The sequence below is a fragment of the Lissotriton helveticus genome, chromosome 8 (genome assembly GCF_964261635.1).
Source record: "Lissotriton helveticus chromosome 8, aLisHel1.1, whole genome shotgun sequence".
Lineage (NCBI taxonomy): Eukaryota > Metazoa > Chordata > Amphibia > Caudata > Salamandridae > Lissotriton > Lissotriton helveticus.
Genome location: NC_136069.1, coordinates 908,843,358 through 909,131,715, shown reverse-complemented (window position 1 = coordinate 909,131,715; position 288,358 = coordinate 908,843,358). Strand labels below are relative to the sequence as shown.

General features: G+C 45.2%; 1 long non-coding RNA gene across 1 annotated transcript; it reads right to left on the bottom strand.

The window, feature by feature from the left end:
- Positions 1 to 207,629: 207,629 nt before the first annotated feature.
- LOC144771813 (uncharacterized) lies at positions 207,630 to 208,946 on the bottom strand. The gene is made up of 6 exons (XR_013599489.1): positions 208,835 to 208,946; positions 208,644 to 208,741; positions 208,423 to 208,540; positions 208,236 to 208,328; positions 207,880 to 208,013; positions 207,630 to 207,753 (listed from the first exon to the last, which is right to left on the bottom strand). It is a non-coding gene; the product is annotated as an uncharacterized LOC144771813 (long non-coding RNA).
- Positions 208,947 to 288,358: the final 79,412 nt, after the last annotated feature.

Sequence of the window (288,358 nt, the reverse complement as noted above, 5' to 3'; positions counted from 1 at the left end):
CAAAAGGAATCGAGCAAAATCAGTAGGCCACTAATGGGATCTCTTTTTGACCTCGCTAAAATAGAAACATTAGGAACAACCTGTTGAAAATAGCAATGCGTATGTACATAAGCGGCGTTCATTTGTGTTCACAGTACCCCTTGTTGATTGTTTCAATCGAGCATTGAATTGTTCGATGTTAATTCTCTTAAGGATCTTCTCTACCTGCAAACGAGGAAGAATAGGAATATTCTCTCTCCCTTTGCAGATAGTGAAGGGTAGGTAACGCAAGCCTTTAACACGTCGTACCTATTTCATTCCTCATTGATTGATTGATTGTCCGAACATTGACTGTTTGGGAATTAGTTCTTTTTGGAGGTATTCCCTGTTTGCAAATAAACGTAGGAAAATCTTTGCAAGTAGTGAAAGGGTACGTAATGCGGACCTTTCTCCCCCGTTGTAATCTATCATGCCTATCCCCACTGATTGATGCACCTGTTTCACCCGGACCATTTACTAGACATACGTCATCTGGCCCGACCAGAGAGCACCCCTAGTGAAAAGGACATATGCAATAATAACGAAGTGATCACTGTATCCTGTTAACAGAAACTTTAGCATGAAACAACCTGGAAAGAAAAGAATAGGAAAACGAAAATCAGTAGGCCACTGATGAACATGAACTTTTATTAAACAACGAACAAAGAAACGATAACATAACGTAATGATAAAACCTATTAATGTCCTAGAAACAAGAAAACGTTAAAATATGCCAGTGGTGAGAGACCAGAAAAACAGTAAGAGAAACCAAATCACCCCTCGCTGTCCCACCGCCTGCCACGCCAAAAAAATCGATAGACTAGGGAAAATGCAAGTCAGTAGAACATCCGCCCCCACTCTGGAAACTTCCAAGGTGGGGCAGGGTTCCGGCTACGCCCAGCCGGGAGCAGCCCATATAAGGCAGGTCCTGCTGCCACGCCTCGGCCAGGAGATCCTAACGTAGGGTGTAGCCGGAGGAGAGGCCGAGACCAACGGGACCCGGCCAGGGGATTGCCTTTACAACGCTGAACAGTTGCAGGGGGGGGGGAATGTCTCCTCGACCCTCCCCTCTCTCTCCCAGTCCGGCCGCGGTGGCCCTTGAGAGTTGCAGGTAGTCCCGCCACATGCTCTTCCGGTCCGGCCACCAACGGTCGGGGGGCCGAGGCCGACGGAATCCGGCTGCAGCCGATAAACCAAGAAACCCGTTCATGGGGCCAGAGCCAGGGGCGTCCGGCCGACATCCACCGGAAGCCCGGCCCGAAGACGGACGGGACACTTCTTTCTTTTATAATGGCTGCGACAACACTGGGGGGGGATGTCTTGCACATGCCTCCGACCCCCCCCTCGTCCTCATCGCCTGGTCCGGCCATAACAAATCTCAAGCGAGACGCCGTGGGGTGCACTGGGAGGGAGAGACGGTGCGAACAGGCCTCTCCCGCCTCCCCAGTGTAGGCTTCCCAGCTGCACCCTCAGCGGTCCAGGCGCCCGGAAAAGAGTTCTTCCACTGTGGCCATGCTGCAACGTCTCGCCCGGCAGGGTGGAGCCCGTCCGTTCATTTGACCCCGCGATCGCCAGTAGCTACCGAACTCTCAAAATGGCGGTCGACCTGGCAAGAGCGGGCCCAGCATAAAGAAATGGCCCGGTCACTGGTTGACTCCACCACCGTAGTCCTCCACGACCTTGAAGATTCTAGAGGAGCCGCGGGAGTCTCCCACCCCCGATGGGGAATGACTGCCATGATCACCCGTGGAGTGACGAAACTGTATCCGCGGGACGTCGGCGCCAGCCTCACTTTGAATTACTAGAATCCTGCAGACCTCACTTCCGGTGAAAGCACAGTGTGACCCGGTAGGAAAAATTGTTGCACCCCCTCCCCTTTTTGACTGATAGTTCAAACCACCGATCCTTTCCTTTGCCCTTTTAACGGAACTTTGGACTGCCTCCCCCTCTTTTACATTTTCTAGAGAAAACAAAACATTAACCACTACATTAGCATAGCAGTTGACACCAGAACTGTTTTCAAATTGAAAACCAACAACATCTTCAACAGAATCCTTTTTGTTTCTGCTGTGACCCTGCTCCAGCACAGGCATTGTCCCCAGCAGTAATTCTGCAATGCCGGTAAGAATAGCTGTGGTGCCTACTGGACTCACTCACCCCCGCGGCGCCCCACGCCGTTATTTGCTGGGCGGCAACTTGCTAGACATCACCTTCGTGACATCCAGATTTCAGCGCGTTCTGCTGCCTTGGAACTATTCGCACAACAGACCGCTACTGACAAGAATATTTCATTATTGGTGCTGTCAATTTCAATAAATCTATTACTGTTTTTGTTTTGTTGTATATATTTATATGTTATTAAAGTTTTATATTCCTACTACTTTGTTGGAGTGCTATATATTTTTTATGTGACACATAATTGTAAAAACTTTGATGTACAAAGAGTCATTCCTGGAATCTTCCGCTTCAGGCTCGGTCCCCTCCCCAATCACAATACAGGATAGTTTTCAGATAGTAGGAACACGTGTGGTGTGACGGATCTCATCGGGTGTGGGCCTTGATCTACTATAACTCCTTTGAAGAGGGGTGATTCTTTACAGCTGGGGCCATAAACTACATCTGCAGGGCTAGCTGATAGCCTGGACAATCGGACACAGAGGAAGAGGAGTGTCACAGGGTGCGGTAGTGAATAGGGCGAAAGGGAGGTGTCGGGCGGGCACAGTGTGATTCTCAGGGAAGAGCAGCGCAGATGGGGGGAGGTTTATTGCCCATGCATAAGACAGAGAGCGGGGGTGACCAGTGCCTGGGGAAGATGCTTGCGAGGGTGAGGAGCCATGCTACGAATCGACAGCGTGCAGAGAGTGGGTCTGGTCAAGACATCTAAAATGGCTGCCGTGCACGACAAAAGTGTGGCATTTCAAAAAAGGCAAGATGGCGCAGACAATGTTTTTCAACACTTCCTCATTTCCTTCGAATCGAACGTTAACAGACGTTGGGGCATATTACCAAAGTTAAGCGATATTTATCGCTAACGATGCTTACCAACCAATTTTTTACCACTAAGCATCGTCAGAAATTATCGAAGATAAACCTTACTATTATCAAGGTTTATCGCAAATGCGATAATAAACGGCCGCAATGCATGAATATCGCTAAAAACTCAGCGATATTCATGCATTACCGAGCTAATACTCTTAGCCATGTTATCCACCTCCCATTGGATAACATGGCTAAGAACTGCTCAGGGCAGGTGTTACTTTTTGGAGATATTCGCGCTTAGCGCGAATATCTCCAAAAGTTGGTAATAGGAGATAGATATCTTGCATGTTGTAATGCAAGTTATTGTGGTATATGGAACTCATACCATAATCTCTCAGGAAAGCAGAAACTGATCCTTTTGGGACCGCCTAAAAAGGCCTAGGGGGTGAGGAGTACTCTACTTTGCCCCCTTTTCACGTTCCGAACTATTTTATTTTACTCTCTTCTGTAATTACACAAAATACCAGCGATAAGATGCATCGGAGACACACAGTGAGAGAAAGGAGGCCGGAGATGAAGAAGACATGTCAAATACACATTGGAGATAATATAGTGGCAGAAGGGAAGTAAATATGAGTAAACTTACCATGTAACATAAAAATGTTGCACTCTATACTATAAGTCTCATTTTATACTACAATCACTTCGCTACAACCTCATAAATTAAAAATAAAAATAAATAATGTCTCAAACAATTTTTGATTTCTAAATATAAATTTATTCTTCAAAATTTTCTAAATTTGAAACAACTAGTAACATGTCCTCATCAGTAATTTCCTCTTCAATCATCTCATCTGGAATCTCCTCATTAAAAGTCTGCAATGATGATTCTTGTAACTCTATGGTCTCCAAACACTCGATAAATTCGCCATCAAGAGATTGATCAAAAAAATCATTCAAGTCATCTCCTCCTTCTGACAATATTTCATTATTGGTGCTGTCCATTTCAATCAATGTAGTGGAATCATTCAAGTCATCTCCTCGTGACAATATTTCATTATTGGTGCTCTCAATTTCAATCAATGTAGTGGAATCATTCAAGTCATCTCCTCCTTGTGACAATATTTCATTATTGGTCCTGTCCATTTCAATCAATCTAATGGAATCATACAAGCCATCTCCTCCTTGTGACAATATTTCATTATTGGTGCTCTCAATTTCAATCAATGTAGTGGAATCATTCAAGTCATCTCCTTGTGACAATATTTCATTCTTGGTGCTGTCCATTTCAATCAATCTAATGGAATCATACAAGTCATGTCCTCCTTGTGACAATATTTCATTATTGGTGCTCTCAATTTCAATCAATGTAGTGGACAATTCAAAAGAAATTGCCACGGTCTCTTCATTGTGAGCCATTTTATTTTGAAATTGCTTGCTGTAAATTGCAGAAAAAAATAATCACTTTCATTTATCGTTTTTAGTAATACATAATATAAAACTAACTTCATCAACTATTTAGTATAACAGAAGGACTGCAAATAAATAACAGAAAACATTTTTCAAATTATCTTCAAGTGTACAACATAGTTCCCCTTACAAATTAACAACTCACCTTTTTAAAAGTAGCAGAAGTGTTAGTACTGTGTAAATCAAACACCAGAAATTCACCACCAAAAATTCCTCACAAATGTACCTCAGACAGTAGTATCACAAAATGGCTGTGGTTTCCTCTCATTTGACATATATACATAACCAATTAACTTTCATCACACACAAATACAAAACCAAAGTAACATTTTAATTGGTTCTAAATTTCAACACTTTCAAATGTGTTTTCCCCATGCAATTTTCCATAGGACATTTACATACGTCTACAGCCTGAATGGCTGAACGGAATTACACCAAACTTGGCAAAATGGTACATCAAACCTAAGAGGTCAGGAAGGATCTACTATGACCCCTTATGGTCATTTCCCCCTTCGCTTTGGCCTCCTCTTGTCTCTCAATCCTACCGAGAGACAAGATGGCGGCCGCTACGGACTGTTTGGAATGTTGACAGACGCCGGAGAACCAATCAGCTTCGCAAAGCTCCGTAACGCGAAAAGTACGCGAAGCGGAGCGCTGTTACAGATATATATCTTTTTTTGAACGTTAATTTCTCAAAATCCACTGGAGCACATATATTGAGACCTAGCAAAGGCACATCGGGCTACCAGTCCCTAATATTTTGCCAAGTTTCGTGCAAATCCATTCAGGTGTTCGATTATTATTATTATTATTTTTTTTTGCCCCGCGGGGCCCTTTTAAAACCTCCACATCAAACCTAGGGGGTCAGCGAGGATCTACTATTCCCCCTTATGGTCATTTGCCCCTTCGCTTTGGCCTCCTCTTGTCTCTCGATCCTACCGAGAGACAAGATGGCGGCCGCTACGGACTGTTTGGAATGTTGACAGACGCCGGAGAACCAATCAGCTTCGCTTCACAAAGCTCCGTTGCGCGAAAAGTACGCGTCCTAGGACGCTGCCCGGTCCGCTGTTACAGATATATATCTTTTTTTAAACGTTAATTTCTCAAAATCCACTGGAGCACATATATTGAGACCTACAAAAGGCACATCGGGCTACCAGTCCCTACAATTTTGCCAAGTTTCGTGCAAATCCATTCAGCCGTTCGGGCTAAAAGTGAGGCCAACCGCCCTATGGAAAACTCAATGTTAAAAACACGTTTTGGGACCCCCCTTTTTTCTCGGCCCCCCCTTGACGAACCCCCCCCAAATTTTCAAGGGCTGCTCAGAAACAAAATGTGCCATTTTCCTGAAAATTTCAGCCAATTCCGTCTACAAACGCCAAAGTTATTAGACATAGAATTTTCAAAAAACCCATAGAGAAAAAATCCTAACTATATATACCTACTGGCGACCGCCAGTAGGTAATATATATATATATATATATATATTATATATATATATATATATATATATTACAGCTCCTCTCGCACCAGTGTGCGCGGCACTCACAGGCGGGTGCTAACATGCGAGGGTGCTCTCGCAAATCAATTGCCGCTCTCTGCTCCCAACGTGGAATCTCCTCCACCGGAAAAAAGCACTCACGGGGGCTGTTTGGAAAGTTTATTTAATCAAACACAGCAACCTCTGCAAAAACAGACGCGTTTCGGTCGTAACCTTTTTCTATGTTTACCTTAGAAAAAGGTTACGACCGAAACGCGTCTGTTTCACTGACCATGTCATGAATGATGTAATATGTGACATCATCAGCAGTGGATTGCGGGTGCGCGATATATAGTTAGTGCAACTAACTATATATGGAATTTCAATGGTTTTGTGTGAGTAAAATAAGGTTTTTTAAATGCTAATTCCTAACGATATATGGTCTATAACCTATGGTTTTTTCAGTGAATTTTCAAGGTTTTGTAAATGCTAATTCCTAACTATATATGGTCTATAACCTATGGTTTTTTCAGTGAATTTCAATGGTTTTTTAATAGCAAATATCATAAGCTGTCGAATGTCAAGTACGTGGTAAGTAAAAACATTTTCGTGTTTATGCACACTGATCTGCTTTGAATGCTGCCCCCCCCCCTAATTTCTATTAGGAGTACTCTCTCTTTGCAGATAGTGAAGGGTAGTTAACGCAGGCCTTTGCCCCCGTTGTAATCCGTCGTGCCTGCTTCTCTCTCCATTTGATTGATTGTTCTCTTTGGTTCATTCTCTATTTACAAACAAGCACAGAGTCGCAATACTCTGTTTAGTCTTTGCAGATAGCGAAAAATCGTGTAAAAAAACAAAAGGAATCGAGCAAAATCAGTAGGCCACTAATGGGATCTCTTTTTGACCTCGCTAAAATAGAAACATTAAGAACAACCCCTCATGACAAATACGAAACTAGTGAGATGAACTGAACTCCACACCATGATGGCTGCAATACAGCTCGGCTCCGCCACCCACCCCGCCCAAAATAACGATAAAGAGCGGCTGCCATGATTGCTCGCGGAATGGCCACGACGGAGCTACGAAATGGTGGTGCTCTCATGCTAACGCCAGCTTCAGTCTGAAACATCCAGAAACACTGTAGACTACCAATTCGATCAGTTCCGGTAGCGCCCCAATGTAACCCGGTAGAGAAGAACTAGCCCTCCCCTCTTTGACTGATGGTTCTTGTTGCCTGTCCCTTCTGTTGTCATTTAACAGAACTATTTAGCCTGCTGAAAGGGGTTGTGTTCCGACCGCTGGTTGGTGGAGACATTTTGACTATATTCTGGACCTGCGTTGTCGCGTAATGCGTCATATGACGCGCCGCGTTAGCGCATCCGGAAGTCATCCGGGGCGCGACGCGCAGCGCGTAACGTAAGCATAACAGGTCATGTGACTTGTTAATAAAACTTTTCATTGGTTCATTTTACTTTTCTTATTTTAATGATGAAAGGCTTGGTCATATGACCTAAAAATTACGCTTTTTATTACTTCCGAACATTATTTTTTCTTAAATATATGTTATAATGTTCCAGGCTAATGTACTTTCCCGGAAAATTTACAACTGTCCTGCAAGTAAAATATATTCTTTTTTCAAGAAAAAGGGCGTTTCTTCGTCCCATGACGGAGCCGTTGAGCAAAAGAGGGTCGACCTGCTGTCTTAGTCGCCGATACGCCTGAATATGAGATTCTTATCGATCACTTTATGTTGCAGGAGTAGAAAACACAACAGCCCTTGACCATTTATCTTTACTGCGTTCCTGCGTATTATACCTTTTACCCTTCATGTAATTGGTCTGCTTTATTTCACTTGCCTTTTAATGATTCTAAAACAGTGACTATTATTAAAAACTTTACCAATGTATATACTACTACCATGTTTTCTTTTAAAAACCTTTATTGTGAAAATTTCATTATACAAATACGAGCCTATAACCACGTGGGCCGGCCACGGAGCAAACTGTAATCGTATATGATGAGTAGACATTTACACTGTAGAGGAACGTAACGGGCGGGCCATTAGGTTGCAAGAACTAAGGTGTCTAACAGTTGCGGAATCGGTGGACGTACATTTTATAATTAAAATACGACAGGGCCAGTTACAATAAAATTATCTAGATATACATTTGCGGGCAAGTACCATGCGCGACGTTAATTCGAACTTTCAATAGTACAGTAATCAATAACACATCAGAATTTAATATCAATAGGGATGTCGAAATACTCAATCAATTCTCGTCCCCGCCCGCCATGTGCTTCAAAACTGCATACGTATCTCGTGATTTCAAGGTTCTGCAACCAGTACACAACAAGGAGTTACGAGTCCCATTTATTCCGGCGCCATTTTGGGCGAGGACAGGCAGGTCCAGGATATAGTCAAAATGTCTGTACCAACCATCGACTATGATGATGTTCATATGCTGTATTTATAGAGTAACACTCATCTGTCCACATGAAATTAATTTGCCACAATCTAAACATGTCATTTTAATCTTTCCAAAGTTCTTCTAAATATTTGGGACCGTTTCCCTTGCCTCTGATGCTGTCAGTGCCACTTCTTTGATGAATGTACTGGCAGGTCGGGGGTTCTCCTCCAAATCTCTCTTTTATGCAGCACTATAATTAATTGGTGCCACCTCTCCATATGACGATGCATGGTATAGTTACCATAACTATATTTTTTTTCGGTTCCTCTGGAGAGTACATCGTGGCAGATGAAGCGTATAACGTACCGGGCATTTACCTTTTTTTGCATGTAGAGGAAAGGAAAAAAAAATCGAGCGTCCGAGTTCTAAGGTGTCCCAGGGCCATTTTAGTGGACCAGGCCCAAATCCAAAGAACAGGCCGCCATTTTGAGAGTCCTGTTGCAGCCGCCTGTCGCTGTAGCATCAAGAGCGGCCAAAACTCAGCTGAATGGCAACTGAAACGGTAAAGGGGCGCCCCACTACAGCAGACGAGCCTCCACCTAGGAAGGGCCGTTCACGCCGCCTCCCCCCCCCCCTTCGGGCACCCCACGCCGTTATTCGGAGCAGTATTGTAGGATGGCCACACCAGGGCAGCAACTTGCTAGACACCACCTCGGTGGTAACCGAATCTCAGCGCCTTGTGGTGTCTTCTATTCAGAAAACATTGTTGTGCTGCCTTCGACCTATTCGCCGCAAGTGCGCACGCAACTCAGCTGCATAGCTTGCTAGACACCACCTCGGTGCTAACCGAATCTCAGCGCCTTGTGGTGTCTTCTATTCCAAAAATATTGTTGCGCTGCCTTTGGCCCCATTCGCACATCGGTCCGCTACTGCCGCCATCTCACAGGCCAACGGGGCGCCCCACGCCGACTTTCAGCATTGTAGGATAGCCACACCAGTGCACCTTACTAGACACCACCTCGGTGCCATCCGGATCTTGGAATCTCAGCGCCTTGTGGTGTCTTCTATTCACAAAATATTGTTGCGCTGCCTTTGGCCCCATTCGCACATCGGTCCGCTACTGACGCCATCTCACAGGCTAATGGGGCGCCCCACGCCGAGTTTCAGCATTGTAGGATGGCCACACCAGTACAGCAACTTGCTAGACATCACCTCGGTGCCATCCGGATCTTGGCATCTCAGCGCCTTGTGGTGTCTTCTAGTCAGAAAATATTGTTGCGCTGCCTTTGGCCCCATTCGCACATCGGTCCGCTACTGACACCATCTCACAGGCCAACAGGGCGCCCCACCCCGACTTTCAGCATTGTAGGATAGCCACACCAGTGCACCTTACTAGACACCACCTCGGTGCCATCCGGATCTTGGAATCTCAGCGCCTTGTGGTGTCTTCTATTCAGAAAATATTGTTGCGCTGCCTTTGGCCCCATTCGCACATCGGTCCGCTACTGACGCCATCTCACAGGCTAATGGGGCGCCCCACGCCGAGTTTCAGCATTGTAGGATGGCCACACCAGTACAGCAACTTGCTAGACATCACCTCGGTGCCATCCGGATCTTGGCATCTCAGCGCCTTGTGGTGTCTTCTAGTCAGAAAATATTGTTGCGCTGCCTTTAGCCCCATTCGCACATCGGTCCGCTACTGACACCATCTCACAGGCCAACAGGGCGCCCCACGCCGACTTTTACCATTGTAGGATGGCCACACCAGTGCCACAACTTGCTAGACACCACCTCGGTGCCATCCGGATCTTGGCATCTCAGCGCCTTGTGGTGTCTTCTATTCCGAAAATATTGTTGCGCTGCCTTTGGCCCCATTCGCACATCGGTCCGCTACTGACGCCATCCCACAGGCCAACGGGGCGCCCCACGCCGACTTTCAACATTGTAGGATGGCCACACCAGTGCGGCAACTTACTAGACACCACCTCGGTGCCATCCGGATCTTGGCGCGTTGTGCTGCCTTCGGCCTATTCGCACATCGGTCCGCTACTGACGCGAACTCAGAGGCCAACGGGGCGCCCCACGCCGACTTTCAGCATTGTAGGATGGCCACACCAGTGCTGCAACTTGCTGGACACCACCTCGGTGCCATCCGGATCTTGGCGCGTTGTGTTGCCTTCGGCCTATTCGCACATCGGTCCGCTACTGACGCCGCCTCACGTGCCAACGGATTTTCTACGCTTTTTATACCCTATGCCGCATAACAGGTCATGTGACTTGTTTATAAAACTTTTCATTGGTTCATTTTACTTTTGGTTTCCTAATGATGGAAGGCTTGATCATATGACCTAAAAATAACACTTTTCATTGGATGAAAACTTTTTTTTTTCCCAAACGATGAAAGCCCCACCTTGTTTCTGGATGTTTCACACTGAAGCTGGCGTCACCATGAAAGCACCACCATCTCGTGGCTCCGTCGTGGTCATTCCGCGAGCAATCATGGCAGCCGCTCCCCACCAGAAGCCTGCAGGAGTCGGGGGCCCCCAAAACTTTTGTTGAATCCTCAAGGCGGAGGGGACGCTTTCGAGAATGGGGTCCAAGACCTAGCAGACAAGCGTCCGATTTGCAAGGTGTCCCAGGGCCATTTCAGTGGACCAGGCCCAAAAAGAAAAGAGCCTGCCGCCATTTTGAGAGTCCTGTGGCAGCCGCCTATCGCTGCACCGCAAGAGTGGGCGCAACTCAGCTGAATTGCGGCTTTTGACACAGTGGACCAAAAGCGGACGGAATGGCAACTGAAACGGTAAAGGGGCGCCCCACTACAACAGACGAGACTCCACCTGGAGAGGCCCGTTCACGCCGCCTCCCCCCCCCCCCCCGGGGCGCCCCACGCCGTTCTTCGGAGCAGCATTGTAGGATACCAAAACCAGTGCGGCAACTTACTGGACATCACCTTGGTGCCATCGTTCTGCTGCCTTGGAACTATTCGCACAACAGTTTGCTACTGATGACCCACCCCCCGCGACGCCCCACGCCGGATGCCGAAATCAGTGTGGCACCCAGGCAACATCACCTGGGTGCCGTCCAGAAATCTGGACGTTGTGCTGCGTTGGGACTATTCGCACAGCCGACCGCTACTTCGTTGTTTTTCCCTAAAAATGTTTATATGTTTTTACTGTTTTTGTTTTGTTGTATATATTTATAAGTTATTAAAGTTTTATAATCTTACTACTGTGTTGGAGTGCTATATATTTTTAATGTGACACATAATTGTAAAAACTTTGATGTACAAAGAGTCATCCCTGGAATCTTCCGCTTCAGGCTCGGTCCCCTCCCCAATCACAATACAGGATGGTTTTCAGATAGTAGGAACGCGTGTGCTGTGACGGATCTCATAGAGTGTGGGCCTTGATCTACTATAACTCCTTTGAAGAGGGGTGATTCTTTACAGCTGGGGCCATAAACTACATCTGCAGGGCTAGCTGATAGCCTAGGACCGGCCTGGACAATTGAACACAGAGGAAAAGGAGTGTCAGAGGGTGCGGTAGTGAATAGGGCGAAAGGGAGGTGTCGGGCGGGCACAGAGTGTGATTCTCAGGGAAGAGCAGCGCAGATGGGGGGAGGTTTATTGCCCATGCATAAGACAGAGAGCGGGGGTGAGCAGTGCCTGGGGAAGATGCTTGCGAGGGTGGGGAGCCATGCTACGAATCGACAGCGTGCAGAGAGTGGGTCTGGTCAAGGCATCTAAAATGGCTGCCGTGCACAACAAAAGTGTGGCATTTGAAAAAAGGCAAGATGGCGCCGACAATGTTTTTCAACACTTCCTGATTTCCTTCGAATCGAACGTTAACAGACGTTGGGGCATATTACCAAAGTTAAGCGATATTTATCCCTAACGATGCTTAGCAACGAATTTTTTACCGCTAAGCATCGTCAGAAATTATCGCAGATAAACCTTGCTATTATCAAGGTTTATCGCAAATGCCATAAAAAACGACCGCAATGCATTAATATCGCTGAAAACTCACCGATATTCATGCATTACCGAGCTAATGCTCTTAGCCATGTTATCCACCTCCCATTGGATAACATGGCTAAGAACTGCTCAGGGCAGGTGGTAGCTTTTGGAGATATTCGCGCTTAGCGCGAATATCTCCAAAAGTTGGTAATAGGAGATAGCGATGTTAGCGACTGTTTCCAGTCGCTAACATCTTGGCATGCCCACTTTGCATGTCATTAGTGATAAATATCACTGACATGCAAAGTGGGGCCCAAGATGGTCACTATCTCCTACTAGCGGTCGCTAACTGGTGTTAGCAACAGCTAGGTAATACAGAGATAATTTTATCTCCGCGAAGCGGAGCGCTGTTACAGATATATATCTTTTTTTGAACGTTAATTTCTCAAAATCCACTGAAGCACATATATTGAGACCTAGCAAAGGCACATCGAGCTACCAGTCCCTACAATTTTGCCAAGTTTCGTGCAAATCCATTCAGCCGTTCGATTATTATTATTATTTTTTTTTTTTGCCCCGCGGGGCCCTTTTAAAACCTCCACATCAAACCTAGGGGGTCAGGGAGGATCTACTATGCCCCCTTATGGTCGTTTGCCCCTTCGCTTTGGCCTCCTCTTGTCTCTCGATCCTACCGAGAGACAAGATGGCGGCCGCTACGTACTGTTTGGAATGTTTACAGACGCCGGAGAACCAATCAGCTTCGCAAAGCTCCGTTACGCGAAAAGTACGCGAAGCGGAGCGCTGTTACAGATATATACCTTTTTTTTAACGTTAATTTCTCAAAATCCACTGGAGCACATATATTGAGACCTAGCAAAGGCACATCGGGCTACCAGTCCCTACAATTTTGCCAAGTTTCGTGCAAATCCATTCAGCCGTTCGATTATTATTATTTTTTTTTTTTTTTGCCCCGCGGGGCCCTTTTAAAACCTCCACATCAAACCTAGAGGGTCAGGGAGGATCTACTATGCCCCCTTATGGTCATTTGCCCCTTCGCTTTGGCCTCCTCTTGTCTCTCGATCCTACCGAGAGACAATATGGCGGCCGCTACGGACTGTTTGGAATGTTTACAGACGCCGGAGAACCAATCAGCTTCGCTTCACAAAGCTCCGTAACGCGTAAAGTCCGCGAACCGGAGCGCTGCCTGGTCCGCTGTTACAGATATATATCTTTTTTTGAACGTTAATTTCTCAAAATCCACTGGAGCACATATATTGAGACCTAGCAAAGGCACATCGGGCTATCAGTCCCTACAATTTTGCCAAGTTTCGTGCAAATCCATTCAGCCGTTCGGGCTAAAAGTGAGGCCAACCGCCCTATGGAAAACTCAATGTTAAAAACACGTTTTGGGACCCCCCTTTTTTCTCGGCCCCCCCTTGATGAACCCCCCCCAAATTTTCAGGGGCTGCTCAGAAACAAAATGTTTCATTTTCCTGAAAATTTCAGCCAATTCCGTCCACAAACGCCAAAGTTATTAGACATAGAATTTTCAAAAATCCCATAGAGAAAAAATCCTAACTATATATACCTACTGGCGACCGCCAGTAGGTAATATATATATATATATATGTCACCAAAACACCTGAAGTATTAGAGGGGCACACAAACGAGCCTCAGACCATATGGCCAGTCATTACCTCGCTGTAGCTTGCCTCGCCATTACCATTATTTTTCCTCAATGCCGACACGTTTCGAGGCACAACACGCCTCTTCATCTTGGGCAAGGAAAACAAACATCGATGGCTCACCTCTTAAGTTTACATTATTTACTTATTTACACACACCCTCAGCGGGTTTGGCTTAATTTATTGTCCAGTAAAGCATTGTGGGAATCGTAGTTCCTCGAGGTGAGTATTCATTAATTCTTTTGTAAGTTCGATGTTTAAAATCCGTCATTGTTGCATAATTATTTCCTTTAGTAGGATTGGCAAAGCAGGGCAGGCTAAGTTCTTGCAGATGAGACACGGTGCTGACAGGTGTTGGTCCGTCCTGCACCTCAGCCTTCGTTTGGATCAGGAATGGTGCCCCCCTCCCACGGCCAGGCGATCCACTGCAACGTTTGTGCTCACAATTTGGCGCGGTGCGTTTTTTCGGCCGGGTCAAGCCGAAAATATTACAACAATGACCAATTTTCCTTTGGCATAATAAATGCACTCACTCGAGTTTTCTTTCTTTCAGGATTACAGCGACTTTATTTAAAGTTTACATGACCAAAAAGCCCAACGCGTTTCACCTCAGCCTGAGGCTTGATCACGGGATGTTGTGCCTGTGGTTATGCCTTCTTTTATTTTTAGTGCCCAGTAGTTCCTATTCAACTGGCTCATTATGGTATATGTAGTTTCATCACATACATATTAGAACCGTGCTAAACAAAATAATATGTGCTTAACTTAACAAAGACATAAGAATTTAACATGAGGACAATTGCAGATTGCAGTTATTGGTCCAGTCTCTCATTGTTTAATGAGTGTGTTACAATACAGTCTCTCTGGTGCGCGTATTGTATTAAGTTGCTGCTGGTATGTCACCTTTCGTTAAATGACCAGGGATTCATCAATATCAGTGTGATGATTGTTGTATACAATGTTTTTAGTCTATCTAGTGAGTTTTATTTTTATCTTTGATGGTGCATCTCTTTGGATTCTCATGTTGTTTATAAATGAACATATAATACTTCATTTTGGTTAAGACCCCTCGGGTCTAAGGTCCTGAAGTTGATGATATGTTATGATTCCCTTTTTCGGTTTTGATTCGATTGCCCCCTCTTTCTGATGCTGGTACTTGATCAATGGCGCAATATCGTAATGTTTCCCAGTTTTTGTCATGGTATTTTTCCATGTGCTTGGCAATTGCATTTGTGCGATCCTTGTGGGTGGTGGCTCGCGTGTGTTCAAGGATTCTTTTTTTCACTTCGAATATCGTACTGCCAATTTATCTCTTATGGCAGGGACATTCTACCATGTAGACAACGAAGGTACTTTTGCAAGTTAGATGTTGGCGTATGGTCCATTTTCTTCCTTTGTCAATTTCTAGTTGTTTGGTCGGTTTAGCTATTTTGCAGACCTTACAATGTTTACATGGCCAGAATCCTTTTCTTTGTAACCAAGTACTGTTTGTTGGTTCACTGTAGTGGCTATGGACTAGTTGATCTCCTATGTTTTTAGCCCTTCGAAAGGTGATGTTCGGATGGTCTCCAATCAAGTGTGTCAATGTTTGATCAGATTTCAGGATTGCCCAATGTTTGCGGATAATTCTTGTCAGTTGTTTGTTTTCCGCACTGTATGTAGTAATGAGTCTGATGGTATTGTCCCTTATTTTATCTTCTTTTTCTCTGTGTAGGATTTCTTTGCGATCTTGTTTCTCTACTTTCTTCAAACATTTCTCAACCACTTTTGTTGGGTACTTTCGTGTGAGGAATCTGTTCGTTACTTGGTTGCTATGGTCTAGGAAATCCTGGTCATTGGAACAATTCCTTTTTAGTCGTAAAAACTCCCCATATTTGATGCTCCATTTCAGTTTGTCATTGTGGAAGCTGTTCCCATGCAAGGTCGCATTTGTAGCCGTTGCCTTCCTGTGCAGTGTGGTCTGTAGGGAGTTTTTTTCGATGTATATTTCAGTATCTCGAAACACCACTCTCTCCGAGCTTATTTCAAAGGTGAACTTGAGTTTGGTTACGCTGTTGTTTATTCTTTCAAAGTATTGCGCAAATTCTGCTGTAGTGCCATTCCAGATGATGAATAGATCATCTATGAATCTTTGCCATAGTATGATTTTTTGTGTCCATGATTAATTTGCAGTGTTGCCTTGTTCTGTTCGAACCACCCTATGGTGAGGTTGGCATAATTGGGCCAAAAGGAAAACCCCATTGCGCAGCCTTGTATTTGTTTGTAAATCTTAAAGATATTATTGTGTAGGCACAACGAGATCATGTCATTTAGCATTCTGTTATGTTCTCTGTATTTAATGTTCCTTTTGCCTAGATAGTATTTGCAGGCATCAATCCCAATTTGATGTTCAATGTTAGTATAAAGCGAAACCACGTCCATGGTTCTAAGTTTATTTGTGGGTTGCCAAACAACTGTTTCTAGTTTTATCAGGAGATCTGTAGTGTCTTTGAGATATGATTTGAGGTCTTCTACTAGGGGAGCGAGGAATTGGTCGATGTAGTTAGATATTGGTTCTAACAAGGAATTATTGGCAGACACAATTGGCCTCCCCGGCGGTTTTGCCTGGCACTTGTGAATTTTTGGAAGGCAGTAGAAAGTTGGAATTGTGGGATGTTTGTTTTGCAGATATTTATGTTCATCCTCATTTATCAATCCTTCCTGGTGCCATTCCATTAGGTGTTTTGTCACTGCGATTTGCAGTTCTTTTGTGGGGTCTGAGTCTAGTAGTTGTTAACATGTTGTATCCTTTAGTTGGCGTTCAGCCTCTATTATATAATCCGTTTTGTTTGCAATGACTATATTTCCGCCTTTATCAGCAGGTTTTATCTCTATTGTTTTGTCATCTTGCAATTGTTGTAGAATTTCTATTTCCTTTCTTGTCAAGTTGTTCTGGCTTTTGCTTGGTGTGATTTTGTATAACTCCTCAACAATTAGGTCATGGAAGATGTCTATCTTGTTTCCCGGTGGTAAGTTAGGTTGAAATTTAGATTTTAACTTCAGGCCACTTTCTCCTTCTCCTTCCGTTTGTAAGGATTCCTCGATCTCCATTAAAGCTTGTTCTTCTTGGGACAATGATATTGCACCCATGGTCATTAGTGTTGTTAGTCCCAGTACATCTTCTGCATTGAGAGTACTTTTAGATTTTTTGCTCGTTTCTTTGCTTGGCTTTGATTTTTCGGCATAGATTTTAGCTAGCTTGAGTTTTCTTGTGTATTTGTACAGGTCAAGGCGTGTTTCTGCAATGTTCAGATGGGAGGTGGGACAGAAATTAAGACCTTTTCTTAGGGTTTGTTTTTCTATTGGTGTCAAGGTTCTCGTTGATAGGTTTATTATGTTCAGTTCTTGAGATTCATCAGAATCTTTGCTTTGTGAGGTTACTTTCGGGGTTGTCGCAGTCTGTCTTTCGACCATATATCTTCCTTTGGATCCGGCCTTGCCTCTCTGGCTTCGTCTGGTTTTTTTGTTGTTGTTATTGCTCCTCTGCCCCGTCCCCTGCCCCTGCCTCTTTTTGGTTGGTTTCCTTTGTTTTGTTGTTCTAGGGCCAGTCTCATTGCATTAAAAAGATGGATTATACTGTCTGTTCTGACACTTGTTGTGGGGTATCTTCCGTTTCGCTCACATCAGTACTAGATATTGATTCAAAACTTGAGGTTTCTTCTCCCGTTTTTTTGTTTTGTGCTGTCTTTTTTCTGTTTTGATATTGTTTGCCGAAAGTAAAGATTCGTCCTTCTTCAAAATCCGCCTTGTGCCTCTGGAATTTGAATTGCTTACGTTGTTTAACTCTTGCCTCATGTTTTTCCAGATTGTTCAGGATGTCTGCTTTAAGTTTTAGTTGTTCTTCTGTTAGGGAGAGGGTGTTTATCTCTTCTTCCACTGTTTTAAGTTCACTTTTGATTTTCTTTAGGGGTTTTTCTATATGTTTTATGAGAATTATCATTAATCATTTTGAGGATTCTAGCAGATGCTCCCCCCCATTCTTGGAGTAAATCCCCACTGGTGTCTTGATGGCTGGGCATCAGGGTGAGGCGCAGGCCTCGTGGTATCAGTTTCACCTCTACATATTTCTGTAGGGTCAGTAACTCCCACCATTCATTAATCTCTTTTTTTGAGAGCCTCTCCCAATATCTCAATTTTTCTTTATTTGTATTTACTGGTGTGGTAGTTTGTCCCCTCTCTGGTCGTTTAGAAAAGGTGCCTGTGAATAAATCATCAATTTCCGCAATCCTTTTTGCCTCTCTTTCCTCCATGGTCATTAACAAACTTGTATTATTGTGTTTGTTGCGCGCTGTTCCTTATTACTCGAGTTCCTCTGCTCTCAGATTGTTCCAGTTTTAAAGGTATAATTCCTGCCCCTTTAAAGTCTTATGCCCCTGTCACATGTATGCATTATTATCGTGTGCAGAGGTTACGGGTATTAAGAGCTTCAAAAATCGTAAAAATTCAATTTTATCTGAACGCCTTTAGTCGCTAGTGGACACGTTATGCAATATTTAAGGGAGACGCCTATGGAGCGCGCACTGTTCTTCGCTTTGCTGTCTTGGCTCTTACCGGCGTTTAGGAAGCGGCGTGGTTTCCACCCTCCGGTGAGATTCCTCCGCTGTCTTTCAGCTTTTAATCGGTAATATGAGCTCCTGCTCTGATGCCAGCGTTTCATTCCATTTTACAGGAGCTCCCCAGTCGTTGCAAGCTATCGTGTCCTGTTTCCCAGCGGCAACTGTCTCGCGTCTTTGTTTCAATCAATCCAGTGCGACCCACTGCGAAGTTGGCGCTCACAATTTGGCGAAGTGCGTTTTTTCGGCAGGGTCAAGCAGAAAATATTACAACAATGACCAATTTTCCTTTGGCATAATAAACGCACTAACTCGAGTTTTCTTTCTTTCAGGATTACAGCGACTTTATTTAAAGTTTACATGACCAAAAACCCCAACGCGTTTCACCTCAGCCTGAGGCTTGATCACGGGATGTTGTGCCTGTGGTTATACCTTCTTTTATTTTTAGTGCCCAGTAGTTCCTATACAACTGGTGCATTATGGTATATGTATTTTCATCGTGTACAAATTAGAACCGTGTTAAACAAAATATATGTGCTTAACTTAACAAAGACATAAGAATTTAACATGAGGACAATTACGGATTGCAGTTATTGGTCCAGTCTCTCATTTTTTAATGAGTGTGTTACAATACAGTCTCTCTGGTGAGCGTATTGTATTAAGTTGTTTCTGGTATGTCACCTTTCGTTAAATGACCAGGGATTCATCAATATCAGTGTGATGATTGTTGTATGCAATGTTTTGTACATTTGATATAATTTTGAAATTACAAAATAAATTAAAATTAATAGTTTATTCATTGTTTTAAAGTAAATATATATGAATTATATATATGTGTTTAATTTTTTATAATTAAGTTAATTTATTATATATTTTTAATGTATTTTAAATATACTTTACTTGTTATATTAATTGTATTATTTAATATATTTAATATTTATTATTTATTTTATTTATATAAAAAATTCAATATTTTGTACAACAATATTTTTTACATCGATATTTTTTGTTTCCCCATATTTTTTAACTTACCTGTTTAAGTACAGGGAATTGATATTTTTGCATTCTGTATTTTTTTCATCAATATTTTTTACTTCGATATTTTTTACCTCAATATTTTTTCAGTGTACCTTGTCAAAGAATAAGTGATTATCAGAAATGACGCCCAGGTTCTTCACTTTTGTTGCTGGAAGTGGGACCGCATCCAGATCAGATGGCCACCAACTAGGAGACCAGAAAGGAACATTTTTGCCCAGCAAAAATACTTGAGTTTTGTCTGAATTCAGTCTCCGGCAATTACTCATTATCCATTTTATGATTTATTGCATACATTTAAGGAAATAAATTTAGGATTAAAGAAAATAAAAAGTGAAATAAATAAACTTTGGAGGATTCGCAATAGGGCATCTATGGACTCAGAGTTACAGAAAAAGCTCAGGAATCCTAAGAAGGGTTTAAGAAGATCAAAATGGGAACTGCTGGGGGAGCATAGAGACTTATTCTGAGCAAAACTGTTGCACAACATCAGGAAAAAGAATCCCACTAAATTCTAAATTCTGGCACGTGTATAATGAAATAAACAGCCTTTTCCACAGGGGAGGCTCAGGCTGAGTCCGATACCCCTCCTATGGAAAGCAGCAGAGCCTCCACAGGTGGGTCCCCATTTTGCTGATTCAATCTTTCGGAGTATCTGAAGTAATTACTCAACACAGGTGAGTACAGGAACACAGACTTTAGTGACTGTATGTCTCCACAGCTTCCAGGAACTGACACAAGTGTCCTGGGATTCAAACTGCAGAGTTTTATTACTATGGCAATGACATCATAAGTAACTCACGCAAGAGACATGGCCATAGAGTTAAACTGAGACTATTACAACATCCCCTATCTTTCAATAAAATTACAGCTTGAATGAAAACATAGGAGAGCGAATAAAGAAAATGAGAACTAAGATAAATCTGAACAAGAAAAACACAAAATAAAAAAAACAAGAAAACAAAGTAACACAAAAACAATGATTACTATACTTGAGAACAGGTAAGACACATGTCTAGGAACTCTGTTAAGTAAAAGAAGATTACAAATTTAAGCGATCTGGCGAGACACTAGTCCTGCTAGTTCTACATGAAGGAACATATATCATGGGATTATTGTTATCTTTACTGCTTTGAAGCTGAAGATTTTTCTCTGAATTGAGACCCAACTGCAACACAACTTTTAGAGGTATCTTATAAACTCTAGAAAGATTCCACAATTTTTTCCCATTGATTCTTATGGCAAAACGTGAGGAAGCATCCACCTTGACAAGTGAACCAAATGTTGACAATCCTTTAGTGACACTGTGAGGAGATTTAATCCTGACCCAAACCCGTACTTTAATTTTAGAATGGAAACATTCTAAACTCTTGCTCTTTACTTGAGAAGATTCACTGCTCATACCTTCTGGACAAATTTGAATGTTCTTGACCACCTTGGTTTCACGCAATCCCGATAACATGCCCCATTTTTTCATACATGCTGGACACATGTGAAAAGATACCTCCCTTCCTCTTAACAGTGCAAAAGGACTTGAACCTGTGACAGAATTTGGAGTTGTACGATGCACCCACAACATGCTCTGAACAGCTCCCTTGATGTCGAAATTAGCTGACACAGCCCATTGGACACACTCAACTAAAATGCGGTTATGGCCTTCAATAAAACCATTTGCCTGTGGGTGATATAACGCCACACGCCGGTGTATAATCCCAGATTGACTCAAAAACTCACACATTTCCTTTGATGTAAATTGTACCCCATTGTCAGACACAATTTCCTTTGGAAAACCTTTTCTCCCAATTAAACTTTGTAAAAATGTAATCACTTCTTGTGAATTAGGATCTGTCATGAAATGAACTTCCCACCACTTACTGAAATAATCTGCCACAACTAAAGCAAATTTGTACTTACTAGATAAAACATTGAATGGTCCCTCAAAGTCAATAGCCAACTTCATCCATGGACCTTTCATCATTCCCCATTCCTAGTTGGCAAAGGAGATCTAGACAGATAATCAGCCCTCGTATTTTTCCCACCTGGTATGTGAGCAACCAGAAAATTATACTGCAACAACTTCGAACCAAGTCTTGCAATCCTGGGAGTATGATCTTTTACAATTTTCCCTCCAGAATAGGAATAAGGGGTTTATGATCAGTAAAAAGCTTGAAGGATTTTCCCCACAGGAAACACTTGAAGCGCTCTACTGCCCAACAACATGCAAGTAACTCTCTCTCAATAACAGAGTAATTTTTTTCACTAGGTCGCAAAGGACGAGAAGCAAAACCCACAGTATACTCTTTTCCCTGTTTGACTTGAGAAATCATTCCTCCAAGACCATCGATGCTGGCATCCACAGATACAATGCATTCAACAGAAGGATCAAAATGAGTAAGAATCTTACAAGAACCTAAGTCTTTCTTGATTTGGACACATTCCTGCTGACATTCTTCACTCCACACAAATACTGTCCTTTTCTTTAAGCAACTCTCTCATGTGAACAGTCTTTGCTGCAAAATTTTGAATACATTTAGTGTAAAACTCACATAATCCTAAGAATGAAGAAACCTGCTCTTTAGAAATGGGACACGGGGCATCTGAAATGGCCTGAATGAGACCCTCTCTTGGCACAATACCTTTGCCTGAAATACAATGACCCAAATATTCAATGAATTCCACACCAAAAACACACTTGAGCTTGTTCGCCACAATACTTTTAGATTCCAAACTTTTCAAAACAATAGCAACATTTCTGTCATGTTCATCCATAGTTTTTCCGGCTACCAAAATAGCATCCTGAAAAACAATTGTATTAGGAACACCCTCCAAAACTTTTTCCATAATGCGCTGAAAAACTGAGGCCGCAGAGGCTAGCCCAAACGGCATTCTTTTGAACTGAAAAGTTCTAACAGGTGACACAAAGGCAGTCAAATGTTTTGAACTAGGATCAAGCTCGACTTGATGGTATGCCGATGCTAAGTCAATCTTCGAAAAATACTGTGCATCCTCGTCGCCAATTTGAAGTAATTACTCAACACAGGTGAGTACAGGAACACAGACTTTATTGACTGTATGTCTCCACAGCTTCCAGGAACTGACAAAAGTGTCCCTGGGATTCAAACTGCAGAGTTCTATTACTATGACAATGACATCATAAGTAGATCATGCAAGAGGCATGGCCATAGAGTTAAACTGAGACTATTACAGTATCATAGATAGCCAGTCCTCTGGGAGCATATTACCCGTTTGAAGGCCACCAAGGTATTATAATCTCAGAAGCCAAAAATGCCCTTAACAAAGTCTTGTATTCAATACTTTCACTTTTAGAGAAGACATTAGGTGGGTCTGACCACATAGGAGCACTACTGACCCTGATACTCAATGCCCTGGTGCCTAAAGGCAGAAAACATGATGCAGCTTCACAGACGGACATCCAAAAAAGGATTGGAAACTTGAACCCCCAATAGGTAACCTCTCCAATTCAAACTGTCAGAATGGTCAATATCAGCTCAGTTTGTAGAAACACACTCAAGCCGCCTGTTTATCTGACAAAAGAAGCAAAAAAGGAGGATGCTAAGTCTGGCATAACCACCAACCCCCTCAATAACAACACCACGAGTCAAGCAACGCAAATCATCTATAATGTAGAAGATTGTGAAACCACGCCAAGAGTAAGTACCACAGGGTGCTCCGGCACTGTACGACGTAATCAGTGGAGTCCCGCACCACAAATGATCAATAATAAAAGCACAAGCTTTACCACAGGACCTGTGAATAGCAGGAAGAAGGGCAAACTCAAAGAAAGAAAAAGGACGGACCTTACCTTTGCTTTGTGTTCATTAAAGTGCCTATTCTCCAATCCTAAGGGGCATAATAATGGCCCGGTTCCAAGCGGTAGCTCAGCAAGTACAGATATAATGGAGAGTACGATTGCCCAAGGACCAAATCTCATCCTCTCCATTGGAGGCTCAAATGATATAAGCATTGTAAACAATACCCCACACCCTGAAACAGATATATCTTTGCAGAATGATGATGACCATGGATTCGCCAAAACAAAATATTTCAAAATGCATCCTGTACAATCTAAAAGGAAAAGGAAACCTAAGAGGAAAAGTCGACCCATGAAAGGAGCTACTGAGGTGCACTAACTGGGTAGGGTAATAGATCCTGGAACATCGATGATCCCTTTGCAAAGCTTGGGTGCCAACCAGTCCAGGAGCATGGTCGCTGGTCCCATAGAGGAACCTGGGCCACCATCCAGTCTTAACCCACTGGCCCCGATTTTTGTAAGACTGAGAGGCAATGTGCGAGGTCAAATTGCAAAAAGGACTTTGTCAGATAATATTACTACAGCTAACTGGAAAGCAGCTGACAGCTGCTTGGAATTTGTTGCCCTTTTCCTGGATATTGGCTCTGCAAAGTCCTTAAACAGATCAAGATTGCTAGCTGTTTTTTATGCAATTCCTAAGATAAGAGTGGTTTCGTGAGGCGAGAGGAGGATAGTGAAATTGATGAACCAGCAATCAGGGCCAGGCACAAAAGGGAATATAATGTCCATTCCTCCAAGGTCAAAGTCATACTACAGGGCATTACTAGATTGGTACTCAGTCATATAGACAACTTTCATATTATGGGGGTCGATGTCTTGCCCTGCCCAGGATTTGACTGAGAAAATGCTACTTTACCAGGGCTGCACTGGCTACTAACAGTGCCCCCCTGTTCTGAACGCCTCTCTAATCATAGATGATCTCCAGGGATGCTGAAGAGCAACATATCAATCTCACGAGAACCTGCATATCACTGCATGCAATAATTCCAGGACAACTAAGCTCCAAAACCCTGGGATTCAAGAGGCCACAACTGTTTGTGAATGTTGGTCATGGTTAGCATAAGGACTGGCTACCAGCCCTACTGTGTTCACCAAAGGTGACTCTGATTTAGTATGGAAGTGCTCGCTCTCCATGTTTGCTACTCCACCCTAATTGGGTTACTCAGGGCCTGTGTAACGGGCAGGGCTGGCAATGATTATTTGTATGTTTTATCCTGGAATGTTGCAGGCTTGGCTACCATAACAGAGGTCAAAAACTGGCTGAAATGTATCGAGCAATAGACCATTTGCTGCTTTCAGGAAACATGGGCCCTTAAGGGAATTGTGTAAACGGGTTTCTTGACATCAGCACTCAGGCTGTCTGCCCCAGGAAGGGGAGGCCTTATGGAGTCCTTACTGTGTGGGTGTCTTTCAAACAGGAATGTAGGATAGAGCAGTTAGGGGTAGCTAAATTGTAGTCTAATGTACAGCACATGAGGATCTGTTTTATGGGCCCGAAGGTGGTGTGGTTGACATATTGAATGTATATATTCTACCGGGGTAGTCCCAAGAGGTTCAGGCAATATGGGGTAATATTATTTCTTACATTGGTAGTGTGAGGGACGGTGTGGCTACCTGTAAATTGAAAAAGGAGGGTAAAAGGGGGAAGTACTTGTTTTTGATTTGCAGAGATTTCAACACACAACCATCCGATGCTATTAATAATAGGGAGGTCCTAATGGAAGACCAATATTTAGGTATTACTGAAACAGCCATTAGCAATTTTTAATCTACCAAGAAGGGTGGTGTGCTCTCTGATCTCCTGATAAACTATCAGTCACTTTTTATTAAGGGTCGCATTCCCTCAGATGGTACTTTTATGATGACTTTTGACAATGGGAGAAGCCTGACATTAATTGACTGTAACAATCAACACAGAGGGTGAGAATGTGTGCATGATATCAAAATCATCGAAAGAGTTAAAAGTGACCTCAATCCTTTGGCATTCTGTTTGTAGCTGTGCTTGATGTGTTGTGCCAGTGAGAAAAATCTAAGGGAGAGGAGTTATGTTATATGCTGGTTTATGCTGTTTTGTAACGCGCACAATTACTACCGGAGTATCCTGGCGCGGTATACCGCTGAGGAACCCGTCCTGGCTTTCCCTGTGGGATGATCCCTACTGGGAGTCCCAAGGTGGATCCAGGCATCCCCGGCGTTGATGGGGCCGTTGTGGAGATTAGCAAAGCTAATGCCCAGAGTTGCCGAGTGTGACCCCTGGTTAGAGTAGGCACCGAGGCGAGAATTATCGAGTCCGCTGACCCTGGTCCACGACCCTGCCGCGTCGGGAATTGAACCCTGGTCCCGGGCTGACTCCTGCTTCCGGGTCTGCCACCTCTAACCAGTGAGCCACACCACTCCACAAGGGCATATGATCGCCCCAAATAATAGCAGAAGCAGAATAAGATGGAGCAGTGAGAAATATCTTCTTGAACTCCCACTGCTAGAATACATAATGGTTAAGCAGGGACCCACAATCTTGAATTCCCTGACTGATGACAATGGGGAAATCTTAGCAGCCTGTGACTGGATGGTAAATGAGCTGGTGGCTCTGTGGTCTAAGCCCATTTGACCCTAAACTGTTGGCTCGAATGGAGGGAGTTGGAGCCCAGAGGTTGATTGGTATTATGAAGAATGTCTTAGAATGAAGGGAGCTGTCTGATCTACCCTTGTGCAACGACATTGTAGACACCAGAGTGATTTTTTTTTCCAGGAGTATAGGGGCAAGTAGAAACATCTCCTAAAAAGGAAGAAATCGCTGCATCAATTAGTTTTATGGGAGGAACTGAGAGAGGCCTTGCATGGCAAAAATACTAGAAGATTCCGGGAACTGATAATACGGGGGCAGAAGGGAACAGTAAATATCATAGAAACCTATATTGGCCCACCTGTGAGGATCAGTCACTCTAGTATTCTATACAGAGCCAAACCCACAGTCCCATCTTGTGCCAAGGCAGCCCATGAAAGTCCTCGTATAGGGCCTTTTACAATTGACATCCTAGTACCGGAGGTGGAAAGATCACTGAATAATATGAAGAAACATAAGGCACCAGGTTTAGACCTTGTTCCTATTGATATTTACTGTGAGAATCCCCACCTGTGGGCCACTCTTCTTGCTTTAGGGCCTCATTATTATGCCAGTCAGACGTGCCTCTGCGGTCCGGCCGTAGGTGGTCAGACCACCGGATCTCTCATCAGAAGTGGTCGCACTGAACACCGTATAATGATGCATGTGAATAGATTGAAATCCAACTACAGTGGTCCATCCTACTCTGACAACAAATGCTGAACACTGCGGCATCGGAAAGATCCACTAGTCAGGGCAAGGGAATTACTCTCTCAAAATAACCCCTGCTCACCCTCTAGGCGATGTGGCGCAAGCAGTCAAGGCTTATTTCAGAGGCGATGTAAGTTAAGCAGTTGTTACCACAGTAACCCAGTGACAACACTACAAATGGACACCACACAGGTTTTATATAAAAAATAAGTATACTTTATATAGAGTTATCACAAGAGCAATAAACGGCAAAAAGAATCTACAGTACTATTAAGTTTAAAGAGTTCAGGTTAAAAAGGCTTAATTCAAGGTTCTGTGTAGTCGGTAGCTGGCACGGATGTGCGTGGCGGTTCTGGGGTTCGTTGCGGTGTAGATAAAGAAAGTGTTGCAGGTCACAGTGTCCGTCCAGTCACGGTGCAGGCTACGGCTCGTTGACGGCGTCGAGACAGAGTCGGTGAGCTCTGACCTTGCGTTGTTCGAGGCGGACGTTGCTCGTTGCGGTGCTTCCAGCTTTATGGTGCGGCGACAGAGCTGGGAGCTGGCGTCGATCAGTCCGGACAGTGGTGCGAGTCGGGCTGTGCATCGCAAAGCATGCAAGGCGGTGCCCAACTCTGGTGCGGTCACAGGACTCAAAGTCAGCAGCAGTGACCGTGTCGGTCAGACAAGTTCGATTCAGTGTAGCAAAGAGTTGCAAGTCGTGGTGTCCTTCCAGTCGTGATGCAGGCTACGGCTCGTTGACGGAGTCGGTGAGCGCAGAGCTTGCGTTGTTCGAGGCGGACGTTGCTTGGTGCGGTGGCTACAGGACACCGGGCCGGTCGTGAGAGTCGGTCACAGCTCCCTGCCTCTGTAGCCACTTGTTTCTACCAGCAATTCACAAAGGCTGGTGAAGTCCACTGGTGCCGGGACTTCAGTCAGGGGGCAAGCTCTCTTCCAGAGATCTCTGCACAAGTTGAAAGAAAAGTCCAAAGTTCTTTCTCCTCTCTTTTGCAGTCAGGCAACCACTGCAGGCCAATCCCCCAAGCAGCACTTCAGCTTGGGAATAGTCTCTCCTCGTTTCTTCAGGTTCCTTCTCCTCAGCAGAGGTTTAGTCTTGTAAGTCCAGAAGTGATCTATTTTCTTGAGATCAGGGTCCCAATATTTATACCCCTAAATCCATTGAGGGGAGAGGGGCATGTGCCCAGTCCAAACCAGTTCTGAAGCACTCTGTTTACCAGATTTCTCCTTTCCTTTCACAGTACAGGACAGGCACATCACACGCCTTACAGGAGGTGGAGCCAGCATTGTAGAAGGCAAGTACAGCCCTGGAGCACTATGTTGACAGTCTTCCTTCTCTTCTTTTAGTGTGCAGGGCAGAGACATCAGATGCACCACAGGAGTTGGAGCCAGCACTGTGGGGGGCAGGCGCTGTCCTATTCATGTCCCAGGTGCAACTCCTCCCTCCCATCTAGATGCAGATCTCTCTATTCACCACTGGGCAGCCCTAGCCTGTCTCCTGGAATTCCCCAGCACTGTCACACACAAACCCAGACTACACAACCTTGCATAGGCAGGCTGAAATGGTTAGGCAAGCAAATACCTACTTTCTAAGAGTGGTATTTGCAAACACAGAATATTAAAATAAACTTCACTAAAAGATGTATTTTATTATTCTGAGTCCAGGCATACTAAACTCGAATTTCTACCATGTTCTCTGAGTCTGCTCTGATTATAAAGTGTAATAATTCTCACAGCCCATTCTAGCCTATGGAGAACAGGTAACCTTGCAATAGTGAAAAACGAAAACGGCTGTAATTCACTATTAGGACATGCCACACACATCAGGGCTTGTCCTACCTTATACTTACAATGCACCCTGCCCGTGGGCCTACTGTAGGGGTTACTAATATGAAGTCAAGGGAAGGTTTAGGGACTAGCAAGTGGGTGCACTTGCCCAGTCAGCATGACAGTACCCGACTGCATGCAAGCTCTGCAATGGCAGACCTCAGACACGTTTTACAAGGCCGCTTCTGTGGGTGGCACAACCAGTGCTGCAAGCCCACTAGCAGCATTTGGAATTACACGCCCTGGGCACACTCAGTGCAGTGTACTAGCATCTGCCAAATAAACCAAATAGTCAATCATGGAATCACCAATTAATACATACATTAATTTACAATAGGGAGAGCATATACACTTTAGCACTGATCAGCAGTGGTAAAGTGCCCAGAGTCATAACATAGTCAACAACAGGTCAGAAAAAATATAGGAGGGAGGCAAAAAGTTCAGGGTGTTGACCCAGCAAAAAGGGCCAAGTCCAACACAACCCCCTTCCAGCCAAAACGCAGGCTAGACCAATCACTACCTTGATCGGTTTCCCTGCTTTGGGCGGTAGAACATGGACCTGGCCCGCAACAGCAAGGACACATTCCAGTTCTACGTCAATATGAACCCATTTCAATTCCTCTGGCCATACTCTCAGGGTCCACCAAGCTAATCCATGGGGAACCCTTTTCCTCATCTGTGGACACCACCTGTGCAGCATCTAACTTTAACTTGCTCACAGGTATGTCCCACCAGATAGACAGCAAGTCACAGTGGCCACTGACAGTAGTCAGGGATGAGACCCAGGCCTTATGCCTCTCAGGGCTCTCAAACCTCTGTGGCATCTGAGAGCAGGGGGCAGTAGCCCCAGGTGCTTGGCACACTTTGTCCACTCTCCCTCCTGTCAGGTCAGGTATGACACCCTGGCACTGACCCACCAGCCCCAGGCCTTTACCTGGTGGCTGGACCAGAGACTGGGGTAGGCTCTCCCACACCCAGTCCTCCTCCTTGGGGCTTTGTACCCTCCCACCTGGAGCGGTACCCCCTTCTAGAATTGTCAGGGCACCAGTGGCAGGTGTCATGCTCAATTCGTGCACCATTTTAGGGGTTCTATCCTGCAACTGGGCTACCAGGTCAGGGGGGGACACCCTGAACATGGCCTTCCAACCCAGGGTCTAGACCCTCGGGCTGCAAAGGGGTCAGAGGCGAGGACTCCCTCCCTCTGCACCCCCTTCCAAATGGCTGTACCCTCACACCTGGAGTGGTACACCAAGAAGACAGACTGGGAGGGACACTGATTACAGATGTCCCTCCCACCAGGTCAGGTAACCCCTGTACCTGGCTTCCCAACGCAGGGACCAAACCCTCTAGTTGAACACTTGCCTGGTGCACCAGGACTTCCTTGGGAGCACGCATGCCCCCCCTGAGGGTAACACATAACTCCTGTGCTGTGTGATAGTCTGCCTGGCGCAGATCTCCCGTCCCCTGTCCATCCTACAGTGCATGAAGATTCCCCAGGACAGAAGTGGTGTCACCATGGTCATTCACTGGTGACGCAGCCCTTCTGGCTGGCCCCGGACCCACAGGTTCTTCCACTGGGGACTATTTCACCCTCTCGCCCCTCCATCTGGACTTCTGCACTCTCCCAACTGGAGCGGCACTGCCAGACACCAGAACTACTGGAGCTCTGCTTACAGAGGCTCCACGTTCTCTGGACACTGGGAGATCCTCCTCAAATGACCTACAAGTACAGCCTAGGCCCCCGACCTGATGTTCCCTTAAGAAACCATCCAGGCCCTGAGACTGGGTTTCGGGTACCTTGGGAGAGAACCCACACTCACTCCTCCTCCTCTGAGCAAGGACTTGGGCCCCTACACCCCTCCCACTACAGTGGGACCTAACTGGGCTGCACTGAACCTCTTCCATCACGCAGGACTACAAGATACCTGAGCCACTCTTGTTGGACTCACTCCTCAATGCTTCTTCAGACCCTCTGGAATCCACCAAAATGTCTGCCTCCAACGTGAGTTCCCTGGGGTCAGAGAACTCACTCTCCAACAGGTGTTGGCATAGCTCTGGAAAACAGGGACTTAAAATATGCTCTCCCACAATTGGATCACACAGCCCCCTACAAGGGTTAACCAAACTATCCTTCACCTCACCATCCAGTGCCTCACACACGTACTCCACACCATTCTCCTGAGATTGGCAACACAGTATCTGACTGTCTCTGTCACACAACCCACACTCTTCTGGGCAATCTCCACACTCACAGACCAGGACTTCAACTTTGGGGGAACCCCTCTCCCTGCACATCTCATCTGGAGTCAGTAGAGTGTCTCTCCCACTACTGGGACCATGGACCCCTACGCCAGTTACCCTATTCCCTTCAGGGACACTGCACCCTACTGGAGCTACCTCACATACTTGAACATCCTGGTGTATGTTAACCCCCTCCAAGTCAGGTGCCTCATCTCTGGGTGTGTGTACTACTCCCTCAGCACTAGAAAATTCAATTTGGCTGCTTCCATCTGAGCTGGACTCCACCTCCAGCTCAGCAAATCTCAATCTCTGAGCTACACATATTTCTTGTGGCTGGGCTGAGACACTCTTGGCCTCAAGCCCCTCAAGCTCTAAATCAAGCTCCCTCATTATCAACTCATGCTCCATTTGCATTCTATTTTCCTCCAGGGCCAATTTCCTATTCTCTAACTCCAGTTGTACACTCAACTGGAGCTTGGCCATCTCCATTTCATGCATCCTGTTCTCTCTCCTGTCTGCCAACTCTTCTGGGGACAGGCCTCGGGCAGAAACACTGCTACCCAACTGGGAGTTTGCACCCCTCCCTTCTGCACCCAGTGGTCCCTCCAGCTGCTGTTCTGCATCCTCAAATTCAATCTCATTTCCAGGGGCATTCCTTGCCTCGACCCAGGCCCTCAGCGGCTTTTGGAACTGCTCCCTTCTGGAGAGTCCGGTCACGGAAATTTTAAACTTTTTGCAGAAGCTCCTGAGCTGTTTGTTGGTGTAGCTTTCTATTTTCTCTTCCTCCCAATCATAGTCAACAGATGTGACTGAGGCTGTCTCCTCCATGATGACTGAATCAGGCATGATTTTTAAAAAATGGAGATCTCTGGCAAAAACAAGTATTAGAAGTACGTGGCTGTGTTATGGTCTGCACTCACTAAGTAGTGTTCACCAATCACTCTACATGAGTCACAAATGCAAATTCGGAATCCTTTCCGCTTGACTTCCAATGTTAGAATTGGGGGTCTCTGGTTGGCACAGGTAAGTACTTGTGACAAGCAGGGACCCTCTCCTCTAGTTAGGGCAAGGGAATTACTCTCTCAAAATAACCCCTGCTCACCCTCTAGGCGGCGTGGCGTGAGCAGTCAAGGCTTATTTCAGAGGCAATGTAAGTTAAGCAGTTGTGACCACATACAGTAACCCAGTGACAACAGTACAAATGGACATCACACAGGTTTTATATAAAAAATAAGTATACTTTATATAGAGTTATCACAAGACCTATAAGCGACAAAAAGAATCTACAGTACTATTACGTTTCAAGAGTTCAGGTTAAAAAGGCTTAATTCAAGGTTCTGTGCGAGTCGGTAGCCTTGTCCGGCTACAGCGTTGCTGAAAAGTATACAGAGTCTAACAAATCCAGCGGACCACTGCGGTCCGGGCCCACTCAAATGTCGACAGACTCAGTCACAGTGCCTTTTCCTTGAGGCGGCCGGCACGGATGTGCGAGCTGGTTCCGGGGTTTGTCGTGGTGTAGAAAAAGAAAGCGTTGCAGGTCACGGTGTCCTTCCAGTCGCGGTGCAGGCTACGGCTCGTTGACGGCGTTGAGACGGAGTCGGTGAGCTCAGAGCTTGCGTTGTTCGAGGCGGACGTTGCTCGTTGCAGTGCTTCCAGCTTTACGGTGTAGCAACAGAGCCGGAGTTCGGGAGCTGGCGTCGATCATTCCAGACAGCGGTGCGAGTTGGGCGGTGCATCGCAAAGCATACGAGGTGGTGCCCAACTCCGGTGCGGTAACAGTACTCGAAGTCAGCAGCAGTGACCGCGTCAGTCAGACCTGTTCGATTCGGTGTAGCGAGGCATTGCACGTCGTCGTGTCCTTCCAGTCGCGGTGCAGGCTATGGCTCATTGACAGAGTCGTTGAGCGCAGAGCTTGCGTCGTTCAAGGCGGACGTTGCTTGGTGCGGTGCCTACAGGACACCGGGTCGGTCGTGAGAGTCGGTCACAGCTCCCTGCCTCTGTAGCCACTGGTTTCCAGCAGCAATTCACAAAGGCTGGTGAAGTCCACTGGTCCTGGGACTTAGGTCAGGGGGCAAGCTCTCTTCCAAGCCCTTGGAGATCTTTGCACAAGTTGAAAGAAAAGTCCAAAGTTCTTTGTCCTCTCTTTGGCAGTCAGGCAACCACTGCAGACCAATCCCCCAAGCAGCACTTCAGCTTGGGAATAGTCTCTCCTCAGTTTCTTCAGGTTCCTTATCCTCAGCAGAGGTTTAGTCTTGTAAGTCCAGAAGTGATCTCAGACACGTTTTACAAGGCCACTTCTGTGGGTGGCACAACTAGTGCTGCCAGCCCACTAGCAGCATTTGGAATTACACGCCCTGGGCACACTCAGTGCACTGTACTAGCGTCTGACAAGTAAACCAAATAGTCAATCATGGAATCACCAATTAATACATGGATTAATTTACAATAGGGAGAGCATATGCACTTTAGCACTGATCAGCAGTGGTAAAGTGCCCAGAGTCATAAAATAGTCAACAACAGGTCAGAAAAAATATAGGAGGGAGGCAAAAAGTTCAGGGATGACCCTGCAAAAAGGGCCAAGTCCAACACAGCACTACAAGTCCTGCCACTCCTGTACCTGCTCGATGACGAGGAAAAGCGTCATGGACACAATGCAGGTGACATACCGATCCCTTCACTGAGATCCCGTAGCAAATAAATGGGCTGCTATCTAAAAGCAGGAGCACACCTGTTTCTGCATGTTTGTTGGTGTCTGAGAAATGTGTGTCCCAGTCATCACACTGCAACCACTTGCAAATACACATGTGTATGGAAGATGGACATGAGGGGACCTCAGGCCTATGCAGTGGGTCGGGTCCTGTCGGTGCCGAGCACCGGTTACACAAAAAAGAATGTGGTGAGACAAGTATCCATCTGGCTCTCAATTATAGCCATCAGCATCAGGATCTACAAATACACAACTGACGTCAGCAGCAGTCGCTCCCTGCATCACCTGTGATGTCACTCCAAAGAGACCCATCACAATACACTTACAGTCGCATCTTTTCAGAACATAAGTTCTACAAAAATTACAACTAAGCTATAGTTGTGCGTCCACTGATCCTATGTAACTCCTAGCTCATCACAAAACCATTAGTCCTGGAACAGGCCAGGTGGGAGGTCAGTTGTATCAGATATCTGGCAGCAATGGCAGAAGCTTCAAAATGCACTTAGGGTGGCACACTAGGATAAGCATCGAAGCACAGTAAAGGTGTCATTAGAGACAGCCACAATTACATAAGGCACGCCGTCTCACACACACACACACACTTACTTAGCATAAATCCACTGCAAGGCCTTGGTGGTCTGAAGGGACTGAAAAAAAAGAGTGAGTGCTGCAAGTTGTGTAGCAGCCTTTGAAGTGTCCTGGTATATGTCCGTCGTCAGTCCCGGCAAGTCGCCAATGCAGAAGCCCAAAAGGTATCCAACGCACATTCCATATTTTTCACACACTCAAGGTGCTAAATTTTCCCAAATCAGCAGTAGTACTAACTTCCATTGATGCAGATGGAACAACAAACACACTCATAGCAGTCCATCCCATCTGTTGGCAGGTCAGGATATAAGCATCACCAAACGTTCCTGGAAGTAAGTCAGAGTAGGGTCTTCAACTACTAATGCAATTAACAACCATTGGGAAAAGGCAACTGTCCTTGTCACCTGCCGAAGTAAAGTAAGTTGTAGTCTCAGATACTAAGATGTAGTGCTATGTGATAAGGAGGAATATAGGTCACTGTGTGATATAATATGCCAATCAGAGAGGTACAGGTGACATGTTTTTAAGTTAGCCCCTCGTCTACCTCAGCCACTGTGAGAGCCCACCCCCCTAAAGTCCATTCAAGGTCGTCTTGTGGAGTACAGGAGTAACAGGATTCAAACCTACAGATACACAACACTGTACACGTCCACCACAACATAGAAGACAAAACAGTCTGTGTATGTGTCAGTGTGGGTAGCACAAACATCCCAGTTGAACTTCTACAGACACTGTGCCTTACATGGCTGAAGGCACTCATAACCAACTCTATCACCCAGTAAACACCAATAAAGGTGAGGTGACACTACATCCCACCCCTCTGGAGCCACCACACAGTGGACAAGTTCAGGGCTATTGTATCCCTAGTACAAACCTATCTAGTGAGTCCCTGTATGCAACATCACAATGAGTCTATTCTCATCACAACCTATTAGTTACTCCTAGGCAGAAGTCAGTGACTATGTACAGACTCACACTTACAAATCTTACATGTATAAACATCTCAGATGCTGGCGTAATGCTGTGTGCCATAAACATTGTCAACATACTACACATCCTCACGATTTCCATAGCAAACATCATCGGTTACAGTCTCAAATATTTCATTAGCTTTGTCATGGTGTTAACTTGAAAAAACATCAGTAAGCATATCTCAGAGAGACACAAATGTCCTCCTCTGCTGATGCACTGTCCTGGGCTTATACACAGCATACACCTGGAATTGGAATAGCCACTAAATGGTTTAGTCACAAACCACAGTCACAGACATTCGACTACCAAACAGTCACTACACCCTGTTGATTAGGGTCAGGCAATGCTGGCGGACTCCTTGAAGGTAAGTGGCCAAGTCCACACGTACATAGTAACTGCAACAATGTATCCATGTGCATAGGATTAGAGGCATGTTGTGCAATAGGAACAGCCTATATCTTTTTCCAACTGGCATGCACATGTGGCTAATGTGTAAGTGCAAATCCAGCAAAAACATCACAGTAACAGTAGTTGCTCTGACTTCAAAGTAATTTTGGTTGAAAGAACACACATGGAAATGTCACACGTGCCTCCAAAGAAACACATTGCATTGACAAGACCACAACTCCCAAGTGTGCTGTAACAAAAGACCTATTGTGCACACACCAAACAACCTTCTACCCTACAACTTGGCAAGTACTGCAAGCTAGCCGACATGGACGTTGGCTGAAACCAAGATGTCATACTTACCATAGGGGAGACCAGCCAAAGCAATGTGTGCCCCAATATTTATTCAGATCAGATATGCATCGACTTAACATTGAGTCTCGCTCTCTGTAACCCCATTACCTCTCCCAAGGGCTGTACATACTTGCCACTGCCAATGGATCTTCTATCATGGTGAAACTCGAATAACTATACTCTCACGGGCCCACATCTCCACTAACAACAGTCTACATAATATGCAAGGGCAGGATACAGGTCTACACGGAAAAGAAATATGAAATTTTATTGTAAAAAAAACATCAGTGATAAACACAAGGGCCAATGGGACAGGTGACCCAGCACACTGCTCTGCCACAAGACTTACCAATCAAATCACTACCAGGGAAACCTCCCCTGGATAGGGGCATTGAATGGGCAGTCTAGGCACCTCAGATGAACAAAAATGGGTGGGCTGGGGAGGACTGGATTACTCTTTAGGAAGACTGGGCTTGGAATTAGGAAGGCTGGTTTGGGCAGCGGGAGGGCGAGGCTCGGGATTGGGAGGGCTGGGACGAGCCATACATGGGATTTTGTAGTCCCTAACGATACTGGTGGGCATCTGGGGGGGCACGTTTGGACCTTTTGGTCTGCTGTGTGGGAGACCTGGATTAGGGTTTGTAAGGTATCTTTTGTGTTTTGGGAGTGGGTGGGTTGGAATCAGAGCTGGTGGCTCTCCTCCTCTTACTCCCTTGGGGGGTAGGGACTGTAGTAGTGGGGGGCTGGTTTTGTTGCAGTGGTGTCGGAAGTGGTAGGGTAGTGGTGGGAACCCATCCCTTTTGCCTTTAGGAAGGGTGTGGGCAACTGTGGCAGGGAAGAGGTCAAAGGCAAACATGGCAATGCTCCAGAAAGCATTGTGAGGAGGTGAGGTGGGGCGTTGGGTGTTTGAGGTAGAGGGGTGTGAGGTGTGAGTCGTGCATGTGTGTGCTGTGCGGGTATGTCTCTGAGTGTCTGATATGTGTTTTGATGAGGAATGTTTCTGGGCCATGGACATGTGTGATGTGTCTGTGACTGCTGTTGTGATGTCTGTGTGTGTTGACAGTTGTAGCAGAGTATAGTGCTGTGTGTGTTGTGTCTGTTTGTGTAATGTCAGTTGTCTGTGTTGGTGGATGTGAAATGCTCTGGGTGTGTAGTGTCTGTCTGGATGTCTGTGGATGCTGTTGTGAAGGTAGTGAGTGGCTGGCCTGTGCTTTGGAGTGTGCTGCGTATGGATCGTGATGTTGATGTGTGCTCAGGTACCCATGTGCATTGTTCAGATTTTAGGCTAGGGATGGGGGATGGAGAATGGGCAAGAGGTGTTGTGTAGGTTTGAAGGTTTGGAAGGCTGCTGTGAGTGTGGATGAAAGAGCCTGAAAAGATCTCTGTTGGTTTGCCATGCAAGAGTGAATGCCCTTCAGGTCAGCAAAAGCCTGGATCAGCTTGTTGTCATGCTCCTGGAGGGCATTCAGTACTGCAGTTTGAGCCACCGAGATCTGCCTCAGAACATCTATTGCTTCTACCCTCAGGGCACAAGGACTGAGGTGCCTGGTGTGATGGAGACACTCCTCTGCTTAGAAGAGCGGGCTCAGTCTGCAGTTTTGGGAGCAGCAGGGAGAATGGAGATGGAAGGGGCGTGGTGGACATAGATGTAGCGGATGATGTTTCTCCTTGGTCGGCCACCACCAGGGAGAAGCCAATGGATGCTGATGAAGAAGAAGATGTTGAGGTGTTGTTGTCTTGCTCTTTAAGGACACTCTCCTCATCCTCCGGGCCAGTGGTCACCTCAGAGTCACTGGGTTGCTGAAAACCACTATGACCAGCTACAACACCAGCAGTCTCCGCCCTGTCTCCTTTGCTGCTGTAACAGGAGTAGAAATGGGTTTTACTAATTGCTTGAGACCAACATGCAAGCACATCATCACGCCACACATTATACATCATCACGGAGAAGTACTTGTACAAGGGTCAGTACATCATCTGTACCAGTGGTCTGATAATATGCATTAATGCCACATAAACTGAGCACAGTCAAACATCAGGGTGTCAGAACAATTGCCAGCTCAAACTGCTTCTGTGAGACTGCACAAATTTCACCTCTCAACCTAGGCCCTTGTACCATGGAATTGGTAGCTTAAGTTATCTAATGCAATGTCTACATGAATATATCACTACTTATCCACACAGGACCTGTGACAGACAAAAGGTCAGGTGTCTCAAACCTACTACATGTAGTACTGCAGGGCAACTACTAGGGATAAGTGACAGCAAATTTTGAACTAACAATTGAAATGGAAGGGCCCATTCCAAACAGCTAACATTTCCAGGTTACTGGCTCAATTCTGTCCACTGCCATATGATGATGTTGACAGATGCACATGAGTAGGCTAGCTATGTGTCACGTGTATTTCAGAACAGTAGTATGGAGAGATATAGGCACAACGTTGTGTGAGATAGCAGCATAAATTACTTTTGTACCTGACTCGGCCTAGGTACATCAAAATTTAAGAACATTAATTGTGACCACACCTTTTCCGCCTTCATGATGTCTATGCCAATAGGTAACTGAGAGTACATGAGGCATTGTAATGAGGCCAACCATGAAGATGTCAGATTGGCCTCCACAAGGACAGTGGGTTCAAAGTACATTCCATGTATTTGTGATACATGTATCCATGTAGTACTGACTTCTGACACACACGTCACGCTAACATGTCAACACATCACTCTCAGATGCATGTCACCATCTGCAGACTGATGGCTCACGGATGCACATGCCCATCCTACGCGTGGTCCGGGCGTTACCCTAAAGCAAACACTATCACTTCCACCTTTTCATATCTTGCCGACTTATCATAAACAAAGGCCAACATCTGGTTGTAGTCCTCACCAGAAACGCTGGCTACAGGATGCACACCGTACATGGCTCCTACTAGCCGACGCTCACCCTGCGACTCTAAGGTCCTCTTGCTTTTTTCCAGACACACTCTCCAACTCGGAAGTGTCTCATACTCTGATCAGGATTTAAATGAAACAAGAAGAAGTCTAAGCAACACCAGCGAAGAGCCAACAACCACTGAAGAAAAACCACCCGTCCCAGCAAGACAAGTCTGGATTCCAAAGATTGGGGATCTGGTCAGGGAAAAAATAGCGGACAAGAAGGAATTCGGGCCTTCTTACAGAAAACAAGTACCAGTTCTAGCAGTCCACGGATCAAGAACAGTGCTACTGCCACCCCTTTCTGGGAAAAAAGGAGAACTGGTCTGTATCTGTAGGTGACCACCTGGGCTTGCTCCGAAGCGGTCGCTCCCCCACGCTCCCTTACTTGCTGCCGGGAATCGTGATCGCGTAACTCATTGCTGCCTTCTACCTTGCTGCCTGGATTCGTGACCGCGCGCATTTACATAGCGCCTGGTATCGTAGCCTGCACATAGCTAATAGTGCCCATTTGCGCTGCATTGCCGAGTCAGAATTAACGTAGCCTGCTTATTTAAAAATTGTAATTGTACCTGCTCATTTGTATTGTGCACATTAGCGCTGCATTGTTGTGATAGAATTGCCGTAGCCTGCTATTATTATTCATTGCCGGTCCTTCGGCTGTGCCCCGTTTCGCTTTCGGTTTAGCAGCCATTTTGTTGTTGTGACTCCTGGCCCGTGTCTCCTCCCCGCTCCCGCCTCCCAGCTGACCCTCCCTCCCACAGACAGAGTAGGCTCGTCCCTTCCATCCTAACGCTGTGACCACCTGGGCTTGCCCCGCAGCGGTCGCTCCCCCACGCTCCCTTACTTGCTGCCTGGATTCGTGATCGCGTAACTCATTGCTGTCTTCTACCTTGCTGCCTGGATTTGTGACCGCGCGCATTTACATAGCGCCTGGTATCGTAGCCTGCACATAGCTAATAGTGCCCATTTGCGCTGCATTGCCGAGTCAGAATTAACGTAGCCTGCTTATTTAAAAATTGTAATTGTACCTGCTCATTTGTATTGTGCACATTAGCGCTGCATTGTTGTGATAGAATTGCCGTAGCCTGCTATTATTATTCATTGCCGGTCCTTCGGCTGTGCCCCGTTTCGCTTTCGGTTTAGCAGCCATTTTGTTGTTGTGTCCACTCCTGGCCCGTGTCTCCTCCCCGCTCCCGCCTCCCAGCTGACCCTCCCTCGCCCCCGCCCCTCCACCATCCATATATGACAGGTGCTCTTGCGCGCAGCGTTCACGCGCATCGGTCGCGCCCTATGCGCGCCGAAGGTGCGCCAAAGGTAAGCCCGTCTACGCCCGTCCGCGCCTGGACCGCGCCCAGCGCCAGACCCCCTGGTCCTCGCAAAACCCACTCCACCCGCATAACGTATGACGCCGCTACTCTCCTTGCCCTTAACCCCGGACGCACCCCACAATGCTGCATAGCTACCCCAGGACACACCCACGGACCATTCGCCTGCCACTCCTGCAAGTTCGCCTGCATCAGGACCCATGCCACCTCCTCCCCCTCCAAACACAACTCCGTCTCTAACCACCTGAAGTGTATCCTGCTGAACACCCGATCGATCCACAAACATGCCACTGAACTCTGGGACCTACTCGACACTACTTCACCGGACGTCGCCTTCCTTACAGAAACCTGGATGAACGCCTCATCAGCACCCGACATCGCCATTGCCATCCCGGACGGCTACAAGATCATCCGAAAGGACCGCACCAACCAAACAGGAGGAGGCATCGCCATCGCCCATAAGAACACCATTCGAATCATGACCAGCTCCGACGATAACCTCGCGACCGCCGAACACCTTCACTTCCAGATCCACACCGACCCCAGGACCACACTTAGAGGCACCCTCATCTACAGACCACCTGGAACCCGCACACAATTCAATGAAGACATCACTGACTTCATCAGCCCACATGCCCTCACCTCCGAGAACTACATTCTACTGGGAGACCTCAACTTCCACCTGGAAAAGAATAACGACAAAAACACCACCACCCTTCTGGACAACCTGGCCAATCTCGGACTCAAACAACTTGTTGACACCCCTACCCACTTAGCCGGACACACTCTTGACCCTATCTTCACCTCCAGCAAACACATCTCCTTCAATCACACCACAGCTCTCCATTGGACGGACCACAGCTGCGTTCACTTCAGCTACAAAAACACCACGACCCACAACCCCCCACAACCTATTCCTCGAAGAAACTGGAACAAAATCACCACCGACCAACTCTTCACATCGCTTAACCAAAACCCTCCTGCCATATCATCGGACCCAAACCAAGCTGCCACCAAACTCACACAATGGATCACCCACAGCGCTGACGAATTAGCACCCTTGAAAAACCACCAGATCAAACAAGGTAACAAAAAGGCCCCCTGGTTCAACGATGACCTTAAGAAATCCAAGAAGTTATGTCGTACACTCGAGAAAGCCTGGAGAAAAAACCCAACCACTAACAACCTGACCACCTTCAAGAACGCCACCCGCAAACACCACCAATTGATCCGATCCACCAAGAAATCAGCATTTAAGGATCGACTCGACAACAATGCCCAAAACAGCAAGGAACTATTCAAAATCGTCAAAGAATTTACCAACCCCACCGCCGGCACCAACGACATCACTCCCTCCCAAGACCTCTGCGACTCTCTATCCTCTTTCTTCCACAACAAAATCGTCGACATTCATAACAGCTTTGAAAACCTGTCCGAAGAACAACCCACTCCACCCTCCTCCGATCCAAAACAGCACTCTCACAACCTCTGCGCCTGGAACCCAATCACTACTGAAGACACCATCCGTCTGATGAACTCCATCCACTCAGGTTCTCCAACTGACCCATGCCCACACCACATCTTCAACAAAGCTGACTCCATCATCGCACCCCATCTCCGCGATGTCATCAACTGCTTCCTCAAATCCGCTACCTTCCCAGAAAGCTGGAAACATGCCAAACTCAGCGCCCTTCTGAAAAAACCCACAGCGGACCCCTCTGAACTTAAGAACTACCGCCCCATCTCACTCCTCCCCTTCCCGGCCAAAGTCATCGAGAAAGCCGTCAATAACCAGCTCGCCGCCTTCCTTGAATCCAACAATTCACTCGACCCCTCACAGTCCGGCTTTAGAGCCAAACACAGCACCGAAACCGCCCTCATCGCTGCCACGGATGACATCCGAACGCTACTGGACAACGGAGAATCAGTTGCCCTCATCCTACTTGAACTCTCCGCTGCCTTCGACACAGTTTGTCATAACACCCTCATACAACGCCTCAGCAACGTCGGAATACAAGGAAAAGCGTTGGACTGGATCATCTCGTTCCTCGCCGGAAGAATACAGAGAGTCCACCTCCCCCCATTCAAATCAGAGGCCACCTAATCATCTGCGGCGTTCCACAAGGATCATCACTCAGTCCCACCCTCTTCAACGTATACATGAGTCCCCTCGCAACCATCGCGCGACAACACGACCTCAACATCATCTCATACGCTGACGACACCCAGCTAATCCTCTCCCTCACCAAAGACCCCAACACCGCCAAAACTAATCTACACGAAGGAATGAAAGAAGTAGCCGAATGGATGAAGAACAGCCGTTTAAAACTAAACTCAGACAAAACGGAAGTCCTCATCTTAGGATCGTCCCCCTCTGCATGGGACAACTCATGGTGGCCACCGGCTCTGGGTACAGCACCCATACCTACAGATCACGCACGGAACCTGGGCTTCATCCTAGACTCCTCCCTCTCGATGACCAGACAAGTCAACGCCGTTACATCATCATGCTTCAACATCCTACGCATGCTCAAAAAAATCTTCCGCTGGATCCCCACCGAAACTAGAAAAACAGTCACCCACGCATTAGTCACTAGCCGACTAGATTATGGAAACACCCTTTATGCCGGCACCACAGCCAAACTACTGAAAAAACTACAACGCATCCAAAACGCCTCAGCCAGACTCATACTCGACATCCCCCGTCAAGCCCACATTTCCGGTCACCTGAAAGATCTCCACTGGCTTCCCGTCGACAAGAGAGTAACGTTCCGTCTCCTCACCCACGCACACAAGGCCCTCTACGACCTAGGACCCGAATGCCTCAACAAACGACTGTCTTTCTACACACCCACCCGCCAACTACGTTCATCCAATCAAGCACTCGCCACAATTCCGCGCATCAATAGATCCACCATGGGAGGAAGATCTTTCTCCTACTTAGCGGCTAAAACCTGGAATTCTCTCCCCACTCACCTCCGCCTTACACAGAACCACCTCTCCTTTAGAAAGCAGCTAAAAACCTGGCTATTCGATAAGTAATGCACCCACCCTCCCCCAAGCGCCTTGAGACCCTCTGGGTGAGTAGTGCGCTATACAAATTACTGAACTTGAACTTGAACTTCATTGGTATGCTTAAAAGCAATGGCAGAGATGACTGTAACAACCCTAAAATGTCTGTCATATCATCAACCATTTAACTGCGATTATGTTAACCATCAATGCCATTGGGAATGTGCGACTCATCTACCCATATCCTAATATAAGACAAAAAATTGGCTTTGTAGACTCTGTATGCTCATTACTAAGTCATATGATCATGTACACATTGGCGAACAGAAATGTCTGATGCATACAGATAGTGAACCATCTATACCCTCAGTTCATGTATGCCACAGAGGTACTTGTGACAGTTCAACTCGTACAGGTACACATGGCTGCATGTTGGCATCCATTAAGCTGGCATAAGTGATGTTAGCCAACACTTACTACTGCACACTGCCAAATACTAAGGGGGTGTGGTACACAGTCGCAGCACCCTGAGTCCATTGAATAACATACCACAAGTATGCGGTACACCATCTCATGAGACACAGTAGAGAGGCAGCTAAACTGCAGAATCAAGGCTGACAAGTGGCCTGTGTAGGACCACTTACACACATTACATTATGCTGCAATGTAGGATAAGTAGAGACATTACGCTGCCATGTGGATCTGCCACAGTGGTAAGACGTTTTTTATTGGCCCTTACTTAGTTCCAAGAAACATGACTTATAGTCAGTGGTGAACACTATGTACCTACTCCCAAACCTACACATGCAACAATGGTCCTGTTGCGTGGGACAAGAGTCAGCTCCAAGCTTGCGGGGAGAAAGCTGCCTGTAACAAAAGTTAGTAGTTCATGAACAAAGTCACACTCAGGCCAATACTCACCCCCAACTTGCTGCTGTTGGGCTTTCAACTGCCCATGAAGTTCTGGGTGGGCCACCGTGAGTATGCAGTCCATCAGGAGGTTGTGCTCCGGTATTTGCCTCTACCACTCTTGGAGGCCAGACCCAGCTTGAGCTCCACAACCTTGCGTGTCCCGCGCCAGTGATCACCCCACCCCTTATGGCAGTGAGCACTACGCCTGCTTGAGACACCCTGGTTCCCCACCTTCCCGGCGATGGCTTTCCAGAGGATCTTCTTTTGATTGGCAGTGATCTGTATAGATGCAGGAGATGTAGAAATAGTTTTGTGACAGCAACATTTTAGACATCTGTATGATAGCTATAACTTAGCTTTCTATCTAACACAGCATAACACCAGGTAGGACACTGTACAAGCGTCCATGTCACGTACTAAGCCTAATAAATGCATGGCAATGGACTCTTCTGCTAGTGTGATGGTAAACCCCAAGGCTGGTCATGACATGCACAAAATGAGGCAACCCACTAACATCATGTTTATCAAAGCAATCCTAGATGGAATGTGATGTGAGGGACAATAAGACACAGTATACCATTTTGGAATTCTGAAGGGAACAGGACCTGTGCATGACTACCCAGACACCTTTACTGACAATCTCAGTGCATTGATGCACATGGTACATAGTGGAGAGTAACATAATTTACACAACATACAACTTAACAAAAGGAAACTGCTGGTATGTTTGACACACAGAACTACATCTCATTGGGGTGGTGTAGAAATGTGAACCACTACAATGAACTACCTAGTGAGTAGGCTAAACTTCGTCTTCATTTTTACTGCTGTCACAGGACACCGCCTTAGGCACCTGTGGCACTGTAACACGGATTATAGTAACTCGTCATTTGTTAGTGGATTGTGATTGGGGAACCTTTGGGGAAACGTGTTCCACACCTCTATCTCCCACCAATAGTGTACCTATAGCCTCACTGTACATGTCTTAGATGTGCAATCTGGAGGCATGGTGGAAGCTACACAAAAGCAAGCATTGGTAAAAGCATTAGGTTTTGCCTGTGTGTTTATTAATACGTTTTTTTGTTTAAGTTTTAGTTTGGTGAGCAGTTGAACAGTATACATTCAAGAAAGCATGACTGAGAGGGGGGAAGGTGGTGATGAGGGGAATTAGAAACACCAGAGAGCAGGAAAGGGATGGGTTTACCCCAGGCAGAAGGAGACCCACGGGTAACCTCTGAGATACTTTAAATGGTAATCTTCACAGCAGACCATCCCTAGTCACTGAGTGATGACTGAAATCTGTAATTTGGAAAGAGCCCAGTAAACAGAAATGTACAAGGTGGCTTGACGTCCGCCTTTTCCTTTAATACCACACCAGACCATTTTCCCTTATAATATATAATACACCTGCTGTTAATGGGGGGATAACGTTGTGCAGGAATAAAGTCAGGGACTTCATCTTTTTTTGTATGAGTACATACGAAATGAAAGGCGCAAAATAATTTAACAGCAAGTCACTGGTAACTTCGTCAGATACTGCTGAATGTGCTAGACTCAGGCCGAGAGCGGTTCCAAACATCATTTAGTGATTGCTATTTGTGCAACAAGAGAATCCCTGTTGAGTCCAGTGTGCTGGCGTATGGAGCCAGCTGACACATATTTACAGACACAGCAGCTCAATCACAAAACAACGCAACTGCCTGCATTCAAATGCATGTGAACCTAAAAAGGAATAAGCATACCCAGGTTTAAGGCGGCGTCACCACGTTTCATTCAAGATACAGAAAACAGTCCGGGTAATGAGACGAGCAAGACAAGAAAAAATCTTTTAAAAAAAGACAAATTATGCACAAAACTGGGAAAAGATGCGTGATGATTAACCGCAGTCTCAAATAACAATAAAGAGTACTTTCACAGAAGTGCTATGTGGACAGAAGCAGCATGCAAAATGGCACAGAAACAAATTATGTGAAAAAAATCATCATCTGTGACTTAGAATGAGAACTTGTGTTCCAAAAAAGAAAAGCTTGTTGAACAATAAAAGGGGAAGTGCAGAATCGTAATTGAACTGATTCAAAGTAATAAATAGAGTTCTTTTTTTAAGTTTGAGTTTTTTGGAGAAAAAAAAACCAGAAACAAAAATGAAGAAAACAGATAAATTGATACAACCATACATGCTATATGATAAAAACATAATTGATAAAAGCAATACAAAGTATATAAGTTCATAGAAAAAGTCAGTCAAAATATACAAATAGAAATATCATCATAAGCATAACTATATCTGGAGATAAGGAGATCAAACAGGACATTTTCAAAAGATAATTGGTAAGCAATTAGAGAAGTGGTAAAAAGGCAATGGGGGAATTAAAGGTGGTTTCTGTACATCGTCTGAGTTAGACTTAGAAGTGGTGGACGCGGAAGCAACTAAAGATAAATAATTGGTGAGGGGAAGCCAGAGGAGATCTCTTTTGATTGCCAAGGAAGTGGGAGAAACATAATTAGTATCTAGCCGATGATGGAAACAAACCGCATTCCACCAAACTCGAAAAGTGACATTATTTGCTTCTTTCCAAAGAGGTGATGAGATGAAATGCAATAGCTATTAAAAGGTTAAGGAGCTTATACTGTGAAGATTGGGGCCAAAGAGGGGAAAGAGTACCCAGGAAGACATGAGTGGTGGAGAGAGGAATCTGAACATTGAAAATTGTCTGAATTTGGGACCAAACAAGTTTCCAAAACTGGAGTATAGGGTACACTCAAATAGCATATGTTTCAAGTCAGCAAATAAATAGAGTTCTAACTTATAATTAATTAATTAATTATGTGCTTATATAGCGCTGGAATCACTCCCGAAGGGGTACCTCCGCGCTTCGACCGCTGCGAAACCCTTCCTGGCTTCCCTGAGAGATGGTCCCTTAATGGGTATCTCCAGGGTGAGACCAGGCATCCCCGGCGGTCTGGTGGGGCCGTTAGTGAAGATGAGGCAAGCTAGTGCCCAGAGTTGCCGAGTGTGATTGCTGATCAGAGTGGGCACCGAGGCGAGAGAATTATCGAGTCCGCTGACCCTGGTCCAGAAACCTGCCGCATCAGGAATCGAACCCTGGTCCCGGGCCGTCCTCTGCTCTCGGGTCTGCCGCCTCTAACCAGTGAGCCACACTACTTACCATAGAAAGAAATTGTATAAAGACCCTCAATGTTCATCGGCATACCATAAACCCGTATTTGCTACAATAATGAGCCATAGTCCATAAACAATTTTATATACGAACGAAAAGAGTGACATTTGCACATATATTAGATGTCAAATAACCGGTTAGTAATTTGAAAAGTTAACACTGTGAATACATTGAATTATTAAAGTCAGGAAAGGGCAATGTGGTGGAAAGATTATAAAATTAACTCATAAACCGTAGCAATAAACCATACTGGTGCACGCCAAGCTTAAAACCTGGCAATGTGAGGTCGGCATCAAGCAAAATATGTTAGTACATGTAACAATTAAGGGATTAAATGTTTGGCAGTACAAAGTATGAATTATTGTTTCTATTTATTACTAAGGTATCTAAAGAATGTGTGATTGAATCTGTGTGGAAGTAAATGGATATACTGCAAAGAGGAACAAATGTCTATTGTTTAAGACATGTTTAGGAAGTGAACATTACATTTGGTGTATGGTAAAGAATGGCCATGTGTTAGAGCATATATAAGTTTTGCAGCTAATGGCTGCATTTGTTACAGTAGTGGTGTTGTATTTACATTGTGAAGAAGCACTCTAGCTTCTACATTCCGGCACAGTGGTGCCCCACGAACTGTGAAATATTTGTGCAACTAAGGCAGTTGTACTTCACACCTTTTTACAGCATAAGTAGGGAAACCTTGCATGTAAATGTTTGGAAGCATAACAAGCGTTGGCAAATGAATCAGGTTGCGCTATGTGATTAATAATACGCTGTTTGTGCATGCGAAGTCTAACAAAAGGCTCACCAGAGCAAAGATGAACTTTAGCTAAATAATGCTCTATTAAGGAAGTCTAGAACCCTAAGATAACAATTCTTTGGCTGTGGTCCAAGTAAAATGGAACTCTACCTGCCTGGGCGGTTATGTGCTCTAAAGACTTGGGTACAACTGTCTTCTCCAGATAACACACTTACGCAGCCAATATATAGATTTTCCACACCAAGGCATTGTGATAAAAACACGGCACAACTCTGAGGATGATGCTTGATACCCAAACACTACTTACAAATGACACACCAAAAGCAGGCATTCTTTTGAAGAAACACTCCCATGCCGTGCATTCCATCTGCAAATGTGCTTCGATGCCTCGTATTGGGTAGAAAGCGCTATATATATGCACGTACAACAATACACATCTTCTCTTATTCTTCAGCATCCAGGCACGTCTTACCTTAGGTGTGTGACTGATTTTGCCGAATGCTTACTTGGTATCTGCATGGGTCCTCTCTGACCCTTTTAGTGCTTGTGAACGAGGAGACGCAGGCCACATATTCTCTGCTCTGACACTGTGCAATCGTTTTGGCCATATCATGTAAGAATGGTAACATGGCATGTCTAACCCTGGCCACCGCCACTAGGTTTCACCCGCCTTCACAGAGATGAGTGTCCCCAGGTCAAGAGACGATTATGTAAGATTATCAGCTGATTTCGTGCCATTAGTGACACCACATTCAAATACAGCTTCTTTCCTTCTGTTGCGTCTTTCCAATTGGTTTCGTTAAGGTAACCCACGACTACAACTTCCAGAATGCATTGTGTTTATTAAACACAAGCTGAGGACCAGAACATGGTGTCCTCGATGATCGTGTGCAATCTAGTAACCTCATTACTTTCAAAGTGTGCGCATAACAATCTACAGATCACGAGAGTGCAAAAGAAAGGTCCTCTGTAAGGTACTTCCGATCAACGATGATCAAGAGAAGACTTTCTGAAGGGAAGAATGAGTGGCTGGAAAAGCAACTGGTCATGCATATTGTAATTATCCACGTACACAAGATGATGGCGAGAGACACGGGGTTCTGCTCCAGCACAACGTCCTGCACGGGGATAATACCAAAGGTTACCGGAAAATGAAGTTATTATTATTATTATTATTATTATGTTAATGCAGATTTATATAGCGCGAACTCGACCCAAAGGTATTGGAGCGCTTTACATGAGCACCGGTTACGTTACACAATGGCACACACAGGCACAGGGAGATTAAGTGATTTGCCCAGAATCACAGAAAGTGGACACGACCCCAAGGCTTGAACCTTGGTTTCTAGTGCTAAAGTCGGCAATCTAGCATGCGGACCACATCCTCTCCCAAGTACTCACCACGTGACGAAAGTAGAACAAGCATTTGCAATGCAATAGGTCTCGCAGTTACAAGAGTTTCAGCTATTGACATTGTAAATAACAATGCCTTTTATTAATGTTTTTAAAACAAAAGCAAAAATAAAAGGCATTATTATTTGCAATGACATTAGCTCAAACTCGCGTAAATGCGAGACCTATTGCATTGCAAATGCTTGTTTATTTTTTTAGTTGCGCCTCCTGGCCGTTTTACTTCGTATGTTGTAGCCCTCTTCTCTGTGCTTGCTACAGTCCAACCTCCCACCTTGTAGGCCGTGAACTGCGACTAGTAGTAGGCAATACGCTGACAAACTCACAAGACAGGAACACGTCCGATGCAGTAAGATTGTTTATCTAACACGTGCAGTGTTGCGGAAACGAAGGCCATGTCTAAAGACTGAAGGTGAATTGTAATTTATCGCCAACCATAGCATACTCACAAGACTCTCAGTCAGGAACTGCGGGGAACCTGTGTGCCGTGCTCGCACTCCAGAACCCGTCTGGTGGTAACGGTCTGTATTTATGTGGACGATGATTGGTACTGATTATCGGCACCTGTGGGGGAGGCAGCAATAGAGAACAGACTACCAATCCGTCACGCGGACTGAGCGTGTGTGCAACTGAGACAGAGCTAGCTTGCGCATGCGTGGCTGTCATCAGAGTTCCGTTCTAGATTACGCTTGCGCATGTGTGTGCTTGGGACAGAGAAAGTCCGCGCATGCGCGGTAGGGAAGAACCGAAGTGAGATGTCAGGGCTAAGCTTGCCATGGCGGAGAGTTGCGCTGTGGAGCTCCCACGCCGAGACACACCCAATGGCTGCCGAGGGAGAGAGGGACCCGGACACGGACGAGGCAGAAAGAGCACGGTGAGAGGGAGGGGGGGTTGTATCTGTGTGTGTTTGCGCGCCCGTGAGTGGTGGGGGTGCGTGCGTGGCTGTGGGGGGGGGGGCATGTGCGTGTGTGGCTGTGTGTGCGTGCGCTTGTATGTGCCTGCGTCTGTGTGTGTGCCTGCCTGCGTGTGTGCCTGACTGCGTGTTTAGGTGAGAATCAGAGGCAGGGGATGTGCACGGCGACGTGCGCGCCCTTGAGAAGGAATCTGAAACAGCGAGGCACGTGGGCGATCGCTGTCTCACATTCCCCCAGACACGCCAGCAAGAGTTGTCTTCGCAGACAAAGCATGCTTCGCATGCTTTTTAGGTCTGCTCGACCTAAAAAACGGTATCAGGAGTTTGCAGAAAGGCGTAGGCAGGTTGCACGGCTGGCCCTTGGACAGAAATCCAACTCAGCTGGCCAGTGGTGTAACGAAAGTTGAGGGGCCCCCCCTGCAAGGTTCATGGAGGGGCCCCCCTCTGGATTTAATCTGGACGCTCAGTACTGAGTACTGTGTTGAGGGGGCCCGCTGCAGGTCGCCCCCCCACCCCACTCCCCCTCACCGCAGGGTCCTATGTTATGCCACTGGTTTAATTTCACTCTGTAAAAGAAGATGAGAACTTTGGGGATAGAAAATAATTTAGCTGATTTACACCCTGGTCCACTGGAATTATGTAGCAGGGGAGTGCCAATTATGCAACAGCGTTGACTATGTTATGCAGCAAGAAAAGGAAAATATGCAATGTAATGCGGCACGTGTGATAACGTTACTTCATTATTTTGTTATGTTTGCACTTATTAACACTGTCTGGGTATTGGTTGCACCTCATTAATACCAGTTTAACACCCAAATATAGCAATAAGTAACATAACGGTAACCAGTCAACCTTTGTGAAGGGTTTTCCACTGCACAGCAACACAGGATGCTGTGTATTTACTAACTTTATAACCAGTTTGAGCTAGACATTTTTTTGTTAAAATCTGAAGATTATGCAGCAGACAATGGATTAATTGGCAAATCCTGCAAATCCATAATTATGAAAAAAATGCTGCAGCGGCACAACCACATAATTCCAGTGACCCTGATTAGACCCTGCTGCTGATGTGGTGGTTAGCTCAGATTTTAGCAGCAAGCTGGTGGGTGAATCTCTGCTTCAGTGTGAGACTCTCAATTTTTTTTCACTCTAGCATGATTGTTATCCCTTTCAGCCTCGTATAAGGCCCAGTGCATAAACATTAAGTCAAGTGAGGTAGCATATATAACCTGTCAATATTGTTTTTATATCTGGGCTGAGTAGACGACTGTTCTGCTTTTTAAATCCTTGTGCGACTTTGTAGGTGTATTTTTTTCATCACTATTTGATTTGCACCATTGGTGTTGAAGGGACTTGTTTTTGCTGTTTATCTTTTTTATGTCATCATTCATCCTTGGAGCTTCTGTTGGGTAGAGAAAGTGTTGTTCATCCAAGCATATCATCTTTCTACTGTGGTTATCTTTTCGCGGTATAAGCAAGTTGTAAGGTGGATATTAGGTTCTTTCTTGTCAATTTGTTCCATTTCCCTTTTATTGGGATGTTTGGGGGTTTGTTCATAGGTCTTTTGGTATCTATAAGCAAAATGAATGATATGATGGTTTTTCCAAGGAATGAGGATATATATTTGATGTTGACTGACACTGGGTTGTTGAAGACCGCACCAAGAGTGTGTCCTACATTATATGTAAGTACTGAGATGAGCTGGGGGAGTTTGTGAGCTGACACCTGTTGTCATGCTATTTTGTGAGGCATTTTTTAATCTGCCAAATATGTTGAACTCTCTAAGGATTTAGAAGTTTGAATATTTCATGGATACGTCTGATATGTTGTTTATTAATTTGTCTATCAATGCACTGTTGATGGGGGCCTATACAATAGGAAAATGTACGGAAAAGATATGTATAGAATTAAATTATATTAGAAGTGATTCACAGTTTGAAAGCCATAAATATTCAATGTTGATGGCTGCAATTGATCTTTGAATATAATTTTTAATCCTCCTCTGGTTTTGCCTTACCTATTCTGTTGATTTGCAAAATATGGTGGGATTGCCTTGTGGAGCACTGGTGCTATGGCATTGCCTCCTGTCCCTGTGTTTCAATAATGAAAAACATGCCTAAGAAAGACTGACACACTTATTGTAAAAACCCGGTATTTGTAAAGCGTGAACTCATCACCTGTAATGGGGGAACATCCTTTACGACGCGGATGTTACCCCGCGCTACCATTACGACGCGTCTCTTACAACGCAAGTGGTAACCACGACTTGCGCTGGAGCGCGCTCAAGGACAAGGGATAGTTAATTTACTATTCCAACACCTTCCCTACTATCCACGGGGACTGGTGTTGGAATAGTAAATTAAACTATTCCTAAGTCCGCACCCTACAGCGCAAGTCGTGGTAACGACTTGCGTTGTAAAACACGCGTTGTAACGCACGCATGGTAATAGCCCGCGTCGTACCGTCATACATCCCCTGTAATGGTCTCAAGGTGCTGGCGGCTGTCAGGGAGATTAAGTGAGCTGATGCCCAGAGTCATATGTTGCTCAGCAGATCTGCCTCCAGCACTGGACAGTCTTTTCTTTCCGGGTTATGAGTGCGCCCCTGTGAACGAATTGTTCTAATCGGTTACTGTCACAGCTCAAGCAAGCGATCAATTTAAATCGGACCTTTCACTTAGTACCCAATTCATTCGTGTCGTGCATCGGCTGTGGTTTAAAGGCCCCATTTCTTAAGTAAGTCGCTCAGATTTCACCCGGTATGATAAAATTATTGAGACAATATGCAGTGCTTGCGCAAAGTGGGGAATACCGTCACCGTGACCAAACCATCCCACACCCTCCCCCTTATTATAAACGTCCTAAAATCCTAGAGATAAACTCGCATGAAACCCATGTAGGTGACAGTGTAATATATCGATAAGCCCAGAGATGACACAGCAAAATTCATGGCAAAATGCAACATTTAAAAAAGGAACAAAGCAAGGTCCAGATATAAAGTAAAAAAAACAGCTGGCAACATTTGGCAATTAAAGCCACCAAAACGAACAGCATTGAAGCAACATCTTACTTGACAGCATTTGAGTGTACAAGAAACATAAAACGTACAACAAACTTATAAATATAATTGTAAAACACGAGACAGCGTGTGACAGCGCCCAGCACCCAAAATGATAGAAGCAGACATGACAACCTGAGAATAGTCGAACCATTTATAATTATATATATATATATATATATATATATATATACATATATATATATATATATATATATATATATATATATATAATGGAGCAATTTCTTTTTTTGTTTGGTCCTCATCTCACGTAACAAGCCTCTGCGGGTCTTAGGAAGCCGCATTCGTGATCTGTGGCCCCCACGGCTTACCGCACTCGCTTGGGTCATCCGACCGGTCCCTTCTTTGTGAGGGAGCCTGGTGTAATCATTAGACCATTTATATTAATCTTAAATTTTTGCCCCATCTCACAAAGGGGTGCCAGATGTTTGTTGGCTTATCTTCTGCGCCCTCGTAGTCTAAACGAGCCATGGAGAATGAGGCTTTGAGCCATTCTTCCCTTTGTGGGGGTAGGGGCTCCTTCCACCTCTTGCAAACTTCCCTTCTGGCCCACAATATAAGATAAATTAATAGGCTTCTGTCCTTCTGAGGAAGAGTGTGGCTGAGACAGCCATCATCTCCAAAAAATACTAAAGACAAATTAATTTCTATGACGATATTGAAAATATCTCAAATGTTGTCACCCACCTCAGTCCCAAATTTATCAAGTGCTGGACATTCAAAAAAAATATGTAAATCATTTGCAAGGGGTAATGAGCATCTGGGGCATTTAGGGGCTGGCTCTGAGGCGAACTTGGCAATTTTCGTGCGGAGTATAGTAAAGCCTGTTGGTAACGAAGAAATGTTTTTTTTTTAAACAAGCGGGCTTGACATATTTGTACAAGATCTTTAAAGAGGCCTCATACAGGGACTCTAATGATGGCCCAAGGGGGGTTTCCCTCCATACTGCAGCTAAAGGGGGCTTTCATGGTCCTCAATTTCCAGCAAGCTGTTGTACCATATAGAGATTTCCTTCTTGATCGGGAGGATAGATTGCAACATCTCTTCGATCTCTCTATTCCCCCTAACCTCCCTCTTTTCTGCATTGTACCATGATACTAGCTGTAGATGTTTAAATCTAGAAAACCCTGGCCCAATCTTTGCCCTCAAATACTCCCATGGATGTAGCCCCCCGGAGTCTGCAAGTTCTGCCCAGATGGTGAAGCCTGCCCTCCTTATGGGCTGCGCCAAGCTATCCCTTAGGCAGTCTGGTGTGCCCGGTGTATCCCAGATAGGGGCACTGTCCGAATAGTATCCCATGCCCCAACTGCATCTGAGCCAATACCATAACTCCAAGGCCGCCCTCAAAACCTTCAGGCGTACCCGCTTGGAAAATTTTGGTGATCCAAACTTATATAAAAAGGCCTCACCGTCTCCTCCTCCCTCTACTCTTGACATTTCTCCCAGCAGCCTGCCCCAAGCTGACTCCCCTGGTTTAACAAGTAGCATCCGTATGCTTTTAAACTGAAATGCAGCAGCATATAGCCTCACATCTGGAAGAGCGAGCTCTCCTTTCTTTAGTCTGCGCCTACGTTTTTTCCATGCCAGACGAAATCCTTTGTCTCCCCAGACAAAACTCCCAATCTTACTCTGTATCTTACATAAAGTTTTTTTCGAGAATGTTAATGGTATAGATGAAAAAAGATCGGACAGCTTGGGGAGAATGACCATCTTTACCAAGTTGGTTTTACCGTAAATGGTTAGTGGGAGGTTCCTCCATCTGCTAAAGAGACAGTCTATTTCATTAATTACCCTATTAAGGTTAAGCTCAGGTATCCTCTCCAAGTCCTTTACTATGTAGATCCCTAGATATCTCAGCTCAGCACTGTCTCTCCCTGACCACTCCAGATTCCAGCATATCACCTCTGTCTTGGTTTTACTGACTAGATAACCAGATAGGGACCCAAACTCGCACATAAGATCCTCCACCCTAGGAATCACTACCTCAGGGTCACTTGTATGCAGTATTAGGTCATCCGCGTAGAGAGCTATTTTGGAACTATATTGTTCAGATCTAAAAGGATAGATTGAATCATCCAGTCTCAACGCCTGTGCCAGTGGTTCGATGTATATATTAAATAGAAGTGGCGAGATCGGACACCCCTGCTTGGTTCCTCTCTGGATGTTAAAGCTCGGCGTGAGCAGCCCGTTGAGCAGGATTCGGGCGGAGGCACCCTGGTAGCAGTTCTGCAGGGTTCGAATAAAGATGGACCCAAACCTCATTGCCTTCAGAACCTCACAAAGGTACACCCAGCAGACACTATCAAACGCCTTGGCCGCGTCCAAAGCGACAACGGCCAAGGGTTCAGTCCTCTGAATGGCTAGATCTATGTTGCCAATTAAAAGCTGTGTCTGCTCCTGAATGTGTCTCCCTGCGACGAACCCTTTCTGATCGGGATGTATTAACCTAGGGATCAGTTTTGCCAATGTCCCTGCCAAAATGCCCATAAAGATCTTATAATCGGCGTTCAGCAGGGAGATTGGATGATAGGAGTCCGCCTTTTTCGGGTCCTTGCCAGTTTTTAAGATCAGCACTATTGTTGCCTCCTTCCAGGTCTTAGGAACCATCCCAGTTAAGCTATAGACAGAGTTAAAGGTGACCCCCAAAGCATTTATCAACTCCTCATTTAGAAGTTTATAAATTTCGCTTGGGAGTGAGTCTGAGCCTGCGGCTTTTTTATTCTTTGATTTTTAAATCTGGTCTGCTATCTCCTCTAGCGTGAAGGGAGCATCTAGTTTGTTTTTACTTTGCTCTGAGAGCGAGGGGAGATGTTTATTCCTAAGAAATAACTGTATGGCACTCGGTAGGGGCGCCAGGTCCTCTCTATATAGTTCCGAGAATATGGAAAGAAGGCAGGTCTGCATGTCCTCGATCTTGTTTGAGGTTTCTCCGCTAGCGTTGATGGTAAGTTCTTTTATATTGTTTCTAGCGCGATCAGTTCTCACTTTCAAAGCCAGGAGGGTGCCAGCCTTTTTTTTTCTTTTTTTTTTTTTGCAGAGTTTTATATAGCGCGAACTAGACCCGAACCGAATCAGGTATCAGAGCGCTTTACATAGCACCGGTTTCGTTACATTTTTAGGCACGGGGAGATTAAGTGATTTGCCCAGAATCACAGGAGGTATTTTTGCGTCGTTACCGAGACTCGAACCCAGATCCCCAGGTCCGAGGTCGAGCGCCTTAGCCGTTAGGCCAACCCCTCTCCCCAAGCCTTCTCCCCATACTCAAAGTTCTGCATCATCCTTGAGTTCCACTGCGCCCTACATTTGGCTTCTAACTTCCCTCTATATTCTGATCTTGCTTCTTCCAGATTCTTCAGGACCTGTGTAAATGGCTCCGATGGCTCCGATCTCCTGTTGCTTAAACTGTCTCTTTCTTTCTCCAGGTTACTAATCCTCCTCTCAACACCCTTTAGTGCCTCAGATTCGACCTTGTTCTTATAGCTAATTATCCATGCAGTTTCCCCCTTAGCCAGGCCTCATATGCATCCCATACTATGTCTGGAGTTGTAGAGCCATTATTCAAAGAAAAACAATCCAGAGAGGAAGCTTTTATTGCTTCAGCCACCTCAGGATCTAAGAGCTTCGCCCTGTTGAGGGTCCACCTCAATGACTGCCGCTCTACCTCTTTACTCTGATATACAAATTGTATGGGTGCGTGATCAGAGAGAAGACTCAGGAGAACTAATACCTCCCCTAGGTTAGCCATTGACATTCTGTCTAAAAATACATAATTTATCCTAGAGGAGTGACCATGCTTCTTACTATAAAATGTGAAGCCCTGCTCATCCCCTTTTTGAGCTCTCCATAGATCTATTAGGTCCATATCGTGGATCATATTTAGTAGTGCCCGACGTATCTTAACTGCCCCAACGTAATGACTCAGGTTGGATTTGTCTTTCAATGGGTCTAGCAGGACATTGAAATCCCCCCCGATGACATAGGGTGGAGGTTCCAACATCAATACCGACTGTAGTTTATAAATATAGGTCGGATCGTCCACATTGGGACCATAAAGGGAGGCACAGGTTAAATCAAAATTTTCAAATGCCAATTGGACTACCAACCACCTACCCGTGGAATCTGATTGTGTTTTTTTTTTATGGTGCAGGGAGTACCGTGTTTAATTAAAATAGCCACCCCTCTACTCTGGAGTGTCTGGTACGAAACGCTAAAGCTCTTAACCCAGGGAACCTTGGAAAAGATTACACTGCTTTCTTCGTAGCCCAAGTGTGTTTCTTGCAGCATGCATATTTGTGCAGTTGAAAGTTCTAGGTATTTAAGGATTAGCCTCTGTCTCCGGGGGCACCTCAACTCATTCACATTCCAGGAGGCAAAGATGGTCTTTCCTTCCCTCATGTCCATGCCACCCATAGCCCCCCTATTCTATCTGAAGGGATTAAGACTTCCTTATGGCAGAAAAGGTTATACATAAGGTTGAGATAAGGATGATATTTTTTTTCTTTTATCCCACTGCTTCCCACCCTTGTGCCCCACAAGCCCCCCACCCCTGACCCCTGTGCCCCCTTACCCCCTTTACCCATAAGGAACCCTCCATTCTAATAGGCAAAAGCCTATTTAGCCCACCCTCCCCCATGACATAATGTTAACATATTAAATTTTCAAACCAAATTCCTGCTATGAGCGTGTCAAAATGTTTAAAGACCCACCTAGCTCTGCTTTCCCCCACCCATCTCTGATCTTAAGTATGAGAGCATCTGCCTCGTCACCCATTTTGATTTGGTACATATGGTTGTTCCACATCACCCTTAGCAATGCTGGAAATTTAAACTGAGCTTTGGCCCCTATACTGTTCAGTTCCTCCAGCCTTTTCCCCAACTCCCACTGTCTCGTTGCAGTTATATGTGATCTTATTTGAAAGGTGAAAGGGTTAGAGCTATTGAAGTGTATGGAGCCAGCTTTCAAGGCAGAAGACAAAATCTGCTCCTTAATAGAGTATGGCAAAAAATTCACCAGGATCTTCCTAGGCTTCTGCTTTGCAGGGTTTCTTCTAAAGGGGTCACGATGCACCCGCTGGATATCATGCAGTAGGTCAATCTCTGGCGATTCCTTTAGCACAGTTCCTTTCAATAGTGATATCACAAATCCCTTGATATCTCCCCCTCCAGGGCTTCAGGAACATTCAGGAGTCTCAAGTTATTCCGGCGCGAGTGGTTTTCTAGGCGCTCGAGATCCTCTTTTAGCTCTTTGTTCTGGGCTGACAGCTTAACCACCTCTTCGATGGTGGTACGCATAGAATCTTTGATTTTAGGAATTTCTGTCTCGATTGCTTCAGTCCTCAGGGTGACGTCATCCAATCTCTTTGCTAAGACTTCACAAGATGCCTGGATCGCTGCCTGATTGGCCTCCAAAGTTAAAAATCTGTTGGTCATTTCAGCTTGGTTGGCTTCAGATACCGTGAATCTACTGGTAATTTCGTCCCTCATAGTTAGCAGTATGTCAGCCAAAGAACGTGAGGTTGCGTCTGATTTATCCATGGCGGCCCCCATATCTACTTCTTTGGATGGCGCGGGATTGTGTGCAATGTATATTTGCTCTGGCTGCTATACGCATAAAGAGTCAATATTTTCCATTAATTCTACGCTGGCTGTTGGAGGTTCTCCTGATCCTTCCCCCCCAAGTACTGAGTACCTGTTTGACAAGCTCACTCCTGGGTGCATAGTGTTTACCGCCTCCACCAGTTCTGATGATTTGCCTAAATTCCCCAGCCCCAGTATAACAGGGTTCATGGGTGACCCAGAGGGCCCCTCCTTCAATGATATCTCTGTAGCGTTCTCCATCACAGCTCCGGGGGGAGAGTGGATAGGGTGGGAAGACAAAATTGGCTGAGGAGAACAGGTAATGGTGGAAGTAGTAGACATTACTTTATAGAAGGTTTTAAGAGAAGGGGTTACTTTAATGTTAGGGGTAGTGCCTTTAGCGCTCTTACTTTTACAGTTACCCCTTAAACTTTTAAGAGACAGATATTCCTCAGAGGTATTCGACTTATCTTTGCCCTTTTTTGCGCGCACCTTAACTTCGTACACTGGGGGTGAGACACGTAAGGGGAAGGCAGGTTTCCCTTTAGCCGAGTCAAACACTGCCCTGGCTCATAGTGCGTACCTATTAAATTTGGTTAGGTCTGAGCTTTTTTCTTTTTCTCCAGGGCACCTAGGTCTGACGGCACTGCCTACATCTGCACCTCCACCAAACACTCCTTCCGCTTCCATACATTCAATTGGAGCGCTAATGTACTTTGCCTCTTCGCCTTGTGGCAGTTTTAATCTATAGGAAAAAACATACCTGCCACTACTCAGCCAAGTTCCTGTCCCGAAATTCACATGGGAGATATCTTTATCGTTGTCCCGTGATGGGGAAAATGAGAGTTGCCGACCCCCTACCTTAAATGCCTTGCCGCTTGCCTCAAACAAACTTCTGTTTTCTTCTTTGGAAGCAGCTCTTCTGACCAGCTCTTTGCCCTCGATGCTGCCTCCACTGGCTCTGTCCCCAGTAACCCGGAACAGAAGCAGGGCCAAATCTCGCCTCTGCCATCTACAGGCTGCCTCCTCCAACAGAAAGCGCTGACTCCTGCAGGCGTCGTCCGCCTCGCGCTCTGCGCTCTCCGAGCTCCTCTCCTGTCCTGCTCCGAGAACCAGCGGGTGGACCAACGAACACCGAATGGGCTCCGGGGGCATATCTAAACATTAGGGTAACTCAGAGACGGGGGGGGGAGGTTATAAGCTATAAGCGGTAGAAAGCATATCGGCAGGAATTTCTTACATCATAGGGGGGAGAAGAGCCGCGGCCGTTTAGCTGGCTGTCGCCATGTTCCACTTACTGTCAGCAATTTCTTTGGTCTAAAAAGCAAGCCCTAAATAGAAGGCCCCCGTGGAAATACTTGTACATGTAGTCACGGCGAAAAGGCATGAATGTTCAATACGTAAAAATATGTTGGGAGGAACCCTTTCTGGAAAAAGGGAATGGGTTTGTCTGTAAACAAAAATCAAAGTTTCCCTTTTTCTTATTTTTATGAGACTAGCATCTCAAGAGAATCTTGGGAGAAAGAACTATTCTGAACGGGGCTTAGATTTTCAATCAGATTAACAAATTTACATCTCATACAGTGTTATCAATTTACAGATAATGATCAGCAGGTTACAATAAGGGCAGAGAGAACAAAGAAATGAATTCTATATTTTTATTTGTTAAACCTCATAAACAGGAACCTGTTGAGCACTTTGGAAGCTTTCAGCTTTCTCGCTCCAAACTCTTCTGCTGCTACCAGCACTCGGGACACAGCTGTTTGAATGCAACAGTGCGGTTCCTTTTTAAGCCACCAGCCATGCCCTTCATTCTTGCTCTGCTGTTTCTTTTACAGATTTAGATGATTATAAATGTTTGGTCTGACAATTTTTCTCATACCTGTGTATTTACTCTCTCAAGTGTTGCACTGCTAGGGCTAATCTAGTAAAATCGACTGCATATAGAAAATACACTTTATCCTGTTTCGGCGTGTGAAAACATTTGGTGTGCACACAGTCGAAAGTGCCCTGAAGTGGTGGAAAGACTACTTGTTTGGCGGTATAGACGTCTTATGACTGTACTGCTCCCCCTGTCCATCAAGTGCGCTGCACACAACATATAAGCGTGGCATCAAGTAAAATATCAAAACCTCATCTCTAACTCCCAAACTAGCACAAGTCTGCTCAAGCAAACATCCCGGGGAGATTGTGTTGCAAAGCAAGGAGGTAATCAGGCTTGAGCCAAGTGTGCTGTCTACCTCACTTGCAGCAGCATGGGGTGCTTCTCCCTCATTGTTCTACAGCTCCATTCTCTGTCAGTTAATTTGCTTGTTTCCAACTCTCCTTTGTGGACTTGGGTTTTCATTGTTTTCAGCTCTGTCTTTTTGTGTCGGTATCACTGGTATTCGTTTACAGCCAAACAAACGTACACAAGTTCGTTACACATCTATCCCTGGTCCTCTTTCTTGTTCCGACCCACATGCACCACTTCGCTTTCCTACCCCACCCACATTCTGTTACTCCGCTTCGTTGAAGCCCACATGGCTACCTTATCTGATCGTTTACAACTAACAATGAAGCCTCCCATAACTAATGCATATACACACATTACTGAATTGTAAATATAAACCTTACAGGAGTTCACGTGGAGGTACTTTGACATTCACACTGTTTTCAATTGTTATTATGATATATACTCCATTTCACAGTTTCCGTCATGCGCTATTCCATAATAACACATTCATATTCCCATTTGCTTCTTAACTTGGTTGCTACTCTTTCTCTACAATTTGTCTTTGCTTCTTACTTACTATTTGCTTCCGTGGAACTTATATTCTCACTCACAGTCCAGTTGCATTTAACTTCACCCCCTTCCTGCTCATTCATTCCTTTTAAGGCACCAGTACCTTTGCTTTTAATTTACTTCCGAGTTTTTTAGGACTTCTGGATTAGTGATTGCATTGATGTTTTAGCTCTGTTCCCGCTACTATTGCATTTATTCTGAACCCAAATTACACATTTCCATTTTTTTATATTAACGTTCTACAGTCCTTTGTAAGTTTCGGTCACCCCTAAAAACCACTTTACTTTCTTTTTCTCACTCTGCTTCCCTGTATGTTGATGCCTGCTTGTTGCCCTTACCCCTTCTTGCCCCGGCCTGTTATTCTTTTTCCGTTGCACCACAAATACACTGCAAAAAAAACGTTTGTCTCACAATTTGGATCTTTTTGCATACAACATTTGACTTTAAACAAAATGTGAAAGAAGGGACATCCTATTTAGGCTTCACCTGCACAGCCCTTGCACTATTCTTGCGAAATCGATTGCTAACAATAGATATCTTAAAAGGAGCTTAGATCTCCTTGCTTTCCTTGCTTTTCATTGGTACCTGTTCTTGCCACTTTCTTTCCCTACCCTTCTATTGGCTGTTGCGTTTTATTTCCTGTTGTTCGTCCTGTGTTGTCTTTTATCAGTTTCCTTACGCCAAAGTACTCCTTTTCCTCAGCAGAACTTCTTTTATTTAGGAAAGAGCACACGCCATCTGCACTCCCGCACTCCTCCCAATCTTGGTTATTTATTTATTTCTCAGCATGCACTCTTAAGAAAGTGCATGCCTCAGCAGTCCCTCCCCCCGCTCTCCGTGGTATCCAGCAGTTCTGTTATTTACTTCTTAGCATGCACTCTGCAGCCCTGCACACTCGCTCTTTGTGGTGAGCAGTAGAAGCCGTCAGGGTCGAATTGGTAAGGCAGCACTCGGAGAATGGCCGAGGGGCCGGCATTGAAGTTCCAGCTGTGGGCTGCTTTTTTGGCAGCTTGGGGGGCAGATTTGGGCTGTATCTGGTGTGTTCAGATGTCACCAACGACCCAGTGGGGCCCTTAGTGGCCTCTCTCGAAGCAGATGGGCGTCCATTACCTCCCTTTTATCAACGGGCAGAGGTGTTGCTCCCTTTCTCTTGCTGGGTCGGCCAATTTATGCGTGCATACTGAGCGGGGGCAGGGGGCCTAAGCAGAAGTGGCCTCACTTGTTTTCAGGTGTTTATAGAACTTGGCCGAAGCAGTATTGTGCCGACAGGCAATTTGCAAATATGGGCTCTTTCGACTGTGTGCACACCAACATTTTCACACGCCAAAACAGAAAAAAGTGTATTTTCTATATGCAGTCGATTTGACTAGATTAGCCATAGCAGTGCAACACTTGAGAGAGTAAATACACAGGTATGAGAAAAATTGTCAGACCAAACATTTATAATCATCTAAATCTGTAAAAGAAACAGCAGAGCAAGAATGAAGGGCATGGCTGGTGGCTCAAAAAGGAACCGCACTGTTCCATTCCATCAGCTGTGTCCTGAGTGCTGGTAGCAGCAGAAGAGATGGGAGCGAGAAATCTGAAAGCTTCCAAAGTGCTCAACAGGTTCCTGTTTATGAGGATTTTGAGTGCACAAATGGAGTTTCTGTCACTGATGTAGAAATGAGACTATAAAAGTAGCCTCACAGTGCTGACAGCCCTCAATGTTAGAGTTAGGCTTGTACGTCATGTGTTTCATGAACTCCTGGCAGGATGTTGAAGTGAAAGTGGGACATTCCTGACCGCAAAACGACCACTTTAAGGTACCACACGTATACATATGCATACATCACCAACTACAGGACAGCTTTGAGTGCCTGTGTGGATGGCAGCCATCTTAGAATAGTAACGCCCTAACAGCTTTTATTTTGGGTGATGTTGGTCTCCAGAATATACGTTGTGCCCTGGGGTACTAGGTAGTGTGTGCTTCATCCAGCGTCCGGACATGGAATACAAGCATTGGTAATGCATTGGGTTTTGACTATGCAATGAATCAAAACCTGTTTTTATCAATCAACGCCTGGGACGAAGGAAAGTGCTCCCTGACAAGTAACAAGGGAGTGGAAAGGATATGGCACAACATGTCAGAGCTGTGATTCCAGTTTGAGTCTCGGTGGCACAATGTCCTGTGATTCTGGACAAATCACTTAATCTCTCTGGGTGATAAGTTGCTATGTAAATCTGCTGCAAGACGAAAAAGCAAAAAGAGGCAAAACTTTATGAAAAAATAGTTCCACCAAAGCGGATGTTAACAGTATTTCGGCTACGGAAAACTAATAAGAGAAGCAAAAGAGGAAAAAGCATTGGTAAGTGCAGGAAAATATGCTACAGCCAATCGAAATGGAGAAATGGTAAGTGGCACGCCTAGGAACCAATGAACAGCCAGGAAAAAGAGGAGGCGGGATGTAAGCCCCTTTTGAGCACTGTGAAGGCAAAACCTTATTACCTGTCAACAGACCTGTCAGAGTCGAGGGACGGTCACTAGTGACAGACACACATTGACACTGTGGATCAATGTAAAAAAGAATCAGGTAAGGGCATTTACCTCAGTCACCATCCTTCATTTTAGACAGTTAAAAGCTAATAAGGTAGCTAGGATTACCTAATATTGTTTCCAGGAACATCAAAGGAGTAGCTGGGCGACAGGAACATGACTATTTGCAGCACCTCTTCTACCACAGTCAGGCCTTGTTCCCTGAAGGCTGAGGCTGATTATCCCAAGTGTACCTCCCAATTCCACCACCCCTAACCAATACTTAATCCTCTGCCCATCCCATATGTGACATTGAATAAATGGGGTCAACCCAACAAGTCACAGGACCTGGGTATTAATTAGTATAAACAAAGGTGGCCCTAGACATAACTTGATTTCAATCAATTGATTCTTGTAGGATTAAATCCTGTAACGAGAAGAGAGAAGACAAAAACCACAAAACAGCCAGATGCGCATACACTTATGCAGTACCCAAAATAATTTGATTTGAAAAAATATATATAACAATAATTTTAGTCAATTTAATATGAACAATTTATTTAAAAAACATTAGAAACAGAGGAGAAAACTGCCAGATGCAGTGAAGGAGTGCAAAAGTAAGTGCTCCCGTGATGGAAGAAGAAGAAGGGCAGAAATTTCAGAAAATACTATTTCAATAATTAATATCCAGCTGAATTCCAATTCTTCTAGCTGAATAGCACAAAGAGGCCTGCCAACCACAATTTGATCAAAAAACTAATTATTCCAGATGTCTGATTTGGTGTAACTGTAACCGTACAGACAATCAAAAACTGGGGAGGGGGAAACTGAAGTGCAGGCCCCAGAAAGGGGGAAAACCGTCGACGTTTCGACCCTGGCACAATTGAGGGAAGATTAACACCTCTGCTACGGGTCTTCTTCAGGACAAGAGGAGGGGAAAGGGGGTACCTAGGTTGTGGGGGAACTTGCGTCCCAGCAGTATTTCAGGCAACCCGTCAATGGTATGCCAAGTTTTCAATAGATGTATTAGGACGATGTCTTAATGTCAATCTGTGTCCTGATTAAACAAGTAACACACTGGAAATAAATCCCAAACACTTTCCGATAAAAACCGGGAAACGAAAAAGACCAAGTCCAACTGAAAAGAGAGCGATTTCAAAATGAAGCCTTCCGAATCAATCAAGGCAAGTTTCTGTAATGTTCGTTCACCAAACAGCCGACAACCCGACGTTTAGTGTCAACGCAATTCCGCCGTGTAGATGAACATATGGCTAAATTGCACTCTGAAGGTGTATGTGAGTTGTGTGTACATTCCAATCAACAGTTCTTTAAAGTCTGATATTGGCTGAGTGCACTGAGTAACTGAACAATTGGCTAACATCATCCTAGATTACTTATTACAGCATGCAGAGCTGCCTCATGCTGAGATGCCTGTACAGACCAATGCACATAAACCATGATTTGTGTATCCAAGACAATGTAGCCACCATTAACTAGGGTGATGAATCGAGATATGCCTGTGACAGATATGGAATTAACCAACCTTGCACATTCCAATGGTGGCCTCCTCTCCACAATTTCCTGGGGCCCATAGCCCTGCACATGTGTGCCCCGTGTAAGGGCCATGCAATAAATGCAATTAGCCTAATGCTTACAGTCAGAGGCACAATGTAGCCAATAGATACAGAAAGTAAGTAGTGAAGCAGAGTGCAATGAATATTCAAGACACTTACAGTTGCCTCCGTTGAGCGATAGAGGGAGAGGACCTTATCACTCAGAGTTTCCAGCTCCTCTTGAGCAAAGGGATGGGCCCTCTCCCCTACAACATGTGTCATTACTGCGCACAAACAGCAGCAGGTGATGGGGAGGTAAAGCAATTAGCAGTATCTGGTGGCAAGCGAAAACTTTCCAACAATGCAAGGTATATATGGGCCACATAGGCGGACTTCGGAGTACATGGCATTGGATCGCAGCATTTGTATTTTTCTATTGCAGCCTAGGGCTGTGACTGTTGAGGCTGACCACGCCTACCGCGCAGTTCAAATCATCTGGCAGTTGCAGAAGAAGGCTGTCCAATTGGTGATGTCTGGTATCCACATAGGAGGCCAGCTTTGTCGGCTGACACATCCCTTAAAACTCGTCGACCACATTTTACAAACAGAGCCAATGGCTGTGACTGCCGCAGATGTACCCACCTACCCCATGGTTTGGAACCGCCATTGGTCGGCGATCCTGTACGTCATATCAGTCAGATGAGGCCTCCACCACGTCAGTCCTCATTACCACATTCAATGTGGACCCAACAATGATTCTCCCTAACAACATTTCAATTAGTACATCACCTGGTGTATGACTCCTTTCAGAGTCCTATTCCACTGATCACATGTCAATGTTGTACATGAGTGTGTATCAACACTTGCATTATTGTGCTGGTTAACCTGGTGGTAAAGGTGGTAATGTGTGCGATGCAGACTCCACAAAATGACGGTGCCCTCCAAAGGAGGTGAGTAAATAATGATGTTTACTGTGCTGTTACAGACTCATGTGTTGTCCAGTTGGGGCAGATAGGTGGACATTGTGATATAGGCAGTGCATCCTATCCATCAGTATGTCACATGTATGAATCTGGTCTGCGTATGTAATGCTTAATGCTGTGTGCTGGCTGTTGTGGACTCTCACACAACAGTGCGCACAGTGCTCAATTTGGCTATATTGTCATCTGCACAATAGCAGCCATCTCTTCCACTTTCCTCATACTAGGACTTGGTATGTATGTCCACTGTCATACATACATGCTGTACACTGCTCACATAAGCTCTACTTTTAAGTCACATGACTGTTGGCTATATCTTGGTATGTGTGAGTGTGGACTTTTTTCCAGACCTAATGACAATGGAAGACAGAGTTGTCATCAGAATGTTTTGTTTCAATAGGCAGCCAATAGAGGATCTATGAGTCCAGTTGGAGCCTCACTTGCATCCTCATAGGGACATATCCCACAGCTCTAACACCTACAGCACACCAACAGCAAAATTGATGGCCACACTGCACTTCTTGTCCACTGGTTCATGTCAGTACACATTGACTATATCTGGGAGAATGTCCCAACTGGTGTTTAGTATGGTGCTACGAGATGTGCTGTCAGCACTTCTGAGACACATGGATAGCTACATTCAGTTCCCTAGACATCAGGATTTGGCTACTGTAAAGGGAAACTTGTATGCCATAGGTCACATCCAACATGTGGTTCTAGCTATCGATGGCACACATATTGGCCTAGTCCCACCACAAGTCCGTGAACAGGTGGATAGGAACAGAAAGAACTTCCATTCCTTCAATGTGCAAGTGGCATGTCTAGCGGATTTAAACATCTCAAACGTCTGTGCAAAATTCTCAGGATCTGCCCATGACTCCTACGTAATGCAGAACAGCACCATACCATTGTTGATGTCACAACTACAACTGCAAGGGGCCGGCTTGTTGGTTAGTGAGATGTTCCAGAACCTTTGTGTGTGTGATGTATTGTGGCATCTTCTGTATATGTCTGATTTCTGAATGCACCTCTGTGTGTCTCCAATCTAGGTGACTCAGAGTACCCACATCGGCCATGTTGTTGGCCCCACTGAGGAATCCAACAATGCCAGGAGAAGTCTGCTTCAATGAGGCCCATGGTAGAATACAGCCCCTAGTGGAGTGGGCTTTTGGGCTCCTGAAGGCCAGATTCTGATGTTTGGACAAGTCTAGAGGAGCCCTCCTCTACTCACCCAGGAAGGTGTGTCAGATCACCATTGCCTGCTGCACGCTCCGCAATTGCACATTTCACAGGAACATCCCTCTGATAGTAGATGATGGAGACCAGCAGGACTCCGCCGGGTGAGGACCCTGAAATATGCAGGGATGATGATAGTGGCGAAGAGGAGGGAGTTGAAATGCGTCTACAGCTCATCAACAACTTTTTCCTTGAGTGTAAGTATGCTGTCAAATGTAATGACTGGGACAGTTACTGTGGTTGTGCAGCTGTGAGAGTGTAATTTTTCGTTGACTGATGTGTACAGTTGTGGGTGACTCTTTGCTGGTCTGTCATTGGAGGAGCTCTGCACAAATGCACATCATGTTGATTTGTGCCGTTTTATTTTATCTAGGTAACATGTACTGATGATGTAGACTAGGATTATTGTCCTTTGTATGATTTGCCTACCTGATATCTGACTTTTTTCCAGTTGTATGTAGCTTCACCCTTTCCTCATCATTTGGACATTTCAGGCTAGTGACATCAGCAGTTGTGAGATGCTGTTTTGCAGTGCAAATTCGACATGGGATGTACCTAGGAATGTCTGGCACAGACTTTTGGTGTATGACTCTGGTAGCAAGGCAGCTTGCATAGCGATAGGATGGTAAGTTGCTATTACACCATGGGCTTTCTGCCCTGTCGTGATCCTTTGGCAATATGTGTGGCATTATGTTCAACTACACAATGTGGTCGTTTGCCCAGCACATGTTTGTCTATCTTCACAATGACTTGGTACTCATTGTCTATGAGCTGCATGTAGGTGTTCATGTGTGTCATCAACTTATGCCACAAAGCTTGTTGAACACCACAGGCACATGTTTGTGACATTCCACCAGATGTTGCTACACTTGTTTTGATTGTACCTGTGCTCAGTTACTGTAGTGATCCCCTGTTGTGGTACCTAGTGATGTATGGTGTGGGATTCACCTTTCCTCATCATTTGGACATTTCAGGCTAGTGACATCAGCAGTTGTGAGATGCTGTTTTGCAGTACAAATTCCACATGGGATATACCTAGTAATGTCAGGCACAGACTTTTGGTGTATGACTCTTGTAGTATTCCATAACTTGATGTCATCTAGAATTAACTTATGTCATTTAGAATTAGTCTAAGTCATTTAGAATGTTTTAGTTTGATTTGACACCGTGACTTGGGAGCTGATGCCGTGAAGACTTCTCCTTCTACTTGTGGTTGTAAAGCTGTTCTTCTGAAGAATAAATCTACTTGGAACCTACTTCCTGTGTGGTGGATTTACTACATAATTACTGGCGACGTTTTGGGATTGATTTAAGAAGAAGACAGCGTTCACTTGTTTTTCCTTCAAGATTTAAAATTTTTTTTCTTCAACTAAAAAAAAAAAACACCTTACTTCCTCAGCTGAGAAACGTTTCTACACGATGTAATTTTGAACCTTGTCAAAAGAATTCGTTTGATTTTCCTCTACAAAAGTAAGTTCGTTTTCCTTTCAATCAGTTTGCTTCCTTCTCAACCAACATTAGACTCAAACCCTGCGCATGCACGATTCAGTGTCTCTTCGACCGCACTCATCGAGCGGTGTTCTCTTTCAGTCACTGCTGATTACATTATTTAATTAATCTATCGTATGCGCTTTCCCTGGGTTGTATACTTTTGAAGGAAATAATAAAAGAACTTACCTCGAGCTTCCCTGAATTAGTTTACTTCTCGGACTGCTCGCAATGCATTCTGGGATACCAGAGTCATCGCGCATGTCATCGCGCACAACAAGACGTCCACAGCGGCCATCTTTGTAAAGATTGAAGCAAAAACTTCGCGTTTATTCTGAATTAATCGAAAGAGGCAACGTTTATCTACGAACATCTACTACTTTACTATTTTATCCAACACACTTCGTTGCAAATATCCACGGTGATTTACACACCTCTTTCCATTTTAAAGTGAGTTTTTTTTATTTCAGCAAATTCATAACTACGGTGATTTGCACACCAATACTATTACTATAAAATGTTATTCTTGTATTCAATAACTAACTCATACTGTTTCAAAACTAAGTTTTACTTACAAAATGTCTAATATTGCTGCACCTCCTCATTTTCTTCAGGTTGCAGGTGATCCTTCCATAGAATGGGATCTTTGGTACCCCATGTTTATTGCATATGTAGAAGTATTAGAAAAAGATGGCTGTTCTGCAAAAAGGAAACTTGCTCTTTTGAGACATTGTCTTGGAGGTACTGGGATTAAAGAATTTGATAATTTACCACCCTTAGAAGATGCTGGTGACATGAATGTTTTTGATAAGGCTGCTAAACAAATGAAAATTCGCTTTGGTAGAAGAATAAATACGGTAATGGAAAGGTTCAAATTTTATTCTCGGGAGCAGAAACCTGACGAAACGATTGAAGATTACGTTGCAGCATTACGTTCACTATCTTGTATTTGTTCTTTTGAGACTATATCATACGAACAAGTTCTTAGGGATCAAATCATGATGAAGACCAAAAGCAAAAAGATCCAAGAAAGACTTTGGTTAGGCACTGAGACTACATTAGCTGCTGTAGTGAATATAGCAAAAGGTATAGAACATTCTGAAATATTTGTGTCTGAAATTAGAGGAAAAAATCAGAAAACACATGTTCCTGATGTAGAAGTAGCTATTGTTAAAAATCAGCCTACTTCGAGTGTTTCCAGCAGTAAAACTAATTTCAGAAAAGAATATGTAAGAAATGCTAATGATAACAGAAGTTATGTTAAGAAGAGTACTATACTTTGTTATAGATGTGGAAGTTCCAACCATGTGGGCAATTACAGAGGTTGTCCTGCTTGGGACAAAATCTGTGTAAAGTGCAAGAAAAAGGGCATTTTGGTAATGTATGCAGATCAGGTCAGAGAATCAACTACATATCTCCTGAAGAAGAGGAGGCTCTTAATAGTTTGAACTGTATACTTTCCGTTGATGAATGTGTTCAAAACTATTTTCCTTCTTGTACAATCTTTATAGATGATAAACCTGTTGAGATCTTTGTTGATTCTTCTGCATGGTACACCATTATTGGTAAGAACATTTTTGAGAAATTGTGGCACCAAAGAGAATTATTAAGTCCAGATATATATCCTGGTGGATACACAGGACAAAAGATTGCCCTAGAAGGGTTTTTCTGGGCGAAGTTAACTTTTAAAAATTGGGACACCAAAGCAAAAGTTTATGTTTCTACTAAAGGTGTATCTATTCTCGGTTGGCCTCACCAACGTAGTTTAGGAATCAAATTGGACCCTAATGCTGATCCTCCAGTTTATGTTGATGAGCCGCGTTTTGAGAAGTCAACAACTGATTCTATGGTGAATTTAACACTAAATATATCTAACAATGTCAGCCTCACTAAAATGGTACTTGAAAAGTTTCCTGAAATTTTTAATGACAAGTTAGGAAAATACGTAGATTTTAAACACAAAATCATCTTGAACGATAACGCTGTTCCCGTTAGGCACAGAGTAAGAAATGTTCCTCTAGCTTATAGTCCCCTTGGGTCTCACCCATTGTGATTTCACTTAAGAGCTCAGGCGAACTTCGCTTATGTGCGGATCTTCGCAGCCTTAACAAAGAAATATGGATAGACAAACATCCTTTACCAAACATACACGAGCTGATCGCTGCATTATCTGATGCTACTGTTTTTTCTTCCATTGATTTAGCTAGCGCCTACCATCAAGTGGAATTACATGAGGACTCCAGGAAGTTAACAGCATTTGTTACTCCAGAAGGGATGTTCCAATATTTGCGCATGCCTTTTGGTTTGGCGAGTGCAGCCTCCGTTTTTCAACGCCTTATGAAGGAGTTGTTAATAGAATGCAAAGGGGCTATAGATTTCCAGGATGACATTTTAGTTTTTGGGAAAGATTGCATTGAACAGGATGAGAACTTAGTTTCCGTTTTGGAGAAAGTTAGATCTAAGGGTCTTACATTAAAATTTACCAAATGCAAATTTAGACAAAACAAAGTTGAGTACTTAGGCCACGAAATTTCAAAGGATGGTATCAAACCCAAAGTTAACCACGTTCAGAGTATTGTCAATGCATCCGCACCTAAATCAAAAGAACAATTACTTTCTTTTTTAGGTTTGACTGAATTTTATGGTAAATTTGTAAAAAAATTACTCAGACATTGTACATCCATTGAGAGTCTTACTAAAGAAAAATGCTAAATTTGAGTGGGGCAAAGAACAACAAGAAACATTTGAAATTTTGAAACGTAAAATTGTTGAAGCTCCATTTTTGAAACCATATTCAGTAGTTGTCTATGTTGATGCGAGCAACATTGGTTTAGGTGCTGTATTAATGCAAAAAGACAAATCTGGTGAGTTTGTTGTATCGTATGCTTCTAGAGCCCTACGTGACGCTGAAAAGAACTACTCAACCATAGAGAGAGAGTTGCTTGCTTGTACTTGGGCATCTCAGCACTTTAGACAATTTTTATGGGGAACAAAATTCTCTTTAAGGACTGACCACAAGCCTTTGATCACTATGTTATCGGCGGGTGGTGGAAGAGTACTTACTGCTCGTTTAGCAAGGTTAGCGGCCAAATTACAAGAATATCGCTGTGAGTTTGTGTACATTCCAGGACGTTTGAATGTTCATGCAGATTGTATGTCACGTTTTCCTGCAAGCGTAACTGTTGGTAAAAATGTTGATTGCGATATTGCATACTCATTTGCAGATGTTAATGTAATCTTAAATCAAGAAAGTTCTTTGGTTTTTTCTGAGAAAGATTGGATAACAGCTATGAAAAATGATGATATTTTGAACCAGGTTAAACAATTCTTGATTAAAGGTTGGCCTGAAAAGAGGAAACTTTCTGGTGATTTAGCGTCATTTTACAAAGTCAAGGATGAACTAATGTTGTGCCAGGACATTATTGTCAGATCTGATAAAATTATTCCTTCTTTGAAACTAAGAGAAACGATTTGCAAGTTAGCACATGAAGGACACATGGGTATGTCTACAACTAAAAGAAGGATTAGGGAACATTATTGGTGGCCTGGTGTTGATACTATGGTGGATAATTGGGTCAGAAATTGCTCCCCTTGTTTACTAAGTGACAAGTCTGTGAAGAGTATGTCCATTGACATGACTCCCGTTGAATATGCCAATGGTCCTTGGCGGAGACTAGCTATTGACATTATTGGACCTTTCAGTTATCAGACTGGAAAAGAATTGTTTGCATTGGTCCTTATAGACTACTTTTCTAAATGGCCTGAGCTGAAAATTGTTGATAGAACCTCTTCAGAACATGTAATTGAATTTCTTGATGAAATATTTGCAAGAGAAGGTTTACCAGAAGAACTTATCTCGGACAATGGTCCACAGTTTATCAGTAACGAATTTGAAGATTTCCTGCGTAATTGTGGTATTGTACATAAAAGAACTTCAAATTACTTCCCACAATCCAACGGCCAGGTTGAAAGGTTTAATAGGGTCATCAAGGAATCTTGCCAGTTAGCTGTGAAAAGTGGTTTGAAATGGAAGAAAGCTCTTCAAGCGACCTTATTGACCTATCGTTTGTCACCTAATTCGGTGACTGGTTTGTCTCCATTTGAATTGTTACGTGGTAGAAAACCAGGTTCTCGACTTTTACCTTGGTGGTTAAAAGGTAATTCTTCTTATGAAGTAGATTTTAAAGAGCTGAAGGATAGAATTGGAAAATACCAAAAATGCTTCAGAACTCTGCCAAGAAAAAGTACAATACTTGCAGTATAAAAATTGGTGAAATTGTTCGTGTAAAATTGGGTGGTTTGTTACACAGGAAAGTTTCTAAGTGGTCTGACCCTGTCAAAGTTATTAAAATTTTTAGCAAAGCTGTTAGAGTAGAAGGAGGTAAAATATGGAATTTGAGGAGGATTTCCTTATGCAAGACTACTGTTGTTCCTTTCAACCAAAAACCCATTTTCCCAGAGAAGCCCTTTTCAGACCACAATTCCAATGGGTTTCCTGGTACACATGAAGTATATGACAATCTAGAAAATGAGCTTGTAAATGATTCTGATATTGTGACCAATTCTGATGTTCTTCCTGATCCTTGTGTTGAAATCAACAACCATTTTTCAAATGTCAACTGTGAAGAAATTTCTTTAAGAAGCAGTGAGCGTATAAAATGTATTCCTTCAAAATTTAAAGATTATGTTGTTTAAAAAATTATGTTAGAACTTAACCCTTTACCTTCTATTTTCTTATTTCTCTTAGGGTTTTTTTTTTTTTTTTGTTTTTTTTTTGTTTTGTTTTTTTAAAGGGGGGGAGGAGTGTAGTATTCCATAACTTGATGTCATCTAGAATTAACTTATGTCATTTAGAATTAGTCTAAGTCATTTAGAATGTTTTAGTTTGATTTGACACCGTGACTTGGGAGCTGATGCCGTGAAGACTTCTCCTTCTACTTGTGATTGTAAAGCTGTTCTTCTGAAGAATAAACCTACTTCCTGTGTGGTGGATTTACTACATATGGTGTATGACTCTGATAGCAAGTCAGCTTGCATAGCGATAGGATGGTAAGTTGCTATTACACCATGGGCTTTCTGCCCTATCGTGTCGTGATCCTTTGGCAATATATGTGGCATTATGTTCAACTACACAATGAGATTGTTTGCCCAGCACATGTTTGTCTATCTTCATATTGGCTTGGTACTCATTGTCTATGAGCTGGATGTAGGTGTTCATGTGTGCCATCATCTTATGCCACAGAGCTTGTTGAACACCACAGGCAAATGTTTGTGACATTTCACCAGATGTTGCTACACGTGTTTGGACGGACTGTACCTGTGCTCAGTTACTGTAGAGATCCCCTGTTGTGGTATTGATGTATGGTATGGGATTCCCATTGTGGGTAAGTCAATGTGGCACTAGCTGATTCCCTTACAAATATGTAACCTTTCTATTGATTTTGGCATTGTCTGATTTATCCTCTCCTGACCTGTTTTTGAGGTCTGACCATGACATTTGTGGTTAGCGACAGTGATAATTTTACAGTGTATCAATTTACTCTGTGGATATCGTCATGACCACCTAAGGTTTGAACACAGTAATAAAGATGTGTTGAGACTGTGCACTTCAATGTGTGTGTTAGTTGATATGTTTGGTATACTCATGTGGGCATTTCACAAATTTGACAAGTCCCTGCATACACAATGTGCTCTGCTCACATTTGATGATACACAAGGCATTTACTTCATAGTTTGACAGATGTGAATGATATAACAAGAACAAAAGGATGTGTAAAAAGTGCATTTATTGAAGAACCATTTGTGAATTATTTATAGAACATTTACAGTGCAATGGTGAGCACACACAGATAAAGTTGTGAGTGGTGGTGGATGAAATCATGTTAGTTGTAGCCACATTGTCTAAAGTCCAAAGTTCGACAACTTTCTGCCATCAGAACTGAAATGTGGACAGGAATAGTCAACAAAGTCAATATGTTGCCCACAAAGGAGACATCAGAGTTGGCTTTTCTTCCTGGTTTGGGCCAGTGCCTTGCCTGCTGAATCTCCTGCATTTTTTTGGGACGTCCCTGCTAACATTTGCAGCCGGGGTCCACTGCTAGAGGCTCTGCGGTGTCTGAGGACTCATCCTCTGCTAGGGCCTCCATTCCCGTGGCATCTGCTGATGTTGATTCCCCAGATGTAGGTTGGCCACAGGAATATGTAGATGTCAGGAAAAAGCCCTGCAGAGGGTGGGTCGATGTCCATCAGCACCCTAATGAGCTGGCCCATATTGTCAATATAGGTATTCAAACGTTGGACCATGGACCGCTACAACTGTTTCATTTCCCTGAGTTCCTAGAGTACCTGACCCATCTGTCCATGGTTGCCTCATGCCCGTTGACTCTGGCAATGTTGGCCTTGCCATCAGTGGCACCTGTGGTCTCACTTTTCTGGCCCCTAGTGACCCTCCCACCCCCCCTGCCCGCAAGGCCCAGTGTCCCTTACTCAAGCTGCTCCCTCCCACTGGCCTCTCCATCCTCAGTGAGATTGGTACCAGTGCTCACCTCCAGAGCTGGGACTGAGGTGCAGGAGGTGTTGGTGCTGGAGCTATGTCCACAGGTTGTTGGGACAGTGGTCAGCTGAAGCGTTGCCGCTGAGGTGGGAAGTGTGGTTGTGGGCACAGTGAGACTCACTGGTTCTGTCTGCCCAGGCTGTTCAGAAAGGTCAGGTGGATCCTCCATGTCCATATGTGCACAAGCTTAAGTATCACTGGAGTCCTGACCCTTGGGTGGAGCAGGACTCTGGTTGTCATGTTGTGTCCCAGCAGATGTTGTGCGTGATCCACCTGTTGCGATAGAGTAGAATGTCATAGTTGTATGTCTAGTATGTACATTCCACATCCTTTGTTACACAGTGAGTAGAGGCATGTAAGGAACAAAACTGCTGGAGGGTGACATTAAGAACTGTAGTCATTGTGTTTCACCTTTTAGCAAGGATTTGTTTGACTTCCATTACATGAAGGGTGTGTGGCATTATCATTAGGTGAGGCGCTACACTGACAATAGAGATGGACATGATATCTCCCAATCACTTCATGGAAGAACTTTGTAGATGTCACTTGGGTATTGTTAAGATCAAACTCCTAGGTGTGTCAAATGTAGGCCTATTGACATATGTGTTGCACATTTGCACTGTTTATCATGTGTGCTGTGCATTGCCAATGTCTCACCAGCCATGTAGGTCTTGTGACCTTCAAGCCTTAATGATATTTCTGTTACACACTTCATTGACTGTCTGTCATGTTGTTTTTCTTTTAATTTTCGAGGACCTAGTGGATTTCAGGCTGAGTAGGATGACATGTGCCTGAGCAGCGCTTTGAGTTTAATATGTGCAGTGTGTTGGACATGGGGATCAGCGTTGAGATGGCTGCCAAGTAGCTATGGGTAAAGGAGAAGAATACATCTTGTTAGGTGTTCAGGCAACAGGGCCTGATGGTAGTTGCAGTCCTGACTCCCTCTCCCAGTCCACACACGTAAAATGGCTACCTACTTGCGAGGTGAAGCAGAGTAGTGACATGGCTGGCAAGTGGCTGTAGTGAACAGACTGTAAAACATCTTGTTAGGTGGTCAGAAAATAGGGCCTGGTGGTAGTTGCAGTCCTGTCTCCCTCTACCAGACCACACTTGTAAAATGGTTACCTACCTGTGAGGTGAAGCTGAATAGTGACATGGCTGCCAAGTGGCTATGGGGAAAGGAGAGGAGGGCATCTTGTTAGGTGCTCAGGCAACAGGGCATGGTAGTAGTTGTAGTCTATTTGCAATACTGCAAGGAGATCCAAATTGTGGTACATACTTTTTTTGCAGTGTATTTATGGTGCAACGGAAAAAGAATAACAGGCAAATGCAATAGTAGCGGGAACAGAGCTGAAACATCAATGCAAACACAATTCCAGAAGTCCTAAAAAACTCGGAAGTAAATTAAAAGCAAAGGTACTGTTGCCTTGAAAGGAATGAATGAGCAGGAAGGGGGTGAAGTTAAATGTAACTGGACTAGTGAGTGTGAATATAAGTTCCACTGAATCAAACCGCAAGTAAGAAGCAGATACAAATTGTAGAGAAAGAGTAGCAACCAAGATAAGAAGCAAATGGGAATATGATTGTGTTATGGAATAGCGCATGACGGAAACTGTGAAATGAGTATATATCATAATAACAATTAAACACAGTGTGAATGTCAAAGTACCTCCACGTGAACTCCTGTAAGGTTTATATTTACAATTCAGTAATGTGTGTATATGCATTAGCTATGGGAGGCTTCATTGTTAGTTGTAAACGATCAGATAAGGTAGCGATGTGGGCTTCAACGAAGCGGAGTAACAGAATGTGGGTGGGGTAGGAAAGCGAAGTGGTGTATGTGGGTCGGAGCAAGAAAGAGGACCAGGGATAGATGTGTAACAGAACTTGTGTACGTTTGTTTGGCTGTAAACGAATACCAGAGATACCAAAGAGAGAGACAAAAACACAAAGCTGAAAACAATGAAAAACCAAGGCCACAAAGGAGAGTTGGAAACAAACAAATTAACTGACAGAGAATGGAGCTGTAGAACAATGAGGGAGAAGCACCCCATGCTGCTGCAAATGAGGTAGACAGCACGCTTGGCTCAAGCCTGATTACCTCCTTGCTTTGCAACACTGTCTCCCCGGGATGTTTGCTTGAGCAGAGTTGTGCTAGTTTGGCAGTTAGAGATGAGGTTTTGATATTTTACCTGATGCCACGTAGTACAGTCATAAGACTTCTATAGCGCCAAACAGGTAGTCTTTCCACCACTTCAGGGCACTTTCGACTGTGTGCACACCAAATTTTTCACACGCAGAAACAGGAAAAAGTGTATTTTCTATATGCAGTCGATTTTACTAGATTAGCCCTAGCAGTGCAACACTTTAGAGAGTAAATACAGAGGTATGAATAAAATTGTCAGACCAAACATTTATAATCACCTAAATCTGTAAAAGAAACAGCAGAGCAAGAATGAAGGGTATGGTTGGTGGCTTATAAAGGAACCGCACTGTTGCATTCAAAGACTAGTACAATAGACAACCTGAGATTATTACAATATGGATAAAACACAGACATGCAGAACTGAGGTTCACAAAGGCAGCCCACCCAATAAATGCATCAATGAAGAAGAATTAAGGGTGTATACGTAGGTGGGCGGGCTCGGTGCTGCTCTTTTAGGGGGGAGCAGTGACAAGATCAAGAGCATAGTAATCAGGAGGATGACTGAAAGAAGGAATACATGATTTGGTGGTCAAAGCGGGCATTACTAAAGTGGTGGGGGCAGGTTCATGGGGCGGGAAATGGTAGAATATCAGCAATGCTTCACCCCATTCAGCTGTGTCCTGGGTGCTGGTAGCAGCAGAAGAGATGGAAGCGAGAAAAGGGGAATGCTTCCAGAAGTGCTCAACAGGTTCCTGTTTACGAGAATTTTGAGGGCACAAATGGAGTTTCTGTCACTGATGTAGATATGAGACTATAAAAGTAGCCCCACAGTGCTGACAGCCCTCAATGTTAGAGTCAGGCTTGTACGTAATGTGTTTCATGAACACTTGGCAGGATGTTGAAGTGGAAGTGGGACATTCCTGACCACAAAACAACCACTTCAACGTATCACACATATGCATATGCATACATTACCAACTACAGGACAGCCTTGAGTGCCTGTGTAGATTGGCAGCTAACAATTTTCTCCTATGCAGATGACACCCTGCTTATCTTCTCCTTGTCCAAAAAGGAGACACCTAATGTGTCATCGCTCCAGGTAGGACTTCAAAAGATAGCGGGCTGGATGCTTTCCAATCGACTGAAGTTCAACGGTGGGAAAACTGAGGTCCTCATCCTCGGCCGAAATAAAGATCTTTAGGGCCCCCAACATTGGCCGCCTCAAATGGGTGATCTCCCTAAACCCTCTGTAGCTGTCCGTAACCTAGAAATTATCATAGATGACAAACTCTCTAGGAGGCAGCAAGCAGTCAAAGTCGCTTAGACCTGCTTTACCATACTTAAATGGCTGAAAAAAATGCTATGGATGTTGCCCCTGACCACACAAAAAACGGCATCCTGGCTCTAATAGTATCCCGACTGGACTACGGCAACGTACTTTACTTGGGTGCCAACAAAGAAGTAGTGTGTAAGCTGCAGGTTGTCCAAAATTCTACTGCCAGGCTACTTTGCCAACTAGCCAAAATGGCACCGATTTCAGGAACCCCACGTGACCTCCACTGACTCAGGGTGGAAAATCGCACAAAATGTAAAGCCCTTCGCTACATGCACAGGATTAAATCTGGGACTGTGCCTCAGTACCTTAGGGCCATGGTTCACCCCTACCTCCCGACACGCCTCCTTCGATCCTCGTCTCAGGCTAAGTTCAATATTCCCCGGATCAAACAAGTACGCTGGGGTGGAAAATCCTTTGCGTGTCTCGTTTTATTCACTGTGAAACTTCCTCCCCCTTCAACTCCGACACGAAACTATCTACTGTAAATTTCGTAAGGACCTAAATACTTGGCTATTTAACTAATAAGAGTGGTTCCATTCTTCTGCGCATATCCTTTGGTGCCGGGAAGCCTCCGGTTAGCTGTGCGCCCTACAACTTTAATAATAATAATAATAATAATTCTTAGAATGGTAGCGCCCTAACAGCTTTTGTTTTTGGTGATGTTGGTCTCCAGAACATACGTGACTGAAAAATGTACGTTGTGCCCCAGGGGTACTAGGTAGTGTGTGCTTCGTCCAGCGCCCGGACATGGAATACAAGCATTGGTAATGCATTTGGTTTTACCTATGCAATGAATAAAAACCTGTTTTTATCAATCATCGCCTGGGACGAAGCAAAGCGCTCCCTGACAAGTAACAAGGGAGTGGAAAGGAAGTGGCACAACGGTCAGAACTGTGATCCCAGTTCGAGTCTCGGTGCCACAATGTCCTGTGATTCTGGACAAATCACTTAATCTCTCTGGGTGATAAATTGCTATGTAAATCTGCTGCAAGACGTAAAAGCAAAAAGAGGCAAAACTTTCCCAAAAAATAGTTCCACCAAAGCGGATATTAACAGTATTTCGGCTATGGAAAACTGATAAGAGACGCAGAGGAGGAAAAGCATTGGTAAGTGCAGGAAAATATGCTACAGCCAATAGAAATGGGGAAATTGTAAGTGGCACGCACAGGAACCAATGAACATCCAGAAAAAAGAGGAGGTGGGATGTAAGCCCCTTTTGAGCACTGTGCAGGCAAAACCTAATTACCTATCAACAGACCTGTCTGAGTCGAGGGACGGTCATTAGTGACAGACACACATTGACACTGTGGATCAGTGTAAAAAAGAATCAGGTAAGGGCATTTACCTCAGTCACCATCCCTCATTTTAGACAGTTAACAGCTAATAAAGCAGATAGGGTTACCTAATATTGTTTCCAGGAACATCAAAGGAGCAGCTGGGCGACAGGAACATGACTATTTGCAGCACTTCTCCTACCACAGTCAGGCCTTGTTCCCTGAAGGCTGAGGCTGATTATCCCAAGTGTACCTCCCAATTCCACTACCCCTCACCAATACTTAATCCTCTGCCCATCCCATATGTGAACATATGGCTAAATTGCACTCTGAAGGTGTATGTGAGTTGTTTATACATTCCAGTCATCAGTACTTCAAAGTCTAATATGGGCACAGTGTAACTGAACAATTGGCTAACATCATCCTAGATTACTTATTACAGCATGCAAAGCAGCCTCATGCAGAGATGCCTGTACAGACCAATGCACATAAACCATGATTTGTGTATACAAGACAATGTAGTCGCCGTTAACTAGGGCGATGAATCGAGATATGCCTGTGACAGATATGGAATTAACCAGCTTCGCACATTCCAATGGTGGCCTCCTCTCCACTAAATCCTGGGGCCCATAGCCCTTCACATGTGTGCCCCGTGTAAGGGCCATGCAATCAATGCAAATAGCCTAATGCTTACAGTCAGTGGTGCAATGTAGCCAATAGATACAGAAAGTGAGTAGTGAAGCAGAGTGCAATGAGTATTCAAGACACTTACAGTTGCCTCCGTTGAGCCATAGAGGGGAAGGACCTTGTCAACCGGAGTTTCCAGCACCTCTTGAGCAAAGTGATGGGCCCTCTCCCCTACAACATGTGTCATCACTGCTCACAAACAGCAGCAGGTGATGGGGAGGTAAAGAAATTAGCAGTGTCTGGTGGCAAGTGAAAACTTTCCAACAATGCAAGGTATATATGGGCCACATAGGCGGACTTCAATGTACATGGCATTGGGCCGCAGCATTAGTATTTTTCTATTGCAGCCTATGGCTGTGACTGTTGATGCTGACCACGCCTACCGTGCAGTTCAAATAATTTGGCAGGTGCAGAAGAAGGCTGTCCAATTGATGATGTCTGCTATCCACATAGGCGGCCAGCTCTGTTAGCTGACTCATCCCTTAAAAAGCGGCGGCCGCATTTTAAAAAGACAGCCAATGGCTGGTACAGCCGCAGATGTACCCACCTCCGCATGGTTTGGAACTGCTGTTTGTCGGTGATCCTGTAAATCACACCAGTCAAATGAGGCCTCCGCCATTTCAGTCCTCATGATCATATTCAATGTGGACCCAACAGTGATTCTCCCAAACAACATTTCAATTAGTACATGTCACCTGGTGTAGGACTCCTTTCAGAGTTCGATTCCACTGATCACACGTCAGTGTTGTACATGAGTGTGCATCAACACAAGAATACTATGGCGCTGAGTACCCTGGCAGTGAAGGTGGTAATGTGTGCGATGCAGACTCCACAAAATTACGGTGCCCTCCAAATGAGGTGGGTGACTATGTTCACTGTGCTGTTACAGACTCATGTGTTGTCCAGTTGGGGCAGATAGGTGGAAATTGTGATAATGGCAGTGCATCATATCCATCATTATGCCACATGTATGAATCTGGTCTGTGTATGTAATGCTTAATGCTGTGTGCTGGCTGTTATGGCTTCTCACACAACTGTGCTCACAGTGCTCAATGTGGCTGTATTGTCTTCTGCACAATAGCAGCTGTCTCTTCCACTTTCCTCATACTAGGACTTGGTATGAATGTCCACTATCATATGACTGTTGGCTATATCTTGTTATGTGTGAGTGTGGACTCTTTTCCAGACCTAATGACAATGGAAGACAGTCGTCATCAGGAAGTTTTGTCTCAATAGGCAGACAATAGAGGATCTATGAGTCCAGTTGGAGCCTCACTTGCATCCTCGTAGGGCCTAACCCACAGCTCTAACACCAACAGCAAAATCGATGGCCACACTGCACTTCTTGGCCACTGCTTCATTTCAGTACACAGTGACTATATCTGGTAGAATGTCCCAACTGATATTTAGTATGGTGCTATGAGATGTGCTGGTTAAAGAACAGAGTCTTCCTTCATGGAATTATACTCTAGTAGGTAACTACTCCACACTAAATGGTTAGTTGTCCCGCAGATCATGAAACATTACAACATGATATTAATTCACATTGTATTAGTATGAAAAATTAAATAAGGTAAACACTTAAAAGCACATTAAAAATTGTTTGCTTTTTCGTGTGACAACGTAAACAGCACATAAACAGAGGCCCATGGTAGAAATTCAAGGCAACATACACAACATTACATCTCTAACATAGACTTAAAAAGGTTTTTAACAATCATAAACACCTAACAAAGACACCATATCCGATAATATAATATACAACAATACAGAAACAAAGACTAAACTGTGAAAATGCCTACGTGCGTTTCGGAACAAAAAACAAACAAATACGCAGTTCCTTCTTCAGGGCAAGAAAATAGTAGCAGGTATTTCGAGGGCCATGTGCATACCATTGGAGCAACCACCGGATATGTGGTATCGCAAGCTCACAAGCCATTAATCTGCGGGAACAACAAAGGTGATAAGCAACCTTCGCGGTCTGATAAGACAATAAATAGTAGCAAGCCAGTTTGAGCTTGAAAGGTGACATGTGTCTAAGTGTGTTGACATACCTAAAGACGTTGTTACCAGTGTTAGGCAAAAGATAAAACTGCAGTAAAGACACCACCACCAAAGGAGCAAGTAGGCACATATTAAAGGCAGTCAGACACCTACTGTGACAGTTAAAAGGTTAAACAAAGGAAATAAAGGTCAGTGTCTACGGATACATATAATCCATATAGCACCTACTCTCAAGAAGCAAAGCACCAATATGGTCCTTGCGTCCATGGGGGTAAGAATCAGAAGGGTCAAAGAATCCACAGGAGTCTAATTGAAGAATAACAGACAGGTAACTAGAGAGGCCTCCGTTGGTAAGACCATAGTTAAGAAAACAAAAATAGAAAAGCAGATGTGGAAAAGCAAATATTACCACAATGCAAACCAATCGTGAGAAGGCACTAGGTCCTAGAGGCCTGCTGTCAATAGTAGGACTAACAGAGACGGTCTCCGGCCGAGATTTTGTGAGGAACTGGGGAAACAAAACATAGACCCCCCAAGTTCAGATAAAGATAAGATTCTCTGCTGGCTACTAATAAATGGGAAGAGTAGTGTTCCACAAAGCAGCGGTAGATGTACCTACCGGACAACCTGATGACCAAGGTGGCTGGGCGCAGGATACAACTTTATAAAGCCCAAGTCCAAGCAAACAGGGAAAGGAGGGCGCAGGTCACAGCCTCAATCTAAAGGAATAAATAACCCATAAGTGCTTCATAAGCTATGAGTCCCGGTGGATCAAAAGGCGTGCCCAGGAGGGATATACTTACATACAGATAGAGGTGGGGGGTCCTATTAGCCATAGACGGACCATGAGTAAAATGATGATCAGGAAGGGGTATATATCGTCGAATGTAGTAGGTATAACTTCTGTGAGATGTTTCTAGGAAAATAAAATAATGAGGTAAACGTCATTTAAACGGTCTACCGTAGAGTTTGAGTCTCAGTAATCCTAGTTGACTCAATAATTTGGGGTCAGGTCTAAGATGATGCGGACCCCCCGGGACATGTAGATTATACAGGGACTTCCCGACAGACCGCCTAATAATTTATGAGTTATGGGCTTCATGACTTTAAGAACATTCAAATTCTGCTGAAAAGAGAAAGTCACAGGGGCCAGGGATAAAGAATAAAATATAACTAGGCCCTACAGTGAATAAACGAAGTAGTAGGGCGATTGCCTAGCTAGGCGTGAGGTAGAGGGGGAAGTAAGTACATAACCTCAGCCTGGGTACACATGGGGCTAAAGGTCAAAATAATGGATTTAAATACATGGGAAGGAAATCCCTCTGAATCGAGCGGTGATGTCCGGCATGAGATTAGAAAAACCAGCCACTTGTTAGAAGGAGGAAAAAGCGGCGTTGGCTGTAATGGAAACAAGGGCGGGGCTGTGGGGCACGTTGCGATGGAGGCGAGCAGGTAAAAAGATCCCGTACTGCCGCGTGAGCATATTAAATAAGGATACTATACATAAACGCTAATGCGCAGGGCTTACCAAGAAACAGAATATAAGGATCCGTAATGGCTTCTCTGGTCCTGCCGGGGTAGGTAAAGACGCCCATGCCGGACGTCATTAAATGCGAACGGAAAGGGGCGGGGCTGCCACCATCAACGAATGGTGTCTCCACAGCTAGAGCACTCACAGGACATCCGGGTAACGCGCCTGTGTGGAACCAGGAAGTATTGAGCTCAGGCGTGCTCGAATGAAAAGAGACAACCGGATGGACCAGGCAGGAGCTGCTGGCATCAATAAGCGGACACAGTAAAATAGATCCGCTAAGCATACTCCGGACACAGGTAATGGAACTAAACGGTAATAAAGTTGATGAACAAAGTGGGAATAAGTAAAGTATATCTAATGATGACGGGGTGAATAAATAATAAAATTAACAATAAGGGATAAAAAATGATTGAAGTACAAAGAAGTGGAGCGAATATACAACAAAGATGGGCACTAAGGAAACACAAGATTGGTTCAAGTGCGGGCATATGTAGATGCAGAGTAAGGGTCCAGGGATCCTTTCATAAAAGGGCATTCTCCCAAGGAAGATGGTCATTGAGTCCTTGTTTCGCTGTTTGGAGAGTAAAGATCCAGAAAATTTCCCTTTTACACCTGATGGCATCTCTATTGCCGGACCTGGAGTTGGTGATTCTCTCAAGTATGAGCCATTTGAGGTCAGCTTCCACACGGCCACAGATATTCCAGTGTTCTACCAGGGGTGCTCCTGTCCGTCTGTTCTTGATGGCGGATTTATGTTCGCTAAATCTAACTCTGAATTCTCTGCCTGTTTCCCCTACATATCCCAGGTTGCAGGGACAGAGAATCAGGTAGATAACATTGGCGGTCTTGCAGTTGTTCATTTGCTTGAAAGTGAATGTTTGGTTTCCCCATTGAAGGACATAAGTGACCATAGCAAAACTGCAAGCATTGCAGTTGCCGCATTTATGGGTCCCGGTCACCGAGTTATTACTGGTAATGGATTTTTGGACAAAATCCGGTCTTGGGGTGCAGATGGATTTAACCAGCGAGTTGCGTAGATTTTTGTTGCGATGAAACGCAAACAAGGGATTTCCCTGTCCACAGTTCAGAATGTGCCAGTTAGAGGTAATTATCTGGCGCAGTTTATTGTTGACTTTAGAGTGTCTAGTAATGCAGACAATTTTGTCTTGCTCCGAGCTGGTCTTACCTTGAAACAATGATTCGCGGTTATAATACGTTGCCCTCTTGAAGGCATCTCTAATTACTCGTTTGGGATAACTTCGATTGAGCAATTTGTGCTTAAGAAGTTCTGCATGTGTGTTATATTCAGTAATGGTGGTACAATTCCTCCGAATAAGGAGGAACTGGCTAAAAGGCATGCTGTCTTTCTGACACCGCGGATGGTACTTTGGTAATGAAGAAGGGTGTTCCGTGCGGTGGGTTTGGTATACAGTGATACCTTGATAATATGGTCAGCCACCTGTATCCAAATATCCAGAAATTCGATGGTATCTTTGCTCATATTCGGGGTGACTTGAGATGAGGGTCACAGAAATGAATCCAGAGTAAAAATTCATGGAGTTGTTCGTCTGGGCTCCTCGATATAAAAAAGATATCATCAATGAATCTATTCCAATGATGAATATTTTCTGGGAAGGGTGCCACCTCATTGAAAATGAACCGGTCCTCGAAATCTCCCATGAAGATGTTGGCTACATTGGGGGCGCAGGCTGCCCCCATGCTAACGCCTAGTATCTGCTTAAAAACAGAGCCATCAAATTCAAAGTAATTCTCCTGTAGGACAATGGCCAGGCATTCCAAAATAAACACGTGGTCAACCATACTGTCACACTGTTGAAGTGCTCTATTGACAGTATCTAGCTCTTCCCTCTGGGGTATATTTGAATAAAGCGCTTCGATATCCATGGAGATAAGGGTCTCACATTGGAGATTGAACGCGATGCCTTCGATTTTGGTGATCAAATGCGCTGTGTACTTCACATGGGACGGGAGATTGGCCACAGGGGGTTTCAAAAAAACTTCGACATATTTTGATAAAGGTTCGGTAATGGAGCCAATCATAGACACAATGGGTCTAAAAGGCGGCTTGTTGGTATCTTTATGCATTTTGGGTACTCCGTATAGTATGGGGTTTATTGAGGTACTCAGTCTCTAAATTGCAGATCGAGCACTTCTGCGACACTTGGATAGCTACATTCAGTTCCCTAGACATCAGGGTTTGGCCACTGTGAAGGGAGACTTTTATGCCATAGGTCACATTCCACATGTGGTTCTAGCTATTGATGGCACACATATTGGCCTAGTCCCACCACTAGGCCGTGATCAGGAGGATAGGAACAGAAAGAACTTCCATTCCATTAATGTGCAAGTGGCATGTCTAGTGGATTATTAAATCTCAAACATCTGTGCAAAATTCTCAGGATCTGCCCAGTGATGTCACGACTACAACTGGAAAGGGCCTGGCTTGTTGGTGAGTGAGATGTTCCAGAGCCTTTGTGTGTGTGATGTATTGTGGCATCTTCTGTATATGCCTGATTCCTAAATGCACCTCTGTGTGTCTCCAATCTAGGTGACTCAGAGTATCCCCACCGGCATTGGTTGTTGGCCCTGCTGAGGAATCCAACAATGCCAGGAGAAGTCCGCTTCAATGAGGCCCATGGTAGAACACAGCACCCAGTGGAGTGGGTTTTTGGGCTCCCGAAGGCCGGATTCCGATGTTTGGACAAGTCTAGAGGAGCCCTCCTCTTTTCACCCAGGAAGGTGTGTCAGACCACCATTGCCTGCTGCACGCTCCGCAATCTCACATTTCACAGGAACATCCCTCTGATCGTAGATGATGGAGACCAACAGGACTCCGCCGGGTGAGGACCCTGAAATACGCAGTGATGATGATAGTGGTGAAGAGGAAGGGGTTAAAATGCATCTACAGCTCATCAACAACTTTTTTCCTTGACTGTAAGTATGCTGTCAAATGTAATGACTGTGACAGTTACTGTGGTTGTGCAGCTGTTTTCGTGTAATTGTTCGTTGACTGATGTGTACAGTTGTGGGTGACTCTGTGCTGGTCTGTCATTGGAGGAGCTCTTCACAAATACACATCATGTTGATTTGTGCAATTTTATTTGATCTATGTACCATGTACTCTGATGTAGACTGGGATTATTGTCCTTTGTATGATTTGCCTACCTGATATCTGACTTTTTTCCAGTTGTATGTAGCTTCACCCTTTCCTCATCATTTGGACATTTCAGGCTAGCGACATCAGCAGTTGTGAGATGCTGTTTTGCACTGCAAATTCGACATGGGATATACCTAGGAATGTCTGGCACAGACTTTTTGTGTATGACTCTGGTAGCAAGGCAGCTTGCATAGTGATAGGATGGTAAGTTGCTATTACACCATGGGCTTTCTGACCTGTCGTGTGGTGATCCTTTGGCAATATGTGTGGCATTATGTTCATCTACACAATCTGGTTGTTTGCCCACCACATGTTCGTCTATCTTCACATTGACTTGGTACTCATTGTCTATGAGCTGGATGTAGGTGTTCATGTGTGTCATCATCTTATGCCACAGAGCTTGTTGAACACCACAGGCAAATGTTTGTGACATTCCACCAGATGTTGCTACACGTGTTTGGACTGTACCTGTGCTCAGTTACTGTAGTGATCCCCTGTTGTGGTACCTAGTGATGTATGGTGTGGGATTCCCATTGTGGGTTAGTCAATGTGGCACTAGCCGATTCCCTTACAAATGTGTAACCTTACTACTGATTTTGGCATTGTCTGATGTATCCTCTCCTGACCTGTTTTTGAGGTTTGACCATGTCATTTGTGGTTATTGACAGTTATCATTTCACAGATGTATCAATTTACTCTGTGGTCAACATCATGACCACCTAAGTTTTGAACACAGTAATAACGATGTGTTGAGACTGTACACTTCTATGTGTGTGTTAGTTGATATGTTTGGTATACTCATGTGGACAGTTCACACATTTGACAAGTTATTGCGTACAACATTTGGCTCTACTCACATTTGGTGATACACAAGGTATTTACTTCATTGTTTGACAGATGTGAATGATATAACAAGAGGAACTGGATGTGTAAAAAGTAAATCTATTGAAGACCAATTTGTGAATTATTTACAGAACATTTACAATGCAATGGTGAGCACACAGGGATAAAGTTGTCAGTGGTGGTGGATGAAATAATTTTAGTTGTAGCCACATTGTCTAAAGTCTGACAACCTCCTGCCATCAGAACTGATATGTGGACAGGAATAGTCAACAAAGTCAATATGTTGGCCATAAAGGAGACATCAGAGTGGGGTTTTCTTCCTGGTTTGTGTCAGTGCCTTGCCATCTGAATCTCCTGCATTTTTTGGGGACATCCCGGCTTACATTTGCAGGGAGGATCCACTGCTCGAGGCTATGAGGTGTCTGAGGACTCATCCTCTGCCAGGGCCTCCATTCCCTTTTGACTGGGTGTGAGTGTTTGATTGGTTCAGATTCTCCGTCCATTACCACCCCCTTTTGTACTGCTTTTGGCCGCCATAAGTGTGGCAGGGTATGCTCAGACGTGAGTCCCTTGCTCACTTTACCACTGGATTCAAGCAAGCCGGGCTGAAGACGGCTGTAATGCCAGAAACCGGTCCTCGGAAGCTTGTTTCCGGTCTATGGAAGGCATGGCTTGGCAGTTCGGGCTGGACTGTTCCCATGAGGCCCAGGGTCAGACTGATTTGCATATAGCCATGTCTGAACTGGGGTGGCAGAGTGGGCTAAAGAACGGTGATGGATTAAACCCAGATCTTTTGACTGGGTGTGAGTGTTTGATTGGTTCAGATTCCCCGTCCATTACCACCCCCTTTTGTACCGCTTTTGGCCGCCATAAGCGTGGCAGGGTATTCTCAGACGTGAGTCCCTTGCTCACTTTGCCACTGGATTCAAGCAAGCCGGGCTGAAGACGACTGTAATGCCAGAAACCGGTCCTCGGAAGCTTGTTTCTGGTCCAGGGAAGGCTTGGCTTGGCAGTTCGGGCTGGACTATTCCCATGAGGCCCAGGGTCAGACTGATTTCCATATAGCCATGTCTGAACTGGGGTGGCAGAGTGGGCTAAAGAACGGTGATGGATTAAACCCAGATCTTTTGACTGGGTGTGAGTGTTTGATTGGTTCAGATTCTCTGTCCATTACCACCCCCTTTTGTACCGCTTTTGGCCGCCATAAGTGTGGCAGGGTATGGTCAGACGTGAGTCCCTTGCTCACTTTGCCACTGGATTCAAGCAAGCCGGGCTGAAGACGGCTGTAATGCCAGAAACCGGTCCTCGGAAGCTTGTTTCCGGTCCAGGGAAGGCATGGCTTGGCAGTTCGGGCTGGACTGTTCCCATGAGGCACAGGGTCAGACTGATTTGCATATAGCCATGTCTGAACTGGGGTGGCAGAGTGGGCTAAAGAACGGTGATGGATTAAACCCAGATCTTTTGACTGGGTGTGAGTGTTTGATTGGTTCAGATTCTCCGTCCATTACCACCCCCTTTTGTACTGCTTTTGGCCGCCATAAGTGTGGCAGGGTATGCTCAGACGTGAGTCCCTTGCTCACTTTGCCACTGGATTCAAGCAAGCCGGGCTGAAGACGGCTGTAATGCCAGAAACCGGTCCTCGGAAGCTTGTTTCCGGTCCATGGAAGGCATGGCTTGGCAGTTCGGGCTGGACTGTTCCCATGAGGCCCAGGGTCAGACTGATTTGCATATAGCCATGTCTGAACTGGGGTGGCAGAGTGGGCTAAAGAACGGTGATGGATTAAACCCAGATCTTTTGACTGGGTGTGAGTGTTTGATTGGTTCAGATTCCCCGTCCATTACCACCCCCTTTTGTACCGCTTTTGGCCGCCATAAGCGTGGCAGGGTATGCTCAGACGTGAGTCCCCTGCTCACTTTGCCACTGGATTCAAGCAAGCCGGGCTGAAGATGGCTGTAATGCCAGAAACCGGTCCTTGGAAGCTTGTTTCCGGTCCAGGGAAGACATGGCTTGGCAGTTCGGGCTGGACTGTTCCCATGAGGCACAGGGTCAGACTGATTTGCATATAGCCATGTCTAAACTGGAGTGGCAGAGTGGGCTAAAGAACGGTGATGGATTAAACCCAAATCTTTTGACTGGGTGTGAGTGTTTGATTGGTTCAGATTCTCCGTCCATTACCACCCCCTTTTGTACCGCTTTTGGCCGCCATAAGTGTGGTAGGGTATTCTCAGACGAGAGTCCCTTGCTCACTTTGCCACTGGATTCAAGCAAGCCGGGCTGAAGACGGCTGTAATGCCAGAAACCGGTCCTCGGAAGCTTGTTTCTGGTCCAGGGAAGGCATGGCTTGGCAGTTCGGGCTGGACTGTTCCCATGAGGCCCAGGGTCAGACTGATTTCCATATAGCCATGTCTGAACTGGGGTGGCAGAGTGGGCTAAAGAACGGTGATGGATTAAACCCAGATCTTTTGACTGGGTGTGAGTGTTTGATTGGTTCAGATTCTCTGTCCATTACCACCCCCTTTTGTACCGCTTTTGGCCGCCATAAGTGTGGCAGGGTATGGTCAGACGTGAGTCCCTTGCTCACTTTGCCACTGGATTCAAGCAAGCCGGGCTGAAGACGGCTGTAATGCCAGAAACCGGTCCTCGGAAGCTTGTTTCCGGTCCAGGGAAGGCATGGCTTGGCAGTTCGGGCTGGACTGTTCCCATGAGGCACAGGGTCAGACTGATTTGCATATAGCCATGTCTGAACTGGGGTGGCAGAGTGGGCTAAAGAACGGTGATGGATTAAACCCAGATCTTATGACTGGGTGTGAGTGTTTGATTGGTTCAGATTCTCCGTCCATTACCACCCCCTTTTGTACCGCTTTTGGCCACCATAAGTGTGGCAGGGTATGCTCAGACGTGAGTCCCTTGCTCACTTTGCCACTGGATTCAAGCAAGCCGGGCTGAAGAAGGCTGTAATGCCAGAAACCGGTCCTCGGAAGCTTGTTTCCGGTCCAGGGAAGGCATGGCTTGGCAGTTCGAGCTGGACTGTTCCCATGAGGCACAGGGTCAGACTGATTTGCATATAGCCATGTCTGAACTGGGGTGGCAGAGTGGGCTAAAGAACGGTGATGGATTAAACCCAGATCTTTTAACTGGGTGTGTGTGTTTGATTGGTTCAGATTGTCCGTCCATTACCACCCCCTTTTGTACCGCTTTTGGCCGCCATAAGTGTGGCAGGGTATGCTCAGACGTGAGTCCCTTGCTCACTTTGCCACTGGATTCAAGCAAGCCGGGCTGAAGACGGCTGTAATGCCAGAAACCGGTCCTCGGAAGCTTGTTTCCGGTCCAGGGAAGGCATGGCTTGGCAGTTCGGGCTGGACTGTTCCCATGAGGCACAGGGTCAGACTGATTTGCATATATCCATGTCTGAACTGGGGTGGCAAAGTGGGCTAAAGAACGGTGATGGATTAAACCCAGATCTTTTGACTGGGTGTGAGTGTTTGATTGGTTCAGATTCTCCGTCCATTACCACCCCCTTTTGTACCGCTTTTGGCCGCCATAAGTGTGGTAGGGTATTCTCAGACGTGAGTCCCTTGCTCACTTTGCCACTGGATTCAAGCAAGCCGGGCTGAAGACGGCTGTAATGCCAGAAACCGGTTCTCGGAAGCTTGTTTCTGGTCCAGGGAAGGCATGGCTTGGCAGTTCGGGCTGGACTGTTTCCATGAGGCCCAGGGTCAGACTGATTTCCATATAGCCATGTCTGAACTGGGGTGGCAGAGTGGGCTAAAGAACGGTGATGGATTAAACCCAGATCTTTTGACTGGGTGTGAGTGTTTGATTGGTTCAGATTCTCTGTCCATTACCACCTCCTTTTGTATCGCTTTTGGCCGCCATAAGTGTGGCAGGGTATGGTCAGATGTGAGTCCCTTGCTCACTTTGCCACTGGATTCAAGCAAGCCGGGCTGAAGACGGCTGTAATGCCAGAAACCGGTCCTCGGAAGCTTGTTTCCGGTCCAGGGAAGGCATGGCTTGGCAGTTCGGGCTGGACTGTTCCCATGAGGCACAGGGTCAGACTGATTTGCATATAGCCATGTCTGAACTGGGGTGGCAGAGTGGGCTAAAGAACGGTGATGGATTAAACCCAGATCTTATGACTGGGTGTGAGTGTTTGATTGGTTCAGATTCTCCGTCCATTACCACCCCCTTTTGTACCGCTTTTGGCCGCCATAAGTGTGGCAGGGTATGCTCAGACGTGAGTCCCTTGCTCACTTTGCCACTGGATTCAAGCAAGCCGGGCTGAAGACGGCTGTAATGCCAGAAACCGGTCCTCGGAAGCTTGTTTCCGGTCCAGGGAAGGCATGGCTTGGCAGTTCGAGCTGGACTGTTCCCATGAGGCACAGGGTCAGACTGATTTGCATATAGCCATGTCTGAACTGGGGTGGCAGAGTGGGCTAAAGAACGGTGATGGATTAAACCCAGATCTTTTAACTGGGTGTGTGTGTTTGATTGGTTCAGATTGTCCGTCCATTACCACCCCCTTTTGTACCGCTTTTGGCCGCCATAAGTGTGGCAGGGTATGCTCAGACGTGAGTCCCTTGCTCACTTTGCCACTGGATTCAAGCAAGCCGGGCTGAAGACGGCTGTAATGCCAGAAACCGGTCCTCGGAAGCTTGTTTCCGGTCCAGGGAAGGCATGGCTTGGCAGTTCGGGCTGGACTGTTCCCATGAGGCACAGGGTCAGACTGATTTGCATATAGCCATGTCTGAACTGGGGTGGCAAAGTGGGCTAAAGAACGGTGATGGATTAAACCCAGATCTTTTGACTGGGTGTGAGTGTTTGATTGGTTCAGATTCTCCGTCCATTACCACCCCCTTTTGTACTGCTTTTGGCTGCCATAAGTGTGGCAGGGTATGCTCAGACGTGAGTCCCTTGCTCACTTTGCCACTGGATTCAAGCAAGCCGGGCTGAAGACGACTGTAATGCCAGAAACCGGTCCTCGGAAGCTTGTTTCTGGTCCAGGGAAGGCATGGCTTGGCAGTTCGGGCTGGACTGTTCCCATGAGGCACAGGGTCAGACTGATTTGCATATAGCCATGTCTGAACTGGGGTGGCAGAGTGGGCTAAAGAACGGTGATGGATTAAACCCAGATCTTTTGACTGGGTGTGAGTGTTTGATTGGTTCAGATTCTCCGTTCATTACCACCCCCTTTCGTACCGCTTTTGGCCGCCATAAGTGTGACAGGGTATCCTCAGACGTGAGTCCCTTGCTCACTTTGCCACTGGATTCAAGCAAGCCGGGCTGAAGACAGCTGTAATGCCAGAAACCGGTCCTCGAAAGCTTGTTTCCGGTCCAGGGAAGGCATGGCTTGGCAGTTCGGGCTGTACTGTTCCCATGAGGCACAGGGTCAGACTGATTTGCATATAGCCATGTCTGAACTGGGGTGGCAGAGTGGGCTAAAGAAAGGTGATGGATTAAACCCAGATCTTTTGACTGGGTGTGAGTGTTTGATTTGTTCAGATTCTCCGTCCATTACCACCCCCTTTTGTACCGCTTTTGGCCGCCATAAGTGTGGCAGGGTATGCTCAGACGTGAGTCCCTTGCTCACTTTGCCACTGGATTCAAGCAAGCCGGGCTGAAGACTGCTGTAATGCCAGAAACCGGTCCTCGAAAGCTTGTTTCCGGTCCAGGGAAGGCATGGCTTGGCTGTTCGGGCTGGACTGTTCCCATGAGGCACAGGGTCAGACTGATTTGCATATAGCCATGTCTGAACTGGGGTGGCAGAGTGGGCTAAAGAACGGTGATGGATTAAACCCAGATCTTTTGACTGGGTGTGAGTGTTTGATTGGTTAAGATACTCCGTCCATTACCACCCCCTTTTGTACCGCTTTTGGCCGCCATAAGTGTGGCAGGGTATGCTCAGACGTGAGTCCCTTGCTCACTTTGCCACTGGATTCAAGCAAGCCGGGCTGAAGACGGCTGTAATGCCAGAAACCGGTCCTCGGAAGCTTGTTTCCGGTCCAGGGAAGGCATGGCTTGGCAGTTCGGGCTGGACTGTTCCCATGAGGCACAGGGTCAGACTGATTTGCATATAGCCATGTCTGAACTGGGGTGGCAGAGTGGGCTAAAGAACGGTGATGGATTAAACCCAGATCTTTTGACTGGGTGTGAGTGTTTGATTGGTTCAGATTCTCTGTCCATTACCACCCCCTTTTGTACCGTCCATTGCCGTGGCAGCCGCTGATGTTGATTACCAGATGTAGGTTAGCCACAGGAATATGTAGATGTCAGGAAAAAGCCCTGCAGAGGGTGGTGTGGATGTCCCTCAGCACCCAAATGAGCTGGCCCATACTGTCAATATAGGTATTCAAACGTTGGCCCATGGACCGCTACAGCTGTTTCATTTCCCCGAGTTCTTCGAGTACCTGACACATCTGTCCTTGGTTGCCTCATATGCCTGTTGATTCGGGCAATGTTGGCCTTGTCTTTAGTGGCACCAGTGGCCTCACTTTTCTGGCCCCCAGTGACCCTCAGCCACCCCTGCCCACAAGGCCCTGTGGCCCTTACTCAAGCTGCTCCCTCCCACTGGCCTCTCCATCCTCGGAGAGATTGGTGTCAGTGCTCACCTCCAGAGATGTTACTGGGATGCAGGTGATGTTGGTGCTGGAGCTAGGTCCACAGGTTGTTGGGGCAGTGGTCAGCTGAAGTGTTCCGCTGAGGTGGGAAGTGTAGTCGTGAGCTCAGTGAAACTCACTGGGTCTGTCTGCCCAGGCTGTCCAGAAAGGTCAGGTGGATCCTCCATGTCCATATGTGCAGGAGCTTCAGTATCACTGGAGTCTTGACCCTGGGGTGGAGCAGCACTCTGGTTGCCATGTTGTATCCCAGCAGATGTTGTGCGTGATCCACCTGTTGCGATAGAGTAGAATGTCATAGTTGTATGTCTAGTATGTACATTCCATATCCTTTGTTACACAGTGAGTAGAGGCATGTAAGTGACAAAAGGGCTGGAGGGTGACATTAAGAACTGTAGTCATTGTGTTTCACAGTGTAGCAAGGATTTGTTTGACTTCCATTACATGAAGGGTGTGTGGCCTTATCATTAGGTGAGGTGCTACACTGACAATAGAGATGGACATGATATCTCCCATTGACTTCATGCAGGAACATTGTAGATGCTCCTTGGGTATTGTTAAGATTAAACTCCTAGGTGTGTCCAATACAGGCCTATTGACATAGGTGTTGCACATTTGCACTTGTTATCATGTGTGCTGTGCATTGCCAATGTCTCACCAGCCATGTAGGTCTTGTGACCTTCAAGCATTAATTATATTTCTGTTACACACTTCATTGACTGTCTGTCATGTTGTTTTTCTTTTAATTTTCGAGGACCTAGTGGATTTCAGGCTGAGTAGGAGACATGTGCCGTAGCACAGCTTTGCGTGTAATATGTGCAGTCTGTTGAACATGGGAATCAGCGTTGAACTGGCTGCCAAGTAGCTATGTGTAAAGGAGAGGAGTATATCTTGTTAGGTGTTCAGGCAATAGGGCCTGATGGTAGTTGCAGTCCTGACTCCCTCTCCCAGTCCACACACGTAAAATGGCTACCTACTTGTGAGGTGAAGCTGAGTAGTGACACGGCTGCCAAGTGGCTATGGGGAACCGACTGTAATACATCTTGTTAGGTGGTCAGAAAACAGGGCCTGGTGGTAGTTGCAGTCCTGTCTCCCTCTACCAGACCACACTTATAAAATGGTTACCTACCTGTGAGGTGAAGCTGAATAGTGATATGGCTGCCAAGTGGCTATGGAGAAAGGAGAGGAGGGCATCTTGTTAGGTGTTCAGGCAACAGGGCCTCATAGTAGTTGTAGTCTTATCAGTTACATTTTGGCAATACTGCATTTTGTTACATTTTAGTTGAGAAGATTCTGCTGTGTTGGCACATACTGTTGTACATGTGCACAATCTATGGGTCCCGTGATGATGATTTGAAGTGAAAACACTTGCAGATGACATTCCCATGGGTGGCATGCAATGGATATATTGGGAATCAGGTCCAGGACTACAGCCTTAACTACCAATGACACATCTCTGATACTTTAACTAATCCATATGGGACAATTGGATGTGATGGGCGATAGCAAAGGTGAGTTATGTGCAAATTGTTCACTGATATGTTGTGCCAGTTAGTAACCGGTACTCGGAAGCTTGTTTCCGGTCCAGGGAAGACATGGCTTGGCAGTTCAGGCTGGACTGTTCCCATGAGGCACAGGGTCAGACTGATTTGCATATAGCCATGTCTGAACTGGGGTGGCAGAGTGGGCTAAAGAACGGTGATGGATTAAACCCAGATCTCTTGACTGGGTGTGAGTGTTTGATTGATTCAGATGCTCCGTCCATCACCACCCCCTTTTGTACCGCTTTTGGCCGCCATAAGTGTGGCAGGGTATGCTCAGACGTGAGTCCCTTGCTCACTTTGCCACTGGATTCAAGCAAGCCGGGCTGAAGACGGCTGGAATGCCAGAAACCGGTCCTCGGAAGCTTGTTTCTGGTCCAGGGAAGACATGGCTTGGCAGTTCGGACTGGACTGTTCCCATGAGGCACAGGGTCAGACTGATTTGCATATAGCCATGTCTGAACTGGGGTGGCAGAGTGGGCTAAAGAACGGTGATGGATTAAACCCAGATCTCTTGACTGAGTGTGAGTGTTTGATTGATTCAGATGCTCCGTCCATCACCACCCCCTTTTGTACCGCTTTTGGCCGCCATAAGTGTGGCAGGGTATGCTCAGACGTGAGTCCCTTGCTCACTTTGCCACTGGATTCAAGCAAGCCGGGCTGAAGACGGCTGGAATGCCAGAAACCGGTCCTCTGAAGCTTGTTTCCGGTCCAGGGAAGACATGGCTTGGCAGTTCGGGCTGGACTGTTCCCATGAGGCACAGGGTCAGACTGATTTGCATATAGCCATGTCTGAACTGGGGTGGCAGAGTGGGCTAAAGAACGGTGATGGATTAAACCCAGATCTTTTGACTGGGTGTGAGTGTTTGATTGATTCAGATGCTCCGTCCATTACTACCCCCTTTTGTGCCGCTTTTGGCCTCCATAAGTGTGGCAGGGTATGCTCAGACGTGAGTCCCTTGCTCACTTTGCCACTGGATTCAAGCAACCCGGGCTGAAGACGGCTGGAATGCCAGAAACCGGTCCTCGGAAGCTTGTTTCCGATCCAGGGAAGACATTGCTTGGCAGTTCGGGCTGGACTGTTCCCATGAGGCACAGGGTCAGACTGATTTGCATATAGCCATGTCTGCACTGGGGTGGCAGAGTGGGCTAAAGAACGGTGATGGATTAAACCTAGATCTTTTGACTGGGTGTGAGTGTTTGATTGATTCAGATGCTCCGTCCATCAACACCCCCTTTTGTACCGCAGTTAGTAAGGTGTCAGCAGACTCCAGTACCCCAAGTATTCCAGTCAAGCCCTCAGCGTGCAGGATGGCCAGTACATTCTCCTCCAAGGCTGTGATGCCTAATGGTGGACGGGTAGGCCCATCGCCAGTCTTCTGAGCCGCCAGGTGGTGCCTGTTGATGAGGCGCTTGACCCTGATCTTCAGGCCATACCAGCTCTTCCCGATGTCCTACTTTGTGCGCAGGATGGTAGCAACACTATTGACCTTTTTGATGACCCTGTCCCACAGTTCATTCTTCCTTTGAACAGAGGTTTTTTGGACTTGGGATCCAAACAAATGTGGCTTTACTCTAATGATTTCATCCACCATCACTAAAAACTCGTTGTCAGCAAAACGTTATCTTTTTTTGTGTGCCATTTGAAAAGTGAAAAGGGTAAAATGTGAGTGTGATGGTGTGGGTGATGCTAAATGGATATTGATTAGAAGAGAAATGAATGGTGTGAACAAACGTGTGTGGGGTGTGTGTGGGGTGTGTGTGGGGTGGTAGTGTGGAGAAGTGATGGCTACCTTCTCTCTCTGACGAAGTAGTGTGTGGGGCTGCACTGAAGTGTAGTGGCAAAGGATCATGGTCAGGGATGGGGCATATTTTTTACTTTGCAATGTAGGCGTGTCCACCTGAGCAATGACCATCAGTTGTGTACTTTTTTTTGCTACTTACTATGGATGCAGTTGTGGTGTTTCGCAGTAGCAGCAGCATGGCGGTCAATCACTGTTGTGTGACCACAGATTCTGATCTCTCGTACGTCTCATTGTAATCTGCTCAGTGGTTGGACCCCAGTGCTGTCAGCCACTGACCATGCAGAGACCTTTCTGACTGCAGCGGTCGGAGATTTGCATTGCATTCATCGTACTAGGGTGGGAATTAGTTCAGGGCCTTGGCGTTCAGAATTGTCATGCGGACATGGCGTTTGGACACCCGGTACTACCGGCCTCGTAATCAGCCCCACAGTGTTCAACTCAGCGCTTGCCGTCAATGCCAAACCGCCCTCATGACAATCAACTATTATTGTGCCACAAGAAGGGCGATCGGGGTAGGCCGTCCAATTACCTCCCAGTCTTCCTCCTGGATGGGGCAGGCAAAGTTTTAAAACAAATCCTGCTGTACTGAATCCAGGGTAGGGTGGATGCCCACAACATCTTGACAGAAGTGTAAGCCGGCTTCCAGCCATGAATAGGGGCCATCGACCAGGCTCTGAGACTATATATGATTTTCTATCAATTTACCGTTGTTAGGAAGTCATCGCTTTATCTAGTATTTGTAGACCTGAAAGCAGCTTTCCATTTAGTTGAAAGAGAGAAGCTGTGGCGATCCCTAGTAGATTTAGGAGTGGATATCTCTCTGGTAATGGCTAAAAAGGCTCTCCACACCGGTAACACGGCTAGTGTTAGGTAATTCCCAGGTGGGGATGTACAAAATCCTTTCCAGGTTGAAAATGGCAACCAGCAAGATTGTTTGCTGGCACCCTTACTTTTTGGCCTCTTTTTAAATGACGTAGTGGACTACCTGATGGAAAAGCCTTTAGGCATCCCTATTATAGCTGGGAAGAGGGTACCAATGCTACTATACGCAGGTGACACAGTACTGATGTCACAAACAGAAAAAGCCACTCATAGGCCATTAAAGCACTTTGAGGAGTATTGCAACAAGAAGTCAATGATCAATAATCATAGCAAAATGAAGAGTATGGTATTTAGGCTGTCGTCCAGCTTTATGCAAAAGGCTACGATTGAAGGTGTGCCCTTAGAAACCGTTAAGCAGTTCGACTACCTGGGAATTTGATTCTCACAGAATCTGCATGGGGTAGGCAAATACACAAGGCAACTTTAGTCATGAGACAAACGGCAGGTGTGGTCTTCAAGTTCAGACACAATACCGGTGCCTGAAGTATTAGTGTCATCCTGCAAATATACAAGCAAAGGGCAGTGGTGGCTGTTCTCTATGGGGCCGAACTCTAGGAGGAATGAAAATGTATGATCACTTCAAGTAGCCGTGAATAACTTTCTAAGAGCTCTACTAAGGTTGGGGCCGTGCACCCTTCTAGTGGAACTTTACTAGGAGCTCAATTTCACCCCAATATCGGAAATCAGAGCTCTCAGGCCAGTTCTTTACTGGGTTAAGCTGATAAGAAACCCTAAGGCAGCAATATACTTACCCTAGAAGACATTACCTCCAGCAGTGATCATGGGGGGCTCATGGTCGTCCCATGAAGAGAATATTTTAAAAGAGCTGCAAACAGAGTCTACGTGGGCAGCTCCTTGTAGAGTCAGGCAGGATACCACAGATCTGATTAAAGATCGGTATCACAAATATATGCAGACAAGGAAGTGCCTGACATTGAAGCCATGTTCTATCACGTATAATTATTTCAACAACGCCTATGGTTCTCCTTGTAATGAGTATTTTTGGATGTGTTATACCCCGTACGGAAGCAAATGCTGTATGTAAAATACAAACTGAGTATACTGCCTTGTCCAAGTCCACAAGCTTGCTGTCGGATCAGACCACTGTAACTGTAGCCTTGGAAGAATAGATAACTTAACCCATCTTATTCTGTTCTGTAACAAATATGATTCTGCACAGCGGCGATGGCTCCTCCCCCTTTTAAAATTTTATGGGGTTAGATGTGCTTAATTGGCAATGTTGCTGTGTATTAGGGCGGATGATATGTATGTGGTTAACTCTGCTGCGTCATTTGTATGGGAAGCGAGGCCACGCCTGAGAAAGCTGTCCATCACACAAGGTATTAGTTTAACCAGATATCCCATGTGGATTTATGCATATTCCATGACACATTATGCTGCTAGCTCCTGTTAGAACTTTATGCTTCTTCAATGTTCATCTGCACTTGCACTTTTACATACTTGGTGAATTGGATTATTGTTTTTGCTGGGATGGAATATAAGGGCTGATTACAATGGCGGACAGACTTCAGTCCATCCGCCATTGGATCAGGGATTGGGAACCCCGACATGCTTTCGGCAGTTCCATAGTAGGCATTACAATGCGACCACCACCAAGGTGGACACAATACCTATATATTATACTCCTTAGCACACATTTGGGTAAAGTTGTGAACGTTCACAAGTGTTTCCACCATGCATCAATCATACATAAACAATAAATTCAGTTCCTAGTATTCAGGTTTGTTGATGTTGTGGTTTTATTTCTGGAGACGTCACAGCCGACACGTGTTTTGTCGTTGAGGGAATATATCCCACGACTTTTTCGAGGCTATTCTCCAAATTTTTGATATTTATATGTTGAGGTGATACTTCCAACCCTCAGTGGAGTTCTGCTTTGGGACTTTGTTTCTGATTCTCTAAATCGTCATGCCGGAGTACCGGTCGATGTATCTCATGCTGGTTTTAGCTCACTGTCTATCCTCGAGAGACTGCACGATAAGGAGCGGCAGCGGGACTAAATCTAGGATAGACAGTGAGCTAAAACCAGCGTGAGATACATCGACCGGTACTCCGGCATGACGATTTAGAGAATCAGAAACAAAGTCCCAAAGCAGAACCCCACTGAGGGTTGGAAGTATCACCTCAACATATAAATATCAACAATTTGGAGAATAGCCTCGAAAAAGTCGTGGGATATATTCCCTCAACGACGAAACACGTGTCGGCTGTGACGTCTCCAGAAATAAAACCACAACATCAACAAACCTGAATACTAGGAACTGAATTTATTGTTTATGTATGATTGATGCATGGTGGAAACGCTTGTGAACGTTCACAACTTTACCCAAACGTGTGCTAAGGAGTATAATATATGCTGTGGCCTCGGGCGAACTAGAAGAGTAAAGTGGTTCTCTTTTCCTTTTAGCACCGTATCTAATAGTAGCAATCTTACCAGTAATAACAAGGTGTACATTCCTTTGAAGCGCCATTACCTAGCCCAAATACCACTAACCCAGTACACAATACCTATATTTTACATTGCGGTGGGTGGTGATGGCTGCAGCACCAGCCGCAATGTAAAAATGGGACATGTGGCAGGCATCATGCAGTGCCTGCCACACGGTACAGCGATATGTAGGGTGGCACCTATGGTGCCCCCGCAACACCCACAACCAAGGGCCATGGGGGAAGGGGATCCCGCTATGAGCCCCCAATGATCCTTTCAGCCAGCCATGAAACGGCTGTCAGAATGGAACATCGTAATCCCTACGGCGGTGCTGGTAGGCACTGCCAGCATTGTAGGGACTACGAGCCCCCCGCCGCACCAGCGGGCTCAAGGAACTTGTCGGATGCATAGCGGTCAGTCTTTACGACTGCCACTCATCCGCCCGCCATCATAATATGGCGGGCGGTCCCAGAATTGTGTCTGAACCGGCCCAGAAGGAAGTTGGCGTCCGACTGACACAGCCGATGAGATGCTCCGCTGAGCATCTCCCTGTGTGCTGAATTCGTTGATACAGAACCGAAAGATTCATACATGGAAAAGCGAAAGGAGTAAGACTGCAACTATTATACAAAGTCTTCTGAAAGTAAGGGCCGTGAGGAATGGTCCCGAAACACCCTCCTAGAGCCTTGTATACTGTCCTCACCTGCATCGTTAGGCTCGAGCTGCCGAATCTCCCCCGCCGCGATGACGTAACTCTGGCATCCTGGATCTGCGCTGGGCTGCGTGCGGCTCCATCTGTTTCTCCGCATCACCAAGCTCACAGAGTCGGAGTAGGAAGCTCATGCTCTCGTCCCCGTAGAAACCAACGGATCCTGCCGGGCATCAGCGGCTGGAGAAACCCTTCGCTGCTCAGCTTTTCCCTGGGTCATCTCAGCGCCAGTGGCCGTGAAACACAAGTAACAATGACAGGGAAGGGGGCGCGTGGAGACAAACCAAAGAGTACATCCATGCCCGTGCTGGGGAGCACTGCGCTAGCTAGTACCCGGCAGAAAAAACCAAGTGAAAATGATGTATTAAAATCTGCAGCTATGAAAAAAGCCTCTTCGCGGCTAACAAAGAAATCTGGAAATCTGCAACCTTTAATTACAACAAGTTTTGGGGCCATCTCAAAGGGCGAAAATGGCTCTACAACTACTGCCGCTGCTGCTGCTACAGGAGAGATTCCAGGAGTAAGTGAGGCCAGGTCGGGGCAGCATGGACAAAGTGTGACCAGCCCTCCTATTAAGGCAGTGACATTGAACGACTCACAGACCTCAGATAGTGCAACAACAACAGCGGCCACAGCACTTTCTACACTCCCCGAGGGTAGTTTGACACAGCACTATGGCAGCCCCAGCACTGACTCTAGTAAAGCAATTCACAGCGAGACCGCTTTGGCAGAGCCCGTGAGAGCATCCCCCAATGCACATGCTAGTAACTTTTGCCAGCAGGAGTATACTCTCAAAACACCTGATTGTCAGGACAAATTCTACTCCCTCACTGAGGAATCTGAACTTTCCGACATAAGCATCTCTGTTTCTAGTGGGGAGGAAGGCGCCAAGTGGTACAGCAGTTCAAACACTGACCCGCTGAAGCATAAGTGTTTCTCTAAAAAACTTCAAAAAACAAAAGGAAATAAGGGACAACATGGAAAGGACTGCGACACATCTGATAAAGAAGATAATACAGACCTAAAATGGGATTATGAAGATACCTCACTCTCAGCATTTTCTAACCCTGTTGCAACCTCTGGGGGTATCCAAGCAGCCACAAACAGCCCTAAAGTGAACATTGAGTGTGGTCGGAACAACGAGCCTGCTCTAATAGACATCTTACACTCTATTAGGAGCTTTCAAGCAGAGGCAAAGGCAGATAGCCGGAGATCGCACCTGGCTGCAAATAAATTACAAGGAGCAGTTCGGAAGGTGGGAAAGACGTGTGCTGAAATTGTTGACTGTATGGCCTCTGTGGAAGTGAGAACTGAACAACTTGAAAAAGATGTTACCTTGCTTAAAACTCAGAATGACGAACATGAGGGCATTGTTAAAGACTTAATGTGGAAGGCCGAGGAACAAGAGAATCGTCAGATGCCTAAAAACCTTCGCTTTCTGGGGATTCCAGAAGGGATTGAAATGGATGATCCATGGAAATTTATGGTTAGTTCTCTCAAGGGAGCATTTCCAGAACTTCAGGATTGGGACTGGGACAAAGAATTCCAGGGAGCTCACAGGTTTCCTTTATTTCCCAGCAAACGGGCCCCGGCTTCACAGCAGCACCCACAGGCCATGCTGTTATTCTTCGGCAACTTTCTGCTTCAGCAGGCCCTTTATGACCTTGTCAGACCCATGAACAAACGCTCTTTTGAAGGAGTAACCTTTTTTCCTGACCGGACTTTGCGCACGCCACGGTAGAGCGCAGATGGAGACTCCGGCAGCTTTTTGACCCTTTTCGAAAATTGGGGGCCACAGTGTACCTACAAAATCCAGCCAGGCTTAAAATCAACTTCCAAGGGTCAACTCGAAGTTTTATCTCAGAAATTCAGACCAAAAACTACTTAGAGGAAATCACTGGTTATAAACAATGAATGTACTTTATCATGTTAAAGGCCTAAGGGAAGAGGTGTGGCGCCGCGGCCAGGGCGACTGACTCCGGAATCTGGGGATCACGGTTCGATCCCCGGCACCGGCGGCAGATTAGCCCAGCACCATGTGACTCTGGGCAATAGCTTGCTTAATCTTCCCGACGGCCCCCAGCGCCTAGAGACCCTAACGGGTGATTGTGCGCTTTACAAATGTGGATATTATAAGGGGGTTAGAGTGGGTAATCAAGTAAATGCGATAACTCCTTAGGGGTTGCTTTCTTGATGTGATATTTTTCTTTTTTTCGGTTTGTTAAAGTTTATCTTATACTTTGCTTCTCCTCTCTCCCAGGAGGAGGGGGGCACCAGATAGCAACACAGGGGGGGCGGCCCAGCGGCTCATGGGGGAGTGAATGACGGACGTCAAACCCCTGTCCCAGCACGGGACAGGCAACCTTCAAAATCATTGGAGGGTGGGAGCCAGAGGGTGCGGGGGGATGGAGAAGGGTCAGACAGTTTGGTTAAACTAAGGAGAGAAATCACTTCAGGTATCATAAGCTTGCATAGGCAGAGTAAATGCAACAAGTGGGTTGTGTATTCTAAATCCATGGGGGCATTAAAAAAACTATCCTTAAACATTTGCGGGCTAAACGATAGTAAAAAAAGACAAATAGTAGCAATAGGATTAGGAGCTTGGGGGGCAGATATTGTGTGCCTCCAAGAAACACACATAGAGGGATCTCAGAGCCAGTTGTTGAACACTTGGGTATAGGCTGGTTTGTGCAACTTCACAGGGGGCACGGGTTCGGGGGGTTGCAATTCTAGCTAAGGGTAATAGATTTGTTTTTAGTTGATCCAAAACTGGTAAATTTGGCAGGTGGGCTATTACGGAATGCCAATACGACAAGGGCTTGAAGCTTACATTATGTACTGCCTATGGGAGCAACAATGATGACCCGGCAGTTCTCAATGTAATTTCCAATGAACTAGCACACTGGCCCTTACCGGTAATGGTTTGTGGGGATTTTAACATTAATCTTCCAACTGATTGGTCGTTGAAAGATGAGTGGGTATACAAAGGCCGCAAGCCGAAAGTATTCAAATCTCTGAAAAACTTGTGCCACACACATGGATTAGTAGATGGCTGGCAGACATCCATACCCAATGATCTGGGGTACACCTTTTTCTCCAACCTACACTCTTCCCATGCTAGAATAGATTATATGTTTAGGTGAAACTCCCTAAAAGCTAAATGTCAAACAGAGAAGCTACCTCGAATACTCTCTGATCACAATCCCTTATCTGCTCACTGAATATAGTACCGACCAAAGCTCAACCCATATCCTGGACCTTTGAAAAGACCCTTCTAGAAGATGATAAATACTGTACCCATATAAGAGAGTGGATCCCACAATTTTTTAGCTGACAACTCAGGTAGCTCCTCGATTAATATAGTTTGGGATACCATGAAAGCTGGGATTCGGGGAGAGACAATGCAGTATTCAATGAGAGTAAACAAGCTAGAGAGGGAGACCATGTGTTGCCTGCAGCAGAATCTTAGGCGGACAGAAGAAGAGCTGATAAAAGCTACAAGCAAGGCCACTGTGGTTGTAGAAGTTTCCAAAATCCAAAGCCAAGTGGCAATCGCCAAGGCAGCAATCACCAATATTTTTACTGACAAAGCAGTAAGGAAAGCAACTGCAAGGAAAGAAATGGTCTATGAAGTTAACGAACTAGTGGGTCACCAGCTGGCCGTGCGCATGCGACAACAAGCCACATCCAACCTGATTAGTGAAATACACGATCCCGTGGAGGGCCTACTAGCCGACCCAGAGCTTATTAGAGAGGCCTTTTGGAAGTTCTACCAAGATTTGTACACGGAGGAAGGAAAGGGGGGCATAATCGAGGTAGAAAGATACCTAGAGAGTGGGGGCTACAACAAATTGGAGGAGGAGATCAGTGTAATTATGCTGGAACAATCCCCTAATCCGGAGGAACTCTTAAATATTATTCAAAACCTCCTGAAAGGTAAAGCTACAGGGTTGGACAGCATCCCTTCTGAGTTCTATTGAACTTTTCTAGAGCAAATTAAAAGCATACTATTAGAACTATTTACTCACATTTGTAAAGGCAGCCAACCTCCTAGCTCTTGGTCTAGGGCCAAAATAATAATATTTCCCTAAAAAGAATAAACCCCCAGAGCAGCTAGGATCCTACCGCCCCATCACCCTTATTAATGCTGACTCAAAAATTCACTCAAAGATACTGGCAAACAGGGTCGCCCCTATTGTGCATAAGGTGATTGTGAAATGTCAACACGCTTTGTGCCTGGAAAGTCTACTATTAATCACATACAGAGGGTGATCACCCTATTTGATGGCACTGAGGTTGCGGGAGACCCTATGGCAATGATCCTTCTAGCTGCCGAAAAGGCGTTCGATAGGGTCTCCTGGCATTTTTATGGGCTACTATGTCTAAGGTTGGGTTTAAGGAGGGCTTTATTATGGCAGTACAGAAATTGTACATTAACCCCAGGGGAGTGGTATCTGTGAATGGAAGCCTCACCAACGAAATAATCTCCCGAGGATCACGACAGGGCTGCCCATGCTCACCACTTTTTACTATGTACATTGATCCCTACATTGGTAGACTTGAAAGGAATGGGATTATACCACCTATCTTGCTACAGAACTATCCAACTAAAACTCTGGCATACACCGACGACGTAGCTATTGTCACTACTGATCCTAGCACAGCTATGCCCGCTATTGAGGAGGAAGCCACCAACTTTGGTCTAGTTTCCGGCTATGCTCTTAACCAAGGGAAGACACAGATCATTTTAAACAAAACAAGCAGGATGACCGATCCCCGGGTGGTTGAAACAGCTACTTACTTGGGAGTTGCCATCTCCTTTAACCTTGAGAATATGGTAAACATAAATTTAAACCAATGTTGGGCTCAATACAGAAAGACCTACGCCGTCTAGACAATCTTCATCTGTCTATCATTGGCAGAGTGAACACAGTTAAAATGGTCTATTTCCCAAAAATCCTGTACCTATTTAGATCAATCTGTCTGGAATTCACAAATCATTGTTTTAAGGCAATAGAACGCTCGTTTGCCAGCTTTATTTGGGCCTATGCGCAACCCCGGCGTGCCTATAAATTTCTTACTCTCCCTAAGGATAGAGGGGGTCTGGCTCTCCCTAACCTAAAAATCTATTATTGGGCGTCGGTATTACTATGTAGCAGCGAGCTCATGCAACACCTGGGGGAGGAGGATTCGCAGGGGTGCAATTCACCGACAATTTTTCAACTACTGCTTGGCAACAAAAACAGAGGTTATCTATGGAGACATATGTATGATAGCTACCATAAAAAGGTAACATTTAAAACTCTCTACAGTGGGTTTAAAGTGTGGAAGGTCGTGAGGAAAATGCTGGGTCTAGGACAAATTTTATTCTAGATGCCCCTAGTAGATAACCCAATACTTCCTGGAGCCATCTTTAGAGATAATTGCTTGATCAGACGGAACAGGGCAGGATTAGTACAGTTAGGATATTTCTTCACCTCATTCGGGATCAAATCCTTTGACATGTTGAAAACTGAGTTTCACTTGGACTGGCAAGATTTTTTAAAATACTTACAAATAAGGGGTTTTCTTATACGGGAATTAGGGGGGAGAGTACTGTGTGAAGCTACAGTTTTTATTGAGTCAATTATTCAATCCAGGGTTCATACTATTGGAGGAGCCTACTCCTCCCTTATAGCTATGTTTCCGGATGATTTAGAGAAACCTTCCCAGAAGTGGCAGGACAAGGTAGCTATATCCACTGAGGGATTTGGACCAAAAGAGGTCCAGTTTAGGACCCTGCAATAGAATTTGTGTAAGCGAACCCTGTTGCCCCCAACGACACCAACATTGCCCGTCCCCAGAATGGTTCCAGGCATTTATCCTAGCTGGGGTATGGTACCAATAGTGGGCAATATTTAGGAGCATTTCTTTGCTAGTCGTGTTAGGTGTTGAGGTACGTATCCAGTGGAGGATGTCACTACATTCCTTGTCCATGAATTTATGTTCTCTTTCCCATCTGGCACGGGCCAGTGAAGCAGGGAGAAGGGACGGCATTATCAAAAAGGAGTGGATATATGAGAGTAGCTTTTTAACATTTGCCCGCATAAGGATCCACTTCTTAAAAGCCTTCAATGCTCTGCTGGCCTGAGGGCAGGTCCAAGGATGTGAAGCCCAGTGAGCCACCATTATGTATTGCCAGCGCGACGTTTCAGGCAGGCCATAGAAGGTTTGTAGTGTATGGAAGGCCAAAAACCCATCTGTATTGACCAGGTCTCCTATAAGCTTGCATTTGGCCTCCTGCCATGCCCCAAGCCCCACCCCCGTAGCTGCAGGTGGGAAGTCTGGATTCCATATCAAAGGCGTCTGTGATCTGACAGGGGTAGAGAGACTGTGTCGCAACTGTACCCTATCCCACACTCCCATCGTAGCACACATGACTGGGAATACATACACTCCCTTCGGCCTATGCAGTTTTGGCAGCCATGGTATCTTCCAAATATGTGTAGCTGCAATATCCTGATCACTGAAACACCAAAAAACCACCAATTATTTTCAGTGAGTGAATAAGACCATTCTACCATAAAGCAGAGCTGTGCCGACTGGTAATAGCAGCGCAGGTTCGGGACACCCAAACCCCCTGCAGGTAGGGGGAGGTACGCGTGAGCTCTGGCCATCCTTGCTCATTTTCCATCCCAGACGAAATCCCATATGTCTGTCTGTATCCTGTCTAGGAGCCACGGGGAGGCTGAGGAGGCAACCTTTGCATGACGTATAGGAGCTTAGGGAGAAGAGTCATTTTGACTGTTGCCAAGCATCTCAGCCACGAGTGCCTGTGAGCCTTCCACTTGGTTAGGTCATTCCTTGTCAGTGCTAAGAGGATCCCGTAGTTATATGTGGCAGTGTCTGAGTGTGGGGTATATCTGAAGCCAGAGGTATGGGATACCGCCCTCTGCCCAGCAGAACGGAGGCTGGCCACTGAGTCGAGTACGCTTCATCTCTGAAATGGTCAGGCCGAGGATTAGGGATTTCTTAAGATTGATTTTAAATCCAGACGCGTCCTGGAACGCAGGCAGCTCTGTCGAGACGGCCTTCAGAGACATATCGGGGTCATTGAGAGTCAAAAGTATATCATCTACATAAAGTATTATCTTGTGTTCCCTTACCCCCCATCTTACTGCCAGAGATCTGCTGGTTGATCCTAATTCGTTCTGCAAATGACTCCATATAGAGCACACAGAGCAAGGGAGATAGGGGGCAACCCCGTCTAGTCCCCCGCTCTATTGGGAACACATACGATCTTATCCCATTCACCCGTATGTTAGCTTGGGGAGTGGTGTACCATGAGGGAATCCAGCCTCGTAGTCATGGCCCATAGCTCACCCTTCCAACACCCAACACAGGTACAGCCAGTGTACTCGGTCGATTGATTGATTCTCAGCATCAACAGCCAGCAAAAGTGTTGGGACACGTGTCCTCTGATATGGCACAATCTTTTTGTGTTGTCACTACACCCTCGCTCTAAGATAAAACCGATTTGGTTGGAGTCAACCAGCCACTATTTAAGGCGCTGATTACAAGCCCCTGATGATTGTGATTTCTCCTGAGGCGGAAGCCGGGAGTAGGCCTGTTTGTTCATTCTTTTTAAACATTTGAGTGTCACGTTTAAATTGCTGTTTTTACCTGCTCACTCCTTCACTTGCTCAGGGCGCTTCCAGCCTCTGAACATTTCATCGCGCAGCGGAGCCCAACGCTGACGCAGGATCTTGCCACTCTCGCCATTCTCTGCCGCCCATACAGGCCACGCCCCTTTTTTCTGAGGCCACGCCCCCGCCCAACTTCCTTCCTCTACAAAATATGTGCACATTCCGTTCGCGCAGCGGACGAGCGCGATGAATGCGTGCCGAAGGCGCGCCTAAGGCAAGCCCGTCTGCGCCCGTCCGCGACCGACCGGGACACGGGGCACCATACTCTGTGCAATTTCATGCATATACCCCTGAACAGCTGCGTTCCTACAGAGCCAACTGGCAGCTGAATCCCGCCACGCTGTCCTATGCTCTTAAGCTCAGCATTGCTTCCCCCACACCCACCGCGTCAGCCCCCCCCCTTCCACCTCTGCTCTTCTCCTTAACACGAGATCAGCCGTCAAGCACCAGACCGAAATTTATGATCTTTTGGATTCTAACTCCCCGGCCTTTTGTTTCTAACCGAAACCTGGTACAGACCTGATTCCCTGCCTAGCATCTTAGCCTCCCTCCCGGCCCACTACTCCATGCTCCGTGCCGATCGTCCCGAGAGTAAAATAGGAGGCGGTGTAGCCTTGATTACTCGCAAGGATTTTCACTTTCAGATCCTGGCCTCGCCCACATTACCAGCAGCCGACTGCCTCGTTGTGCGATCCACTTCGTTTAAAACCCCTCTTACGTGTGTATTAACCTATCGACCACCTCAGTCATCCCCCGATTTCCTCCCTGCCTTTCAGAACCTATTGGCTACCCTGGTAATCAACAATGCCTCTGTCCTTGTTTTGGGCGACTTTAACTACTGGCCCACCGATCCTGCTGAGGATTCCATTTCTAAAGACTTCACCCAATTGCTCCTAAGTCTTAATTTTACCCAGCACGTCCAAGGCCCCACCCACATTCGGGGCCACACCTTAGATCAGATCTGGACACTAAACATTCCAATGTCCACTCCTACCATTTCGCCCTGTTCCTGGTCGGACCACTCCTTGCTCGCTTTTTCCTTGGACCTGAACCATACTTCATCTCCTCCTCTCCCCAAAAACACCTGGGCCAGGAGCTGGCATAAAGCAGATATTCCTTCTCTCTGTAACTCGTTAGCTGCCACCTGCCCAGACCTTCTGGGCTTCGATCCGCGCCCCCAGGCCGCCACCTTAGATCAGTGGCTCACTAACGCCTGTGACCCGGTGGCCCCTCTGAAGCGTACTACCATCAATCGCACCCATAATGCCAACAAATGGTTCAGTGCCGCTCTTAAAGCAAAGAAACTTGAGCTAAGGCGGGCCGAACGCGCTTGGAGAAGAGCATACAGCCCCGTCCACAGACAACACTTCATCACCGTGCTCAATGAATATAAAGCTGCCATTATGACAGCCAAGACCGAGTATTTCTCTGGGCGCATCTTAGCGGCCGAATGTCAATCTCGTGAGATATTTTCCACCGTCCACGAATTGGCATCCTCGGACAGAACCTCACCCAAGATCCCCCCTCTCAGGTCTTATGTGACTCGCTCAATGAGTTCTTTATTGATAAGATTGCCTTGATCAAAGCCAACATCCCCCCTCCCCCTCTCTCCTTCTCTCCCCCTCAACCCCCTGACAATAATCACTCCCTTACAACTATCCCCCCACTCACGAGAGAATCCCTGCTTCTGCTGCTTAGGCGTGTTAAGTCGGGCTCCCCAGCTGACATTGGCCCGGCACGCATCCTCTGTCAGCTCTTCTCTGCGTGCCCCTTCCCCGCCATTGCTCTCTTGAACAACTGTTTTACCTCTGGCATTGTTCCGGCCCCTTTCAAGACCGCCATAATTCTCCCAATAATAAAAAACCAGGAGCCGACCCTTCTCTTCCTGCAAATTACCACCCCATATCCCTCCTTCCTTATCTGGGACAAGTAGCAGAGTCCCACGTCACCCAGGCACTAAGCTCCTTTATAGAGAGCAGCAACTACCTCGCACCCTGCCAGGCGGGCTTCCGCCCCCGACATTCCACTGAGAAGGTGGTCATCTCAGTTATGGACCAACTCAGGGAGGGTCTCGACACCAACATCCCCCAGGCCCTGGTCCTCCTTGACCTGTCCGCCGCCTTTGACACGATAGACCATTCCATCCTTCTGTCCCGTGTCAGGGCGGCGGGCATAGGGGACCAGGCTCTCACCTGGATAGGATCCTTCCTGGAGGGGCGCACTCTGGTGGTCCTTCTTGCCGAATTCTCGGCCCCACCTAGCAGGGTGAAATGCGGGGTCCCCCAGGGCTCTTCTCTCTCCCCTCTTTTATTTAACCTTTATATCTTTCCTCTGATTTTTGCACTTCAACAAATGGAGGTCACAGTTTACAACTACGCTGACGACCTCCAACTCATTTTTGATTTTTCTGTTCCATCATCAGGAGCCCCCCGCTTCCAGTCTATCTTGCTGTTTATCCGGGCTTGGATGAACGCAAACCATCTCAAACTCAACCCGGATAAAACAGAGCTGATTTTGACTGGAGGCAGTGGCAACCCCTGGTCACCCTCCTTATGGCCCCCTTCCTTTGGTCCCCCTCCCTCCCCTTCTCACTCTGTTAAGACTCTGGGAATTATGCTCAATCACCACTTGACACTTCACACCCACATTAGTTCTGTTGTTTCCTCCTGTTTTTTTACTTTACGCATCATCAGGAAAGTATCCCGGTTCTTCTCCCCCTCAGCACTCAAACTGATTGTTATGGCCATGGTCTTATCTAACATCGATTACGGGAACATCATTTATAATGGTGCCCCCGCTTATGCACTTCAACGTCTTCAGATGGTGCAGAACCAGGCAGCTCGTCTGGTGCATGGCCTACCGAAATACCATCACTCCTCCCCCCTTCTCACTGCCCTTCATTGGCTACTGATTAAACAAAGAGCCCTTTTTAAACTTGGCTGCCTCACCTTTCAGGCCCGGGCGGGCACTGCCCCAGCGTTTATTAATTCTGCCAGAGACCTACGTTCCTCTGCCAAGTCCCTGCTAGTCATCCCCCGGTTCAAGAAAAAACGATCCGGTGGCCAGAAATTCTCGGTACTCGCACCTACTTTCTGGAACTCCCTGCCCCTCCCTCTCAGATCCTCCCCCTCCTACTCGGAGTTTCGTAAGGCTCTTAAGACCTTTCTGTTCCAGCAGGCTTTCAGCCCTTAGTCCCCGATGCTTCCCTCGGCACTGAAATCCTATAGCGCCAAGAAACTGCTCAGTGAATGTGCGCTCTATAAATAACTAAAAATTCAAATTCAAATTGTACATAGGGGGCAAGCCTGTATGCTAAAACACTGGTGAAGATTTTCGTATCAACATTGAGGAGGGAGATTGGACCGTACAATGCGCAGTCTCTGGGATCTTTGGCCATTTTTGGAATTACTGTGATAGTTGCCTGGAGCATCCAGTCCGGGACCCTGCCCTCCCCACTCAGTTATATAGACTTGCTACAATTGGGAAAATCTGGGGGCCGAATAGTTTATAGAACTCCGCCCCGTACCCATCTAGGCCTGGTGCTTTGTTGGGCTGTAGTCTATTAATTGCAAGAAAAAACTCTTGTATAGTGATGTCCTTTTCCAACACTGTAACAGTGGTCTCCTCGGGCACTGGGGGAGGCGCAGATGCTAAATAAATTCCGGCATCTGCATCTTGAAGTATCTCCGCCTTATAGAGATTCTTATACAAGTCTTGAAACTCGTTAGCTATATCTATGTTGGGAGAGCACATAGTGCCATCTGCCCTCCATATCTCAGAGACCCTGTGATCTGCCACCTGCACGTGAAGACGATGTGCTAGCATGCACCCTGTTTTATTACCCCCCTAATAATACTTTTGGTGTATTTTAAGAAGGGCATATTCCACTCTTCCCATCTCTATGGCGCTCAACTGCTTCTTTGCCACAGTCAGTTGACGGCGGATCGCTACAGAACCCGATCTAGGGTGAACTCATTCTAGTTCTTTAATCAGAGTTTCGAACAGTGGCGTTTCTCCTTTTGCTCCCTATTAAACCGTACAGCTATGCTTAAGAACTGTCCTCTCAGAACCACCTTCAAGGTTTCCCATAATCTGTGGATGGAAGTCTCGGGAGTGTCATTATGTTCTAAGTAAGTATGTATTGCTGATTGCGTGTCTGTGTCATTCCTCATTCTACTGCTCAAAATTGCCATGATGAGAACCTTTTTTGTTTTCCAGAACTGTTTTTACCTACAAACAAAGGGAGTCGCGATGTGGGCGGCCTTCACCCCAGATATAGCGATAATTTTCATGTCGACCTTTGAAAACAGCTTTATCCTGAACGACTCCAACCCCTTCAGATCTAACATAGGATTGTGGATGCGTTACATCGACCATATCATCCTGGTTTGGTCAGGACCAGAGTCGGAACTAATGGCATTTCATTCCTGGCTGAATATGAGATCTCATGACATCCAGTTCACAATTCAATGCGACAAGAAGAAGATAGACTTCCTGGATCTATCTATCTATCATAGCTGAGGATGAGGTCCTACATACCACCCTTTTCAGGAAACCAGTGGAGCGCAATTCGTTACTGCAGTATTCCAGCTACCATCTCAGGGGCCTTAGGGACAATCTGCCTTTCGGACAATTTTTGAGGATTCGCCGCAATTGTACACTGAAGGATGACTACATGAACGAGTCAAAAAACCTAATGGACCGTTTGATTGAGTGTGGATACCCTAAGCGGTTAATTAAAAAAGCGATAAAAAGGGCTTGGTTTAACCCACGAGAAACGTTGCTACAACCAAACGAACGCACCAGCAATGAGGAACAGTGCATAATCTGTGTAACTACTTTCACAACCAAGAGCAATGCAATCAAAAAAACTATCAATAAGCATTGGAGCTTGGTATCGGATGATCTAGGCAGTAACACCCTACCAATGCACTCATTTAAAAAGGCGAAAAACATCCGCGATCATGTGGTTCGCTCTTTCCTGGAGACGCCCTCTACATCCACCATAACCTTACTTTGGAATCTTCCACCGATCCTGGGCCACTACAAGTGTGGTAATTGCAAAGCCTGCCCACACACCATCCAAACCAAGGAATTTCACTTCAAACACCACCGGATCCTACTGAAATCGCATACTAATTGCAATACCACAGACGTCATATATTGCATTGTCTGCCCTTGTGATTTAATCTATGTGGGCCAAACTCAACAGAGAGCAAAGATGCGCTTTCTACAACACTCCAGTCGCATCAGATGCAAAGTAACCGGAGCACCTATGGTCGAACACAGCATGGAAAAGGATCACTTGCCCGAATGCCTGAAATGGATTGTACTAGAACATGTGACACTTGGCCCTAGGAGTGGTGACATAGCCCCTGTCCTTAACATCAGGGAACTTAAATGGATAACTTTTTTTGACTCAGTCCAATGTGCCCTGAATAAATCTGACACCAGTTTTGCACAATTGGCTAACCTGTAGTTTTTACCTTTGTAGTCTCTAACTGTCCTTCTATACTTCTACTTATGGCACTTGTCCTACCTAATAATTACGTTTATACGCTGGTACATGCTCCTTTAACTACCCTGTATGGCAGGTTTGCGCTGGTACATTATCACCATCCGACTGTCCTTCTGTAATTTTATCCTTGGTTTTTGATACATAAAGTAAGTTCGATACGTTGCGCCTTAACTACCCTGTGTGGCAGGTTTGCGCCGACTGTCCTTCTTATCCTTGGCATTTATCACAAAAGTACGTTCCATACGTTGCGCCATAACTACCCTGTGTGGCAGGTTTGCGCCGGAACATTTTTACTAATTCAACAGTCAACCTACTGTTGACCTTTCCGATGTCTCACTACCCTGCGCGGTTTGTACACATCATGACTTATCCACTAGTCCCAACGGATCTCTAATGGGTTTTCCATCGTATCTGTGGATGATTGCCAACAGTCTGTAATTGTTTAATACGTGTGGACTGGTCCGCTGTCTCACTGCCCTGTGTGGTTGGTGCACAGTGTGACCGGGGCCCTAACCATCTTCTAAATTATAGTTCTTTGTGCCCACAATTGGTCCCGACATTGTTCGTTTCTACATGCCACCGTCTCGCTAGGAATGGCCCACTCTCACGCTATATATACAGCGTTTCTTAGCAACCCCGACCACAATTAGTCTTTCTACTCTTTCCAACAATCGCTGGACACGCCCCCTAACTACACTTCCTAGTTACACTTATACTGATTCATCCCCCCATATGCGATCGATTGCTGCCACGAGGATGAACAACGTGATCCTTCCGTGTTCCTACCCTAATCGATAGGTGAGTCTGCTGTAACTTGACCAGCTCCCACGCCGCTATTCCCGTAATTGCAGCCACTGACCTCCGCGGTTATTTTACTTTATTTTCAGCCGCAAGCTGATTAATACCGCGCATTTTACCCGACCCGAAGACCTCAGACTACGAGGACCCGGGATCCTACACCATATTACGAGGAAACATCCCGGCACCAACACCTCGGTGTTATACATTTGGTTTAAAACTTAAGAGAGTCCCCCTGACCCACTGCCCATTTTTTCTTAGAATACCGCTGCATAGCCTTGAGCACGACCGCGAGGAGCGTCTGGTCCCCGTGCACGACCTCTGAGGTAACATCCTTTAGTGATTTTTGACAATTACATGGGTCTAGTGAGCGGCACAGGTATGTTGTACCCCATTGTGTTTCCAAATATGTTTCCAATTATGTTTAGAATGATGTTTTGTCTGTGATAGTCACTGATGATATCTCATTTGCCGTCGCAATCCAGCCACACCGTTTTTAATGGTTTTAAATATACTTTTACGCGGTTCTAACAACAACCGCGAGGCGTGTCCGTCCACCTTGCACACCCTTTAGCCATGTTGGACACGTCCGTAGGGCCCGTTCAACGGCACAGTCATGCAATGATGTTTATATTCATAATTATGTTTAGACTGTTGATATCTCAGTTGCCCTCGCATCCAGCCACACCGTTTTTAATGTCTTTGAGCAATATCCCGCTGTAATCCTCTGTCCAGTATGTGAGTTTTTAGAAAATGGCTCGGATTGTGTATTTTTCTTATACACACTACCGTACTCCTGGGATCTCTAGTAGACCCTTAACTGAATGATGTTTTTAATTACCCCTAGGAAGTCTGCCCACCCCATCCCTCCTGTCCTGAAGAAGACCCGTTTTGTAAGGGATACTCCCCCTACATGGAATAGGGTCGAAACGTAGACTACTTACCCCCGTGACACCAGCTTCTACCACTAGCAAGATTGACCCAGCTGTTATGGAAGCCTGGTTTATGAGAATTCTTTGACCCTTGTGGCTTGATCTCTGTGGCCCCGTGTCGGGGAGCCACTTCAACATTGTATATATGAATAATTTAAATCGGAATTTATTTGTCACTTGAATGAGGAATCCCTTTTTCTCTATTTTTCACGAATCCCCTCACTGCACTACCCCTCTCCCTTCTTTTTGCGCATATGGGCACAACTGCATTGAAAATATGTGAAAAACCTTTAATGTGATTCTATAACTAATAATAAGGTTTCAGTATGTTGTGAATAAAACATCGTACTCTGGATTTGTTTAATTTTCATTCTTTTACATTTAATTCCATTTTCTATGAATTTCTTCTCTCTGTCCCCCCCAGTCTGGGACCCCTCTGTTTGTAATAACGTTCTACCCAGGTCCCAGTGACTTCTATTGGGTTAACTCTGTTAAATATAATGGTGCATTCAAGTGGAGCATGCCCCTGGTTGCCTGCTCACAGGCCGCTGGACATGCTCGCAGCCCCCGACCCGCCCGTTGACAGAGCCTCGACCACCGCCGACCCCTGTCTCTAGTTGCTGGCCCAGGGAATCTGGGATCTCAATTTTGGCCCGCATTGCCTCAGACTCAATGTCGGTCCGCGGAGGCCGCTCCCTCCTACTGTAGATCTGCTGGTGCTGAGGGCCCAACTTAAGATTGTCGGTGGAGGGGAGCGAGCCACCATCCGCCACCAGATATGGGCAGTTCAGCATTCCGGATGCCGCCGGATTTGCAGGCCAGAATACGCGCCCGTTCCTGTGGCCCGACTGCCCACGTTGGCTCCCTCCTTCAACCTGGGGCACCGTCGTTGTACACTCTGCCCACCTCAGGCACCCCCATCTCCAACAGCCCCCGGGAAGGCGGTCAGCCATTTTCGGAAAGCACCTCCAAGCTCTTGACGCCTTAAGGTCACTTCCTCTGCCGTGGCGCCGTTGTGTTGCCTAATCGTCCGGTGGAGCTCCAATGGCTGGGTCCTACTTCGCCGCCATCTTGAACATGCCCCCCTAAAATATTATTTAAATGTAAATAATAAAAGATTACTAATAATAATTGTAACTACTAATATTAGATATTAAAATAATAAATATAGTATAACATTACAATAAATAATACAAAATATATTACTACAAAAAAATGCAAACATGTACTTTAAATTAACGTATACAATTAAAAAAGGTTAGATAAGTCAGGGTCCAAATTAATTAATCCCACTCCAACATGACCAACAGTAGGGTAAGTGTTGGGCTTTGGAGGGGTCAGCTTTACTGGCAAAGAGAGTGTAATGTATGGCGAAGACTTGAAGCTATTCTATCCACATTAATAGAGAGGGTAAGAATTGAGCATTTGAAAATTTACGGTCAGCATGAAGTAATCTGTACATATGCCTAATTCATGCTTCTACCACAGAGCACAGGTGACTATAATTCACAGAGTTGCTTGGCGTCAGAGAGTACTAGAGAGAGAGGTGATGTAGCGCCTAGTGAAGATGGTAACCAGGGATACCACAATCAAATTGTATTGTGTAGTATGTAGTTCTGCTGTGTGATTAAGGCTACTTTCTTTTACATAAAGACAAGCACTGGGCTGGACATTATGTTACTGCATCTGTTGGTTGGCTTTGTAGGTCTGAGCTCTTGCAGCCACACTACCTCCGTAAGAAACCTATTACTCTTTGCCCTTGCTACCCTGAGAGTCATATGTGGATAGGCTTGTACTTTGTCCAGTTTGCAGCGCTGTAGTAAACCAGGCCCCAGGACACCAGAGGCAATTTACCAGAAACAATATTTTCGGGTATTCACTGCTGGTTTGTCTTGCTGTAGTGTGGTTCTGAAATTCTGGACCCTGCTGTTATCCCGGTATCGAGGTCCAATACCCGTGCCACAAAATATCAACGTACCATGACGAATTTGGTGTCGACGGAGCGGTAATGATTAGGACATCATCCCTATGCATTTGCGTCATGATTGAGGGATGCCAACACCCTTAAATCGTAGTTTCCGTTCCGAACCCTTAGACTCCATTTTGTGAACAGCATCCATCTTGTGTCTTGCCCTCATATAAGTCAATTGAGTAAGGTCGAGCTTGATCTAAAAGGACACGTCCACCTTCCCTGACTTCCCCCTGACCTGTCCCAACTGACTCCATTGCCTCCAGCCGAACCTGTTTGGGCAGCTCCTCGCCCAGTGGCCGAATAAGATAGCATCAATGCATAACATGCCACAAACCATTCACTACGTACCGACCATGTTTTCTACACACACATACCTGTCCATGTTCCTTGTTTATGGCCAGTTTTATGACTAGGAGGTGCCCTGCTTTATTGGGGTTTCATCGATATCTGATGGGAGTTCCGGGCCTGGCCGGGTAATCTATCACGAACTGGACGTCTAAAATATGGGTTGGCCTTCATGACTTCGCTCTTTGTATTATTGTAGAAATATGTGTATCGCCATATCATAAACTCAAGAATTCTTGCCTGCAGCTATTATTTCTGTATATAAGGAGAAGGCTGGTTCTGTAAAAACGAACAGTCTCCTGAGAATACACGACCCGTGTTGTCGTGCTTCTAGGACACATGTTACTTGGTTGCACCCAATAAAACTCGATCTCTGACTTCAACTGGAAGACTCTGTGTTTCTGTGGTCCGGAACAGGGAGAACTCAGAGGTCTTTGGGTGTTATCCCCTGGCACCACCGGGTTCCTAAAAACCCGGCACCTCAGTTGGCGCCCACGTGGGGCGGTATCAAGCGGCGACGGTCCAAGCCAGATGTTCGTGAGGAGCTTCGTGTGAAAATTCCAGAGGACGGCCAGCCACTTCAGCGACCCCTGTATGTCGAGGTGGTTCCGAAGGTCTTTGCTGCGAGGTTCCCCGCGTCCCGACGGCTACGAAGGACTGCTGCCCTGACTGTCGCCCTGTTTTGGACCCAGTGATCCTTGGTAGAGCGAAACGATAGACGAGTCTTCTAGTGACGTCACCGATCTTCAAATACTTCAGTTAAGTATAAGTGGAGCGTCTCCCAGACCTTAGTTTGATCCTTAGTTTTTTGGTATCCTTGAGATACGCTTTTGATTTGGTACTTGCAAGCCCCAAAGCCGAAGGACTCGTGTATTCACGAGAAATATCGTAATCTATAAATCCTTTGAAGTTTGAAGCTAGACTAGTGAGCAAAGATGCCTGGTTTTAGCAGACTTGGAAACTTGTTTTGTCTTGGTTGTAGTAAGGACTCCCGATTAGAGGAATCCTGTCCGGTTCCTCCGATTGGAACTCCAACATATGAGTTATACGTAAAACATGGCGTAGGTCCTATCACATATAATGAAGTGTGGATAAAATACACCCGCAAGGATGGTGTTCTAAAATGGCCCCAACATGGTAGTTTTGACTCAGAAATCTTAGATAACCTCGAGGTCAAATTGTTCAAGAAAAAAGCCCGGCCGGCGATGTTTGACTCTTTTCGCTTATGGCGCAAAGAAGCCAAACAGAAAGAAATAAAATTAGCAAAAAGGAATAAAAGAGGGATGTCGATGGTACAATCTGCCGTTGCATACAGGGATAACGAGGAAGAGCAGGAAAGCGAACAAGTGCTTAGGAGCAAGAAACTAGCAGTGGACAAATGCTACCCAATGTTACCAGATAAGGGACAAGGTCCAAAAGAGACATCCGAGAAAGATCCATTAATGTCCCACTTATTAAGCTCACCGCCACCGTATGCGTTAGATGCTACCGCAACCCCAAAGCATTTTATTATACCGCGCCCCGGCGCACGAAACACAGCTCTTGCACAAACGCCAGCTCCTCTTCAGCTGGTTTCTACTTCTCCGGCGCAGCCTTCTCAAGGGCCGCCGCCTTTGCTACATACTCCATCTACTTCTACCACTTTGCCTACAGCTCCAACTGTTCCCTATGATACTACGTCTGCCACTGCTTCAACTTCCTCTGCTATTGCTTCGACTTCTTCTTTGCATCAGCCTGTCTTTTCTGACGCATCTGCCCCTCCGCAAGCTTCTCCTTCTATTAGTCAGAGAGTGGCAAGTACTGTCACTGGTCTGTTTTCACCTTTCTTTGGGTCGCCTAGAAGGACCCCTAAAACAGAACGTAGACAGTTACGTAGTCAGCTGCCTGATTACGAGGAAAGAGAAGTGCTGAATGAGCTAGCACGCAAATGGATTACGGACACTGTTAGATATGATGTTCAGTCTGTTATGGAAGTTTTCCGTCAATGGGATGCACCCACTCAGAGATACGTATTCGAAGAGATGTGTGTATATCTGTGTGAAGATTTGGAGACAAATGATCCCAAACGCAAAATGAACGAATTATGGCATATGCATTTTAAGTTCCATGAAGGTATGATTATAGGTGCCGATGTTGAGAAAGCGATAGATTTATTGTTTTCTTATAGGAGTAAGGGAAACGTCTCTAGATCATTGTACGAAGACAACGTATCAGGTAGGAAAAAAGCGAGACAGTACCCCATGAGAGAGGTTCCTCCAGTTTGGAGGGAAGGGGATACGAATGTAAATCCACCAATTCTGCCACATTTTCAGCGTGTATGGGTACATGTCCCCTGGAAAAGATCCGAAGTTTTAGCACTCAAGCAGACACTACCTGATCCCCGTAAAAATCCGACTGGGTATTATAAGGAGTTATCGCAGACTGCCAGCTCATGTATAATGAATTTAGCGGACGTAGACATGTTGTTTGGGAATGTTGTTCCGCATCCTTTATGGAGTAAAATTCGTCATACAGATCATGATCAAGAACTAGGTGACTCATGGGCTAATATTACCACTACAGATGCTAGACAAGTCGGTGGTTCTAAACCTGAGCCGTTAATAGCCGAACTTCCCGGTAGGATTATCGCGTACATGAAAACATTAATGCCTGAATTACGCGTAAATTGGGACAAGCTGTCTGCGTGCAAGCAGAAGAAAGATGAGAATGTGTCTGACTTTTTCACGAGATTTGAGGAGACTTTCACCGATCATAGCGGTCAGGATATGGCTACCGAGGGTGGTCAAAGATTATTTGTAGACAAATTTGTACACAATATGCTTCCTGAACTGTGTAATAAACTGAAAGATTCAGAAAGTGCTTGGGCTGTCTCTACGCCAGCGCAGATTTTAGCTACAGCCCAGTACTATGAAAATAGGCACAAAGACGAGCTAGATAAGGTAGACAAAAAGACGAAAGACTTAAAAACTAAAGTTCTTCTCCAGCAGGCATATCCGCCTCGCACGGCTAGTCAGCCCAATTATCAACAACCACAGCAGTATTCGAGAAACGCGCAAGGAAACGAGTTTTCCCATCAGCGTCTTCCGTATGGCCCGAATCAGTGTGCATATTGCAAGGAAGAGGGTCACTTTAAAGGTAATTGTCCGGCTCTTGCGCGACGTTTAAACGGTGTTTCAGGTATAAGGGGTAGAGGTGTTCAACATGCTCCTAGGGGTAGGGGCCGTGGAAATTTCCCCCAGAATACAACTTCTTTTCTGCCTCAGAATTCCATGAACAGCTTTGACCAACAGAATAATGCATCATCTAGGTCAGCTCAGTACTATGCTGACGACTATTACACCGAAAACGAGAATGAGGGTAATAATTGCTAGGACAGCCACGGACAAAGAGAGGGAGTCGTTTCAGTTCCAGTAGATCAGAATGGACCTTATGTCGAGGTGATTACCTCAGGAGTGTCAGAGCCATTTCTGCTGGATACTGGTGCTACAAAAAGTTCTATTATGCACTCGAAACTTCCTGGCGCACCTTTGTCTGGCGAAATGAATGTTTCAGTAGGTTTCTCTGGCGCCCCTGTTAGAAACCCGATCTCTAGCCCCATGTCCCTTTCTGTTGGCCCATGCGAATTAGAAGCACCCCTCATTCTTACAACAGGTTGCTGTGAAAATTTGTTAGGTTTGGATTTACTAAAGAGGTTATATGCGACTTTGTACTGTTCTCCCTTGGGAGTACAACTTACCTTAGGTAAGAAAGTCATTTCTCCAATGTATTTGTCAAAGGAAAATATTCCAACTGAATTGTCATCTCTTCCGGATATACTATGGGCTAATGGTTCCAATGATGTAGGCTGTTTGGAGATAGCACCGTATGTCATAACATTGAAAGCCAACGTTAGGTTGCCACGTATTCCCCAATACAAAATATCTAGCGAATGCGAAAAGGCGTTGTTGAGGATTATTTATGATCTGATCGAGAAAGATGTCATCGAAGAAACAACAGGCAACGTTTGTAACAGTCCTGTTTTGCCTGTCTTAAAGCGTACCGATCCTTCACAGCCCCCTGTGTACAGGTTTGTGATTGACCTTAGAGAAGTGAATAAGGTGGTTATCCCACAGTTTCCAGTCGTCCCCGACATTACTGCCTTATTGACAATGGTTCCAGCCTCTGCCACTTGGTTTTCGGTGATTGACCTGAAGAACGCTTTCTTCAGTATCCCGATTGCTGAGGAGAGTAGAGATATTTTTGGCTTCAATTTAGGAGGACGAAGTTTCCGCTTCAAGCGCGCTCCTCAAGGCTACTGCGAAAGCCCATCAATATTCAGTCAGGCCCTGAAGACACAACTAGACACGATTGTTCTACCTGATGGTTCAACTCTGATTCAGTATGTCGACGATCTGCTGATCGCTGCAGACACTGAAGAAATTTGCAAGCGAGCTACATCGTCGTTATTGAGTCACTTATGCGACATGAAGCACAAAGTCTCTCTTTCTAAACTGCAATTCTGTCGACAAGAAGTGACCTACCTAGGTCACATCTTATCGAAGGAGGGAAGGAAACTGACACCAGAAAGAATACAGGCAATTGCAGAACAGAGTGCCCCGAGGACACAGAGAGAGGTTCGGGCCTTCTTGGGCATTACATCGTACTGTGGACAATGGATACCGAATTTCTCACTACTGGCTAAACCCTTGCTGGCACTACTCTGTAAAGACACGCCCAATCCTATGCCCTGGTCTGAAGATTGTCAGACAAGTTTCCACGAGTTGCGTGATGCAATGTGCTCGGCTCCTGTGTTGGGAAACCCCAACTACAGTAAGCCTTTTACATTATATGTCCATGAGAAGGAAGGTTGTGCATTATCAGTCCTAACACAATACTTTGGGGACAAACAGCGCCCATGCGCGTATTTTTCAGCGACTCTAGATCCTGTGGCTAAGGCACTACCAAGTTGTCTGAGGGCCACCGCCGCAGCGGCTGTCTGCATTCGGCAGTCCGCTGGGTTAGTCATGAATAACACTCTGATCGTTATGGTCCCGCATGCAGTAGACATTTTGCTAAACAGGACGAAGACACAACATCTTACTAGCGCTCGACTGTCCAGTTACGAACTAACACTGTTAGCGAGTCACATTCACATAAAGAGGTGTGATACACTCAACCCCGCTACGCTACTACCCATCCCGGCAGAGACAGACGAGGTTGAAAAACATGACTGCTGCTTTAGGACAGAAGAAGAAACCAAAGGGAGAGTAGACTTACAGGACACTCCCCTTCCTGAATGCAATGATACTTTATGGGTTGATGGTTCATGTTTCAAGTTGCCGAATGGTGATACGACTGCAGCATATGCCGTAACGACATTACACACCATTATAGAGACCGCGCGCATTTCCCACAATTCCGCGCAAGCCGCAGAGCTAATCGCACTTACAAGAGCATGCGTGTTGGCGAAAGGAAAGCGAGTGAATGTGTACACTGACAGCCAATACGCCTTTGGCGTGGCTCACAGTTTTGGGAGATTGTGGCGTGAACGTGGGTTCTTGACGTCGCATGGTGCAAAGATACAACATGGTCAGCTAGTTAATGAGCTCCTCGAGTCACTGACCTTGCCACTACAAGTTGCCATTATGAAATGCAATGCACACAGAAAGATTCAAGATGATGTTGGCCGTGGGAATGCATTTGCAGACGAGGTTGCGAAAGAGACTGCAAGGAACACAATGAGTCGGATGTATGTTGTAGGTCCCGCTAGATGGATTACCGATGTGGGTATGTGTGAGGACACCATTGAAAGCGTGAAAACTATGCAAGCTGAGGCCACTGAGAAAGAGGTGAATGAATGGATAGAAGGCAAGGGTAGATTAGATGCGAATGGTTGTTGGGTCGAATTGTCAGAACACCAGCGATGGCTATTACCTAACGCATATGTACTTGCAGTGGTAACAATGGCCCATGGAATTGCGCACATCAGTACGAAAGGAATCTGTAAACTATTGGCCCCAGTATGGCAGAATAGTAATATCCCAAAATGTGCAGAGAATGTGGTCAGAAACTGTATGGTGTGTTTGAAGCACAATCCCGGTAGGGGAACCCCAACTCCAGCTGGTCATTTTGCGCCTCCAACGTATCCGTTCGAGGTTTTGCAGCTCGATTTCATCCACATGGAGAGGTGCAACAATATGAAATATGTGCTCGTTGTTGTTTGCGCCTTCTCCAGGTGGGTGGAAGCGTATCCCCTTAAGGACAACACCGCCTTGTCAACGGCCAAAGCCCTTGTCAAGGAATTCTTCCCTAGGTTCGGTATGCCTAGAATCGTCTGGAGTGATAATGGAAGTGAGTTCGTGGGACGAGTGATGAGGAGAGTGTGTGAGTGTCTAGGCATACACCAGAAATTCCACGCTGCAAATCACCCCCAATCAGCTGGATTAGTGGAATGCTACAATGGCACGTTAAAACTCAAACTAGCCAAGATCCAAGCCAGTACAGGTCTTAAATGGCTTGACGCCTTGCCTCTAGCACTCCTGTCTACCAGAATGACTGTCCATTCCAGATTAGGACTTAGCCCCCATGAAATCGTGTTTGGCCGCCCAGCCAACGTCTGGGGCGTGCCAAGGCCAAAGAAACTCAGCGAAATAGAGCACCCTGTACTGCTTGACTATTTGTGCGAATTAACAACTAAATTGCGTGTTTTACACCAACAGGTTCACAGTTCCTCTCCACCAGCCTCTGATGATCCAGGTCACTCCATCGAACCCGGCACCTGGGTGCTGGTGCGGAATTTTCAGCGCACGAAGAACGGACAGCCCAGGTGGACCGGACCATACCTTGTCCTTCTTTCCACGAGATCAGCCGTTCGGGTGGAAGGAAAGAAGAACTGGATCCACGGGACCCATTGTAAACGGGTCCCTCTGCCCTTTCCATACGACCGGTGGGTCAAGGAAGGAATTGCCGACTCCGAGACAGAGTCCATATCTCGCTTCGTCCCTTTCAGCGATGCACGTTTGAAAGGAACTGGTACCGAAAAGGAGAGTGATCGTATTTTACAAGGACTTGTGCCACCGTCAATGCAGTTGGACACGACAGAACCTGAGACATTGTTTGAAGACCACACCGTACCTGGGAAACAACTATATAATCTAAGGTCGAGACAAAGAGACTAATAAAAAAAAAGCAAATTAATGCGATTTTCTTTTCCCCCGAGAACTATTTTTGATTTTTCAGCTCTCTCGCCCAGGGAACTTGCTCATTTTTTGATTTTCGAACCGCCATCCGGTTCTGCTGCTAGGGTCGCGGTTGAAGTCTGGGGAGTGCAGCTGGGGACGTTTAGGTCAACGGTTCTGGTTGGTCCAAGGGAGTTACCCCGGACTGAACAGAGCGCACTCCCTGGCAGAATCAATCTCCCACCGCGGGCAGCAACTAGAGGATGGAGTTTCCGAGGGTAGAGAGACCTGCTAGATTCACGAACTTTGAACGGCAATTATGCACAGTACTGGCCAGAAAAAGGTTTCTGATAATATGTATTTTAATGTTATGTAGCATAACGATGTTCTTGATTGGCTATACTCTATTCACATTTCAAGTTACCTTTGCAAACGACACTCGGCCCACACCTCCTCCTACTATCTCTCCGCACTCCTTTCACCCTCTACCTGAACACGAGTCTGCCAGAAGACTCGAATTTATAAATAACTCATTCATCCAACTCCTACACCAACACCAGTCCATAATGAACACATCGAACTGTTGGATATGCGGACTCATGCCGCACACAACTGATAAGGGTATCCCATACTTCATCCTGCCATTCAGTTATTATGGTTCTCTGTGGGCTTTCCAGACCATGTTCCTGTTCGCCCTAGAACCATACCCGCCCCGTTCCACTGAGAGCGATTCCAGCAACAAGGCACTAGTGGCAGGGATAAGAAATATGAGTAGGGATATGGACACATATCAGGCGATTCCTAAAGATGAACTCACTCCATACAGTCGTTGGAACGTAACTAAATATGGGGTTTCCTTGAGTAAGGGCCAGACAGCAAAGAACTCCCGCCCAGTTTGGATAGTGCCCCACCGAGGTCACTTATGTCTGCAAGGTATCGGCAGGGATCCCAAAGCACAAATAGGGAAGAGCGTATGCACGGAAACGTATGTATTCGCTTCCCGAACTTCCCCTCTATTCTTGGCAGCTAAAGGCACCTATTTCGTCTGCCATGACAAAGCCTATACATGGTTGCCCCCAGACTTCTCGGGCACGTGTTTCATCTCATTTCTGCTTCCACCCACCTACACGGCCAGGGCAGAATACCATCGGACAAGAACAGCTAGGGGTGTCGTGAGTCAAGACGACACTGCGGGTCAGGAATTTGCAGACTTCGCAAAGGGTTTTCTGCCATTTTGGGGGCCTATGGTGAACAGCAGGAACAATCGCCAGTTATCGAGGATAGTTGAATCCGCCGTGACCGAAACAGCCGGAGCCCTTGGCAACTTAACAGCTGAGCTTCAGTCGGATCGACTTATGACCCTTCAGAACCGGGTTGCCCTAGATATCATACTTGCAGACCGTGGTGGTGTATGTAGAGTGATCCAATCCAGTTGCTGCATTTTCATCCCTGATAATGCACCAACAGTGTACCAGGCCATCTCCAAACTACACGAAATATCTGGTTCCCTTCACGTGGAAAAATGGGATTGGTCCCTGCTAGGGTGGTTCTGGGAACTGATCACTGCCTGGGGATGGAAAACACTGATCTTCATTGGGATGATTTTAGCGCTTCTGTTTACGTTCTGCCTGTGTGTACAGTGCACTCCTGCACTATGTGGCCTCTGCGCTACTCCATGTGTAAGGAAGCCTGTGTCAAGGGACGAACTGAGCAACAGAATGATGCTACAGCAGCCTCTCCACGAATTCATTTATACAGATTTGGACTCAGATTAACATGAGTTATTGCCTAATATGAGGGCAAAAGGAGGGTCTGTGGTTCTGAAATTCTGGACCCTGCTGTTATCCCGGTATCGAGGTCCAATACCCGTGCCACAAAATATCAACGTACCATGACGAATTTGGTGTCGACGGACCAGTAATGATTAGGACATCATCCCTATGCATTTGCGTCATGATTGAGGGATGCCAACACCCTTAAATCGTAGTTTCCGTTCCGAACCCTTAGACTCCATTTTGTGAACAGCATCCATCTTGTGTCTTGCCCTCATATAAGTCAATTGAGTAAGGTCGAGCTTGATCTAAAAGGACACGTCCACCTTCCCTGACTTCCCCCTGACCTGTCCCAACTGACTCCATTGCCTCCAGCCGAACCTGTTTGGGCAGCTCCTCGCCCAGTGGCCGAATAAGATAGCATCAATGCATAACATGCCACAAACCATTCACTACGTACTGACCATGTTTTCTACACACACATACCTGTCCATGTTCCTTGTTTATGGCCAGTTTTATGACTAGGAGGTGCCCTGCTTTATTGGGGTTTCATCGATATCTGATGGGAGTTCCGGGCCTGGCCGGGTAATCTATCACGAACTGGACGTCTAAAATATGGGTTGGCCTTCATGACTTCGCTCTTTGTATTATTGTAGAAATATGTGTATCGCCATATCATAAACTCAAGAATTCTTGCCTGCAGCTATTATTTCTGTATATAAGGAGAAGGCTGGTTCTGTAAAAACGAACAGTCTCCTGAGAATACACGACCCGTTTTGTCGTGCTTCTAGGACACATGTTACTTGGTTGCACCCAATAAAACTCGATCTCTGACTTCAACTGGAAGACTCTGTGTTTCTGTGGTCCGGAACAGGGAGAACTCAGAGGTCTTCGGGTGTTATCCCCTGGCACCACCGGGTTCCTAAAAACCCGGCACCTCAGTAGCCCTACCAAAATACCCAGCAAGCAATCTTTATAACAGTATTATATGTTAAGAGAAACTCATCCAGATGCCAAGTAGTGTTCACATCACTGAACAGGTATCAAATGTGAACATTCATTGGTTGTAAATCTACACCATCAAATGCAGATTAATACAGAATGTTGAAGAAGAAAATGATTGCAAATAGTGTCCACGTGTATAGGAGAAAAAAAGTGATATTTTGAAACAGTATTGTAAACTACAAACATAAATGCAAATAAGATATTTGTTGCTCATACACTCTTTCAATATCCTTATCAATGTGTTAGGATTCTCAGATAGGGACCTTCAGTAATAATTCTATCGAATGAAGTTGGGGAAACATGAACTTATGGGGCAGAATTTGTAAGTTTTGCCTATCTGAAGTACAAGGTTTAAAACATGTAATATTTACTGAATATATTCGGTTGTATGGGACTAATTCTAATACGATTTGTTATAAATTGTATTTTTTCCTTTGACATTTTGTAATATTGATGAAGGGGACAACTGGGAATGAATTTGGCTAGAGTTATTTCTTTACTTTAAATGAAACGTTTATAAATTCCTGTCCCTGTGCAAACAGAAGCTTGTACACGGATTGGAATTTGGAGTTGTGGGATAATTATCACACCCCGTTGTTTTGCCCTAACACATTTTGGCGCATCAAACCTGCTGTAGTGTATCTGGGTAAAAAGTCTATAAGAAAAAGACAAAACATAAATAATGTTGTGTGTGAATAGGGATTCTACTTGTTATGCCTCATTTTCAAGATGGCATTTCACAACAGCAGGTATTTGCCACATCTGGTTAATACCCTACTCAGGGGTAAGGATAGATAAATAAATGTGGTAAATACCCACCCTGTTCCTCCCACGTCCAATGAAGGCATCAGAAGCAAATTGTGTTTATATGTTCCAGATGTGGGATGATACGGTTATTCGTGCTTTAGGATGCAACACTAGTGCAAGTTTACTTCCCTCTCAAATGGCCTCTCAAACCCAGCATCATCATCCAACCTCTGGCGACAGGAAGGTCCGGGAAAGCTCATGTACTTGTCCATCAATAGTTTCACTTTGGGTGATTCAGGCTAGCCACCCATTCTTCTTGGGTATTTTATGTACTTCATAGGTTGCCTTTCTTTTGGGCAACAAGAAAAATATAGAATTCCACAGTGATTATCAATCAGGGGTTCGTAAAGCGCAGCTACTCACCCATAAGGGTCTCAAGGCGCTGGGGAGGAGGGGGGAACGGGGTGGGGTGGGTGGCTGCTAATCGGTCTGGATGCGGAGATTCAGTCGAAGAGCCAGGTCTTGAGTTGCTTCCTGAACTGGATGAACATACATGAAGTACGTAGCAATTCAAGGTGATTTCATTAAGTAACTTGAACAAGTCATAATATTTTATTAGCTAAATCATATCTGTGCTACTTGCCCTTTGAGATCGGGTAACATCCTAATTAGGTGACCTTTCATAATTGTAATTCTATGACGGTCGTGGCCGGCATGACTCTCAGGTGGGGGGGTCACGCGGGGTTCGTGCGGGGGGGGGGAATTTAAAAATAAAAACTTACCTTACCGGGTCCCGGGCTGTCTCCACTCCTGGCCGGGTCCTGCGTTTTCCTGCTGCTTTCCTGCTCTCCTGCCTCCGGCAGGAACAGGAAGAAGGCAGCCTCCCTCCCCTCCCCTAAGCCAATCACAATGCTGCAATGGCAGCGTTGTGATTGGTGAGGTCGGCACCCAACCGGGCGCCTATGGGGAGCCATTTTATCTATGTAGGTTGCATGCAGCCTAAATAGCGAAAATCCAGAGTGCACATGGCCAACCAGCATTGGGCAAGCCACTCTGTCCTGCCCGACCTGTCCCCCCGCCCACCCCCAACCAGACATACCCTTCTGCTTTCTTGCAGTGCGAGAAGCAGAAACATAAAATGGTATTTAAAATACCATTTTATGTTTCTGATTCTCGTACTGCGAGAAAGCAGTGGGGGTGACGCTCCTCCGCCCTAAAGGAGGAGCCGCCCCTGTAATCTATGAGCCATCAGACCACCAGATGTCCAATACAACGTGAAGAGAATTTCTCGATATAACTTGGCTGGCTGGACCTAAACAGATGATTACTTTTGTTTAGTTCTATACTAAAACGCCTTCGTTGCTTTAACAATACTGTTTCCATAAGAAAGATATAAATTAAATATAGTAGCCAAACTCGGAGAAATAAGCAACCCCTCTAGCTTATTAAAATTCGGTATGGTTAGATTATCAAACGGCTGCGGTTCTTTGTGATAATAAGAGAGGTTTCATGTTGCCTGTGGTCCCTCTTCTGAGCTTAGAGCAGCCCAAAAAAAACATTCCAAATGAGTTTGATGAAGACAGGGCACATGTTGGAGGTCGATGCGAATAGACGGAGTCCCAGACTAGACTCTCGATCCCATAGCCCGAGGGAGCAAAGATCAAGTCTGACGCATCACCTCCTGAAACACCATGAAAGGTGCTCGCAGGCGCCGTATACGTCGTTGCACACATAAAGAGTGGCTTCAAACTGTTGTTTATCCTCCTTGCGGTGTTCAGCGTCTTCTTTTTGAGAAGGACAGAGGACAAGTCGTCTTTAGTGCCTGGTCTCTGGAGGTGACGTTTCACTATTTACAGTAAACTTTCGCTGCTCAAGGTAGGAACGTCTCCGGTGCTGAAAAGGGTGTGTTGAAAAAGGAGCTTTGACTCTATTTAAATACCACAATCAGGAATGGGACAGATTAACATCAAAGTATTTACCTGTTAAAAGAATACACCAGACACATTTTAGTTAGTGAAAAGTCAGTGTTTATATTCTCTACAAGTCAGTCGCACCCATTAGAAATATTCTCTTTTTGAGCAATTTCTGAGCGCAATCACCTCTTCATATAGATAGCAAACATACACTATTTGCAAAATCAAGAAATACATGGAAAGTGTTCAACCATCCTTATGTATGATTATCACAAGTCACACCCATGTGTTTTTAAATATTGGCACTTTGAGCAATTCTTAAGAGTATTTACCCCGTCATATAGAAAGCAAATATTTGTAAAATCAAACATGTTATGAAAAATATTCTTCCATGTTTTTTTAGGTTTGCTTATATTTATTTGTTTTGTGTAAGCTCATGCACACAGTAAGCAAGTGCAGAGCGCTAATAGTGATGTTTTTGACTTGTATGACGCTGAAGCAGAAGCATTCTCACTATAGAGTAAGGGGTATGAAAGAAGTGGGACGTCACTTCCCGTGACACTGATCCAGTGACATCACTGTGCATTGCGTATTTTACTTAGACCCGCCACATGTTTTCTAGGGCTTCACCTCTGGACAAAGGCAACCATGATGATATGCGTTCCTGTCTCAGTCTCGATTTTACTTCTCGGCAGGTCGAGGAATCCCTCTACGGATTCATTAGCATCAAAGATAAGAAGTATTCCTTCACACGGATGTTTACATGATATTAAACGAGGTCACCAGTCAGTGGCTGCAAGGGCAAACAACCGGCCTTGCACCATTCACCTTTCTCGCTGTTTGATTTTCAACAGAGCCATGAAGGGTTCAAAGAAAACGGAATATTTATACCTTGCTTTGTGAACATAGGGCGACTACGACGTGGCGTAGTTTCCCCCTCTCTCTCCCCCACCCGCGTAAAGAAAAAGAGCACTTACAAATTGCTGAGTTGGCAAAAGTGAAATCTGGAGGAGGCGCGGGCGGCATCAATATCCTGCCGAGTCGGGGAATTCACGTGACATTATTCAGCCACTTACGTCGGGAGTTATGCGTGACTGCCTCACACGTTTGTGACAGCTTTACAGATTAAGAAACAGAAGGCATTGTTCATTCGTTTTTTTTCTCCCTGTTTGCTCCAGCTCATACTGTAAATGAGCACAATTAGTACACGTGCAAATTCTCAAAACAATGTGTACTTGGTCAAATTCCAAACACAACTGCAAAAATGTGTGTGAATAAATGTGCTCAGTGCGCTAAATAAGGTGCTTCACAGAGGGACGGTGCCCGAACTGGGCAAAAAATGATTCCCCGAACCCATAAATTGAGGTTCAAGGCGTGACAGAGAAAGGAAAGGGGGTGGGTGGAGAATTAAAAACAGAGCCTGACAATCAATTTATACATTTATTTGAGAAAACTCTGCTGCAAAGGAATTGGCAACAAGGACAAATGTGACAACGAATCTATTCTAGCTTAATTGCTCACATTAAGGCTAATTTTTACAATAAGGCGCGGTGCATCCATTGGGGCGAAGGGGCGAAGCCCCACTAAGCCCCATGGACCCACCACGTCGTCACTAGAAGCCAAACACAATTATTTTAAAAAATCGCGCTATCTGCCGGCCGGGAAACCGGGAGACACCCGACCTTCCCGGAGTGCGCAAGGGGGGGGGAAGGATCGGGCTGCTGCAGCTGCGCAAGTGTATTTTTGGGCACAAAACATACCCGCGCATGCGCAGATCGTTTTCTTGTGAATTCCCCCTTAGAGAGAGGACCAGGGGGCGGGCCGCAGCCCCCGGGGTTACACAGGGCGACTGGGCGAGGAGTCATGGTGCCCCCCCAGCCAATCCTGGCGCAGGATTGGCTGGTCAATACATAGCCGGGTTACATAACCCCTGACGGATAGCACGGCCGACTTTGGTGCTGAGAAACCAGGTTCGAGCCTCTTATCGAACCATAAAAATGTATACATGACTTACTTTGGTGTTAAATAAATAGATATTTTAAAAAACAAATAAAAATGATGTTCCGACTAAGGTGTGAAATTGGTGTCGAATAAATACATGTTTTTAAAAACAATTAATATTAATCATGTATCATTGGTGCTGGAGTACAAGGTTCGAGACTGGTATTAAACACTGACAAGCTGTGTGCAAGTTATATGGTCATAAAAATACATGAATGATGGATGCAGGATGGGTGGATGCATGAATGGATGCAGGAATGGATGCAGGAATGGATGATGGATGGGTGGATGGATGGATGGGTGGATGAATGAATGATGGATGCAGGATGGATGGGTGGATGGATGGGTGCATGAATGAATGATGGATGCAGGGTGGATGGATGGATGGGTGCATGAATGAATGATGGATGCAGGATGGGTGGGTGGATGGGTGGACACATGAATGGATGCAGGATGAATGATGGGTGGATGGGTGGATGCATGAATGAATGATGGATGCAGGATGGGTGGATGAATGAATGATGGATGCAGGATGGGTGGATGGATGGGTGGATGGGTGGACACATAAATGGATGCAGGATGAATGATGGGTGGATGAATGGATGGGTGGATGCATGAATGAATGATGTATGCAGGATGGGTGGATGAATGAATGATGGATGCAGGATGGATGCAGGGTGGATGGATGGGTGCATGAATGAATGATGGATGCAGGATGGATGGGTGGATGCATGAATGGATGCAGGAATGGATGCAGGAATGGATGATGGATGGATGGGTGGATGAATGAATGATGGATGGGTGAATGGATGGGTGCATGAATGAATGATGGATGCATGAATGAATGATGGATGCAGGGTGGATGGATGGGTGCATGAATGAATGATGGATGCAGGATGGGTGGGTGGATGGGTGGACACATGAATGGATGCAGGATGAATGATGGGTGGATGGGTGGATGCATGAATGAATGATGGATGCAGGATGGGTGGATGAATGAATGATGGATGCAGGATGGATGCAGGGTGGATGGATGGGTGCATGAATGAATGATGGATGCAGGATGGATGGATGGGTGGATGCAGGAATGGATGCAGGAATGGATGCAGGAATGGATGCAGGAATGGATGCTGGATGGGTGGGTGGATGGATGGGTGGATGAATGAATGATGGATGCAGGATGGGTGGATGGGTGGACACATGAATGGATGCAGGAATGGATGCAGGAAGGGATGCAGGATGGATGATGGATGGGTGGATGGGTGGATGGGTGGATGGATGGGTGGGTGGATGGGTGGGTGGATGGATGATGGATGGATGGATGCAGGGTGGATGGATGGATGGGTGGGTGGATGCATGAATGAATGATGGATGCAGGATGGATGGGGGATGGATGGATGGGTGGATGCATGAACGAATGATGGATGCAGGATGGATGGATGGGTGAATGCATGAATGAATGATGGATGCTGGATGGGTGGATGCATGAATGAATGATGGATGCAGGATGGATGCAGAATTGATGGATGGGTGGGTGGGTGGATGGATGGATGGGTGCATGAATGAATGATGGATGCAGGATGGGTGGGTGGATGGGTGGACACATGAATGGATGCAGGATGAATGATGGGTGGATGGGTGGATGCATGAATGAATGATGGATGCAGGATGGGTGGATAAATGAATGATGGATGCAGGATGGGTGGATGGATGGGTGGATGGGTGGACACATAAATGGATGCAGGATGAATGATGGGTGGATGAATGGATGGGTGGATGCATTAATGAATGATGTATGCAGGATGGGTGGATGAATGATGGATGCAGGATGGATTCAGGGTGGATGGATGGGTGCATGAATGAATGATGGATGCAGGATGGATGGGTGGATGCATGAATGGATGCAGGAATGGATGCAGGAATGGATGATGGATGGGTGGATGGATGGATGGGTGGATGAATGAATGATGGATGGGTGAATGGATGGGTGCATGAATGAATGATGGATGCATGAATGAATGATGGATGCAGGGTGGATGGATGGGTGCATGAATGAATGATGGATGCAGGATGGGTGGGTGGATGGGTGGACACATGAATGGATGCAGGATGAATGATGGGTGGATGGGTGGATGCATGAATGAATGATGGATGCAGGATGGGTGGATGAATGAATGATGGATGCAGGATGGATGGATGGGTGCATGAATGAATGATGGATGCAGGATGGATGGATGGGTGGATGCAGGAATGGATGCAGGAATGGATGCAGGAATGGATGCTGGATGGGTGGGTGGATGGATGGGTGGATGAATGAATGATGGATGCAGGATGGGTGGATGGGTGGACACATGAATGGATGCAGGAATGGATGCAGGATGGATGATGGATGGGTGGATGGGTGGATGGATGGGTGGGTGGATGGGTGGGTGGATGGATGATGGATGGATGGATGCAGGGTGGATGGATGGATGGGTGGGTGGATGCATGAATGAATGATGGATGCAGGATGGATGGGGGATGGATGGATGGGTGGATGCATGAACGAATGATGGATGCAGGATGGATGGATGGGTGAATGCATGAATGAATGATGGATGCTGGATGGATGGGTGGATGCATGAATGAATGATGGATGCAGGATGGATGCAGAATTGGTGGATGGATGGGTGGGTGGGTGGATGGATGGATGGATGGATGGGTGGATGCATGAATGATGTATGGATGGATGCAAGGTGGTTCGGGCTCGCTCGCTGCGCTCGCTCGCTGCGCTCGCTGCGGTGCAATATGCAAATTAGTTTACGCCTCACCACTTTCAAATGTCACCAGCCGCCCCTGCTTACATGGTTAAGACTTCAGGACTTTGTGTGCCCAGCAATTGTGAGGGGATTATAATAGGGGTAAAATAACTTTAGTTGTTAATGCAGTTCTGTGAAAGTTCTTTGTTTTGCTCAATCACAGTTTTGACTCATAAAGTAGCAGAGCGGGTTAACGTGCCCTCTGCAAAGCACATTGTGTAACATGCAGATCACATATTTGTATTTTATTTAGAAAAGTGAGTGGCCAACCGCTTTTGACACAGAGATCATTTTTTTACTTCCAGTTCATAAACTGCAATCCTTCTAGTCAGACTCCCAAAATACTGCGGCATAGATTTTCACATTTTGTGGCATAAAAATTAAATTTAGCAGCACAAAAATGAAAAATGTGCGGTATTATTGCAGCACTTTGTTACTCGTAATCATTCCTATTCAGCCTTAAATTAATGGAACTTGTTTTAGCTGAGTATTCCCCTTTGAAATAGGCATGTTTAAAGTTTCTGCAGCTCTACAGAAGCACAGCTCCAATCCTTACCTCGTGGGAGGAGGCCATATTTCTCCCTGGGATGTTCTAGCACCCATGTCTGCACCCCTACTGGGACACCACTTTCACCACTCCCTGGTTTCAGTCACATAGCCTACTCCACTCTCTAGTTTAAGTCACACAACACCCTTCACTCTCTGGTGTCAGTCACACTGCCCCCTCCAATCTCTGTGTAAGAAGGTGGGTTTCTGTTGCAGTACACCCCCCACTTTTTGCTTGGCTTTTGATGCAGCTTTGACTCTAGAGGGCTGGGTCCCTACTAACCAGTTTCCCTGTATCATTGTTTGTCCCCTAAAAATGTATGTACCACGATTGGCAACTTCCGTCACCCCTGTAAGTCCCTAGTAAATGGTACCCCTGGTGCCTAGGGCATGGGTACTGAAGAAGGCCTCTGGGAATAGAGCACTGGGTATGCCACCCCAGGGACCCCTCTCCGAGGCTATGCACTCTGCCATCACCGGCTGCGTGTCTTGGTGCAGAAAAACCTGAAGAGTCGACATGGCACACATCCTTGTATGCCATGTCTCTTTTCCCCTGCCCAAGGTATGGGTAAGTCATCCCTACTGCAGACCTTTAGCCATAAGGGGAAGGGTGCACTATATTTTATGTGTGGACATATAAGTTCAGAAATTTGTATAGTTCAGAAATTTGTATAGCGCCTACTCACCCATAGGGTCTCAAGGCGCTTGTGGGAGGGGGAGCATTATTTATCGAAAAGCCAGGTTTTAAGTTCCTTTCTGAAGGAAATGTGGTTCTGTGTGAGGCGGAGTTGAGTGGGGAGAGAGTTCCAGGTCTTGGCCGCCAAGTAGGAGAAGGATCTTCCTCCCATGGTGGATCTGTGGATGCGCGGAACTGCGGCAAGCGCTTGGTTGGAGGATCTTAGTTGGCGGGTGGGTGTGTAGAAGGACAGTCGTGTGTTGAGGCATTCGGGTCCTAGTTTGTAGAGGGCCTTGTGAGCGTGGGTGAGGAGACGGAATGTTATTCTCTTGTTGACGGGAAGCCAGTGGAGGTCTTTTAGGTGGCCGGTAATGTGAGCTTGGCGAGGGATGTCCAATATGAGTCTGGCCGATGCATTTTGGATGCGTTGGAGTTTTTTCTGTAGTTTGGCTGTGGTTCCGGCGTAAAAGGTGTTTCCATAGTCCAGTCGGCTAGTGACCAGTGCGTGGGTGACCGTCTTTCTTGTTTCGGTGGGGATCCAACGAAAGATTTTTTTGAGCATACGGAGTACGTTGAAGCAAGAGGATGAGACGCGTTAACTTGTCTGGTCATCGAGAGGGAGGAGTCTAGGATGAAGCCCAGGTTGCGTGCGTGGTCTGTGGGTATGGGTGCTGTGCCCAGGGCCAATGGCCACCAAGAGTCGTCCCAGGCAGAGGGGGATGATCCTAAGATGAGGACTTCCGTTTTGTCTGAGTTGAGTTTTAGGCGGCTGTTTTTCATCCATTCGGCTACTTTCTTCATGCCTTCATGAAGATTGGTTTTGGCGGTGTTAGGGTCTTTTGTGAGGGAGAGGATCAGCTGGGTGTCGTCAGCGTAGGAGATGATGTTGAGGTTGTGTTGTCGTGCGATGGATGCTAGGGGGCTCATGTACACGTTGAAGAGGGTGGGACTGAGTGATGATCCTTGTGGGACTCCGCAGATGACTTCGGTGGCCTCTGATTTGAAACGGGGGAGTCGGACTCTCTGGGTTCTCCCCGCGAGGAACGAGATGATCCAATCTAATGCTTTTCCTTGTATTCCGATGTTGCTGAGGCGTTGTATGAGGGTGCTATGACAGACTGTGTCGAAGGCGGCGGAGAGGTCGAGTAGGATGAGGGCAGCTGTTTCTCCGTTGTCCAGTAGCATTCGGATGTCGTCTGTCACTGCAATGAGGGCGGTTTCGGTGCTATGGTTGGCTCGAAAGCCGGACTGTGAGGGGTCGAGGGAGTTGTTGGATTCAAGGAAGGCGGCGAGCTGGCTATTGACGGCTTTCTCAATGACTTTGGCCGGGAAAGGGAGGAGGGAAATGGGGCGGTAGTTCTTAAGTTCAGAGGGGTCAGCTGTGGGCTTCTTCAGGAAGGCAGTGAGTTTGGCGTGTTTCCAGCTTTCTGGGAAGGTAGCGGAGTTGAAGGAGCAGTTGATGACATCACGGAGATGGGGTGCGATGATGGAGTCTGCTTTGTTGAAGATGTGGTGGGGACAGGGGTCGGTTGGCGAACCTGAATGGATGGAGTTCATTAGGCGGATGGTGTCTTCAGTGGTGATTGGGTTCCAGGCGTTAAGGTTGTTAGAGAGCGGTTTGGTTTTGGAAGTGGGTGGGGTGGGCTGTTCTTTCGAAATGTTCTTGAAGCTGTTGTGTATGTCGGCGATTTTGTTGTAGAAGAAAGAGGATAATGAGTCGCAGAGGTCTTGGGAGGGAGTGATGTCGTTTGAGGCTGCGGTGGGGTTGGTAAATTCTTTGACGATGTTGAATAGTTCCTTGCTGTTATGGGCGTTGTTGTTTAGTCGATCCTTGAATGCTGATTTCTTGGTGGCGTGGATCAATTGGTGGTGTTTGCGGGTGGCTACCTTGAGGGTGGTCAGGTTGTCAGTGGTTGGGTTTTTTCTCCATGTTTTTTCGAGAGTACGGCATAGTTTCTTGGAAGTCTTAAGGTCATCGTTGAACCAGGGGGCCTTTTTGCTACCTTGTTTGATCTGGTGGTTTTTCAGAGGTGCTAGTCCGTCAGTGCTGTGAGTGATCCATTGTTTGAGTTTGGTGGCAGCTTCGTTTGGGTCTGATGAGAGGGCGGGAGTGTTATGGTTGAGTGATGTGAGGAGTTGGTCGGTGGTGATTTTGTTCCAGTTTCTTCGAGGAATAGGTTGTGGGGGGTTGTGAGTTGTGGTAGTTTTGTAGCTGAATTGAACACAGCTGTGGTCCGTCCAATGGAGAGCTGTGGTATGATTGAAGGAGATGTGTTTTCTGGAGGTGAAGATTGGGTCGAGCGTGTGTCCGGCTAAGTGGGTGGGGGTGTCAACACGTTGTTTGAGTCCGAGATTGGCCATGTTGTCCAGAAGGGTGGTGGTGTTGCAGTCATTTTTCTTTTCCAGGTGGAAGTTGAAGTCTCCCAGTAGAATGTAGTTCTCGGAGGGGAGGGCATGTGGGCTGATGAAGTCAGTGATGTCTTCGCAGAATTGTTTACGGGTTCCTGGTGGTCTGTAGATGAGGGTGCCTCTAAGTGTGATCCTGGGGTCGGTGTGGATCTGGAAGTTGAGGTGTTCGGCGGGTGTAAGGTTATCGTCGAAGCTGGTCGTGATTCTGATGGTGTTCTTATGAACGATGGCGATGGACATATCTGCATGAGCAGACAGCCCCCCTTCACTCCCTGGTTTCAGCCAGGCTCTGGTTTAAGTCACATAACCCCGTTTGCTCCCTGGTTTCAGTCACACAGCTCACTTCACTCTCTGGTTTCTGTCATGCAGCACCTTTTCCCTATCTGGTTTTAGTCACACAGCCCCCTTCAATCTCTGGTTTCAGTCAGATAGCTCCCTTCACTCCTTGGTTTCAGCCAAGCTCTGGTTTAAGTCACATAACCCCGTTTGCTCCCTGGTTTCAGTCACACAGCTCACTTCACTCTCTGGTTTCTGTCATGCAGCACCTTTTCCCTATCTGGTTTTAGTCACACAGCCCCCTTCAATCTCTGGTTTCAGTCAGATAGCTCCCATCACTTCCTGGTTTCAGTCAGTCTCTGGTTTCAGTCGCATAGCCCCCTTCGTCCCCTGGTTTCAGTCACACAGCTCCGTTCACTCCTGGTTTCAGTCACACAGACCCCTTCACTCCCTGGCTTCAGTCAGTCTCTGGTTTCAGTCACACACCCCCTTCGGCCCATGGGTGCAGTCACATAGCCCCCCTTTGCTCCCTGGGTGCTGTCACGGAGCCCCCTCTTGTGTCACATGCACTGACTCCCTGCCCCGTCCCATGCCTGGTCTGGGCTGTCTTCATGGCCTCAAAAGCTTTATGGGGTCTCTTAGCCCTGCCCCGATGTTGAGGGTCTGTGAGAGGGATCGAGCAGGCTAACCCGTACGTTTGAAACTTTTGCCCTCTGCACCACTGATGGAAAGTGCGACCCCCACACCGCATGGCACCACATGCGCCTGGCAAGCCCCTGGTGCCCCCTTTGACTACTACTTCCTGCTGATTCTAACGTGATTCCATTATTTTAAAAAAAAATTCTTTTTATTATAATAACCATTTCCATAAAATCGCACATCAGTCAGCATCGGAAGTTCATTGGCAATTACAAATAAAGTCAATCATAGAATCACTTTAAGCAATTTAACCCACGTACAGAGATCAAACCCCTGAATAGACATCCATGTAATGGCAAAGGTGCCCCAAATGCCACAGGAATAAAACAGATCATCTTCAAATCATCAACCACAGTTCGCCCCCCCCCCCATCCCTCCGAATACGTGATTCCATTATTTAATGTCATTGCCAGGCACCCAGACTGTCTCTTGAAAAAGATAAACAGATGAAAATGAATTTGGGGTAACACTAACTCTGATTAGTGGTGTTGCCCCCAGGCTTATCTAATTGCCCCTATAAATGATGCGTGCACAGTGCATCATTTATAGCCTTTACAGAGTTTGCCAGTGAAGCGCTACTTTCGTTTTCTCATCTTTCTTTCAACAACATTGTAATGCGATTGAAGAAGCAGACAGTCATTTCTGCTGTACAGCGCCATGTAGTGACATGCGCGCGGACAGCCAATAAAATGTCACCATTTTTTGGCTGTCTGCTGGAGAACTTTTTTTAGGGGCCAAAAAGATCAATGTTCCTGTCTTCATGCTAGTCAGCTGATTTTGCAATTATTTTACGCATTGCCAAATCTTGGAGGGTCTGTTTAAAATGACACCTCTTTGAGACAAATTAAGTGCACAATAACAAATTTGCTCTACAAGTTGTCCCTGTTGCCAATTTCCTTGTGCCAGAATTTAAAAACATAAATATATAAGTTGACTGTCAGACTTCACTTTTCATGGCACCTCCTCTCGTCACTCCACCCCCTTTCTGCTGCCACTATTTAACCCCAAATTGTGGGTTCCAGAGATTTTTTTTCTCTATTTCCAGCATTGCATGGATCCAGCCCTCTTGGAGATTCTCTGGACACCCCCTGCACTAAGCGATAGTATGATGCTTCAAAGACCGTTATCAGCAGATTACAGACATCTCAGTATTATCTCCTGGGCCTTGCTGGAGATATATATATCTCTGCAGCATGAGGTTTTAACAACCTAAGCTACTTTAAAAGGAGGCTTATTTGTGACCAATACAGTAGGCAAAAGGAATGTACTTTTGCATTGCCCCATGTTATTTCTCCATGGAAGAGAGTTTATAAGAAATAATGCATATGTACTTGGTACTTGTAGCCCTTTAGGCTGACTATGACGGGCTCCAACCAGTGATTCTGTTCTTGCCGGCTCAATCCCTTCTTACACCTTCCCTTCAATTACAGGGTTGCCTAAGTACATTTAGTCCACTTTCAACATTGATTCTTTGTAAAGAAAAGCAGCGACCACCCATAACATTTTGAAATGTTTATGCATGTAGAGGATTCATTTTGCCCTCTGGTGGTGACAAACATCATAACAGCGCAACAATTAGGTCCAATGCTTGGTCAGTGTGGTACTGAGATTGCCAGTAAAGCGCTACTTTCATATTTCGTCTTTCTTTCAACAACATTGTAATGCGGCGGAGGAAGCAGGCAGCTTTTTTTGCGACCAAAAAGATACATTTTGCGCTCATCCCGCTAGTTAGCTGATTTCACGATTATTACGCACATTGCAAAATCCTGGGGGCCTGTCTAATATAATACAACCGAATACAATACAATAACAAGCATTGGCATAGCCAATAGGTCTCGCCTTGGGGACCTGATAAGTGTTTAGACAGAGATATTGCCAATGTTTTTAAGGTATGTTGTAGAGCAATGTAGCTGTTGTGTTTAGTACTGTAAAGTTTGTGTGCAAGTTGTGATTAGTGTAGTGAAGTAAAAGCACTGGCATGGTGTGGGATGTAGTGGTGAGTTGTGATATGATGTGTGTCGGTGAGATGTATGTATGTATATATCATTACAGACTTTGAGATTACAATACTGAGTACCTCACATATTTCTTTATTTAATGATATACCATTAGAAATGAAATCCACTGAGAAAATAAAAATTATTGTGATCACATGGCCTATCCTACTTTGACAAGGACTGAAGTATGTGGCACTGCCGGAGGTGGAAATCTGAGAACCCATGCATTTCCTTGCAGTGCTGCTGAAAGCCCTTTACAAAGCCTGACTGATCACCTATCTGCTGCTTATTGCTATATTTGGGTGTTACACTGGTACTAATGAGGTGAATACAAAGCTCAGACAGTGTTAGCATGTTTACAAAATGGCAACATAATGAAGTAATAACGTCACAAAATGTGCAGTATTGTGCCTCGTAATTTGCCTTTTCTTGCCACATAATTTACTGAACCCTGCTGCATATTTTGCCCTCCCCTGCCACATAATTCCGGTGGCCCCTCTTGTTACCCTTTCACAGTAGGAACCTATTCATGTTGCTCTGTTTTTTTTTATCAGGCTGTACTGCAGAAGTGCAATCACATGCATATTCAATAATTCAGCTGTTGCTATGCAATTATTCTTTTCAATACTGGCCACAGAGAAAAGCAGTTCATAGCAGACTGCTGCAATACAAGTGACAGCAAATAGACTAGAGTAGAATATGTATGTGGTCAAATTGTCCGACTCCTCTCCCTCCAGCAGCGTTAAGGAGCTTCTTGCACTTTGACCGTGAAAGTGTAAGATGCTGCTTAAGCCTGCTGGAGAGACCGGAGACAGTGGCTGTATGATTAATTACTTGAACAGCCCCATGGAGTGTACGGGCTGCTGCTTTTAACCAACGTCCACATACCTCGCAGGCCATGGTATACACACTGGTAATGCTCCGGAGGTGGAAGCATAGTGTGACAATGTATACACATGGGTAATGCTCCAGAAGTAAAAGCATAGTGTGCCATGGTATACACATTGCAATGCTCCGGAAGTAGAAGCATAGTATCCATGGTACACACATGGGTAATGCTCCGGAAGTAAAAGCCTAGTGTGCCATGGTATACACACTTGTAATGCTCCAGAAGTGGAAGCATACTGTGCCATGGTATCGACACTGGTGATGTCTGGAAGTGGAAGCATAGTGTGCCATGGTATACACACTGGTAATGCTCCGGAAGTAAAAGCCTAGTGTGCCTTGGGAATCACACCTGTAATGTTCTGGAATTGGAAGCATAGTGTCCATGGTATACACACTGGTAATGCTCCGGAAGTGGAAGTGTAGTGTGTGATGGTATACCCATCGGTAATGCTCCAGAAATAGGAGCGTAGTGTGCCATGGTATACACACCAGTAATACTCCAGAAGTAAAAGCTTAGTGTACCATGGTATACACCGGTAATGCTCCGGAAGTGGTAGCGTAGTGTGCCATGGTAAACACACCGGTACTGCTCCAGAAGTGGTACATTTTCAGTAATCAGAAGTGGAAGCGTAGTGTGCTATTGTGTGCACACCGATAATGCTTTGGAAGCATGGTGTGCCGGTAAACACACTAGTAATACTCCGAAAAAAAAAGCCATGTGTGCCATGGTATACACAGGTAATGCTCCGGAAGTGGAAGTGTAGTGTGCCATGGTAAACACACCAGTAAGGCCCTAAAAGTAGAAGCGTAGTGTGCCATGGTATACACACGTGTAATGCCCCTGAAGTAAATGCATAGTGTGCCATGGTATACACACCGGTAATGCTCCGGAAGTGGAAGCATAGTGTGCCTTGGTAAACACACCAGTAATGCTCCAAAAGTAGAAGCGTAGTGTGCCATGGTATACACACCGATAATGTTCCAGAAGTCGAAGCATAGTGTCCATGGTATACACAACGGTAGTGCTCCGGAAGTGCAATGGTATACACACCGGTAACACTCAGTAAGTAAAAGCCTATTGTACCATGGTACACACCGGTAATGCTCCGGAATTGGAAGCATAGTGCCCATGATATACACACCGGTAATGCTCCGGAACTGGAAGCGTAGTGTGCCATGGTAAACACACCAGTAAAGCTCCAGAAGTGAGGCATTTTTAGTAATCAGAAGTGGAAGCGTAGTGTGCAATGGTAAACACACCGGTAATGCTCCAAAACTAGAAGCTTAGTGTGCCATGGTATACACACCGGTAGTACTCCGGAATTAAAAGTCTAGTGTAGCATGGTATACACAGGTAATGCTCCAGAATTGGAAGCATAGTGTCCATGATATACACACCGGTAATGCTCCAGAATTGAAAGCATAGTGTCCATGCCTAGTGTGCCATGGTATACACACTGGTAATGCTCCGGAAGTGGAAGCATAGTGTCCATGGTATACACACTGTTAATGCTCCGGAAGTGGAAGCGTCGTGTGCCATGGTATACACTCTGGTAATGCTCCGGTAGTGGAAGCATAATGTGCCATGGTATACACACGGGTAATACTCAGGAAGTAAAAGCCTATTGTACCATGGTATACACCGGTAATGCTTTTGAACACAAAGCCTGGTGTCCATGGTATACACACCGGTAATGAACCGGAACTGGAAGCATAGTGTGCCATGGTAAACGCACCGGTAATGCTCCAGCAGTGATGCATTTTTAGTAATCGGAAGTGGAAACGTAGTGTGCTATGGTAAACACACCAGTAATGCTCCAAGAGTAAAAGCGTAGTGTGCCATGTGTTAGACCTGGCCTCATTACGTGGTACTCCCCAACCCTCAGCGCCCAGATAGTTGCCCCTGTACAGCAGAAACCCCCAGTCATCCCATCTTCTGTCCGCCCCCGCTCCCTCCATGACCCTACCGATAGGACGACCATCCCCATATCCCTCCATCTATCTCTCCGGTATCGGACGCCCCCAACCCGCATCAACCCCGAAGGCCTCCGGTAGCCCTCACCCTTCCCTAAGATCCCTGACTCCATGGCCCCCTGCATTACCCCGGCCCCAGCGAAACCCAGGCACCAGACGCGCCATGCTCGGCTGGGGGGTAGAGGGCTTCCTCTGAGTGAGATAGGGTGGAGTAGTTTCGATCACACCTCTGGCCTCCCCCTGAAGACTGGTTTCAATCGCCCCTCCGGCCTCCCCAAGAGCGGGCCCCACTCCCGGCTGGGTGTCTAGGAAACCCCCGGACCCATCTTTAAAGGATCAAAGGGCCGGTTAGCAGGAAACCCCGACAATCAGCCCCGGGCACCAGATACCCACCTGTGAGGGCTCGGACTTCAAAGGGGAACAGGACTATAATCAGGGCCGCTCTGGAACTAGCGGGCAGTTGAATCCTGGAAGAAGAGAGCCCTGCTGACCTGGTCACGGCTCAATCATCTCACGAAAAGATCGCTACCCGAACTTTGGAACCTTTGTGAGCCCTGCTGACTCTGTCGCGGCTCCCTCGAACTTTAACAACCTCGGCGTGAGCCCTGCTGACTTGGTCCCAGCTCCCTTAAAATCTACCGACCTCTGCTTGAGCCCTGCTGACTTGGTCGCGGCTCCCTTGAAACCTCACGACGCTGCAACAACCTCTGCTTGAGCCCTGCTGACGTGGTCGCGACTCCCCAAGAACTGAAGGACACAACGTTCACTCGTGCCGGAGCCCGGCTGACGCGGCGCGGCTCAAGGAGTACTCTGGTCCGGCTGGACCGACGACGCTACCAAAACAACGTAACTCGAGGAGGGTGAGTGGAGCAACCAGTGTGACCGACACCTACAACAGCCTGTGTCCCCCCGGCTCGAGGATTGAGAGCCGTGTGCCGGATACGCGTCATATTGGCCCCAGTACTGTGACTGTCCCGCTTCCCACACCCCTGCAACCAAGAACTTATGAACCCTCGACCTAAATGTAAATATTTGACTATTTGACCTGAAAGTACCTCATAACTACTGCTTGATTAAGAACCTTTTATTCAGTAATCTATGTGTGGTGTCCATTTATAGAGTGGTGGAATCTCAGCGTGTATGATCCTAAATACGAAGCCCTCTCCTGTAGGGCCTCACGCCTGTGCTCGGCAGCGTTCCTGGGAGAGGCGGGTCACGGGGTGGTCAGGAGAACGACCTCTGTCCCCCCTGGGATCGCCCCTTCTAACATTGGTGGCAAGCGACGGGATCCGAGCCGACATTTAGAGATCGTACAGTGAGCGACTGACACACTACCTACCGAAGAACCACCATGAGTCACACTGGAACCAACGCGAATCCAACATTCCAAGAGGACCGGTTGGAGGAATACACTCATAGAGACCTAAAACAGTTCTGTAAAGACTTTAAAATCGCTACCTCTGGTTTGAGCACCAAAGAGGATTTCCAGACAGCCCTGAAGGCCTGGGTGGAGTCTGGGGCCCCCCTCCCCCAAACAGAAGGGAACGGCGTGGAGGAGGGACAACAGAACAAACCCAACGTCCTAGAGAGGGGAAGAACCGACCCCCCAGCACGGAGTAGCACCTCGGAGAGGGGCCTGTCCCCCGAGGAGCTGGCGGACCGCGTGAGAAGCAGAATCCACGAGCTAGAACTAGCTAAAATCAAAATCGAAGGAGAGCTCAAATTAGCCAAAAAAAAGTTGTCCGTAGAACAGTTGCGCTTACAAGGAGAGTTTGAAGAGAAGAAACTACAGAGGGAACATGAAGGAAAAAAACTTCAACTGGAGCACGAACGCAGCCTGAAAGAGATCGAACTCAAGGCGAGGAGTGAGGAAACTGGGCCCCCGGGGAACCGAGGGACCCCTCCCCTGGTGGAGGCTAAAGTCCACATCCCCAAAGATGTGGTGAAAGAGTACTATAAAAATGACGACATTCAGCAATGGTTTAAAGCCTATGAAGTTGCTATGACCTCCCACAGAGTCCCACAGAAGGATTGGGGGGCCGGATTGTGGGGGCGGTTCCTGAGCGAGGGGAGAGACACCCTGCTGGACCTACCTTCCACAGTAATGAACTCGTACAGCCACATGAAGGAGGCCCTGTTAGCTAGATATGGGCTCACCCCCGAGATGTACAGGCAGCGATTCCGAAACTGCAAAAAGATCCCTGGCACCACGTGGGTGGAGTATGTTACCTTTTACAGCCGGGCCTTAGAAGGATGAATCAAGGGCAGTAATGTCACCACGTTTGAGGAATTGTTTGACTTAATAGCCTGGGAGCCCCTGTCCACAAATTGTTTTGTAGAACTGCGCCAGCATCTCCTTGACAGCAAGCTGACAGACCCTCGAAAGCTCGCAGTCGAGGCGGATCGCTGGGTGAACACCCGGGTCCCCAAGGGCCCCATGGGGGATTATGCTCGGAATGGGCAAGGACTGCCCCGCCAGAGAGGGGGAGGAGACCAAGGTAGACAACGAGAATTCCAGTCAGGACCCCAGCGTAGCCCCCCGAGGAACCAGCCCCAAAACTCTCCACCTCCCTCCAGGTCCAGGGCAGGGCCCCCCGGGTAGGCAGGGGCCGAGATCCAACATAGCGTGTTACAAATGCCAACAGCCAGGCCACTATGCCAGTAACCGCCAGTGTCCCATGAACAAGAGGCCCGTTGCTGCGGGGCCCCAGCCCGCCAGATAGCCACTGTTGCCCTAGGAGAAGAGGTTGAGGATCAGGAAGAGTGGGAGCCTGCAGCCATGTCCCTGGTATCCCTAGTAGATAGAGAAATGATCCCAGGAGCCCCCTTGCCGGCCAACACCAAGAAATATCGGCAGTGTGTGACGGTCAATGGGCGCCGCATAGGGGCCCTTCGCGACACTGGGGCGAGTGTTACGGCGGTTCGCTGTCACCTGGTCACCGAAGAACAAATGATACCACACGTCTTGTGCCCTGTTATTTCGGCCGACAATTCTGAAAGTCTCTGCAGAATAGCTCAAATTTCCTTCCAGTAGGGGGGAGTCTCCGGTACTTTATAAGTAGCCGTCCAACCCACCATGCCGGTAGACTGTTTACTGGGCAACGATCTGGAGAGCTCCTCGTGGCCGCAGGTAGAGAGGAAGGCTCACCTGGGGATGCTGGGCCTACCCGAATGGGTGTGCACCACTACTCGGTCCATGACCGCCAGAATACCCACCCCGGGGGGGTAGAGCCAGAGAGCGTAGGCCATACCTCAGACGACGGGGAAGGAGGGGAGCTACCAGAGCCCCTCGGTCTCCCCACAGGAGAAGAAAGCGACCTCGACGCAGGCCCCCTCGGCCCTACCGTCGAACAAATCACTGAATTGGGCGACCTACCCGAGTTGGCTCAGCGGTGCCAAGAAGGTGGGCCTTCCCGGGAGGAGTTCTGCCAGGAACAGGCCACCTGCCCCACCCTTGTCGGACCGCAACAACAGGCAACCGCCCAGGCTGCGGGCGACCAGTCCGGATCGCATTGGGTCTACTGGGAGAATGGCCTCTTGTACAGTGAGCAAAAGTCTGCCGAACTAGGGTCAGCCCGGATGCTGGTGGTACCCCTACGATTCCGAGACTTCCTCCTGGGCCTGGCCCATGACGTGCCCTTGGTGGGACACCTGGGACAGGATAAAACCTATCACCGGCTGGTCACCCATTTCTGTTGGCCACGAATGCGCGCCGACGTAGAGACCCACTGCAAGTCCTGCCCGACGTGCCAGGCCAGCGGGAAGAGAGGAGGGAAGCGCAAGGCTCCCCTCCAACCCTTCCCCGTAGTCAGTACCCCCTTTGAACGGGCGGGAATCAACATTGTGGGACCCCTGGATCCCCGGACCGCCCTGGGCCACCGATTCATCTTAGTCCTGGTGGACCATGCCACCAGGTACCCCAAAGCCATTCCCCTCTGAACGGTGATGGCCCCCGTAGTGGGGTGGGCCCTGATGGGGATATTCTCCCGGGTGGGATTCCTGCGAGAGGCCGTGAGCGACCGAGGAACGAACTTCATCTCGAAATATATGAAGTCCCTGTGGCAACAATGTGGGGTGACCTACCAGTTCACCACCCCGTACCACCCCCAAGGTAACGGCCTGGTTGAGCGATTCAACCGGACCCTCAAAGGAATGATCATGGGCCATGAAGAGCCCCTGAGGCGCAAGTGGGGCATCCTCCTACCCTGCCTCCTGTTCGCCTACCGGGAAGTTCCTCAGAAGTCCTTGGAGTTCAGCACGTTCGAGCTGCTTTACGGACACCCCGTCCGGGGACCCCTCAGCCTGGTCAAGGAGGGCTGGGAGGCGGTGCCCCGAGACCCTCCCCCAGATGTGTTTCGATACATCCTGACCCTCCGGAATTAGACTCGGAAATTCAGGGAACTCGCAGAGGCGAACCTGGAGGCGAGCTAGGAGGAAATGAAATGCTGGTTTGACCAGAATGCCACTCTGATCGAGTTTCAACCGGGCCAACAGGTGTGGGTGATGGCCCCGGTAGAACCCTGCACCCTCCAGGACAAGTGGACCGGGCCTTTCAAAGTGGTAGAGCGCAGAAGCCAAGTCACCTACTTAGTAGATGTGCAGTCCCCCCGGAACCCGCTCAGGGTCCTCCATGTAAACCGCCTCAAGCCTCACTTCGTGCGGTCTGAGCTGAGTTTGCTCATAGCCACCGACGATGGAGCGGAAGAGGACACTGAGCCTCTACCCAATCTCCTGTGTGCTAAGGAGAAGGATGGCTCCGTGGAGGGGGTCAGCCCTCTGGTACGGCACAGAGCCTACCCCCTCCCGGACAGAGTCCGTGCCTGCATCAAGGCAGAAGTCTCGAAGATGTTAGCCCTGGGGGTGGTCGAGTCCTCTGACAGCCCGTGGGCCAGCCCCATGGTTCTGGTCCCGAAGGTGGCCGCTCCAGGCACCGCCCCCGAGCTGAGGTTCTGTGTAGACTACCGTGGGCTCAATGCGGTCACCCGAACTGATGCACACCCTATTCCCCACGCGGATGAGCTCATTGAACGCCTCGGATCTGCCCACTACCTCAGCAACTTCGACCTGACCTGCGGGTACTGGCAAATTGCGCTCACGGAGGGAGCAAGGGAGAGATCCGCCTTTTCCACCGCGGATGGACACTATCACTTCCGGGTGATGCCCTTTGGAATGAAAAATGCCCCTGCCACCTTCCAGAGACTGGGTAACCGGGTACTGGCAGGGCTGGAAGAATTCAGCGCCGCGAACCTGGACGACATCGCGGTGTTCAGCTCCCACTGGACCGAACACCTGCGGCACCTCTGGGAGGTGTTGATGGCTCTGCGTCGAGCGGGCCTTACCATCAAGGCCAGTAAGTGCCAGATTGGGCAAGGATCAGTGGTCTACTTAGGACACCAGGTCGAGAGCGGACAGGTAGCCCCCCTCCAACCCAAGATTGACACAATCGTGGCCTGGGAACCCCCCACGACCCTGACGGAAGTGAGGGACTTCCTGGGGCTCACCGGTTTCTACCGGAGATTCATCAAGGGATATGGCAGCCTAGTAGTCCCCCTCACGGAATTAACCTCCAAGAAACAGCCGAGGAAGGTACGCTGGACCCCCTCCTGCCAGGAGGCGTTCGAAACCTTAAAGACCGCCATGTGCACCGCCCCAGTACTCCAGGCCCCCGACTACTCTCGGGAGTTTGTGGTCCAAACTGACGCCTCCGAGCATGGCATCGGGGCAGTCCTATACCAGCTAAACGAAAAAGGCCTAGATCAGCCAGTCACATTTATTAGCCGGAGGTTACTACCCCGAGAACAAAGGTGGAGCACCATCGAGCGGGAGGCCTTCGCAGTGGTTTGGGCCCTGAAGAAGCTGCGGCCATACCTGTTCGGAACTCACTTCCGGGTCCAAACCGACCATCGGCCCCTTCGATGGTTAATGCAGATGAGAGGAGAGAACCCCAAGCTGCTGCGGTGGTCTATTTCCCTCCAGGGGATGGATTTCACCGTAGAGCACCGCCCCGGTGCTGACCATGCCAACGCTGACGGCCTGTCCAGGTTTTTCCGCCTTAGTGAAGAGAACCCCCAAGGGGATGGGTAGTTCTCCCTGCCTTTCAGCTGGGGGGACGTGTGTTAGACCTGGCCTCGTGGCGTGGTATCCCCAACCCTCAGCGCCCCGATATATGCCCCTGTACAGCAGAAACCCCCGGTCATCCCATCTTCTGTCCGCCCCGCTCCCTCCATGACCCTACCGATAGGACGATCATCCCCGTTTCCCGCCATCTATCTCCCCGGTACCGGACGCCCCCAATCCGCATCAACCCTGAAGGCCTCCGGTAGCCTTCACCCTTCCCTAAGATCCCTGACTCCATGGCCCCCAGCATGACCCCGGCCCCAGCGAAACCCAGGGACCAGACGTGCCATGCACGGATGGGGGGTAGAGGGCTTCCTCTGAGTGAGATAGGGTGGAGTAGTTTCGATCACACCTCTGGCCTCCCCCGGAAGACTGGTTTCGATTGCCCCTCCGGCCTCCCCGAAAGCGGGCCCCTCTCCCTGCTGGGTGTCTAGGAAACCCTCGAACCCATCTTCAAAGGATCAAAGGGCCGGATAGCAGGAAACCCTGACAATCAGCCCCGGGCACCAGATACCCGCCTGCGAGGGCTCGGACTTCAAAGGGAAACAGGACTATAACCAGGGCCGCTCTGGAACTAGCGGGCAGTTGAATCCTGGAAGAAGAGAGCCCTGCTGACCTGGTCGCGGCTCAACCATCTCACGAAAAGATCGCTACCCGAACTTTGGAACCTTTGTGAGCCCTGCTGACTCGGTCGCGGCTCCCTCGAACTTTAACAACCTTGGCGTGAGCCCTGTTGACTTGGTCCCGGCTCCCTTAAAATCTACCGACCTCTGCTTGAGCCCTGCTGACTTGGTCGCGGCTCCCTTGAAACCTCACGACGCTGCAACAACCTCTGCTTGAGCCCTGCTGACGTGGTCGCGGCTCCCCAAGAACTGAAGGACACAACGTTCACTCGTGCCGGAGCCCTGCTGACCTGGTCGCGGCTCGAGGTGTACTCTGGTCCGGCTGGACCGACGACGCTACCAAAACAATGTAACTCGAGAAGGGCGAGTGGAGCAACCAGTGCGACCGGCGCATACAACAGCCCGTATCCCCCCGACTCGAGAATTGAGAGTCATGCACCGGATATGCGTCGTACTGGCCCCAGTACTGTGACTGTCCCGCTTCCCACAACCCTGCAACCAAGAACTTACGAACCCTTGACCTAAATGTAAATATTTGACTATTTGACTTGAAAGTACCTCATAACTACTGCTTGATAAAGAACCTTTTGTTCAGTAATCTCTGTGTGGTGTCCATTTATAGAGTGGTGTAATCTCATTGTGTACGATCCTAAATACGAAGCCCTCTCCTGTAGGGCCTCACGCCTGTGCTCGGCAGCGCTCCTGGGAGAGGCGGGTCACTGGGTGGTCAGGAGAACGACCTCTGTCCCCCATGGGATCGCCCCTTCTAACACCATGGTATACACACTGGTAATGTTCCAGAAGTCGAAGCATAGTGTCCATGGTATACACAACGGTAGTGCTCCGGAAGTGCAATGGTATACACACTGGTAATACTCAGTAAGTAAAAGCCTATTGTACCATGGTATACACCGGTAATGCTCCGGAATTGGAAGCATAGTGCCCATGATATACATACCGGTAATGCTCCGGAACTGGAAGCGTAGTGTGCCATGGTAAACACACCAGTAAATCTCCAGAAGTGAGGCATTTTTAGTAATCAGAAGTGGAAGCCTAGTGTGCTATGGTAAAAACACCGGTAATGCTCCAAAAGTAGAAGCGTAGTGTGCCATGGTATACACACCTGTAGTACTCCGGAATTTTAAAGTCTAGTGTAGCATGGTATACACAGGTAATGCTCCAGAATTGGAAGCATAGTGTCCATGATATACACACCGGTAATGCTCCGGAATTAAAAGCATAGTGTCCATGCCTAGTGTGCCATGGTTTACACACTGGTAATGCTCCGGAAGTGGAAGCATAGTGTCCATGGTATACACTACTAATGCTCCGGAAGTGGAATCGTACTGTGCCATGGTATACACTCTGGTAATGCTCCAGTAGTGGAAGCATAATGTGCCATGTTATACACACGGGTAATACTCAGGAAGTAAAAGCCTATTGTACCATGGTATACACCGGTAATGCTTCTGAACGCAAAGCATGGTGTCTATGGTATACACACCGGTAATGAACCGGAACTGGAAGCATAGTGGGCCATGGTAAACACACCGGTAATGCTCCAGAAGTGAGGCATTTTTAGTAATCAGAAGTGGAAGCATAGTGTGCTATGGTAAACACACCAGTAATGCTCCAAGAGTAAAAGCGTAGTGTGCCATGTTATACACACCGGTAATGCTACAGAAGTGGAAACGTAGGGTGCCATGATAAACACACCAGTAATACTCATGAAGTAAAAGCCTAGTGTGCCATGGTAAAAACCGGCAATGCTCCCGAAGTGGATCCGCAGTGTGCCATGGTAAACACACCGGTAATTTTCTATTTGTTGGAGCTTAGTGTGCCATGGTTTACACACCGATAGTACTCCGGAATTAAAAGTGTAGTGTAGCATGGTATACACTGGTATTGCTCCAGAATTGGAAGCATAGTGTCCATGGTATACATACCAATAAAGCTCCGGAAGTGGAAACATAGTATGCCATGGTATACACACCAGTAATGCTCCGGAACTGGAAGCATAGTGTTCCATGGTAAACACACCGGAAATGCTCTGGAACTGGAGCATTTCCAGTAATTGGAAGTGGAAGCGTAGTGTGCCATGGTATGCACAACGTTAATGCTTCAGAAGCATAGTGTACCATGGTAAACACACTGGTAATGCTCTGGAAGTGGATCATTTCCAGTAATCGGAAGTGGAAGCATAGTGTGCCATGGTATGCACACCAGTAATGCTTCAGAAGCATAGTGTGCCATGGTAAACACACCGGTAATGCTCCGGAAGTAGAACCGTAATGTGCCATGATAAACGCAATGGTAATGCTCCAGAAATGGAAATGTTGTGTGCCATGGTAAATACACCAGTAATGTTCCGGAAGTTGAAGCTTGATGGCCATGGTATACACACCAGTAATCCTCCAAAAGTAGAAGCGTAGGGTGCCATGATATACACACCGGTAATGCTCCGAAAGTGGAAGCCCAGTGTGTCATGGTATACACACTGGTAATGCTGCGGAAGTGGAAGTGTAGTGAGCTATGGTATACACACGGGTAAGGCTCCAGAAGTAAAAGCCTAGTGTGCCTTGGTATACACACCTGTAATGTTCTGGAATTGGAAGCATAGTGTCCATGGTATACACACTAGTAATGCTCCGGAAGTGGAAGCATAGTGTGCGATGGTATACACACCGGTAATGCTCCAGAAGTGGAAGCAAAGTGTGCCATGGTATACACACCAGTAATACTCCGGAAGTGGTGCATTTTCAGTAATTGGAAGTGGAAGCGTAGTGTGCTATGGTATGCACACCGATAATGCTTTGGAAGCATAGTGTGCCGGTAAACACACTAGTAATACTCTGGAAAAAAAGCCTAGTGTGCCGTGGTATACACGAGTAATGCTCCGGAAGTGGAAGCATAGTGTGCTATGGTAAACACACCAGTAATGCTCCAAAAGTGGAAGCAAAGTGTGCCATGGTATACACACCAGTAATACTCCGGAAGTGGTGCATTTTCAGTAATTGGAAGTGGAAGCGTAGTGTGCTATGGTATGCACACCGATAATGCTTTGGAAGCATAGTGTGCCGGTAAACACACTGGTAATACTCTGGAAAAAAAGCCTAGTGTGCCGTGGTATACACGAGTAATGCTCCGGAAGTGGAAGCATAGTGTGCTATGGTAAACACACCAGTAATGCTCCAAAAGTAGAAGCGTAGTGTGCCATGGTATACACACCGGTAATGCACTGGAAATGGAAGCATAGAGTGCCATGGTATACACACAGATAATGCTCCGGAAGTAAATGCATAGTGTGCCATGGTATACACATCGGTAATGCTTCGGAAGTCGAAGCGTAGTGTGCCATGGTAAACACACCAGTAAGGCTCCAAAAGTAGAAGCGTAGTGTGCCATGGTATACACACCGGTAATGCTCCGGAAGTCGAAGCGTAGTGTCCGTGGTATACACAATGGTAGTGCTCCTGAAGTAGAAGCGTAGTGTGCAATGGTATACATACCAGTAATACTCAGGAAGTAAAGCCTGTTGTACCATGGTATACACCGGTAATGTTCTGGAGTTGGGAGCATAGTGCCCATGGTATACACACCGGTAATGCTCCGGAACTGGAAGCGTAGTGTGCCATGGTAAACACACCAGTAATGCTCCGGAAGTGAGGCATTTTTAGTAATCGGAAGTGGAAGCGTAGTGTGCTATGGTAAACACACCGGTAATGCTCCAAAGGTAGAAGAGGAGTGTGCCATGGTATACACACCGGTAGTACTCCGGAATTAAAAGGCTAGTGTAGCATGGTATACACTGGTAATGCTCCTGAATTGGAAGCATAGTGTCCATGGTATACACACTGGTAATGCTCCGGAATTGAAAGCATAGTGTCCATGCCTAGTGTGCCATTGCATACACACCAGTAATGCTCCGGAAGTGGAAGCATAGTGTCCATGGTATACACACTGGTAATGCTCCGGAAGTGGAAGCTTAGTGTGTCATGGTATACACACTGGTAATACTCCGGAAGTAAAAGCCTAGTGTACCATGGTATACACTGGTAATGCTCCGGAATTGGAAGCATAGTATCCATGGTATGCACACCAGTAATGCTCCGGAAGTAGAAGCATAGTGTGCCATGGTATACACACCGGTAATTCTCGGGAAGTGAAAGCATAATGTGCCATGGTATACACACAGGTAATACTCAGGAAGTAAAAGCCTATTGTACCATGGTATACACCGGTAATGGTTCTGAACTGGAAGCATAGTGTCCATGGTATACACTCCGGTAATGAACCGGAACTGGAAGCATAGTGTGCAGTGGTAAACACACCAGTAATGGTCCAAGAGTAGAAGCGCAGTGTGCCATGGTATACAGAAAGGGAATGCTCCAGAAGTAGAAGCTTAGGGTGCCATGGTAAGCACACCGGTAATACTCTGGAAGAAAAAGCCTAGTGTATCATTGTATACACCAGTAATGCTCCAGAAGTGGAAGCGAAGTGTGCCTTGTTAAAGACACCGGTAATTCTCTAAAAGCTGGAGTGTAGTGTGCCATGGTATACACACCTTTAGTACTCCGAAATTAAAAGTGTAGTGTAACATGGTATACACTGGTAACACTCCAGAAATAGAAGCATATTATCAATGGCATATACACCGGTAATGCTCCGGAAGTGGAAACGTAGTATGCCATGATATACACACTGCTAATGCTCCGGAACAGGAAGCATAGTATGCCATGGTAAAAACACCAGAAATGCTCTGGAAGTGGAGCATTTCCAGTAATTCGTAGTGGAAGCGTAGTGTGCCATGGTATGCGCAACAGTAATGCTTCAGAAGCATAGTGTGCCATGGTAAACACATCTGGAAGTGGATCATTTCCAGTAATCGGAAGTGGAAGCGCAGTGTGCCATGGTATGCACACCGGTAATGCTTCAGAATCATAGTGTGCCATGGTAAACACACCGGTAATGCTCCGGAAGTAGAACTGTAATGTGCCATGATGAACACAACGGTAATACCCCAGAAATGGAAATGTAGTGTGCCATGGTAAATGCACCAGTAATGTTCCGGAAGTGGAAGCTTTATGGCCATGGTATACACGCCGGTAATGCTCCAAGAGCAGAAGCGTAAGGCGCCATGATATACAAACTGGTAATGCTCTGGAAGTGGAAGCCTAGTGTGCCATGGTATACACACTGGTAATGCTGCGGAAGTGGAAGCGTAGTGTGTTATGGTATACACACAGGTAATGCTCTACAAGTAAAAGCCTAGTGTGCCATGGTATACACAGTGGTAACGTTCCGGAAGTAAAAGCGTAGTGTCCATGGTATACACACCGGTTATGCTCCGGAAGTGGAAGTCTAGTGTGCCATAGTATACACACCGGTAATGCTCCAGAAGTGGAAGCGTTGTGCCCTTGGTATACACATGGGTAATGCTCTGGCAGTAAAAGCCTAGTGTGCCATGGTATACACACCGGTAAATCTCCGGAAATGGAAGCACATGGTCCATGGTATACACACCGGTAATGCTCCAGAAGTGGAAGCATAGTGTGCCACGGTATACACACCAGTAATACTCTGGAAGTAAATGCCTTGTGTACAAAGGTATACTCCGTTAATGCTCCAGAAGTGAAAGCATAGTGTGCCATGGTATACACATTGGTAATGCTCCGGAAGTGGAAGCATAGTGTGCCATGGTATACACACGTGTAATGCTTCGGAAGTAAATGCCTAGTGTGCCATGGTATACAAACGGTAATGCTCCGGAAGTGGAAGCGCAGTGTCCATGGTATACACACCGGTAATGCTCCGGAAGTGGAAGTGTAGTGTGCCAAGTTATACACACCATTAATACTCAGGAAGTAAAAGTCTATTGTACCATGGTAAACACCAGTAATGCTCTGGAATTGGAAGCATGGTGTCCATGGTATACACACCGGTAATGCTCCCGAAGTGGAGGCGTAGTGTGCCATGGTATACACACGGTAATTCTCGAGAATTGGAAGCATAGTGTCCATTGTATACACACTAGTAATGCTCCAAAAGTAGAAGCGTAGTGTGCCATGGTATACATACCAGTAATCCTCCAGAAGTGAAAGCATAGTGTGCCATGGTATACAGAACGGTAATACTCCGGAAGTAGAACTGTAATGTGCCATGATAAACACAACGGTAATACCCCAGAAATGGAAATGTAGTGTGCCATGGTAAATGCACCAGTAATGTTCTGGAAGTGGAAGCTTTAAGGCCATGGTATACACGCCGGTAATGCTCCAAAAGCAGAAGCGTAAGGCGCCATGATATACAAACTGGTAATGCTCTGGAAGTGGAAGCCTAGTGTGCCATGGTATACACACTGGTAATGCTGCGGAAGTGGAAGCGTAGTGTGTTATGGTATACACACAGGTAATGCTCTAGAAGTAAAAGCCTAGTGTGCCATGGTATACACAGCGGTAACGTTCCGGAAGTAAAAGCGTAGTGTCCATGGTATACACACCGGTTATGCTCCGGAAGTGGAAGTCTAGTGTGCCATAGTATACACACCGGTAATGCTCCAGAAGTGGAAGCGTTGTGCCCTTGGTATACACATGGGTAATGCTCTGGCAGTAAAAGCCTAGTGTGCCATGGTATACACACCGGTAAATCTCCGGAAATGGAAGCACATGGTCCATGGTATACACACCGGTAATGCTCCAGAAGTGGAAGCATAGTGTGCCACGGTATACACACCAGTAATACTCTGGAAGTAAATGACTTGTGTACAAAGGTATACTCCGTTAATGCTCCAGAAGTGAAAGCATAGTGTGCCATGGTATACACACTGGTAATGCTCCGGAAGTGGAAGCATAGTGTGCCATGGTATACACACGTGTAATGCTTCGGAAGTAAATGCCTAGTGTGCCATGGTATACAAACGGTAATGCTCCGGAAGTGGAAGCGCAGTGTCCATGGTATACACACCGGTAATGCTCCGAAAGTGGAAGTGTAGTGTGCCAAGTTATACACACCATTAATACTCAGGAAGTAAAAGTCTATTGTACCATGGTAAACACCAGTAATGCTCTGGAATTGGAAGCATGGTGTCCATGGTATACACACCGGTAATGCTCCCGAAGTGGAAGCGTAGTGTGCCATGGTATACACACGGTAGTTCTCGAGAATTGGAAGCATAGTGTCCATTGTATACACACTAGTAATGCTCCAAAAGTAGAAGCATAGTGTGCCATGGTATACATACCAGTAATCCTCCATAAGTGAAAGCATAGTGTGCCATGGTATACAGAACGGTAATACTCCGGACGTAAAAGCCTAGTGTACCAGGGTATACACTGAAATTGCTCCAGAATCAGAAGCATAGTGTCCATGGCATACACAGCAGTAATGCCCCGGAAGTGGAAGCATAATGTGCCATGGTATACACAGGATAATGCTCCGGAAGTAAATGCCTAGTTTGCCATGGTATACACACTGGTAATGCTGCGGAAGTGGAAGCGTAGTGTGTTATGGTATACACACAGGTAATGCTCCAGAAGTAAAAGCCTAGTGTGCCATGGTATACACAGTGGTAACGTTCCGGAAGTAAAAGCGTAGTGTCCATGGTATACACACCGGTTATGCTCCGGAAGTGGAAGCCTTGTGTGCCATAATATACACACCGGTAATGCTCCAGAAGTGGAAGCGTTGTGTCCTTGGTATACACATGGGTAATGCTCTGGCAGTAAAAGCCTAGTGTGCCATGGTATACACACCGGTAATTCTCCGGAAATGGAAGCACATGGTCCATGGTATACACACCGGTAATGCTCCAGAAGTGGAAGCATAGTGTGCCACGGTATACACACCAGTAATACTCTGGAAGTAAATGCCTTGTGTACAAAGGTATACTCCGTTAATGCTCCAGAAGTGAAAGCATAGTGTGCCATGGTATACACACTGGTAATGCTCTGGAAGTGGAAGCATAGTGTGCCATGGTATACACACGTGTAATGCTTCGGAAGTAAATGCCTAGTGTGCCATGGTATACAAATGGTAATGCTCCTGAAGTGGAAGCGCAGTGTCCATGGTATACACACCGGTAATGCTCTGGAAGTGGAAGTGTAGTGTGCCAAGTTATACACACCATTAATACTCAGGAAGTAAAAGTCTATTGTACCATGGTAAACACCAGTAATGCTCTGGAATTGGAAGCATGGTGTCCATGGTATACACACCGGTAATGCTCCCGAAGTGGAGGCGTAGTGTGCCATGGTATACACACGGTAATTCTCGAGAATCGGAAGCATAGTGTCCATTGTATACACACTAGTAATGCTCCAAAAGTAGAAGCGTAGTGTGCCATGGTATACATACCAGTAATCCTCCAGAAGTGAAAGCATAGTGTGCCATGGTATACAGAACGGTAATACTCCGGAAGTAGAACTGTAATGTGCCATGATAAACACAACGGTAATACCCCAGAAATGGAAATGTAGTGTGCCATGGTAAATGCACCAGTAATGTTCTGGAAGTGGAAGCTTTATGGCCATGGTATACACGCCGGTAATGCTCCAAAAGCAGAAGCGTAAGGCGCCATGATATGCAAACTGGTAATGCTCTGGAAGTGGAAGCCTAGTGTGCCATGGTATACACACTAATGCTGCGGAAGTGGAAGCGTAGTGTGTTATGGTATACACACAGGTAATGCTCTAGAAGTAAAAGCCTAGTGTGCCATGGTATACACAGTGGTAACGTTCCGGAAGTAAAAGCGTAGTGTCCATGGTATACACACCGGTTATGCTCCGGAAGTGGAAGTCTAGTGTGCCATAGTATACACACCGGTAATGCTCCAGAAGTGGAAGCGTTGTGCCCTTGGTATACACATGGGTAATGCTCTGGCAGTAAAAGCCTAGTGTGCCATGGTATACACACCGGTAAATCTCCGGAAATGGAAGCACATGGTCCATGGTATACACACCAGTAATGCTCCAGAAGTGGAAGCATAGTGTGCCACGGTATACACACCAGTAATACTCTGGAAGTAAATGACTTGTGTACAAAGGTATACTCCGTTAATGCTCCAGAAGTGAAAGCATAGTGTGCCATGGTATACACACTGGTAATGCTTCGGAAGTAAATGCCTAGTGTGCCATGGTATACAAACGGTAATGCTCCGGAAGTGGAAGCGCAGTGTCCATGGTATACACACCGGTAATGCTCCGAAAGTGGAAGTGTAGTGTGCCAAGTTACACACACCATTAATACTCAGGAAGTAAAAGTCTATTGTACCATGGTAAACACCAGTAATGCTCTGGAATTGGAAGCATGGTGTCCATGGTATACACACCGGTAATGCTCCCGAAGTGGAAGCGTAGTGTGCCATGGTATACACACAGTAGTTCTCGAGAATTGGAAGCATAGTGTCCATTGTATACACACTAGTAATGCTCCAAAAGTAGAAGCATAGTGTGCCATGGTATACATACCAGTAATCCTCCATAAGTGAAAGCATAGTGTGCCATGGTATACAGAACGGTAATACTCCGGACGTAAAAGCCTAGTGTACCAGGGTATACACTGAAATTGCTCCAGAATCAGAAGCATAGTGTCCATGGCATACACAGCAGTAATGCCCCGGAAGTGGAAGCATAATGTGCCATGGTATACACAGGATAATGCTCCGGAAGTAAATGCCTAGTTTGCCATGGTATACACACTGGTAATGCTGCGGAAGTGGAAGCGTAGTGTGTTATGGTATACACACAGGTAATGCTCCAGAAGTAAAAGCCTAGTGTGCCATGGTATACACAGTGGTAACGTTCCGGAAGTAAAAGCGTAGTGTCCATGGTATACACACCGGTTATGCTCCGGAAGTGGAAGCCTTGTGTGCCATAATATACACACCGGTAATGCTCCAGAAGTGGAAGCGTTGTGTCCTTGGTATACACATGGGTAATGCTCTGGCAGTAAAAGCCTAGTGTGCCATGGTATACACACCGGTAATTCTCCAGAAGTGGAAGCATAGTGTGCCACGGTATACACACCAGTAATACTCTGGAAGTAAATGCCTTGTGTACAAAGGTATACTCCGTTAATGCTCCAGAAGTGAAAGCATAGTATGCCATGGTATACACACTGGTAATGCTCTGGAAGTGGAAGCATAGTGTGCTATGGTATACACACGTGTAATGCTTCGGAAGTAAATGCCTAGTGTGCCATGGTATACAAATGGTAATGCTCCTGAAGTGGAAGCGCAGTGTCCATGGTATACACACCGGTAATGCTCTGGAAGTGGAAGTGTAGTGTGCCAAGTTATACACACCATTAATACTCAGGAAGTAAAAGTCTATTGTACCATGGTAAACACCAGTAATGCTCTGGAATTGGAAGCATGGTGTCCATGGTATACACACCGGTAATGCTCCCGAAGTGGAAGCGTAGTGTTCCATGGTATACACACGGTAATTCTCGAGAATTGGAAGCATAGTGTCCATTGTATACACTCTAGTAATGCTCCAAAAGTAGAAGCGTAGTGTGCCATGGTATACATACCAGTAATCCTCCAGAAGTGAAAGCGTAGTGTGCCATGGTATACAGAACGGTAATACTCCGGACGTAAAAGCCTAGTGTACCAGGGTATACACTGAAATTGCTCCAGAATCAGAAGCATAGTGTCCATGGCATACACAGCAGTAATGCCCCGGAAGTGGAAGCATAATGTTCCACGGTATACACATGGATAATGCTCCGGAAGTAAATGCCTAGTTTGCCATGGTATACACACTGGTAATGTTCCGGAAGTGGAAGGGTAGTGTCTATTGTGTACACACCGATAATGCTCCAGAAGTGGAAGCATAGTTTGCCATAGTATACACACCGGTGATACTCAGGAAGTAAAAGCCTATTGTACCATGGTATACACTGGTAATGCTCCAGAAATAGAAGCATAGTGTCCATGGTATAGACACCGGTAATCCTCCGGAATTGGAAGCGTAGTGTGCCATGTTAAACACACTGATAATGCTACGGAAGTGAGGGATTTTTAGTAATCAGAAGTGGAAGCAATGGTGCTATGGTAAACACACCGGTAATGCTCCAAAAGTTGAAGCGTAGTGTGCATTGGTATACACAACTGGAATGCTCCAGAAGTGGTAGCGTAGGGTGCCATGGTAAACACACCAGTAATATTCTGGAAGTAAAAGCCTAGTGTATCATTGGATACACCGGTAATGCTCCAGAAGGTGAAGCTTAGTGTGCCTTGGTAAACACACCGGTAATTCTCTACAAGTTGTAGCGTAGTGTGCCATGGTATACACACTGGTAGTACTCCGAAATTTAAAGTGTAGTGTAACATAATAATAATAATAATAATAGTAAAAGACTGGTGTGTCCCCGCGCTATGGTGAGAGGCGACCGCACAGAGCTAGAGAGCAAGCAGAGATTACGAATACCCTAAATCCACCCGTAAAAGGTGAGTTTTCAAGTCCTTCCTGAACTTGGTTTCCGCTGCCTCCAGCCTAAGACACCATGGGAGTTTATTCCAGTTTTGGGGGGTCAGGCGACGAAAAGATCTGCCACCCATCCTGGACTTCGAAATCTTAGGGACAGTCATCAGACCCAATCCGCAGGACCTCAGCTGCCTAGTGGGAACATAGAGAGAGACCAAGTCCGCCAAATATGCTGGGCCCTTACCTTGGGAGATGCGATGGCACACACAGAGTGCCTTAAACATCACCCTCTCTTTGATAGGGAGCCAGTGGAGGGACACCAGAGCATTCTTCGAAGACGCCCTTCTAGGTAGCATGAGAATCATCCTAGCCGCAGCATTCTACACACCTTGGAGCCTATTTAAACACGTCCCCGTCTCACCCAGGTACAGTAAATTGCCGTAGTCCAGGCGGGAAGTTACCAGGGCGTGCACCATAGTCTTCCTGGCAGGCACCGGCAGCAGGTCAAGGGTCTTACAGAGGCCGTTTAAGACCCCAAAGCAGGTACCTGCCACCCGTCTGGACTGATACTCGAAAGAGAGCTTAAGATCCAGCCACATGCCCAGGTTCTTCACCTGATTACTCGGTGTGGGGGTGGGACCCAAGGTCTGAGGCCACCACGCCGACGACCAAACTGATAGGGGGTGGCCTACGATCAGCACCTCGGTCTTGTTGCCGTTCAGCTTCAAGCAATTATCAGACATCCAGGATGCCAATTCCACCACACAGCGATCAATAACAAATATGAAACCAGTGGCAGGTAATTACAGCTGCTCTAATTGCAAATCCTGTGAAAGTGCAATAGAAGGTGAAAGTTTCACCTTTAATAAACAGGTAATACGACCATCAGACTTAAACAATTGCAGAACAACGAATGTGATTTATCTGATCATATGTCCCTGTCATAAAGGATACGTAGGGCAGACAGGCAGAGCCCTAAATGTCAGATTGACAGAGCACAGGTCGGCAATAAGAACTCAGAAATTAGTAGCACCGATGGTGAGTCACTACGTAGAGCATAATCACACGTCAGACCACATATCGTGGTTTATCCTTGAAAGAATAAACCCAAGAGCAGGATTAGATCAAGATAAAATACGCAAAATGAGAGAGGTTTATTGGATTTTCCTTTTGGGGACATCGATTAATGGGCTTAACGCTGAAATCCCATGGGAACAAGCAATACTATAATAGGAATAGAAATAAAAAGAAAATGTTGGAATTAAATGGGAACAATGAATAGGGGAGTTATACCTTTGGAAATGTGTATAATGATTGAGATGCAATAAGAGTAATGGCTGACTACTGCCTGCAGATGGCAGCACTTAGTTTACCAGTTAAGAAGCACCCAAGTCTCTATGGGTGTTATCACATAGAGTGGAAATAGATGTCTAACCCCCCATTGGTACAAATCCAAGCCCAATTATTTAAAGCATCTGAAGCAGCAGAAATACGAGTTTAAGGCTGTAATAACCAGCATGATAGTCAAATCTCCTAAATTTTATTAAACATGAGAAAATTTAACACAATGGAGTCCCTATCACGCATATGCCAACATAAATACACACAGGTTTTAAAAAAAAGGCAAGTATAACGTGTTAAAGATTTTATAGATAAGATACGCAAGTAGAACTAAACAAGCAGTATCAGCAGCTGCAATTAAAGTATAAGTCGAACCATTCTAAGATGGCGGAAATGTTTATCCTCTACATTAGTACTCCACAGATACACCCCTTACTCTCGCGAGAATACGCGAAGTTCTGAGAGAAGGGTGGACCTTGGCGCCAAAAAATAGTAACATAAATGGAGTCAGAATCTCTTTAAAAAAAAGTTAGGACGAACATAACGGGATGAGCGACAGCACCACGGCGTCAACAGAAAATAAATAAGGTATGTACAGGGATTGCTATAATTAAAATAAAAAGACGTCCGCTTAAAATAAATATCTAAAACAGATTCCCTTTCTCTTTTAACTATGTACATAGACGACTGGTTTATAGAAGACGTATTTTATCAGAGGATCGCTTCTAAACCCCAAAGTCCCTCAGTGATAATATACCCTCGTGGGACAAACAACATATGAAGCCAAATTTCTCCAATTCAGGTGGTACCTCTTATTTTATAAAATCTAAAGCAGAGAAAGCTATAGAACACAGAACGCGCGTCTAATAAGAAATGTTTGTATAATACTTACAGAAGCCTTAGACATCGCCACCGCATCAAAGTAAAACGACCGGAACTAAAGAGGCTCGCACCGTCGATAACAACATTTTCAGGCTGCCAAGCTGCTAAACAGGTAGAATTACTTTGACCAAACTAGAATAGGAGATAACGTGTACAAGCAGAATTATATACAATTTTAAATTCGAATATCTATATAAATCCTTGCACAGGTATTATCACCGCGTCTGTGTTAATCACGAGTGGTCAGCGCGTCAGATGTTTACACCCTCCACATCAGAAATTGCAGCTCACGATAGCGATTAAACAGGTAGAACCCTCTATTTAAATCTAGAGCTTAATACAAGGAGAAATATTGTCCTTTTGTATCATCGTGTTATTGTATATATCTCCTATTTAGAAAGTACTCAGTGGGGGCGCAAACACCAGACAGAGAAGCCACAATCACGTATACTTGAGTCTCTGCATCCAACCCGGAATGGTACGTTTAAAAAAAAAGTAGTAGCAGTATACATAGATAACACGTGTGACAATTAATAAGACAGACACGTCACATAGTTTGAAAGGTTTGGCATAAAATGCGCAATACTAAATGGCGCCTCCTCCTATTTCCTGCTCCCATCCAGCAATTATCTGCTCCTATGTAGATAATCTACCCAAGCTCCCATCTGCAAGCAATAGATAAGTTAGAAATGTCTGAATGTAAATAATGAATTGATGAATTGAATAAGTGATGTATCTATTGTACATAACTGTTTGATAAAAAGTGTAAAATATGTATGTAAATGTATAGATTTTATAGATAAAGATACAGAAAGGTAGAAATGGTAGCACCCAGCGGGACAGGGACGACACATGGCTTTGGGATAATCACCATAAAATTGACAGATATAACCCTTTACAGAGAAGAAAGAGTAGAAGTAACTTATAAAGACGTTGAGAACAAAAAACATGCTGTAAAAAACATATCACTAAAATATAATTTCTCATCATTATAGCTACTGTTGATGTTACAAAGGAGATCACAGAATTCCTGAGGAAGGCGAATGGCCGAAACGCGTCGGAAAGGAATACATTCTGTGTTAAAGAATTGAAGTGCCTAATTGTGTAGATATTTTATAAATTATGTTTTGTGTTATATGTAAAAATCTGTGTATAAAAATGACTGAAATGGGCATATAAAAAGTATAAAAGAAAATAAGAGTGTTTTAAAAAAAAAGTATATATATCATATTCACACCACAAAAAAAAGAGAATTATAAAATATAAATAAAAAGACTCAACACTCAATGATACTTGGTGGAAATGGTTTTATCTCAAAACAACGTCTAAGTTACTCTTATGTATAACTACACGTAACCCGGTGTGCACAGTTCATTTCTTACAAAAATATAATTCCTGTAGACATGCCGTGAAGTTGAGAGCCGCCGAGTCCAGATCCTGCGTGGGGACACCACCAGTTGTGTGTCATCGGCGTATGACACGACCCTGATCCCAAACCGCTCGGCGATGTTGGAAAGGGGGGCCACATAAAGATTGAAAAGGGTGGGACTCAAGGCCGAACCTTGCGGTACCCCTTGAAGTAGCTTAATGCTCTTAGAGTAGTGGGAGCCCTGTCTCACCTGGAAGCTACGCTCTGCCAGGAAAGAGCCCAGCCACTTCAAGGCAAGACCAGAGACACCACCCGCCTCTAGACACTGTAGCAAGGTGTGGTGTGCCACAGTGTCAAAGGCGGCGCTGAGGTCTAACAGGATCAGGGCCACTGTCCGCCCAGCATCCACCCTCTGCCTGATAGTTTCGACGGCATAGAGCAGTGCCATCTCAGTGGAATGACCAGCCCGAAACCCCAATTAAGAAGAGTGAAGAAGATGGAATTTCTCCACATGCGTCGTCAGTTGGTCGTTCACTACTTTCACTTTAGCAAAGTAGGGAAGAAGAGAGATGGGACGTAGTTTATCGAGATGTTTAGGGCTAATATGAGGTTTTTGGGGAAGGGGCAGGACCACTGCCTCTTTCCAGCAGTTGGGTACCACGCCAGTCCCAAAATAGATGTCCAAAAGGTGCCTGATATAAGGTTCCAGGATGGAGATGCTCTCCTTGAGAGCTTTAGGTGCCGCAGGATCCTTAGGAGATCCTGACTTCACGTTCAAACATATTTGAATTAGTGTCTCAGTAGGTGGGACCAGGAGGTTGCTCATGCCTTCACCCTCCCAGACAGCTCTCTCACACAGCCCGATGCTTTTACCATCCCTAGCTTCATCAGGGAAGGTGGAGTATATTTTGTCTACCTTATTAGAGAAGAAGTCAGCTATACGATTACACGCCTCCACTGAGCCTACGACAGCCAGCGATTAGCCAGAGAAGAAATTTCCTTATAAATCTTGAACCGTTCTTTGGCCGCATTCTCTGCAGCCCCAATTCTCTCTTGATAATAGCGGGCCTTCGCTTTCTTAATGAGCCCATGATATGTGTGTAACCTAGCATGGTACTCTTTCCCCTTCTGTTCCGAGAAACCCTTCCTCCAGCTTCTCTTCAGCCGTTTACACTCTTTATTTTACGAGGCGTAGTTCAACGTTATACCAGGGAGTAGATTTTTGAGCCCTACTCTGCATCTTTCTCCTTACCCAAGGAGCCGTGCAATCTAGAGCTTCCGTTATGCGCCTGTTTATGTTGGTGCAGGCGCTTTCGATGTCCCTACCTCCCGGGGGCCTCCCTCTTGAGGGCGCCGTTGAATTTCGCCCGGGAGAAGCCCACCCAGTCCCGGGTTTTTACAGCCGATGGTCGTTTCATCTGGGCAGTCGGCTCCGGTATCTGTATGGCAAAGTGTATCAAGAAGTGGTCAGACCACGGGACAGGGAGAGGAGCCTTAGCTGCAATATCCTGCCGATTGGTAAAAATGGATGTACGGCATTACGATGCGTACTTTTACAACGCGTGCCGTTACAACGCTGTTTTTTCAATGCAAGTCGTTACCACGACTTGCGTTGGAGGGGGTGCGGACTTAGGAATTTTTTAATTTACTATTCCAACACCAGCCTACGTACAGTAGGGAAGGTGTTAGATAGTAAATCAAAAAATTCCTTGTCCTGCAGCGCCCTCCAGCGCAAGTCGTGGTAACAACTTGCGTTGAAAAGACCGCGTTGTAACGGCACGGCGGTGTAACAGCCGCGTCGTAAAGGCTGTTCACCGGTAAAAATGGGGTCAAGAGTATGACCCCCTGATGGGTAGGGAGGTCTGAGACGATCCTTAATTGAAGCGTCAGTAATTCTTGACATAGCGCATCAACCGCACCACTCCTGGGCTCCTCAAAATGAAGGTTGAGGTCGCCCAAAATTAGAAATCTGTTGTGGCATAGCGTTCTCTGGGTAAGGCTTTCGATCAGACTAGGTAAAAACCGTGTAGACGATCCAGGAGGTCTGTAAACCAGGAGATCCATCACTGTGAGGTTAGGGTTCACTCGGATCGTAAAAGCCCCCGTCTCACTGTCAGTAATGTCGATTGGCTCTAGTTTGCACTGGAGGGTACGTTTAAAAATGAGCGCTATTCCTCCACCTCTGCCGGTTATCCTATCGATCCTAGTAATAGTGTACTCGCTCGGAATCGCCTCGACAATCTCTGCCTCAGAGCCTGTATCTAGCCAGGTCTCGGTGAGGAAAAGAACATCCAACTGGCTATCTGTCAAAAGATCGAAAACTTCAAACTGTGCTTCCTTAAGGAGCGGCAGTTTAGCAGGCAGCAATTCAGGTAGTCATGCCCAACATCAGCGGGAGAAGCGTCCCATAGGCAGTGTCTGCATCGCCAGCCGTATTTACCCCCTAATATACTATGCCTACATACATCCGGTACTGGCCCACAAAGGTCATGGAGTTCCTGAGCACCATACCATATACCTGGTCTAACACGGCCAGGATTTGTGGCCCCAGGCCCCGAGCGGCCGCGGATGGGTGCAGACGGGCATGCCTTTGGCACGCCTTTGGCGCGCCAGCGGCACGCCCACTGCACGGCCGCTACATCTGATAGTTATATCCCCCTACCTACGTGAGCGCTAGACCGCTAACCGGTCAGCGTTCACTGGAAGTGCCTGGCTCTGCCTCCATGCCCTCCGCGCAACGGTGGAACACTGCGTCGGACGGGGGCGGGGAGGCGAAGGAACTGAGCTGCAGGCAATCACCAGGTAGGGACTAACAGCCCCTGAGAAGGGGTATGCTGCCAAGGAGTAGCCCAATTAAGAATTTAAAAATGATTCCAATAAAATGCGGCAGCAGCACTGTAACTTCTCAGCATTTGAAATAGCCCTTTAGTAGTTCTGCGACCCGTCAACAGTGCAGGGGCACTGCCACTGCCACTCACCTCAAGCGCGGCCGCTTCGTCCGGCGCTTAAATCCCCTCCCTACGTGAGCGCTAGACCGCTAACCGGTCAGCGTTCACAGGAAGTGCATGGCTCTGCCTTCCCGCAATGGTGGAACACCGCGTCGGACCGGGGCGGGGAGGCGAAGGAACTGAGCTGCAGGCAATCATCAGGTAGGGACTAACAGCCCCTGAGAAGGGGTATGCTGCCAAGGAGTAGCCCAATTAAGAATTTAAAAACAATTCCAATAAAATGCAGCAGCAGCACTGTAACTTCCCAGCATTTGAAATAGCCCTTGAGTAGTTCTGCGACCCGTCAGCAGTGCAGGGGCACTGCCACTGCCACTTACCAACATGGTATACACTGGTAATGCTCCAGAATTGGAAGCATAGTGTCCATGGTATACACACCGGTAATGCTCCGGAAGTGGAAATATAGTATGTCATGGTATACACACCGGTAATGCCCAAAGCATAGTGTGCCATGGTAAATACACCGGAAATGCTGTGGAAGTGGAGCATTTCCAGTAATTCGAAGTGGAAGCGTAGTGTGCCATGGTATGCGCAACAGTAATGCTTCAGAAGCATAGTGTGCCATGGTAAACACACCGGTAATGCTCTGGAAGTGGATCATTTCCAGTAATCGGAAGTGGAAGCGCAGTGTGCCATGGTGTGCACACCGGTAATGCTTCAGAAGCATAGTGTGCCATGGTAAACCCACCGGTAATGCTCCGGAAGTAGAACTGTAATGTGCCATGATAAACACAACGGTAATACCCTAGAAATGGAAATGTAGTGTGCCATGGTAAATGCACCAGTAATGTTCCGGAAGTGGAAGCTTGATGGCCATGGTATACACGCCGGTAATGCTCCAAAAGCAGAAGCGTAAGGTGCCATGATATACACACTGGTAATGCTCTGGAAATGGAAGCCTAGTGTGCCATGGTATACACACTGGTAATGCTGTGGAAGTGGAAGCGTAGTGTGTTATGGTATACACACAGGTAATGCTCCAGAAGTAAAAGCCTAGGTTGCTATGGTATACACAGTGGTAACGTTCTGGAATTAAAAGCGTAGTGTCCATGGTATACACACCGGTAATGCTCCAGAAGTGGAAGCGTTGTGTCCTTGGTATACACATGGGTGATGATCTGGCAGTAAAAGCCTAGTGTGCCATGGTATACACACCGGTAATTCTCCGGAAATGGAAGCACATGGTCCATGGTATACACACCGGTAATGCTCCAGAAGTGAAAGCATAATGGCCATGGTATACACACTGGTAATGCTCCGGAAGTGGAAGCATAGTGTGCCATGGTATACACACGGGTAATGCTTTGGAAGTAAATGCCTAGTGTGCCATGGTATACAAACGGTAATGCTCCGGAAGTGGAAGCGCAGTGTCCATGGTATACACACCGGTAATGCTCCGGAAGTGGAAGTGTAGTGTGCCAAGTTATACACACCATTAATACTCAGGAAGTAAAAGTCTATTGTACCATGGTATACACCGGTAATGCTCTGGAATTGGAAGCATGGTGTCCATGGTATACACACCGGTAATGCTCCCGAAGTGGAAGCGTAGTGTGCCATGGTATACACACGGTAATTCTCGAGAATTGGAAGCATAGCGTCCATTGTATACACACTAGTAATGCTCCAAATGTAGAAGCGTAGTGTGCCATGGTATACATACCAGTAATCCTCCAGAAGTGGAAGCATAGTGTGCCATGGTATACAGAACGGTAATACTCCGGACGTAAAAGCCTAGTGTACCAGGGTATACACTGATAATGCTCCAGAATCAGAAGCATAGTGTCCATGGCATACACAGCAGTAATGCCCCGGAAGTGGAAGCATAATGTGCCATGGTATATACATGGATAATGCTCCGGAAGTAAATGCCTAGTTTGCCATGGTATACACACTGGTAATATTCCGGAAGTGGAAGGGTAGTGTCTATTGTGTACACACCGATAATGCTCCGGAAGTGGAAGCATAGTGTGCCATGGTATACACACCGGTGATACTCAGGAAGTAAAAGCCTATTGTACCATGGTATACACTGGTAATGCTCCGGAAATGGAAGCATAGTGTCCATGGTATAGACACCGGTAATCCTCCGGAATTGGAAGCGTAGTGTGCCATGGTAAACACACCGATAATGCTACGGAAGTGAGGGATTTTTAGTAAACAGAAGTGGAAGCAATGGTGCTACGGTAAACACACCAGTAATGCTCCAAAAGTTGAAGCGTAGTGTGCCATGGTATACACAACTGGAATGCTCCAGAAGTGGTGGCATAGGGTGCCATGGTAAACACATCAGTAATATTCTGGAAGTAAAAGCCTAGTGTATCAGTGTTTACACCAGTAATACTCCAGAAGGTGAAGCTTAGTGTGCCTTGGTAAACACACCGGTAATTCTCTAAAAGTTGTAGCGTAGTGTGCCATGGTATACACACTGGTAGTACTCCGAAATTTAAAGTGTAGTGTAACATAATAATAATAATAATAATAGTAAAAGACTGGTGTGTCCCCGCGCTATGGTGAGATCCGACCACACAGAGCTAGAGAGCAAGCAGAGATTACGAATACCCTAAATCCACCCGTAAAAGGTGAGTTTTCAAGTCCTTCCTGAACTTGGTTTCCGCTGCCTCCAGCCTAAGACACCATGGCAGTTTATTCCAGTTTTGGGGGGCCAGGTGACGAAAAGATCTGCCACCCATCCTGGACTTCGAAATCTTAGGGACAGTCATCAGACCCAATCCGCAGGACCTCAGCTGCCTAGTGGGAACATAGAGAGAGACCAAGTCCGCCAAATATGCTGGGCCCTTACCTTGGGAGATGCGATGGCACACACAGAGTGCCTTAATCATCACCCTCTCTTTGATAGGGAGCCAGTGGAGGGACACCAGAGCCTTCTTCGCAGACGCCCTTCTAGGTAGCATGAGAACCATCCTAGCCGCAGCATTCTACACACCTTGGAGCCTATTTAAACACGTCCCCGTCTCACCCAGGTACAGTAAATTGCCGTAGTCCAGGCGGGAAGTTACCAGGGCGTGCACCATAGTCTTCCTGGCAGGCACCGGCAGCAGGTCAAGGGTCTTACCGAGGCTGTTTAAGACCCCAAAGCAGGTACCTGCCACCCGTCTAGACTGATACTCGAAAGAGAGCTTAAGATCCAGCCACATGCCCAGGTTCTTCACCTGATTACTCGGTGTGGGGGTGGGACCCAAGGTCCGAGGCCACCACGCCGACGACCAAACTGATGGGGTGTGGCCTACGATCAGCACCTTGGTCTTGTTGCCGTTCAGCTTCAAGCAATTATCAGACATCCAGGATGCCAATTCCTGTAGACATGCCATGAAGTTGAGGGCCGCCGAGTCCAGATCCTGCGGAGGGACACCACCAGTTGTGTGTCATGGGCGTATGACACAACCCTGATCCCAAACCGCTCGGCGATGTTGGCAAGGGGGGGCCACATAAAGATTGAAAAGGGTGGGACTCAAGGCCGAACCTTGCGGTACCCCTTGAAGTTGCTTAATGCTCTTAGAGTAGTGGGAGCCCTGTCTCACCTGGAAGTTACGCTCTGCCAGGAAAGAGCCCAGCCACTTCAAGGCAAGACCAGAGACACCACCCGCCTCTAGACACTGTAGTAAGGTGTGGTGTGCCACAGTGTCAAAGGCGGCGCTGAGGTCTAACAGGATCAGGGCCACTGTCTGGCCAGCATCCACACTCTGCCTGATAGTTTCGACTACATAGAGCAGTGCCGTCTCGGTGGAATGACCAGCCCGAAACCCCAATTGAGAAGAGTGAAGAAGATGGAATTTCTCCACATGCGTCGTCAGTTGGTTCACTACTTTCTCCGCCACTTTAGCAAAGTAGGGAAGAAGAGAGATGGGACGTAGTTTATCGAGTTGTTTAGGGCTAATATGAGGTTTTTTGGGAAGGGGCAGTGTCATGTCCTGATAGGGTGGGCGACCGACAGTAGGGCGTTAGGACCCTGTGGGTCCTAAGGGAGAGTGACCAGGTCGTCACCGGACACCAGTTCCGGTGACGGGACAGGAAGACGACAGACAATGACCAGGACAGAGACGAGGACGGATGTACTGACGAGCTGCTGTACAATATGACAATAAACGAAGTACCCGACTAACCTGTGTCCTGTGCTTGGTATGCCGCCCAGCGAATAGCTACAACACGACACTCGCGACGAAGGAAAGAAACGGATCGACGTGTGTCCAGCACGTGCACCATCGTGGAAAAACCAGGTGCTCACCCTGGATGTGCCGCAAGTGAGATGGAAGACGGGAAGAGCGACGCGGGAGCCCACCAGACAGCGACTGTAGAAAGATGCAGCAGATCGCGGTAAGCGCTAAGAACAAGCGCGGGCCTTTGAAAGCAAGGCGCGAGGTCTCGCGAGAGCTTAGGAGTCTCGGCGGCCATCACTAAGTCAGGCGGCTGAGCCAATGAAAGTAGGAAACAAATGAGGAGGCCATCATGAGGTCAGGAAAAGCGAGATTTCGATCGCGAAATCTCGCGAGATAACGGCGGCCATTTTAAATGGGACATTGGAGAAACAGGCCATAAGAAACAGCGGGGCTGCCATTTCAAGGCCAGGCGAAGAAGAAAATAAGTGAAACAACGTTGAAAAAGAGACAATTAAAGAACACGAAGAGAAACAAAGGTAAACAGAGGTAGAAAGGGACTAAAGATCCCCACAACAAAACAACAAAGAAGAAAATAAGGGGCAAAAGAAGATAAAAGAGAAGAGAATAAGTACAAACACAATTAAGGTGCCAGAGAAAAAGATAAAGGATAAAGAAAAAGGAGCACAACATAGCATACCAAAAGAAACAGAGACTCAAGAAATGATCAAAGGAAAGAACAGAGCAGCCATTTCAAAGCCAGGCAAAGGGCAAAGAAGAAGAAGAACATAAGACAAGGTGATTAAAGGAAAACTCGAGCAAGAAGAAAAGACAGGAAGAAAAAGAAGATAAAGAAGAAAAGAAAGATAAGCACGGAAAAGGTCTGAAAAGGGAGACAAAGGAGATAAATGTCTTGATTGAAGAATAAAGGATAAATAACGGGCAAAAGAGCGCACAAGTGGAAAAAGAAAGAAGACAGTGCAATAAGAAAAGAGAAAAGAAAAGAATAATAAGTGAAATAAAAAGAGAAAGAAAGAGAAAGAAGAAAAGAAAAGAGTTAAGAAAGGAGCAAAAGAGAGTGAAAGAAAGAGAGTGGAAGAAGCCAGAGAAGGCTGAACAAAAGACAGAAAAGAGAAATAACAAAGAAAAGAGGGACAAAGAGGACTTAGAGAAGGAGAAAGAAGGAAAGAATATATACATATATAAGAAAGAAGAACAAGAGAGTGGAAGAAGCCAGAGAAGGCTAAATAAAAGACAGAAAAGAGACACAACAAAGAAAAGAAAACAAAACAAAAGGAAAGAAAGCAGAACAACAAAAGAGACACAAAAAAAAGGGCAAGGAGAGCCTAGAAAAGGCTAAAAGGAAAGGAGGATAACAGAAGAAGAAGAAGGAAAAAGGATACAAAAGAGACACAAGAGAAAAGGACAAGGAGAGCCTAGAAAAGGCTAAAAGAAAAGGAGAATAACAGAAGAAGAAGAAGAAAAAGGACACAAAAGGGACACAAGAGAAAAGGACAAGGAGAGCCTAGAAAAGGCTAAAAGGACAAGGAGAATAACAGAAGAAGAAGAAGAAAAAAGGACACAAAAGGGACACAAGAGAAAAGGACAAGGATAGCCTAGAAAAGTCTAAAAGGACAAGGAGAGCCTAGAAAAGGCTAAAAGGACAAGGAGAATAACAGAAGAAGAAGAAGAAAAAAGGACACAAAAGGGACAGAAGAGAAAAGGACAAGGAGAGCCTAGAAAAGGCTAAAAGGACATAGGAGAGCCTAGAAAAAAAAGGGGTAAAAGGGAGCAACACGGAAAGACATACCACAGGAGAAAGAGCAAAAAAGAAAGGACAAAGACATGCAATGAGCAGAGCGGACAAGCGCCACCAAGGAAATAAAGGAAAGAGGCACCGCAGGGCCAGGACCAAAGGTGTTGAGACAGAAATATTATAGATGATAAGACAACAAGCTCTCCAAAGAGTCACTGGCGGTGACGAAAGTGAAAGGATGGATGATAACGGCTGTCTACGACAAACAACGAATAACAAGAAAGAGATAGCATTTCAAGGACAAAGAAGGCGGAGAAAGAAGAAATGGCAGCGACAACTGCAGCCATATGGAAGGTAGAAGATAAAGGACAAGGAAGCGATGGAGAAACTAGAATAACGAAGGGCATGCAGTAAACAACAGAGACTCATTGAAGAAATGTAGAATGACAAGTGCTCTCTCTCTCTCTCTCTCTCTCTCTCTCTCTCTCTCTCTCTTTTTGTTTTTCCCCTTCATCAATGTAACTGTGAATGAGGACTGTCAATGGTGGGCGACAGTGGTTATGATAAATGTGTCATGAACATTTGTTTGCAACAAGGGGGGAGATGTCATGTCCTGATAGGGTGGGCGACCGACAGTAGGGCGTTAGGACCCTGTGGGTCCTAAGGGAGAGTGACCAGGTCGTCACCGGACACCAGTTCCGGTGACGGGACAGGAAGACGACAGACAATGACCAGGACAGAGACGAGGACGGATGTACTGACGAGCTGCTGTACAATATGACAATAAATGAAGTACCCGACTAACCTGTGTCCTGTGCTTGGTATGCCGCCCAGCGAATAGCTACAACACGACAGGCAGGACCACTGCTTCTTTCCAGCAGTTGGGTACCACGCCAGTCCCAAAATAGATGTCCAAAAGGTGCCTGATATAAGGTTCCAGGATGGAGATGCTCTCCTTGAGAGCTTTAGGTGCCGCAGGATCCTTAGGAGATCCTGACTTCACGTTCAAACATATTTGAATAAGTGTCTCAGGAGGTGGGACCAGGAGGTTGCTCATGCCTTCACCCTCCCAGACAGCTCTCTCACACAGCCCGATGCTTTTACCATCCATAGCTTCATCAGGGAAGGTGGAGTATATTTTGTCTACCTTATTAGAGAAGAAGTCAGCTATCCGATTACACGCCTTCACTGAGCCCACGACAGAGGGAGTGCGATTAGCCAGAGAAGACATTTCCTTATAAATCTTGAACAGTTCTTTGGCCGCATTCTCTGCAGCCCCAATTCTCTCTTGGTAATAGCGGGCCTTCGCTTTCCTAATGAGCCCATGATATGTGTGTAACCTAGCATGGTACTCTTTCCCCTTCTGTTCCGAGAAACCCTTCCTCCAGCTTCTCTCCAGCCGTTTACACTCTTTTTTTTACGAGGCGTAGTTCAACGTTATACCAGGGAGCAGATTTTTGAGCCCTACTCTACATCTTTCTCCTTACCCAAGGAGCTGTGCAATCCAGAGCTTCCGTTATGCGCCTGTTTAAGTTGGTGCAGGCGCTTTCGATGTCCCTACCTCCCGGGGGGCCTCCCTCTTGAGGGCGCCGTTGAATTTTGCCCGGGAGACGCCCACCCAGTTCCGGGTTCTTACAGCCGACGGTGGTTTCATCTGGGCAGTCGACTCAGGTATCTGTATGGCAAAGTGTATCAAGAAGTGGTCAGACCATGGGACAGGGAGAGGAGCCTAAGCTGCAATATCCTGCTAAATGGTAAAAATGGGGTCAAGAGTATGACCCCCCTGATGGGTAGGGAGGTCTGAGATTATCCTTAATTGAAGCGTCAGTAATTCTTGACATAGCGCAGCAACCGCACCACTCCTGGGCTCCTCAAAATGAAGGTTGAGGTCGCCCAAAACTAGAAATCTGTTGTGGCGTAGCGTTCTCTGGGTAAGGCTTTCGATCAGACTAGGGAAAATCCGTGTAGACGATCCAGGAGGTCTGTAAACCAGGAGACCCATCACTGTGAGGTTAGGGTTCACTCGGATCGTAAAAGCCCCCGTCTCACTGTCAGTAATGTCGATTAGGTCTAGTGTGCACTGGAGGGTACGTTTAAAAATGAGCGCTATTCCTCCACCTCTGCCGGTTATCCTATCGATCCTAGTAATAGTGTACCCGCTCGGAATCGCCTCGACAATCTCTGCCTCAGAGCCTGTATCTAGCCAGGTCTCGGTGAGGAAAAGAACATCCAACTGGCTATCTGTCAAAAGATCAAAAACTTCAAACTGTGCTTCCTTAAGGAGCGGCAGTTTAGCAGGCAGCAATTCAGGTAGTCATGACCAACATCAGCGGGAGAAGCGTCCCATAGGCAGTGTCTGCATCGCCAGCCGTATTTACCCCCTAATATACTATGCCTACATACATCCGGTATTGTCCCACAAAGGTCATGGTGTTCCTGAGCACCATACCATATACCTGGTCTAACACGGCCAGGATTTGTGGCCCCAGGCCCCGAGCGGCCGCGGATGGGTGCAGACGGGCTTGCTTTTGGCCTGCCAGCGGCGCGCCCACTGCACGGCCGCTTCATCTGATCGTTATATCCCTCTCCCTACGTGAGCGCTAGACCGCTAACCAGTCAGCGTTCACTGGAAGTGCCTGGCTCTGCCTCCACGCCCTCCGCGCAACGGTGGAACACCGCGTCGGACCGGGACGGGGAGGCGAAGGAACTGAGCTGCAGGCAATCACCAGGTAGGGACTAACAGCCCCTGAGAACGGGTATGCTGCCAAGGAGTAGCCCAATTAAGAATTTAAAAACAATTCCAATAAAATGCGGCAGCAGCAATGTAACTTCCCAGCATTTGAAATAGCCCTTGAGTAGTTCTGTGACGCGTCAGCAGTGCAGTGGCACTGCCACTGCCACTCAACACAAGCGCGGCCGCTTCGTCCGGCGCTTAAATCCCCTCCCTACGTGAGCGCTAGACCGCTAACCGGTCAGCGTTTACAGTAAGTGCCTGGCTCTGCCTCCGCGCAACGGTGGAACACCACGTCGGACCGGGGCGGGGAGGCGAAGGAACTGAGCTGCAGGCAATCACTAGGTAGGGACTAACAGCCCCTGAGAAGGGGTATGCTGCCAAGGAAAATAATTTAAAAACAATTCCAATAAAATGCGGCAGCAGCACTGTAACTTCCCAGCATTTGAAATAGCCCTTGAGTAGTCAAGTCAAAAGCACTTTATTCGATTAAATAAAAATCATAAAAGTATACTATACAAATACATAAAAACATCATACAGAGCTGTTAATTACTGTACATTTAAAATTCATTGGCCAATACATATGGATTAACCTAGCACACAGAATTTACACAATTATCAGTAATATTTCATATTTCATTATAAAAATATATGTAAAATGAACCAGAACCTGGGAAATAGTTCGTACTGTCAGGTATAGGGCAAACATTTACATTAACCCCAACTAAACTCGTCTGGAGTCTCTTCCGTCTAGCACGGATTGATGCAATCAAAAAATTGGCTACACAGAACATCACCCGATGATTTTCCATTAATTGAAGAAACAACAGTGCAGGTTTCAACTGTAAAAACCCCATTTCCCTTAGGAGGGGCTTAATATATTTTGTCCTGCCTTCCACAAAGAAGGGACAGAAAAATACAAAATGTATCAAATCCTGATCAGAGAAATTATCACATTCACATGGTACATTTTCCATTGGGGTACACCATTTCTCATAAATACCCAGCAGAAAATGTGCCTGATTAAATCTAAATTTGGTTAGCAACCAGCGGTGATATGGACGTGTAACAATAGTCAGATATGGTTGCACTGACATTGAAGTAATCAGCATAAAATGTGACCTTACTGTAGGTTTAGAGATTTCAATCGACTCTCTTTCCATTTCTCGGATCTTAATAAAATTAAGTTTTACCCAGTTGATATCTTCTTTATTCAAATTTTCCGGGTTTAAATATAGTTCTGGTCGACCAAGAAGTACTGCGGTTGTTTTAATATATGCCAACCATTTGATATCAGCCACTCTATCCCGCCCCAAACAATCATTAATAATCTTATGGTTCAATGTAAGTTTGGGGTTAAGCCAAGTTCTAATCCATAGTAAGAGCGGCGCCATGTTTAACATGTCCGCTATATATCCCATTCCCAACTCTGCATGGACCGCAAAAGATGATGTGGATTGGGGGAGGCCCAGGAGGGATCGCAAAAATTTATTTTCCTCCCTTTTATTATCAGATATAGATCTTTATAGCCCCAAATTGCTGCCCCATACCTGGCTATGGCTATAGTTTTGGCTCTGTAAATCGCCAAAATTGCCTCAGGAGGTTTCCCACCCAATCTTTTCGCAAAGCCTAGTATTGCAGCCGATGACCTTTTCACTGCCACTCTTTTATTGGCAACTTGGGGGGCCCAGCTACCCAGATCATCAAACACTACACCAAGGTATGTGAAGATTTTTACTTTTGATATTACTGAGCCATTACAAGAGAGGGTCTTGGTGTTATTCCTGCCTTTCCCAACGAACATCACATGCGATTTCTCTACATTTATTACAAGGTCCAAGTTTCGCATAAAATTCCCAAAGGAGTTTAAAAGACGTTGTAAACCTATAGATGTCCTCGACAGCAGCACTGTATCGTCAGCATATAATAAAACTGGCAATGGGGTACCCCCCATGCACGGGACATCTACAGACGCTGCCGTCAGATTTGCACCCAATGAATTAATATATAGAGAAAATAACATTGGGGCCAGAATACAACCCTGGCGTACTCCCCTCCCAGACTTAAAATCAGCCGTACACTTCCCCTCTTGTGTCATGCGTATGGCCGCTGTCAAGTCTCTATGCAATTCAGCCAGGAAGTACACCAATGCCTGATCTAACCCCATATCCAATAGCATGGTCCACAGCTTTGACCTATTGACTAGGTCAAAAGCTGTGGACAAGTCCATAAACGCCAAATAGATTGACCCCCCTGAGGCCACAGTATATTTACTGACTATTAGATGTAAGTTGAGGCACTGATCCTCAGTGCCTCTGCCAGATCTGAAACCATACTGTGCATCACACAAGATATCATTGTTAATTGCCCATGTTGAGATCTTAGCTAAGATAACCTTCCCTAGTATTTTAAAGGACGAATCCAACAATGATATCGGCCTATAACATCTTGCGTCCCCCCTCTGGCCCTTCTTAAAAATAGGGACTATAATAGACCGTGACCAGGTTATAGGCAATCTGCTTTTATCAATGCTGGCTATATTGAAGATATTTGTGAGGACAATTGACCATATGGAGGAGTTGGATTTATACATGTCTGCTGGTACCCCATCTGGGCCCGGGGCCTTATGAGCAGTTGTGTCCTCTATAGCCTTTTGGACTTCTTTAATAGTGAATCTCAAAGGTAACCCTGATTGTTCACTTACTATTGGTACAAATGGGTCTATCGGGAGGCTGCTACCATATATCTTTTCAAAGTGGTTCAGCCATTCCTTTTCAGGTATATTCAATTCCAGCGGGGAATTTTCTTTATCACTGAACAAAGGTGTATTTACAATTTCCCAAAATTTGGAGCTATCCCTCAGAGTAGCCCTATCATAAAGTGAGTCCCAAGCGTTTTCCTTGATCTCCTTCTTACGGGTCTCAACTATAGTTTTATAGTTTTTCCTTAGTCTGGCCACTACTTGTTTGTCCCGGGGTGACTTTTTTAATTCTGCCAATAAATCTCTATGGGCCTTAGAGCACTTTGCATCGAACCACCCATGCAGTTTTTGCTCCTTGGGTTTCGTCTTAGATGTTAAATTCAAAGCTACTTGATGGCAGATGATTTCGAAGGAAGTAATAATGTCGCCTCCAAACCTAAGAGGGTCCATACAGGTGTTAATTTCATCTCCCACCTTCTCAGTAAGTTTAGAGAAAAAATCCTCTGGGATAATTTTACTCCACTTGACCCGTCTCCCCTGGTCTTGGGCAACTAACTCCATACGGGGAACAGTCTTTGTATTTGCAGAAATTATTGCTAAATTTTTATTACATAATTCCATAACCACTGGGTTATGGTCACTAAAAGTTGTTTGTACAGCATTATAAAAAATTACATTTTGTAGCAAGCCTGGTGACACAAATATAAAGTCTATAATAGAATTTGAATCCCTTGCACTATATGTGGCTACCCGGTCATTGGTGTCGATAAACTCTGGCTCAGATAAATCGACATCTGACAGTAATTCTTCTAGGGCGGCCCCCTTTGTAGAGTGTTCAAAGTGAGAGTGGGAAAGACAATCCCTATCTGAGTACACCCTATATTGGCAATTTAGCTGGCACAAATGTATATTAAAATCCCCAAGCAAGATTAAATGAACAAAGGTGGTTTGACTCTCCTTATAGGTAGTTAAAAATTTTGCTAATGCGTTAATATTTTCGTTACAATGCGTACCATGTGGGGCATTATAAAAGTTAACATAAAGGATTTTGACATTGTTAGGTAAAGTTAATTCACAGGCTAAAAGGTTATGAGATGTAGTGCTTACAATTCGCGCGACTCCCCTGTGTTTGACAGAGATTAGAAGCAGGAGCCCACCTCGATTTCTCCTTGAACTGGAACCTTGGGCAGCTTTACAATAGGAAGAATACCCGTCCAGCCAGAAATTACAATCCCTATCCCAGGTCTCCTGGAGCGCCACCACCTCATAGCCCTTTAATTGTTCCAACCATATTACGTCGTCTCTTTTGGAGCGGAGACCTGCAATATTCCAGCTCGCGATTTTAACAGTCTCCAGGCAGTCAATCATTTTCATCTAAATGAGACAAGGCAGTGAATTTATTTGTTAGTTCTAGGGTAGCCCTATTTGTAGGTCTAATGGGGTCGATGTGACTAGGGGTAAGGTTTGGTGTTTGCAATGCCCAGGATGACAGCCTAGTACCCCCTCTGATGGCACCTTGCTGCTTTTCCTTGCCTAGGGGTAATTTGGGAATAGTTGGCCGTGGGTAAAAATAACCAAGTGGTACAGCTCGAATCCTTCCAACCTTTACATCCGTCGCATCCCAAAATAAACGGGCGGCCTCATGGGGTCTGTTAAAATTAACTATAATGCAATCACCGGGAAGATTTTTTGCCGTATACCCCAACCAGTCAACTCGTCTCCCCATAGTGATGTGAGTGGATATGTCCCTTGGCCCTGAACAATTTTCATCACACCACGCTTTTATATTTGCTAATAGGGTACACTGGGACTCCACCTCTCCTGGGTTCAAGTGTGGAATATTTACTAAGACAGCGACAAAGGGGGTTGCCTCAGGTGGTAAATTAGTACGGGGCTTCCCCCGCAGCCTCCTTTCTCCCTGTAACTGTACGGTGGTTTTCCCAGCTACAATGTTGACCTTATCCCCAACTTGGGTCAACGCCGAAGGATCAGTGTGCCCGGCCAAATCGGTGGTGGTTTTTGGACATACTGGCACAGAGGGGAATGGGGGGAGAATTGGAACAATTGGGACAGGTGGAGTAACACTCCCTATTCCCTCCATTGGTGTTTCATGTTGGACAATGGGAGCAGGTATAGCCGGAAGAGCCAGAGTTGGACATTCAGGTATTTTAGGGCATAACAACATATTTAACCTATCACATTTCCCCACTATTTCCGAGACACAGTCTTTCAAAGTCTCGACAATATCATTCGCAATCTGTACAGGGGTACTTTCGATTTTATCTGTGAACACTTTTTACACCATGTCCCTTATGCCTTTTTCAAATCTCCTAGACGCGTAACGTGATGTAGCAACAAGCTGCGTGAAGTTCCTGTTTGTTCTCTTTAGTCGCCTTTTGGTACGCTTAATAACTGGGGTTACAATGTCTTGTGCGCGACTTTGGTAATCAACTGTGCCCAACAAATTAGGTTCATCAGGAACCTTTGCAGTACATTGGGGTTGTAATGTCAGATCCTTACTGGTAATAATCTGAACTGAGGGCTCTAAAGGTATAGCTTGTCTCCTAGACAGTGGGGGCACCGGGTTATCCAATAGAGGTGTGTCTAGCCTCAGTTCACGTTCTGTTGCTGCAATCTCCTGATTCAGTTTCCCCACAGCAGAAGTTAGATAGGACATAATGCTAGCTGAAGTCGGAGCTTTTCGGGGAACCTTAGATTTACCTGCCCCACCGGTAATTGATGTTTGGAGTTTGCGCTTACCCATATTGGAGTTGAAGGCTTTAGGGGGGTGACCGTCCCGTCCCTCTTCGTCCCTAGACGGCCACAGACGGCCCGCCCTCTGCCCGGGCTCCGCCCGCGCGCGTCCCGTGGGCGGGAGGCTCCCCTCGGACTTTGTAGCGCCTCCGGGCGCTGTTGTGGCGTCACTGGACCTGTGCCGGCCGGGGCAGCTGGGGGATGTGGTTCCCGCTGCTCCCGCGCCGAGCGAAATGCCCCCTGGCTGCTGGTGATACTGTGAGGGCTCCAAGCCGTTCCCCTCACGGCGCGCTGTGCTGCAAAGTGCCTCGAGGTGTCCCGCCTGGCCGCTCGGCGCCCCTCGGACTTTGTAGCGCCTCCGGGCGCTGTTGTGGCATCACTGGACCTGTGCCGGCCGGGGCAGCTGGGGGATGTGGTTCCCGCTGCTCCCGCGCCGAGCGAAATGCCCCCTGGCTGCTGGTGATACTGTGAGGGCTCCAAGCCGTTCCCCTCACGGCGCGCTGTGCTGCAAAGTGCCTCGAGGTGTCCCGCCTGGCCGCTCGGCGCCCCTCGGACTTTGTAGCGCCTCCGGGCGCTGTTGTGGCGTCACTGGACCTGTGCCGGCCGGGGCAACTGGGGGATGTGGTTCCCGCTGCTCCCGCGCCGAGCGAAATGCCCCCTGGCTGCTGGTGATACTGTGAGGGCTCCAAGCCGTTCCCCTCACGGCGCGCTGTGCTGCAAAGTGCCTCGAGGTGTCCCGCCTGGCTGCTCGGCGCCCCTCGGACTTTGTAGCGCCTCGGGGCGCTGTTGTGGCGTCACTGGACCTGTGCCGGCCGGGGCAGCTGGGGGATGTGGTTCCCGCTGCTCCCGCGCCGAGCGAAATGCCCCCTGGCTGCTGGTGATACTGTGAGGGCTCCAAGCCGTTCCCCTCACGGCGCGCTGTGCTGCAAAGTGCCTCGAGGTGTCCCCTTGAGTAGTTCTGCGACCCGTCAGCAGTGCAGGGGCACTGCCACTGCCACTCACCAACATGGTATACACTGGTAATGCTCCAGAATTGGAAGCATAGTGTCCATGGTATACACACCGGTAATGCTCCGGAAGTGGAAACATAGTATGCCATGGTATACACACCGGTAATGCCCAAAGCATAGTGTGCCATGTTAAATACACCGGAAATGCTCTGGAAGTGGAGCATTTCCAGTAATTCGAAGTGGAAGCGTAGTGTGCCATGGTATGCACAACGGTAATGCTTCAGAAGCATAGTGTGCCATGGTAAAGATACCGGTTATGCTCCGGAAGTAGAACCGTAATGTGCCATGATAAACACAACGGTAATACTCCAGAAATGGAAATGTAGTGTGCCATGGCAAATACACCAGTAATGTTCCGGAAGGTTGATGGCCATGGTATACACGCCGGTAATGCTCCAAAAGTAGAAGCGTAGGGTGCCATGATATACACTCCGGTAATGCTCCGGAAGTGGAAGCCTAGTGTGCCATGGTATACAGACTTGTAATGCTGCAGAAGTGGAGGCGTGGTGTGCTATAGTATACACACGGGTAATGCTCCAGAAGTAAAAGCCTAGTGTGCCATGGTATACACAGTGGTAACGTTCCGGAAGTAAAGCGTAGTGTCCATGGTATACACACCGGGAAGGCTCCGGAAGTGGAAGCGTAGTGTGCCATAGTATAAACAACGGTAATGCTCCGGAAGTGGAAGCGTCGTGTCCATGGTATACACATGGGTAATGCTCTGGCAGTAAAAGCCTTGTGCGCCATGCTATACGCACCAGTAATGTTCTGGAAGTGGAAGCATAGGGTCCACGGTATACTCACCGGTAATGTTCCGGAAGTGGAAACGTAGTGTGCCATAGATTACACACGGTAATGCTCGGGAATTGGAAGCATAGTGTCCATTGTATACACACCGGTAATGCTCCAAAAGTAGAAGCGTAGTGTCCATGGTATACACACCTGTAATGCCCCGGAAGTGGAAGCGTAGTGTGCCATGGTATACACACGGATAATGCTCCGGAAGTAAATGCCTAGTGTGCAATGGTATACACACTGGTAATGTTCCAGAAGTGGAAGGGTAGTGTCCATTGTGTACACACCGGTAATGCTCCGGAAGTGGAAACATAGTGTGTCATGGTATACACACCGGTGATACTCAGGAAGTAAAAGCCTATTGTACCATGGTATACACCGGTAATGCTCCGGAATTGGAAGCATAGTGTCCATGGTATAGACACCAGTAATCCTCCGGAATTGGAAGTGTAGTGTGCCATGGTAAACACACCGATAATGCTCTGGAAGTGAGGGATTTTTAGTAATCAGAAGTGGAAGCATAGTGTGCTATGGTAAACACACCGGTAATGCTCCAAATATAGAAGCGTAGTGTGCCATGGTATACACACCGGTAATGCTCCAGAAGTGGAAGCGTTGTGTGCCATGGTAAACACACCGGTAATGCTCCAAAAGTTGAAGCGTAGTGTGCCATGGTATACACATCGGTAATGCTCCAGAAGTGGAAGTGCACTGGTAATGCTCCGGAATTGGAAGCATAGTGTCCATAATATACACACTGATAATGCTCTGGAAGTGCAGCGGTCTGCTAAGCTGACATGACTATGCCTGCCTTGCAAGCGTGCGCTGCGTTTTTAGATGATGACTTTTAATTAAATAACGTGCTTGCAATCAAATAAACCAATGCGAGATAGCTTGACAAATTAAAAAGTGCAAGAAACAAATAAAGGAGTGAACATGAAAAAGAACCACAGACAAGTGTGGAAGACAAGCACGCGTGGCTGCGAAAATGAAAGCAACCACGCTATGTTTAATTTGTAACATGATCCACGACAAGGGAGGAATGCAGCTGGCAGCCTGTACGTCGCTGCTCGCTCTAGACAGGAGGAGGTCGTGGGAGTGAACATTTAGAGAAAAGGTGAGACATGCACCCGCCTTTGGCTAATTGCGTGCTTTCATTTTTGAAAGCCACACGCAAAGGCCAATAGAATGTGTGGAAGTTGAAAAATCACAGGGAAAAGTTAGGCTCGACCTAAAAATGCATAAAGCGCAGGGCTGCATCTGAAGAGGCATCCCATCGCTAGCGGCTTAAAAGTAGTAGTATAGCACAGTGATCTATTTACTGGCATCAAGGAGCTACATGCAGACTGTAAATCATGGATTTAGATGCGTATTGTCTTTTACTCAATCTGTTGTTATTTTAAGATTGCAAAGAAGGGCTCCTCTTGGAATTAGTAACATATTTTTAGTATCAACAACCCCAATGGGCTTCTAGCAGATCCGTTTTCCCTATGCAGAACATGTGCATTGGAATGCGCAAAGCAGGCAGGTTAGGTGATGACTTTGGAGAGACTCCTGGAATTTTTCTTAATTTGTAAATTCATATCCCATGTATTTTCCCAAATATAACAGCCTTTTTAAAACTTGAGTTAAAGTGTGTATTTTACTTTTTTCTACTTTGCAAATTGTTTCCCTTTTTCTAACTAATTTTAACTTACTGATTTTAATCATTTGTTAGACCTGGTATTCTTGGTGTGGTATTCCCCCAAACTTGCTGTCTTCACTCCTTCTGTGTGCTAAATTCGTTTTTGTTTGCTTTAGGACTCCGTGCACTTTACCACTGCTAACCAGTGCTAAATTACTTGTGTTCTCTCCCTAAAACATGAGAAAATTGGACCACACCTTCTTGGCACATATAATTTACTTGTTAAGTCCTTGTAAAGTGGTAGGACATATAGTCAGGGCCCATAAACTAAATGCTACCAGTGGGCCTCCTGCACTCATTGTGCCACTCATTAAAGTAGCCTTTTAAAACATGTCTCAGGCCTGCCGCTGCAGCACCTAGTGCAGTCTTAAACTGCCATTTCAACCTGGCAAAATAAACCTTTTGCAAGGCCTAAATCTCCCTTTTTAATACATATGTCACCCTCGGAGCATAACCTAAATGTTCATAGAACAGGGTGCAATGGTATTTAAGAAGCAGGACATATGGGTTTATGTTTGCATGTCCTAGCACTCCTAAAGTATTTTTCACTACTGTAAGGCCTTTGTGTCTCATTGACTAACACTGGGTTAACATATTACGTTTAATAAGTGATAACTTTGGTTTCGGAGCAGATAGAGATATGCTAGTTACACTTAAACGAATTGCAATTTAAATCCTCTGTAATGGTAAAGTCGGATTCTAAGTCATAATTCTGAAAATGCCACTTCTATAAAGTTCATACATTCTTTTCCTCACCATTTGTGCCATCTGGCAGTGTCTTGGGTCTTATGACTGTTGGGATTTATGTATTCCTTACAAACAGTGACATAAAGGAGGCTAAGTCTGGGTAGGATGGGTCATCCTGCTAGGGTGGAGATGTGCCTTGCCCCACTTACTCTTCGAGGGGCTTGCCTCCAGCACACAGAAAAGAACCTGCTGCTAGTCTTTTGTCACTCTATACATCTTGGAGCCTTGACAGAACCAGATGGGGGTGTAGGATAGGCAACTCCTCTCCCCTTCAAAGACTGGCACCACGTATAAATAGTAGACTTCCAGAGCCACTCATCAGCACACTCCTGGACCTGTGGACATTATAGAGAAGGGCTGCTCTCTGTGAAGGAAGACTGGACCTCTCCCTTCATCCCAGGCTAACATGAGTGAGTCAAGGGCAGTTGGCTGACCTCCTGTTTGAGCTACAGGGACACAAGAAACTCCAGAGGCCTCCCTGCAACTGCTCATCTGACCTGCTTTACTGGACCTATCTGGACCTTACAAATAGACTGCCTGAGCCTGATGGCCTGTGCCAGAGTGAGTTCCTGATCCCCAAGAGGTGCCTTCCCAGGTCCTGGGGCGGTACAAAAGGGGGTGGTAATGGACGGAGCATCTGAACCAATCAAACACTCACACCCAGTCAAAAGATCTGGGTTTAATCCATCACCGTTCTTTAGCCCACTCTGCCACCCCAGTTCAGACATGGCTATATGCAAATCAGTCTGACCCTGTGCCTCATGGGAACAGTCCAGCCCGAACTGCCAAGCCATGCCTTCCCTGGACCGGAAACAAGCTTCCGAGGACCGGTTTCTGGCATTACAGCCGTCTTCAGCCCGGCTTGCTTGAATCCAGTGGCAAAGTGAGCAAGGGACTCATGTCTGAGCATACCCTGCCACACTTATGGCGGCCAAAAGCGGTACAAAAGGGGGTGGTAATGGACGGAGCATCTGAACCAATCAAACACTCACACCCAGTCAAAAGATCTGGGTTTAATCCATCACCGGGCTGGACTGTTCCCATGAGGCACAGGGTCAGACTGATTTGCATATGGCCATGTCTGAAATGGGGTGGCTGAGTGGACTAAAGAATGGTGATGGATTAAACCCAGATCAGTTGACTGGGGGTGAGTGTTTGATTTGCTCAAACACTCCGTCCATCATCCCCTTTTTTATCGCTTTGTTCGCCCTAAGTGTGGCAGGGTATGCTCAGACGTGAGTCCCTTGCTCACTTGGCCACTGGATTCAAGATAGCCTGGCTGATGAGGATTATGAATCCGAAACCGGTCCCAGGATGCTTGTTTCTGGTCCATGGAAGACATGGCTTGGCAGTTTGGGCTGGACTGTTCCCATGAGGCACAGGGTCAGACTGATTTGGATATGGCCATGTCTGAAATGGGGTGGCTGAGTGGGCTAAAGAACGGTGATGGATTAAACCCAGATCAGTTGACTGGGGGTGAGTGTTTGATTTGCTCAAACACTCCGTCCATCATCCCCTTTTTTATCGCTTTCCCAGGTCCTGGATCGTTGACACTTGAGCTCCTTCTGTGAAAAACTGTTACGTTCTGAAGTTTTGGGCTCTTTGTGACCACAGACAGGCCAGTTTGCACAGAAACTCCGCCACCTGTGACACTTGTCAATCCGAAGCTCCTATGCACCCAACTCTGTGAACTACAGAAACTGCCAGTGATGATTGGCAATGCGACATCTGCACTATGTGCTACAGCAGTGACAGCCAGTGGTAACTTTCAGTGCAAAACTCCAGCAACGACCTCCACGATGCCTGACCATCTCTTCGAGCTTCAACAACGGTAACCTATGGTGCCGGGCCTGCTCTTCCTGCTACAGCAATGAACATTCCTGACGCTCTCCCTGCTTGTAGTGGCCTCCTCCATGACCAACAGAAGTCTGTGATGGGCTTTGAGAAGGTAATTTTTTCAATGGGACTAACCTTGTCCCTGAATACTGCCTGCACTCCATCACAGTCGGACTAAACTTGTGACTTTCACCCAGTCTAGCGCGACCAGATGACTGCAAGTGGAGCTTTCTGATTTTAGGCTACTTAATTCTTTAAAATTTCATTTTGTAGTTCTACTGATTAGATTTTTGTTGTTCTGGTATCATTTTATTTATTAAAATGTAGTCTATTTTTCTAAATTGGTTTGAGATTTTTATTGTGTTGTGTTTTCACTTCATTACTGTTTGTTTGCTGCATAAATATTTTACACATTTCTAAGCTTGACTACTTTTGTGTCAATCTACCAGACGGTTCAGCACAGGTTAATTTGACGATTTGTGGTTCACCCTGACAAGGATTGTGCGTGTTGCCTGAATGGGGTTTCCACCCTCTCAACCAGTAGCTTAATTTATTGCACCATTTGTCACAGATTTTTTTATATTCATTCACAAGAGGATTTCTGCTACTTAGCTTAACAAGTAAAACAGGAGCGAGGGGAGGAAAACCCAAAGTACCCTTTCCTTAGTCTACAACTATATGACAACAAGTAAAATGAAAGATGGAAATTCCTTTCTGTGTAGATTTAAAGGAAATGTTTCTTCTTCAGACAAAAACTGAGTATGGAGAAGGGAAACTGTAAACCTTACCTAGTATATTCTGAAAGATTGTTGAAAGCTTGATCAAGTAGGAAAGAGTATGTGGCTGCAATATATCAAGAGTACTTTAAAGACCATTGGCCACCTAAATCTACTTGAGAACCTGCTTAGTTGTCTTAGTGTCTTGAGCGCTAAATTGAAGGGATTACTACTAGCTGAGTTGGGAAGAGACAGGTGGGAGCTGAATCATAGTAAGGCTACAAGTCGACAATATCAGTTAACCCCCATAATAATCACTGATACTTCCTCTTATCTATCCTTTGTTACAAATCTTCAACATGAATTTGTACTGGTCAGTTTTTGGTTGAATTATATCCCACTTATGTTAGGTTTAGGTGGTGGGTGGAGCTCGAGGATTTGTACCCCAAGGAATTCTGCGGAGTACCCGGCAAACTCCACCCAATTCGACGGAGTTCCGTGCATGTGCGGAGTAGGCAAGATAAGGTAACCAGATACAGTTTGCACAGGTGCCCTCAGGGGCTAAGTGCCAGTGGTGCTGTGGTAAGCTTTCCTTATAGTAAAAAAAGCTGTACATGGAGTTAGACGTGTCCACATGACCAAATATGCATCTGCTACAGCACAAATATATATTTTAATGGTGTCAAGTCCCACTTACCTTGACTGCAGCCCGGACATCCAGAGCAGGGCAGCTCTGCCATTTTTAAGTCTTAATCCATCCCCTTTTGTTTGGGCTGGGAGGGGAGATCTTTTGAGGGTCTTGCCATTAGGTGTCACAGAGCCTCCCAGAGGGACAGCAGGAAGTCCTGAGAACAGTCACCTTAGTGCACAGCACAGGAAGGATTTCATGTGATGATAGATGACTTGGACATCCGGAGACGATTTGGACATCCATGGCAGCCCACTCCGCCCATGCCAGAAAGCAGAGAGAGGAGGTGGCAAAGAGTAATACAGGCAGAGAAGAGAATTGGGCAAGACCGCATTGCCCTATGTGGTCCCGCCTATTACATGCCGCATGGGCCAACAACCGAATGGCCAGCTCTAAGTGGCATAACTTACTGTCGCGAGTCACTGAATTTACGAGAACATTCAACAAGGGCTCGCTGTCTGCTTTAATTCCATTTTGAAGAATGGTGGTAATTCACTCTCACCTGGTTCAAATCGAACATGAACATAAAAGAGCTTAGCCCTGCCTTTACAACAGCAGAAGGAGGAAGAGGTTCAGGGCCGGACTGGGAACCACAACCGGCCCTGGCAAAGTGCTCGGCCGACTACCCCTCCCTCCTTGGAGGGGGTTAGGGGGGGGCGTTGGAGGTGCCGCCGAGCTTTTTGCCAGGGCCGGTTTTCGGCCGATTTTGCATGCTGCAAAAACAGCCCTGTAACAAAAAAGGCCCCCAGTGGCCCAAAACCGGCCCTCACCCGTGCGGCGCACCGGGGGACTGCCCGGTGCCCGCAATGGCCAGTCCGGCCCTGGAGAGGTTTAGAGCATGGGGACATGAGGAACAGACTAGAGAGAAAGATAAGGGAACAGTGCAGGGAGGAAGAAAGCAGGAAAAGCGCGACTGAGCGTAAGTCAACAGAAATGGTGAAGTAAGGAGGATGAAAAGGGAGCCACAGTGCCGGCAAACTCCGCTACACGACAGTGACAGAGTATTTTGCTGAACTCCGCGCTCCAAGCGGAAGTTGTGTTGTTATATGCACAAGGGAACATGCAGTATTCTAGAATGTGTTATGTCTCTATGAGGTTATGCATGTATGCTCTAGTTGAGACAGCTGGTTCCTGCCTTCTGTGGAGGTTGGACATGTTGGCCGCAACTCCATTGTACTTGTAATAAAATAGTACTGATGTCTCTTTCGTCTGTACACTACAATTATGGCAACAATTGTGGAGGAATTAAAACATTCAACTGTCTTCTGGCAGATATTTCTAGGAGTGCATACTGCGGATGGCATCGCAGGAAGGATTTTTTCTTTGATCCGGTGAGTGGGGCCAATGCAAAGGCAGATGAATGACTAATTTGCGGTGCTACATCAAGTTGAGAAGTATTCAACTTGGTGTATGAAGAATGTACAGCAGTTTCAAAATTGCATATGAGGCAGTGGAGTAATTCCTTTGGCACGCGATACTGTGGTGTGTAGAGTGGTGGAGGCCATGAAACGGTTGCTGTGATCCTTCGGCACGTGATACTGTGTGTGCAGTGTGGAAGCTCGTACCTCACGAGGTACCTTGGAGCGTGCGTGCCGATGTCATTCAAATGCCATATTGGTGGTAGAATGTGGATGCGATATAGTGAGCAAAGCTCAATTTCGATTGTGTGATTTTACCGATGTGCATACCGCCATCTTTAGGTGTGCTTTCACGAGCAGAAGCTGAGCACTGCAACTAGACACTAGAGCTCGTCCAACGGAGGATTGATGGTCAGAAACTGAATACCGCATTTTGATGCAAGAGTGAGTCCTGCGGTGGATTCAGCATGTGTTGTACAATAATAGTGTAGTTTCACAGGGAATTAAACAGAGGTCAAAGGTCTTATAAGGTTCTACAAGACAGTGTTGTTTGACTGGAGGAAGGAAATTACAGAAGTGACTATTGTTTTTTTTTCTTTCTCTTTTCTTTGGAATTCTTTATTCAGTGGGAATAGAAGTTAGTGTATAATATCCTTTAGCTACAGTGAAACTTGTGTGAGGTATTTCAAGATGTGTGCTGCTCATACCTTTTCATTGACGCCTCCTCAACCTTTTTTGACAGGAGTCGGAGAACCACCCATTAAGTGAAATAAGTGGAAGCAGTATTTTTTAATTACATAGATACAATTGAAGATGAGGAGTTGACACAAGCAAGGAAAAAAACATATTTTACATTTATTAGGACCTCAAGGCATTGTGGTGTACAATGCAATTGAAAAAACACACCCTTCTAGTGATAGGACTGTTTTTCTGCATGCTTTGGATGATCTAGATAGGTATTACTCTACTTCTGTATGTATTGCCATAGATAGGAATAATTTTTTTAGGCGTAAACAAAGTAAGAGTGAATCAATTGAAGAATGCATGTCTGCATTAAAAAGGTTGGCTTTAAGTGGCAGGTTTAGTCCCTTACATGATGAGTTCATAAAAGATCAGATCATCATGTAGGTGAACAATGAGCATATTCAGGAAAGACTCTGGATTTATGGGGAGTCCACTCTGACGGAAGTCATTTCTGTGGTACAGTAGGCAGGGGTCTCCAATAAATGTGTGAAGGCTATTGCTGTATCGAAAGATGAAAAAAAAGATGTTGTGTGCAAGGTCAAGCATAAAAAGAAAAAGGATACACATAAAGAAGAAGATTCCAATAAAAATCCATAGGGGGACATTTGATAAGCAACAAGGATCACTTGGCCTGTAGTAGGAAATGTCCCACAAAAACAAGAGAGGAGTACCGTCTAAGGCATTAAATACGGACTGAATGAGATGACTACAAAAGGAAAAGAGTCCTTCTTTTATTTAAAAACCCCTCACTCACCAACCTGGTTGGTGACATGCTTCATCATCGGGGTCCACCCTGACAGCCGAATGCCATCAGGGTGTGCTGCGACACCTGAATTACAGTGGAGCGGGTTTGAGAAGGAACAAAGATGGGTATACAGGCTATCCACTCACATCACAGGATTGAACGATAATATTCCGTGGGCCAGTATCATGTAAATTCCACTGGACCTTGGCCTTTTTTCGAATCTAGCAGCACCAGTACTTGCATCGCTTACGACACAAGGTTGAACATTGTTATGAATCCAACGGGACTTGCATGCTCCCTTGCAACATAAGCAATTTTTTCCAATTTTTTCCATTTTTCCAATAGGTGCAGTAAATGAAAGGGCATCACCTTTATCTGCTCCGCTAGGGATTACAAAATAGAGGACTGACCCGTCCTTCCGTTTTGCTTTTTACCGTGTACCCGCTATTGGAAGAGGTTTTTTCTGCTAATTGCTGTTAGTCCCGTTTTTTATCCTCATTTGTACAGGTTTTTTTGCCACATTACATCTATCTGGCACATTCCGCCTTTCCTTAGTTCGCCATTTAATTTCGCCGACTGATACATGTTTATCAGAGTTGCCCGGCAACCCATCCCTACCCGAGTCCTTCAACTATGTCTCTACAGCCGTAATGCGTCATTACGCATACGTGCTAACCACGCCCACCCCGGAAGCGTTTTCCGACGCTACTAATTCCTGCCGGGCGTCTGAGCCCAGTAGCGGGGAGGCACGGAGAGGCGAGTAGGTACATGGCGCTCTAACCACGCAGTAACTGTAAGTTTATTTAAACCCCTTTTTATTTGACTGAAGCACCATGTGATCGTCTATCCTTAACCGGTAAGCCCCACATATGAGACGATCTCTCTTTTTTCTCCTCGACAGAATACGTTACGTTCTGAGGTTTTTTCCTTCCCTCCACCCCGTGAAGCCCAAAAGATCCACAACAGGAGTAAGCCCTGTTGACCATGAGGGTTTATTATTGTGTGTTGTGTGTTTGTGTTTGTTAAATGTGAAAGTACGAGTGGGTTCTGATTTCACGCCGTTACTATTCACGCTAACCTTGTAGTGAGAAGTCGAGTCACGCACAGATATTCGCTGAGTGCTGCCGACTGTTGATTATTGCCGGTTATTGATCACTGAGCACGCCGTCATTGATACAGTGTGCGTGCTGTAGCCCCGGCAGGCTTTATTATAAATTTATATCTACTAAAGGCACTATCACTAATTGTAGTGATGAGCAAGCCTACATATACACAATGCGTCTAGTTCTGAATGGGATGCACAGTAAGCAAGCAGACACGTGAGAATCAGCACGGCACGACGTTACAGGCTTGTAACATGCATATTCGTGACCCCTATGTTTTTTCCTCCGCAGGTCTTTTGCTTTTCTCACCACCATTGAGTGTGAGTATTTGACTGTGACAGATTTTTTGTCAACGGTCCTAAAGGAATTTAGGCTTGGCAGGTCGTTAGTGTGTCCTGACCACCCATCTTCCTCTTTTGGTCCTGATGAAAACCCGAAATTTCCCTTTAACGGGTTGAAACATGTAGACCTGAACCACACATAGTGATACACACGGTCATAATATACCTCTTTGTATCCACACACTTTATTTTAATATTGTCCAGTAACTTGCAAATAAAAATTTTTTCACACAAGGATACCAGGACAATTTTTAACATTTTTTTGTTCACTTCACACACAAAATACCCGCTCCACTGTAATTCAGGTGTCGCAGCACACCCTGATGGCATTCAGCTGTCAGGGTGGACCCCGATGATGAAGCATGTCACCAACCAGGTTGGTGAGTGAGGGGTTTTTAAATAAAAGAAGGACTCTTTTCCTTTTGTAGTCATCTCATTCAGTCCGTATTTAATGCCTTAGACGGTACTCCTCTCTTGTTTTTGTAAGACTTTGGACCTAGGGGACCAGGAGTACACTCCGTTCGCTTTTTTGCGAATTGATCCCTTACTCTCTCTTTGTTTAACTATATGTAGGAAATGTCCCTCCAGCAATCAAAAATGTGCTGAGTGTGGGATTTTCAGACATTTTGCGAAGGTTTGTAGAAAAGTAAAATCAACAAGAGGGTAAGTGTAGCTGTGTGAGAGTCTGCGTCAGATTCTAACTCTCAGTCAGATAAATCCACTGTGGATGGATGTAGTCAACAAAGCAAATGTGTACTAGGTGTTGTAGAAACACAGGAAGATCGATGTATTAATTTACTTTCTTCCTTGTCTAGAAATAAACCAGTGTTTGTTGTCAAGTTTGGTATGGTGGAAGTTACTATTGTAGTGGATTCGGGATCCCCATACACCATTGTAGATAAGAAGGTTTAGGAGGAAAAGTTTGCGGGTGTTTTGGGAGACAAATTACTTCCTTTGGTTGTGTCTCCAGAGAGTTTCACATGGGAGACATTTCCTATGATAGGTTTTCGCAAACACATTTTTTAATTTAAGGGGAGGAATACAATGGGTTAGTTGTACGTTGCAGAGTATGGTCCTTCTGTTTTGGGTGGGTGGATCAAAGGGCACAAACATTATTCTAGATCCCAAAAGTCAGGAACAAGTTTTAGTCCTTAAAGAGGAAACGAGTGGACGCAATGTGTATAAGCAGAAGTTTCCCAAAGTTTTTTCGGGCAAAATTGTTGCCTTGAAGGGGTACTCTCACAAGATCATTTTGAAACAGGATGTAGTCCCAAGGTACATAAACTTAGAGAAATACCATGGATCTTGAGGAGAGAGGTAGATTAGGAGGTGAAGAGACTGATGAAGGAAGGAGTTATTGAGGAAATTAATGCTGAAGAATGGATTGCTCCGATTGTTGTAGAATGACGTTCCAATGAGAAGATCCGCTTATGTGTGGATTTGAGACATCTCAATGACAATATAGTAGTAGAAAAGTTTCTAGTGCCCAAAATAAATTAACTCTTAGCGCGTTCCAAAGGAATGAAATGGTTCTCGTCGATTGATCTGTCTTCGGCTTACCACAAAATAAAGATTGCATGAAGAGAGTAAAGATCTAACGGTCTTTATGACTCCTTCTGGGTGTTATAGCTACGTTAGGTTGCCCTTTGACTTGGCTTTGGCCGTGTTTCAAAAATACTTGCACAAATTGTTTAAGGATAATACTGGGATACTGTTTTACTGGATGATATTTTAATTATGGGAGAAAATGAGGAAGTGCATGATGTGAGAATGAATGAAGTGTTGAGAATTTTGCAAGAAAATCGAATGACCGCTGAGTTTTCACAGTGTAACTTCAAGGTAAAGAGTTTGAATTATTTGGGTCATACTGTGACCAGTTAAGGAGTCAAACCTAAGGAAGAATTGTTGCGGGCAGTATGGGAGGTTCCCAGCCCTACATGCAAGAATGAATTAATGTCCTTTTTAGGACTAGTTCAATTCTACGCTACGTTTGTGCGCAGATTTGCAGAGAAAACCTACAATTTGCGCCAACTACTCAAAAAAAGAGTAATATTCAGTTGGTCTGCAGAACTACACAGTGAGTTTGAGTGTATAAAAAGGAGTATTTGTAATGCAAATAATCTACAAGGTTTTGATCCCAAACTGAAATATTTTCTTACCACGATGGGAGTATGAAGGGGATTGGCGCAGTGTTTGGTCAAAAGGATTGGCATGGCAATGAACGTACGGTTGTAGTTGCTTCTAGAGCGTTGTCTCCTTCAGAAGAACGCTATTCTCTTATCAAAAAAGAGACTTTGGGAATTGTGTGGGGATTGGAATATTTCAGAAACTTTTTGTGGGGGTTTGAGGTAAAAGTAAGATGTGATCACAAACCACTTCTGAAAGTATTAACTCCTGAAGGTTTGTTGAATGCAACACCTCGTATTGCCAGAATGCCGGTTAGGTTGATAGATTATTGGTACAGGTTGTGTTATCTACCTGGGATAATAAATAGAGTTGCTGACTGTTTAAGTAGATTACCTTTACCTTTGAAGGGGATTTCTGAAGATGTCGGTGAGGAATGGAGTGTGGCGGGGACTGGTGTGGAGGAATTGTATGCTAGATCTTAAAAGGATTGAAGCGAAGCTATGGAAGGTAATACCTTGTTAATGGATGTGAAGAAATTTGTGGTGTAAGGATGGCCCAGTAAAAGATTTTGAAGGAGGAGTATAAATGTTTCTGGGAAATACGCAATGAGTTGTCATTGATGAAGGGGTGTGTTGTCTGGGGCTCGTGAACCCGCCGTGAGGTACCGACGGACAGAGCGGGGCCTTATCTTTCCGAGCAGTTGCCGGGTGAGGTGAGGCTTGCTTCCCACAGATTGATGGGGAAGACCGATCGCATCCACTGAGCAACTCGAGAAGATGCGGTAGGATGGTCGTGTTCGACCACTCTTAGTTTACCTGCAATATGGTTATTTGATCTAAATCTCTTATTTTCAGTTCATTTCTACACATTTGGTAGTGTAATCTGCAGTAGCATATGAGAGCTTGGCCCTGATGAATGCCAGTGAATTTACACAGTACGGCAGAAACATGTTGGCCTTATTTTTGTTTTCCACCAAGCAAGCTGGACAGTGATTATTTTACACTGTCATTACACTATTTTTGACCTGACGTCCAGGCAAGCACTAATAAAGGTCTTTGTTTGCCTTGACAGCCATTTTAGCCACTGCACTATATTCATATTTTTTTTGCACTGCACTTATCAGTACCACCTTTGCATTAACATTTGCGGTGTCCAGACCATGACTGAGTCATGCATTGCCAATATACACCTGGGCGTTTGCAGACTAACCATGGCCTGAGTGTCCTACATGATGAGGCTCTGCCAGTTGGGTGGTCTGATAGGACTCTAACCAGCAATTGTTGATAGTCAATGTAATTGTTGACCTATCTGGTTGTTGTGTGTGTTTTTCTGTGCACCCCCCCTTTTTCCAGCGCGATTTCTGAGCACCTCAGCGTCACCCGACTGACAGGTACTTTTGTTCTTTAGGTTGTTACACTGGGGGTATTTACCTGTTAGGTCGTTAAATTTTCCCTCGGACCCTCCTTCACTAATTTGTTGTATTTGTCTGGGGCGTAGCCACGCAAGTAATGGAGTCATACTTGCTCGATTAGAGCTCCATCTCTGGCGCCCCTTCCCTCGCCTCAAATACCCAATGCAGCAGGCATGTGGGGCTCAAGACAGGCTCCGCCAAGTCCAGACAATGCCAGCTGCAAGTGGGGACATTTCTGACTGCTGCGGACGGGGCTGAGAGCGGTGGGTCCGGGGAGGACCACACGCAAGGCAGAGGTTGTGCCCTGCAGAGTAGACCTCAATACGCTGCAGAGATAGGCGCACTTTGTAGTTGGACTCCCGCGAGTCACTGGCGGAGTCTGTGGGGGGCTGGAACCACCCAGCGCCATAGAGGATTAAACGGGAAGACAGCTGGGGCACAGCTGCAGAATCACGAAGAGGGCATTTTACATGCGCACAGGCTCCAATGCCGCACGCAGGTGATCTGGCATCTGAAGATAACCCACCAAAGTTTGCCCAGTTTCAGAAGGGCATAGGAGGTGCTACCGGGAATGCACCAGGACCAGATGAGCCCCCTTTAATCCTTTAATAGCAGAGTGTCGCAGAGAGAAAACAGACACTTGGAACCTGGCAAGATTACCACTACACAATGGGGATACAATGGCAGTAAAGTAACCTGAGGCCCGGCGATGACTTTCAAACCACATCTAGACCCCAGAAATACATGGGGCCAGCACTGGAAATTTGGCAAACATGAGAAACTTGCCGGGCTGTGTGTGAAGTGACTCAGCAACTGATATGCAGATGGGGCCCCATAAACAGAAGTAAAATGTGTCCTGGGCATGGAGTATAGGTAGTGTGACCTGGAGGCTGGTGGTACCATTCGGAGCACACTTGGATTTTGGTGCCGGTGAACGGCGGTCGACGACCTGGATACCTAGGGTGAGTCATGAGCCCTGCGACGACTCCAGCGTAGGTTGTGGGGCTGAGTGGATTGGGATACTGGACATGAAGATTGATGCTCCGGAAACGCAAGACTTTGCCCAGAAGTACACTATAGTGCACCGACCGGCCCACGCTCCCTCCCCTTCTCGTGCCCTAGCGGGGTCAGGCAGTTGTCTCCCATGACTCATTTTGAACTGCCAGACTGACTAGGATATTGTTAAATACCTCGCTTTGGCTTTATGCGGCGTGGAGGTAGACAACGGATGGGTGCCGGAGGCCTGGAGGCCCAGCCCCCTCCAGACCCACGCCCAATCAGACAAAATGCCTGGGGAGGAATCATCAGATTCGACATCCAGCAAACTAGATGCCATACTGGTGGTGGTGGAAAAGCTAGGGGAAACCATGAACCAGACAAGGTGTCCATCAACTTAAATCTCCTTCATGCGGAACACCGCAAACTAGCAGAGAGAACAACTTCAATGGAGGTCACCATAATGATGATTTCTCTACAGATAACAGCAGCGGAGAAGCACATTAAAGACCTTACGACCTCGGTGGAGCTCCTGGAAAACAGGATCGACGCCGCCAAAGGAAGATCGAGGTGAAATAACATACCAGTGGTAGGCCTGCCGGAAGGCGCGGAAGGTAGAGACTCAGCAGACTATGTTGAATACTGGCTTTGTGATTTATTCCCGGAGGGGACGCTCTCCCCCTACTTTGTCATTGACCATGCACACAGAGTACCAGCCAGGTCTCCACCTCCAGGGTCTAATCTTAGACCGCTCTTGATAAGATTGCTTAACTACAGGAATAGAGATGCCATTCTCCAGAAACCAAGAGATTACAGGACATTCACGTAGATAATCATAAGATCATGTTTTTCCCCGACTTCACAATGTTGGTACAAGGCAGAGAAGACTCCGGCAACAAGACCTTAAATACTCCTTGTTGTTTCCAGCCCGCCTGAGAGTGGTGGCAAATGATAAGACTCACTTCTTCGATACTCTGGAGGCGGCAGGGGAATGGTTGGACACAAGCAGCTCTGCGAGGGACACCGCCTCGACAATAAGAGTAAATGACATGACCACTGAAGGCCCTCGTGGACACCGTAGGAGGGGGAAGAGACGTAAAACAACTCAAGATCCCAAAACCTCAGACCTAACCCAGTGCAGAGGTTGCAGGATCAATGCAGCGCCCTCCAGGCAGCAGCGGAAATCGTAGGTGCGCAGGGGAAACATCTTCGGTATCCAGCCTACAGGGACAAGAAAGCGAGGGCATCTCAAAAGGCACCACATGCAGGTTGCCCTTCTACAAGGGACACACCTACTGGGGTCTGAAGTGAAACAACTGCAGAGACGATGGAGGGGGCAGTTACACGCCACAGGCTACTCAGCATATGCTAGGGGAGCGCTAATTTGGGTTTGATCAAGCATCCCATTTCACATAGAAGATTCGCTCATTAACACAGAGGGCCGTTATCTCATTGTAAGGGGAAAATTAGATGGCCAGCCCATTGTCATTGCGTCCAAATACGCGCCAAATACTTACCTGGCTACATTTCTGGCGGCACTATCGAGTAAATTGTCCACCTGGCACAGGGTTCCGATGATAATAGGGGGGGACTACGATAGTGTTCTTGAGGTCTCCTTAGACCGTTCTTTTCCTCCACTTCTGGGGGCGGTCACACATGCTGCCATGAAGGCGCTAAACAACTGGGCCACACAATGGCGCTTAATAGACACATGGACACTTAGAAACCCACATGACAGGGTGTATTCATTCTACTCCGGGGCACATGGATTACAGGTCAGCCTTGACCGAATAATGGTATCTGATGACTTGTTGACAGCGGATGCAGGCTCACAATATCTAGTGAGAACTCACTCGGACCTTAATCCACACACGTTACAGCTAGACAGGACCCATAGCATACCACCGGTTCCGAGGTGGAACCTGCAGCCAGACACGCTATTAGGAGTCAGTGGAGACAGCAGTTGCACAGAATTTTGAGGACAATGCAGATACCGCCTCGTCTCTGTTGATAGAATGGGACACCTTTATTGTAGTTGTTAGAGGGCACTGCCTCTGCATACAGGCCGGCATACACAAGCAGTTAGAGACAGACCTCACCTCACTAGAGAGAAAACTGATGTCCCATGAAAGAGAGGCGGTTGCGGGCCCACACAGTAGGTTAACTCACTGTAAGGAGAAGCATGCCTGGTTACAAGAACGGCTTCACTGCCTTAATTATGCAGCAGATTTGGCACGTACGCGTCACTCAGGTGACAAGGCCGGCAAGCTCTTAGATCTCTTAGCCTGGATTATCCATCAAGATGATGTTGCATCGCCTGTCACCTCTCTCTGATCTACTCAGGGGGCTATAGTATACTCACATTACGACATACACTGGGAGTTTACAAATCATCCTGCTACACTATACAAGTCCCACACTCGAGCCAACATGACTGATATTTGTGGGTACCTAGAAGACACTGCCATGTCACAGATTACACCTGAGCATAAACTCGAGCTAGATGACCCCATTTTCTTAGAAGAAATTCAGGCAAGCATGCGCTCATTGGCAAATGGAAAAGGTCCGGGCCTGGATGGACTGCCGGCGGAGTTCTATAAAGCTTACATGGAGGTGTTGGCACCTCAACTCAACAAGGTCTATGAGACCGCAGTGGAGGCCTCTACTTTATCTGATACGCAGAACAAAGCACTGCTGGTTTCTCTCCCTAAGCCTGGAAAGGACCAGGAAGCGCTGGGCTGATACAGGCCACTGGCGCTTCTTAACACAGACTACAAGGTCCTAGCATCCATTATCGATGCAGGCTTGGCACCGTTGGTAAGGAATTTAGTGCACGAGGATCAGAATGGGGTTGTTCCCACGAGAAGCACAGCACTTCACATAAGAAGGTTTTTTAGGGTGCAGCACTATGCAGCAGACACTTGGCCTCGCTCTGGCTGCCTTGTCTGGAGAAGGCCTTCCACTCCTTGGAGTGGCCATATTTCTTCGAGGTGCTGCGAAGATACGGGCTGGGCAACGCATTTCTCCAAATGGTGCAGTTACTATATAAACGCCCTTCTGTTAGAGTTCAGACGGGTCAGCTCATATCGGAAAGCATACAGGTGAACAGAGGTACTAGATAAGGCTGTCCCTTATCCCCACTCCTTTTCTCTCTCGCCATGAAACCGCTGGCAGCTCGACTCCTTAGGGATGGGACGGAGTAGGGCATCCATCTGGGAGATGGCTTACATACTGTCTCACTGTATGCTGATGATCTGTTACTGTATCTAAGAGATTTGAACGATATCACTACTACCATAGCAAATACACTTCAATACTTTAAAAGGGTATTGGGTCTCTAGGTAAACTGGACAAAATCGGACCTGTACCCATTTTGCGAAGGCACCGCTGAAATAGACGTGTGTATTAACAATTTTTCTCTCCGGTGGTACCCATTGATGGATCGAGGGTGAAAACAAAATTTTTTGTATACCCCTCTCGAAGTCTCTTTCCCATAACAGTAATATGTATTAATCGTGTGGTTTCGAAATTAACCAACTTAGAATAGAATGCACACACATGAATACACGTGGGATACTAATTTGCTTGTGTTGCGAATCTTAATCTGCTAATTAAGTGAAATCTTTATACTAATCTGGTATGCAAATGTCATAATCTTACTAAAATCTATGTGTGTATGCTTTGTGTATGACTTATTGTGGCCGAAATTATTGAGAATGGTAAGAAAACCACGCCTAATTGTCGCATAACCGCTAGGTAATAACTAACCGGGTTACCTTAGAATGGGGGGACGTAAAACAAGGGCTATACTTCGAAATCTAACGTTTATTTGTGTTTGTTTCTATAATATTTCCCATTGTGGCCTATGAGGGCTGTTTGAAAATTGAAGTTTGCGACATTCCAAAACTGTAGTGATCTACGCATGCACGACACTGCTCGAGAGAAGTGCAAGCAGCCTGTGCCTGTACAGCGTGGGTCAAGGTCAGCGTGGCCTGGATAGTTGACTAGTGCCAAAAATGTGTATGTCCGCATCGTGAGCATGGGAAACAAGCCTGAAATGATAATTTAAAGGACACAAGTGAAAAAACTGTTAAAGAACAATCGAGACCTTATTTCTTCATTATAATGATGACTTGGCGGAAATATGGACAATGAGGAGATGAGGTTATGCTCATCCACCCCTTACAAGGGCCAATGAGATTGAACGAGGACCCTAAAAGTTTCAAATCTTAGATGGATAAGTTAGGGAAAAAAGGTATAAAAGAGGACGTTTGGAAGTAAGAAAAAAAAGCTTGCTTTTGATTTTATTTTCGCACCACAACATGCTGTCGGACTGACAAATTTTTCCTAGGGTGCAAAGACTTTGACATTTTTCTTGACTTTAACTTTTGATGGGTGCGGAGTCCGGATGAGAGGTGAACATCAAGAAAGAATAGAGAAGTGGTTTTTGGGAACTAGTTGACGTATATTTAACAAGGACCCCCTGAAGACATAGATACTGTAGTTCCTAGGTCAGGGAAGGAATATCAATTGACAAAAAACAACCTAGGCAACCAATGTATAGAAACACAATTTGATGTAGAAGGACAAATGGCTGCCATATATTATAAAATCAGTGTTTTATTGTGAAATTAAAAATACAACAAACAATGACGTAATACAATTTTTAGGTCATAAAAAATTAATCACAGAATTACAAAATTAAAATTCGTACATGGTGCATTATACATAGAAATCACTATACAACACTCTATACATAACAGGGGGGAGATTAAAATAAAACAATTAATTAACACCAAAGAATGTCAAATAACTAATAGGTGGCACAATATTTCTCTACGCGCGTTTCGGCGACCAGCGCCTTCTTCTGGAGTTGCCACGTGAATTTCTAAAGGATAAGGAAAAGCCATACAAAAAAATACAGTTATTCTTAAAAAATATGACATACTAAAAGATACATACATGTCAATATCAGTTCAGCAGTCAATTGAAACCTTCTATAATCATAGATATCATAACAATGTACTATTGATTAGATTATTCGTCCTGTCCATTTCCTTACTCAATCTGACCTTTCAGGGGAAACAGGCGGATAAAAGGTCATTCAATATAGAGGGACTATCGCGACTTAGCCGCTCTAGAAGATGGTGAGAAAGATAGTTGGTAGGGGGGTAGTGGAGGTAGGGCAGATAGGCCATTGGATAAAACATTTTAGAGTGATTGTAACCTAAATTGCTGACGGAAGTTGCTATATAGGTGACTGTTATTCCATAATGTCCATTATTATAGTAAAGGCGTGATCTGGCAGTTTTTTAGGGTTGACTTCTTAATCAAAGCTAGCTACTTTCCTTCCTTATATATAGTTAATACTTACAAGTAGCACTGAGAAAGTAGCCAGTACACTGTGGTCTCTGTTTCTTGTTTAAGGTCTCCTTTTGGAGGACTGACGTTGCAGGAGCTTATGTTATGGCTTAAAACAAAAAATTAAAGAAAAAACATATAAACATATATTTTATTATTTATCCTCTGTAGTAAGCACTCATTGTTCTCCTTAGTTGCTAGGATAGGTTGCTTGCTTATTTATTTTTATATTTACCTGATAAAACCAAGCTTGTAGATTTTATTTCCTGTCCACTACACTTGTTCTGAATAGCGTGTAGTTGATCGTGTAGACTTGATCATGTCTATTTGATAGAAAGAAGTCTTCCGATTCCTTTATGTTTTGAGGTCCTGTAATGCAGGCCATAAATTTAAGATTTGTAGACAAGATTCAGTTGCTATTCTAGCTGTACTTAAGGTAACACGAGAGAAGGGATTTCAAAGTTAATGGGTACTCTTGTTTCATTTTATGGGATTGTTTAGCATTAAAGACAGTAAAGCTAGCTACAACCACTTCTTCTACATTTTTCGTTTAAAAGGTTAATTTTATCATTTTTTGTATATTGCCCTTACCTAGTAGCTTCTACCTAGTAGCTGGTAAAGTAGCATGGATAGCATCTTCAAGGATGTATTTTCTTATCTGGGCACAAAACAAAATGGTTCTTTCTATTTTAAATAGAGAGATGAAAAAAGGTCAGATATTTATTACTCTTGTTACAGGTTTTTAAGGTCAAATGATTAACACCTTCGTTTTCCTTACCAGGATTTTACTTCCAGTTTCTTATTTGGAACTGAGGCGGTCTTTAAAGTCACGATACGATGTGATAAAAGGAAAAATATTTAACGTGGTCCGATTGGTGTTAAAGGTGATTTCCAATCTGTGAATGTAAAACGCGTGGGATCAAATATCTATATATTTAGAAACTTCTCCTATTTTCTTTCCTTGCTACTTAAGGGAGACGGAAATATAAACATTCTTACCTAAAAAATTAGACTCCTCATTCAACTTGCAATGAAGAAAGTTGTATTGAATTCAGGCTTTTGAACACGTAGCGATAATTTTTAAAAGATCTCCCTGCCTGTAAAACATGGGGAGTAAGTTCACTAAGGGCATAAAGTTATGAACTTACAGCGATCTATTTAAAAAACGAGACAATTCTAATCGTTCTTACCCGAGAATAAACGGCAGGGCTCTCTGATTCCCTCGAGAGGATGTAAAGGATGGCGTCTCGACCGGGAGTATTGATGAATAAAAGTGTGTTCCAAAGGTCGCGTTTAAATACCGTTGCTCGCGGGTCAGATTGTCTCCAGCTGTGTGGGTTTTTACTTTGCCACACGTAATGAAGATAGGACTAGTCTTCTCAATCTAGTGTCAACGGGTCGAAAACGGACTTGCGTGTTAATCTGTAGAGACATTGTAACTTCCGCATTAGGGTGATGGAAAGTAAAAAAGGATTATCGTTTTATGATTTCTTGTATAATCTTTTTCTTTATGTAGTTGAAATGACAAAATAAGACCCCAAAAATTATATAAGGAGAGGTGGCTACAAGAGCTATATGGCTCCGATGGATATATCCCTTGGAGGCTGGATATTGTAATTGTAACGGGGCGAAATTAAGTTACATACTACGAAAGAACATTCATATGTGAACCATTTAAAAATATAGTGTATGCTTACAGCTAATGTATGTTATATCATACAAACATATATATATATATATCTCCGTATATAATGACAATTCCTATGCTGCATGTATCTTTTTATAGAGCTTCTCATGAGGACTTTCATGTCAAAATTAAAAATAAACTTCTACAGTATCAGGATTTTAGCAGATGGCGTGTTCCCATGGAATTTCGCTATTTAATCCCTGGCGAAAGGTGTTAAAAACAAAAATCCAGAAAACTTCTCTTTTTTTCCGGATGGCAGTAGCTCCTTTGGCATCGGGGGTATGGATCCTCTCTAGGATTCTCCATTTAAAATCTTCTACACAGTGTCCTTTCTCTAGGAAGTGCTTTACCATTGGGGAAGCAACTTTTTTGGTTCTTATAGCAGAGCGATGCTCGCTTAAGCGGGTCTGAATCATGCGTGATGTTTCTCCTACATATCCTAGAAGGCATGGACATTGTATGAAATATACCACATTGGTAATCTACAATTCCACATTTCTTTTGCTTTTGTGATGTGGCCATTGTGGGTAAATTCCTCTCCTCTTAGGATATTTACGCATGAAGTACACGAGGAACATGGGAACGTCCCTTTCACAGGATTATTCGTTAAGATAGATCTTTGCGTCCAATTTTCTTCAATTGTGGAGGTTTTAAAACGAGAATGGACTATATATTCTTTGATGTTCTTGTTTCTTCTGTGTGCAAAGAGGGGCTTCGCTAGTCTCTGTTCCTTGGAGCAATTACTTAGGAACTATGCTGTCCTTACTCTGATGTCCGTTTTCCGAAATCTTGGTAATATCATCTCACCTTATTTTTTTGAACTATTCTGCTAATACATGTAAACTGTTTGAACTTAACTTTCTTTTTCAGGTTATTAAATGTTTTAATGATTATTAAAACAATGCTAAATAAAGTAAGGTCATCCTAGGAGAACTAATCTCTGAATAAAAATGTAATTATTGGAGAATGAAGCTGGTCTTGTTGTCCATTAGTTAACTTTTACTAGCTGATCCATTGACCAAAATGGTGGGGTGTTTAATGTTTATTAAAGAATAAAACCATGGTAATATTGATAAACTGCAGATGTATATAGTGTATAGAATTTTAGAATGAAATAAGACACTCCGCTAAAATCCAGCAGCACTCCTCTAGTCTTCACTAATCCTGGGAGCAGGGTGATTTTGTGTGTATGAATGACTCGCGGTGTTATGGGCCCCACTGATGAGTAGTGTGTGATAGCTTTTAGTAAATATGGTGATGGTTTGCTAGTTTTGTTTAGAGCCGCGCTGGATCACCATCAACGTTTCCGATACTTGGCATCTTCATCTATCGGAAACCCACTGATGTGCTAGAGGGAAATCTGATCAGGGCTGTGTCTGCGATCAGAGCTAAGACCCAATTCTGGAAGTCACTTCCTCTGAACGTCATGGGCAGAATCGCACTGACCAAGATGATAATACTACCAAAACTACTGCACTACTTCTTGAACACTCGTTCTGTGTTCCGGCCAGGATTTTCAGCGATCTCGAACAATTGATTTGTGACCTCATCTGGAACAAGGGCCGGTTGCGTATCGCATTATGGAAACTGCACGCCCCTACCAGTAAAGGACGCTTGGCGGTGACCAATATGGAATTTATATTATCTGGCGGCGCAACTACAATGGGTGACGAGATGGTTTGCAGGTAAGGGTTTAGAGGACACGACCACCATGCAACCACCCTCGTCCCAATCCCAAATATAGAATCTGTTTAACCCTATAGCCCGTGCGCCACGCCCATCGCAGACCTGCCTGGCCCTAGCATACAAGTGATATAAGAAGAACTTGTATCCTACTAAAGATACAATCACTTATGCCCCATCACTGCCGCTCTTAGGGACGCCTAGTGGCAAGACAGGCACCTCTAAGGGGGCGCTTACACACTGGCATGAAGCGAATTGAGTACGCTGGGCGATCTCTATGCGGGGGGTGCGTGGATATCATTTGAGACTTTGGCGGAGGATCACAACCTGCCTAAAGGTCAATTCCTACTGTATAATTCGATTACGACCTTGCTCTCTGCGGCATGGGGCGATGTTACCACCGAACTGGAGATACACCTTCTGATGCAGTACCTACATGTCATGGACAATGGATCACATATTGTACATTGGTTGGTTGAAGCACTGCTTACCCATACTATGAAACCCATGACAGCCCTTCGACTACGGTGGGAAGCTGACAGGGGACAACAATGGACAGGCCGTGAATGGGACACATTGTTAGATAATCCCACTAATGCTCTGAGAAATTCTAAGTTTAAGCTTATACCAACATACATAACGCAAAGAGCATACCTTTCCCCGGACAAATTAAACAAATATTTCCATATCAACTCTTCGACATGCCCACACTGTCTGCAAATAAACGCAGACTTCCTACGTATGCTCTGGTCTTGCGCCTCCCTGCATGCTTATTGGCAAGAAGTTACCACAGCACTTGTAACATGTACTAGACGGTCAATAGCATGCATGTGGGAGGTATTGGCACAGTAAAACATGAATTAACAGTAAGAATGTCATTCTTTATCAGGTTTAATGTAGTTAATTGTCTCCTACTGCACATGTGTATATTGTTATATGTAACTGTGGAAAAAGATTAAAACTGCAAATAAAGATATTTAAACGAAAAATTAAGGGGTGTGTTGTCAGGGGATACAGAGTTGTACCTCCTAACTCCTTGAGACCTATTATTACAAAGTTATGTCATGCTGGATATTTGGGAATCAGCCGCGGCCGGTAGTAGGTGTACCTGCAGGGCGGTGATGTGGGGAGGGGGAGGGGCAGGGCGCGGGTAGTAATGTATGGATTACAGACCTTAACAGGTAAGTAAACATATACATAAATAAAACGAATTTCGTTGCGCGCACTGCATCGCATGGTGATGCAGTGCACACAACGAAATTCGTTTTATTTATTTACATGTTTACTTGCCTGTTAAGGTCTGTAATCCATACATTACTACCTCCCACCCTGCCCCTCCCCCTCCCCACGTCACCGCCCTGCAGGTACACCTACTACCAGCTGCGGCTGTTGGGAATAGTGAAGAGTAAACGGAAGGTTAATGCGTTGTATTGGTGGCCCAGGATGGATTTCGAAATAGAAAATGTCATAAGAGAGTGTGAATTATGTGAAGGAGCTGACAAGTCTCAGGTTGTTTTGAGGCCACATTTGCATCCAGTACCTTGCCTGGAAATGCCATGGGAAGTTATTGGTGTGGATATCATGGGCCCTGTAAGTGAGGCTGCTCTTATGTTTTGATAGCAATGGACTATTTTTCCATGTGGCTTGAGGTAGATTTGTCCAAAGAGCCACTGCTAATGCTATTGTTGCATTTTTAGACAGTATTTTCAAAGACAAGGATTACCAAAAAAGGTTATTTCTGATAATGGAGTAAAGTTCAGGAGTGATAATTGTAAGGATTTACTACGTCTTAATGACATTGAACATAGTTTCACATCTCTCTATCATCCAAGTGGAAATGGTGAAGTGGAGAGATTTAATAGAGTGTTGAAGGGTTCTTTGCAAGCAGCTAGGAATAATGGGTTGAACTGGAAAGCAGGAATTAAATGTACTATATGGATGTCTCGTATCACTCCGACTCTTACAGGATTCAGTCCTTTTACTATAACGAGGGGCCGAATATCTTTTATGAAGGATAACCAAGGTTGATAAGTGAATTCCAGATTGTCACATTGTTCTCCTACTGTGGTCAAGTAAAATACAAGGAGTATCAAGATAAAAGGAAAGGTGCAAAGGATTGTCAGGTGGCTATAGGAGATGTTATGAGGGTTAAGCTACCTTTCAAGGTGAAAAAAGGGGAGTGTCAGTTTTCCAAACCTATGATGATTAAGGAAGTATTTAGTAATTCTGTAAGATTTGGATGATGTTAATGTGTGGCATTTGAGCTGGGTGATGAAATGTGGGAAAGGTAGTTTGGAAAGTGTTGAAAAGGAAATGGACTTTTATTGTGTGGTTGATTTATGGATGTAACAGTGACGAAAACATTAATTCTGATTTGAATAATGAGGGATCGAATGGTGATAATGATCACGAACTTTCAGAGTGTGGTGGGTTGGAAATGGACACTCAAGTTTCGAGATGCAATGTTTCGGATGAAGGAGTTCCTTGCTGTAGTGGATTAGATGAAGGAATTCCTTATTGCAGTGATCTGAAAGAGTGATTAAGCGTTCTGTATTTTTACAGGATTATGTTCCTTGAAATGTTATTATATTATATTTTTACTTATAGATTCTGTTATATTTGTTCTACTTATTATAGTTGTTTTCCTTTATAGTGTTATTTTGATTGTCTGATGTAGAGGGGAAGATGTGTTGTGTAGTTATATGCACGAGGGAACATGCAGCATTCTAGAATGTGTTATGTCACTATGAGGTTATGCGTGTGCGTTCTAGTTAGGACAGCAGAGTTCACTGTCCAGTCTTGATTAGGTTATCCCACTGACACATACTCTCTAGAGGCCCTTCCTGTCTGTCCATGTGACAAACAATCCCATCTGTCTGACTTGCACTTTATATTTTTTGCAAACTGTATACTGAGGAAAGGAAAAGATGTATTCTTCCGCTTTTAAGCAGGTTTAAGTTTCCACTGTGTCGCCCAGTTTTATACTCTTTACCGATGTTACCTGACCATTTTACATGACATTGTCTAGCTTCATTTTTATGGTATGCCATAAAAAGGAGGTGGTGGCATCCCTAAGATGGAAAGCAGGAACGTTAAAGAGCTAGGGGGCAAAAGCGTATTCATTACACACAGAATACATTTAGATATAATCAGTGTCTGTGTCTAAACTTTTTTAATACATGTTTTATAAATTGTAAATAGCTACGGAATTTTATTAATGTGTTATTTTAATCTTTTTTACTTTGTATTCAACTGTATTCAAATGCTTCTTTCTAAACTATTTATGAAATAGCGAAAGAAAGATTGTTGATGATGACAAAAGTTCTCACCCGCCCAAGGGTAGTGTGAGGAACTGGGTTCTTATTGAAGTTCCCCCACATTTTTTGCCTGGCTTTTGATGCAACATTGACTAAGGTGTATTGGATCCCTGCTAACCAGGTTCCCAGTACCAGTGTTCTTTCCCTAAAACTGTACTGCACTTGGCACAACTTCAGCCACCCCTGTAAGTCCCTAGTAAATGGTGCCCATGGTATCGAGGGCATTTGGACTAAAGAGGGTCCACTGGGGCTGCAGGCCAAATTATGCCACTCTAGAGACCCCTCACCAAGACCATGAAAACTACCATTGCAGGCTGCGTGTCTTGTTGCAGAGAAATCCAAAGAGTCGACTTGACACACATCCCTTAGTGCCATGCCCCCATGCATTGCATATTGCAGCCCTAAGGCAGGGTGGACTATATCCCATGTGTGGACATATTTGCTTGAACAGAAATGACTTTGTAAGCTCTAAGCCATTCTTGGATATTGTAAGTAGTCAGGGAAGCCATAGAGAGTACATGGGCTGAATACTTGTCATTACGAGTTTCGTAGCTCTATGATGGTTCCACTGTCCCCTAGGATGTTTGGTACCAAATATCGTGTCTTAATAAATCCTCACTTATGCCAGTGGTGGATTTATTAATAAATGCACACACAAACCCTTTAGAGAGTATCCTGAATGTGAGAAGTTGGCCTGGCATATGATGTCCACTATTCTAGTGGGCACCTTGCACCAGTCCAAACGACCCTTATTGATGGTAGGTTTAAGACAACCTTTATAGAAAGCTATACTAGTGGTAGCTGTAGAGAGCAGCCTTCGGGCTAAGTCTTGAAGGTATGTAAAGAAGCTTGTTTTACCAGTCTATAATCTCTTGAATGATCAAATGAAAGTACACCACACAAGGTATATATATAAAATATATGTATTTATTCTAAACACAACCTGTTAAAATTGGGGGTCTCTGTTTGGAACAGGTAGGTACTTGTGACAAGCAGGGACCCTCTCCTCTAGTCAGAGCAAGGGAATTACCCTCTTAAAATAACCCCTGCTCACCCTCTAGACAGCGTGGCGCGAGCAGTCAACGCTTATTTCAGAGGCGATGTAAGTTAAGCAGTTGGGCCGCATACAGTAACCCAGTGACAACACTACAAATGGACACCACACAAGTTTTATATTAAAAATAAGTATACTTTATATAGAGTTATCACAAGACCAATAAACGACAAAAAAAATCCACAGTACTATGAAGTTTCAAGAGTTCAGGTTAAAAAAGCTTAATTCAAGGTTCTGTGTGAGTCGGTAGCCTTGTCCGGCTACAGTGTTGCTGAGAAGAACACAGAGTCTAACAAATCCAGCGGACTGCGGCGGTCCGGGCCCACGCAAATGTCGACAGACTCAGTCACAGTACCTTTTCCTTGAGGCGGCCGGCACGGATGTGCGAACCGGTTCCGGGGTTCGTCGCGGTGTAGAACAAGAAAGCGTTGCAGGTCACGGTGTCCTTCCAGTCGCGGTGCAGGCTACGGCTTGTTGACAGTGTCGAGACGGAGTCGGTGAGCTCAGAGGTGGCGTTGTTCGAGGCGGACGTTGCTCGTTGCGGTGCTTCCAGCTTTACGGTGTGGCGACAGAGCCGGAGTTCGGGAGCTGGCATTGATCAGTCCGGACAGCGGTGCGAGTTAGGCGGCGCATCGCAAAGCGTGCGAGGCGGTGCCCAACTCTGGTGCGCTCACAGGACTCGAAGTCAGAAGCAGTGACCGCGTCGGTCAGACCAGCTCGATTCGGTGTAGCGAGGTGTTGTATGTCGCGGTGTCCTTCCAGTCGCAGTGCAGGCTATGGCTCGTTGACGGCGTCAGGATGGAGTCGGTGAGCGCAGAGCTTGCGTTGTTCGAGGCAGATGTTGCTTGGTGCGGTGCCTACAGGACACCGGGCCGGTCATGAGAGTCGGACTCAGCTCCCTGTCTCTGTAGCCACTTGTTTTCAGCCGCAATTCACAAAGGCTGGTGAAGTCCACTGGTCCTGGGACTTCGGTCAGGGGGTAAGCTCTCTTCCAAGCCCTTGGAGATCTTTGCACAAGTTGAAAAGAAAAGTCCACAAAGTATTTCTCCTCCCTTTGGCAGCAAGGCAACCACTGCAGGCCAATCCCCCAAGCAGCACTTCAGCTTGGAAATAGTCTCTTCTCAGTTTCTTCAGGTTCCTTCTCCTCAGCAGAGATTTTGTCTTGTCAGTTCAAGGAGTGATCTAATTTCATGGGATCAGAGTCCCAATACTTATACCCCAAAATCCTTTGTTCTCTGAGAGGAGAGGCGCATGTGCCCAGTTCAAGCCAGTTCTGAAGTACTCTGTTTACCAGACTTCTCCTTCCCTTTCACAGCACAGGGCAGACACATCAGACGCCCCACAGGAGGTGGAGCCAGCTTTGTGGAAGGCAAGTACAGTCCAGGAGCACTTTGTTGACAGTCTTCCTTCTCTTCTTTCAGTGTGCAGGTCAGAGACATCAGACACGCCACAGGGGGTGAAGCCAGCATTGTAGAGGGAAGGCTCAGCCCTATTCAGGTCCCAGGTGCAACTCCTCCCTCCCATCTGGATGCAGATCTCCCGATTCACCATGGGCTGCCCCAGCCTGTCTCCTGGAATTTCCCAGGCCTGTCACACACAAACCCAGACAAGGAATACACAACCTCGCAGAGGCAGGTTCAAATGAATAGGCAAGCAAATACCTACTTTCTAAAAGTGGTATTCGCAAACACAGAATATTGAAATAAACTTTACTGAAAGATGTATTTTATTATTCTGAGTCCAGGCATACTAAACTCGAATTCCTAACATGTTCTCTGAGTCTGTTAGGATTATAGAAATATAACAATACAGCAGTCCATTCTGGCCTATGGAGAACAGGTAGCCTTGCAATAGTGAAAAACGTAAATGGCTGTAGTTCACTATTAGGACATGCCACACACATCAGGGCTTGTCCTACCTTATACTTACTATGCACCCTGCCCATGGGCCTACCATAGGGGTGATTAATATGAAGAAAAGGGAAGGTTTAGGGATTGGCAAGTGGGTGCACTTGCCCAGTCAGCATGACAGTACCAGACTGCTCGCAGGCTCTGCAATGGCAGAACTTAGACACGTTTTACAAGGCCCCTTCTGTGGGTGGCACAACCAGTGCTGCACCCAGGGTGGTGTGGAGTGCAAAAAAATGATGGATTTAGGCCCAGATCTCTGTACTGGGGTGAATGTATGACATTGTTCTACATTCTGTCCATCAACTGTGTTTTTTGCAATTTTCACCCCGAGTGTGCTGGGTATGCTCAGACGTGAGTCCCAGGCTCTCCACACCACTGGAGTCAAGCTATCCAGGCTGATGAAGGCTGATAGCCTGAAACCGGTCCTTGGATACTTGATTCCGGTCTGGGAAAGACATGGCTTGGTAGTTCGGACTGGACTGTTCCCATGAGGCACAGGGTCAGAGCTGATTTGCATATAGCCAGTGTCTAACCCAGGGTGGTGTGGAGTGCAAAAAAATGATGGATTTAGGCCCAGATCTCTGTACTGGGGTGAATGTATGACATTGTTCTACATTCTGTCCATCAACTGTGTTTTTTGCAATTTTCACCCCGAGTGTGCTGGGTATGCTCAGACGTGAGTCCCAGGCTCTCCACACCACTGGAGTCAAGCTATCCAGGCTGATGAAGGCTGATAGCCAGAAACCGGTCCTTGGATACTTGATTCCGGTCTGGGAAAGACATGGCTTGGTAGTTCGGACTGGACTGTTCCCATGAGGCACAGGGTCAGAGCTGATTTGCATATAGCCAGTGTCTAACCCAGGGTGGTGTGGAGTGCAAAAAAAATGATGGATTTAGGCCCAGATCTCTGTACTAGGGTGAATGTATGACATTGTTCTACACTCTGTCCATCAACTGTGTTTTTTGCAATTTTCACCCCGAGTGTGCTGGGTATGCTCAGACGTGAGTCCCAGGCTCTCCACACCACTGGAGTCAAGCTATCCAGGCTGATGAAGGCTGATAGCCAGAAACCGGTCCTTGGATACTTGATTCCGGTCTGGGAAAGACATGGCTTGGTAGTTCGGACTGGACTGTTCCCATGAGGCACAGGGTCAGAGCTGATTTGCATATAGCCAGTGTCTAACTCAGGGTGGTGTGGAGTGCAAAAAAATGATGGATTTAGGCCCAGATCTCTGTACTGGGGTGAATGTATGACATTGTTCTACATTCTGTCCATCAACTGTGTTTTTTGCAATTTTCACCCCGAGTGTGCTGGGTATGCTCAGACGTGAGTCCCAGGCTCTCCACACCACTGGAGTCAAGCTATCCAGGCTGATGAAGGCTGATAGCCAGAAACCGGTCCTTGGATACTTGATTCCGGTCTGGGAAAGACATGGCTTGGTAGTTCGGACTGGACTGTTCCCATGAGGCACAGGGTCAGAGCTGATTTGCATATAGCCAGTGTCTAACCCAGGGTGGTGTGGAGTGCAAAAAAAATTATGGATTTAGGCCCAGATCTCTGTACTGGGGTGAATGTATGACATTGTTCTACATTCTGTCCATCAACTGTGTTTTTTGCAATTTTCACCCCGAGTGTGCTGGGTATGCTCAGACGTGAGTCCCAGGCTCTCCACACCACTGGAGTCAAGCTATGCAGGCTGATGAAGGCTGATAGCCAGAAACCGGTCCTTGGATACTTGATTCCGGTCTGGGAAAGACATGGCTTGGTAGTTCGGACTGGACTGTTCCCATGAGGCACAGGGTCAGAGCTGATTTGCATATAGCCAGTGTCTAACCCAGGGTGGTGTGGAGTGCAAAAAAATGATGGATTTAGGCCCAGATCTCTGTACTGGGGTGAATGTATGACATTGTTCTACATTCTGTCCATCAACTGTGTTTTTTGCAATTTTCACCCCGAGTGTGCTGGGTATGCTCAGACGTGAGTCCCAGGCTCTCCACACCACTGGAGTCAAGCTATCCAGGCTGATGAAGGCTGATAGCCAGAAACCGGTCCTTGGATACTTGATTCCGGTCTGGGAAAGACATGGCTTGGTAGTTCGGACTGGACTGTTCCCATGAGGCACAGGGTCAGAGCTGATTTGCATATAGCCAGTGTCTAACCCAGGGTGGTGTGGAGTGCAAAAAAATGATGGATTTAGGCCCAGATCTCTGTACTGGGGTGAATGTATGACATTGTTCTACATTCTGTCCATCAACTGTGTTTTTTGCAATTTTCACCCCGAGTGTGCTGGGTATGCTCAGACGTGAGTCCCAGGCTCTCCACACCACTGGAGTCAAGCTATCCAGGCTGATGAAGGCTGATAGCCAGAAACCGGTCCTTGGATACTTGATTCCGGTCTGGGAAAGACATGGCTTGGTAGTTCGGACTGGACTGTTCCCATGAGGCACAGGGTCAGAGCTGATTTGCATATAGCCAGTGTCTAACCCAGGGTGGTGTGGAGTGCAAAAAAATGATGGATTTAGGCCCAGATCTCTGTACTGGGGTGAATGTATGACATTGTTCTACATTCTGTCCATCAACTGTGTTTTTTGCAAGCCCACAAGCAGCATTTGGATTTACATGCCCTGACACACTCAGTGCACTGTGCTAGGGTCTGACAAGTAAACCAAACATCCAATCATGGAACCACTAATCAATACATCAATTTACAGTAGGGAGCACTCACACTGTGGCACTGGACAGCAGTGGCACAGTGCCCAAAGCATCTAAGACCAGCAAAAACACATGAGGCAACAGCAAAAATGGAAGGGAGACCCACGCCAATGGTGCCAGGTCTAACACAAAGCCTCTTTTTTTTATGAGACTAGAGGCCAAAGTACCAATACAAGAACTTTAAATAGCACACAGTAAATAGCACAGTATACGTTTTGCCCTAGGGGCCTCAGAAACCATATACTACAATAGTGGTATAAGAACCACTTGAGGGATAGATGTGAGGCCTAGGGCCTGTAGAACCATTGGGGCAACCAGGAACCACCCAAGGTAGAGACGCAGGAGACCCTCGGGGGACGCGTGCAGTGTCTAAACACAGCTGCGAATCACCATTGACTTCTATGGGGAAAGTTTAAGTTACAAAGTTAAAGATTTAGGGCACTTAGGAGTGGAATGCAAGGGAACCCCTTCAGTACTGGACACTTCGAGAGTCAAGACCCACGGGAGCACCGAAGTGCTCATGTTATCTCACCCAGGGAAGCCGGGTGCATAGGTGTTCTTTTGTGTTGGGTTTCGCCATCGATTCCTATGGAGAGCTGCAAAGAAGTGCTGCAGGCGACCAGGAGCAAAGTGTCCGGATGGATCCAAGGGTGGATCGGAGATCAAAAGAACCTGAAAGCAGAGGGGACAGAGTCTGGGTCACTAGCCAGTGACCAGGATGGCGACAAGAAGATGCCAGCCGATGTCGGGTGCTTTAAGGTGAAGTAGGTGAAGCTTGACTCTTCAGCCACGAGGTCCAGGAGGTATTGACGATGACCAGGAGCTGGATTTGAGCTGTCCCACTTGAATGTCGAGTGCTGCAGCGTCAGTATCCGGATTGGACCCAACAAGCCTTGGCAATAGCAACCCTCACAAGATGACAAGATTGGCTTCGGTGCAAACCAGAAAGATCTGAGAGACTCACCCTTTGGAGGGGAGTCAGGGCATGCCTGGAGCAACCAGGAAAGTCCAAGAAACAAAGGATTGTCCTTCGTGGGGACCCACTAGCCAACAGACTAGAGATCACGAAGGAGCCTCAAGCTGCGGTAAAGAAAGAGAGCCCACAGAACACATTGTGGTGTGTAGGTCTCTCAGCTTCGGTGCAAAATGTGAAACAAGGGCAACAAATAGCCCAATGCACAACTTCGGGAAACTTCGGGAAGTAGGTGCACTTGCAAACTTGCAGGATGTCCAGGAGTTCCGATCCCGCGTCTCTTGAGATAGCTACAGGTCTCAGCTTCACTGGGTACTCGTGTCAGCCTTGGAGATGTCTGGAAGTCCATGTCCGGTGTCACAGATTCTTCGGGATCCAGCGGGAGCCTAGAAAATGCAGACCGGCAAGATGCTTCTTTGGTGCCTCTTCGAACAGGGAGGTTACTCCTTGACACTAAGGGAGATTTCTTCCGTCTTCCAGTCGATATGGAATGTCGAAGTTCCAAGATTTCATCTTCAGAGTTTCGTCCAGGGTAATCAAAAGTCCTAGTTACTGGGTTCCTATACTTATACTAAGTTTAGGGGTTGGACTAACTCTAGGGTCCCTCCTATGGGAGGACCTGGGGAGGGGGTGGTTACACCCCTTCCCCTTTGTTCAGTTTTGCATCATAGCTGGGGCTGATTGTCCCAGCAATCGGTTTGAACTGGGAAATGCATGGAGCACCTTGTGTGCCCCTGGCAGTGTCTGAAAAGCATTCACTGAATGCAACCCACCGTGCCCCAATACACTAAAGCCTGTCTGGGGAGATGTGGGCACCTTCCTGGCCAGGAAACCTATTGTCCAGGCTCGTGAGTCACAGCCCACCTTCGATCGACTGCACTTGCCCGCTCCAGTTTGGGTTTTGAGGTTTTGCAATTTTGCACACGGAGGTGCGTGGAGCAGAGCTGAGCCATCCAGCCAGCAGCAGCAGGAGAGTCGAAGCAGAGCAAAGCGCAGCCAGAGTGGAGCCAGCGGTGTCAGCAGAGCCGCGAAAAGCAGGAAAGCGGCTGCTCCACTGCTACCGCTATTGTGGGGGTGCTGAAAAGGTGGGAAGAGCAGAAGGTGGGAGACGGGAAGAGCCGTGGTGCTTCGCCCCGCTCTTGGGGCTCTTGGAAAATGGGGGAAATCGCGGGAGGCTGCGAGGAGCTTCGAGGAGAGGCAGAGCCTAGTGGAGCCAGTAGGGCCTGGGGTAATTCAGTTCCCATTGCCCCCGGGACAACCCCCGGCCTCACAAACTCCCCATAGAGCCTCACAAAGCTGCTACAGACTCACACAGTGGCAGCACTGCCCAACCAACCAACTACCTGCCTTTTGTTGCTCCTGTTGCTCCTGCAGCTGTAGCTGTAGCACATGCTAACTTCGTGGCAGCACCCTGCAGGGAGCAGAGAGAGTAGGCAGCAGATACTGAGAGGCAGAAAATTAGAGGCCGCTGCAGCCGTGGAAGCAGCTGGCCCCTAACAAGAAGGAGCAGAGAGCAGGGCTGCAGGACTGCAGGGCTAGCTAGGGCCAGGACCAGGATTGGACCATCGCTCCTATCAGCATTCTACTTTGTTTCTACGTCATGTGCCGTTCAGTGCTAGGGGCACAAGGAGGTGTAAGGAGCCATAAAGGACACAAGGACACAAGGGCCATATAGCAATTAGCAACTAAACCAGCAACTAATCTATAAACTACAAGCTGCGCAGCTACAGAAGCGGGGAGGTTTCAGGACTTGAGAGGTGAGCTAGGCAATTAGAAACTCCTTCTTTCTGATCGTTCCTCTCTCCTCTCTCCTACTCCTGCCCCTTCTCAGCTTGATTAGGACAATCAACATAACTTTTAAAACCATAAATTGAGAGACCGAGAGCCCAAACCTCCAGACTTGTATGCCCACTGTAGCAGACCCACGCTGCTGAGCACTGTTCCTTAGATCCTCAGAGATCCTCAGAGCTCTCAAGCCCCTGCGCCAGTCCCTGCGCCAGCGCATTCACAACTCAGTGCCAAGCATTTAAACCTCAACCATCTAAGCAATTCTCTTTTGTACTCCAATTTCAATTCTAATTCACAGTCAACGAGGTCAAGTCGACTTAAGCCAGGCAGCAAGATAGTGTTGTAGATATTGGTTAGGAAAAAAGACACATGGACAGGCAGACAGGTAGCCTGTTCAGTCTATCAGAATGCAATCGGGTAAAGAACGGCGGAGCATCACCAGCGTAATCAGCAACCGGAAAAAGAAGAACAAGGTTCTCAAAGTACCTGTTAACCAACCAGGCAATGCACCATCCAGCAATGTGGAGCATTCAGCAGCGGTAGGCGCAGTCTTAGATCATATACCAATGTTGATAAAACTAAACAGTGGTCCTCCACTGTGAGAAAGTGGTTCTATATATACTGGACCAGAATAAGGTACAGTGTGTGTAGAGTCCACAAACCCCAGAGGTCTAACAGAGGTTAAAGCCAGGTGTGACCTTACTCTCTAAAGTGGTAGCTTGGTTGAGCAGTAAGGCAGTACCAGAGGACAGTGTAAAGCAGTCAGCAAAAGATTTCACACACTCAAAGACTGAACTCCAGGCCAATTGTTTTTATATCAAAAGATATACAGCCTGATTCATGTACATGCCGTTTTGCGTGGCCCTAATAGCGAATCATAGCGACTCGCTATTGAGGACACGCAAAACGGCATTCATGTAGGAATTGCTAATAAAATAGCGATTCCTACATGTTCTTTATTTGCGAGTAGCAAATTGCTACTCGCAAAAACTCCCCATTCATTCCTATGGGCCAAGAGGCCCATAGGAATGAATGGGGAGTATCCCTTATTTGCGAGTAGCAATTTGCTACTCGCAAATGAGATAGCGATTTAAAGGGTGCCAGGGGTGTCCAAAGGACGCCCTGTAGCACCCCTAAAATGCACATTTGAACAGGTGTTGCGCACACACATGTCCAAAGGACATGTGTGTGTGCAACATGCAACTTAGAAAAATGCTTTTAAAAGCATTTTTCTGAGTTTTTGCTATTTACCGACAGGTCTGACCTCTCGGTAAATAGCGGCCCCAAAAGTGCAAAATCGCTATTTCTTGATGTGTCATGAATAGCATTTGAGGAATCTCTATTAGAGATTCCTTAAATGCCATTCCTCGCAAATATGCGAATTCTTAAATAGCGATTTTTGCATTTGGGATTGTGAATACCAAATGCAAAAATCGCACTCGCAAAGGGCCAGATTCTCAGAATCTGGCCCTTTTGCGAGCGCTATTGCCTACATGAATCAGGCTGATAGTTCTTTTATTTCTAGAACCAACAGGCATCAAAAATATACTGCTCTCAATATGAGAGGCCTCAGATGAGTACTTTGCAGAAAGGCAATAAACTTTGGAAAGACATTAGGTACAGGGGTTGCAGCAGGCAACACAATTCTACACACAATTTAGCATTGAGCTCAATGGATTTCCTTATCTAAACACAGGTGATTACTTTGTAGATTACTTTGGTAATCCCAGGACTGGCTCCTAGGCTCCTGGCTCCTAGGTTCAGTCCTGGGGTCTAAGCTGAAACCAGTTTAGCAAAAACGTTTTGTGTATTGTAGTGCTTTTTTCAGGAATAAAAAGCTATTTTAAAAGTTCACACTTAGAAACTTTTCAACAGAAATCTGGCAATGTTATCCAATGGGAGGAAATTCAGGTTGCAGGTAAAGTACGATCTCGTTACTTTTGTAATCCAGTACTGGTCTCCTGGGGCCAGCACTGGGGTCTCAACTCAGAACAGGTAAGTAATTACGTTTCAGTACTTCGTATGTTTTTTAAGGAATATTTCTAGTTTTCAAAAGTAGACAGAAGAAATTTCATAGAAATGCAGACAATGGATTCCTATGGAGAAAATACAAGTTACTAGTAAACCCGCTAGGGATTACTTTTGCATTTCAGCACTGGTCTACAAGGCACAGTGCAGGCTCCTCTCCTGATCACAGGTGAGTATTTCGGAATTCGGAATTCGGATGATTTTATAGAAATATTTCAAGTTTTCAAAAGTAGACAAGATTTTTTGAGTCAAACCAGTCAATGTTATTTAATGGCAGGTAAGTGAGTTACCGGTTTCCTGGTGAGGCCTCGACTGGTGAAGTTGTGGTTCTGGGCATAGACTCAGGGGTCCCCCTGGGTCAGGTAGGTACAGTTGGTTCACCCTCAGCAGCGCAGGGGCAGCCGGGTGCAGAGGTAGTTAGGCCCAATGTTATCCAATGGGAGACGGGGGGCCTCCGGTTGGTGGCTGCTGGCTAGCAGGCCACGCGGCTGTGGGAGCTGGGCTCCTGGTCACTTGCTCAGGGCAAAGGGGGAAGCAGGATAGGACAAAGGTGACACAGCCAGCTGTGCTCGGGCAGCTGGGTGCAGGGTGCTTTTGAGCTGTCCTGCGCTCAATGTTATCCAATGGAAAAGGTCAAAAGGGAACAAAGGCTGCAGGATCGGGGTGAAGACTCTCCAGGGGCGACCAGCATGTCAAGAGGTAAGTTGGGATCTTGGAGCACAGGTAGGTACCCCAAAGGGAGGCACAGGGGGCTGTATGGTGCCGGGTGCAGGGTTGTCTTTGGGTGTCGGAAAAGCTTACCTTCAGCTGGCCGCGGTTGGGGGGGCCCCTGGTTCTGAGTCTGCAGGCATCGTCTGGTTCGTCGGGCAGGGTCTTTGGGCATTGGACTTCAGGTCCCAGTCGCCGGGGAGACGTCCTCGTGGTCTTGGATCACTCGGGCACGGGCTGGGCTCGGCGGGTGCAGAGTAGGCTGGTCCGGCGCTTCCTGACTGGCACCAGGGGGGTATCCCAGATAATCACAAGAAGACCTATAGTCATCATTGTAATAAAAAATCTTCTCTCACAACGGAAGAATGGGAAAAGCTGGTCAATACATACATCCTGGAAATAAGAGACAAACCACTCCTTACTGAGGAGTCCTCCACAAAACAGAATGTAGAGTAAACACCAACAGAACAAGTTCTGGGAGTCTCTATTATCCACAAAAGCGATGGAATACCATTCGGATTAGATGGATATCTAGCTAGTGCGTCTTAACTGCCTAGCAACAAACGTTGCAAGCATAAACAATAAACTCTTGGAACTGAACAACTTGATCAAAAGAGTTCAATCCGAAACAACAATAAACCCCCCAAGTTGTGCATGCTTCTCAATTGTTGACAAAATTGCCACGTTGCCAACAGTAATGCAAGATCTCTTAATCAAAATAAAGGAAGCAAACAACATATAAAAAAGAACTCAATGGAAATCATCGAAAAGACAAGCAGAACTTGCGCAGCCCCATTGAGTCTTCAAGCAAGCCTAAAGAGGACGACACACAGCTATTCAAAATGCAATCTTCGAAACTACGACACAAAATGAGAAGAAAAGAGAGGAATAAAACATCGAGTAGTAACCACAAAGGGGAAGTGGGGATAAAAGTCAGGATAGACAATACAATTGGTGAAATTTGTTAATATTGCAAAAGATATGTCAAATGTAACTGTAATATAACAGATCATGCACAGAGATCTGGTTTCAAATGGCAGAATCCGCAACTTTGAAACCGCAGTTCTAACTGGAAGCCATAATCAGATACTAAATGGAGCACAATGCAGGGCACCGCATCACGGACATTGACAATAATTATAATAGTTAAATCAGGAATTCCTTTTTTATTTGTCTTTTACCCCAGTCAATTTGATAAAACTTATAACTAACTGTTCTTACTGTTACGTTTATTAAAGCTCTTTTTAACAAATGTATTGGTATATGTGACCTAATTTTTAATGTACGATTTTGCAAAGATTTTAATTAATCATGCAATAAAGATTACTTACTTACTATTGTCCAGGCCTCCCCTGCCGGAGTTTTGTCCAGCAGAAGGAGGTCAGACTCGTGTCTGTGGCAGCAACATCCATCTTGTGATGCTGAGGCTCTTTTAAACTTCTACCGGGTGTACCAGTGTGTACATGTCTTCTCCTTCTAGAAGGGTGGAATGCTACCCCCACCGCCATAACTGGCGGCCACCGCCATAACTGGCGGGGGGGGGGGGGTAGTATTCCAAAGCATTTGACACCAAACACGACATATTTTGATAGAGCGAAACCAAAGTTAGCATTAACCGCGAGGATTATAATTCACTTAAGAGTATATGGTATGGGTATATCATAGAACAGCTATAAGGAAGGGATTCCAGGCTGTGGTCCTGATAAGCAAGGCCACAGACTAAAGTCGAAAAACCAGTGAAACACAGCAAAAAGTAGGAGTAACCATAGGAGGCAGATCCTACTCTCCTACACCCCGCCCCCCCAACGTGTGGACATTAAACTAACCTTGACCAGTTGAGTCTTCATTTTCTAAGTGGAAATATCTGGAGAGTCCATCTGCATTGGCATGGTTACTCCCAGGTCTATGTTCCACTGTATAGTCCATCCCCTGTAGGGAAATGGACCACCTGAGCAGTTTGGGATTTTCACCCTTCATCTGTTTTAGCCATAAGAGGGGCTTGTGGTACGTCTGAACTGTGAAGTGAGTGCCAAACAAGTATGGCCTTAGCTTCTTCAGAGCCCAAACCACAGCAAAGGCCTCCCTCTCAATAGCTGACCAACGTTTCTCTCTAGGAGTCAGCCATCTGCTAATAAAAGCTACTGGCTGGTCCTGACCTTCATCATTCAATTGTGATAGCACAGCCCCTACCCCCAACTCAGATGCATCTGTTTAGATAATGAATTCTTTGGAGTAGTTAGGACTTTGCAGAATTGGTGCAGTGCACATGGCCAGCTTCAGGTCATCAAATGCCTTTTGACAGCTGACTGTCCACTGAACTTTCTTAGGCATTCTTTTAGAAGTTACGTTATTCAGGGGTGTCATTGTGGAACCATACCCCTTGACAAATCTCCAATAGTATCCAGTCAGGCCCAAGAAAGCTTTGACCTGAGTCTGGGTGGTTGGAGCAACCTAGTCCAATATAGTCTGGATTTTGCTCTGCAATGACTGAACCTGACCATCACCTACTAGGTGGCCGAGGTACACAACCTGACTCTGCCCTATCTGGCTCTTAGTAGCCTTGATAGTTAGGCATGCATTCTGCAGGGCCTCCAAAAAATGTGTTCAGGTGGATCAGGAGATCTTCCCAGTTGGAGCGAAAGACAGCAATATCATCAAGATAAGATGCACTATATGCTTCCAGACCTGTTAAGACTTTATTCACCAACCTTCGAAATGTGACAGGGGCATTTTTCAGACCAAAGGGCATTACCACAAGCTGATAATGTCCACTTGGGGTTGAAAATGCTGTTTTTGGCTTTGCATCATCAGCTAGTCTGATCTGCCAGTAGCCAGCTGTTAGGTCAAATGTGCTCAGAAATTTGTCAGATGACAACACATCTATGAGCTCATCTGCTCTAGGAATTGGATGGACATCAGTCCTAGTGACTGCATTGAGACCTCTGTTGTCTAAACAAAAAGCTCATCTCTCTCTTACCACCCTGGGTGTGAGGTTTGGGTACTAGGACTACTGGACTAGCCCAAGGGCTATCGGAAGGTTCAATCAGTCCCAGATCCAACATTTTCTGGACTTCTGTCCTGATACAGTCCCTGACATGATCAGGTTGCATGTAAATCTTATTTTTAACAGGCAGACTGTCCCCAGTGCCCACTTCATGAGTGCACCAGGTAGTCTGACTTGGAGTCAGTGAAAACATATGTCTGAACTGTTGTAGAACTAGTCTGCTATCAATTTGCTGCTGATCAGTGAGGTTGCCTACCAAGGCTAATCCATCAACTGACCCATAAACAGGGTTCTGAGATAGCAGGTCTGGGAGAGGGTCACTCTCTTGCTCCTGTCCTTCATCATTAGCCATGAGCAAGTCCATGTCTGCCCTGTCAACTTATGGTTTCAGTCTGTTGACATGAAGCACCGTACGGGGGCTCCTGGGAGTTCAAAGATCTACCAGTTAGGTGAACTCTCACTTCTGTTCAACAATAGTGTGGGGCCCACTCCACTTGTCTTGGAGAGCTGCTGGGGCCACAGGCTCCAACACCCACACTTTCTGTCCTTGCTGGTAAACAGTCAGTTCAGCCTTTTGGTCATGCCAGGCTTTCTGTAATTCCTGGCTAGCCTCAAGGTTTTTAGTTGCCTTTTTTATGTACTCAGCCATCCGGGAGTGGAGACCAAGTACATAGTCCACAATATCCTATTTAGGGGGTTTGAGAAGTAACTCCCATCCCTCCTTCACCAGACAAAGTGGTCCTCTAACAGGGTGCCCAAACAGAAGTTCAAATGGGCTTTCGCCAACCTCCTTCTGTGGAACCTCCCTGTATGCAAACAAAAGGCAGGGTAGCTGGATATCCCATCTCCACCTGAGCTTTTCTGGGAGATCCTTAATCATACCCTTTAAGGTTTTGTTCAACCTTTCATCTAAACCATTGCATTGTGGATGATAGGGCGTGGTGAGCTTGTAGTTCACTCCACACTCCTTCCACATTGCTGTCAAGTAGCTAGACATAAAGTTTACACCTCTGTCAGATACTACCTCCTTAGGGAAACCCACTCTTGAGAAAACTCCCAAGAGGGCTCTTGCCACAACAGGTGCTGTAGTGGTTCTAAGGGGAATTGCCTCTGGGTACCTAGTGGCATGATCCACTACCACTAGGATAAACCTGTGCCCAGATGCAGTTTGGGGATTCATTGGTCTAACAATATCAATCCCTACACGTTCAAAGGGAACCCCCACCACAGGTAGTGGTATAAGAGGGGCCTTTGTAGTGCCACCTGCTTTGCCACTAGCTTGACAGGTTACACAAGAGTGACAAAACTCATTGGTGTCTTCAGACATGTGGGGCAGTGAAAGTGAGGGACCATTCACGCGGAGATGGTTGCACGGCGATGCCCTTTTAAATAATACGATTTGTCTACATGTTACGGTAAGCTTAGGTTTTAAATAAGTGTCCGCATATTTTGATAAATTAGAATTGAGTTAAAATTGGGATTTCTTTTAAGATATTTAGTGGAATTTCTTAAGGTGTACCGGAATAGTTATTTCATAAATGGTGAACCCAGCACGTTGTTTTAATGCGTCTAACACGAAAGTACAACAAATGTTAATGAATTAGATGCTCACATGGATGTGTTTTTAAGCAATTCTCCGATTGTAATATGATGACGGTAAATTACATTGGCATACAGTGCTTAAAGTTATATACTTGTTTACACTTGTAGATGTCCTTTGACGAAGGGAGGTTTCGTCCCGAAATGCATTGGACCATTGGCAATAAATGGTGACATGGCATGAACTCCATGCTTCCGAGTGCTTTTTAGAATGCGGAAATAACATATTGAATAAAATGAATAGAACTAATGGAATAAGTATGGTGAAAATGTAAGGAGAAAAATTTAAAAGAAAAGAAGAATGAAATCAATTTGATTCATTGGATTTAATTCAGTATCTGGCTGTGCAGCTTTGTGGATCCGAAACTGGGTCCACCATACTTGCTAAATTTTCTCATGGCACACAAAGTCCTTAACTCTTGGAAAGGAAATGTGTCATACTTAGATACTTGTCCTTGACTGGCATCCGGAACAGACCCACTTGGTCCCTCCTTTGAAGACATGACTCGTGAGGTGTGGTGTGTGCACCTACCTACACTATTTGGTTTCCTACTAAACCTCTCTTGAGTTGTAGAAACGGTGTGCTAGGCCCTTGACACACAACTATAAGTTCAGTAGAACTTACTGTATTCTAAGCTTGGATTATATGTACCTATGGTACATTTTGTGATTTTTCAAAGGATATTCTCAAGATTATCTGGTAAAACAATGCAAGCTGGAATCCCACATGCTGCACACCAATGTGAGAAGTTGGCCTGGCATATGATGTCCACTATTCTAGTGGGCACCTTGCACGAGTCCAAATGACTCTTATTGATAGTAGGTTTAAGCCAACCTTTATAGAAAGCTCTCCTAGTGGTAGCTGTGGAGAGCAGCCTTTGGGCCAAGTCTTGAAGGAATGTAAAGCAGCTTGTTTTACCAGTCTATACTCTCTTGAATGATCAAATGAAAGTACACAAGGTATATATATATATATATATATATATATATATATATATATATATATATATATATATATATATATATATAATATATGTATTTATTCTAAACACAACCCCTCTAGTCTCTTTATGAGGCTAGAGGCCAAAGTACAATACAAGAACTTTAAATAGCACACAGTAAATAGCACAGTATACGTTTTGCCCTAGGGGCCTCACGAACCATATACTACAATAGTGTTATAAGAACCACGTGAGGGATAGAAGTGAGGCCTAGGGCCTGTAGAACCGCTGGGACAGCCAGGAATCACCCAAGGTAGGGACGCAGGAGACCCCCGGGGACGCGTGCAGTGTCTAAACACAGCCGTGAATCACCATTGACTTCTATGGAGAAAGTTTAAGTTACAAAGTTAAAGATTTAGGACACTTAGGAGTGGAATATGAGGGAACCACTTCAGTACTGGACACTTCGAGAGTCAAGACCCACGGGAGCACCGAAGTACTCGTGTTACCTCACCCAGGGAAGCCGGGTGCATAGGTGTTCTTTCGTGTTGGTTTTCGTCGTCGATTCCTATGGAGAGCTGCAAAGAAGTGCTGCAGGCGACCATGAGCAAAGTGTCCGGATGGATCCGAGGGTGGATCGGAGATCAGAAGAACCTGAAAGCAGAGGGAACAGAGTCTGGGTCACTGGCAAGTGACCAGGATGGCGACAAGAAGATGCCAGCCGATGTCGGGTGCTTCAAGGTGAAGTAGGTGAAGCTTGACTCTTCAGCCACGAGGTCCAGGAGGTGTCGACGATGACCAGGAGCTGGAGTTGAGCTGTCCCATGTCGGATGTTGAGTGCTGCAGTTTCAGTATCCGGATTGGACCCAACAAGCCTTGGCAACAGCAACCCACGCAAGATGACAAGATTGGCTTCAGTGCAGACCAGCAAGGTCTGAGGGACTCAGCCTTTGGAGGAGGAGAGTCAGGGCACGTCTGGAGCAACCAGGAAAGTCCAAGAAACAAAGGATTGTCCTTCATGGGGACCCACTAGCCAATGGACTAGAGATCGCAAAGGAGCCTCGAGCTGCGGTGAAGAATGTGGGGCCACGGAACATTCGTGGAGTGTAGGCCTCTCAGCTTTGGTGCAAAAGGTGCTTGGGGAAAGGGCACCAAATAGTCCAAAGCACAACTTTGGGAAACTTCGGGAAGTAGGTGCACATGCAAACTTGCAGGATGTCCAGGAGTTCCGGTCCCATTTCTATTGTGATAGCTGCGGGTCTCAGCTTCGCTGGGTACTCGTGTCAGCCTTGGAGATGTCTGGAAGTCTGTGTCCTGTGTCGCAGATTGTTCCGGATCCGGTGGGAGTCTCGAAAATGCAGATGGGCAAGATGCTTCTTTGGTGCCTGTTTAAACAGGGAGGTCACTCCTTGACCCCAAGGGAGATTTCTTCCGTCTTCGAGTCGATATGGAATGTCGAATGTCCAAGATTTCATCTTCAGAGTTTCGTCCAGGGTAAACTAAAGTCCTAGTGACTGGGTTCCTATACTTATACTAAGTTTAGGGGTTGGACTAACTCTAGGGTCCCACCTATGGGAGGACCTGGGGAGGGCGTGGTTACACCCCTTCCCCTTTGTCCCGTTTCATGCCAGAGCTGGGGCTGAGTGCCCCAGCAACCGGTTTAAACTGGGAAATGCATGGAGCACCTTGTATGCCCCAGGCAGTGTCTGAAAAGCATTCACTGAATGCAACCCACCCTGCCCCAATACACTAAAGCCTGTCTGGGGGGGTGCTGGCACCTCCCTGGACAGGAAACCTATTGTCCAGGCCTCCCCTGCCGGAGTTTCGTCCAGCAGCAGGAGGGCAGACTCGGGTCTGTGGCAGCTGCATCCATTTTGTGATGCTGAGGCTTTTCTAAACTTCTACTGGGTATACCAGTGTGTACATGTCTTCTCCCTCTAGAGGGGTGGAATGCTACACTGCCGCCAGAACTGGCGGGTGGGGGGGGTAGTATTCCAAAGCGTTTGACACCAAACATGACATGTTTTGATAAACCCAAACCAAAGTTAGCATTAACCGCAAGGATTATAATGCACTTAAGGGTATATGGTATGACTATATCATAGAACAGCTGTAAGGAAGGGATTCTGATAGCTGCAGAGGGGCTCAGCTCATGCTAGGGCACCCTCTCACATAAAACCAAGCACTCTGCCTTCAGGATTGTCAAGATCTACCATTGGAGTGACTTATAGGTTAATATGTGTCTATATATATAGGTAGATATAGGTATACTATATCTAAGTAAGGGGTGCTTACACCACCTAACCCAGGCTGCAAGTGCAGGCCTGTGGTGTCATTTTGGAAGGCTTCCCAGGGGTGGCATAATACATGCTTCAACCCCTGGTAGGCCTCTGGGATACCTATGCCCTTGGTACCTAAGGTACCATATACTAGGGACTCATAAGGGTGACCCAGTAACCAATCTGGTATGTACCTAAAGTACATGCAATCAATTTAGAGAGAGAACAGCTAGGCTGTGGTCCTGATTAGCAGGGCCACAGCCAGACTAAAGTCGAAACACCAGTGAAACACAGCAAAAAGTGGGGGTAACCATAGGAAGAAGATCCTACTCTCCTACACTGAAAACCTACCTGTGGTCTCTGACTAGTCTTAACCAGCCTGCCACCAACGAGACATGTTTCTGACCTCATGGGATGAGAGCCTGCGTTCTCAGAGGCCAGTGACAAAGCCTACTTTGGGTGGAGGTGCTTCACAGGATGGCCTTCCAAGGCAGGACGCTTCAAAGCTGATGCTGCCTTTGAAATGCAACCCAGGCAGCTTCAGCTTGTAGGTGGATGCCAACCCGCCTTTCCTGCTCCACATTTGGTGGCAGGACAGGCGGGAAAGTTAGGTAAATTAGGAGGTGAATCTTCATTCAGCCAGCACCACCCCTAAAGTGGGGCAGGCGATGTGGAGCCCACTTTTCATTTCCCTCCATCTTCGTTTGAGTCAGCCAATTAGGGTCAGGGTAGTGTCCTTTCCCACAGAAAGTGGCCACTAAGAGAGTGTAGGTACCCTAAAGGTTGATAGTCTATTGGATACTACCTGTCACCCCCTTTTATGCCCCTTAACTTAGTATTTAGGTGGCATCCCTGGGCTCTGAACTTATATTTGATGGGCACAAAGAAAAGAAGGACAAAGAAGAGCTGCTGACCCGAGAACTAAAGCCCTGCTGCAGAAAATTGGTGCCAAAGCCTTCCTGCTGCCTTAAGGCTCGACATTCATGATGTGCTGGCTTGTCCTGCAACTTTGAGGCCTCCAAGAACCCCAGAGATCCTCCAGCCTTCTACAAATTGCCAAAGAACTCTCTTAGATCGGAGGTACTGCTCCCATGCAGGCCGCATGCATTGAACAGCCGAACCCAGTTTTGCCAGCTTGCTGCTCTTTAGCGACTCTGATACAGCAATTAAACCAAAAGTGGTACACCAGCTCCGGAGGGTCAGATTTGACTCCCCATCAAGTTTGGAGACACCAGGACCTACTGGAGCTGTGCCACACCAATACCTATGGTACCGGACCCTCTGCATCATTCTCACCAAGACGAAGAGTCCAATCCGGACTCCAAGTGCTCAGGAAGCAAGCACCCATCAAGAGACGTCACGACACCTGAGACCCACTTTGTGAGTCGCCCAGCTGTCCCGGAATCACCTCTCCAAGCAGTCTGCTCTTGACTGTGAAGATATCTTGACACAGGCAGTCTGGCTGACCTATCTGCCCTCCACCAAGCCCACCCAGCCTGGGTACAGACAAATCAGCTGTGCTCCCTGTGGTCCTGAGGCCATTGCGACCTGCTCTCTCGAGGGGGACCCCTTGGACTTACCATTAAGTCCCCTTGTGCAGTGTGTTTTTCAGGTGGCCCCTTCTTCGTAGTGCAGCAACTACCAACAACTCCAGCACCCTGCTCCTGGCAGAATCTGGAAAGTTTCAGAGAATCTGCTGGTGGAACATTGGGCTCATCCCTGCTACTTATTTAAATCCCAAAGGTGAACCTTGAAATCCAACTGTATGCTTTTATGTGCATCTCTTATTTCTCTAATCATTTTCCAAACTTGAAAATTCATGTCCTAAAAAGTACTTACTGTAGAACAAAGTTCTTGGTCTGAAAACTTACATAGAAATCAGTGTTGTTTTTGTAAATTGGTATCAGATTTATTCTTGAGTGTATTCCTCATTTATTGCCTCTGTGAGTACAACAAATACTTAGCAGTACCCTCAGATAAGCCTAACTGCTCACCCATACTACCCCAAATAGAACGTTAGTATTTTCTACTTTTGTCTCTGCATACCAATTTGAGTCTCACTAGACGCTCTGTACAGTGTCCTTAATTTTAGTGCACTATATAGAGAGCCAGCATCCTACATTGGTGGATCAGCGGTGGGGTCTACAACTTTGTGTTTGCTGATACCAATCTGTCAATAAGCTACCACACAAATAAATACACAAATTGCATTTTCCAGTTGTATTTTTCAATTGGTCTATTTTTCAGAATTTTTAAATTAACTGTTAGGGCCTTGGTTAAGTCCCTGTACTTAGTTCTTAGAACTAAAAATTCTTACTCTAGTTTGAACAAAAGAAAGTGTTGGTTTTTTTAACTTTACAAAAAGGTTCCAACTTTAGTGCAATATTGGATAACCCCTAGGATCAAGCTCAGGAGTACGACCTGACCCCACACAGGAAGTTGTCATACTCCCAGCTATAAGAATTCTGTGGGAGTTATGGGGTTAAAACTGGAGCTCAATCTACCAAAGAAAAGCTTATGAAGCTTTTGGCAGATTATGAGAGAGATCATCCAACAGGTGAAAACGATGTCCGGGAGAATCATACAGGAAGAAGTTGCTTAAGCGATGGTGGAAACCCATGTCTCAGAAGCAGAAGCTCCCCCAGAAGAAGAGCTTGCCCTAGAAAGATTGGCCAGAAGGTTGAACTTAAAAACTCAACTTCCGGATATAGAAAGAAAAATAAAACGAGATGGGCCTAGGACCAATACTATGATACCTAGGGAGAGTAATTATTTGACCCTAATCTCCCCAAAGGAGTTGTCCCTAAATTTGCAGAGGGTGATGACATCACCAAGTGGTTTACTGCCTTTAAGAGAGCTTGTATCAGTAGAAGGGCAGGCAAAAAACACTGGAGCTCTCTCATATGGGAACTTTTCTCAGGTTAATGCAGGGATAGACTCCTGAAATTGAACGAGGAAGATGCTGAGTCTTATGATCTCATGAAGGGTACCCTGATTGAGGTCTTTGAACTCACCACTGAAGCATATAGAATTACATTCAGGGAGACTCAGAAAACCCAAATTCAGTCCTAGGTTGATTATGTAGACTTTTCAGTGAAAACACTGGGTGGCTGGTTGAAAGGTAACAATGTGCCTGGGCTGTGATGGGCTTCAAAATTAAGGTATGATCAACTTCTGGGAAGGGAGGGTGGCTCAGACCGAGTCCACCCCAAAACCCAGGAACACCAGAGACCTTTCCTGGTTGATAATGAAGCCCAATGACTCCAAGAGAGTCTGAGGACACTGATCCATGAAGAGAATGCCCTCCAGGTAGATGATTAGATGGTCGCCCAGGGCCCTGAGAATTTCCACCACAGGGTGCATTACTTTGGTGAAACACCACGAGGCGAACAACAGGCCAAAGAGGTGCTTGACGAATTGAATGTATCCTGCCCCCACTGAAACTGGAGGAACCAGCCGTGGGGGGGGGGGGAGATAGGAATGGTTAAGTATGCGTCCTTTAAATTGAAATGCACCATCCAATCGTTGGGCTGGAGGAGGTCCCTGTGTAGATGAATACCTTCCATATTGAAGTGGTGGTAGACCAACCACTTGTTGAACTCTTTCAAGTTGATTACAGGCCGCTGGCCTCCATCCGTTTGTCCACTACAAAGGGATTGTTTAAAAAAACGTGGGTGCGGGAGTGTACGCACTATTGCTCTTTTGAACAGATGTTCCGCTACCTCTATATCCACTAACTCGGCACATGTGGAGGAAAAGACCAAAGAGATAGGCGGCTACTGTTGGAAGGGGCAGCCATAGATCTCTATGTGGAAGCTGCATGCTGTTTTAAGTATCCAGGCGTCGGAGGCAAGGGCCTCCCAATTGTGGCCGAAACCCTGGAGCATGCTTCCCAGACACTGTAGAAGAAAAAGAGGAATGCTCACCTTGATTGGTTCCTTGATTGCCACTGCCTCTATGTCCACCTCTTGAGCCCCGTGGCAGGGGTGACCTCTGGTGGGATAACATTTTTGGAATTTGGAGGTATCTTGGTATTGGCCTCTCCTATTGGTGTATCCTTTACCGGAGTCTGGATGTTGCGCATGGCTGGCCAAACGCTCCCTATTTTGACCAGTCCCAGAGAAAACGCAGGGCATAAAGATGCGCTTTATGGATGCCTGAGCTTTTCTCAAAGAGTTGAAGGATTGCACATATTGCCCAGCTCCCGGATAAACCGGTGGCCGAACATCCCCCCTTGAGCAATGTGGCCTGGTTCGGATGTGCCAAGGTCACCCAGTTTGAGTTCTATCTTAATGAGGAGTGATCACACCTCTCTGTGGAGATGACACAGTTAGTGTTCTCCAGGAAAATAATGGCCCGCTGAACCCAGCAGGACAGAACTTCAGGGAAAATAAGTGTCCTGGATGACTTGTCATCCTCCTCTGTATCAAGAATATGGGTCAAGGGAGCTGAAATATCCAAGAGCTTGTCCTGGCAAGCCAGTTAGGACCGGTCGATCCCCTTCTTGGGGTTGCCCATGCACTTTGCCAAGAAGGTAGCCATGTGTATTTCAGGAGTGAATGCTACCTTGTCCTCCATGGAGGGGCATGGATATTCCGCCCTCATGCGATTGTGGACCTCCTTGTCCAGGGGCTTCCAAAGCCGCCCCACGATGTAGGTTGTGACTTTGCCTACAGGGACTCACTCTGAGGAACTGGGGTGCATTAAGCTCTCTGGGTCTAACATGACAGATGGAACCTGTGGGGTTTTGTGTCTGCGTGCGAACCGTGGGCTTAAAGACTCCATGGGTGAGACTCTGACTCTGGGTCTGCATAGTAGCCAGAGGGTGAATCCAACCCCAACGGGTGGGCAGGTACGCAGAAGAGGGTTGCACCCCTGAAGGGATGGGTTCAGGAGAGTCCAAAGGCATTGACTGAGAGTGGTCCTGGAAGGCCAACTTTAGCCTGTCAAAAGCACCCAGGTCTATGCCTGGCGCAGGGTCTCTCTTGCACTTGGGGAATTGTGAGGGTGGTTCAGGCCTGCCCGAAGGTAACAGGGGTCCAATCCCCGTATAGTCTTCCATCCCAGGGAGAGTTTTAAAGCAGCCTGCCCGAAGGTAACAGGGGTCCAATCCCATATAGTCTTTCCTCCCACGGAGGGGTTTAAAGCAGCGCTATGCATAGTGCAGTAGTTTCCTCTACGGGGTCCCACCGCCTACAAATCGCTTTTGAAATAGAGCGTCCACGACTTCACAGAAATGGTCATTGATGGGGAGGTTGGCCATGCTATCCCCCTCCACATATGTCTCCTCAACATCACTCATTGTAACGCAGGCAGAAAACTAGGCACAGGCAGGCAAGAGTATGAGTACTGGGGCTCCTAGTTAGTATTAGAGAGTTTGTGTTTATGAAGGGGGCCCTGCACCCAAGAATGCATCCCAGAGGGCCAATTACAGGAAGTAGGCGCTGCGGACACTGGATCCCCCTTGCAAACTATGGGGTAACTGGATTTGCCTGGACCGGTGTCCTTGACAATAACAATCTGGATGCACTAAGCGCAGCAGAAGTACAGACCCTACTTAGGTTGAAATGCTCCAGGCGAATGGGGCAGAGAACAGATGCTGAGCACTGAGCCGGCCGCGCCGTGCTATAATCTTGAAACTGACCGTGCGCGCCGGCGCGGGACAGCGAGAGGTGCCAGGAGCGTGATGAAGGTGGCACCCCTAGTGGTCTGCGGACCATGCTGCACTGGTCCCAGGTGCCACAGTGCACTAATATGAGGAATAGCGGGCGCAGATGAGCGATGAGCTTTCCTGTGCCTGCGCAGCAATATTGTGTGCTTACAATCCAAGCACACCGACTGGAAATAAAGCCAGTATTCAAGACAGAAACAGGCCAAGAGGCCAGAGACACTTAATTTGGCAGCTGGAGCAGTGCAGAAAGAGGAAGTGGTGACAGCAACAAGGGGCAATGGAAATGCCCTGTCTTCAGCTTATTGAACATTATTAAAGTTTCAACTGTGACTTTTCCCCCATGGGTTGGTTGTTTCTCTAATGGCTGCTGTTTAATAAAGTGAAGAAAGTACAGCATAATCCTCACCTCCGTCCTGAAATAGAATTGTATGTGCTTTGACAAGAATTGTATGTGCTTTGACAAACCTGCCAGACACCTTTACTCGTCCTGACTCCTAATTGCACAAAACCCACGCATTCACAAACACAAGATATGGTGATCAAGCCTTCTCCTACATCGCTCGAAAGCCTGGAATGTCCTCCTGCTACACACAAGAGCCTCCTACTCTTGAATTCCTCAAGAAGCTGACAACCTGGCATTTTCCAGCAGTCCCATTAGACCCTAGGTGTGGCTAGACTCACTTCTGCTCAGCACAGGATTCCCTCTTGAATGATAAGGTGCTCTACAAATCTGCATAAAACAAACAAGTTGAGTTTGATTGGGGGTATATTACCAGAATGTAATCCGGTCAATAATGTTCCTAAACAGGCTGATTCTAGCTACAGCATTGTCTTTCCATTGTCCCTCCTGTTGGAATTCACTCCCTCTGGAACTTAGATTAACTACATCCTATACCCACTTTAGATCCCACCTGAAAACTCTGCTGTTCTGCCAGGCCTACGAGTAACGCATCGCCCTTCCATCACTCCTCACTGCTGGTTCTACTGCCCCCCGTTCACAGCACCATGAAACCGTCTGGTGTAAGTGCGCTTTAAAAATAACTTTAACATAACATTAACATAACATATCTGTTGACCCTTAATTAATTTTTTAGAAACCCCAGTCAATTGAGGTAAAATTAAATATCCTGTCTACTCTATGCTGATGACCTTATAATTATAAACTGCACCACTGTACATCTGCAGCCTACAATAGTTGCTTTGGGCAACTATTGGAATGGGATCAAGTTAGCTGTAAATGTTCATAAAACTGAAAGTTTGATATTCGCCTCTAAGCAGCAAAAATCTTTGTTGTGGCTAGAAGAAGCAAAATTGGAATAGGTAGGCACTTACAAATATTTATGCATGATGTTTTTCTAGTTTAAAATGGGATAACCATCTTGCAATATTTAAATGAAGTGTTTTATCATTAGTTAATACCCTTCTCTGTTTTGATGTTCATTATAAGGGATATCCCCTTCACTTTTTGGAAGCATTTAAGGGGACATTACCACACAGGGATAATATTGGTTAAACTATTTGCATTAGACTTACAATCTAACTCGCTAACTTGGAGGGTTTGCGCCCTTAAAAAATGGCTGCACTTCCCCGAGTTACGAGCAGAATTGGGTCTGTAATCATTGGACCAGTTAGCAAAATATTATTATGCAAAATACCTAATTTAACACATGGGTACAGAATTCCCCCAAAAGGCTTATATTTCTTATAAGGCCTTGCGGTCAGGGGTCCCAAATGACGCCACTCAATTTAATGGTTGTTGGAGATGAGAAAACAACTCTGAATTGCCATGGAACAGCTACCTGAAGAAATTGATTGTGCTTATATAGGTAGCAAATCATTAGTTATGTATTTTAAAAATTGGTTACGGAATTTAGAAACTTTATTGGTGGAGCCTCTTCGGAAGTTACACTTACAGATTTTATTGGTCTGATTTGACAGCGCAGCTGTCTCAAGACACTTGTGTGAGTACCACTAGAGAGGTGCTTTGGCTCTGCCCACATTTTGGGAAGCAGGAGTACATGCTTTGACTGGGCAGAAGTTCTGTGTTTCCACAAACAATGTGCTAGCCCCCCACCAGCTGTAATCATTTTGTGTATTTATCCAGCTGGTTGAGCTTGCATTTTCAGGGGCACGTACATTACTGGGAATGCGGTGAAAGTTTCTTGGATAACTAGATAATTTATGATGTTTGGCTTTCTCTGGGAGCTGCACAGATGAGCAGAGAGCAGTCATTAACTTGCATGGATTTTTAGGTTCGGCTTGACAGTGCGAATGTCACCTGGTCTTTCACACAAATACATATGCTATTTATTTGTAATGATTCATGTAAGGAAACAGGCCATTAGTTTTGAGGCCTGCACAGGTAATGGGTCCACGTTCGCCCTCCACTTGGAACCAAACGCCCCATTGAGGAGCTTGACGCTCTCAGGGTAGCAGAGCGGAGCAGTTCAACACCTACTCAAGGGAGGTGACATGGCCTAGTAATTACCATATGCTGGCACACAGTAGTAAAAATCGATAAATAATTGCCCAGTCTGTGCTTTTCTTTAGAAAAAGGAAAAACACATTTATTACATGCACGCTGCTCAATACTATGCAGTAATTTACAAATACAAAACAGAAATTCCCTTTTCAATAGATCAGAAAGCATACACAGCACTAAAATTAAATAATACAGGCAAACCAGAGATAAGGATTATGTGATATAAACAGCTTCCACCAAATAGACTAAATAAATAGGGTAAACAAAGACAGAAATAATTGATTTACAGGTGGCTGTGTTGTGACGCAATGACAATCAATAAATTCAATATAAAACATGATCAATTATATCATAATTTTATTAAAAACAGATTTACCATTTTTTCATGTTATTGCTCAAATATTGACAAAGTGTAAATGCATAGATTAACAAGATCATATCAAAATGATTTCATCAATACAAGAGCTTCATCCTTTTTATACAGAGTCATTAAAAAACAATAAACTTGCAAATGGACTAAAAATACACAGAAAACTGTCAATGCTGCATTTTGGTGAAAGTTAGATATATTGTCACCTTCTTCAGGACAAAAATTGCAGTTTATCTGAATAACAATATGAAAAAAGTATAAGTGTCTTAAAATAAAATTAACATTGTATAACACATACATATTACCACAACTTGGAAATCAGATCTGACCATACAAAAGCATTTATAATCAACTTTTCAATGACAAAACATACATCACATAATCCATTATATTGATATTGCTACAATCATGTGTTTAACTTACTTTCCCTAAGCGGGTTTGCAGACAGACTTCGTCCATTATTCTGTGGTTGTATCATTCCTTTATTTCTACCACCTACTCCAGCATGCACCAAGGGGTAATGTGCCAGCCATTACCTTATTTCACCATTAGTTAAAGATTGTTGTCCTTTCACAAAGAGCACGACAACACAGAAAGCAGTTCCCTCCAGTACCAGGGAGTACAATGGCCATGTGTGCTCTTTTGAGACCAAAACAACATTTTTGCCTTAGCCAATGTCTTCGTTGAGCTTGATTAGGGCCTGGCAGCTTCCTGAACAATAAGGTTTTGTAAAAATCATGGCACAATAAAACAAGAATTGCCTGAAGGCTGGCTGCCAATGCCAGACCTTTTGGCTTTGCCAATCCTTGTGTATATAGTGATTGTTTCACAATTTAGAATTTTCAGGGACTTGCTGTGCGAGCATCCAATTGTAAAAGCTGACGTTTGTAGAGATATTTGCTAGTGTCATTTCAAGGATCGAGATATGGTTGATATTCTGCTATCTGATTAAAATTACGATCTTTCAGCATATGTGTTGTTAGTCATGTTTTGAGTTATATATTTGAGGCAGAGATTTTTTTCCAAGGTGATTTTATAAACCTGGGCTGCGAAGTAAATCTGGAAACTGGAGGTACATTGTGGAGCGTATAGTCCATGTGCGACCGCTTTTGAACCTGGGACTGCAAGAGTTTATACTTCTCATTTTTGTCAAGTGCATGAATGCGCAGTTTGCTGGAGTTATTTGTCTGAGGATTATTTGCCACTACCTCATGAGGTGAAAGTTTATCTTGGGTTTCGGGTTAACGCTTTTTCTTTTTAATGTAAACAGTTTGCTTGTTCTTCTGCAAGCACATGGAATGTCAACAATCCAACACTGTATATTGGTTTTAAGGGCATAGCGGCGACCTCTTTCTGCTCTTATTTGTACAGGTATTATTTCACTTCAAAGCTGTCTTACTTATCAGGTCGGTGCTTTTGCAGTCCAAGGCCACTACTGCGTGTTTTTGTTTCCCTTGCCCTCTCCCCGCCTGCTCTGCAAATAGTTTCATTTTGTTTAGCCCTTGAACATATTAATGTCAATTTATATAGCCCACACCTCAGCGTCATGTTGCTACACAACGAATCTACTAACTCAGACAAACGGCTGAGTTCACTCCATGTCCTACCCTTCCCCTGAACCGGCGCGTAGCTATCAATAGTGCAGCTGGTGCGGCGGCATTGGGGACCAAGGGTCTGAGATGCCCACTTAATGGATGTTTTTACCACCAGACCAGAAGGTTGCGGTCCACATTCCTTGTTTGCATTAGGTCCAAAACGCACCTGCTATTCCACTGCTGTCAACAGTCTCCTCCTTGATGCAAGTCTCTAGGATAAGGGCAGGCAGAACTAAAAGCAGTGACTATAGGGCCAGATGTATCAAAGGGTTTTACCCATTCTGTGTCTATGGGAAAATGTGTTCATACATATGGCCCTTTTTAGACAAATAATAGTGTATAAAGGGCAGAACTGTAAGCCTCTTTGAACTCCGAATACATACAGCACAAGTAGCAGCACTGCAAACTTCCCTGGTAGAAAGAAGAGGGTGCGGTGCATCGGTGCAAGCTACCCTCACACATAGAACAGGTACAACTAGCACAGCATGTAGCAGTTCGAGCTTCTCTCCAGTCGTGGCCGGCACAGGTAAGAGCGGTGGGGTGGAGGACGGGGAATTCAACATACGACGGGATAAGTTAAATTAAAAACACTTACCTTGCACTCGCTGCATCGCCGAGTCGGGGATGCGGCAAGCGCCAGGTAAGTATTTTTTAATTTAATTTAACTTATCCCGTCGTATGTCGACTTCTGCAACCTCCTCCCTATCCCACCGCTCTTACCCATGCCTGCTGCCACTGCTTATCTCACACATCGAAAAGGTACAGCACATCATGAAGCAGTACAAGCTTCCCTCACACATCGAAAAGATGCAGCACAGTATATATAGAACACGTTTCTCTCACACATAGAACAGGTACAGCACAGGGAGCAGGAGTCCATCTTGTCTGAAATAGATTAGCTATGGTTTGAGAGAGAGCCGCCACTATTGGTCACTGAGACTCAGGACACCGTGAGCATACATGGTTTGCCCATGTTAGGGGTTGGACCTTGATGTGGGCTGAGGGCAAAGAAGACTTGTGAGATGGTGGGGACAAGTAGAGCACTTGGTTGAGTGAGGTGTAGGGTTGGAGGAGGAGGGGATGAAAATGTGAAATGGGAACATACCATAAGGAAGATAAAGATTATGAACCATAAAATATGTTGTATACATTGTGCATTGTTACGCCTGATTAGAAAGAGTTTTATATGCTAGGTTTGAGCCAAGTCTCTAGCCTCAAACTAAACATTATGTCAATGGCATACCAAAATAGACAAATATTCACTAGGCTGGTCTGAAGGAAATTCTTTACTCCTTATCAAGGTCCTGTTATTGAGTATGTGAAAGAAAATTTTGGCTACTTTGTCCTACCTGTCAAATTATTGTATGAGAACGTGACTCTAATAATAATTTTATGACACCTTAGCAAACCTCAAACTGTGAACATATAATCATAAAGCTTAAGTGTCCATACATAATGCATCCCTAGGGATAAGAGAAAGCAGGTGCACAGGCTTACCTGTGCATGGACAACTTGAGATTAGAAAATAAAATAGTAGAATGTGATGTTCTGGAGAACTAAGAGGTACACTTATTAGTGTGATACTCCAAAAATGTATAGGCCAGACTGTGGTTTGATTGGCCCCACAGGACAGCAAGGAAAGCATCCTTTCAGGGACAAGAATCCTCATCCACCAAGATGGCATGCTTCATAATAGGGTTCTGTCCCACACTAGGTGGGCAGTGCAATGCCTAGCAGGCCCCTCAGTTGGGGCTCTTTAATCAGGATATTTTTACTGCCCGTGGTGAGTGTGTGTTTGTCAGTGATAATAGTGTTTTTTATGTCATATGCAAGAAGAAAAATTTACTAACATCCCCACAGGACTTTGACTTTTAGTCATGGAGACTGGGGACCTATGGCAAGGTTAAAAACACAGAGGGCCAATTAAACCTGAAGTAGTCTATGGTCCCTCCCCTACGGCCATAGAGTTCTCCAGAATGTCACAATTTTCTGTTTTATATTTAGATAGGAAGGGTGTGTGACGGACAATAATTACCTCTCAGCCCTCCTCATATAGGGCCAGATGTAGGTAGCCCAATACCGGTCGGTAGCGGCCGAAATGCGGTAATTTTGGCCGTTACCAACCGGTATTGTGAAATTGAGATGTAGGAGCCCAAAAAAGACCGATTCGGTAAATACGAATCTGTAAATTCCAATTCGGAATTCCCCGAATCGGAATTTCCCGAATCGGTATTTACCGAATCGGAACATACCAAATTCATATTTACCGAATCGTAAAATAAGAAATGGTAAAAAATGTGAATCGAGATGTAGGAAACTCATAAAATACAGAATTTCATGAAATTCGGTAACTAAGAGTCGGTAATTACCATGGAGTGAAAGCAGGTGGCAACCAGGTGCAGGCTATAAAAAAGCCCCCAAAATGCAACAGTGTGGCCAGAATGGCAGCATTCTACGTGATAGCAAGGCGGCTTCGGCTACAGGCAGCAGGAGAGAAGATATGGAAACGGGAGGAGCAAGTCTACAGACAACGGATCACGCTCTTTCAACTTACAGAGGCAGAGATCTTGCAAAGGTACAGGCTACACCCCCACACCATCCTGGACTTGATTAGGGACCTGCACCCACTCCTGTAGCACCTATCACCAAGGGCGCACGCCATCCCACCCCATGTGCAGGTGCTCTGTAGCCTACACCTGCTTGCACCTGGGAGTTACCAGGGGGTGATAGCTGTGGTAGGTGGGGTGTCCCAGAGCTGCCTGTCCTGTTTCTTCCGGAAGTTCCTGGAGCCATGATGCAGAGAATGCATCATTGCATCAGCTTCCCTGACACACATGCGGAACTGCTCAAGACCAAGACTGACTTCTATCAACTGGCACAGTTCCCTCACGTCATAGGCTGTATTGATGGGACAAACATTCCAATCTGCCCTCCTGCAGCCACAGAATACATCTACAGGAACAGAAAGTCAACCCACTCAATAAATGTGCAGGTGATATACAACGCTGGCAACATTATAACTGACATTGTGGCCAAATTTCCTGGGAGCACCCACAACTCCTACATATTCCAGAACAGTGGTATTTACACACGCCTTGCTGCTGGAGAATTTGGGGAAGGATTCCTGCTAGGTAAATCACTGTGACACACCCTGAGAGATACTGCAGCAGAATGTATTTTCAGTATGAAATTAAGGGTACTCTCTTTTCCACCTAGGCGATAGCGCTTATGCTGTGCGGTCCTTTGTCCTCACCCCCTACCTGAATCCATCTAACCGGAGTGAGAGACGTTACAACGTGGCACACAGATCAAAACACAATGTTGTGAAGCGCACCTTTGGACTATTGAAAAGCAGGTTCCGCTGGCTCCATAAAAGCGGAGGTGCATGGCAGTACACACCCATCATCTGCTGTAAAATCATTGCAACCTGTGCTATGCTGCACAACCTTGCCACAAAAAGAGGTACAGAAGTTGAAATAACTCATCATGAGGATATTGATGATGGCCTTGAACAGAGCCCTACGCAGCAGGAGCAGTGCCAGCAACAGATGGGAGACTGAGACGGGCAGAGATCACACGCAACTATTTTTAAGTAAGTAAGGAGACACAGCCAGGCATTGCATTTGCATGACGTAGTTTAATAACTGCGCAATACGTCACTCTGAAAATGGCATACCATGCCAGTCAAATTTGCTACAACCTTAATTGTAAGTCGTGGGTTGCTTCACCCAAGAAATGTTAATGAAGGTGTGGTCAGCATCAATGTCTGCGCCCACGCACTACAGTGCTTGATGTCTGCAGCTGGCTTTCAACACTGGCTGGTGATTCTGGGCCCGCAGAATGGCGCCTGCTGCTCCTCCGGGGTTCAGGTACAGGTGTACTATTGCTGCTCCTGCTAGAATTCTCTTCGCTCTCACCCACACCTAGAGCACCAGTGTTTGCTGATTTTGTGGTCAGCAGCATTTCCATTGCAGATGTCACCTTCCCCATCCCCCTGGTGACATCAGTGCAGCAGTGCATCAGCCCCTCCTGCATTGACACAGAGCACCTACATAGCAGGGAAGTGGCCGTTGCTAGACGGTTCACCGCCTTGGTGTGCTGCTGCATGTACTGCCCTTCCCTGCGCCTTCTTGCCCGGTCCTCATCAGTGCCATCATGGAGTGGGACATGTCCCGCTTTCCCTCTGCCATGTCCCTCATGCTCTCCGCCATGGAGCTGATGCCCCGGTCTATGTTGCCCATGTTGTGATTCAAGTGCCGCATCTGTCTCTGCACTGATATTATGGCCTTTCCCTGCAGGCGCTGCACTTTGACCATGGTGGCCTCCAGACCGCAGAAGACCCCCTCACCCTGCTGACTGGTGCTGCTCTCCCGGACCCTACGGCGTCTTGCACCTGTGTGCACACCCTCGGAGGTGGACTTCAGCCCAGCATTGGTTGACTCCAGTGGAGCAGTTGTGGAGCAGTTGTGACCCTCCTTTTCGTCGTCAGAGGACGTCTCCATGACATGGAGAGTGGTTACCGCATGCCTCCTGGGCCTTACCACTACAGATGAATTTGAGGCTGGTGAGGCAGACTGTGCTTGGGAATCCTGCTGTGGAGATTTATGCAGCAGTGGTGATGCTGGCTGTGCTATTGAGGCTTGCTCTGGTGGTGAAGCTGCCTTTGGTGTTGGCGCGGGTGGTTGTTCAGTGCTGGGGCCTGGACTCGTGCGGGTATCCTAACTCCTTCCCTTACGGGGTACCCTTCCCACCTTCTCCTGCGCTGCCCTGCGCGATGACTCTCCTGTGGACAGATATGGACAATAGGTCAGTGGTGCTGCAAACCTGTATTTCACTATTAAATTACAATCCTGTCACACTATCTCAATGTCCTCAACTGTTTCTGGATTATGTGTGTGGCATGCCTTGTTGTTTTGTGTGATGACTGACATGATGGGTGTTTCAATGTCTACCTCTCCCATGATAAAAAAAATCAATGGTGAGGGGAGAAGGGATCACTTGTCCTGAGTAACCAGGGTTATTCTTAATTTTCGTTCCTATGCCGATAAAAAAACCCTCCTTCACGTACTTAGGATCGGTTACTCAGGACAAGTGATCCCTTCTCCCCCCACCATTGATTTTTTGTAATTAGCCTAGGAAGCTGAAGGGACCAGGAACCTTCCTTCTCCCCCCTCCTTGATTGAAAGTACCTCTCCCATGATGCATTGCTGGCGTATTCTAAAATCTGGACTGGAGTGTGAGTCACACAGCCATGTTGGGGAAGGAGGGAGCGGAGGGAGGGATTGCTGGGCATGCTCCTTACCTTGTTTTGTTGCAGCTCTGGCTGAGCTGTCAGCATCCCCAATCCCAAATACACTCTTGGGCTCCAGGGTGGACTCCACCAGCAGCTCCAGGTCTGGGAGGGCAGGTGCCCTGCTCCTTCCTCCCCCAGTGGCACTGGGCTGCCAGCTTCTTTTTGGTAATGATCCTGAGATCATACCAGCGTTTCTTTAAATCATCAATTTCGCGTGGGCTCACCCCTATGGCGTTCACCTTCGCCTGGATTTCCAGCCAGGTCTTCCGTTTCACAGCCTCTGCTACCTGCAGGGACTGCTTCCCAAAAAGCTGGGTGTGGTTTTTGGTCACCTCCTCCACGAGCACCTGAAGCTCACTTGTGCTGAACTTCAATTTTCTTTTCCTATCAGCTCCTTCCCTCTGTGACTCCTGGGATGCCATCCTGCAGTTCTGCTCAGCACAGCCAGTAGCTCAGTTGCTCACAGCTCTCCAGAATGTTCAGATTGTCTGCACCTGCATGGGTGTGGCCACTTCCTGGTAGTGGGGTGGGGTCGATGCACAGGATTGGTTGGTTTCTCAATTGCTTGTATTTTGAATATCCGATTCGGTATTTACTGATTCGGTATTTACCGAATCGGTAAATACCGAATCGGTAAATACCAAATCAGAAAAATGTACCGATTTGGAAAATGTTACCGATTTTTTCCGATTCAGTAATTTTTATCAACTTTTTCCCTGCATCTTATTTACCGATTCCGAAATACCAAATCAGTAAAATTCGGTATTTAGGAGTCGGTAAATTTGATTTACCTACATCTGGCCCTTAGTATCTAACAAACAAGTTTATTGCACTCGAGCTTACATGAAGCACATCCCATACAAAATGCAAAGAAGGCTGGGTAATTATCAATGCCCTAAAAAAATCAAATTTACTGACTCTGTATGAAATAAAGAAGTATTTAAAATACAGATATCTGAAGTGGAAGAGAATAATCACAAAGGCCAAACTCACCAGCAGCTTTAGAAAGTCAACTGTGAGGATGCAATGGAGAACAGATCATCAATATCGCCAAAGGAATAGGCACTCTGGGATGAGCCAGCCCATCATAAGAGGGAGACACTTTGTGGGTGTCACCTTGTGACCTGGACTGGAATATGTTGGAAATAGAGGGTGCAACAAAGCCTAATTGTAAACTCGGACCACAGTCAGTTGCATTGGAACCCAGACTTCAAGAAAAAATGTATGCAGTTGGACATATGTGTGAGAACAAAAACACTCAGGGCCCGATTACGAGTTCGGCAGTGTGGGAGTGGGTCGGCATGCCACCACCCCACTCCCACACTGCCAAACTTGACTTCCGTCCGATTGCCAGTTGTCACGTGGTCAGGCGGGCGGTCCTTTAGGGGTCCTGCAGCAGTGCAGTAAAATCCTCATAAGTGAGGATTAGCACTGCAGAGCCAATGGAGCGCCAAAGCCTGGTCCTGCACATCATGGGCTGGTGCAGTCCATGCCGTCCAGGGACTGAGGTGCATGCATGCATGGGGGCAAAACATGTGCCCCCCTGCATGCAACCCATGGCCCTGAGGAAACAGAGGGCCCTGTAGGGCTCCCTTAGTTTCCTCGAAGCCAGTTTTCATGGCGGGCTCACCACCATGAAAACTGTGGTGGTGAGCAAACTCAGAAAATGCTTGGCGATGTCTCAGTGGCACGCCAGCAAATTGCTGGGCCAGACCGCCGCGCCACCACTGAGGGATCACGGATTCCCAGCAGTTGCAGGGTCCCATTGTGGTCCAACGACCATTGTCATAATATGGCGGTCGGACCAGTCAGACATCTTTAATATGAAAATAGAGTGGCAAAAATGGCAAACACTCATCAATCGATCTACGTAGAGCGTAATATAAGGAACTGTACAGAGTTTACAGAACCACAGAAATGATTGTCTGCAGTTATAGAAAGACATAGCTCAAGACATATAAAATGAAATCCTAGGCACTGAGCACAGTACAAGAAACACAAAAATGTGCAAACTAGTGGAATGTATAATATGTAAGGCATAAAAAAAGGAAACTTCTATGCAAGTTATTGCTCATATTAGACACTAAAGTTTGCTGACATAACATTTATATACACATAACCTAATGACAGACATGCACAATAAATGAAAACATATAAATAAATTAATTGAATGCAGATAGCAGCAAACTATGCAGCATGTAGGAGAACACCTACAGGTATATGGTTCACGGAGAGTTGCCATCGTGGGTTATTGAAACACCGTGAGCAATGTAATGTACATTTCAAGGAGACATAGAAGATAGTGACAATGTCAGTAGTTCATCATATTCATTGAGTCAATTGTTGACAGCACAAAGTTTGTCTACTCAGCAGCTTCTAGAAAACATAGTTGGGTCACAGTGTCACCACCACATGGATTAGGAGGGATGTGTTCAGTGGTTTGGCAATATATCTTTTCCACATTCTGTTTCATTTGCAGTCAATTTTCAACCAATGAAGCACGTGGTACATGTCACCTAATCCTGGCAATATGTTGACAAACGAATGCTTTAATCTTCTGTGTAGTCTGTCAAACAATTTTCTTTTTACAACCCTGTCCAACATATATCTTTTGGTAAGTGCACCAAATTGTACATTACACACTGGCAGTGTTACAGTTAGTGAGGTTAGATAGGACAATCTGAATGTTTTATGGCCAGAAGATTTAGGGCCTTATTTTGAGTTTGGTGGGCGGATTATTCTGTGACAAACATGGCAGATATCATGATCACCTTATTGCAGTACATCATATCCTATGGCACTTCTAATAATGCAAACAAGATATCTGGCACGTTTGTGATGGAGTAAACTATCTACCAAGCTTTAAATCAGACCAATAGTATTTACTGTATATTTACAAGCTGAGCAAGACCCGCATTTAAAATGGCTGAAGACTGGTGATAGGTCCCACAGGTGTAATTAACTAATTTGTGTGTAGATGGAGAGAATATGCTTTTACCACGTGATGGAGCAAGAAGTCGCACGTAAAGCGGCTTGCTTGTACTCATGAACCTCGAATAACCATAATGAACTAAATCAACTTGTTTGTCTTACTAATTTCCCCTTTATTCTGACATTTTGGGTATCCGAGTGATGCTTGCCTATGTGTTTATTAACCTTAACACGCTTGCCACTAAAATGGCCGCTGCTTGGCGGGATTTTCTTCTGTGCATGCGTTGGTCACAATCACGTGACGTGACGTACTCGCAGTTCTGGTGGGAACTTTTCGCGCTTGCGCACCCGACCTAAGATGGCCGCTTTGTGTTCTCACATGCCGAAGCTTGCGCTGCTGCTTTTGCGCTATTGTTCGTTTGCACAAAAATGTATGCTATAAGTTAGTATAAAGTAAGGGGAATCATACAGGGATTCCTGGTATACAGTTTATTAATTTATTTCTGTGTTTTAATTTGTTTTCGCTTACTTTTCATGTATCGTAACCCTTGGGCCTGGGAGGGAGTCCAAACCCCATCTTAGAAGTCCCTCCTGCGCATGTCATCCTGGCAGAGGGAAGAAAACCTTGTACCAGTGGAACTCAGCCAGCTGGCAGCCGCAGTCAAGATGCTCATGAGAAAGTGACCTGCGACCCAGCAGAACGAAGCTGAACTGTCCTGCAACTGAAACAATTGTATATAATTCATTGTATTGTGTGGAATATGTCATTGGAACCCCAAATTCAATAGGCGGTCCCAAAAGATGCAAATTTGGTCTTGTAAATGTTTGTCCTGGTTGGTGTGTTAACCTGTCCTACTTGAGGACGAATCAAAATTGGGGATTCTTACACTTGCAACATTTGGGGGGTGGTACACCGACCCGAAAACAGTATAACTAGCCTAGGTTTAGCTAGAGAATTTGTCCGACTTGTTCGAATAGCTGACCTGTCACTGACCCAGCGCACTCAATAGGTGACCGATACAGAGAGCTGCGGAGCACTCTGTCCGTAATTTCCATAGACCCAGGGGGGTTTGTTCTGAAACCTAAGTGCTGGCGGAGCACTTTGCTGGGGAATTCGATAACCCAATCGGGGTTCTGACGGATAGCTGCAGAGAGGGTGGAGCGCAGGCGTTGCTTCCGAACTGCGGGTGCTGGTCTTACCTTGGTGGTCCTGTCCTGATCCTAATCTGGTTTTCCTGTCCTGTCCTGGGGTGTCCATTCTGCACCTGCTGGCCTACTGGCGACTGTCCTTCCTTGGGGTTTCTCCTGTCCTTGACTGACCCGTGGCCAGGGTTGGTCTTCACACCGTTCTATGTAAATATAAATCTGAGGGAACCCATTTGCTTTGCATTTTTCCATTCCTTGCTTTGAATAAACTCGTACTTGCCTTTATTCTTTTTCTTACCCTCCCTCTGTTGACAAATGTTAAAGTCCTACATTGTAGTTGTTATACTAGCATGTTCCAATTTTTCCCCATCCTATAAGCTCTGTTCTAAATACTACTCATACAATATATAGATGTTCCTTTTCTTTACCCATCCATAAGTCGATTCAAGTAATTGCACCGTTTTATTAGTATGGTACATTCTTACTTTACCTATAGTTCCTCTTCATGGGGAAATATTTCACTGTGAAATCTAGTATGTTCCTTATTTTTCCCGTCCTTTAGACATCATACTGAGTCCAAGCTCTGAAATTTCTTATTAGTATGTTCCCTGTTCTTACCTTCCTTTTAGACTCATAAATGATTGGTCTTATTCACTTTCTATATGGATATGTGCTCTTTATAATCCTAGTTATTGACAGTCTAATTGCTGTAAATCTTTTACTTTCTGAGATAGAAGAAAACTAGATAAAGACTTTTAAAACTTCCCGAGTCTGTGGTTATTATACGAGTGCAACATAGTAAATGCAAGTGTATTTGGTGTCTGCCTTTCTTTTACAGCTAGCTCCCTGATCCATTGTGATCATAGGTACCCGTAACAGTGGATTGGTAAGTCGGGTACACTGGAAATAAAATAGGAAGGAGTAGGGTTACTGGTAGTAGAGTGTAAGGTTACCCGACTAATAAATATGGTGAATTGAATTTATGGGCCCGATGCATATATGGTAAAATTATAGCCGGGTGACCTGCGCGCTCTATCAGTAATTTTCTGGTAGCAGAGGAAATGGTTAGGGACTAGTTAAAAGTAGGTAGGACTAGTTAAAATAGATAGGTAGGTTATTTGCTGCTAATAGTGAAAATATTGCTGCTAAACGTTTGGACGAATTTATAAATGTTTATTGCGTTGAAAATTATGAAATGTTTTAAATTGTTTTTCTTGCTGTTATATTGGTATATGTACTAATCTACTCATTAGTGATTTGTTATATGTTTGTCTGGAATCCCCGGGGAACTGAAAAGCGGGTGGTGAGGAGAATCCACGCCGTAGTGAGGTCATTGGCTTGAGGAAAATTGGTGCAGGTTAGGCAGGACTGGAAGCACTAATTGGGGTTTTCTGAATGAATGTTTGAATAAATGGTAGCAAAGAGTTCGCTGGCAAAACTTCTATTGTGATATAACCTAGTAAGGGTCACACGGAAGGAGTAGCAGGTTCGTCTCAGCTTGATTGGTAGCAAAGGAGTTCACTAGTGAAACTTTTGGCTTAGTATATATCCCGCAGTAGATGAGTCGAAGGAGTAGCAGGTTCACTAATGCTTGTGTGAAGAGTAGGCAGAAGGGATCTACTCGCAGTATTTGAAAAGTAAATAGAAGTGGTTTACTTGCAGTGAAACAAATCTTTTCTTTCTAGACACTCGAGTACAGTGGCGAATGTGTTTACGTTGTAAATTAAACAGAGCACTTGCACTTTAAAGGGTAGAAATTGCATTTTCCTTACCTTGTGAAGGAGGGAGTCAGTCGCGGGGCTGCGCTGACGTCACTCAGTGCCGCGCTGGTATTGGTCGAGACAGCGGGCGTGTAGCTGAGGTGGAATTGTGATGGAGGGGTGAGCACAGGAGTGTGAGAACTCGTTCGCGAGAAACGCCGCGCATCCATTGGTTGAGGTTATTTGAAATCGCACATTTGACTGGTTGCACGAAAATAAAAGACGCCTTGGTATTGGAAGTGATTTTGTAACCAAAAGTGAAACGCAGAAAATTATATGTGGCATAAGTATAGGCCAGAGACTAGACCTGATCCAAGACATTTAGGGTTTGAGAAAGATCAGTGGAAAGGTCATAACAGCAGCATTATGTACGGAAATAAGAGAAAATTGACTCTTGTAAACAAAGTAAGGAGTTATTTTAAGAAAGACAAACCTAATAAAACGAGAGAAGGAGTTGTCATTCCACCGCCTAACACTCCCGCATCATTCATGATGTTTGATAAAGGGTACCATTCTTGTGTGTGGTTGGAAAATTGGGTGGAATACACTAAAAATGACGGAATTTTGGCATTCCCGTTAGATGGTACATTTAATAGCCGGATTCTGTTTAACTTGAGAACCCGAATGAATGATTTGCATCCCAGACCCAGATTAACACAATATGAGGCCTTAGAAGAGTGGGAAATAGAGGCTTTTGAGCGAGACAAACCTAGAATGGACAAGGGGTTAACCAAATGGTATCCGAAATTGAAACAAGAAACCCGAGATAAAAAAATGAAACAATGGAGACAGAACATGATAGTGGAAGGACTATATATCAACAACAGGAGAGCGAGGATAAACAAGAGGTCACTCCTATATCCCCAATAATGAAATGCAAAAAACAACTAAAGAGTGACTTGTCGGTGCTGTGGTCAAAGTAATAAAGCCCAAGACACCAAAAAATACCAAACAATACAACCTCGCAACAGTTATAGTGACTTGGCAGTTATTGAGCAGGAAATGGAGAAGAAAAAGAGAAACACATACAAAAAGGGGGGGTATAAACAATAACTCATAATAGGTTAGGAAAAAGAACCCTTACTCACCCTAGTGGTGACATACTTCATCATGGGGTTCCCACTGGAGGAACCGAATGTCCCTCCAGTGTGCTTCAACGCCTGAATTACAGCGGAGCAGGTTATTGTGAAAAAAAGGTTTGTTTCTTTTTATAGGTATGTGTTCTGTGCAAGTGATAGTGAGGATTAAAAAATATCAGTAGTACCAAAAACAACTTTAATTGGTGGTCCGCTGATATTATTAAAAGCAGTGTGTTGGATATTAGTAGTGGTAATTTTCTTGACCACTTATATCCTTTAGGAATTAGGTCGACATGTTTCAGCTGTCTGGGATTCTTTATGCAGCTTTCTTCATGACCAAAAGAGTGAATATCCCTGGTGGTCCGCGCTCGCTAAGGCGTGTCCAACCAGTGGATATATAGTGTGTAAAAAAATTTTTGTTTGTAAAAAAATTGTTTTTAATACCGGAACTTCTCGGTTTCTGTACCCTAGTATTTCCAGGGGCAAGGAATAGCACGTAAATAAGGTGCTGTCTTCATAGGCTTAGCGGGGAGGCTTTTTTCACGCTACGGCCATTCGCTCGTAGCCACTCGCCGCCATGAACCTACTCAATCCACTGCCGCCGCCCGAAGGACTATACCCTGTAATAACCCTAGAAGCGCCCCTGGGAGAGAAAAGGACTGAGAAAACCAAACATTTGATGACCATTGGGGATTCAGATGATGATTATTTGGAGGAAATATTAATGAAGAATCCACCTCCTTATAATGAAGGTTCAAGGCCCTTAAGTGCTAGGGACACCTGTCTGAGACCACCTTATAGTGAAGAATCCAGATACCTAAGTGAAAGAGACACCTGCCTGAGACCTCCTTATGAGGAAGAGACAAGACCCTTAAGTACAGGAAATCCATTCCTGAAACCTAATTATGGTGAAGGACCAAGTATGACACATCCAACTGCCCCGAATTATACTCCAACTCTGACTACACAAATATTGCATGAGAACTCCATGGAAAGGGTATTGCAAGAGAGAGAGCGAGAGGCTCTAGCCAAACAGAGAACAGAATTAATTCAGAAAATCTCCCAACTAAATACAAGTCCTGAAGCCCTGACCATCCCAGTAACTATTGGACCAGTTGTTCCTTTGTACGGGGATAAACAGGGGAGTCCGAAGACTCCGATCATTACCCCAGCTGTAGTACAGCAGAGGAAAGAGCCCTTAATTGTAGATGATCAGGCGAGTGAATGTGAATCTGTGATTTCTTTAATGGATTTACCGAACAGGGAACCAGAAAGGGAATCACAGAGGAGAAACACTCCTTTCACTTCAAGAGAAATTCAAATGGAATCAACTTCAGGTACTAAAAGTGTCACAGTAGTGACTCCTGAAGAAATTGAAAGATGGAGCCGAGAATTAGAGAAACAAAATCCTCAGTCGAGACCCTTAGATATTTACAAATTACGAATAGAATTGGAAGAATTGATGGCTGGAAATGTGGGGTTAGACAGACTGAATACCTATACTGAGGAAGAATTGCTGTTTATTTGTAGAAGTATCACCCGTAATACCAGAGTGTTCCATGAAAAATTAATGGACACCGCGGCTAGTATGGGAATAGATATTGGTAAATCTAAAGTTTTGCAAAAACCCAACAGAGCAGAGTTTTCAGACAAAGACTTGGAAAACATGAATGTGTCCGGGAAGAAGGTACAAATCAGAGAATTACTAAACCTATTGCAAAAATGGGGAGAATTAGAGAAATGGAAAGCCAGATGGGCAAAGAAAAAGGAGGAGATTAGATCAAAACAAATGGCTTCCGAATATGTCTTACAAGAAGCTGACAAGGCAGAGAAATTGTATCCTATGCGAGAAGTGCCAGGTAGAAAGTATGTGCATTTTCCATGGTCCCGACACGATATTGTGTCCTTTACTAATGACTTCCCGAAATTACGAGAGAAACCTGTAGATTGGTATAGACAGGTTGAGAGATTTTTGAAGGTCCAGAAATGTCTCTGGAAAGATTTACATGGGTTTTTCGACATTGTGGTGCCTGTAGATTTGTGGACAGAATGTAAATTTGCAATTGATTAGCCTAGTGAGGAATACCCAAGAGACCCAATTTCAGGGGCACCTTCAGCAGAGGTGATGAAAAAGTACAATCAGGTAATGTTACATCTAAAAGGGAAGGTACCTGCAAAGGAAACTGATTGGACCCGAATAGACAGAACTACCCAAAATAGGGATGAGACTGTGCATTCCTATTATGAACGATTGTTATAGGTGTTCAAAACATACAGTGGTCTAGACAACATCGAGATGAAGGACATGACCCATTTCATTTACAGGTTTGTATTAGGCTTAAGACCTGAAATTTCACAATGGATCAAAGACAATGAAATCTGTTGGCAGTCTAAACCTTGATGAGGTCTTAAAGTATGCCAAATATTGCGAGGATGAGATGGCAGACAAACGAAAAGCATTAAAGGAAAAGGTCATGTGGGCACAGGTAAAATTGGCAGAACAGCAGGAACAACAGCTAAGTAAGTTGACAAGTAATCAGAATCAAGGCCCCGGGGGTGGGGGAAAACCCAGGGTAAAAATGAGCAGAGAAGAGGCCAAAAAGAAATTCCCCTGTCACGGATGCGGCCAGATAGGTCATTGGAGAGACGAGTGTCCACATGCACAGAATGGTAATATTCAAATTAATGATTTAAATCCACAGACGCAGAATGAGAAACCACGAAAGACCCAGCAACAGGTAAAACAGAATCAGTTGCCTCGTGCTCCTAGAAAGAATTATAAGAACAAAGCACAGCAGGGTGAGGATACTGAAGAGTGGGAAGGAAGGGAGGATAGAAATGCAGCCGTTTCACAATTCCTGTTAAATGACACATTTCTCTGTGATGACACCTACTGACGGTGCCTGAGGGGGGAGGCAGAGGAGTGCGTACTTGGCGCCTCCTTGCCGGTGGACCAGACAGGACCATACATTGAAGGAAAGGTTGAAAGAAATGACGTCACCTTTCTGTTGGACACTGGTGCCACTCGTTCTACTGTGAGAACAGCAGACGTTCCTAACCTACCCCTCTCGGGAGAAGCAATTCAAGTAGTGGGCGTTTCTAATCAGCTAATTAGTACCCCAGTTACAAAACCTATGGAGATTAAAATTGGGAATTTTAAAGAAATGCACAGATTTGTTGTTTGTGACTCCAGTCCTGTAAACCTGTTAGGGAGAGATTTATTGTGTAAAATGAATTGTACCATCTTTTGCACACCAAATGGCGTTGAAATTCAGACCCCAGACGAAGATGGAATTTTCAAATTAATGCTAGCAAGACCCGGTTCAGAAATTAAAAGACTGACAATACAGGACTTGCCTGAAGAGCTTCAAGAAACTGTGAAGCCAGAAGTATGGGATTTTACTGGAAAAGATGTAGGATTAATGGAAAATGTTGACCCAATTAAAATAGCCATCGAAGAAAATGCAGTATACCCAAACATTAAACAGTACAAAATTAGTACAGAAGTAAAAGCAGGGGTTGCCATTGAAATAAAAAGATTGTTAGAAGCAAACATCATACAGGAAGTAATGAGCAGTCCATGCAACTCACCCATAATTGGAATCAAGAAACCTAGTGGTAAGTACAGGGTAGTACAGGACCTGCGAAGGGTTAACAAAATTGTGGTTCCATGCTGTCCTGTTGTGCCAAACCCTGCCGTGATTCTATACCAAATTCCATGGAATGCTGGATGGTTTACCGTCATTGACTTATGTCATGCATTCTTTTCAATCCCATTGCATCCAGACAGCAAATTTATTTTCTCATTTGAATTCGACAGTCACGTGTTCGTCTGGAATCGCATCCCTCAGGGGTATACAGAAAGCCCGTCAATCTTTAATCAGATTCTGAAAAAATTCCTCGAAAATCAGTTCTGGTGCAGTACATAGACGACCTCTTGGTGGCGTCTAAAAGTCGAAAGGACTGTGTGACTGACACCATTGCCTTGCTGAACCATTTAGGTGAGGGAGGCCATAAAGTATCCCCAGAAAAGCTGCAATTCTGCACCACATCAGTGAAATATCTGGGGCACCAGATAGAGAGAGGTATCAGAAAAGTCACCTCAGAAAGAATCAGGATAATTCGAAACATGGAGTTACCAAATACCCAAAAAGAAATCAGAATGTTCCTTGGAGTTGTAGGTTACTGCAGGCAATGGATTGTGGGATTTGCAGTCCTCGCAAAGCCATTGATAAAAATGACCAGGAAAGGAGCAAATGACCCAGTGGAGTGGGATGATGAAAGCATGTCAGCTTTTATAAAATTGCAAGACTGTCTCTGTACTGCTCCTGCATTAGGAATGCCTGACTATTCAAAGGATTTTGCACTGTTTTGTGACACACGAGACAATTGTGCACTTTCAGTCCTGACCCAAATTCATGGTATGACTCGACATCCAGTGGCATGCTTTTCTTCCACATTGGACCCAGTAGCAGCTGGATTACCTGGGTGTTTGAAAGCTGTAGCTGCAACTTGCATGAGTCTGGAACAGAGTGAGTCCATTGTGATGGGGCATCCAGTGACTGTATATGTTCCACATTCTGTTGTGATTTTACTGACAAGGACGAAGACCCAGTATCTCACACCTAGTCGGCTGACAAAGTATGAGAGAATCCTTGTAGGTGCAGGAAATGTAACCATCGAAAGATGTAACATTCTGAATCCTGCCACCTTACTACCAAGCTCATTCGCAGACGAAGTGAGGGAAGAATTTGCACATGATTGCATTGACTTAACTGAATTCAGTACAAAACCACGCCCAGACATTAGAGAAGACCCTTTGTACAAGGAAGATTATGAGCTGTTTGTAGACGGCTCATGCATGAGACACGAGGATGGTGACCTAAGTGCTGCCTACTCAGTGTGCACTCTAGATCGTCCAGTGGAAGCATCTTATTTGTATGGAGTCAAGTCTGCACAAATAGCCGAATTAATTGCATTGACAAAAGCCTGTAAATTTGAGAGAAATTTGAGAATAACCATATATACTGATAGCCAGTATGGTTATGGGGTTGTGCATGACTTTGGCCAATTGTGGCTACAGAGGGAGTTCCTGACTTCTTCAGGCACCCCTATCCGTAATGGAAAATATGTTCAGGATTTACTGGAATCAATCCAGTTACCAAAAGAATTGGCTGTGGTCAAGTATTCCAGACAGGAACACGGGCTTGAGTCCACATGAAATCCTGATGGCAAGAGCTATGCGGCAAGCATGGGTGCCAGAATACAAAATAATAAGCATATCTGATGATTTGGTGCTGGAATATTGTAAAGAGCTGGCTGACCAAGTACGTTCTATCTCTCGCCAGGTTGGGGGAGAAGACGTCGCCAGGCCAACAACTCCAACACATAACCTGAATCCTGGTGATTGGGTCGCAATAAAGAAGCACACTCGGAAGAGCTGCCTTGAACCCAGGTGGGGAAAGCCACGACAGGTGATCCTGGTTACCACCACAGCTGTAAAGTGTGCAGGAGTACCTCGCTGGATCCATGCCAGCCACACCAAGAGAGTGACTGAACCAGACCTAACTGAAGCTGAAGGTTGCCCAGCTGAAGGATCCCAAGATATCGGTCCTGAAGTAGCTGAAGAGGAACAACCGAGCTCCAGCCAAGAAGATTGGGTTCCGCTCATTGACCTGACAATCGACCCTATCCGAACCAGAAGTCAAGCCCAATTAGACAGACAGTGGGATAGTGAGGACGAGACAGGTGAAGAAGAAGCTACTCAGATTATCGAAATACATGTCAGATCTGATTCTGACGAGGACCAGATAGGGGAAGAGCAGGGAATCGACACTCCACCCAGAACACCAGCATCAGAAGAGGGACAGATAGAAATTAGGGCGGAAGTTCACGCAGAAGAAAATCAAGAGTTCGAAGAGCGTGAGCAGGAACAGCTAGGACTAGACAATTGTGTTCAGGAAGAAGAGATCGAAACAGATCAAAGCCCAACTCAGTATACACCTGAACAAGGCCAGTTTAGGGACCAGGCAGAAGAAACAGATAAAAGACCTGGACCTAGTCAGTTAGGGAATGATACCGAAACCGAACTTGATCCAAGTGTGCTACAATTGAACGAAAACAAAAGGGTGTTGGACGAAGGCAAAGACACAGTGCCAGTTAAAAGACTGAGAAAATGTGATTCAGTACCTCGATTTGTGAAAAGGCTGAGACTGCGTCTAAAGACGATAAACGAGGAGCCTGAACAAATAAATGAGGTTTCGAGTCAAACTGACCCAGTGGTGACAAGGCAAAGGAGAAGAAGTGCTCGCATTAAAAAGCTGAATAATAAGTATTCAAGCCCTGAATGGACTTACTATGTACTGGAAGAATTTGAAAATCTGGAAATAAGTGACGCAAGTACTGAAAGTGACGGAGAATTGATTGCTGAACAGAGCGAAGACGAAGCAGAACCACCCTGAAAAGGTTACTCGAGTAAGCAAATTGTGCAGAGTTACAAAGGGGGGTTGAAGCTTCTTTTGAGCCGAAATGTCTGATTCTTCTGAGAATGGGAGACCGAGACGAAGTTGTTGTAAAACATGCTGCCAAGTATGTTTATGTAGTGTAGCAATAGTACTGATCCTTTGGATTGGACTAACAGTAACCCTTCCTTCTATGATGAGTAAAAACCCGAGTTTGTACCCAAACAATAACTTACCTGATGACACTGTAGAAACGCACACAAGAATTACACCACGAAGAGTAGACACTTTGGACAAACCACTTAGCCTGAAATGGAGACAGTTAAATTTAGAAGCACCAGACGAGGAAGGATTACACTTTAACAAAATAAAGAACAAGACACATTTAAATGTTTTCGCAAATCTGTTATTGCATTATGTAGAAACTATGGAAATAGACGACTGTTATGTCTGCATGAAGCTACCTACTTCTGTGGCTGAAGGCGTGACTTATCATCACCTGCCCTTAACATATGGAATTTCCTGTAGTATACTAACTAGCTTATTTTACAAAAGAGGACCTTTACAGAATTATTATTCAAACTCTGACGTAACGTTTTCTGAACTTCCTGTTCGAAGAAACCTAAAGCCTGTACATACAACTAGAGATGTAGCTAAGTACATGAGTGATTATTTTCTAACTGTAGGGAAAATTAATGTAGATGATGCACATAAAAATAACCTGACCTGTTCTTTACATGAAAAGGAAAAATAATTTCTGGACATGGTAGAGAAGAGAAGAGAGAGTTTCAAAAAGAAAGCCAAAGACAAGAACCATAAAGTTCCTAAATGGGCAGAGAGTATAGGGAGCACCCAAAGTGGTGGAGCTAATGCTGCGATGCTTCTGGATTTCGAAAAGAAGGGGAAACTCTCTCTTAAAAGAGAAAAGACTAGTTATTATAACAATATTTTCATTGGTTCCAGTGAATGCGAACATAATTACAAGGTAATTGGAGGTTGGGGTTTCAAAGATGGGACAGAGCCTGTGTTTCCTGGAATTTATTTTATTTGTGGGAACAAGGCTTACTTCAAATTGCCTGACCATTTGTACGGGAGTTGCTATTTTGGTATTGTCTTCTCAAAGATATACCATGTGGGGAAAATCACTGGAAGCACTGAAGAAACTAACTAATTAGTACGCAATAAAAGAGAAACTGCTGGTGAGATTGTAGGAGATATTTTTAGCGCAATAATACCTGCAGTGGGAGTGGTTCTGAACACACACAAAATTTGTAAATTGTCAACGGTAGTAGATCGGTTATCTACCGACACTGCTGGAGGTTTCCTGATGGTCAATACCGAAATGGTTGCGGTCAGATCAATGGTTTTACAGAACAGACTTGCCCTTGATACTCTATTGTCAAAAGAGGGCCGAGTGTGCAGAATGTTGAAGGAGCAACATTGTTGCAATTACATACCTGATAAAAGTGTGGAAATCCAAAGGTATGTAAGGAACATTACTAATTTGGCGAAAGAACTCAAACCACTGGAGGTTGATAGTGCCTGGAAGAGACTTACTGATGGTCTCTCCGCTGTAGGTCATTGGTTTGCTAATTTAGGTAGAAGTCTTCTGATTAAGGTACTAATGCCCGTTGCGGGAATAGGTTTAGTAGTGTTCTTTATATTCGTGTGTTGTAAATGTCGAAAGCACCAGAAAAAGTATATTGTGAACCAGAGAGGAGTAAAAAGAAATGTGGATGAACTTGAATTAGAAGAAATGAATAATCAACTTTATAAAAGGGTGAAAAATTCTCACCCTAATAAAGAAACAAAAGAGAAATTGAACAGAATGTTTGAAGAAATTGAATTGGGCAAAATGTGAGGAAGTTGGCATCTGGTTCTATTGTTTTGTGATGATATAAAATATCATCAAAGAGGGGATTGATGGAGCAAGAATTCGCACGTAAAGCGGCTTGCTTGTACTCATGAACCTCGAATAACCATAATGAAGTAAATCAACTTGTTTGTCTTACTAATTTCCCCTTTATTCTGACATTTTGGGTATCCGAGTGATGCTTGCCTATGTGTTTATTAACCTTAACACGCTTGCCACTAAAATGGCCGCTGCTTGGCAGGATTTTCTTCTGCGCATGCGTTGGTCACAATCACGTGACGTGACGTACTCGCAGTTCTGGTGGGAACTTTTCGCACTTGCGCACCCGACTTAAGATGGCCGCTTTGTGTTCTCACATGCCGAAGCTTGCGCTGCTGCTTTTGCGCTATTGTTCGTTTGCACTAAAATGTATGCTATAAGTTAGTATAAAGTAAGGGGAATCATATAGGGATTCCTGGTATACAGTGTATTTATGTATTTCTGTGTTTTAATTTGTTTTCGCTTACTTTTCATGTATTGTAACCCTTGGGCCTGGGAGGGAGTCCAAACCCCATCTTAGAAGTCCTTACTGCGCATGTCATCCTGGCAGAGGGAAGAAAACCTTGTACTAGTGGAACTCAGCCAGCTGGCAGCCGCAGTCAAGATGCTCATGAGAAAGTGACCTGCGACCCAGCAGAATGAAGCTGAACTGTCCTGCAACTGAAACAATTGTATATAATTCATTGTATTCTGTGGAATATGTCATGGGAACCCCAAATTCAATAGGCGGTCCCAAAAGATGCAAATTTGGTCTTGTAAATGTTTGTCCTGGTTGGTGTGTTAACCTGTCCTACTTGAGGACCAATCAAAATTGGGGATTCTTACACTTGCAACATTTGGGGGGTGGTACACCGACCCGAAAACAGTATAACTAGCCTAGGTTTAGCTAGAGAATTTGTCCGACGTGTCTGAATAGCTGACCTGTCACTGACCCAACGCACTCAATAGGTGACCGATACAGAGAGCTGCGGAGCACTCTGTCCGTAATTTCCTTAGACCCAGGGGGGTTTGTTCTGAAACCTAAGTGCTGGCGGAGCACTTTGCTGGGGAATTCGATAACCCAATCGGGGTTCTGACTGATAGCTGCAGAGAGGGTGGAGCGCAGGCGTTGCTTCCGAACTGCGGGTGCTGGTCTTACCTTGGTGGTCCTGTCCTGATCCTAATCTGGTTTTCCTGTCCTGTCCTGGGGTGTCCATTCTGCACCTGCTGGCCTACTGGCGACTGTCCTTCCTTGGGGTTTCTCCTGTCCTTGACTGACCCGTGGCCAGGGTTGGCCTTTACACCGTTCTAGGTAAATATAAATCTGAGGGAACCCATTTGCTTTGCATTTCTCCATTCCTTGCTTTGAATAAACTCGTACTTGCCTTTATTCTTTTTCTTACCTTCCCTCTGTTGACAAATGTTAAAGTCCTACATTGTAGTTGTTATACTAGCATGTTCCAATTTTTCCCCATCCTATAAGCACTGTTCTAAATACTACTCATACAATATATAGATGTTCCTTTTCTTTACCCATCCTTTAGTCGATTCAAGTAATTGCACCGTTTTATTAGTATGGTACATTCTTACTTTACCTATAGTTCCTCTTCATGGGGAAATATTTCACTGTGAAATTCTAGTATGTTCCTTATTTTTCCCGTCCTTTAGACATCATACTGAGTCCAAGCTCTGAAATTTCTTATTAGTAGGTTCCCTGTTCTTACCTTCCTTTTAGACTCATAAATGATTGGTCTTATTCACTTTCTAAATGGATATGTGCTCTTTATAATCCTAGTTATTGACAGTCTAATTGCTGTAAATCTTTTACTTTCTGAGATAGAAGAAAACTAGATAAAGACTTTTAAAACTTCCCGAGTCTGTGGTTATTATACGAGTGCAACATAGTAAATGAAAGTGTATTTGGTGTCTGCCTTTCTTTTACAGCTAGCTGCGTGATCCATTGTGATCATAGGTACCCGTAACAGTGGATTGGTAAGTCGGGTACACTGGAAATAAAATAAGAAGGAGCAGGGTTACTGGTAGTAGAGTGTAAGGTTACCCGACTAATAAATATGGTGAATTGAATTTATGGGCCCAATGCATATATGGTAAAATTATAGCCGGGTGACCTGCGCGCTCTATCACACGTAGTCTCTAATGTTTTTATATCTTCTGAACGAGTTTTATGATTTTTCTAGGGTGCTGCTTAGACGATTCAGTATGACCCAGTGCTTATTGATTATTTTCTTAACCGCTTCCGTGCGGCGCCGATTCCCCCCCCTGTGCTGGACATTCCAGAACAGGGTGCGGTCGTGACGGAACCATTCCGTCCTCAGCACAGCTCAACCGTGACTGATGACGGAATGGTTCCGTCACAAGCATCGAAGGGGTTAAGTTTGCTGAAAGTGGAATATTCAGCCACGCAAATCAACCTACTGTTCTAGCATTTCTGTTTGGTTCGAGCAGTTTTTCTCAGAGTAAAGCCAGGCTCATTCGGTGTTTTGGTGAACAAAGTTTAAGGATATCCTCTCTATAAATCTATTAATAAACATATCCGACCCATCAAAGAAGTTTTTTTTGGGGGGGGGGAGTTTTATATAGCACAAACTCGACCCAAAGGTATCAGAACGCTTTACATGAGCACCATTTGCTTTGCAGACGGATACATTTATTTTGTCAGGCATGCGGAGATTAAGTGATTTGCCCAGAATCACAGGTTAAACCAGCTTCGATATCAACCGTTCTAACCATTAGGCCATATTCTGTTTTTATGTATGCAATTATGTTTCAGTCTTGGCTACTGCCTCAGTGGTAATTTGTCTCTATGACTATGTGGATGATGGCTGGAGTAGGTAGTGTGGTGTTTTTTTCTGTGCCTTTCCTAAAGAGACTTGTGTATAATTCACTAGACATTTCACTAAAGGGTTATGAAATTGACTGTATGAACTGGATGTCTTTAGAGACAGTTTTAAGCCAACTCAGAAATCTATTTGGATCAGTTGCATCAGTTGGCCAAACCATGAAGGCATTGTCAATATAAAATCCCCACAGTGTGATTTTCTGTATAAATGGGTTATTTGCAATGAAAATATAATGTCATAGTCATCCATGAACTGGTTAGCCAGGATAGGTGTTAAAAGAACTCACTTTGCTACACTTTTTATATGAAGTGTTTTTGAAATTGATAAACGTTTTTGCGAGTGCAACTGCCATAAAAGCAACCAAGAAATCAGTAAGCACAAGTGGGTAGAAGATGTAAATTAGGAACACTGATCAGTACTTAAATAGTATAAGTTTGTGGGATGTTTGTGTAAACTGATTGAGTGTCCTGTCCAGTGTAATCCAAAACTGGGTGTCAAAGTCAAAGGTAAGAAAGGAAAGACAATTCTGTCATTGTTTAGTAGAACTGAAAAAGCACTATGTTCATCTAGCACAACAAGAAGCTCTCAAGTAGGAGGAGATCTAGAGGGAGTTAGCCTCTGCATGATCCCAGACGACTGCAATATAATATAGTCAGAATATTTCACAAGCATCCACATTTTGTTATAAAATGTTCAAGCTAGGGGCAAGATCAAACCCTGTTGGCAGATGTAGCTGGAGAAGGGAGCTGCAAATGATATCTGGAAGTAATGATCCAAACAGTAGAGCAAGGCAAAACTCTTGCTGTCTCCACTGAATATTACAACCAACTATACTCAGCCCAGGCATCCTAGGATAATGATAGTACTGGAAAGCTTTTGTTTGGGAAATGTCCCTATGTAGCTTAACACAGTTGCAGATTAAGGGCCTGGCCATTTAAATAACCATCAACGTGCCACAAAGGGGTCGGTTGAATGGTTTTAATGCTAAAGCAGCTGAAACAGGTGTATTGTATTAATTATTGAGAATAGGGGTTGAAATGTCACTATTTCAAGTTATACAGGATGTGATACACCAGTCTTCGGAGATATCTGTAAAATGATAAGTCCCTGGAATCATATCATTTGATACAACTGTTTGTGGTCAATATAAATGGTTATCTGAGCTTATTGGCAAATTGATTGGCTAACCTTGTATCCTTCCTCCTTTTTCATTGGTGACATGGATTTGCTCCTGGGGGAGACAGCGTTTACCAAATCAACTTTGTAAACACACTAATAGGGCTGAAACAACACAGGAGACAAAGCAAGCGAGTGTGATTGATGCTAAAAAGGTATTCTACTCAGTATGCCCGAGCGCGCATTCTAAGATGGCCGCCTCGTGTTAGTGCTCCCTCAATGCCCGCGTTATTGATGAGCTTTTTACCACATTTGGGCTTACATGGACAGCACCTGAAGATGGCTCTGGTGGCAGTTTCAGGGCTTTTCTGTGGAGCTGTCTTCCTGCACCGAGTTGACCTGTGTGGAGCTGCTGAAACTTCCTGTCAGGTGGGCGGAGACTCCTTCAGGAAAGGTCGTGGTTGAGGCCTAATCACACCCACAGCTGGTTATAGCTGCTGCACTGTTGCTATTCTGGTTATTTTTTTCACTATTTTCATTTTCTGTGCTTTTAAAAAGTGTTTTTGACACTATTTTCACATCTTACCGGCTAAAATTGGAATATGGAAGGTAAGAATTTGAATGCAATATCTAACAAATGCAAACAAACAATTTCTCCTCCACCGGTAAAATCTAAAATCGTGGCTCCTAATGAGCCTTTATTAACAACTTTATTAGAAGAGTTACAAGCAGTACGTTCCAATACTGATAACATTGTTTCAGAAATTAAAAATATTTGTAAAGATATGGCTGGCCTCTCAATGAAAGTCTCTGACAACACAATAAAAATCCAGGATAATAAGGGTAAAATTGACAGTGTATTCCCCTGCGAAAATTGTGCCAATGAATGCTTTTTTATGTGAGTTAGAAAGCCGCAATAGGCAATATAACTTGCAAATTTTTAATTTGCCGGAAGGAGTCAAAGGCAGTGATTGTAGGCAATACTTGGAATCCTTAATACCTGTTCTTTTACAGTTAACATTTTCCGAAAAATCAGAAATTGATAAGGCTCACAGAATTCTTTCACATCGTAACCCAAGCCATGTTAAGCCACGTCAGGTGATATTTAAAGTCTTGCGTCACCATCATTTGGTTTTGATTTCGAAAGCAGCAAGAGAGATCTCAACTCTAATGGTTAATAGAAATAAAATGTTTATACATCAAGACTTCACCAAAGAGACTGTTAGAATTCACAAAGATTTCGCTGAACTTAGACCTCGACTAAGAAGATGTGGTTTTAAGTATGGCTGTTTTGATTCTTCCGTTGTGTAAATTTGGAAAGATGGTATCTCTAAATCTTTTCATCGTCCTGAGGATCTTCGTGCATTTTTAGATCAACATTCTCTGTTCTCCATGGAAACAAATGACACTCCAACATGATTCCTACTTTTGACTGCTTTTTCATTGTAGCCTGTGTTTCGATATAATTTGTGGGGGCTTAAATTAGGCAGGTCAATCTTATATATGTGCGTGTGCGACTTTATTTAGGTTTTTATGTTGTTGTCTTTTTTATATTTGCCCTTGTCTTTACTTTTCCTCCTATTACTTCCATCTGGAGCCACTTTCTACTTCTTCCAGCCACATTTTCTCTTTTTTTCTACTTTCTTTTTTTTCCTGCTAACTATGGATTATCTTAACAGAATTGAAGTTGTTGCGTTCAATGTCAAAGGTTTAAGGCATCCTTTTAAACATACTAAAGTTTTAGATTATTTAGCCTGACATAAAGCAGACATTTGTTTACTCCAGGAAATCCATATAGATGATACAGTTTTATCATATATGAATAAACGTTGGATTGGTCACAATATTTCCTCTCCTGCAATTAGGAAAAGAATGGTGTCGCTATCCTTTTTGCAAAAAAGTTAAATATTCAAATATTATCCAAATTTTCAGATGCAGATGGTCGATATATTATAGCGAAAGTTAAGATTGATACTACTATTTTTCATATAACTAATATTTATGATCTAACAAATGATGATCCCAAATGTTAGTCTTTTCTTTACTTCTGAAGTGATTAAATTAGGTTCTGTTCCACTGATCATTGGTGGCGATTTTAATTGATTTTATGAACCATTGTTGGATAGATAGTCTTAATCAAAATGATCCCCCCTAAGGACTATTTTATTTTCAAATCATTTTTTAAATCAACTACATTGGTAGACCGTTGGCGCCTACATTACACAAAAGAGAACCAGTTTACCTTTTCTCTAACCCCCATAATTCTTATTCTTGTATTGATTACTTGTTAATTTTCAGCTCATTAATTCATTCATTTTCTGATCCTACAATTCATATTATTGATATTTCTGACCATGCTCTTATTTCAGGTATTATGTAACTTAATACAACTCAGAAATCCCACTCTCGATGGCGTATGAATACAAATATTGCTTTTAATGACAATACTAAATCTAAACTCTTGTCAGCATCACATGACTATTTCTCACTAACCTAGAAGGATCTACTTCTCATAATAATTGATGGGATGCATTTCAGGCTTATATCAGAGGAGAAACAATATCAATCATGGCACACGATAACAAAGCTTTCAACACTAAACTTAAAGAGTTTGATAAACAAATAGCAAAATATGATCTGCTCTTTATTTCATCACATGATAATAAATACAAAATGTAATTGCAGAAACTAAGATATGAGTTAAACTTAAATGCTAAACTAGCACTATCACACAAAGAAATTCCTAATGCATTTGTGATCTGCTATTAAAATCTATACAGTAATCCCTCAACCGTAGATAAGTGTAATGTTGATAATTTCTTGCAATCCTGTGGCCTACCCAAAACTACCCAATCAGTGAAGGAAAAATTGGATTTACTGATTTCAATGGATGACCTTAAATCTTCTCTTAAATCACTTAAGCTGGCTATATCACCAGGGACAGACAGTCTACCTGCAGCATTTTATAAAGAATTCTCTCCTTATCTCATGCCCCATCTACTTAGATTATTTACTCACTTTAGTTTATCAGGATCCACTTCAGGATCCTTTACTGAAGCTTTGATAATAGTGCTTCCAAAACCTATTAAAGATCCTACTATTGTATTAAATTACTGCCCTATTCCCATAATTAATCAGGACTGCAAACTTTATGTGAAAATACTGGCAACCAGATTGACTGCTGTACTTGACTTTGTTGCTCATATTGATCAAACTGGTTTCATACAAAATAGGCATTCAGTGAACAATACTAGGTTACTATTTCATGCAATTGAAGCTGTGTCATCTGTACCCCTTCCTACTGGTGTTTTATCATTAGATGCTGAAAAAGCTTTTTATAAAGTAAATTGGCAGTATCTATTCAGTACGTTATCTGCTTTTAATTTTGGCACTTCATTTATTGTTATGATTTCAGCTCTTTATTCTGTCCCATTGGCTAGAATTTTTATTAATGGTCAGCTCTCTAATAAATATCCCCTTTTTAGAGGCACCCGCCAAGGTTGTCCCTTATCTCCTTTACTTTTTCTCATTGCCATTGAACCCTTACTCATCTCTATCAGACAATCCACAGGAATAGAAGGTATTTTTATTCATGATGTTACTATAAAGACTTTGGCTTACGCAGATGATGTTTTATTATATATTAGTAATCCTGATACTTCTATTCCACCTCTATTAAAGATGGTTCAGCAATATTCTCAAATTTCAGGTTACACTTTAACGCCTTAACCGCGGCGGTTTTTCCGCCGCGGTGCGGGCGTTCTACAAAGTGGGCGAGGCTCTGTCGGCCATTGGCCGACGGCAGCACCCGCGAGGTAGTGCTCCCTTCGGCCAACGGCCGATAGGAGCACGGAACGGAACAAAAATATGCACTGTACCCTTTATATGCTTACAGGACAACCACTAACCTGGTTCTTGCCCAAATCCACAGGAATGATGAGGAGTCTCCCACGCTCCCAGAGAATAGTGTCACGGTGAGATAGAAATACCACTCTGTCAGAAACCACTCTCCTCAGAGAGATGTGGGGAAAAATTCAGGGACTGACCACATCGCTTCTTCCCAGCAAGAACAGACAGGTCACATTAGGATGGAGAACATAAGGAGTTGGATACTGTAAGGAGAGAAACAGACAATCTATTAGTACATCCCCTACACCCCAACTCTGTATGATATTAATTTCGTTCTAGTGCAAATCATGTATGAGTGAGGATCCACTTACCAAATTATAAGTCTCTCACTTCTTCCTGGAAATGAAGAAATCAGGAGTTAAAATCACTCCTGTTAGAGTACTGTCAATTCGTGATTGAAATCCTCATGACTCTGGAAGTGTTAAAGTCAAGGCAGTCCAAATAAACAAAGCACAAAAATAATGACCCTGTAGAATACAATATCCAAGTTGGATACCAACGTGCGAGCTCCTGCTCACATGGGACTCGTACAGTGAGAAAGGCTGGGTGATTTATAAGCTGGTTCAGTACAGGTATGTAATCGCAGATTCAAGGGTCTTCACGTCGGAAGCAGGAGTGGAAAATACACTGTGTACTAAATTTAAAGGCCAATACCCAAATGGGGAGCCAATGTTGTGTCCCGGACACCGTCAGCTAGGAATGAACTTGTGAGTCTGTTTATTATCTGTACTCACACGGAGTTGGTACATTCATCATAGCAAGAAGCCGGCAGTGGGAAAGCGCTGCCCCGATGTTTACGAGTGAGACAGCAGAACACTCTGAGTCTCTGGATTCAACTTTCTAAGCCATAAACTTCGACTGAAAAGAAAACAGCCAGACTCCTTTGAAGTTCACAACTATACAAAGTTTCTCAGGAGCAACAGTAGCAAAAGGGGGGTGGGGTGGGCGTGATCAAGATCCAGGAACATTAAGCCAAGCAAGGGATTGTTCCTGTGACGTGTTCTTTGAACTCAGTTGAAGGGAGTAAGGATAATTGTGGAACTCTGGCAGAAAACGGGCAACATTGTAGCTTAAGGGAAATACAAATGCATGATAAGGGATCAGATCAAAAGAGACCATACACTTATACAAGAAATGCACTAAACAGTTAAATCATGCTCCAGGCTATAGACTAGGATGCCTGAGACTTGGCATTTCTAATGATAAAATAATATGGCAAAAAGAAAAACTTAAATACCTGGGGATCTTTTTCTCTCACACTATTAAACAATTGATTACTCTGAATTGTGACTCTATTCTTATTACTATTAAAGAAAAAATTAATAACGTGTCTGCTTTACATTGATCCTGGTGGGGTAAAGTTGACTCTGTTAAAATGGTTATTGCTACCAAAATATTCTATCTATCATCCATGTTACCGACCCAACTTCCCCTTAAGTTTTATAAATCTTTAGACACTCTAATATCAAAATTCATTTGGAATAATAAAGCACTTCGTATAAGTTAAAAAAAGTAAAATTGCAAAATGTAATGGTGGTTTTGGTATGCCAGACTTTTTTAATTATCATAAAGCGTCTATTTTAAAACAAAGCGCCTTTTGGTTCACCAACACAGATTTTAATAATGTTCCTTCATGGCTTCACATTGAAAAAAGTTTTGTATCACCTTTTCCGTTACTTACCCTACTTTCCATGTCTGCTTCTACTTCTTTATTGCGAAGGTCTGTAATATTGAAATATACAAAAGGAAGTTTACAGGATGTAGATTCTCTATTTCAAACACCTATTTATCGCTCCTTAAATATATCCTTATGGTACAGTCCTATTATAAAGCTTAATCAGAACATAACATTTTGGAAGTCTTGGATAAATGCCGGTATCATTTACTTAAGGGATATATATCAATATAACTCTTTTTTATCTTTTGAAGAACTGCAACAGAAGTTCTTTTACCTAAATGCGCGTTCTTATGTAATTCTATCCTGGATTCATTTCCTAACAATTTTCCAATGGGAATTGCATGTTTAGGAACATATATTCAAGCAATTGCCTCTTCATCTCATGCTGTGTCAACATTTTATAAAAAAAGTGAGTAATTTTGAAAAAGATACTATTAGTTTTATTTCTTTTTTTTGATAATAATCTTTCTCAAGAATTATGGAAGAAAATTTGGATGAGCAGTGTTTCGGGATGGTTACCACTATCCATATATCAAACTAATTCTTTCATGTTATTCAATTGTTTATGGACTCCGGTAAAAATGTTCAAAGAAAAACTACTAAAATTCTCCCACTTGTTGGCACTGTAATATAGCTCCAGGTTCACTTAAACATATGCTTTTTGAATGCAATATTGTATTGAAATTTTGGAATGAGGTTTGGAATGGTATTATAAAAATCTTTAATTTATCAGATAAACTTTCATATAATTTGTTGATTTGTAAATCGGTGGTACTCTAAAAAAAACAGTCAGATTTAGATAATAAGCTCTTTAACTTCTTAGTATCTGCTGCTCAGATATCCATTGCTACTAATTGGAAAGACGCCTCAGTATTATCAATACATGCATGGTGGTCATGGATAATTTTTACCAGAAAGGTAGCTAATTTGACTATGTTGGGTGTTGTTCATAATTCATCCACTTATCATTCGTTTTGTTATCCAATTGATAACTAAATAGAATAATACTTTTAATTGCTTTATATATTATGTATCAAGTTCAGTTTGTTAGATTTCATTATATGGCTCAGTTACGTAATACTTATTACCAATACATATTGCTCCCCCTCCCCTTTTGTTTTAAAAATTGTAGGGGCTGATTATGATTGCAGGAGGATAGCCACTGCCGGCCGGTTGGGTGGACTGGGGCCTCAATATGGTGGTGGTACCTAGCAGGCACCGCCATCCATATTAGGACGTAGGCTTTTAAAGGCCTTTCCATGGAAAGGCTGGCAGAGATGTGCTTTGGGGCCCGTTGCGGTCCCCCGGAGGGAGTAGGGGATGGGGGTGCACTTGGGGGGTACCCATTATACCCCCTCCATTTCCATGCACAAGGTGGCATAAGAAACTTATACAGTAGTTGGAGGATTGATTAGATAAATGGGCCACTGCGTTTGGATACAAAGGGAGATATTTTCAGAAAGCTAATTCTTTCAAGATTCCAATTGAGCATTTCCCAATAAAATCATTTATCTCCTGTTGAGGTAGGATCCTAATCGAAAATACAGATGGTTGACTATGCCTTTTGCCTCTTTATAATAATCCACGAGTACCAAACTTTAAGGAAGAGCAAACTGTTTTGGTTTTTCTGGATTTAAAGAGACTAATATTCAGTAAACAAAGCACTTATAATTCAATACCTACATCTTGCAGGCTTAGAGCCTGGCCTAGTAGCGTCCATTCACCTAATGTGTATAAATACATCTATGGAATTGACTTGGCTCCGCTGGAGAGAACACAAAAGAGATATATTACCAGTCTAAATAATCTTTAAAAATCCACTGGCAAAGTTGATTCCTCTGAAGAAATATGAAATGTAAAAGGGAAAGTACAGTTAGGTTGGCTACTAAGATGTAAATGTACTTTAATGAAAACATAGAAATTCATTGTAAAAAAAAAACAAAGGTTAAAGTGACATTATAGTTAGGTGTTGGAAAGAGGCACAAGCTAATGTTAAAAACCCCCAAAAAACATTCAGATTGACAAGTTAAGGTGTAGCGAACTAATCATAAATTGCACCTCTGTCATGCGCCACTTATGACCACTCATAATACATCACTTATGAAATCACACATGACATCATTCATGAAATCACTGATGACATCTCAAATGGTATAATTGATGTCATCATTGATGTCATCATTGATGACATCTCTATTGACGTCATCTATAGTATTGCTGTTCACTGTAATTGAAAAGTCCACCCTAACATTTTAAATGAAGAAGTTGATTGGAAAGAGTTCACAGTCATATAAACGAAACAGGTATCGTGCCTGGAAATATAGATGCATACATTGGATAAAGGGGTATATTCTGGCACCAAGTTTGCTTATGCATGCTAAAAGTTATATGGTGATGTATCACTTAGGCATGCAAATTTGTATTTAAGATGTAGCAATCGTAAACTTGAGTAAGTCTCATTGAATATGCTGTAGGTAGCTGATGCACATTCTAAATCTGAAAGGAAACTTAAGTTTCACTACGTGAACGACTTTGTACATGTTCATATAAAATAGTTTGTCCTACAGTGCTGTTGCCAAATTCTCTGTAAAGCGGCTTTTATTATGTGTGGATGTAATATTAGTTCCAATCAGTACCATTGAGTTGGGTAACAATAAACATCTGTTATTCAGCACCAAGATACCATTCTGGGTGGATGTGCGCTTTAGAAATACTCATGATATGTTAGAAATACACGTTATGTTATGAGAAACTTTCACTGAACTCATCACTTCACTGCACATTGAACAAGAATATACAATCCAGGTATCACCCAGTGAGTAATATGTTTCCCTTTTTGGTACATTAGAGTGGTGAGTGGTCCATTGAAATCAGGAAAGTTGGGTAGAGCAACAATAGCTGGTATAGAACACTAGGATAAACTGGTACCTTTCATTAAATGTAAACGTGACAGTTATCCTGCCTCAAAAGTGACGTCCCTCCCATAGCAGGGACTTCCAGTGCCCCGCCCACGAACTGACATCCCATCTGGGTAACATGACACGTTCCATCATGTGACAAGTGAAGGCTGCCATCAGCTTCAGCTACCAGTCACATGCCTGTTGGGTGTGACATCACCTTAGTCAGGTGACTAGTCATGCGCCTTTTGGGGTGTGACATCACAAGTGAATTCTGACCCAGAAGAGCATGTGACCCTGGTTGTGGTGTCACTTGCAAACCCGACCAGGAAGGTCATGTGACTGGTTTGAGTTGTCATCAGTAAACTCTGACCCTTGAAGATCATCTGACCAGGATGGGATGTAGAGGAGTATGCCCCGTCTACAGGAAATAACTTCCTAAAATGTAACCATTGGTAAACGTATATGATGGATGGGTCCTTTAAAATGTGTAATAAACTATTCACTCAGATGTACACCATACATGGTGAATATCAAAATACATATATCCTTTTTATATATGCCCACAACCAAATAAACAAAGCAGCACTTACTGTGACATCTTAAACCCCATTAAACATAAAACAAATAACTACTACCCCCAGAAAATAATCATAGACTTTGAGCAAACCATGATTCTAAATAATATATCCCTATACAGTCACCCAAGGCTGTTACTATAATTTCAATCAAAGCATATGGAGAGATCTCCAACAATCTGTACTAAGGGCCCGACTCCAAATTTGACCGTGCATCTGCGGGACCGCCCACGCTGCCGCCCTGCCAAACCCACGTGAGAACCGTCTGCCATATTTGGACTTTTCTAGTCTTTGGCAGGTGGTTCCTTTGCCATTCACACGGGGTGCCTATAAAATAGACACCATAACGGGAACATTAAAGGACGTTCCAGCACGGCATGGACTGTGAAGTCCAAGACATGCTGGAACTGGGTTAGCATGCACACAGGGGTCACATGTTCTTCCCCCCGGTGTGCATCCACATGTGAGGCACAAGCTTTCCTCACTGCCACTGTTTTCATGGATGGAAGACCTCCATAAAATCAGTGGTGGAGAGGCAAGTCATAAGATGCTTGGCGGGACCGCAGCGGTCCTGCCGAGCATATTAGTGCCTCAAGCCTGCTGAGCCACCACCAGGGAATGGCGGTTCCCGGGCTGAGTCGGAGCTCCCAGGGTGGCACGACTTCCAAGGTCGTAATGTGGCCGTCGGAAGACCGCCATCTCCACCTCACTATGAGTCTGGCACTCCGAGGACCGCCAGACTCCGAATTAGGCACTAAGATCCTGATTCCAATGTGGTTAGGAAGGCCTCCTAACGGCATTTGCTCTGTCCAAATCAAATCGGAAACATGTCTTTCTGACCGACTCGGAAAGGTTTCTGACCGACTGAGTACGATGCAAGTTAGGAGTTAGGAATATCCCAATCCCAACTCGATGGCATTGGGAATGACTGAGCCGCATGGAGCAGAATCATAAGTCTCTAAGTTTCTGAACAACAGAGTACGATGCTGGATTTGGACAGTCTTTCCTAATCATGCCGTCCGACTCAAATCGGCAGTTGGAATCATACTTTGGGGCCTTGTAGTGGATCCCCTACACGCGGAGCCTTCCCAATCGGGCCCATACCAGCCATGCACAGTGTGGCAGGCACCAAGGGGTGTCAATCAGAGGGTGCTCGATTTTCCCCAGCCACCCCTTTCTTCAATGAGAGCCTATGCATTCGGTCGGAACAAAAGGCTCACATTGAAGTCAATAGGAGTCCAACCAAATCGTATCTGGAAGCAACCAGATGCATCATACTCGGACAGTTGGACTCTCCTGATCTGATTCTGTCGGAAGCCATTTCCAAACCCATTCGGTCGGGAAGCTTTAGAAACCGCATCAGAATTGGGCCCAAAGTGTAGAACATTCTAAAAACAGAAAATTTGCATTTGAAATTAAACGAATGATAGCACTAGCCTATGTCCCTGTCACTGAGGTAGCTAGCCACTACAATTTACTAATAGAAAGCTCCTTCTACCAACAAAAAGGAGACAAACTAAGACCCCTTATGGATTATTTCAAAGACACCTGGGTTGTCAGACTTATTTGCTCTTGACACAGATGCCAACCCAAATTATAAATACTATGGTGGACTCACTATTACAGTACCTTGGCCCAGGAAGCCAAAAGAAACAACGCAGTGGAAGGATGGCCCAGTGCCCTCAAATGCACACACGGCAGAACCCAATCTATACTCTATAAATGTATGGATAGAAGCATTACAAAAAACACAAAGCCACAGACAACTGCTAATGAGAGGGGTTGGCCTAACGGCTAAGGCGCTCGACCTCGGACCTGGGGAACTTGGTTGGAGTCTCGGTAACAACGCCAAAAACCCCCTGTGATTCTGGGCAAATCACTTAATCTCCCCGTGCCTAAAATGAAAGTGTGTCCTCATGTAACGTAACTGGTGCTATGTAAAGCGCTCTGATAACTGATTCGGTTCGGTTCTAGTTCGCGCTATATAAAACTCTGAAAAAAAAAAAGAAAAGAAAATGAAGCAATCTGTTAGCGAATTTGCCCTAAACTTAGCAAACAAACCAAAAGAATGTATGACATGGTGCAATTTAAAGTCACACTCTTCATAAATAAAAAAGGAGTAGATCACTTAGAAATAATAGCCAGAATCGTTTTATAAAATTAGTATTAACCTACCAAGCCCTAAGCATATCCCAAAATCTAAACCAAAATAAAAAATCTTTTTTTTAAATATTAACTCAATTATTTTATTACATCAGCCAAAAAAGTAGAAAAACCCCACCGCAAAACACATTACATTCCACAAAATATTTATACATCTCACTTAACCATCAAAATATAAATAACATAGCACAATTTACCATAACATAACAATACCTTGCGAAAATAGTGTTCATAATCCAAAACAACTAACTAGTGAAAAACACTACTAATAATACATCGAAATATTCTACAAAGCCACAAACAAAACTATGACAAACTTGTAGAACTCCCCCAGACCCCCCTGCACTCAAAACCCTTAAAAGATCCTTAAAATAGGACTTACCTGTTCTGACAAACAGCAACACCTTATTGCTACCTGACTCTAGGAAAATAAACTAAAAATAACACAACTAGATTACAAAATAGAAGTTAGTGGTAAAATACAAATGGCTGCTCAATGAAACCAATAAAAGACTATCTCTCTCTAGAAATTAATGGGAAATAATGTAAAATGTAAAAATGATGAATACATTTATGAGAAAATGCAAACAATTATCAAACATGCAAAACATGTCGAAAAATGTTGCCTTTGGAATCTCAGTGAATCCATCCCCATTGTCTCTTCCTGAGCAGGCCTTTCTAATATTAGGCCTACTGCTAGCGATGGGTGTCAGTATGATTTGAATGAAGTGGAAATTAACGAAGTTGACTGACCTGCCAATATTACATGATGTTTCTCCCATTTTTTCTCCCCTTTTCTCTCTCGCCCATACCTTACGAATTAGATTTTCTCTGTTGATTTTATTGGGGGTTTCTTTCTCTTTTTCATCCTCTTCCTTTGGTGTTGTGCATTTCTGCTTGAGATACCAGTTTAGTTGACCTCTTTGGGAGATCTTCACATTTACCTTGAGATTTGGGCACTAAGGTTCTCTTCCACAATAATCTTCAATTACTGTATCCCTAGACCACGATTTTGTTTAATATGCATGAGGATTTTATACCACAAGCTTATTGTTATTTCCTTGAATAACACCCTAGAGAAGTATTCCATGTCAGAAGTATACAGTACATGTCTTTGTTCTGTTATGAAACCCATTAAAATTGGTTGAAATATACCAAATGTTGTTAAGAAATGATACAAAATTGTAAAGCATGAATTAAAAAAATATAAAATATATACAATTATTTAATGTAGACTGGAAAAACATATGTTCAATTGATGTTGAAAGTGTGTATATATAATAGTGTAAGAAATGTTAAAAACTGTTACAAAATGAAAAATAAAAGTGGAAAATGTGCAACATGCAATAATAATTGTAGGCCTGATTCACAAAAGTAATCTGAGTCAAGATTCACAAAAGTAATCTGAGTCAAAATCCTAACTTTGCGACTTTTGGTATTCACAAAAGGCATTTAGTAGTAGTAAAGTTAGGATTCCTAACTTTACTACTTCTAAACTGAGACAAATCCTAACTTTACAACTTTCTGTATTCACAAAAGGCATTTAGTAGTAGTAAAGTTAGAATTCCTAACCTTACTACTACTTAACTAAGAAAAATCCTAACTTTAAGACTTTCGGTATTCACAAAAAGCATTTAGTAGTAGTAAAGTTAGGATCCCTAACTTTACTGCTACTAAATGCCTTTTATAAATAACGAAAGTCGCAAAGTTAGGATTTTTCTCAGTTTAGTAGTAGTAACGTTAGGAATCCTAACTTTAGTACAACTTTATGCCTTTTGTGAATACCTAAAGTCGTAAAGTTAGGATTTTGTCTCAGATTACTTTTGTGAATCGTGCCCTAAATGTATAGTTGGTAAATAAAAAATCAGGATTGTTTTATTTACTTAATTCTATATAAAGTTTGTTTTTTTAAGTAGGCATGTATATGTCTAAAAATATAAAATTATACAATAAAGAAACATTAAATATAAAAAAATGAGAAAATTGTGTAAAGTCTATAATCTACAAACAATTAATTCATGTAAGTATTGCCTACAAACATACAATTAACTATTGTTTTAATAAAATTACCCAAACTATTTCCACTATACACAAATACAATTAAAATAAAGGATTTCAGACTAAATATAAAACAGTAAGTAATCTTTTTCCAACATAAACCATTAAAAAAAGTATTAGACACTGAAAGGGTGACATTTACTATTTCCACTTCAATCTAAACCAATCTGGGGAAGGTGTTGGACACCAAAGGGGTAACATTTACTATTCCCACTCCAATCTACCCATATTGGATGAAAGTGTTTAACTCTAAAGAGGCCTCTTTTACTATTCTCACTCCAATCTAAACCAGCTTGTGGAAGGCGTTGGACACTAAAGGGGGGACATTTACTATTCCCACTGTAATGTAATGATATTGGGGGCAGATATTAGACACTAAAGGGGTGAAATTTACTAGTTTCACTCCAGTCTAATCATTTTGAAGGAAGGTGTTGGATACTAAAGGAGAGACATTTACTATTCTCACTCCATTATCACCATATTGGGCGAAGGTGTTTGACACTAAAAGAGTGGCATTTACTAATGTTACTGTAGTCTAACCATATTGGGGGTAGGTGTTGGACACTAAAGAGGTGAAATTTACTATTTCCACTCCAATCTGACAACATGGGTGGAAGGTGTTGGACACTAAAGGAGTGACATTCACTATTAGCCTGCCAATATGACCATAATGGGGAAAGGTCTTAGACACTAAAGGGGTGACATTTACTATTCACACTTCAGTCTACCCATATTGGGGGAAGGTGTTGTACTCTAAAGAGGTGACATTTACTATTCCCACTCCAATCTAACCATATTGGGGGAAGGTGTTGGACACTAAGGGGCCCATTAGGATGGCAGGCGAACCACCCGCCATCCGTGCCGGAATGACCGCCCGCCATATTAGTATGGCTGGGGGGTCCGCGGCGGACGGAAAGACCATCTGCCGCATTTCCGCCCTGGTCGCCTTGCGACCGGAGCGGAAAAGGGTGTATATGGTGGCGTGTCTATCAGACTATCAGACTATCTATCTGCGGGTGAGGGGTGCACATGGGGGGTACCTATGGTACCCCCAAGCAGTTCTGTGCACAACATGGCAGGCACCGCGCGTTGCCTGCCATGTTGTGCATGGAAGTGCAGAGCATGCCTTCCTGGCATTGTGGTGGGCGGTGCTGAGTGCACCGGCCGCCACAATGTTAGGAATGCTGGATGCACCCGCCATTGTGGCGGGCGCATCCTAATGCCAGACACAGGACCCCCGCCCTTATGGCCGGCGGTCCCTATCCACGATGGGATGACGGGTGGACAAAGTCTGCCCGTCATCCTAATGGGCCCCTAAGGGAGTGACACTCACTATTAGCATGCCAATATAACCATATTGTTCGACGGTATGAAACACTGAAGGAGTGGCATTTACTATTAGCACTCCAATTAAAAAAATTGGAGGAATATGTTGGACTCTACAGGGGTTACATTTACTATCTGACTCCAATCTATGGCTTTTTAAGAAAATGGTAGACTAAAAAGTTGAAATTTACCATATAACATTCAATCTAAAACATTTTAAAGATGCAAATTACTTTATATACAAAATCAATATTCCATACTCACACACAATTATCTAACTATAAAATACAAAACAATTTAACCTAATAACACATTATCCAAAAGTGCAAACCTATATATACATATTTAAACAGAAAAATATAAAACAATTACAAATAATAAATATAGATATAAAATAATACTGCCATTCTTAAACTTTGTACCTTAAACAAAATCATAATCCAATATTAGCAATAATAAAATACAAAATTAATAAAACCACTTTTATATTTAAAAAATAAAATATAATTTTAAGATAAAACATACTTTTAAAACCAAATAAATTGTAATTATTTGTATTAGAAAAATCAGAAAAACATAAAATGGTAAACGATTATGTAAAAATATGTTCTAAATATTTTCCTTTATTAAAATTAATTGTTAAATATTTTTAATTCATAAATTTACTTTTGATATATTACAACAATGGTGGTTTACATTTAATACACTCTATATATACTTATTAAATATTACAATAAAATGCAATCAAAATATAGAAATAACAAAATGCATTTAAAACATGTGTATAATAAAAATATATTTCCCCCAAAAATTTTATTATTTGAAACTTCTACATAAAAATAATTTCTAATTATTTTACTTCAGTAATATATTTCTAAAATATATTTATTTTGCAAATTCATTTAATAAATTATTTGGTTTACTAAAAAATATGCTACATAGAATAGCATTCATATATATTTTAATTAATATTGAATTCAAATGTATTAAAAACATTCAAATAAAAAAATGCACACAAAAGTTGTAAAATATGAATTTACATATCATTAAAATTATTTCCATAAATTCTACTTTAAAATATACACTTGTTAAAAATCTGCCCACCCGTATCCCCTAAAATCCCAATATCCAGCTACAAAAAACATTAAAAACATTATTTACACTACATTAATACAACTAAAAATACACATTTCAACAATTTCATAACTAATAAAGTATCTTACTAAAAATAGACATGAAAAAATTAAAAAGCACACATACTCAAACACACTACAATCACATGCATACTAATTAACATTTACAAATGATATTACATACAATATATTCTACATCAATATTTTTACTATATTAAAACAACACTAAAAACTATATTTTTACGTTTGATTTTCCTGTAGATATAATTTCTTAAATCCTCATATTCTTGACACAATGTTCTTGTATCAGTAATTTTTTTTCTGATATTTTGTCCAAACACTGGTTGCAATGTGCACACACGTAGTTAGCAGCTAAAAATGCTTCAGATTCAAGATACCATAAAAATGATTTTCATGATGTAGAATGTACAAAATCTTGCTTCTGACCGACTCTCCAGACATGCTTCTACCAGCTGGGGTGGTACAGATCTTTTCCAGTGACATCAAAATAACTTTCAAACAGACCCAATTCTTCTAAACTGACCAGTCTGTCAGGTAGTATTTCAAGATTAAAATGGTTATCCACCACTCTAGACAGAGTGATGGCACAGACTGTGCTGCAGTCCATGAATAGCCCCGCAATGCTTGCTGCCACACAAGTGTTGGTCTCACCGCAGTTAAAGTTAAGTAACCACCGCAGTTTTCTTTTTTATGAATTTGCTGTAAGGGTACTCTTTAAGATACTGTACACACCCCCTCTCACCCCGGGCAATGAGGTCCACTATTCTGAATTTGCGGAAGGCTGCAATTACTGCTTTACTTTGCAAAACTTTGCCACGTTTTTTTAAAAATTCCACAGCATCAAATACGTCCTGTGAGGAACATCTTATGAACAAAGGACTGTCAAGTCCCTGACCATGAAAATGGAGCTGACATTTTTTTATTTGTCCCTATGTCTCGCAACAAACTTTACATAAGAGTTTGCACGGCTCGGTGAATAGTAGTAGTAGTAGTAGTAAAGTCTTTATTCGGTTTAAGTTTTACATGAAAAACCATAAAAGCATTTATACATTTTATTTACATGTGTTTTAACAATACTAATGCATATTCAGTTCATTTAAAATTTATGACACTGTTACTTAGTCAAGACAATTTAATAATTGTTGTTTTGGAGATTGAACCTGTGTTTAAAAATACATTTTAAAAAGGTACTAACGACTTTACATACATATTCTGAACTTAAAAATTGTAGCAACAACATGGCGGGACGACATTTTCTAAGGCCTAAAGTTCTCAACAGGGGGGTTAGCCAAAGCCTGCGGTGAGCGGAGTAATATTTACAGAACAATACAGTGTGAATTGTGGACTGTTCGGATAGTTCATCACAGGGACAGGGCATTAAACTCTCTTCCCAGCTATTTCTGTTTGGGAATTCTACAGCCCTGTGAAAAATATTCAACCTGAATCTAGCTAATAGAAATCGTTCAAATTGCGAATCAACATAGGTTAAATATGGTTCCATTTCCAAAGTCGTCATGACCGCTAGAGAGTGCTGTACAGATGGTTTCTTAATCTCCACAGTGATACGTAGCTCTTCAAGGTGGCTCAGCGCCTTTGCCTTAAGCTCTTTCTTTGGAATTCCCACAATTGTTTCAGGGTTGTGGTAATACTCGGCAATTCCTAGATCAGTGAGGAGATTTTTTACGTATGTTAACCAATCTATTTTATCTGCGCAATCTAGGGTCATACAGTCCGCAAGAATATCTTTGGTAAGAGTGTTCTTTGTTGACACCCATATTCTGCGCCAGAGAAGTACAGGTTCAATTTTGGCCAGGTCCTCGATATGTGGTAGCCCCAATTCTGCGTGGGAGGCAAAAGTGGATACTCTTTTAGGGACTGACAGTAAAAATCTTATAAAAGTAATCTCCGCTACTTGAAGAGCTTTTGTGTGTTTGTGGCCCCATAGACCCGCCCCATAAAGTGCGATGGAATGGCACTTGGCTCTATAGATTTGGAGTAGTTCAACCGGGGGCTTTTTCCCTAGTTTCTGGGCGAATTTCATAAGAGCAGCGATAGAGCGCAAAAGTTGATGCTTACGCGCTTCCATGGCCGCTCTCCAGTTGAGCTTCTCATCTATCATAATTCCTAAATAGGGATATTGGGAGGTAGGTTCTAATTTTTCATTATTTAGGAAGATAATTTTTCCGTGTTTCCTGACCCGGTCTGCTACCATAACATAAGTTTTCTTGATGTTTATATGAAGGTCTAGGTCACTCATAAACTTTGCATAACTATTCAAGGATTTTTGTAGCTCACGTGGGGTGCGTGCTAGGATCACCGCATCATCTGCATACAAGAGCGCGGGCACCAGTCGATCTTTTACACGGGGCAAGTCCATTCCCCCCCTCAACATCTCTACCTCAAGGCCATTGGTATAGAGGGAGAAGAGGAAGGGGGCAAGGACACATCCCTGCCTGACGCCGCGCTCAACAGAAAAAGATTCTGACAGTTTACCCCGTACTCCAAAACGCACTCTTGAGGAGGCGTTGGAGTAGAGTTCTCTGAGAAAGGTCACAAGAACCTTGTCCATTCCCATGTTGGTCAAAACTGACCATAGTTTTGCATGGCTGACACAGTCAAAAGCGGCAGAGAGGTCGACATATACCATGTACAACGTCTCGCGCTTTGCCGAGACATATTTTCCCATCAGCAAGGCCAGGTTCAGGGCTTGTTCCGTTGTTCCGTGGCCCTCTCAGAAACCATACTGGATGTCCGAGAGGGTCCCGGTATCGTCCACCCACTCCTGTAAACGCTGGAGAACCACTCTGCCCAGTACTTTCCCCAGTGAGTCCAGGAGGGAGATTGGGCGATAACAGGTCACCTCCTCTCTATTTCCCTTCTTAAAAATGGGCACCGAAATTGATTGGGTCCAGGATGTGAGTAGTCCACATTCCATTGTTGCATCAAACACCCTTTTTATAATCGGGGCCCAGAGATCTAATCTAAATTTAAAAAAATCAACTGGTACCCCATCCGGACCTGGGGCTTTTCCACTCTTACTGGCGTTCACTGCAGTTATTACCTCATGTACTTTGATTGCCAATGGAATTGGGAATGGATCGTCCTGATTTATGCTGTTGTTTCTTTCTATGGGAGCTACTGCTGGAGATTTGCCAAAGATCTTTGCAAAGTGATTTACCCAGGTTAGTCCCTCGATAGCTACTTCTATGCTTGGCTGATCTTTTAAATCCGTCAGGAAAGGTGCTTTTACTACTTTCCAAAATAATTTGCTATTTTTGTTTAGTGAGCTTTCGTGCAGCTGGTCCCATAATGCCTTTTTTAACTCTTCTTTTCTCGCTTTGCACGCCAACTTATACACTATTCTCAGGTTCCTGACCTCCTCTTTATCTCTTATTGTTTGTGTTAATGCTCTCTTTAGCTTTTTATGGGCTGCTGAGCAATCATGGTTAAACCAGCCTTTTCTTTTTTCCATGGTCCCTTTCTGCTTCACGGTAAGGTGTTCATTTACTTTTCCTAGGATCGTTTTAAAGTGGAATAGGACTTCCTCATCAGTTGCCTCCATATCTAAGCACTTCAGTATTGCTGTTTGTGCTGCAATTACAACCTTGTTTGTCAGCTCATTTGGATCAATCTTCCCCCACCCAAGTGTATAGCCATTTATTTTTGTAAGCTGTATATTATTCTGGGAGAGGGTAGACATTAAGGTTTGGGCTGATAGCTGAGATTGGTCCAGAATTAATTCGAAAATTAAAGCTGAGTGATCGCTTAATGTGTTAATTTTCACTCTGAAATTCAGGGTCCTATTTACAAGGGTCGCTGTGGTGAGGATGTAATCGATTGTGGTTTCACTTCCCCTTCCAAGGTAGGTAGGGTCCAGCTTCCCAAGTAGAGGGTTTGTTTGATTTAAGATTACTAGGTCCAAACTGGACATGGTTTCATTTAAGAAGTCCCCCACCACTGAGTGACTAAAATGGGTTATTTGTTCTTCTGTTTCATGCCCCATGCCACAGATGTTGCTATTTGGCCTTTCGCAGGGATGGTGGTTAAAATCGCCTCCCCAAACAATACTCGGTGGTTCTGGCCCTTGTATTAGTTTCATATCACTAATCAGTTTCTTGCGTAAAACCCCCAATATTTTTATTCTCTCGTTTTCCACTAGATTGTCATAAATGTTAACGAGAAGAATGGTCCTCTTTGTCTTGAATACCAATCTCAAGATCTGATAATGAGATTCTAGGCTAAGTGGAGTAACTACCAGGCCTGGTATAGTATTCGATATGTAAGTTATCAACCCACCTTTAGCTCTCCCATGGGTTCCTGCGATTCCTGCTGAGAAGTAAGTTTTGTACCCTATCAGGTGCATTTCTTTCGTGAGCCAGGTCTCCTGGAGAGCTAGGACTTGAGATTCTTTGGCAAACTCTAAAACACTTCCATCCAGAATTTTTTCTCGGAGACCTGCACAATTCCAAAACATAATTTGAATTTTTTCTACTCTCCTGCCGGAGACCTGACTTTCGTTTATCCTATTTACCTTGTTTGGCACAGGTGCCTCCACCTCCCTGTTATATTCCTCGTGATCTAAAGTGGGTGTAATGCTAGTGTTATTCCCCC